The sequence below is a fragment of the Nerophis ophidion genome, linkage group LG25 (assembly GCF_033978795.1).
Source record: "Nerophis ophidion isolate RoL-2023_Sa linkage group LG25, RoL_Noph_v1.0, whole genome shotgun sequence".
In the NCBI taxonomy this organism is placed as follows: domain Eukaryota; kingdom Metazoa; phylum Chordata; class Actinopteri; order Syngnathiformes; family Syngnathidae; genus Nerophis; species Nerophis ophidion.
The window spans coordinates 6,189,055-6,434,054 of record NC_084635.1 but is presented as its reverse complement, the minus strand read 5'-3'; the positions used below and the strand labels follow the sequence as shown (position 1 = coordinate 6,434,054).

The 245,000-nt window shown below is 40.9% G+C and overlaps 2 protein-coding genes across 3 annotated transcripts; both read left to right on the top strand.

The window, feature by feature from the left end:
* The first annotated feature begins 4,670 nt into the window (after positions 1 to 4,670).
* LOC133543007 (guanylyl cyclase-activating protein 2-like) lies at positions 4,671 to 21,471 on the top strand. The gene is made up of 4 exons (XM_061887353.1): positions 4,671 to 4,952; positions 7,045 to 7,194; positions 17,360 to 17,471; positions 17,580 to 21,471. The coding sequence occupies exons 1-4, from the start codon at positions 4,752 to 4,754 to the stop codon at positions 17,720 to 17,722; spliced, it is 606 nt and encodes a 201-aa protein (XP_061743337.1). The 5' UTR covers positions 4,671 to 4,751; the 3' UTR covers positions 17,723 to 21,471.
* Positions 21,472 to 26,809: 5,338 nt separating this feature from the next.
* LOC133542869 (C-Jun-amino-terminal kinase-interacting protein 1-like) lies at positions 26,810 to 173,864 on the top strand. 2 transcript variants are annotated; one of them, XM_061887081.1, is made up of 12 exons: positions 26,810 to 26,945; positions 64,249 to 64,360; positions 107,329 to 107,583; positions 135,034 to 135,115; positions 143,545 to 144,669; positions 145,949 to 146,024; positions 153,298 to 153,473; positions 158,685 to 158,788; positions 160,739 to 160,855; positions 162,699 to 162,769; positions 162,924 to 163,022; positions 165,186 to 173,864. In XM_061887081.1, the coding sequence occupies exons 1-12, from the start codon at positions 26,854 to 26,856 to the stop codon at positions 165,256 to 165,258; spliced, it is 2,382 nt and encodes a 793-aa protein (XP_061743065.1). In that variant the 5' UTR covers positions 26,810 to 26,853; the 3' UTR covers positions 165,259 to 173,864. The 2 variants fall into 2 exon arrangements, with proteins under 2 accessions (XP_061743065.1, XP_061743066.1); XM_061887082.1 differs by lacking the exon at positions 26,810 to 26,945 and adding an exon at positions 44,994 to 45,307.
* The last annotated feature ends 71,136 nt before the right edge of the window (positions 173,865 to 245,000 follow it).

Here is a 245,000-nt window from a genome sequence, read left to right as displayed (position 1 = left end):
GTTTATATATCAATGATGAAATATTAACATTGCAACACATGCCAATACGGCCGCTTTAGTTTACTCAATTGTAATTTTAAATTTCGCGCGAAGTATCCTGTTGAAAACGTCGGTATGATGACGCGTGCCCGTGACGTCTCGGGTTGTAGCGGACATTTTTTTCCAGCCCAATCCAAGCTATTAGTAATCTCCTTTAATCGCATAATTACACAGTATTCTGGACTTCTGTGTTGCTGAATCGTTTGCAATTTGTTCAATGAATAATGGAGACGTCAAAGAAGAAAGATGTAGGTGGGAAGCGGTGTATTGCGGCTGCCTTTAGCAACACAAACACAGCCGGTATTTCTTTGTTTACATTCCCGAAGGTGAAGCTTTACTATGGAACAGAGTGGTCAAGCGAACATGGATCCTGACCACATGTCAACCGGCAGGTTTCGGTGAGAAAATTGTGGTAATAGGTCGGCTCTTACCGTAGACATGAGCGGAGCTTGCGTTGTCCTTCCTGCAGCTTTCAAAGAGGCAGCTGCGTGGCTTCCCTCCACACCCCTCCGACTTTCAGGTACCATATAATCTCACTAAAACACTAGTAACACAATAAGCAGATAAGAGATTTTCCAGAATTATCCTAGTAAATGTGTCTAATAACATCTGAATCGCCCCCACTGCCCTAGCCTTTTTTTTTTTTTCTAGTCCTTCACTCTCACTTTCTTCATCCACAAATCTTTCATCCTCGCTCAAATTAATGGGGAAATTGTCGCTCTCTCGGTCCGAATCGCTCTCGATGCTGGTGGCCATGATTGTAAACAATGTTCAGATGTGAGGAGCTCTACAACCCATGACGTCACACGCACATCGTCCGCTACTTCCGGTACAGGCAAGGCTTTTTTTATTAGCGACCAAAAGTTGCGAACTTTATCGTGGATGTTCTCTACTAAATCCTTTCAGCAAAAATATGGCAATATGGCGAAATGTTCAAGTATGACACATAGAATGGACCTGCTAGAAAATCACATTTTAGTAGGCCTTTAACATCACATACAGATACATCATACAAATAAATCATCTGACTTACAATACTAGAACATTCTAAATTAAATAATTATAAGTGTTATCGAAATATGTTAATGTTTGATTGAGTTAATTTCGATAAAACATTTTCAGTTTTATAATCAATTGTCACTGCATCAAAAACGGATGGGGTGTGAGGCCAAAAAAATCGGATCTTGATCGGTTGTGAGTGAAAGTCTCTCGTAGACTTTAGAACTAGATGCATTATTCGACAGATTTACCTAAAATGCTAATGGAGGTTGAAAAATACAAAGTGGTAATAGTAAATATTAGTAATAACTAAAGTCGGAGTTCTCAATCCTTATTTTAACAGTCCGATCAAGATCCGATTTTTTTGGCCTCACACCCCGTCCGTTTTTGATGCAGTGACAAGTGATTATAAAACTGAAAATGTTTTATCGAAATTAACTCAATCAAACATTAACATATTTCGATAACACTTATAATTATTTAATTTAGAATGTTCTAGTATTGTAAAGCAGATGATTTATTTGTGTGATGTATCTGTATGTGATGTTAAAGGCCTACTAAAAGGAGATTTTCTAGCAGGTCCATTCTATGTGTCATACTTGAACATTTCGCCATATTGCTATATTTTTGCTGAAAGGATTTAGTAGAGAACATCGACGTTAAAGTTCGCAGCTTCTGGTCGCGTACTGGAAGTAGCAGACGATGTGCGCGTGATGTCACGGGTTGTAGAGCTCCTCACATCCGAACATTGTTTATAATCATGGCCACCAGCAGCGAGAGCGATTCGGACCGAGAAAGTGACAATTTCCCCATTAATTTGAGCGAGGATGAAAGATTCGTGGATGAGGAAAGTGAGAGTGAAGGACTAGGAAAAAAAAAAAGGCAAGGGCAGTGGGAGCGATTCAGATGTTATTAGACACATTTACTAGGATAATTCTGGAAAATCCCTTATCTGCTTATTATGTTACTAGTTTTTTAGTGAGATTTAACGGTACCTGAAAGTTGGAGGGGTGTGGTGACCGCCGGTGTCTCTGAGGGAAGCCACGCAGCTGCCTCTTTGACAGCTGCAGGAAGGACGACGCTAGCTCCGCTCATGTCTCCGGTAAAAGCTGACTTATTACCACAATTTTCTCACCGAAACCTGCCGGTTGACATGTGGTCGGGATCCATGTTTGCCTGACCACTCTGTTCCACAGTAAAGCTTCACCTTCGGGAATGTAAACAAAGAAACATAGGCTGTGTTTGTGTTGCTAAAGGCGGCCGCAATACACCGCTTCCCACCTACATCTTTCTTCTTTGACGTCTCCATTATTAATTGAACAAATTTGCAAAAGATTCAGCAACACAGATGTCCAGAATACTGTGTGATTATGAGATTAAAGCAGACTACTTATAGCTTGGATCGGGCTGGAAAAAAATGTCCGCTACAACCCGAGACGTCACGGGCACGCGTCATCATACCGACGTTTTCAACAGGATACTTCGCGCGGAATTTAAAATGGCAATTTAGTCAACTAAAGCGGCCGTATTGGCATGTGTTGCAATGTTAATATTTCATCATTGATATATAAACTGCGTGGTCGCTAGTAGTAAAATAAGGATTGAGAACTCCGACTTTAGTTATTACTAATATTTACTATTACCACTTTGTATTTTTCAACCTCCATTGGCCTTTTAGGTAAATCTGTCGAATAATGCATCTAGTTCTAAAGTCTACGAGAGACTTTCACACACAACCTAACAATGTTTGTCCTTGTCTCTGTGCTTTTCTGTGGATAATTCTGGAAAATCCCTTATCTGCTTATTATGTTACTAGTGTTTTAGTGAGATTTAATGGTACCTGAAAGTCGGAGGGGTGTGGTGACCGCCAGTGTCTCTGAGGGAAGCCACGCAGCTGCCTCTTTGACAGCTGCAGGAAGGACGACGCTAGCTCCGCTCATGTCTCCGGTAAGAGCTGACTTATTACCACAATTTTCTCACCGAAACCTGCCGGTTGACATGTGGTCGGGATCCATCTTTGCTTGACCACTCTGTTCCATAGTAAAGCTTCACCTTCGGGAATGTAAACAAAGAAACATAGACTGTGTTTGTGTTGCTAAAGGCAGCCGCAATACACCGCTTCCCACCTACATCTTTCTTCTTTGACGTCTCCATTATCAATTGAACAAATTTGCAAAAGATTCAGCAACACAGATGTCCAGAATACTGTGTAATTATGAGATTAAAGCAGACTACTTATAGCTTGGATTGGGCTGGAAAAAAATGTCCGCTACAACCCGAGACGTCACGGGCACGCGTCATCATACCGACGTTTTCAACAGGATACTTGGCGCGAAATTTAAAATGGCAATTTAGTCAACTAAAAAGGCCGTATTGGCATGTGTTGCAATGTTAATATTTCGTCATTGATATATAAACTATCAGACTGCGTGGTCGCTAGTAGTAAAATAAGGATTGAGAACTCCGACTTTAGTTATTACTAATATTTACTATTACCACTTTGTATTTTTCAACCTCCATTGGCATTTTAGGTAAATCTGTCGAATAATGCATCTAGTTCTAAAGTCTACGAGAGACTTTCACACACAACCTAACAATGTTTGTCCTTGTCTCTGTGCTTTTCTGTGGATAATTCTGGAAAATCCCTTATCTGCTTATTATGTTACTAGTGTTTTAGTGAGATTTAATGGTACCTGAAAGTCGGAGGGGTGTGGTGACCGCCGGTGTCTCTGAGGGAAGCCACGCAGCTGCCTCTTTGACAGCTGAAGGAAGGACGACGCTAGCTCCGCTCATGTCTCCGGTAAGAGCTGACTTATTACCACAATTTTCTCACCGAAACCTGCCGGTTGACATGTGGTCGGGATCCATGTTTGCTTGACCACTCTGTTCCATAGTAAAGCTTCACCTTCGGGAATGTAAACAAAGAAACATAGGCTGTGTTTGTGTTGCTAAAGGCGGCCGCAATACACCGCTTCCCACCTACATCTTTCTTCTTTGACGTCTCCATTATTAATTGAAAAATTTGCAAAAGATTCAGCAACACAGATGTCCAGAATACTGTGTGATTATGAGATTAAAGCAGACTACTTATAGCTTGGATTGGGCTGGAAAAAAATGTCCGCTACAACCCGAGACGTCACGGGCACGCGTCATCATACCGACGTTTTCAACAGGATACTTCGCGCGGAATTTAAAATGGCAATTTAGTAAACTTAAAAAGGCCGTATTGGCATGTGTTGCAATGTTAATATTTCATCATTGATATATAAACTGCGTGGTCGCTAGTAGTAAAATAAGGATTGAGAACTCCGACTTTAGTTATTACTAATATTTACTATTACCACTTTGTATTTTTCAACCTCCATTGGCATTTTAGGTAAATCTGTCGAATAATGCATCTAGTTCTAAAGTCTACGAGAGACTTTCACACACAAGCTAACAATGTTTGTCCTTGTCTCTGTGCTCGTCTGTGGTCTTCTCCTTTAGTATTGCTTTAAGAAGCACAAGTTCCTGTGGTCACGCAGAGGTCAAGATGGGATTAGTATTGTGGATTACAGATCAACTCGAAAAAATCCGTGGCCAGAAATAAGCCACCCTGGTTCAGTTTTTACTCGCAAACCAGGACGGACGCCATGAAGATGCCATTGAGCTCTTAGTCACAGGAATATTGATCATTTTGAGTTTTTTTTTTCTTTTCTAATACTCCATCCGGCATGGGACAAACCCAGCAAAGGCAGGAACCCAATGAGGAACTTGAGTTGAACAGCATTCAGGACCTCTACAAGTCTTTTATCACCGAGTGCCCGAGTGGATCTTTGCACCTGCATGAGTTCAAGAGGATGTTTGGAGTTCAAAGCGGTACCCCGGAGTCTCAGTACATGGACAACATCTTTCGGGCGTTCGACATGAACCATGTGAGACGCGACTCTGGTTGAATTTCCGTTACAATTCACGATAGAGTAAACTATACTCAGCTGTATTGAAATTAGGGCTGGGCGTATCGGGCTGGTGAGTATCAGTATCGTATCGATACCTGCGTGATGGTATCGATACTTCACCAAATTAAGCAAATCACTCCGATTTAAAAAAAAAAAAGTGAGCTCACCGCTCCACCCTCCTCCCTAGTGATGGCTCGCGAACGAGATTTAAAAACTCTTAAAAAATTCATCTTCAAGCCAAAATAAAGTAAAATAAATACAATTAACATGACGCTTGGTGCGTTGGCGCACACACATCAGTATAATTCACTCCGACACACACACACACACACACACACGTGCGTTTCCAGTGCGACTTAATGTCTTGGTTGTAAACTGTAAAGTATTTTATTGCACTAAAATAACGATAAGAATTTCTCAGTTCTTTTGTTTTGTGTTCATTTTTACAACTGTTTAATAACTAGTGTTTTCTTTCTTACTTCAGTTCTTGTGTGTTGTGAGGCGACTAGCCAAGTTCAGTATTTGTTTTCACCTTTTTCGCACTACTTATCCATCCATCCATCCATCATCTTCCGCTTATCCGAGGTCGGGTCGCGGGGGCAGCAGCCTAAGCAGGGAAACCCAGACTTCCCTCTCCCCAGCCACTTCGTCTAGCTCTTCCCGGGGGATCCCGAGGCGTTCCCAGGCCAGCCGGGAGACATAGTCTTCCCAACGTGTCCTGGGTCTTCCCCGTGGCCTCCTACCGGTTGGACGTGCCCTCCCTAGGGAGGCGTTCAGGTGGCATCCTGACCAGATGCCCGAACCACCTCATCTGGCTCCTCTCGATGTGGAGGAGCAGCGGCTTTACTTTGAGTTCCTCCCGGATGGCAGAGCTTCTCACCCTATCTCTAAGGGAGAGACCTGGAAACTCATTTGGGCCGCTTGTACCCGTGATCTTATCCTTTGGGTCATGACCCAAAGCTCATGACCATAGGTGAGGATGGGAACGTAGATCGACCGGTAAATTGAGAGCTTTGCCTTCCGGCTCAGCTCCTTCTTCACCACAACGGACTAAGTATTTGCACTCCTTACTTTATTGTAATTGATATTATTACTTTTTTATTTGAATTTCTCAGTTCTTTTGTTTTGTGTTCATGTTCACAACTTTGTTCAATAACTAGAGTTTTGTTATTTACCTTAAGTGTTTGTGTGTTTTGAGGCCACAAGCCAGGTTCGGTAGTTGTTTGCACCTTATTTGCATTACTTTATTGCTATTGATATTACTTTTGCATCAAATATTTTATTTTTTGACTTTAATCGTTGTCCTGTGTTGTATTATTCAATCAATCAATCAATCAATCAATGTTCATTTATATAGCCCCAAATCACAAATGTCTCAAAGGACTGCACAAATCGGGGCGGTATAGCTCGGTTGGTAGAGCGGCCGTGTCAGCAATTAGAGGGTTGCAGGTTCGATTCCCGCTTCCGCCAAACTAGTCACTGCCGTTGTGTCCTTGGGCAAGACACTTTACCCAACTGCCCCCAGTGCCACCCACACTGGTTTAAATGTAACTTAGATATTGGGTGTCACTATGTAAAGCGCTTTGAATCACTAGAGAAAAGCGCTATATAAATATAATTCACTTCACTTCACTGCACAAATCATTACGACTACAACACCCTCGGAAGAACCCACAAAAGGGCAAGGAAAACTCACACCCAGTGGGCAGGGAGAATTCACATCCAGTGGGACGCCAGTGACAATGCTGACTATGAGAAACCTTGGAGAGGACCTCAGATGTGGGCAACCCCCCCCCCCCCCCCTCTTATTATCATAATCAATTAATAAAGGCAAAAGTACAAATTTGTTTTCCAAAAGTATCGATACCTCAAAGCCCCCCCCTATCATCAGATGACGACACTTCCGGTATCGGTATCGGCGATACTGGCCGGTATCGGATCGGATCGGTATCGATACCCAAATTTGCGATATCGCCCACCCCTAATTGAAATACCTGTCATGTTTAACTATAACAATTATTTTGTATGCATCTTTATGATCCTCCTTGTTGTCTTCTCTGTTGTTCAGGACAACACAATGGACTTCATAGAATATGTGGCCGCTCTTCATCTTGTTCTGCGAGGAAGACTTGAAGATAAGCTGAGGTGGTCGTTCAAAGTGTTCGACAGCGATGACAATGGTCGACTAGACAGGCGTGAACTGCGGAAGATTGTCAGGGTAAGAATATATTCCTGCTTTATGGTTCTGCCATTTACAAAACAAAGGTTAGGTGACAAGGGGCTTCACGGTGGCAGAGGGGTTAGTGCGTCTGCCTCACAATACGAAGGTCCTGCAGTCCTGGGTTCAAATCCAGGTTGGGGATCTTTCTGTGTGGAGTTTGCATGTTCTCCCCGTGAGTGCGTGGGTTCTCTCCTGGTACTCCGGCTTCCTCCCACTTCCAAAGACATGCACCTGGGGATAGGTTGATTGGCAACACTAAATTGGCCCTAGTGTGTGAATGTTGTCTGTCTGTGTTGGCCCTGTGATGAGGTGGCGACTTGTCCAGGGTGTACCCCGCCTTCCGCCCGACTGTAGATGAGATAGGCGCCAGCGCCCCCCGCGACCCCGAAAGGGAATAAGCGGTAGGAAATGGGTGGATGGGTTAGGTGACAAGCCTCTTTTCTTCTAATGCAAGGTCATATCAAATTTACCAAAAAAATACTTTTTTTCCTACGCTTTGAACCCTGCGGCTTATAAAATATATGTAGATATTTATAGATAGATAGATAGATAGTTCTTTATTTATTCCGTTCAGAGAGTTCCTTCAGGAAAATTACAATTTTCAGCACAATGGCAACACTAAATGGTCCCTAGTGTGTGAATGTGAGTGTGAATGTTGTCTGTCTATCTGTGTTGGCCCTGCGATGAGGTGGCGACTTGTCCAGGGTGTACCCCGCCTTCCGCCCGATTGTAGCTGAGATAGGCGCCAGCACCCCCCGCGACCCCGAAAGGGAATAAGCGGTAGAAAATGGATGGATGGAAGCACAATCCCATTCAAGATCAGACAAACATTACAGGGAGACAGAACAGGATCGCTGACGGGTCTGCTGGCTTCCAGCGCCCCTTACAAAAAAGATGAGATACAGGTAAACAAGGGGGGTGGGGAGAGGGGGGTAGGGGGGAAGAAAAAAATAGAAGATTAAAATAAAATTTAAAAATCGGTCTTAGCCTAGGCCCTGGAGTGGGGGTGCAGACTGAGGCCAAGGGAGAAAAAAAAAAAAAAAAAAAAACAACAACTCATATACGCTAACGGCCATAATATTCTTTATTTAACGAATGGTTTTCATTAAACAAAAGCAGAGACACTGAAAAGGTGTGTTATTGTCCGCTCACTGAAGATACCGCAGGGTGAACGTCCTTCCGTAGAGTGCCCTTCCATCTTCTAGTCCAGTGGTTCTCAACCGTTTTCCAGTGATGTACCTCCTGTGAACATTTTTTTTTAATTCAAGTACCCACTAATCAGAGCAAAGCATTTTTGGTTGGAAAAAAAGAGATACTGTCATGATCCGTGGTCTGGATCATGTTTAGTTCGATCCGGTGGCCATGTACTGCTCGCCTGTGTATCGGCTGGGGACATCTCTGCGCTGCTGATCCGCCTCCGCTTGGGATGGTTTCCTGTTGGCTCCTCTATAGACGGGACTCTCGCTGCTGTGTTGGATCCGCTTTGGACTGGACTCTCGCGACTGTGTTGGATCCATTATGGATTGAACTTTCACAGTATCATGTTAGACCCGCTCGACATCCATTGCTTTCCTCCTATCCAAGGTTTCTCATAGTCATCATTGTCACCGATGTCAATCAATCAATCAATCAATGTTTACTTATATAGCCCTAAATCACTAGTGTCTCAAAGGGCTGCACAAACCACTACGACATCCTCGGTAGGCCCACATAAGGGCAAGGAAAACTCACACCCAGTGGGACGTCGGTGACAATGATGACTATGAGAACCTTGGAGAGGAGGAAAGCAATGGATGTCGAGCGGGTCTAACATGATGCTGTGAAAGTTCAATCCATAATGGATCCAACACAGTCGCGAGAGTCCAGTCCAAAGCGGATCCAACACAGCAGCGAGAGTCCCGTTCACAGCGGAGCCAGCAGGAAACCATCCCAAGCGGAGGCGGATCAGCAGCGCAGAGATGTCCCCCCAGCCGATACACAGGCGAGCAGTACATGGCCACCGGATCGGACCGGACCCCTTCCACAAGGGAGAGTGGGACATAGGAGAAAAAGAAAAGCAACGGCAGATCAACTGGTCTAAAAAGGGAGTCTATTTAAAGGCTAGAGTATACAAATCTCCCACTGGGTGTGAGTTTTCCTTGCCCTTATGTGGGCCTACCGAGGATGTCGTAGTGGTTTGTGCAGCCCTTTGAGACACTAGTGATTTAGGGCTATATAAGTAAACATTGATTGATTGATTGATATATTCTGTTAGTTTGGACTCCCTTTGTTGTTTGTGTACCTTGTGAGTTAGTTTGGTCACCATGGTAACGTATTAATTCCAGATGCACACCTGTTTTTGTTCATTACTTTCCTATTTAAACCTGCCTTGTCCCGTCAGTCGGTCTTGGTCCCTTGTTTGCGGTAAGCAACTGTAACGTTGGTTTTGTTCTAGATTTCTGGTTCCCTGATCCTGTGCTAATGTTAGCATTAGCTTCTGTGCATTTCCAAACGCATTTCTTTTGTTCTTTTCATCTGTTTTTGCACCGGTGTTTTTGTTATTAAAGAACCTTACCTTTACGTTGTTGTCCGGAGTGTCTATGTTTGCGTTGGAGGAACGATCCCGCATTGAAATCAAAACGAGTTTTCCTCGCCCTTATGTGGGCCTACCGAGGATGTCGTAGTGTTTTGTGCAGCCCTTTGAGACACTAGTGATTTAGGGCTATATAAGTAAACATTGATTGATTGATTGATTGATTGATTGATTGATTGACAGATACAGAAGTAAAATATTGCTCATTTGTAGTGGTCTTTCTTTGAACTATTTGGAAAAAAGGATGTAAAAATAACTAAAAACTTGTTGAAAAATAAACAAGTGATTCAATTATAAATAAAGATTTCTACACATAGAAGTAAAAAAGTCTGCGGACTATAGAGCGTTTTCCGTTCGGGCTCCAGTACTCTGGAATGCCCTCCCGGTAACAGTTCGAGATGCCACCTCAGTAGAAGCATTTAAGTCTCACCTTAAAACTCATTTGTATACTCTAGCCTTTAAATAGACTCCCTTTTTAGACCAGTTGATCTGCCGCTTCTTTTCTTTCTCCTATGTCCCCCCCCCTCCCTTGTGGAGGGGGTCCGGTCCGATGACCATGGATGAAGTACTGGCTGTCCAGAGTCGAGACCCAGGATGGACCGCTCGCCTGTGTATCGGTTGGGGACATCTCTACGCTGCTGATCAGCCTCCGCTTGAGATGGTTTCCTGTGGACGGGACTCTCGCTGCTGTCTTGGATCCGCTTTGAACTGAACTCTGGCGGCTGTGTTGGAGCCACTATGGATTGAACTTTCACAGTATCATGTTAGACCCGCTCGACATCTATTGCTTTCGGTCCCCTAGAGGGGGGGGGGAGCGGGTTGCCCACATCTGAGGTCCTCTCCAAGGTTTCTCATAGTCAGCATTGTCACTGGCGTCCCACTGGATGTGAATTCTCTCTGCCCACTGGGTGTGAGTTTTCCTTGCCCTTTTGTGGGTTCTTCCGAGGATGTCGTAGTCGTAATGATTTGTGCAGTCCTTTGAGACATTTGTGATTTGGGACTATATAAATAAACATTGATTGATTGATTGATAATCATCAACTTGAAGTGCCCTCTTTGGGGATTGTAATGGAGATCCATGTAGATCAGAGGTCGGGAACCTTTTTGGCTGAGAGAGCCATGAAAGCCAAATATTTTAGAACTTATTTCCGTGAGAGCCATATAATATTTTGTTTAACACTGAATACAACTAAATTTTTAAGTAAGACCAACATTTTTAGACTATAATAAGTCTCTCATTCTTTTTAATAGCATTGTTATTCTTGAAGCTAACCAATAATGAATAAAATACTCCTTACCATTAATGCGACTTCTTGAACAGGTGCGGTAGAAAACGGATGGATGGATTAAAATATATGAGAATGTTTTATATTTTGAACGTTATTTTTAACATTACGATTACTAATTATTAAGTACTTATCCTGTTAATTAATGTCAATCAATCAATCAATGTTTATTTATATAGCCCCAAATCACAAATGTCTCAAAGGACTGCACAAATCATTACGACTACAACATCCTCGGAAGAACCCACAAAAGGGCAAGGAAAACTCACACCCAGTGGGCAGAGAGAATTCACACCCAGTGGGACGCCAGTGACAATGCTGACTATGAGAAACCTTGGAGAGGACCTCAGATGTGGGCAACCCCCCCCCCTCTAGGGGACCGAAAGCAATGGATGTCGAGCGGGTCTAACATGATACTGTGAAAGTTCAATCCATAGTGGTTCCAAGACAGCAGTGAGAGTCCCGTCCACAGGAAACCATCTCAAGCGGATCAGCAGCGTAGAGATGTCCCCAACCGATACAGGCGAGCGGTCCATCCTGGGTCCCGACGAGCGGTCCATCCTGGGTCTCGACTCTGGACAGCCAGTACTTCATCCATGGTCATCGGACCGGACCCCCTCCACAAGGGAGGGGGGGACATGGGAGAAAGAAAAGAAGCGGCAGATCAACTGGTCTAAAAAGGAGTTCTATTTAAAGGCTAGAGTATACAGATGAGTTTTAAGATGAGACTTAAATGCTTCTACTGAGGTAGCATCTCGAACTGTTACCGGGAGGGCATTCCAGAGTACTGGAGCCCGAACGGAAAACGCTCTATAGCCCGCAGACTTTTTTTGAGCTCTAGGAATCACTAATAAGCCGGAGTCTTTTGAACGCAGATTTCTTGCCGGGACATACGGTACAATACAATCGGCAAGATAGGATGGAGCTAGACCGTGTAGTATTTTATACGTAAGTAGTAAAACCTTAAAGTCACATCTTAAGTGCACAGGAAGCCAGTGCAGGTGAGCCAGTACAGGTGTAATGTGATCAAACTTTCTTGTTCTTGTCAAAAGTCTAGCAGCCGCATTTTGTACCAACTGTAATCTTTTAATGCTAGACATGGGGAGACCCGAAAATAATACGTTACAGTAGTCGAGACGAGACGTAACAAACGCATGGATAATGATCTCGGCGTCTTTAGTGGACAGAATGGAGCGAATTTTAGCGATATTACGGAGATGAAAGAAGGCCGTTTTAGTAACGCTTTTAATGTGTGACTCAAAGGAGAGAGTTGGGTCGAAGATAATACCCAGATTTTTTACAGAGTCACCTTGTTTAATTGTTTGGTTGTCAAATGTTAGAGTTGTATTATTAAATAGAGGTCGGTGTCTAGCAGGACCGATAATCAGCATTTCCGTTTTTTTGGCATTAAGTTGCAAAAAGTTAGCGGACATCCATTGTTTAATTTCATTAAGACATAAATGTCAGCTAAGATTGATCTGAGAGCCAGATGCAGTCATCAAAAGAGCCACATCTGGCTCTAGAGCCATAGGTTCCCTACCCCTGGTCTAGATTCATGAATTTAATTCTAAAAAAAAATTCACAAAAAAAAAAAAAAACCTTACATCAATATTTATGGAACATGCCCACAAAAATCTAGCTGTCAACACTGCATTTCTTTTCACAGTTTATGAACTTACATTCATATTTTGTTGAAGTATTATCCAATAAATATATTTATAAGGGATTTTTGAATTGTTTCAGTGAGGTGAATTATATTTATATAGCGCTTTTCTCTAGTGACTCAACGCGCTTTACATAGTGAAACCCAATATCTAAGTTACATTTAAACCAGTGTGGGTGGCACTGGGAGCAGGTGGGTAAAGTGTCTTGCCCAAGGACACAACGGCAGTGACTAGGACGGCGGAAGCGGGAATCGAACCTGCAACCCTCAAGTTGCTGACACGGCCACTCTACCAACCGAGCTATGCCGCCCTCAATTGTTGCTATTTTTCGAATATTAAAAAAAAAATGTTTACATACCCCTTGGCATATCTTCAAGTACCCCCATCTGAGAACCACTGCTCTAGTCCCCCATAGTTAAAGTTAAAGCGAAAGTGCCAATGATTGTCACACACACACACACACTAGGTGTGGTGAAATTTGTCCTCTGCATTTGTCTAATACCCTTGTTCCCCCCCTGGGAGGTGAGGGGAGCAGTGGGCAGCAGCGGTGATTAAACCCCCAATTCCAACCCTTGATGCTGAGTGCCAAGCCGGGACGCAATGGGTCCCATTTTTTTATAGTCTTTGGTATGACTCGGCCGGGGTTTGAACTCCCAACCTACTGTTTCTACTCCTATGGATTCTTCATTTAGATTAGATTAGATTAGATAGTACTTTATTTATTCCGTCAGGAGAGTTCTTTCAGGAAAATTACAATTTTCAGCACAATCCCATTCAAGATCGGACAAACATTACAGGGAGACAGAACAGGATCGCTGACGGGTCTGCCGGCTTCCAGCGCCCCTTACAAAAAAGATGACATACAGGTAAACGGGGGGAAGGGGGGGGGGAGAAAAGAATAAAAGATTAAAATAAAATAAAATAAAAATCAGTCTTAGCCTGGGCCCTGGAGTGGGGGTGCAGACTGAGGCCAAGGGGAAAAAAACAAAACAAAAACAATGACTCATAGCCATAGTACACATCCCTCTTCCATGTGTGTAAGAGGGAAACATCAAACATCAAAGAACACAGAGGACATTAAAGACATTAAAGCAGCAGATACAAGCAGACACTTCTACATACAGCTATGAATAAAAAGTAAAAGAAACATATCCACTGTGGTGTGGAGGGAGCATGGCCAGAGACAGGAGCAGACCCAACAAAGCAACCAAGACAGCCGACTCCACTCTCGGCCAGTGTCCAGTCCGCATGGATGAGCGAGGATACGTCCAAGGTGACTGAGGTGTCCGACACCTGCTCACCCAGTCGAGACACCGCGAAGCCTCTCCGTCCCAGTAGCTCAGTGCTAGCTCCGCAGTCCTGTCCCCTCATCCGTATCTCCTCCAGTCCCTCCAAACCGACTCTGGTGTGGCAGACACCCAGCAGCTGGTCTCCATGGCCAAAAGGCTCCCGGGAGGCAGATCCAAAAGTCCACAAAAAAAGCACCACAGAGGTCACGAAAGTGCCACCCCTTGTCACACAGTCCCAAAGGGTCCCGGACCAAAATGCAAAAAAATATAATAAGACATGAAAACAAGAGGGAAACACAAAAGGATGACACAAGAGCACAGAGCTCCTGCCTACAGCAGCCACTACAGCAGCGCCATCTTGGGAAAAAACATTTATATGTTTTACAATACAACTAAAACAATTCATACTTACTAATTCGTCCCATGTGTGATGTCTGTACTAGTGTTTTTATGCATTTTTGTACGTGCCTTGGTAATGTAAGGAAGCTAACATGTCTGTGTTAGTATTGGGATGGTGTGGCGCAGTGGTAGAGTGGCCGTGCGCAACCCGAGGGTCCCTGGTTCAATCCCCGCCTAGTACCAAACTCGTCACGTCTGTTGCATCCTGAGCAAGACACTTCACCCTTGCCCCTGATGGGTGCTGGTTAGCGCCTTGCATGGCAGCTCCCTCCATCAGTGTGTGAATGTGTGTGTGAATGGGTACATTTGGAAGTAGTTTCAAAGCACTTTGAGGGTAGAAAAGCGCTATACAAGTACAACCCATGTATTATTACCTCAAAATGGCCTCCTTTTTGTCGTGTTCTACAAATTCCTCAATAAATTCACCAAGACGTCACCGTGGAGTTATTGAGTCCGTTTAGCTGATTGACGATGACTTCTGTTTTGTTTGATCTTCCGTTTTACAACTGTTTGGAAACAATTAGGTTACATTTACAACATTTTTCAACGTAAAAAAATAATTCCACAATGTATATATTTGCGGTGCGGCTAATACAGTATATAGAGAGTGTGGAGGGGGCGTGGTCGGCCCGCCTCCTGCGGGAAGAGCGTGTGTATGGGCCGGATTCGAAGCAGCTGACAGGTGAGTGGATTGCCCAGCTGAGGCAGGTTATCTAATCACCTGTCTCTTTTATCGGCATGGGCCGAGACCATGAGCGGGAGGAGCAGGAGGCCGCGAGCGAGACAGCCCTGAGTTTAAAAAGAAGCAAAATAAAAGACTTGGTTGCAGCCTGGACTGCAGGTCCCGCCGTGTCTATCAGACCATAGAGAGCCCACACACAAGAGACGTTTACAGAGAGAAGAACATTTTCTTCTAAAATTCAGTGGCTTATAGACTTAGTTTGGTCAGATCTTGTCTAAATGCTGGTGCAAAAGCCCCAGTATAATGAGTAAATTGCACTAAGTAGCCCACTGTACCTTTTACTTTGCAGAAAGATGGCAGCGGAAAGCACCTGCGAACCTCATAATAGGTTTTAATCTGTGTTTGACCAGAAAATCTCTAAATTCAGCGATTTCTACTGAAGAAAATGTTGGGGGGAAAAAAGGTTTTAACCTGTGTTTGACCAGAAAATCTCTAAATTCTGCGATTTCTACTGAAGAAAATGTTGGGGGGAAAAAAGGTTTTAACCTGTGTTTGACCAGAAAATCTCTAAATTCTGCGATTTCTACTGAAGAAAATGTTGGGGGGAAAAAAGGTTTTAACCTGTGTTTGACCAGAAAATCTCTAAATTCTGCGATTTCTACTGAAGAAAATGTTGGGGGGGAAAAAAGAGAGAACAAACTCTCAGGGCATTCAATCGATCGCAACGGGACTGTTCAGTTTGTCTTAGAAAATGTTTATCCAAGCAGGCTTCATCAATTCATGCTCATAGACTTGGACTTAGACTTTGATCCGGTCTAAGATTTAGATTGGTCAAGTCCAGTCTCAGAATTAGATTGATCAGATCCAGTCGAAGACTTAGATTGGTCAGATCCAGTCTAAGACTTAGATTGGTCAGATCCAGTCTAAGACTTAGATTGGTCAGATCCACTCTAAGACTTAGATTGGTCAGGTTCGGTCTAAGACTTAAATTGGCCAGATCCAGTCTAAGACTTAGATTGGTCAGGTCCTGTCCAAGACTTAAATTGGCCAGATCCAGTCTAAGACTTAGATTGGTTTAATGCAACATACTTTTACGTCAAGTCCAGTCTCAGAATTAGATTGATCAGATCCAGTCGAAGACTTAGATTGGTCAGATCCAGTCTAAGACTTAGATTGGTCAGATCCAGTCTAAGACTTAGATTGGTCAGATCCACTCTAAGACTTAGATTGGTCAGGTTCGGTCTAAGACTTAAATTGGCCAGATCCAGTCTAAGACTTAGATTGGTCAGGTCCTGTCCAAGACTTAAATTGGCCAGATCCAGTCCAAGACTTAGATTGGTTAGAGCCAGTCTAAGACTTAAATTGGCCAGATCCAGTCTAAGCCTTAGATTGGTAAGAGCCAGTCCAAGACTTAGATTGGTCAGATACAGTCTAAGATTTAGATTTGTCAGGTCCAGTCTAAGGCCCATCCATCCATTTTCTACCGCTTATTCCCTTTTGGGGTGGCGGGGGGCGCTGGCGCCTATCTCAGCTACAATCGGGCGGAAGGCGGGGTACACCCTGGACAAGTCGCCACCTCATCACAGGGCCAACACAGATAGACAGACAACATTCACACTCACATTCACACACTAGGGCCCATTTAGTGTTGCCAATCAACCTATCCCCAGGTGCATGTCTTTGGAAGTGGGAGGAAGCCGGAGTACCCGGAGGGAACCCACGCAGTCACGGGGAGAACATGCAAACTCCACACAGAAAGATCCCGAGCCTGGATTTGAACCCAGGACTGCAGGAACTTCGTATTGTGAGGCAGACGCACTAACCCCTCTGTCACCGGGAAGCCCAGTCTAAGGCCTAGATTAGTCAAATCCAGTCTAAGACTTAGACCGGTCAGGTCCAGTCTAAGACTTAGATCGGTCAATCCAGTCAAATACTTAGATTGGTTGAATTTAGTCTAAGATTTAAGGAGATTAGTCAGATCTAATCTACGACTTAGATCGGCGAGATCCAGTGTAAATGCTGTTGCCAAAGCCCCAAGTATTTATGTGTCTTAAGGCTAACTTGTTGAGTTCTTTCAACTATTTCTAAGAGACTCATCAATTTAGCCACTAAGAAATAATGCAAACGATACTTTATCAGTTCCAGATGCCCCTTTTATGCCACAAGTAAACCTGAATTGAACACTGGCACAACCGATTTTGTGACACGCATCAATGCTACCAAAGGTCTTTTGTTGACCAACACTCATACATTTGTAAATTTGTGCCCAGATCATCTACAAGATAAAGAACAGTTCCATCTGGGATGAAACAGGCAAAGAGAGACTCACCTCCGAGCAGGTGTGTGATCGCATATTTCAAGAGGTCGACATCAACAGTGATGGTAAGATGCCTTGATCGGCAAAACTGCCGTATTTTATATGGTTTTCATTGTATGCGCTGATCCCTAATTTTAATATATATATGTTTATTTTCTTCTTTGGGGCTGCAGGACAGATTACTCTGGATGAGTTTCTGGACGGAGCACAGAAAAGTCAGTGGCTGCAGAGTTTCCTGACACTTGATATCAATCCGACTGGATGGGTGCAAAGATACATGAGTGACAGGAGAATTTTAGCTGCCAAAGATTCTTAAAGACGGGAAATACAGACCAGTGGATTTCAAAGTCTGAAGAGGTCCTCCCCGTTCAGAAAATCAAAGAAAAAACATACTTTTTAAACTAGTTAAGCCCATACCGACCCTCCTATTTTTCCCCAAGGAACTCACATAAGTTTTCCTTCTTCTTGTTGTTTTTTTTTCAAATGTTTTTAATATTTTCAAAACCCTCTCTGGTACTGCCAGCAGCTGAGAGGCACAGCCTTCAAGTCAGTGTCAATGGTGACGCAGGGGCGGAGCTTGTGTTGAGGGTTACTGTGCCAGACGTTGAAAATACCTGACATGGACAAACTTCCATCCATCCATTTTCTTCTGCTTATCCGGGTCCAAGTTGCAGTTGTCCAGTTCCACCGGAAGAACCCTGTTCCCAGACCAACTGCAAGACATAATCCTTACAATGTCTCCTAGGTCAACCCAGGGCCTTCTTCCGACTTGGCATGCTGGGAACATCTCACCAGGGAGGCTTTTAGACTAGACCCCCAAACCATCTTAACTGTGAAGGAGTGAATCCAGCCACTCTGTAGAAGGGACTAATTTCACTTGCTTGTGACCCTGATCTTGCTCCTTTGGTGACTACCAAAAGCTTGTGAACATACGTAGCCGAGGCTAGGAATGTATATCGACCGGTATATCGAAAGCTTTGCCTTCCAGCTTATCTCCCTCTTCACTACGACAGGTACATTGACCTTGTTTCACCCGTCCATCTTATGCTACTGCCTTCCCTTACTCGAGAACGAGATGCCCAGATACTTAAACTCTTCCACCTTGGGTAATACCTCGCTCCCAATCCGAAGGGTTAAATCTATCCTTTTCCAGCTGAGAACCATCACCTCATACTTGGAGATGCTGAGTCTCCTCTCAGAAGCTTCAGAAGCAGCTGCAAACTGCCCAGTTAACGCTGAAGATCACAGTGATGAGGCCATAAGGACGGCATCATCTGCAAATGCCCCCAAAGTTGAGACCCTCAACACCTTGGCGACGCCTACAAATTATATTATAACACAAGGCAGCCTCGGTGGAAGCCAACAGCCACAGTGAGCCGAACTTACTGGGGAAAATGCAAACCAGACTCCTGCTCTGGTTGTCCAAGGACCAGATAGCACATAGCCTGAGCACACCACTTAGGAAACCACATATGACACGGCCAGATGCCTTTCCCAAAGACCAATGACCGGTTGGGCATACTCCCACTCACTCTCAAAACCCTTAAAAGGGCGTAGATGTGGTCCAGCTTTCCAAGACCAAGGGTAAAACCGCATTGTATTTCTTTCAGCTGAAGTTCGACTAACGGTCTTATCCTTCTCTATAGTACTGTAGAAGGGACTCATTTCACTTGCTTGTGACCGTGATCTTGCTCCTTTGGTGACTACCAAAAGCTTGTGAACATACGTAGCTGAGGCTAGGAATGTATATCGACCGGTATATCGAAAGCTTTGCCTTCCAGCTTATCTCCCTCTTCACTACGACTGGTACATTGACCACATTACTGCCCCGTTTCACCTATCCATCTTATGCTACTGCCTTCCCTTACTCGAGAACAAGATTCCCAGATACCTAAACTGTTCCACCTTGGGTAATACCTCGCTCCCAATCTGAAGGGTGCAATCTACCCTTTTCCAGCTGAGAACCATCACCTCATACTCGGAGATGCTGAGTCTCATATCAGAAGCTTCACAAGCAGCTGCAAACTGCCCAGTTAACGCTGAAGGTCACAGTGATGAGGCCATAAGGACGGCATCATCTGCAAATGCCCCCAAAGTTGAGACCCTCAACACCTTGGCGACGCCTACAAATTATATTATGACACAAGGCGGCCTCGGTGGAAGCCAACATCCACAGTGAGCCGAACTTACTGGGGACAATGCAAACCAGACTCCTGCTCTGGTTGTCCAAGGACCAGATAGCACATAGCCGGAGCACACCACTTAGGAAACCACATATGACACGGCCAGATGCCTTTCCCAAGGACCAATGACCGGTTGGGCATACTCCCACTCACTCTCAAAACCCTTAAAAGCGTGTAGATGTGGTCCAGTTTTCCAAGACCAAGGGTAAAACCGCACTGTATTTCTTTCAGCTGAAGTTCGACTAACGGTCTTATCCTTCTCTATAGCACTGTAGAAGGGACTGATTTCACTTGCTTGTGACCCTGATCTTGCTCCTTTGGTGACTACCAAAAGCTTGTGAACATACGTAGCCGAGGCTAGGAATGTATATCGACCGGTATATCGAAAGCTTTGCCTTCCAGCTTATCTCCCTCTTCACTACGACTGGTACATTGACCACATTACTGCCCCGTTTAACCCGTCCATCTTATGCTCCTGCCTTCCCTTACTCGAGAACGAGATGCCCAGATACTTAAACTCTTCCACCTTGGTAATACCTCGCTCCCAATCCGAAGGGTGCAATCTACCCTTTTCCAGCTGAGAACCGTGGCCTCATACTCGGAGATGCTGAGTCTCATCTCAGAAGCTTCACAAGCAGCTGCAAACTGCCCAGTTAACGCTGAAGGTCACAGTGATGAGGCCATAAGGACGGCATCATCTGCAAATGCCCCCAAAGTTGAGACCCTCAACACCTTGGCGACGCCTACAAATTATATTATGACACAAGGCGGCCTCGGTGGAAGCCAACATCCACACTGAGGAACTTACTGAAGACAATGCAAACCAGACTCCTGCTCTGGTTGTCCAGGGACCAGATAGCACATAGCCTGAGCACACCACTTAGGAAACCAGATATGACACGGCTAGATGCCTTTCCCAAGGACCAATGACCGGTTGGGCATACTCCCACTCACTCTCAAAACCCTTAAAAGGGTGTAGATGTGGTCCAGCTTTCCAAGACCAAGGGTAAAACCGCACTGTATTTCTTTCAGCTGAAGTTCGACTAACGGTCTTATCCTTCTCTACAGCACTCAGAAACAGACTTTCCCAGAGACACGAGTACGTGTGATTCCCCCATTCATTGACACACCTTGCAGTCACTCCTATTGAAAAAAGGGACCACCGTTGTGGTCTGCCAATCCTAAAATGTGCTCTTCCTGATTTCCATGCAATGTTAAAGAGACGTGTAGAATAAGACATTCAAGGAATTCAGGAGGAAAACTCTTCCACTCCCGGAGCTTTACCAATTTTTTGACTACCTCAGCAACCTCAGCCATGGTGATTAAAGTATTTCTGATTCTGATTCTGATTAGCATGTCCTCAGACTCTGCTTTCAGTATGAAAGATGTGTCAGTGGATTTGACAGAGGCCTCAAAGTACTCCTTCCTCCGCCCGATTACATCACAGTTTGAGGTGAGCAGGCCTCCATCCATGAACAGTGAGACAAACCTGAGCTGTCGGACAGAGAGACAAACCTGCCAAATTCATTTCCCACCAGCAGTGGAAGTGTCTTGTTGCTTTGATAGGTCTGCTACATAATCCTAAAAGAGTGCCTCAACAGTTTTTGGTTTCTGTTTTTATATAATGTTTAAATCAGTTATAGGGACCTACTTGTTTGCATTACTATTCATTATTTTTTAACTGTAAAAATCCACTTTATATTTTTATCTAGACTAAATAGAACCTCATAAGCCAATCAGTGGACAAAAATATTTTAAGGCAGTGTAAGGAATAAAAGAAAAAATATAGACATAAATTAAAAGAGAAAATACAAACCCCGTTTCCATATGAGTTGGGAAATTGTGTTAGATGTAAATATAAACAGAATACAATGATTTGCAAATCATTTTCAACCCATATTCAGTTGAATGTGCTACAAAGACAACATATTTGATGTTCAAACTGATCAAAAAAAATTTGGGGGGCAAATAATCATTAACTTTAGAATTTGACGCCAGCAACACGTGACAAAGAAGTTGGGAAAGTTGGCAATAAATACTGATAAAGTTGAGGAATGCTCATCAAACATTTATTTGGAACATCCCACAGGTGTGCAGGCTAATTGGGAACAGGTGGGTGCCATGATTGGGTATAAAAGCAGCTTCCATGAAATGCTAAGTAATTCACAAACAAGGATGGGGTGAGGGTCACCACTTTGTAAGCAAATTGTCGAACAGTTTTAGAACAACATTTCTTAACGAGCTATTGCAAGGAATTTAGGGATTTTACCATCTACAATAAAATCATCAAAAGGTTCAGAGAATCGGGAGTAATCACTGGACGTAAGCGATGATATTACAGACCTTTGAGCCCTCAGGCGGTACTGCATCAAAAACCGACATCAGTGTGTAAAGGACATCACCACATGGGCTCAGGAACACTTCATAAAACCACTGTCAGTAACTACAGTTGGTCGCTACATCTGTAAGTGCAAGTTAAAACGCCACCATGCAAAGCGAAAGCCATTTATCAACAACACCCAGGAACGCCGCCGGCTTGGCTGGGCCCGAGCTCATCTAAGATGGACTGATGCAAAGTGGAAAAGTGCTCTGTAGTCTGACGAGTCCACATTTCAAATTATATTTGGAAACTGTGGACCTGGTGTCCTCCAGAACAAAGAGGAAAATAACCATACGGATTGTTATAGGCGCAAAGTTCAAAAGCCAGCATCTGTGATGGTATGGGGGTGTATTAGTGCCCAAGGCATGGGTAACTTACACATCTCAGATGACACCATTTATGCTGAAATGTCCATACAGGTTTTGGAGCAACATATGTTGTCATCCAAGCAACGTTATCATGAACGCCCGTGCTTATTTCAGCAGGACAATGCCAAGTCACGTGTTACAACAGCGTGGCTTCGTAGTAAAAGAGTGCGGGTACTTTCCTGGCCCGCCTGCAGCTCAGAAAAGTCTCCCATCGCAAATGTGTGGCGCATTATGAAGCGTAAAATAGGACAGCGGAGACACCGGACTGTTGAACGACTAAAGCTCTACATAAAAAAAGAATGGGAAATAATTCCACTTTCAAAGCTTCAACAATTAATTTCCTCAGTTCCCAAACGTTTATTGAGTGTTGTTAAAAGAAAAGGTGATGTAACACAGTGGTGAACATGCCCTTTCCCAACTACTTTGGCATGTGTTCCAGCCTTGAAATTCAAAGTTAATTATTATTTGCAAAAAAAAAAATAAAGTTTATGAGTTTGAACATCAAATATCTTGTCTTTGTAGCATATTCAACTGAATATGGGTTGAAAAGGATTTGCAAATCATCGTATTCTGTTTATATTTACATCTAACACAATTTCCCAACTCATATGGAAACGGGGTTTGTATATTGTGTGATGTTTTTGCATTCTATATTTGTTGGTGAATAATTTTTACACTTATTTGAGTTGTTATCAAAGTATACAAAAGTTGTTTTTTGTCAACGCTTGCCTTTGTATAACATGAGTGTATTGTGTGTGACCTTATATCATTAATAAATGGTTGACTTGCTGCAATTTGGATCCATCTATCCCAACACAACATTTCCTTGTGGTTTACATAACAGGCAATGGTGGTTCTTGGCTCAAAATGTTGCATAGATTATGTTTTACACATCATCTTCAAGCAGCATCCGGATGTGCCGTTTTGTGGGCGGTCTTATTTACATGGCTCACCTTTAAATGAGATTCAGACTTTACTCAAGTTCTTGGGGTTAATAATGTAAACTCACTATAAGGCACATTTTGTGTTGAAAAAATCCGGAGGCACACCACCGCCAGAAAACATTAAAAAAACAAAACTCAGTTGACAGTAAAAAGTTGAAGTCGCAATTGTTGGATACGACTTTAAACCATAGCCAAGCCTGCGTCAACATAGCTCTTGTCTCAAAGTAGGTGTACTGTCACCACCTGTCACATCATGCTGTGACTTATTTTGAGTTTTTTTTAGTGTTTTCCTGTGTGTAGTTTCTTGCGATCCTATTTTGGTGGCTTTTCCTGTTTTGTTGGTATTTCATATACGGTCCGTAGAATCATCAAACGGTTCAGAGAATCTGGAGAAATCACTGCACGTAATCGATGATATTACGGACCTTTGATCCCTCAGGCGGTAGTGCATCAAAAAATGACATCAGTGTGTAAAAGATATCACCACATGGGCTCAGGAACACTTCATAAAACCACTGTCATTAACTACAGTATATTTCAGTTGTTTTTATCCTTCTTTGTGGGGACATTGTTGATTGCCATGTCATGTTTGGATGTACATTGCATCAGTAAGTCTTTGTTGTCGTCCAGCATTCTGTTTTTGTTTACTTTGTAGCCAGTTCAGTTTTAGTTTCGTTCTACATGGCCTTCCCTAACCTTCAATGCCTTTTCTTAAGGGCAGTCATCTTTGGTTTATTTTTGGTTTAAGCATTAGATACCTTCTTACCATACTTGCCAACTTTGAGACCTCCGATTTCGGGAGGTGGGGAGTGTGGGGTGGGGGCTGGGAGACGTGGTCGGGGGTGGGGCAGGGGGCGTGGTTGGGGGTGTGGTTAAGATGGGAGGAGTATATATACCGCTAGATTCACCAAGTCAAGTATTTCATATATATATATATATATATATAACAAATACTTTTCAACCCTTAACTCAATTCAACCCTTAACTCAACAATGAGTAGATGAGTGTTATGTGTGTGTAAATGTGTAAATAAATGAACACTGAAATTCAAGTATTTCTTTTATTTATATATATATATATATATATATATATATATATATATATATATATATATATGTGTGTGTATATATATATAACAAATACTTGTCTTTCAGTGAATTCTAGCTATATATATACAGTATATACAGTATATGTATATATATATATATATATATATATATATATATATATATATATAAAAATAAAATAAATACTAGAATTTCAGTGTTCATTTATTTACACATTTACACACACATAACACTCATCTACTCGTTGTTGAGTTAAGGGTTGAATTGTCCATCCTTGTTTTTCTAACCATATGCATGTACAGTAGATGGCAGTATTGTCCTGTTTGAGAGTGTCACAACATTGCTGTTTGCGGCAGACGAACTGCTTTACGGTAGACGAAAACGGACTGCTGTTGTTGTGTGTTGATTTACCGCGCTGGGAGGACGTTAATGAAACTGCCCAACAATAAACCCACATAAGAAACCAAAGAACTCGCCCTCGATCATTCTTTATATACGTCACTCAGGTCCGCATGGAGCTGGAGGGGGCGTGGCCTCCTGCTCCGCCTGGATTTCGGGAGATTTTCGGGAGGAAATTTGTCCCGGGAGGTTTTCGGTAGCGGCGCTGATATTTCGTGAGTCTCCACGGAAAATCCGGGAGGGTTGGCAAGTATGCTTTTTACCTGCACTCTGCCTCCCGCTCTTTCTGACTTCTGCCACCTACTGATATGGAAGAGCGTTACACGGATACTCAGCACCAACACTAAACAAAAACACATCATTTGCAGACTATAGTTACTGGTTTGCAAAACATATATCCAGAGGTGGGTAGTAACGCGCTACATTTACTCCGTTACATTTACTTGAGTAACTTTTGGGATAAATTGTACTTCTACGAGTAGTTTTTATTCAACATACTTTTACTTTTACTTGAGTATATTTATAGAGAAGAAACGCTACTTTTACTCCGTTCCATTTATCTACATTCAGCCCGCTACTCGCTACTTTTTTTTTTATCGATCTATTAATGTTTGTTTTGGTTTATGACAGAGATTCAAAGTAGGATCTACGCATGCCTGCGTTTCACCAATCACATGCAGTCACTGGTGACGTTGGACCAATCAAACAGAGCCAGGCGGTCACATGAGCCGACTTAAACAAGTTGAAAAACTTATTGGGGTGTTACCATTTAGTGGTCAATTGTACGGAATATGTACTGTACTGTGCAATGTACTAGTAAAAGTTTCAATCAATCAATCAAAAGTGTAAAGAAAAAAAGACACTTTTAATTCCACCGTACTTCCCGTCAAAAGCCTAAAGACTGATCGCACAGTTCCTGTCTTCACAATAAAAGCGCGGCTCCATCGCGCCTGCGCTAACAAAATAAGAGTCTCCGAAAGCCAGCGCAAACAAGCTAGCAAGCTACGGAGTTTGCCGCCAATGTATTTTTTGTAAAGTGTATAAAAACGAATATGGAAGCTGGACAAATAAGATGCCAAAAACCAACGACTTTCATGTGGTATTAGACAGAAAAGAGGAACTTTTTTTTCCTTCCATTTGAAAACGTGGACGTTATCATCAATACTGTCTGATTCCAATCAATGCATGTCATCAGAATCAGGTAATACACCAATTTATATTCTTGTCTTCATGAAAGATAGGAATTTATGTGTTAAAAATGTATGTATATTCATTAAAACACCTTTAACATGTCAACAAAAACGGCAAAATAAATAAATATACATTATATACTGTATATATACATGTATATATGTATATATATATATGATATGTGTGTGAATATATGATATGTGTGTGTATGTATATATGAGGTAGATCACCTCGACTTGGTCATTTATTAAGTAATTGATAAACTTTGAAAAACTTATTTGGGTGTTACCATTTAGTGGTCAATTGTACGGAATATGTACTGTACTGTGCAATCTACTAATACAAGTTTCAATCACTCAATCAATCAATCTAATCAATGAATGCCTACTGAGGTTATGGTGCTGTTAAGTTATTGTGGCTCAATGTGCCATTTTTTTTATTTTATTTTAATGTACTATTATTTAATATATATTATTGTTTTAATTGCTTAAGAGATATTCCTGGCTCTGAATTTGCTCATTGCTATTTTTATGTTTTTGTGCATGTGTTGCCGTAATCAGGTTACTCATCAGTTACTCAGTACTTGAGTAGTTTTTTCACAACTTACTTTTTACTTTTACTCAAGTAAATATTTGGGTGACTACTCCTTACTTTTACTTGAGTAATAAATCTCTAAAGTAACAGTACTCTTACTTGAGTACAATTTCTGGCTACTCTACCCACCTCTGCATATTTTTAACCCAAATAGGTGAAATTATATAACCTCCGCGGCACACCAGATTGTATTTCGGCACAGTGGTTGGAAAACAAATAAGTTACAAGCTGGGCATCGTCGTTGAGTGTGAAATATCCCACACCCCGCGAAGGCAGCATCGTGTGCCAGCCTATCGCCGGGTGTCTCAGGTGAGTCCGTCGATGTTGCCGCGCGGCATGGCGGACGGCGAGGAGAGAGACGTTAGCCCGCCGTCAGCCCGCTGCCTCCGTGTGGAGTCTCCCACCAGCTGGAGGTAAGAACCTGCGTGGGCTCGACGCCATGAGTGTGGATTTAGAGGCGGGGAGACAGAGTGTGTGTGTCTCTTTAGGAGCAGTTACATGATGATGGCGCCTCTCGGCGTGTTGGTCCTGCTTTGCAAGTGTTATTGACTTCTAGTTTTCACTTGGGTGTGTCTCGGCTCACTCTAATAATGTCAATTATTAAAGAAACTGACTTGAATTAAATGTTTACACCGGTTCGACACCCTCAATATAATTAAATAGGAAACAATTATATTTTTTTAAAGGGGTGTAACGATTCAACAACGACCCGATTCTTAATTTCATGTTGCCGATACCATTAAGGGGCGATATTAGTTTGTTTAGAACGATATGACAGTGAGGTGAAATCGATTCACTCACTTTTTTTAGTAAAAACAAACAAACAATCAAGCTATGTGACTGTGAAATACAAACCCCGTTTCCATATGAGTTGGGAAATTGTGTTAGGTGTAAATATAAACGGAATACAATGATTTGCAAATCATTTTCAACCCATATTCAGTTGAATATGCTACAAAGACAACATATTTGATGTTCAAACTGATAAACCTTTTTTTTTTTTGTAAATAATCATTAACTTTAGAATTTGATGCCAGCAAAATGTGACAAAGAAGTTGGGAAAGGTGGCAATAAATACTGATAAAGTTGAGGAATGCTCATTAAACACTTATTTGGAACATCCCACAGGTGTGCAGGCTAATTGGGAACAGGTGGGTGTCATGATTGGGTATTAAAAAAAGCTTCCCAAAAAATGCTCAGTCTTTCACAAGAAAGGATGGGGTGAGGTACACCACTTTGTCCACAACTGCGTGAGCAAATAGTCAAACAGTTTAAGAACAACGTTTCTCAAAGTGCAATTGCAAGAGATTTAGGGATTTCAACATCTACGCTCCATAATATCATCAAAAGGTTCAGAGGATCTGGAGAAATCACTCCAGGTGAGCGGCATTGAATGACCGTGACCTTCGATCCCTCAGACGGCACTGTATCAAAAACCGACATAAATATCTAAAGGATAACACCACACAGGCTCAGGAACACTTCAGAAAACCACTGTCACTAAATACAGTTGGTCGCTACATCTGTAAGTGCAAGTTAAAACTCTACTATGCAAAGCAAAAGCCATTTATCAACAACATCCAGAAATGCCGCCGGCTTCTCTGGGCCCGAGATCACCTAAGATGGACTGATGCAAAGTGGAAAAGTGTTTTGTGGTCTCTCGTGTCCACATTTCAAAATTGTTGTTGGAAATATTGGACATCGTGTCATACGGACCAAAGGGGAAGCGAACCATCCAGACTGTTATCGACGCAAAGTTCAAAAGCCAGCATCTGTGATGGTATGGGGGTGCATTAGTGCCCAAGGCATGGGTAACTTACACATCTGTGAAGGCACCATTAATGCTGAATGGTACATACAGGTTTTGGAACAACATATGCTGGCATCTAAGCGCCGTCTTTTTCATGGACGCCCCTGCTTATTTCAGCAAGACAATGCCAAGCCACATTCAGCACGTGTTACAACAGCATGGCTTCGTACAAAAAGAGTGCGGGTTACTTCCTGGCCCAAAATGTGTGGCGCATTATAAAGCGTAAAATACAATAGCGGACTGTTGAATGACTGAAGCACTACATAAAACAAGAATGGGAAAGAATTCCACTTTCAAAGCTTCAACAATTAGTTTCGTCAGTTCCCAAACGTTTATTGAGTGTTGTTAAAAGAAAATGTGATGTAACACAGTGGTGAACATGCCCTTTCCCAACTACTGTGTTGCAGCCATGAAATTCTAAGTTAATTATTTTTTGCAAAAAAAAGTAAAGTTTGAGTTTGACCATCACATATTTTGTATTTGTATATGGGTTAAAAAGGATTTGCAAATCATTTTATTCCGTTTATACAGTGGGGCAAAAAAGTATTTAGTCAGCCAGCGATTGTGCAAGTTCTCCCACTTAAAATGATGACAGAGTTCTGTAATTTTCAACATAGGTACACTTCAACTGTGAGAGACAGAATGTGAAAAAAAAAATCCAGGAATTCACATTGTAGGAATTTCAAAGAATTTATTTTGAAATTATGGTGGAAAATAAGTATTTGGTCAACCATTCAAAGCGTTCACTGATGGAAGGAGGTTTTGGCTCGAAATTTCACGATACATGGCCCCATTCATTCTTTCCTTAACACGGATCAATCGTCCTGTCCCCTTAGCAGAAAAACAGCCCCAAAGCATGATGTTTCCACCCCCATGCTTCACAGTAGCTATGGTGTTCTTGGGATGCAACTCAGTATTCTTCTTCCTCCAAACACGACGAGTTGAGTTTATACCAAAATGGATACATGGATGATACAGCAGAGGATTGGGAGAATGTCATGTGGTCAGACGAAACCAAAATAGAACTTTTTGGTATAAACTCAACTCGTCGTTGAGTTTATACTAAATGATAAAAAAAAAAGTTAAACATTTTTTTTATCATGTACATTACATAAAAATACTAAAATTCTTGGAAAAAAAGTTAGTGGCAGTACAATAATTTCTGTTTTTAAATGGATGCTCAAATCCGTGTATGGATATGTAGGACCAGTTCAAAAGTAACAATCATAAAATGTTTCAAAGATGAGACGCAATAAATAAAACATGATATCTCAACTTTGTGCAGTGATTGTGTTCCACTTCCACAGCAGAATATTATTAAGAACACCTACTCATATGCATAATTGGATTGCTGAAGCAATAAAGAGGATAGCTGTAGACTTGATGATCATATAACCTGCTGCCTTGCTTCTAATCTACATGTTGAAGAGTCACACTGGGAGGAAATAGATGATCACTCTGTGGTCATTTTGACTGTTCAGTATTTGGACGATGTCTTTGTATGATTTTTAACTTGATAAACAACCCAAATGGATGTGAAACACAAACATGTCATTGAAATTTAAACATTCAGCTTTAATTGAAGTGACAAAAATCAATCAATCAATCAATGTTTATTTATATAGCCCCAAATCACAAATGTCTCAAAGGACTGCACAAATCATTACGACTACAACATCCTCGGAAGAACCCACAAAAGGGCAAGGAAAACTCACACCCAGTGGGCAGGGAGAATTCACATCCAGTGGGACGCCAGTGACAATGCTGACTATGAGAAACCTTGGAGAGGACCTCAGATGTGGGCAACCCCCCCCCCTCTAGGGGACCGAAAGCAATGGATGTCGAGCGGGTCTAACATGATACTGTGAAAGTTCAATCCATAGTGGCTCCAAGACAGCAGCGAGAGTCCCGTCCACAGGAAACCATCTCAAGCGGATCAGCAGCGTAGAGATGTCCCCAACCGATACAGGTGAGCGGTCCATCCTGGGTCTCGACTCTGGACAGCCAGTACTTCATCCATGGTCATCGGACCGGACCCCCTCCACAAGGGAGGGGGGGACATAGGAGAAAGAAAAGAAGCGGCAGATCAACTGGTCTAAAAAGGAGGTCTATTTAAAGGCTAGAGTATACAGATGAGTTTTAAGGTGAGACTTAAATGCTTCTACTGCTATTCGTTCACATCATTATTATTGCTGACTTAGAAGTGGTCCTGCACCTTGGAGAGAAGTTAGCTGCGTGCCAGAACGCTGCATTGCGTTGAGGACATGTTTGTTCGAGATTTGTAGACGCTACTAAAATGTGTCATCAACATGTCATGCATTATCACGATAGTATTAAAATCTCTATTGTCGGGCAAATGTGTATCATTTATATTTTATATTCAGACAACCCTAATACACAACATTGTGTCTTGTACCATTTTGTCGCTTATAAGGCGCACTAAAAATCTTTTTTTTTTTTTTTCAAAACTCGACAGCGCGCCTTATAACCTGGTCCGCCTAATGTCTCCTGTCCAAAGGCAAAACCCAGTAACTCAATTTTGGTCAAAACTGAGCTGATAATAATTTTGGAGTTCCTAGGTGTATGCGATATTGTAATTTGTTCCGTAAGTAAGCTGTTACGCGCATGGCAGGACCTAGCAACTACCACATAGCCGCTCGTCGGGACCCAGGATGGACCGCTCGCCTGTATCGGTTGGGGACATCTCTACGCTGCTGATCCGCCTCCGCTTGAGATGGTTTCCTGTGGACGGGACTCTCGCTGCTGTCTTGGATCCGCTTTGAACTGAACTCTCGCGGCTGTGTTGGAGCCACTATGGATTGAACTTTCACAGTATCATGTTAGACCCGCTCGACATCCATTGCTTTCGGTCTCTAAAGAGGGGGGGGGGGTTGCCCACATCTGAGGTCCTCTCCAAGGTTTCTCATAGTCAGCATTGTCACTGGCGTCCCACTGGATGTGAATTCTCCCTGCTCACTGGGTGTGAGTTTTCCTTGCCCTTTTGTGGGTTCTTCCGAGGATGTTGTAGTCGTAATGATTTGTGCAGTCCTTTGAGACATTTGTGATTTGGGGCTATATAAATAAACATTGATTGATTGATTGATAGATACAACAGAAAAACCTAGTATCTCAAGGGACCAATCGGAGCTTCTTTGTCAGTGGCCTTTAATGAGACATTTGCACGAATGGGGGCCGACGGTCAACCTGATTATGTGATATTATGGCACGAGGGGATATTTGGAAGATTGGCCCAGGACGTTGCAAGCACCTTCATTAAATGTATTGTTCTTGATTCTTCCCCTTGCATACTCTTTTGGGCAGATAACTGTGGAGGTCAAAATAAAAACTGGACGCTGTCCACGGCTCTTGCCCAATGTGCAAACGCATCCGAGGCCCATCCGAGATTGTGATAAAATATCTGGAGAAAGGGCCCACGTTCATGAGAGCAGATTCAATCCATGGCTCAATCGGCAAGAAAACGAAAGCTCAGGAAAACATCTATACGTTTGACGACTTTGTAGATCTTTGTAAGACAGCATCAAGGTAGATTGGTTTTCCTTTGTTTTCTCAAAATCAGCTAGAAGCGAGTTACTAGGTTTTGCCTTTGGACGGGGGATGTAGGGAATAATTCTGGTTTTACTTACCGGCCTCGAAGCAATTTTATTTGGTACATGATGAAAATATAAGTGTGACCAGTAGATGGCAGTCAAACATAAGCGAAATGTGTAGACTGCTATATAATGGCAGTCACACACAAGAGATATGTGTAGACTGCAATATGACTCAAGTAAACAACACCAACATTTTATATGTTCCATTGAAAATATTACACACGACACTCAAATATCTATTAAAATGTTTTAGTACGACTTTTGTAAGCTATGAAGCTGCATCGCTTGATGGATTGTACTGTGCTTCAACATACAAGTATTATTATAGTGTTTATAAGGTTAGACATATCTAGCATTTTTTTTGCAATATTATGCAAAAGCAACTTCTCTTACCTTCTGGTACCAGCTGATCTGTATATGGGATCTGCATAAGTCCTGAAAAATTGCGCGAGTCCGCTTTTGTAGTCGATAAGCTTCTTCTTTTTCTCTATCTTTTTGTTCTGGGACATTCATCCTCCGCTGTTGCCATTTCTAATATAAAATACTGTAAAGTCCTTACTCATATCCGTCAGTAAACTCGCCATGAAAGCGCTAAAACATACCGGTATAGTGAGTTTACATTATTCACCCAAGGAACTTTAGTTATTAGAGCGTTCCGGTCGGACGGTTTTTCACGGGACACTTTTCCGGCGGATGAGGCGATGCTGCTCCGTCATTGATATAAGTAAAGTCTGAATGTCATTAAAACAGTTAGCTCCATCTTTTGACACTTCTTCCACTCCCGTCCTTGCACGCTACACACAATTGACAGAGAAAAGACGCTGCCAATGGTGAGCCGCGTAAATAAGACCGCCCACAAAACGGCGCAACCTGAAGCGACTGTCAGAGAGTGGCTTGAAGATGATCTGTAAAACATAAATCAAATCAAATCAAATCAACTTTATTTCTAAAGCACATTTAAAATTTACCACAGGGGTAGCCAAAGTGCTGTACAATGGACAGGTTAAAAGACAATACAAGGACCGAGCAAACAACACAACACAAACAGAACATGATAAAAAATAAATAAATAAAACATATAAACATAAAAACAGGTTCACAGCAGGTGTATAATGGGGCGCCATTGCAGGATGGATATCACTTAGTGTTAAAAGCCAAGGGAGAAAAGTATGTTTTTAAGAGAGGTTTAAAAACAGGAAGAGAGGAGGCTTGTCTAACACTCAGACGTAGGTCGTTCCAGAGCTTGGGAGCAGCAGCAGCAAAAGCTCTGTCACCTCTAAGTTTCAGCCTTGTGTCAGGGACCGTCAAAAGCAGCTGATCGGCTGATCTTAGGGATCGAGTGGGGCAGTAAGGCTGAAGGAGGTCGGAGAGATATGTTGGCGTGAGGTTGTTTAGACATTTAAAAACAAATAGAAGGAGTTTAAAATTGATTCGATAACGCACAGGGAGCCAGTGTAGGGACGCTAATATAGGGGTGATGTGGTCACGTCTGCAGGTCTGTGTTAGCAGACGAGCAGCAGAGTTCTGCAGGAGCTGCAGGCCTGGCTAATGCCCACATACAGGGCATTGCAGTAGTCCAAACCATTCCAGATAAAGGCGTGAATTAATTTCTCAAGGTCATGTCCTGACAGAAGTGGTTTCACTTTCGCTATTTGGCGTGATTGATAAAAGCTTTTTTGAACGACGCTGCTGATTTGTTTTTCGAATTTAAAATCTGAGTCGAACTTTACCCCCAGATTTGTGACACAGTTGCTGAGATACGGGGTCAGAGTGCCGTGGTCAACATTTTGCAACATTTTGACCAAAGAACCACCATTACATGTTATGTAGACCACAAGGTAGTGTTTTAAATGTATATATTTTTTTTAATAATGACTCCTTTAATGCGCCCAATGATCCGGTGCGCCTTATAATATGAAAAAAGATCGAAAATAGACAATTCATCGGCAGTGCGCCTTATAAACTGGTGTGCCTTCTTATGGTCCGGAAAATACGGTAGTTCCCTGCTATCAACCAAGATTTAGCTTTTTGTAAATGATTGAGGAAAGTCTGTTATCATCCATTTATGGACTCGTGTAAACTGTATTTGCAACCAGATACTCTGAAATCACATGCATGTTTCTTAGCCAATGTTTTGTTCCTGAGACACAGGAGCAGCAAGCCTAGAAAATTGTGTAGTGTATTCAATCATTGTGACCTCATTTTCAAAGCTCTAAAACTTTCATGACTGTTGTCTATGGAGAGTTGCTCCGTTGTCTTTTGAAGTTGAGTACAACATATTTGTATTGCTTTTCACTAAATGAATGTAACCCCTGTAACACCTAAAAACAAAACAAGCAATAGCATTAACGCAGTTACTGTAAAACATTTTGAAATGTAATCACTTTCTTCTATGCATTGTAGAGAAAATAAAACATAGAGGGGATTTTCCTACCGTTATTTTAGGTACACTGTACCCTCATCGGCGTTCACTCGGACGAGTATGACGATCTTCCTGGTAGGGGTTTATCCCTTTATGGAGGATGCCTGTGTGTGACTTTGTTTAACATGGAGAGACTGGTGCATAGACAATCACCACACGATCCTTGACAGAATCGGGTCAGGGTCCAGTGGAATGGAGTCCAAGACGACTGGGGACCCTTTTCTGCTGTAGCCTTCTTCAGCCATTGCAGCCGTTGTGGTAGTTCTTAAATCTACCGTCTTCCGCCTGCTCCGCCGTTGAGGTCTTCATCGTATCCCTGGCTAGGGGGCAGTCAGGTACTAGGCCTTTGCCAAGGGCCACCTGGGGTAACAGTAGTAAAGGGGTTAACCTCCCAGTGCCCCAACACCCCATAGAGGAGCCTCGCGTTTTGCCCAGGACAGACAGTACCCTAGTCCTTCAATGGCACCACTCATCAAGAAGGTTTCAATGCATGCAACTATTTACAAAAACTACAACATGAATCATGCATAAACACAGATTAATCACTAGGCCTGGGCCAATAACACATTTCGCTGGACAATATAGTGTCTCACAATTTTCAAGTTATTGCTGATAACGAGGAATGTAGCGAGAAACGGTGTAACGATAAGCCGCAGTAAAACCTTTCCACGGTTAGTATTACCGTTTTAAATAAAAATATTGTGATTGTGATTAATAGAACTTTAATAAACTCACGGACCGGTGACACTAGTCCTTTACAGGTGAAGCAAGATAGTTCTAGCTAGCTCAAATGCAAACATGAAAACAAGTGACTTAAATGTCTTGTACCATTAAAAAAACGTTCCCCAATCCAACTAAACCCATTACTGTCCGAGCAACTCTGATATTCAAATGTGCACATTAACCTACGAGCTGTGCTCTCTTTGGACAGACATCGATCGAAACTCGAAGCAATCGGACGACAGGAAGTGAATTCGCATAAACCAGATGTGGCACAACCAACACACGTTTATGTTCCTTATCACAAAAAAAAAAAACATTACAACTTTTACAAATTAAAACAAAAGAAGATACACATATTTAAACACCTCAAAGATAATAGGACTCTTAACTGGCCAGAACAATAATATTACATAACATATTTATTATGTGTGGCTATTTATTTATTGTACCGTATTTTTCGGACTATAAGTCAGTTTTTTTCATTGTTTGGCCGGGGGGTGCGACTTATACTCAGGAGCAACTTATGTGTGAAATTATTTACACGTTACCGTAAAACAGGGGTGGGCATTACGTCGATCGCGATCGACTGGTCGATCTCGGAGGGTGTGTCAGTCGATCTCAAGCCAGGCATTAAAAAATAGACATAAAAATGAGCAATCATCAATCATACCAAGACTTCACTTTCGCCAGTTGTTTGACATTCTCGGCACCCGAGGATCTTGTGAGATGACGCTGGCTGCTGCGAGCTCATATTTAAGAAAAAAATCACTAACAGGGCGGACGCAGAGAAACACATTTTATTTCTAAAGACTCCGTACCTACTGTCAAAACTCTAAAGGCCGACCGCACAGTTCCTGTCTTCACCATAAAAGACCTGTTTCATCCTGCCTGTGCTAACAAAATAAGAGTCTCAGAAAGCTAGCGTGCACAAGCTAGCAAGCTACGGAGTTTGATGCCAATGTATTTCTCCCCCGCCCTCAGCGACCGCTTTCTCACTTGCTTGCCCACCCGCACAGTCACCGACGTCACTCACCTGCTGCCAGACATTAAAGGGCCACACACATATGCTACTCTCATAACAAAGTGTTTAAAAACGAGTATGCAAGTTGGACAAATGCGATGCCAAATCCAACCACTTTCATGTGGTATTGGACAGAAAGGAGGACTTTTTTTCTCCTCCATTTGAAAATGCGGACGTTATCAGCACCACTGTCTGATTCTAATCAATGCAAGTCATCAGAATCAGGTAATACACTAACTTATATTCTTGTCTTCATGAAAGAAAGGAATCTATATGTGTTAAGCATGCTTGTATTATCATTAAACACCATTAACTTGTTAATAAAAATGTCTCTTTCATAAATAAATGAATATAAATTAAAAATATGAATGAGGTAGATGACCACGATTGGTCAATGGAAAAGTAGGTTCCCTGCAGAAAAAGTGTGAGCACCCCTGATTTAGCTCATTCACGTAAGAGACTAGACCAGGGGTAGGGTACCTGTGGCTCTAGAGCCAGATGTGGCTCTAGAGCCAGATGTGGCTCTTTTGATGACTGCATCTGGCTCTCGGATAAATCTGAGCTGACATTGCGTAACACGATAATAATCGCAGTGTTAAAAAAAAAGTTCAAAATATAAAACATTCTCATGCATTTTTAATACATCCATCCGTTTTCTACCGCACCAGTTCAAGAAGTTGCGTTAATGGTAAGAAGTTACTTATTTATTATTGGTTAGTGTAGGGCTTGCCCTCCTGGGGGTTTTTCAGACCACCAAGCACCGCATGAGAGCCTGTTTCAGGGTTACAATATTGTTTTATTTTTCAATAAGTCTCTCAGTTTCTTTCCAGCAATTGTCTTTTCCTCTTTCGTTCTCGCTCGCGCTCTTGCTCCAATGCCAACCCCTTCCTTCCTCCTGGCTGCTGCTTATAACAGAGCGACAGGTGATTAGATAACAAGGCCCAGGCGGGCCTTCTACGCACCTGTCGCTGATTTCGAGGCCGATCCTGGCAACACCCCACTTCGCTGCAGGCCCACAGGCCACGCCCCCTCCACAGTTAGCTTCATAATAACAGTGTTATTACAAAGAATAAGAGACCTATTATACTCTGGAAATGTTGGTCTTACTTAAAAATGCACGCATTTAGTTGTGTTCAGTGTTGAAAAAAATATTATATGGCTCTTACGGAAATACATTTTCAAATATTTGGATTCTTAGCTCTCTCAGGCAAAAAGGTTCCCGACCCCTGGACTAGACGTATAAGATTTCATGGGATTTAGGAGTGACAGATTGTTTGGTAAACATATAGCATGTTCTATATGTTAGAGTTATTTGAATGACTCTTACCATAATATGTTAGGTTAACATACCAGGCACCTTCTCAGTTGTTATTTATGCCTCATATAACGTACACTTATTCAGCCTGTTGTTCACTATTGTTTATTTATTTTAAATTGCCTTTCAAATGTCTATTCTTTCTGTTGGGTTTTATCAAATAAATTTCGCCAAAAAATGCAACCTAGGTATATATGTTTTTTTCCTTCTTTATTATGTATTTTCGGCAGGTGTGACTTATACTCCGGAGCCACTTATACTCTGAAAAATACGGTACTTAAAGGGTCTGTTTGCAACATTTACACAGATGTCTAGAATGTACTAACTTTCCAATGTATTTTAAGCATTATATCCCACCCTATTACGGCTTGTGAGACGTAATGATGTTTTAAACAGTTATTTTTTTTAATCTATCCTCTTATCCTGGGGCAGACTGGCTCGTAGATGCACACGCAAGTTAAAATCCTCCACTGTTGCGATTTCTTATAAAAAGTAGGCTATAGTTATACCAATCAATAGACCTGATATGGAAGAGCTAAAACCTACAATAAGGCTGACAAGGACTTTGGCATGTAAATAAGACCCTATTAATATTATAATAGCTATTTGGATAGCTTGCGTTTGCTTAAATTATTTATCATTTTTATCAATTATGCAAAGTTCGGCAAGGTATTTACATATTTCATATTGCATCTATATTTTATTGACTTTTAATGCTTGAATCTCCATCCATCCATCTTCTTCCGCTTATCCGAGGTCGGGTCGCGGGGGCAACAGCCTAAGCAGGGAAACCCAGACCTCCCTTTCCCCAGCCACTTCGTCTAGCTCTTCCCGGGGGATCCCGAGGCGTTCCCAGGCCAGCCGGGAGACATAGTCTTCCCAACGTGTCCTGGGTCTTCCCCGTGGCCTCCTACCGGTTGGACGTGCCCTAAACACCTCCCTAGGGAGGCGTTCGGGTGGCATCCTGACCAGATGCCCGAACCACCTCATCTGGCTCCTCTCGATGTGGAGGAGCAGCGGCTTTACTTTGAGTTCCTCCCGGATGGCAGAGCTTCTCACCCTATCTCTAAGGGAGAGACTCAAACTCATTTGGGCCGCTTGTACCCGTGATCTTATCCTTTCGGTCATGACCCAAAGCTCATGACCATAGGTGAGGATGGGAACGTAGATCGACCGGTAAATTGAGAGCTTTGCCTTCTGGCTCAGCTCCTTCTTCACCACAACGGATCGGTACAACGTCCGCATTACTGAAGACGCCACACCGATCCGCCTGTCGATCTCACGATCCACTCTTCCCCCACTCGTGAACAAGACTCCTAGGTACTTGAACTCCTCCACTTGGGGCAGGGTCTCCTCCCCAACCCGGAGATGGCACTCCACCCTTTTCCGGGCGAGAACCATGGACTCGGACTTGGAGGTGCTGATTCTCATTCCGGTCGCTTCACACTCGGCTGCGAACCGATCCAGCGAGAGCTGAAGATCCCGGTCAGATGAAGCCATCAGGACCACATCATCTGCAAAAAGCAGAGACCTAATCCTGCGGTCACCAAACCGGAACCCCTCAACGCCTTGACTGCGCCTAGAAATTCTGTCCATAAAAGTTATGAACAGAATGGGTGACAAAGGACAGCCTTGGCGGAGTCCAACCCTCACTGGAAATGTGTTCCACTTACTGTCGGCAATGTGGACCAAGCCCTGGCACTGATCATACAGGGAGCGGACCGCCACAATAAGACAGTCCGATACCCCATAGTCTCTGAGAACTCTCCACAGGACTTCCCGAGGGACACGGTCCAATGCCTTCTCCAATATTCACAACAAATTGGAGGAGTCAGCAAAATGTCATTTAAGATTTGTATGATGACAGTAAAGATGATTCTGATGTATGTTCAAACAACAACATGAGTGCAAAATGTTCCTTACTTCTTTGTCTTGGACTGTTTTTGTGTGTGTGGTAACGTGTTGACGGGACAGGGTGAGTGACCGCTGTAAACACCAATCAATTAGAAGAAAAATAATTGCACAAACATAGTGATTGTCAAAAATATAGACAGTTTTAACACAAATGTGTTCCGTTAAACCAGTGGTTCTCAAATGGGGGTACGCGTACCCCTGGGGGTACTTGAAGGTATGCCAAGGGGTACGTGAGATTTTAAAAAAAATATTCTAAAAATAGCAACAATTAAAAAATCCTATTTAAATATATTTATTGAATAATATTTCAACAAAATATGAATGTAAGTTCATAAACTGTGAAAAGAAATGCAACAATGCAATATTCAGTGTTGACAGCTAGATTTTTTTGTGGACATGTTCCATAAATATTGATGTTAATGATTTCTTTTTTTGTGAAGAAATGTTCAGAATGTACCCAGCCTTCCGCCCGATTGTAGCTGAGATAGGCGCCAGCGCCCCCCGCGACCCCGAAAGGGAATAAGCGGTAGAAAATGGATGGATGGATGGATGTTTAGAATGAAGTTGATGAATCCAGATGGATCTCTATTACAATCCCCAAAGAGGGCACTTTAAGTTGATGATTACTTCTATGTGTAAAAAATCTTTATTTATAATTGAATCACTTGTTTATTTCTCAACAAGTTTTGAGTTATTTTTATATCTTTTTTTCCAAATAGTTCAAGAAAGACCACTACAAATGACCAATATTTTACACTTTTATGCAATTTAATAAATCAGAAACTGATGACATAGTGCTGTATTTTACTTCTTTATCTCTTGTTTTCAACCAAAAATGCTTTGCTCTGATTAGGGGGTACTTGAATTAAAAAAATGTTCACAAGGGGGTACATCACTGAAAAAAGGTTAAGAACCACTCCGTTAAACCACTAATGGTAAGATAAGATAGCCAATGGTGGCTTGTTATAATTTTTGATTTCAAGAATTTGACTGTGAGCAAATTGCAAACGGCCCATTTATTTAAAAAAAATATATAAAACTTGGTTATGAGTACTTTTTGAGCACATTTAAGAATACGTTGATAATAATGACAACTGAGCAGTCTGGTGTCAATAACCGTGATAAGACATTTTTTTTTTTTTATCATTAAAGGCCTACTGAAATGATATTTTCTTATTTAAACGGGGATAGCAGGTCCATTCTATGTGTCGTACTTGATCATTTCGCGATATTGACATATTTTTGCTAAAAGGATTTAGTAGAGAACATCGACGATAAAGTTCGCAACTTTTGGTCGCTAATAAAAAAGCCTTGCCTGTACCGGAAGTAGCAGACAATGTGTGCGTGACGTCACGGGTTGTAGGGCTCCTCACATCCTCACATTGTTTATAATCATAGCCACCAGCAGCTAGAGCTATTCGGACCGAGAATGCGACAATTTCCCCATTCATTTGAGCGAGATGAAAGATTCGTGGATGAGGAAATTTAGAGTGAAGGACTAGAAAATAAAAAGGCGATTGCAGTGGGAGCGATTGAGATCTTATTAGACACATTTACTAGGATAATTCTGGAAAATCCCTTATCTGCCTATTGTGTTGCTAGTGTTTTAGTGAAAGTAAATAGTACCTGAAAGTCAGAGGGGTGTGGCCACGGGCGTGTTGACGCCAGAGTCTCTGAGGGAAGTCACGGCAGCTGCAGCAGGACGGAAGCTCCGCTGATGTCTCTGGAAAACTGCCGGTTGACATGTAGTCAGGATCCATGTTCGCTTGACCTCTCTGATCCATAGTAAAGCTTCATCTTCGGGAATTTTAAACAAGGAAACATCGGCTGTGTTTTTGTGGCTAAAGGCTAAAAGCTTCCCACCTCCATCTTTCTACTTTGACTTCTCCATTATTAATTGAACAAATTGCAAAAGATTCAGCAACACAGATGTCCAGAATACTGTGTAAATATGCGATTAAAGCAGACTACTTATAGCTTTGGATCGGGCTGGAAAATAACGTCAAACGCACGCGTCATCATACCGCGACGTTTTCAACACGACACATCGCGGAAAATTTAAAATTGCAATTTCAATCAATCAATCAATGTTTATTTATATAGCCCCAAATCACAAATGTCTCAAAGGACTGCCCAAATCATTACGACTACAACATCCTCGGAAGAACCCACAAAAGGGCAAGGAAAACTCACACCCAGTGGGCAGGGAGAATTCACATCCAGTGGGACGCCAGTGACAATGCTGACTATGAGAAACCTTGGAGAGGACCTCAGATGTGGGCAACCCCCCGCCTCTAGGGGACCGAAAGCAATGGATGTCGAGCGGGTCTAACATGATACTGTGAAAGTTCAATCCATAGTGGCTCCAACACAGCCGCCAGAGTTCAGTTCAAGCGGATCCAAGACAGCAGCGAGAGTCCCGTCCACAGGAAACCATCTCAAGCGGAGGCGGATCAGCAGCGTAGAGATGTCCCCAACCGATACAGGCGAGCGGTCCATCCTGGGTCCCAACGAGCGGTCCATCCTGGGTCTCGACTCTGGACAGCCAGTACTTCATCCATGGTTATCGGACCGGACCCCCTCCACAAGTAAACTAAAAAGGCCGTATTAGCATGTGTTGCAATGTTAATATTTCATCATTGATATATAAACTATCAGACTGCGTGGTCGCTAGTAGTGGCTTTCAGTAGGCCTTTAAATCCCTATTATGCCCATACACTGTTCAAAATGGGAAAAAAAGCAGATTTTTTTTTTTTGCATAACTGTATAAAAAAATGTTTAATCTTAATATGCTCGAGGCTTTTTTTATATTGCTGTGTAATTGTTTTTGTCAGAATCAAAGACAACGTATTCGGGTTTTCGACAAGAACGCTTTAGTAAATACGATTCAAGCAATATGAATGTTGCTTCAGCGGCAGTTCCGATCACGCTGACCACGTACTGCTCTTTTTCAGTTCTGCTGAATCTGCACATTCCCTCTAATAGGCGTCGAGCTCTGCTCCTCTCAACACACTTACACACTCACACAGACTCACACATACATGCATAAACACCTCACCCTCTGTCATCATTAAGTCTGCTCCATATCGTCTTCTGGTACTTGTTTCGATCACACTGGATGTGGATCATATGTGGCAGAGCGACTCCCTACCAATGTTTCACATTGTTACCGCCTGATTTTCAGTCCTACGTGATTTGATTTGCAGTATTGATTTGCTGCTATTCCAGTAGGGTCAAAATCAGATCACCATCCTACAGGGTTCTTTGTGATTATTATGCCCTTTTCGAACAGCAAAATATGGCATTCAGTTAACAGTGTTTCACCTTTTCAAATGGAACAGCAAAACTACTATATTTATGTTACGTATGGTAGACGTCTGTGCTCTCAACATGGGGGCGTAGACCTCGGCCCTTTGCTGCACACATGCTGTATGACCATATGGCTGCATGTTTTTGGTTGACTGTAGGTCTGTGGATAAGGAAACAATTCTCTGCGATACTGTGTCATCTCATGCTATTTTTAATCCAGTTGGCACACTCAATACAAGCAGACTCTGTCGACAGAACATCCTATAGTTACCCGATCCAAGTTTTTGCACTTCCGATCCGATACCGATATTGTTTTTGCACTTCCGATCCGATACCGATACTGGCCTATCCGAGCATGTACTAAAGTTTAAAGGTATTTAGCCTACTTAGTTGTCGGATTCATTTTGAAAAGGGTTTTAGTACTCTTGATAACAACTATCCAGCTGAATTTGGTGAGTTTGAATCATACACAATGGTTGGTATTCACAAAATAGAAAAAATGATACATGACGAACAGAAATGGCATCATTAAACAGTAAACAAAGTGAACAGTATAACGTGCAAATAATGCTGTAAACATTATTAAAAAAAGCAAGACACACAAACAACCCGAGTGGGATAAAATGTCTATAACTCAGCATCAATGAACAAGTGTAAACTTAAAAAAATATATAAAAAAATATATAAAAAAACTATTTACACACTCCTTTTCAATTGTTTTCCCCAGTCAGGGGTGGGCAAACAATTGAAGTCCGAGCATAATGGGGAGATTCTTTCTAACAAAGACGAGCACTTCAAGATGCTTAGGTGTCAGCCTGCTCCTGTGTTTAGCAATGATGACTGAGGCTGTGCTAAAAAGTTTCTCACTCTCAAGAGTCATTAAAATGTCTTACAACTTTACCACCACGCTTGACTTCATTGTGGCATGTTTTGCACTCCACCTCTTCATATTTTTGTCTTGTAGGGTAAATAATCCCACGCAGCTGACATTTTTACCGGTAACTTTTAATTCACATGGTTAGAACACTGACCTGTAGATGTGTTGAAGGTGTGCTGGAAAATGCGGAATGGAAATTAGAAAGCAGCAGAAAAGTGGAATGTATTATTTAAATTTGTGCATTGGAAAACTGGATCTGGATTGGCATTTTCCCATGCTTTGGCAAATAGTAGTGAAACAAAAATGAATATTATCAACAACAGTAACAATATTAGTTAGAATTTCCACATAGCAGTGATTAAAAATCCCTCATTGAAATTATCACTGGACATTTATAAAAATTAAAAAAAGAACAAAAGTGCCACAGTGGCTTACACTTGCATCGCATCTCATAAGCTTGACAACACACTGTGTCCAATATTTTCACAAAGATAAGATAAGTCATATTTTTTGTTCGTTTAATAGTTAAAACAAATTTACATTATTGCAATCAGTTGATAAAACATTGTCCTTTACAATTATAAAAGCTTTAAAAAAAAAAAATCTACTGCTCTGCTTGCATGTCAGCAGACTGGGGTAGATCCTGCTGAAATCCTATGTATTGAATGAATACAGAATCGTTTTGGATCGGAAAAATATTGTTTTTGAATCTAGAATAGAATCTAATCGAAAAAATCGATATATTAACGAATCGTGACCCCAAGAATCGATATTAAATCGAATCGTGGGATACCCAAAGATTCACAGCCCTAATATATATATATACATATATATTAAAGTTAAATTGAGCAAATTGGCTATTTCTGGCAATTTATTTAAGTGTGTCGAGAATCGAATCGAATCCAAAAAATCAATATATTTTTGAATCGTGACCCCAAGAATCGATATTGAATCGAATCGTGGGACACCCAAAGATTCGCGGCCCTACAGGAAAGGGAAGGAAATTGTCCATCTTCGATGAAAGCCAAATGTTGAACGAGCCAAACTATAATGACGTTCACATTTTGTTATTTATACCAACAGGTTTTGAGTTTGCACATATTATTCCCCCCACATTTAAATTTTAATGAATTGTGGGACCTTTTTAATTGTGATATTCACCACATTCTACTGACAACTGGTCAGTTCAGTGCCATCAGTAATGACGCTCATAGTCATTTCTCTAAGCCTTGTGATGATGTACTACTTGGATGAATGGGAATAGGATGACAAAAGAAGTCCTGTATGATCAATGAGCCTCATGAATAATTGAGCACGGCTATGGTGCAGAGCAAGAGGAGTGCCCTGTTGTGCTGATGTTTCCCTCGCCAGGGCTTTCCGTCCTGTGGGTATTCTGCTAACACCAGCATTTTCCTGCCCGAGCGTAGTAAATCTGATGCGCTCGTAGTGTAAACATCATGGAGGAGAGAAGCAAGAGCAGATTATATAACACTCCTCTTAGATGGCTGCGGCTTCTCTGCATTGAATAATTCCCCCACTATGTTTGGAGGAGCAGCTCGGCTCTGATTCTAACGCTTCTCCCATCGACCCGTATGGGCTCTACCTCCACCCCTTTCTTCCTCCACGCTCCTCCCATCCTTCCGCCTGTCTTCTTCGCTCGCCAAACCCTGTGCACCTTCTCCTCTTCTCGGCTTCGGATGCCCTCCTCACTTACATTATGGACTCGGGAGGGGAAGGAGGAGAGGGTTGGATGGAGGACCAGTGGGAGAAATGGTAGGGTTGTTATGCACGTTTATCTCTGTTTTTTCCTGGCATGCAGCAATGCTGCTGTGTGACCTTGTTTGGGTTGTTTTTTTTTTTGCGTGCAACTGTTAACAGATTTTCCCCGGCAATTTGTCGACTTTCTGCATGTGAGAGCTCAGGGCTAGCTTGCCCTTGAATAGAAGGGTGTGCATATGGCTTTGTGTGTCTAAGAAAAGATGTAGAGCTTTGCAGAACAAAAATAGCACACACAACCCACATGATGTTGTTATGGCAGTATTGTGAGGCTCGGTGCGAATAGGCTTGTTTTCATACGTTCAAATGCTGGGTTATGATGAATGGCATCTGACAGGACCGTCCTGCTCTGGTCCTAAGTGTGTCCTTGCAGGAGGGCAAAGAGGATGAATGACCAGCCGTTTGCGGCACTGTAGTCTCTGAATGTGTGAGTTATTGGGGACATAAGAGGGACAAAATATCACCTAGCAATAGACTGGCGTCTGCAAATAAATCTAGCCCGCAGACTTTTTTTGGGGTTTGGGAATTACTAATAAGCCGGAGTCCTTTGAACGCAGATTTCTTGCCGGGACATATGGTACAATACAATCGGCAAGATAGGATGGAGCTAGACCGTGTAGTATTTTATACGTAAGTAGTAAAACCTTAAAGTCACATCTTAAGTGCACAGGAAGCCAGTGCAGGTGTAATGTGATCAAACTTTCTTGTTCTTGTCAAAAGTCTAGCAGCCGCATTTTGTACCAACTGTAATCTTTTAATGCTAGACATGGGGAGACCCGAAAATAATACGTTACAGTAGTCGAGGCGAGACGTAACAAACGCATGGATAATGATCTCAGCGTCTTTAGTGGACAGAATGGAGCGAATTTTAGCGATATTACGGAGATGAAAGAAGGCCGTTTTAGTAACGCTTTTAATGTGTGCCTCAAAGGAGAGAGTTGGGTCAAAGATAATACCCAGATTCTTTACCGTGTCGCCTTGTTTAATTGTTTGGTTGTCAAATGTTAGAGTTGTATTATTAAATAGAGGTCGGTGTCCAGCAGGACCGATAATCAGCCTTTCCGTTTTTTTGGCGTTGGGTTGCAAAAAGTTAACGGACATCCATTGTTTAATTTCATTAAGACACGCCTCCAGCTGACTACAGTCCGGCGTGTTGGTCAGCTTTAGGGGCATGTAGAGTTGGGTGTCATCAGCATAACAGTGAAAGCTAACACCGTATTTGCGTATGATGTCATGAAGAATGCAGGGCCAAGGACCGAACCCTGGGGAACTCCACACATTACCTTAACATAGTCCGAGGTAACATTGTTATGGGAGACGCACTGCATCCTATCAGTAACGACGTCCCACTGGGTGTGAGTTTTCCTTGCCCTTATGTGGGCCTACCGAGGATGTGGTAGTGGTTTGTGTTGTGGTTTGTGCAGCCCTTTGAGACACTAGTGATTTAGGGCTATATAAGTAAAAATTGATTGATTGATTGATTGAGGTTGTTGTTTGACATAACTCACTGGTATGTCAGTACAACATACCAGCAATACAACATATGGAATAAAATGTAATGACTTATATGTTAGAAAAGCAGTGGATTAGGGTGACCTCGACATAAAATATATCGTTGTGGTAACAGCATGTACTGTAAGTACAACACAGTGCACACTAATTAGCTGGCTGGCCTCTTATGGCCTCAGTGATTGGTCACACTGTCCTTCATTAACACAAGCAGAGGTGCAGAATGAAAGGGGTCAATCTGGGTGGTAAGATGGCCCGCTGCCAGTGTAATGTAGACATTTATCTAGAATACTTGGAGACATCCCCACTGCACTGTTAATACTCCCTGATGTCATGTCAAAACTATTGTCGGGTTAGAAATATTCTTAGTTTCCAATTATACCCTATCTAGAGTCATTAGTTTGGAAATAAAACATTTAGCTGCCTGTAAGCACCTTTTCTCAACATTGGACTCAGTGTCTATATCAGTGGTTCTTAACCTGGGTTCGGTGAGTCGGGCTCAGGGGTTCGGCGGAGGTCAAGACACACCCAGACTCATCGTGTAAATAAAAAACTGCTCCCAATCGGCGTATTATGAATACGGAAGTCACACAGTTTTGCAGGTGTGTAATGTGTTATGAGTTAATGCACTGTGTTGGTTTTGTTCTTTGAACAAGGTGGTCATGCACGGTTTATTTTGTGCACCAGTAAAAAAACAACATAACTTCGTCTTGAATTTGAAAAAAAAAACATTTTATTTTTCACTAAAGAAGGGTTCGGTGAATGCGCATATGAAACTGTTGGGGTTCTGTACCACCGACAAGGTTAAAGGGGAACATTATCACAATTTAAAAAGGGTTAAAAACAATAAAAATCAGTTCCCAGTGGCTTGTTGTATTTTTTGAAGTTTTTTTCAAAATTTTACCGGTCCCGGAATATCCCTAAATAAAGCTTTAAAGAGCCTTATTTTCGCTATCTTCGAAACCACTATCCATTTCCCTGTGACGTCATTCAGGGCTGCCAATGTAAACAAACAATGGGAATACCACAGCAAGATATAGCGACATTAGCTCGGATTCAGACTCTGATTTCAGCGGCTTAAGCGATTCAACAGATTACGCATGTATTGAAACAGATGGTCGGAGTATGGAGGCAGATAGCGAAAACCAAATTGAAGAAGGAATTGAAGCTATTGAGCGAATAGCTATTGACGCTATTCGGCCATAGCGTGGGTGTACCTAATGAAGTGGCCCATAGCATGGCTGCCTTATTAGCATCGCCGGTAAAATGTGCGGACCAAACGATCAGGACTTTTGCATCTTGTGACACTGGAGCATCTTAAAGCCGTCGATTGGTAAGTGTTTGTTTCGCATTAAATGTGGGTATCTAGTTTCAAATGTACATACAGCTAGCGTAAATAGCATGTTAGCATCGATTAGCGTAGCATGATAGCATCGATTAGCTGGCATTCATGCCGTGACCAAATATGTCTGATTAGCACATAAGTCAACAACATCAACAAAATTGTGATTTCGTTGACTTAATCGTTGCAAATGCATCTGCAGGTTATCCATACATCTCTGTGCCATGTGTGTCTTAGCATCGCCGGTCAAATGTGAAGACACTCTGGTACATTCAATGGGGGTCTGGCGGCAGATTTCTTGCCAGTGGTGCAACTTGAATCCCTCCCTGTTAGTGTTGTTACACCCTCCGACAACACACCGACGAGGCATGATGTCTCCAAGGTTCCAAAAAATAGTCGAAAAAACGGAAAATAACAGAGCTGAGACCCGGTGTTTGTAATGTGAAAATGAAAATGGCGGGTGTGTTACCTCGATGACGTCACGTTCTGACGTCATCGCTAAAAGACCGATAAACAGAACGGCGTTTAATTTGCCAAAATTCACCCATTTAGAGTTCGGAAATCGGTTAAAAAAATACTTTGTCTTTTTTCTGCAGCATCAAGGTATATATTGACGCTTACATAGGTTTGGTGATAATGTTCCCCTTTAAGAACCACTGGTCTATATGAATACAAGGAAATGTCAATGAATGGTAAGGCTGTTGTGGTAGAAAGCCTATGCACTTTTACAATAGGTCCAAAATGTCTGAGCATTGAGTTAAGTATTGAAGTCAAATAGGCCTGGGCCGATATTCAATAAGTCAATTAACCGACGATACAAGGAAGATGAAGTCAGTATCCTTTCCAGCGTCGATAATCGCCGTATGTATGTGTGTATTCGCTGCTGGCAGGATGTTTGCAGTGGTCACTCAGACTAAGCGCACCATCACGAGTAGGAACCGGACCGCTGTTTTCAGAGTTCAACTGCATTTTTGTTGTTTTTGTCAGCACTATACACTTATACTCATGATGTGAAACACATATCGTAGTTTATCCAGAACATCAACATTTTTGGATTGGACTCGCGCCACAAAGCTCATACAAAATTTGGCACGTTTACACTCGACAAAACTCCCCTGCAAAAAACTTGATTGGGGTTCCTTTTACTTAAAGTCTACCAAATATCTTTGAAACTGATAGATTTGCACACAGATTTTTTTTAACATGCCAAATTCCTTGGGATGTGACCCACGTCATAAGTCGAGTCGGACCAATCATGTTTACTCAGATTTTCCGTCTTTTTCTCCACTAATTTCCTGAATTTGATCAATGACAAATACACCATGATTGTGAAACCTATTTTTCTGTTTCTTTGCTTGAAAATATTTCCAACCATACCTACCATTTTAAAATCCAATCCAATCCACTTTATTTATATAGCACATTTAAACATCAATAACGTTTCCAAAGTGCTGCACAGCCATGTTAACAACAATATTAAAAAAAACAATATTATGCTCCACCAATGACTGAATTAAAACAAAAAAATAAACAAATATAAAACCAATAATGGCCCTAGTGTGTGAATGTTGTCTGTCTATCTGTGTTGGCCCTGCGATGAGCTGGCGATTTGTCCAGGGTGTACCCCGCCTTCCGCCCGATTGTAGCTGAGATAGGCGCCGGCACCCCCCGCGACCCCGAAAGGGAATAAGCGGTAGAAAATGGATGGATGGATGGAAAACCAATAAAAACAATATAAAAACAAATATGATTAAAAACAATTTTAAAGTGTAAAATCAATTAAAACAGTAAGCAGCGCAGAGATGTCCCCAGCCGATACACAGGCAAGCAGTACATGGCCACCGGATCGGACCGGACCCCCTCCACAAGGGAGAGTGGGACATAGAAGAAAAAGAAAAGAAACGGCAGATCAACTGGTCTAAAAAGGTCTATTTAAAGGCTAGAGTATACAAATGAGTTTTAAGGTGAGACTTAAATGCTTCTACTGAGGTGGCATCTCGAACTGTTACCGGGAGGGCATTCCAGAGTACTGGAGCCCGAACGGAAAACGCTCTATAGCCCGCAGACTTTTTTTGGGCTTTGGGAATCACTAATAAGCCGGAGTCCTTTGAACGCAGATTTCTTGCCGGGACATATGGTACAATACAATCGGCAAGATAGGATGGAGCTAGACCGTGTAGTATTTTATACGTAAGTAGTAAAACCTTAAAGTCACATCTTAAGTGCACAGGAAGCCAGTGCAGGTGAGCCAGTACAGGCGTAATGTGATCAAACTTTCTTGTTCTTGTCAAAAGTCTAGCAGCCGCATTTTGTACCAACTGTAATCTTTTAATGCTAGACATGGGGAGACCCGAAAATAATATGTTACAACGCTGTGAACGGGACTCTCGCTGCTGTGTTGGATCCGCTTTGGACTGGACTCTCGCGACTGTGTTGGATCCATTATGGATTGAACTTTCACAGTATCATGTTAGACCCGCTCGACATCCATTGCTTTCCTCCTCTCCAAGGTTCTCATAGTCATCATTGTCACCGACGTCCCACTGGGTGTGAGTTTTCCTTGCCCTTATGTGGGCCTACCGAGGATGTCGTGGTGGTTTGTGCAGCCCTTTGAGACACTAGTGATTTAGGGCTATATAAGTAAACATTGATTGATTGATTGATAAAATACAAATCAAAGTGTATAAAAAACACAGAGGACGACAGAGGACCACACAACTCACGTAGTGTTAAAAGCCAAAGGATAAAAGTGGGTCTTAAGACGAGACTTAAAAGAGTCCACTGTGGAAGCAGTTTGAACATGGAGGGGCAGAGTGTTCCAGAGCTTAGGTCCGACCACAGAGAAGGCCCTGTCTCTCCTGGTCTTAAGTCTGGTTTTGGGCACCTCAAGCTGGAACTGGCTCTCAGACCTCAGAGCGCGTGCACGAATGTAATGGGGTACATATTAAGAAAGTTTAGGTCATTTAAACAAAACAAAAAAAATGTCACACCTAAAATCTTGAGCTCCATTGACATCGTATTGAAAAGGTTGACCATATATTAGTGCATTTCCACCGGGTTAAAAATGTCATAAATGTCTTAATATTTACACTGAATCACTGAAATTGTCTTAATTGTCAGTCCACCCTGAGATCGGTAGGTTGGGAGTTCAAACCCCGGCCGAGTCATACCAAAGACTATAAAAAAATGGGACCCATTACCTCCCTGCTTGGCACTCAGCATCAAGGGTTGGAATTGGAGGTTAAATCACCATAAATGATTCCCGGGCGCGGCACCGCTGCTGCCCACTGCTCCCCTCACTTCCCAGGGGGTGATCAAGGGGATGGGTCAAATGCAGAGGACAGGTTTCACCACACCTAGTGTGTGTGTGACAATCATTGGTACTTTAACTTAACTTGAACTTTAACTAGACATGTCTGATAATATTGGTTTAATTATCCCGGCCTGTATCCAGAATGGTGTGGGGCGTTGTACGCTCATGCAATTAACTGCCGATGGATTTTATCTGCATTTAGTATTTGTGCTGAATTATAAATGTGATGCAATTGTGTTGGTGTCATGTTAAGGGGATGTAAAGTAGACATGCACAACACACTCCAAGCTTACATTGATCACTGAAGGTGCTGATGTGTTATTTGAGATGCTGTTTGTTTGCGCTCCACACACATTAATAAATGTGCCTCGAAAGCCCGGAGAGATTTGACATGTTGTTGGTAGAGTCAGAGTGTGTGAATGCCAATATTGAGCATCTCTATTGTTAAAGGGGAACATTATCAGCAGACCTATGTAAGCCTCAATATATACCTTGATGGTGCTGAATAAAGACCATCTATTTTTTTAACCGATTTCCGAACTCTAAATGGGTGAATTTTGGCGAATTAAACGCCATTCTGTTTATCGCGCTGGAGGCGATGACGTTAGAATGTGACGTCGCCGAGGTAATACAGCCGCCATTTTCATTTTCAACACATTGTAAATATTGGGTCTCAGCTCTGTTATTTTCCGTTTTTTCGACTATTTTTTGGAACCTCGGAGACATCATGCCTCGTCGGTGTGTTGTCGGAGGGTGTAACAACACTAACAGGGAGGGATTCAAGTTGCACCACTGGCTCGAAGATGCGAAAGTGTCTGCCGCCAGACCCCCATTGAATGTGCCGGAGTGTCTCCACATTTTACCGGCGATGACAGACATGGCACAGAGATGTATGGATAACCTGCAGATGCATTTGCAACGATAAAGTCAACGAAATCACAAAGGTGAGTTTTGTTGATGTTGACTTATGTGCTAGGGCTTCACGGTGGGAGAGGGGTTAGTGCATCTGCCTCACAATACGAAGGTCCTGCAGTCCTGGGTTCAATCCCAGGCTCGGGATCTTTCTGTGTGGAGTTTGCATGTTCTCCCCGTGACTGCGTGGGTTCCCTCCGGGTACTTCGGCCTCCAAAAACATGCACCTTGGGATAGGTTGATTGGCAACACTAAATTGGCCCTAGTGTGTGAATGTGAGTGTGAATGTTGTCTGTCTATCTGTGTTGGCCCTGCGATGAGGTGGCGACTTGTCCAGGGTGTACCCCGCCTTCTGCCTGATTGTAGCTGAGATAGGCGCCAGCGCCCCCCGCGACCCCAAAAGGGAATAAGCGGTAGAAAATGGATGGATGGATGGACTTATGTGCTAATCAGACATATTTGGTCGCGGCGTGACTGCCAGCTAATCGATGCTAACATGCTATTTACCGGCGGAGCTAAAGCAGACAATGTTGGTGACCCCTGCCCTATCGACTCAATTGTTAGCAGACTTTCTTTAAACGATTCTTAAATGCATAAAAAAAAAATTGTGTTCTTGTCTTACATTGGGATAGTGAAAAATAAACAGCACATCTCTTTCCATTTTTTTTTTGCATATTTCCAGTATGACTGATCTGCTGATAGGGGCAGACTGCAGACGGGTTCCCGCGTGATGTCATCTGACCCCGAATCTACGGAAATTATCGATCACATTAGGAGCGGATTATTCAAATTAGCCGTCTGAAATTGTGGCATTTTGTGATGCAGCTGGGATAGGCTCCAGCACCCCCCGCGATCCGAAATGGACAAACGGTAGAACTTGGATGGATGGATGGATGGCTTTTGTGATGGTATTTTCACATATTTTCCATCCATCCATCCATCCATCATCTTCCGCTTATCCGAGGTCGGGTCGCGGGGGCAACAGCCTGAGCAGGGAAACCCAGACTTCCCTCTCCCCAGCCACTTCGTCTAGCTCTTCCCGGGGGATCTCGAGGCGTTCCCAGGCCAGCCGGGAGACATAGTCTTCCCAACGTGTCCTGGGTCTTCCCCGTGGCCTCCTACCGGTTGGACGTGCCCTAAACACCTCCCTAGGGAGGCGTTCGGGTGGCATCCTGACCAGATGCCCGAACCACCTCATCTGGCTCCTCTCGATGTGAAGGAGCAGCGGCTTTACTTTGAGTTCCTCCCGGATGGCAGAGCTTCTCACCCTATCTCTAAGGGAGAGCCCTGCCACACGGCGGAGGAAACTCATTTGGGCCGCTTGTACCCGTGATCTTATCCTTTCGGTCATGACCCAAAGCTCATGACCATAGGTGAGGATGGGAACGTAGATCGACCGGTAAATTGAGAGCTTTGCCTTCCGGCTCAGCTCCTTCTTCACCACAACGGATCGGTACAACTTCCGCATTACTGAAGACGCCGCACCGATCCGCCTGTCGATCTCACGATCCACTCTTCCCCCACTCGTGAACAAGACTCCTAGGTACTTGAACTCCTCCACCTGGGGCAGGGTCTCCTCCCCAACCCGGAGATGGCACTCCACCCTTTTCCGGGCGAGAACCATGGACTCGGACTTGGAGGTGCTGATTCTCATTCCGGTCGCTTCACACTCGGCTGCGAACCGATCCAGCGAGAGCTGAAGATCCCGGTCAGATGAAGCCATCAGGACCACATCATCTGCAAAAAGCAGAGACCTAATCCTGCGGTTACCAAACCGGATCCCCTCAACGCCTTGACTGCGCCTAGAAATTCTGTCCATAAAAGTTATGAACAGAATGGGTGACAAAGGACAGCCTTGGCGGAGTCCAACCCTCACTGGAAATGTGTTCCACTTACTGCCGGCAATGCGGACCAAGCTCTGGCACTGATCATACAGGGAGCGGACCGCCACAATAAGACAGTCAAATACCCCAATACCTCTCTGAGCACTCCCCACAGGACTTCCCGAGGGACACGGTCCAATGCCTTCTCCAAGTCCACAAAGCACATGTAGACTGGTTGGGCAAACTCCCATGCACCCTCAAGAGTGAGGGAAGAGTGGATCGTGAGATCGACAGTCGGATCGGTGCGGCGTCTTCAGTAATGCGGACGTTGTACCGATCCGTTGTGGTGAAGAAGGAGCTGAGCCGGAAGGCAAAGCTCTCAATTTACCGGTCGATCTACGTTCCCATCCTCACCTATGGTCATGAGCTTTGGGTCATGACCGAAAGGATAAGATCACGGGTACCAGCGGCCCAAATGAGTTTGGGTCTCTCCCTTAGAGATAGGGTGAGAAGCTCTGTCATCCGGGAGGAACTCAAAGTAAAGCCGCTGCTCCTCCACATCGAGAGGAGCCAGATGAGGTGGTTCGGGCATCTGGTCAGGATGCCACCCGAACGCCTCCCTAGGGAGGTGTTTAGGGCACGTCCAACCGGTAGGAGGCCACGGGGAAGACCCAGGACACGTTGGGAAGACTATGTCTCCCAGCTGGCCTGGGAACGCCTCGGGATCCCCCGGGAAGAGCTAGACGAAGTGGCTGGGGAGAGGGAAGTCTGGGTTTCCCTGCTTAGGCTGTTGCCCCCGCGACCCGACCTCGGATAAGCGGAAGATGATGGATGGATAATCTGTCAGGTTCAAACACTGATGACATCTATTAAACAGACGAGAAGCAATGAATCATGCAGAGACAGCGTTAAATTTGTCTCAATGTGGAGACATATGTTTTGGGCTGTATTCTAGTTACAGATCCAAACTACGTCCTAAAAGTCCAGCCCGCGTGCTTCCTCTATTTTATTGGGAGGTCCATTTTTAACATCACTGAAGCTGTTGCTGAGGGAAGGGGGGTAATCCCGACAACTCCAGTTAGACACAATAAATGTTTATACAAAAATGCAAATGTGTTGATGCTGGTGATATCGCCTTGTCTCTCTGCTCTGTCTGCGTCACGGCGGTGTTCGGCCTTGGCAGTCAGCAGGCCGTTCCTGGACTCAGACACCGATACCAGGATGGCTGGCAATCCAAAAGTACCGACAAAGAAAAATACTACTTCAGTACAATTGACAATAAATATAGCAACGGCCCTTAAGCATAAAAGTTGTGTGATAATATATACAAAACTACTATGACATAATCACAGTGTTACAAATAACATTCAAAATATAAAACATCCTCATGCATTTTAATCCGTCCAACCGTTTTCTACCGTACTTGTTCATGAAGTCGCATTAATGTTAAGAAGTACTTTAATTATTATTGGTTAACTTCAGAATAAAAATCTTATTAAAAAGAAAAAGAGACTTATTGTACTTCAAGAATGTTAGACCTACATAAAAATGCACACATTTTGTTGTATTCAGTGTTAAAAAATATTATATGGCTCTCACGAAAATACCTTTTAAAAAATGTTTAGCTTTCATGGCTCTCTCTCAGCCAAAAAGGTTCCCGACCCCTGGTTTAATATATACAATGGAACACAATATCACAAAGTCAACTTGTTTTTCCATAATACTACTACTTTAGGTTTTTTAGATATCCTACGTATTTACAACATTATATACTTAAGCGCTGGTCTTGGTTTGAAGAATAAGGGCTTTTGTCCCTCAGGGCTAACAGTGTTGTCCCTAATACTATTCTTCTCTTCCTGGCTGTTTCACTTCCTCCTCCTTCAGGGCCTCATTATATGTAAACAGATGCTTCTGAAAACCATATCCATCTTCTGAACTGTGGTGTTGGTAGATGATCATACAGTAGGGTATTCTCATTCTTTTCAGACTTGAATTATAGGCAGATTAGGGTTGTACGGTATACCTCTACTAGTATAGTACTGCGATACTAATGAATCATATTCGGTACTATACCGCCTCCAAAAAGTACCGGTTCTCCCTATTCCCCACCCCTTTTTTTGGACAGGCATTAGGGGCGCATCGTCATCACGTCGGGACCTTTTTGGTTTTACGAGCAGAGGAGCATGTTTGGCAGCGCACAATCAAAGACAGGGTATCCGCGGATCCTTAAAAAGTCTTAAATTCATGTATATACAATTAAGGCCTTAAAAAGTATTACATTTATTAGAAATTTCCTAAGATGGTCTTAAATTCAGTACTCAATGGTCTTAAATTGTCGGGCCGTTTTTTTTTTTATTTTTTCGGGGCACGTCTTTGAGTAAAAGTTACGGCCCGTCTTTGAGTAAAAATGAGTGATTTCAGTGTCAGTCGCGTCCCGCCTTTCCGTCAGCATGGGGAAATGCAAGTTTTTGCGAGCGTTGGCTGGAGGGCAGCCGGTTTAAAAGCTGGCTTAAGCCTGTTGCCAATCCCGAGGAGGCCAGGTGCATACTTTGTAAGAGGGATTTCAAACTCGGCACCATAGGAATTAGCGCGGTCGAATCGCACATGCAGTGCGGTAAGCATAAAATGGCGGCAGAGAGCCAAAAACAAACACCGGGCATTTCTCAGTTCTGCGTGGGTTATTTTTCCTATTTTCCTACCTTTTCTACGGACATACGTACCTTTTAAAGGGGAACATTATCAGCAGACCTATGTAAGCGTCAATATATACCTTGATGGTGCAGAATAAAGACCATATATTTTTTTAACCGATTTCCGAATTCTAGACGGGTGAATTTTGGCGAATTAAACGCCTTTCTGTTTATTGCCCTGGTGGCGATGACGTCAGAACGTAACGTCACCGAGGTAATACAGTCGCCATTTTCAGTTTCAACACAGCTCTGTTATTTTCCGTTTTTTCGACTTTTTTGGAACCTTGGAGACATCATGCCTCGTCGGTGTGTTGTCGGAAGGTGTAACAACACTAAGAGGGAGGGATTCAAGTTGCACCACTGGCAAGAAATCTGCCGCCAGACCCCCATTGAATGTGCCAGAGTGTCTGCACATTTTACCGGCGATGCTAAGACAGACATGGCACAGAGATGTATGGATAACCTGCAGATGCATTTGCAACGATAAAGTCAACAAAATCACAAAGGTGAGTTTTGTTGATGTTGACTTATGTGCTAATCAGACATATTTGGTCGCGGCGTGACTGCCAGCTAATCGATGCTAACATGCTATGCTAATCGATGCTAACATGCTATTTACCCGCGGTGCTAAAGCAGACATGGCACAGAGATGTATGGATAACCTGCAGATGCATTTGCAACTATAAAGTCAACAAATTCACAAAGGTGAGTTTTGTTGATGTTGACTGCCAGCTAATCGATGCTAACATGCTACGCTAATCGATGCTAACATGCTATTTACCGGCGGTGCTAAAGCAGACATGGCACAGAGATGTATGGATAACCTGCAGATGCATTTGCAACTATAAAGTCAACAAATTCACAAAGGTGAGTTTTGTTGATGTTGATGTTGACTGCCAGCTAATCGATGCTAACATGCTACGCTAATCGATGCTAACATGCTATTTACCGGCGGTGCTAAAGCAGACATGGCACAGAGATGTATGGATAACCTGCAGATGCATTTGCAACTATATTACGTTTCCTTCCACCCACATTTAATGCGAAAAAAACACTTACCAATGGAAGGATTTAAGTTGCTCCAGTGTCACGGGATGCGAAAGTCCTGATCGTCTGGTTTGCACATTTTACCGGCGATGCTAACTCAGCTATTCGGCCATGCTATGGCTATGAATAGCGTCAATAGCTATTCGCTCAATAGCTTCAGTTTTTTCTTCAATACTTTCATACTCCAACCATCCGTTTCAATACATGCGTAATCTGTTGAATCGCTTAAGTCGCTGAAATCCGAGTCTGAATCCGAGCTAATGTCGCTATATCTTGCTGTGGTATTCGCCGTTGTTTGTTTACATTGGCAGCACTGTGTGACGTCACAGGGAAATGGATAGTCGCATCGCAAAAAGCGAAAATCAAGCACTTTAAAGCTTTTTTTTAGGGATATTCGGGGACCGGTAAAATTGAGAAAAAAACTTCAAAAAATACAACAAGCCACTGGGAACTGATTTTTACTGTTTTTAACCCTTTTGAAATTGTGATAATGTTCCCCTTTAACATGAGTTGATAACAGGAAGTTAAGAGGAGCTTGCAACCCTTAAAATGTCCTAATGTATTCCACAAAGAATTATGTTTTCCTTGATCCCATAATTTAGAAGACGCATGCTCTTTGGGATGCATTTGTGGATGATAATTTGGTTATGTAGTCATCTTGAGGTCATACTGTTGCTACCATTTCACATGATGGAATCAGTCATTTAATTAAATAGACATTCAAGTCAAGATGAAAAATAAAATGTAATGCGTACTGTAAATAGAAGTCGTATTGTGATGTTATTGTTGTGGTAGTGTAGTTATGGTACATTTCAGAATATAATACAAGCACTGATACTCAGCCTTTTGCTATGTTTCAGGTTGTGTATGGATATTGACATTGCAAAGAAGTATATCAGCCAATACTGATACCAATCTGATACCTTCTTTTCTCCTTTCTTGTTATAGTAATTATTCAATGGCCCATAACATACTGCTATTTATTTAAATGTACATACCTGTGGTTTTATAAGTACTTTTGATTGGTAACCCAGTAGCACATTTTAAAGATAATTTAAAAAAAAAAGATTCAAGTCAAACTTAAAAGTTTAAATCCGAAACTTGAAACAAAGCAGAAAGAAATTGTAATTTCAATCGCTGATGCCATACCTCACACTCAAAGCTGATTGCAATGCAGTTATGGTTTTACGCGTCCGATTCCGACATTTTATTATCCATTATTTTATTTATGGTGAATGCTATTGACAGTGTAACAATGAAAAACACTTTTTTCAATTACTTAATTATTCTCTTTAATTACTTACAATTGTTTGCATAACAAAGTCAATAGTAGGGCGGTATAGCTCGGTTGGTAGAGTGGCCGTGCCAGCAACTTGAGGGTTGCAGGTTCGATTCCCGCTTCCGCCATCCTATTCACTGCCGTTGTGTCCTTGGGCAAGACACTTTACCCACCTGCTCCCAGTGCCACCCACACTGGTTTAAATGTAACTTAGATATTGGGTTTCACTATGTAAAGCGCTTTGAGTCACTAGAGAAAAGCGCTATATAAATATAATTCACTAAATTCACTACATAACTAAACAAAAGCAAGAACTACCATGTACTACTCATTTAATACTTTTGGTTGTCGCCATCAAAGCCCTCCTGTGTCCAAAGAATTATTTCTTGACATTAAACGATTACAGTTGGTACAAAATGCGGCTGCTAGACTTTTGACAAGAACAAGAAAGTTTGATCACATTACGCCTGTACTGGCTCACCTGCACTGGCTTCCTGTGCACTTAAGATGTGACTTTAAGGTTTTACTACTTACGTATAAAATACTACACGGTCTAGCTCCATCCTATCTTGCCGATTGTATTGTACCGTATGTCCCGGCAAGTAATCTGCGTTCAAAAGACTCCGGCTTATTAGTGATTCCTAAAGCCCAAAAAAAGTCTGCGGGCTATAGAGCGTTTTCCGTTCGGGCTCCAGTACTCTGGAATGCCCTCCCGGTAACAGTTCGAGATGCTGCCTCAGTAGAAGCATTTAAGTCTCACCTTAAAACTCATTTGTATACTCTAGCCTTTAAATAGACTTCCTTTTTAGACCAGTTGATATGCCGCTTCTTTTCTTTCTGTCCTATGTCCCCCCCCTCCCTTGTGGAGGGGGTCCGGTCCGATGACCATGGATGAAGTACTGGCTGTCCATAGTCGGGACCCAGGATGGACCGCTCGCCTGTGTATCGGTTGGGGACATCTCTACGATGCTGATCCAACTCCGCTTGGGATGGTTTCCTGTGGACGTGACTCTCACTGCTGTCTTGGATCCGCTTTGAACTGAACTCTCGCGGCTGTGCTGGAGCCACTATGGATTGAACTTTCACAGTATCATGTTAGACCCGCTCGACATCCATTGCTTTCGGTCCCCTAGGGGGGGGTTGCCCACATTTGAGGTCCTCTCCAAGGTTTCTCATAGTCATCATTGTCACTTGCGTCCCACTGGATGTGAATTCTCCCTGCCCACTGGGTGTGAGTCTTCCTTGCCATTTTGTGGGTTCTTCCGAGGATGTCGTAGTCGTAGTGGTTTGTGCAGTCTTTTTGAGACATTTGTGATTTAGGGCTATATAAATAAACATTGATTGATTGATTGATCAAATCACACTTGTATTGATCAGATACAGACATTACACCTTGGTATCGACTTCATCAATTTATGGATCGATCCACCCTCTTACATGTGGTATACTGACTGAGACAATGCTAACACAACAAACGTGTTGTTATATTATCCACTCTCTAGATTCTTATCGAAATGATTTTTAATTTCTTGCATTTATTTCTTGGAGTTGTTTCAAGATAACTTTGCTGTTAGCTTAGCTGTTAGCATGCTTGCTGCTAGCTTGCTCTGACTCAGTGTGTAACATGTTTAGCCCTCCTCCTTCCGTGATACTAATATGTGATAATGACACTTAAAATACTAAGAAAAGCAGTTTATTTGCCATAGTGGGGTGACTATTACCATGAATTCCGGACTACAAGATGCTCCTTTTTTCGTCTGATGCTCCTTTCTTTGCTAACGGCCGTATTTTAAATTGTTTTCATCGAACAAAAGCAAAGACACTGAACAGATGTGTTATTGTTTGTGGTATGGCGCCATCTTTTAGACGAGTTTGCTCACTGCAGGTGCTGCGGTTTGAACGTCCACAGTATTTGCTTCTGTTTAGTACTTTCAACTGGATGTACAGGTGCCGTTCCGTCCTGTGGTCTCCATAGCATTTTTACTCGTATGGATTCTTCGTTCATCACTCGAAACCTTTCTCACTTTTACAGTCTAACTAACACTATTCATATTTACTAACCCGTCACATGTGATGTCTGTAGGAGTGTTTTCATGCATATTTGTACGTGCTATCGTAATGTAATCAAGCTAATATGTTAACAAGTTTACCAGTGTCTGGCTTTATTTTTGTATTGTTTCAGTTTCACAAGTTTCTCAGTAAATTCCCCAAGACGTCACTGTGGACTTATTGAGTCTGTTTAGCTGATTGGAGAGCTAGCTTCTGCAATTAGTGGTTCCATGACAATGACTTGTGTTTTGTTTACTGCCATGACACCATTTGGAAATAATTACGGTATGTAAATAAAGATTAACAGAATCAATTTGTGGAAATAACTAATGTACATTAACACAATGTATATATCTGCAGCTTATAGTACGGCGCGACTAAGATATGGAAAATGTTTCTAAAAAATGTATTCTAGAAATGTAGTGTGTGCGGTTTATATAGTCTGAAAAATACGGTATTAGTTTACGGGAGCGTCTCTGCACTGTCTATGGCATGGGTGTCAAACTCTGGCCCGCGGGCCAAATTTGGCCCGCCGTGTAATTTAATGTGGCCCTTGAGGCAATATCAATTTAGCATTAGAGCTGGCCCGCCGGTGTTATACAGCGTCGGTGCCGCTGTGACACCGCATTCACCGCTAATACTCATACTTGCCAACCCTCCTAATTTTCCCGGTAGACTCCCGAAGTTCAGTGCCCCTCCCAAAAGTCTCCCGGGGCAACCATTCTCCCGAATTTCTACCGATTTCCACCTGGACAACTATATTGTGGGCGTGCATTTAAGGGACTGCCTTTAACGTTCTCTACAACCTGTCGTCACGTCCGCTTTTCCTCCATACTAACAGCGTGTCACATATTTGTGGCTTTTACACACACACACACACGCACAAGTGAATGCAACGCATACTTGGTCAACAGCCATACAGGTCACACTGAGGGTGGCCGTATAAAACAACTTTAACACTGTTACAAATATGTGCCACACTGTGAACCCACACCAAACAAGAATGACAAACACATTTCGGGTGAACATCCGCACTGTAACACAACAGAACAAATACCCAGAACTCCTTGCAGCACTAACTCTTCCGGGAAACTTCCAGCAAACTGACCAATAATTAACGTTTTATTCATGCATTTTCTCTTGCTACTTCAAGGCTTGAATGTTTGGTTTATTCATTATTGTTATTTTATTTTCAAATGTATTATTAGCTTGTGGGGCTTCACGGTGGCAGAGGGGTTAGTGCGTCAGCCTCACAATACGAAGGTCCTGCAGTCCTGGGTTCAAATCCAGGCTCGGGATCTTTCTGTGTGGAGTTTGCATGTTCTCCCCGTGACTGCGTGGGTTCCCTCCGGGTACTCCGGCTTCCTCCCACTTCCAAAGACATGCACCTGGGGATAGGTTGATTGGCAACACTAAATTGGCCCTAGTGTGTGAATGTGAGTGTGAATGTTGTCTGTCTCTCTGTGTTGGCCCTGCGATGAGGTGGCGACTTGTCCAGGGTGTACCCCGCCTTCCGCCCGATTGTAGCTGAGATAGGCGCCAGCGCCCCCCGCGACCCCGAAAGGGAATAAGCGGTAGAAAATGGATGGATGGATATTAGCTTGTGGGAAAAAAAATTATATTTACTTCAGAAGATTGCAAATAGAAAAAAAGGCATAACATTTTTATTTAAATTTTATTTGATATTCCATTGATATTTTTTTAATTATTATTATTATTATTATTATTTGAAACTGGATTTTGCATGTCACTAAAGTTATATAAGCCTTGCTTGTTCAATATTTAATGCAAAACTTGTTTGGGTCCCTATTAAAGGGTTAATTTGTTCAACCTTTTGTACCATATGTCCTGGCAAGAAATCTGCGTTCAAAGGACTCCGGCTTATTAGTGATTCCCAAAGCCCAAAAAAAGTCTGCGGGCTATAGAGCGTTTTCCGTTCGGGCTCCAGTACTCTGGAATGCCCTCCCGGTAACAGTTCGAGATGCTACCTCAGTAGAAGCATTTAAGTCTCACCTTAAAACTCATCTGTATACTCTAGCCTTTAAATAGACTCCCTTTTTAGACCAGTTGATCTGCCGTTTCTTTTCTTTTTCTTCTATGTCCCACTCTCCCTTGTGGAGGGGGTCCGGTCCGATCCGGTGGCCATGTACTGCTTGCCTGTGTATCGGCTGGGGACATCTCTGCGCTGCAGATCCGCCTCCGCTTGGGATGGTTTCCTGCTGGCTCCGCTGTGAACGGGACTCTCGCTGCTGTGTTGGATCCGCTTTGGACTGGACTCTCGCGACTGTGTTGGATCCATTGTGGATTGAACTTTCACAGTATCATGTTAGACCCGCTCGACATCCATTGCTTTCCTCCTCTCCAAGGTTCTCATAGTCATCATTGTCACCGACGTCCCACTGGGTCATTTTTGTCACCGATGTCCCACTGGGTGTGAGTTTTCCTTGCCCTTATGTGGGCCTTCCGAGGATGTCGTGGTGGTTTGTGCAGCCCTTTGAGACACTAGTCGTGGTGGTTTGTGCAGCCCTTTGAGACACTAGTGATTTAGGGCTATATAAGTAAACATTGATTGATTGATTGAACCTTGGCCCCCGGCATTGTTCCTTTTAAAATTTTGGCCCACTCTGTATTTGAGTTTGACACACCTGGTCTATGGGGATACAAAATTAGCTGTTAGCAGCTTGTTAGCTGGGGAATACAAATAAATACAGTGCCAGCCATAAGAGATTGGAGTTTGTGAGCAACAGCAATTACGTTAATTTTAATTTTCAGGCTAGTTTCCGTAACTGCTATTCATTCCGGGATTTAAGTATTTACAATCTTGAAACCTAAACACAAGCCATGGTCTGGCATGGTGTCTCTTAAGTGTCGGACTGGTAATCTGCTCAACAAGATTTGGAGAGGAAAGGAGTCCTGAAAAAATTTATTTGTTCTTTAATCTCTTCCCTTTTCCTCCTGATCTGATCCCAACCAGGTTGACCCATGACATCAGCCTGGGTGAGTTTGAAGATGATGACCTGTCGGAGATTACAGAGATCACAGATGAGCGCGGGGTGAGCCTTAACTGCAACGGCCCTGATGTAAAGGTAAGATTAGCACATTTTTACGAAATTACCTTCGCACTTTTTACGAGGGGTATCAATTCTCTCTCACCTGTTTTTCATCTAGAGATCCATCAATCCATGTTTAAATGGTTTATGCAGTTTAGGGTAAAGGGGAAGCCATCTGACACCTTAGACCAGGGCTGTCAAACTTAATCAAGCCTGGGCTGGAATTTAAAGCTCAATTTAGATTGCGGTATCACAGGATTAATTGACCCATTTGCACGTACCCATGCGTCGTATAGTATGTAATGTTTCCTGGACTGTGTAAGAGTGCACTGATTTTAAAGATATTGTACGGAGGTGTTAAATTCCACTTAAATCATTGGTTGTTTTTTCTGGCTTTGATAAAATGTGCAAGACAGCCGGTGAATGTGTTTTTTTAAATGTGGACACCGATTTGGAGAAAATGTGCATTTTTTTTAAATATCTGCGTTTGTGTTCATTGGGGCTGCAACTAATGACTATTTTGTTATTCAAATTGTCCTCAACTGTCTTAACGATTAGTGAACTAGTTGTACACATATTAAATAATTATATAATATATAATTATAATGTATAATGCATATGTTCCTTGACTGCACTTAAATGTAGAATATATGTAGAATATATTTCTACTATTCATATATTGTATATATAATATATGTTATATATTATTTATTATTTTTAATGTAGGCTTCACGGTGGCAGAGGGGTTAGTGCGTCTGCCTCACAATACGAAGGTCCTGCAGTCCTGGGTTCAAACCCAGGCTCGGGATCTTTCTGTGTGAAGTTTGCATGTTCTCCCCGTGAATGCGTGGGTTCCCTCCGGGTACTCCGGCTTCCTCCCACTTCCAAAGACATGCACCTGGGGATAGGTTGATTGGCAACACTAAATTGGCCCTAGTGTGTGAATGTGGTCTGTCTATCTGTGTTGGCCCTTTGATGAGGTGGCGACTTGTCCAGGGTGTACCCTGCCTTCCGCCCGATTGTAAATGAGATAGGCGCCAGCGACCCCGAAAGGGAATAAGCGGTAGAAAATGGATGGATGGATAATATATAATTATAATGTATAATGCATATGTTCCTTGACTGCACTTAAATGTAGAATATATGCAGAATATATTTATACTATTCATATATTGTATATATAATATATGTTATATACTATTTATTATTATTAATGTCGGCTTCACGGTGGCAGAGGGGTTAGTGCGTCTGCCTCACAATACGAAGGTCCTGCAGTCCTGGGTTCAAACCCAGGCTCGGGATCTTTCTGTGTGGAGTTTGCATGTTCTCCCCGTGAAAGCGTGGGTTCCCTCCGGGTACTCCGGCTTCCTCCCACTTCCAAAGACATGCACCTGGGGATAGGTTGATTGGCAACACTAAATTGGCCCTAGTGTGTGAATGTGAGTGTGAATGTTGTCTGTCTATCTGTGCTGGCCCTGCGATGAGGGGCGACTTGTCCAGGGTGTACCCCGCCTTCCGCCCGATTGTAGCTGAGATAGGCGCCAGCGCCCCCCGCGACCCCGAAACGGAATAAGCGGTAGAAAATGGATGGATGGATATTATTAATGTCTATTGTGAGCGAACTGTGGTGCTGAATTTCCCCCAGGGATCAATAAAGTACTTTCTATTCTATTCTATTCTATTAAGTGGATTTTAGCTCGGTTGGTAGAGTGGCCGTGCCAGCAACTTGAGGGTTGCAGGTTCGATTCCCACTTCCGCCATCCTAGTCACTGCTGTTGTGTCCTTGGGCAAGACACTTTACCCACCTGCTCCCAGTGCCACCCACACTGGTTTGAATATAACTTAGATATTGGGTTTCACTATGTAAAGCGCTTTGAGTCACTGGAGAAAAAGCGCTATATAAATATAATTCACTTCACTTCACTTTATTTAGTCATCAACTTTCAAATTGAGCTTGAGATCATTTTAGGCATGTGCTTATTAATAACAAAGATGTCTAATTGGATCATAAATATGTAATTATACTGTAACTATTCTGCTCATTTGGCTATTACAAAAATGTAAAAAAATGTTTTTACTTTTGTCCATTTAAAGTAACAGTAGAGCAGAAAACCAAGTGTCCTCTACTTTGAAGCTATTTTCTTAGTGTCTGCCCTGAGATCGGTAGGTTGAGTCATACCAAAGACGATAAAAATGGGACCCGTTACTTCCCTGGTTGGCAATAAGCATCAAGGGTTTGAATTGGAGGGTATGTCACCAAAAATGATTCCCGGGCGTGACCACCGCTGCTGCTCACTGCTCCCCTCACCTTTCAGGGTGATCAAGGGTGATGGGTCCAATGCAGAGATTAATATCGCCACACCTTGTGTGTGTGTGTGACAATCATGGGTACTTTAACTTTAATATACAGTCGTGGTCAAAAGTTTACATACACTTCTGAAGGTCATAATGTCATGGCTGTCTTGAGTTTCCAATAAGTTCTAAAACTGTTATTTTTTTGTGATAGAGTGATTGGAGCACATACTTCCAAAGTTTGCGAGTAAAAATATATGATTAAAATAGTATCAATCTCACGGAGATTCCCGAGCCATTTTGAAAGATAATGAGCGAGCCAGACACCCATCCATCCCGCCATTTTCTACCGCTTATTCCCTTTGGGGTCGCGGGGGGCGCTGGTGCCTATGTCAGCTACAATCAGGCGGGGTACACCCTGGACAAGTCACCACCTCATTGCAGACACGTGGTCACGTAATGTAAAGGTGGGAAATGCAGAGCCTTTCCCTACCAACAACAATGCAAATCATTTAGACTTTGTGGGAGCCAATAATGATTACTTTGGAAAAAAAACATATTTTTGAGACTGAACATAAAGAGGATGACCTACAAATTTTAAGAAGCTGTGTGCTAAACAAATCCAGTTTTGGTGAAACAGTAAGTATTATGTAGCAGTATTGTTAAGTGCTAAACAAGAAATACAAACTATAAACATAAAAAAGTGATTGCTTACTGTACAAAGTCTGCTCTCACATTAATGACAACTGATAGGATGTCCATATTTTCCCGTTCAGATGAAGAATTAATTTTAATCCAGACGAAGAGTTCAAAAAGTTGCTGTTCACCGTCACCCTGCCTTTGGTTGTGTGAGCTTCTCTCTATCACCAGGTATAAATTGAATACCACGGATAGACAGCTTGGTGAATCATGGCTAAATCCTGTCATTATCCACATAAGAGTCATAATTGGTAATCTAGAATACTGTATTTCCTTTAATTGCCACCTGGGCGCTAATTATATTAAAACCTCTTCTCACTCTGGCGCTTACCAAAGGCATGCGGTAAATTCAGGCCTGCGCTTATAAATTTGAGTGTGGTGTAAGGATACCATCATAAAAATCACATTTAATTAAAAAAAAACGTTATTGTGGTCTTACCTTTACTTATAAATTAAGTCCATGCGCAGCTCCTTCTGATCAAAAGCATCGATAACTTGTTTATAGAAGTCTTCCTTATCTTTCTTCAGTTTTAAAAGTCTCTGTGTCTCGATGGAGATCTTCCTTTATTACCTCCTGCTTCGATTGAAAGTCCAGTTTAGAAAACTTTTTTATTTTAGATATGTAATCCAGCATGTTAAAAGTGTAAGTGAGAGGAAAAAAATAAACGATGGCTGCTCACTCTTGCTGCTTGTTGTCACTTCTTTTGCAGCCGAGTAGTCGCAAGAAGGACCACTAGCGCCCTCTACCACCAGGAGGCGGGATTCATTTAATGACTCATATTTGGCACACGCAGCTACGGTATATTAATAAAACATAGCTGCTTACTGTTCTTTTTAACATATTCAATAGCTCGGACCTTAAATCCTACTGAATAGCTCTTAATCTTCTTCCCTTTATGCGATTTCAAATAATTGAAATAAGCCTCCTCCATTTTGAAAATAATGACCGGTCACTAGTGACGTGACGAGTTTGACCCGGCGGAAATTTTAGGCATGTGCTGATTATTTCGCGAAACGAGTTGGACCCGGCAGAAATTCCAGACATGCGCTAATAAAAATAATATTTTGCAAAACGAGTTTGACCCGACTTTAATCCTCTAATTCTAAGCATGCGCTAATTATTTTGCAAAACGAGTTTGACCCGGCAGTAATTCTAGGCAGGCGCATACAATATACCCGGCGGCAATTCAAGGAAGTACGGTAAATTTGACGAGCCGAACGCAATGTAGCGGTAGCAGAAGCAGCGCAATATGCTCAACATGTTGCCGGCCCATGTTGTATAAGCTTCTTCTTCTTTACAGTTTTATGGCAGTTTGCATCCTTATATGTTGCATTTCTGCCATCCATCCATCATCTTCCGCTTATCCGAGGTCGGGTCGCGGGGGCAACAGCCTAAGCAGGGAAACCCAGACTTCCCTCTCCCCAGCCACTTCGTCTAGCTCTTCCCGGGGGATCCCGAGGCGTTCCCAGGCCAGCCGGGAGACATAGTCTTCCCAACGTGTCCTGGGTCTTCCCCGTGGCCTCCTACCTGTTGGACGTGCCCTAAACACCTCCCTAGGGAGGCGTTCGGGTGGCATCCTGACCAGATGCCCGAACCACCTCATCTGGCTCCTCTCGATGTGGAGGAGCAGCGGCTTTACTTTGAGTTCCTCCCGGATGGCAGAGCTTCTCACCCTATCTCTAAGGGAGAGACCTGGAAACTCATTTGGGCCGCTTGTACCCGTGATCTTATCCTTTCGGTCATGACCCAAAGCTCATGACCATAGGTGAGGATGGGAACGTAGATCGACCGGTAAATTGAGAGCTTTGCCTTCCGGCTCAGCTCCTTCTTCACCACAACGGATCGGTACAACGTCCGCATTACTGAAGACGCCGCACCGATCCGCCCGTCGATCTCACGATCCACTCTTCCCCCACTCGTGAACAAGACTCCTAGGTACTTGAACTCCTCCACTTGGGGCAGGGTCTCCTCCCCAACCCGGAGATGACATTCCACCCTTTTCCGGGCGAGAACCACGGACTCGGACTTGGAGGTGCTGATTCTCATTCCGGTCGCTTCACACGAACCGATCCAGCGAGAGCTGAAGATCCCGGTCGGATGAAGCCATCAGGACCACATCATCTGCAAAAAGCAGAGACCTAATCCTGCGGTCACCAAACCAGAACCCCTCAACGCCTTAACTGCACCTAGAAATTCTGTCCATAAAAGTTATGAACAGAATCGGTGACAAAGGACAGCCTTGGCGGAGTCCAACCCTCACTGGAAATGTGTTCCACTTACTGCCGGCAATGCGGACCATTTCTGCCATCTTCAGTTTAATTGTATACTATATAAATAGAAAAAAAAAAGGATATACACAGGAAATTAAGTAAAACACGGCTTAGTATTTGACGCAGAAACTTTTTTGGGCACACGGAGGGCAAAGGTCCTCACCTAAGATTGTAGGGCACACCTCATTGCCAAGAAGTCTTCATGTACTGGACCCTTAGCAGCCCCGAAGAGAATGTTTCCACCTCCATGTTTGTTGGTGAGGATAGGGTTCTTGCCATCTTACTCCGCATTTCTAAACCTGTTGAGTCCGACATTATGTCATAAGAGCTGTGTTTGTTCATCTCGTCAAACCACAACACATTCTCCAAAGTTTTCTCTGAGCCATTCAGGTGTTGACAAACTTCAAACAAACCTAGACATATCCCTATTTGAGCAGGGGGTCTGTACGTTGTTACATTCCTGTACTGAAGAAAAGAAAATTGACCCTTAGATCTACAATCCCAATTTTACTCCGACTTAGACAAACTTTATAGATCCACAAAGGAAGTTGTTCGACACAGTAGCTCAGTTGCAAAGGGTGGAAAGGGTAATAATGCACACAAAGGCACAAAAAGAGGGCGAAAACAAAACGTATGAAGTAGACTTAAAATGTACCATAGTAGCAATATGAAATATAACATATATTTAATATTTACATATTATCCTTCCATCCATCCATCCACTTTCTACCGCTTGTCCCTTTCGGGGTTGCGGGGAGTGCTGGAGCCTATCTCAGCTGCATTCGGGCGAAAGGCGGAGTACACCCTGGACAAGTCGCCACCTCATCGCAGGGTCTACATATTGTATATACAGTATATAACATATACTGATATAATATTATATTATATTATATTTTTAGTGGGCTTTAAATTTTAAATTGTCAGGAAAGAAGAGGAAGGAATTTAAAAGGTAAAAAGGTATGTGTGTTTAAAAATCCTAAAATCATTTTTAAGCTTGTATTTTTTCTCGCAAATTGTCTTTCTGAAAGTTATAAGAAGCAAAGTAAAAAAAATAAATTAATTTACCCGCATAGCTCGGTTGGTAGAGTGGCCGTGCCAGCAACTTGAGGGTTGCAGGTTCAATTCCCACTTCCGCCATCCTAGTCACTGCCGTTGTGTCCTTGGGCAAGACACTTTACCCACCTGCTCCCAGTGCCACCCACACTGGTTTAAATGTAACTTAGATATTGGGTTTCACTATGTAAAGCGCTTTGAGTCACTAGAGAAAAGCGCTATATAAATATAATTCACTTCACTTCACACTTCACTTTATATAATAAATACAATATATAACATATCCCAATTACCATGTACAATATTACAGTATATGTAGCAGCTGCAGCAAAAAAAAGGGCAGCATAAGCAAAAAAAACGAGAAATCTGTTCCACTATACACAGCTTTTAAAGAAATTGTACTGTTTGCTTTTATAATTTACTGTATATATTCTATATTTGTGTTTTATTTTATGTGCAGCGGTGGTGTCCAAATTGCGGCCTGTAACGGCGTGTGGCACAATATTGATATGCAAACTTTTAAGGGACGGCGTGGCGCAGTGGGAGAGTGGCCGTGCGCAACCCGAGGGTCCCTGGTTCAAATCCCACCTAGTACCAACCTCGTCACGTCCGTTGTGTCCTGAGCAAGACACTTCACCCTTGCTCCTGATGGGTGCTGGTTGGCGCCTTGCATGGCAGCTCCCTCCATCAGTGTGTGAATGGGTAAATGTGGAAGTAGTGTCAAAGCGCTTTGAGTACCTTGAAGGTAGAAAAGCGATATACAAGTACAACCCATTTATCATTTATTTAAACTTTTTTTTTTTTTTTTTACAAATTTTGCAGGTTTACACCTCAGCGTCAAATATTTTGTGACTTTACCAATGTCACCTGCCAGCATGCTAACGTTAATATACTGGATAATTTAGCTCATTTTGTAGGGATACACCTGCATCATATTTTGGTACTTGATGCATGCTAAGCATTTTTAACTATTTGTTCAGATGTGGACCCCTAGCGTAATATTTTTTGGCGGTTTAGCTCGGTTGGTAGAGTGGCCGTGCCAGCAACTTGAGGGTTGCAGGTTCGATTCCCGCTTCCGCCATCCTAGTCACTGCCGTTGTGTCCTTGGGCAAGACACTTTACCCACCTGCTCCCAGTGCCACCCACACTGGTTTGAGTGTAACTTAGATATTGGGTTTCACTATGTAAAGCACTTTGAGTCACTAGAGAAAAAGCGCTATATAAATATAATTCACTTCACTACTTGCACATGTTACAGTTATTATTTTAGCATGCTAATATTAGTATGCTAGTTTTTTTTTTTTAAATATAATTTAGCAGGTATACACCTCAATGTCATATATTTTGGTATTTCACTACTGCTTACAGAATGCTAGCTTTTTAAACTATTTTTCCTGGTATACACCTATAAGTGACACTCATGTTTTTTGTTACCTAACACTATTCGGCCAGTGTGCTAACTGTTAGCATTTCATCAGCACTCACACAAAAATTCTACCAAAATTGCATTTTTGACTTCTTTGAAAAACACCAAAACAGGGTTGTACGGTATACCGGTATTAGCATAGTACCGCGATACTAATGAATCATATTCGGTACTATACGGTCTCTGAAAAGTAGCAGTCCACCGTCCCCCAGTCTGTCACACACGGACTTGGATTTGTTTTGCTTCTTCCACTCAAAGGATGATTGGCACGAGCCAGACGAGAGTGTGAGTACATTTTGATTTATTTAAACACTGTAATACAAAAACAGGAAAACAAGGGGCGCGCACAAGGGCGGATAACAAACTAGGCTATACTCAAAACAAAAGCAGCACAATGGCATGACTATATACAAACGGACAAAAAACACTAACTCTGGCACAAAACAAACCAAAAACTTGCACTGAGGCATAAATACAAAAAAAACTTACGTGGCATGGTCAAAACAACAAACAGCGTGGCAAGGCATGAAGGTCGGCAAGGTAAGGTAGGTTGGATAGTAGGTATCGTAGGTAAAGTTGGCAGCATGAGGACGGAAACAGAATGGCTTAAATAATGACTATGATGATTAGTAACAGGTGTGAGGGCTGAGGACAAGGGCGTGACTAGTGGGCAAGGTGAAAATCAATAGGTTACTATGGGAACAAAACAAACCAGGAAGTGCAAAACGCAAGAACTGAATGTTCAAAAAAACAAAACAAAACATGACAAAAATAAAACATAATCCACAAGGCGTGACACAGTCGTAACGTCATGACATTGCTGGTTTTACAAGCAGACGAGCATGTTCGGCAGCGCACAATCACGGAGTACTTATAAGCAGACAATGTGTGTCGACAGAAAAGGGAGAACAGATGCATTTTGGCTTAAAAACTAACAATAAAGGTGAAGTTATAACACTGAAACGCCCTCAGGACGAGGTGTTTTAAGACGGTGGTTCTCAAATAGGGGTACGCGTACCCTTGGGGGTACTTGAAGGTATGCCAAGGGGTACATGAGATTTTTTTTTAAATATTCTAAAAATAGTAACAATTCAAAAATCCTTTATAAATATATTTATTGAATGATACTTCAACAAAATATGAATGTAAGTTCATAAACTGTGAAAATAAATACAACAATGCAATATTCAGTGTTGACAGCTAGATTTTTTTTGTGGACATGTTCCATAAATATTGATGTTAAGGATTTCTTTTTTTGGGAAGAAATGTTTAGATGGATCTCTATTACAATCCCCAAAGAGGGCACTTTAAAGGCCTACTGAAATGAGATTTTCTTATTCAAATGGGGATAGCAGGTCCATTCTATGTGTCATACTTGATCATTTCGCAATATTGCCATATTTTTGCTGAAAGGATTTAGTAGAGAACATCGACGATAAGGTTCGCAACTGTCGGTGCTAAGAGAAAAGCCCTGCCTCTACCGGAAGTCGCAGACGATGACGTCACATGTTGAGGGCTCCTCACATATTTACATTGATTTTATTGGGAGCCTCCAACAAACAGTGCTATTCGGACCGAGAAAACGACAATTTCCCCATTAATTTGAGCGAGGATGAAAGAGTCGTGTGTGAGGATATTGACTAGAAAAAAAAAAAAGAGTTAATAAAAAAAAAAAAAAATGCCATTGCATTGGGGAGGATTCCGATGTTTTTAGACACATTTACTAGGATAATTCTGAAGAAATCCCTTATCTTTCTATTGTGTTGCTAGTGTTTTAGTGAGTTTAATGTTACCTGATAGTCGGAGAAGTGTGTCCACTGGTTCGTTGACGCGCAGTGTCTCCGAGGGAAGTCACGAATCTGCAGCAGGATGCAAGCTGCGCTGATATCCGGTAAGAAGCGGCTTTTTAACCACAATTTTCTCACCGAAACCTGCTGGTTGACATTTGGTCTGGATTCATGTCTGCTTGACCTCGCTGTGATCCATAGTAAATTTTCACCTCCGTGAATTTTAAACAAGGAATCACCTTGTGTTTGTGTGGCTAAAGGCTAAAGCTTCCCAACTCCATCTTTCTACTGTGACTTCTCCAATATTAATTGAACAAATTGCAAAAGATTCAGCAACACAGATGTCCAAAATACTGTGTAATTAAGCCGTTAAAGCAGACGACTTTTAGCTGTGTGTGTGTGCGTAGTGCTCATACTTCCTGAAACCCTGTGACGTCTTGCGTACACGTCATCATTACACGACGTTTCGAAGACGAAACTCCTGGGAAATTTAAAATTGCAATTTAGTAAACTAAAGCGGCCGTATTGTCATGTGTTGCAATGTTAATATTTCATCATTGATATATAAACTATCAGACTGCGTGGTCGCTAGTTGTGGCTTTCAGTAGGTCTTTAAATTGATGATTACTTCTATGTGTAGAAATCTTTATTTATAATTGAATCACTTGTTTATTTTTCAACAAGTTTTTAGTTATTTTTGTATCTTTTTTTTCCAAATAGTTCAAGAAAGACCACTACAAATGAGCAATATTTTGCACTGTTATACAATTTAATAAATCCGAAACTGATAACATAGTGCTGTATTTTACTTCTTTATGTCCTTTATTCAATGATTTGCTCTGATTAGGGTGTACTTAAATTTAAAAAAATGTCCATAGGGGGTACATCACTGAAAAAAGGTTGAGAACCACTGCTTTAAGAGATGGCTAGCTAGCAGCTAAAGTTCTTCCCTGGTCTGCAGTGTTTTAGCTACTTCTAAATCATTAATCCTCGCCTCCATGGCGACAAATAAAGTAACTTTCTTACAAGTATCATACCTGCAGGACGAGGAATAGCTAAACATGTTTCACTACACACCGTAGCTCACAGGCGTGGCAAAGTAAACAAATGCCATTGGTGGATCTACACCTGACATCCACTGTAATGATACCAAGTACAGGAGCGCAAAGTCAATTCTACCATGATTACATCAAAATTTTTTTGCATGAGAAAATTATACTTTTTTAAAAATGTATAATAAGGGTGGAGTGCCATCTCCGGGTTGGGGAGGAGACCCTGCCCCAAGTGGAGGAGTTCAAGTACCTAGGAGTCTTGTTCACCAGTGGGGGAAGAGTGGATGGTGAGATCGACAGTGCGGCGTTTTCAGTAATGCGGACGTTGTACCGATCCGGTGTGGTGAAGAAGGAGCTGAGCCGGAAGGCAAAGCTCTCAATTTACCGGTCGATCTACATTCCCATCCTCACCTATGGTCATGAGCTTTGGGTCATGACCGAAAGGATAAGATCACGGGTACAAGCGGCCCAAATGAGTTTGGGTCTCCCTTAGAGATAGGGTGAGAAGCTCTGTCATCCGGGAGGAACTCAAAGTAAAGCCGCTGCTCCTTCACATCGAGAGAAACCAGATGAGGTGGTTCGGGCATCTGGTCAGGATGCCACCTGAACGCCTCCCTAGGGAGGTGTTTAGGGCACGTCCAACCGGTAGGAGGCCACGGGGAAGACCCAGGACACGTTGGGAAGACTATGTCTCCCGGCTGGCCTGGGAACGCCTCGGGATCCCCCGGGAAGAGCTAGACGAAGTGGCTGGGGAGAGGGAAGTCCGGGTTTCCCTGCTTAGGCTGCTGCCCCCGCGACCCGACCTCGGATAAGCGGAAGAAGATGGATGGATGGATATAATAAGTTTATAAACTCAGAAAATTCGTCCTTGAACACATGAGGACTTTAGATATGACCAATGTATGATCCTATAACGACTAGGTATCAGATCGATACTTATATGTGTGGTATCATCCACAACTAATGTAAAGCATCCAAACAACAAAATAATAAGTGATTATTACATTTTAACAGAAGTGTAGATAGAACATGTTAAAAGAGAAAGTAAGCAAATATTAACAGTAAATGAACAAGTAGATTAATAACTCATTTTCTACCGTTTGTCTTTAATAATTTTGACAAAATAATAGAATGGAAAATGACACAGTATGTTACTGCATACGTCAGCAGACTAATTAGGAGTCTTTGTTTGCTTACTTACTACTAAAAGACAAATGTTCTAGTATGTTCACTATTATAATATATTGGCTTCACGGTGGCAGAGGGGTTAGTGCGTCTGCCTCACAATACGAAGGTCCTGCAGTCCTGGGTTCAAACCCAGGCTCGGGATCTTTCTGTGTGGGGTTTGCATGTTCTCCCCGTGACTGCGTGGGTTCCCTCCGGGTACTCCGGCTTCCTCCCACTTCCAAAGACATGCACCTGGGGATAGGTTGATTGGCAACACTAAATTGGCCCTAGTGTGTGAATGTGAGTGTGAATGTTGTCTGTCTCTCTGTGTTGGCCCTGCGATGAGGTGGCGACTTGTCCAGGGTGTACCCCGCCTTCCGCCCGATTGTAGCTGAGATAGGCGCCAGCGCCCCCCCGCGACCCCGAACGGGAATAAGCGGCAGAAAATGGATGGATGGATGGATGTTCACTATTTTATTGTATTTTTTGAAGGACTAAATTGTTCTTCCATTGCAATAAGTAACAGATGTTTAATGTACTGTAAGATTTTTTGTTAAAATAAGGACAATAATGCAATTTTTTGTGGTCCCCTTTATCTAGAAAAGTACCAAAATGTATTGAAATATATTTTGGTACCGGTACCAAAAATATTGATTTGTCAGTCTGTGCTGCTTAGTGGAAAAAAGTTTGGCCACTCCTGATGTACAGTAATCCATCCATCCATCCATCCATCCATCCATCTTCTTCCGCTTATCCGAGGTTGGGTCGCGGGGGCAACAGCCTAAGCAGGGAAGCCCAGACTTCCCTCTCCCCAGCCACCTCGTCTATCAATCAATCAATCAATGTTCATTTATATAGCCCCAAATCACAAATGTCTCAAAGGACTGCACAAACCATTACGACTACAACATCCTCGGAAGAACCCACAAAAGGGCAAGGAAAACTCACACCCAGTGGGCAGGGAGAATTCACATCCAGTGGGACGCCAGTGACAATGCTGACTATGAGAAACCTTGGAGAGGACCTCAGATGTGGGCAACCCCCCCCCCCCTCTAGGGGACCGAAAGCAATGGATGTCGAGCGGGTCTAACATGATACTGTCTAGCTCTTCCCGGGGGATCCCGAGGCGTTCCCAGGACAGCCGGGAGACATAGTCTTCCCAACGTGTCCTGGGTCTTCCCCGTGGCCTCCTACCGGTTGGACGTGCCCTAAACACCTCCCTAGGGAGGCGTTCAATAATTATGATAAAATACTGTAACGTATTATTTTCGGGTCTCCCCATGTCTAGCATTAAAAGATTACAGTTGGTACAAAATGCGGCTGCTAGACTTTTGACAAGAACAAGAAAGTTTGATCACATTACACCTGTACTGGCTCACCTGCACTGGCTTCCTGTGCACTTAAGATGTGACTTTAAGGTTTTACTACTTACGTATAAAATACTACACGGTCTAGCTCCAGCCTATCTTGCCGATTGTATTGTACCATATGTCCCGGCAAGAAATCTGTGTTCAAAGGACTCCGGCTTATTAGTGATTCCTAGAGCTCAAAAAAAGTCTGCGGGCTATAGAGCGTTTTCCGTTCGGGCTCCAGTACTCTGGAATGCCCTCCCGGTAACAGTTCGAGATGCTACCTCAGTAGAAGCATTTAAGTCTCATCTTAAAACTCATCTGTATACTCTAGCCTTTAAATAGACCTCCTTTTTAGACCAGTTGATCTGCCGCTTCTTTTCTTTCTCCTATGTCCCCCCCTCCCTTGTGGAGGGGGTCCGGTCCGATGACCATGGATGAAGTACTGGCTGTCCAGAGTCGAGACCCAGGATGGACCGCTCGTCGGGACCCAGGATGGACCGCTCGCCTGTATCGGTTGGGGACATCTCTACGCTGCTGATCCGCTTGAGATGGTTTCCTGTGGACGGGACTCTCACTGCTGTCTTGGATCCGCTTGAACTGAACTCTCTGTGTTGGAGCCACTATGGATTGAACTTTCACAGTATCATGTTAGACCCGCTCGACATCCATTGCTTTCGGTCCCCTAGAGGGGGGGGGTTGCCCACATCTGAGGTCCTCTCCAAGGTTTCTCAGAGTCAGCATTGTCACTAGCGTCCCACTGAATGTGAATTCTCCCTGCCCACTGGGTGTGAGTTTTCCTTGCCCTTTTGTGGGTTCTTCCGAGGATGTTGTAGTCGTAATGATTTGTGCAGTCCTTTGAGACATTTGTGATTTGGGGCTATATAAATAAACATTGATTGATTGATTGATTGATTGATACTGTACATGTAACCTTGAAACACAATAGAGTTCAGGGTTTGACATTTATAGCTCATTGGAAGGTGAGTGACTTGCAGTATGAGATGCATACGGAAACTACCGGACCATTCTTAAGAGTACAAAATGATGATCCAGGACATTCACTAAATTCGCCTCGGGCACAGTTCAGTGAGGTTGCCTGGCCCAAATGTACCAAGACTACAAAATCACTTATGTCAGAAGCTTTCATTGTACTACATCATGGCCGTTTTTAAAGGCCTACTGAACACCACTACTAGTCTGATAGTTTATATATCAATGATGAAATATTGACATTGCAACACATGCCAATACGGCCGCTTTAGTTTACTAAATTACAATCTTAAATTTCCCGGGAGTTTCGTCTTGAAAACAATGTGTAATGATGACGTGTACGCAAGACGTCACAGGTTTTAAGGAAATATGAGCGCTGCACACACACACAGCTAAAAGTCGTCTGCTTTAACGGCATAATTACACAGTATTTTGGAGATCTGTGTTGCTGAATTTTTTGCAATTTGTTCAATTAATAATGGAGAAGTCACAGTAGAAAGATGGAGTTGGGAAGCTTTAGCCTTTAGCCACACAAACACACGGTGATTCCTTGTTTAAAATTCCTGCAGGTGAAACTTTACTATGGATCAGAGTGCGGTCAAGCAAACATGAATCACGACGGAATGTCAACCAGCAAGTTTCGGTGAGAAAATTGTGGTAAAAAGTCGCTTCTTACCGGAGAAAAGCTGAGCTTGTGCCGTCCATAAAGCTGCCGTCGACTTCCCTGAGACATTGGCGTCAAGACACAAGTGGACGTACACCTCCGACTATCAGGTACTATTTAACTCACTAAAACACTAGCAACACAATAGAAAGATAAGGGATTTCTTCAGAATTATCCTAGTAAAAGTCTCTAAAAACATCGGAATCCGTCCCAATGCAATTGCGTATTTTTTTCTAGTTTATCGCTATCAATATCCTCAAACACGAAATTGTCGTTTTCTCGGTCCGTATAGCACTTTTTGTTGGAGGCTCCCATTAAAAACAATGTGAATATGTGGGGAGCCCCCACACGTGTGACGTCGTCGTCTGCGACTTCCGGTACAGGCAGGGCTTTTCTCTTAACACCGAAAGTTGCAAACTTTATCGTGGATGTTCTCTACTTAAATTTCCCGCGGAGTTTCCTGTTGAAAACGTCGCGGTATGATGAGGCGTGCGAGTGACGTCTCGAGTTGAAGGGGACATATTAGCGTAGCACCACTTGCGGCTAAAAGTCGTCTCTTTTCATGGCACAATTACACAGTATTCTGGACATCTGTGTTGCTGAATCTTTTGCAATTTCTTCAATTAATAATGGAGAAGTCAAAGTAGAAAGATGGAGGTGGGCGTCAGGCTTGGACTGTGGATGTTTGTGCTTCCTCGATGCAAGGATGATGTCAGGCATGAATGTAAGTACATGATAGTTATTAAATAAACAAACAAACTACAAAAAGGAAAACCAAGGACGCGCTCTGTGGCGGATAATAATCCATACTATACTTAAAACTAAACAGCACAATGGCATGACTATATACAATCAAAGCAAAACTAGCACAATGGCACGAATACAAAAACTTACACGGCATGGAACTGTGGACGAGGACATGAAGGAGGTGCAGCATGGGTAGGGTGCGTGCGCATGTGAGAAGATCCCAGAATGATGACCAGAAAGAAAATTACTTAAATACTGGCTGTGATAATCAGGAACAGGTGCGGGACTGCGGGCAGGGGCGTGACAAGGTGGGAGCTAATACGTTGGCATGGAAACAAACAAAACCAGGAAGTGCAAAACGTGACTGAATGTCCTGAATCAAAAACATAACATGACAAAACAAAACATGATCCATAGGTGTGACAGTAGGAAGCTTTAGCCTTAAGCCACACAAACACACGGTGTTTCCTTGTTTAAAATTCCCGGAGGTGAAGCTTTACTATGGATCAGAGCGGTCAAGCGAACATGGCTCCCGACCACTTGTCAACCGGCAGGTTTCGGTGAGAAAATTGTGGTAAAAAGTCGCCTCTTACTGGAGATCTGCACACAATACACTCATGTTATACAAAGGCAAGTGTTGACAAAAAACAACTTTTGTATACTTTGATAACAACTCAAATAAGTGTAAAAATAATTCACCAACAAATATAGAATGCAAAAACATCACACAATATACAAACCCCGTTTCCATATAAGTTGGGAAATTGTGTTGGATGTAAATATAAACGGAATACAATGATTTGCAAATCCTTTTCAACCCATATTTAATTGAATGCTCTACAAAGACAGGATATTTGATGTTCAAAATCATAAACTTTAATTTTTTTTTGCAAATAATAATTAACTTAGAATTTCATGGCTGCAACACGTGCCAAAGTAGTTGGGAAAGGGCATGTTCACCACTGTGTTACATCACCTTTTCTTTTAACACTCAATAAACGTTTGGGAACTGAGGAAACTAATTGTTGAAGCTTTGAAAGTGGAATTCTTTCCCATTCTTGTTTTATGAAAATGTGCCACACATTTTCCAATTGGACACTTTTCTGGGCTTCAGGTGGGCCAGGAAAGTACCCGCACTCTTTTACTACGAAGCCACGCTGTTGTAACACATGGCTTGGCATTGTTTTGCTGAAATAAGCAGGGGCGTCCATGATAACGTTGCTTGGATGACAACATATGTTGCTCCAAAACCTGTATGTACCTTTCAGCATAAATGGTGTCATCTGAGATGTGTAAGTTACCCATGCCTTGGGCACTAATACACCCCCATACCATATTCTTTAGCAACACAAACACAGTCGGTGTTTCCTTGTTTACATTCTCGAAGGTGAAGCTTTACTAAGGAACAGGGCGGTCAACTCAAATGTACTTCTAATGTATATACTTGTTCTTATGCTATGTGAACTCACTATGTTCTCTGCTGGCTGTACATATCCGACTAAATAAGACCTACACTGTTTCAATGTCCACATTTCTCTGTTGATGACTGAAGTTCTGATATCAACCAAAGCTCCTCATCCAACCCCCCGGATTGTAAATAATGTAAATAATTCAATGTACATACTATGATGATTAACCTGTGTGATGATTGTATTATGTTGATAGTATATATTTGTACCATGAATTGATTAACGTGGACTTAAACAAGTTGAAAAACTTATTGGGGTGTTACCATTTAGTGGTCAATTGTACGGAATATGTACTGAACTGTGCAATCTACTAATAAAAGTATCAATCAATCAAGCTTGCGCCGTCCATGCAGCTGCCTTGACTTCCCTCAGACACTGGCGTCAACACACCCCTCCGACTATCAGGTACTATTTAACTCACTAAAACACTAGCAACACAATAGAAAGATAAGGGATTTCCCCTAATTATTCTAGTAAATGTGTCTAAAAACATCAATGCAATCGCCTTTTTTATTTTTTTAACTTTATTTATTTTATTTTTTTCTAGTCCTTCGCTATCAATATCCTCAGCCACAAATCTTTCATCCACGCTCAATTTAATGGGGAAATTGTCGTTTTCTCGGTCCGAATATCTCTTGCTGGTGGAGGCTCCCATTATAAACAATGTGAGGATGTGAGGAGCCCTCACACCGGTGACATCATCGGCTTTTTTTATTAGCGACCAAAAGTTGCGAACTTTATCGTGGATGTTCTCTACTAAATCCTTTCAGCAAAAACTATGGCAATATCGCGAAATGATCAAGTATGACACATAGAATGGACCTGCTATCCCCGTTTAAATAAGAACATCTCATTTCAGTAGGCCTTTAAGTGCTTGTGTTTATTTTTAAACATATAAAAATAAACTGCCACAGTTAAGTTGGGCATTCTGTTCAAAAACAGCTCTCAGTGGCGTACTTCTCCCCTGCGTTGTTTTGCCACGGGCAGGAAGATGCCAGGGGCAGTGGATCTGATCCAGTGGAAAAGAGACATCTGGTGAAAAGTGTTTGATGAGCATATGTAACTCCCACTGCATCCTGTCTGACTTAATAATTCATGTTCAGGAGTCAATGGGTTGTTCATTATTTTACTGAAGGCTGCCACAGCAAGTTGAGGCCTGCACATTCCTTTCTTATTTTTTAAATTCAATGTTTTTATGTTAGTGCGAGAGAGACAGAGAGAGAGAGAGAGAGAGGGGGTACACTGAGGTGATTATTCTGTCAGATCTCTTCAGCTCTGTTCCCTCTGAACCCATCAACACCTCCTCCTCCACCAGCTATAGATTCCATTTCTACTCCTGTAACCAAGGCAACTAGAGGGTTGAAGGCTTATTCTGCCCCGGAGTCATTTGTGATAACAGATGAGCATTTTGATTTGATAAAAAAAACATAATTTTGTTTGCTGTAGAAAGATGACGATAATGCAAAAGTCACTTAAGTCATTTTCCGAACCGTAGGGTGCACCGGATTATAAGGCGCACTGCCTATGAGCGGGTCTGTTTTCATACAAAAGGCGCACCGGATTATAGGATGCCTTTAAAGGGGTGATTTGTTTTTTCTAAATTGAAAACATTTCCTTGTGGTCTACATAACATGTGGTCAAAATGTTGCATAGATTATGTTTTACAGATCATCTTCAAGTCGCTTTTTGACAGTCGCTTCAGGATGTGCCTTTTTGTGGGCGTCTTATTTACGTGGCTCACCTTAGACAGCGTCTTCTCCCCGTCATCTTTGTTGTAGCGGTGTAGCGTGCAAGGACGGGAGTGGAAGAAGTGTCAAAAGTCGGAGCTAATTGTTTTAATGACATTCATTTATTGATTGATACTTTTATTAGTAGATTGCACAGTTCAGTACATATTCCGTACAATTGACCACTAAATGGTAACACCCGAATAAGTTTTTCAATTTGTTTAAGTCGGGGTCCACGTTAATCAATTCATGGTAATGTGTGTAAGGTGTGTAAATTGTTGTGAGTTCATGCACTGTGTTGGTTTTGTTCTTAGAACAAGGTTATGTTCATGCACGGTTCATTCACACTTTACTTAAATCAATAACGGAGCAGCATTTCCTCATCCAGAAACAACAACAACAACGGAAATGTGTCCCGTGAAAAAACGTGCGACCAGAACTCTCTAATAACTAAAGTTCCTTGGGTGAATAATTTAAACTAACTACACCGGTATCTTTTAGTGCTTTCATGGTGAGTTTAATGACAGATATAAGTAGGAACTTTACACAACTTTATATTAGAAATGGCAACAGCGGAGGATGAACGTCCAATAACAAGAAGATAGAGAAAAAGAAGAAGCTTATGACTATGGTCGTCGAAACGAACTATGAAGGCGGACACACGCAACTTTTCAGGATTTATGCAGGTCCCAAATACAGATCAGCAGGCACCAGAAGGAAAGAAAAGTTGCTTTTGCATAATAATGCGAAACAAAACGTCAGATAATGTCTTACCTTATACCAGTGGTTCTTAACTTAGGTTCGATCGAACCCCAGGAGTTTGGTGAGTCGGCCTCAGGGGTTCGGCCAACTTAATGTGTTAATAACAACTTCTCCCTGTCAGTGTATTATGGCTACCCCCAAACAACCTCTAATTTTCCGTCTGATTTGCAGGTTGTTTGATTGATCGATTGAAACTTTTACTAGCAGATTGCAAAGAAAGAGAAAACACAGTACAGCTTACACAGTACAGTACATATTCCATACAATTGACCACTAAATGGTAACACCCGAATAAGTTTTTCAACTTGTTTAAGTCGGGGTCCACGTTAATCAATTCATGGTAATGTGTGTAAGGTGTGTAAATTGTTGTGAGTTCATGCACTGTGTTGGTTTTGTTCTTAGAACAAGGTTATGTTCATGCACGGTTCATTCACACTTTACTTAAATCAATAACGGAGCATCATTTCCTCATCCAGAAACAACAACACCGGAAATGTGTCCCGTGAAAAAACGTGCGACCAAAACTCTCTTATAACTAAAGTTCCTTGGGTGAATAATGTAAACTCACTACACCGGTATCTTTTAGTGCTTTCAGGGTGAGTTTAATGACAGATATAAGTAGGAACTTTACACAACTTTATATTAGAAATGGCAAAAGCGGAGGATGAACGTCCAATAACAAGAAGATAGAGAAAAAGAAGAAGCTTATGACTACGGTTGTCGAAACGAACTATGAAGGCGGACGCACGCAATTTTTCAGGATTTATGCAGGTCCTAAATGCAGGCAGCAGAAGGAAAGAAAAGTTGCTTTTGCATAATAATGCGAAACAAAACGTCAGATAATGTCTTACCTTATACCAGTGGTTCTTAACCTAGGTTCGATCGAACCCCAGGGGTTTGGTGAGTCGGCCTCAGGGGTTCGGCCAACTTAATGTGTTAATAACAACTTCTCCCTGTCAGTGTATTATGGCTACCCCCAAACAACCTCTAATTTTCCGTCTGATTTGCAGGTTGTTTGATTGATCGATTGAAACTTTTACTAGCAGATTTCAAAGAAAGAGAAAACACAGTACAGCTTACACAGTACAGTACATATTCCGTACAATTGACCACTAAATGGTAACACCCCAATAAGTTTTTCAACTTGTTTAAGTCGGGGTCCACTTTAATCAATTCATGGTAATGTGTGTAAGGTGTGTAAATTGTCGTGAGTTCATGCACTGTGTTGGTTTTGTTCTTAGAACAAGGTTATGTTCATGCACGGTTCATTCACACTTTACTTAAATCAATAACGGAGCAGCATTTCCTCATCCAGAAACAACAACAACACCGGAAATGTGTCCCGTGAAAAAACGTGCAACCAGAACTCTCTTATAACTAAAGTTCCTTGGGTGAATAATGTAAACTAACTACACCGGTATCTTTTAGTGCTTTCATGGTGAGTTTAATGACAGATATAAGTAGGAACTTTACACAACTTTATATTAGAAATGGCAACAGCGGAGGATGAACGTCCAATAACAAGAAGATAGAGAAAAAGAAGAAGCTTATGACTACGGTTGTCGAAACGGACTATGAAGGCGGACGCACGCAATTTTTCAGGATTTATGCAGGTCCTAAATGCAGGCACCAGAAGGAAAGAAAAGTTGCTTTTGCATAATAATGCGAAACAAAACGTCAGATAATGTCTTACCTTATACCAGTGGTTCTTAACCTAGGTTCGATCGAACCCCAGGGGTTTGGTGAGTCGGCCCCAGGGGTTCGGCCGACTTAATGTGTTAATAACAACTTCTCCCTGTCAGTGACGCAATGCTAACACCCCAATAAGTTTTTCAACTTGTTTAAGTCGGGGTCCACGTTAATCAATTCATGGTAATGTGTGTAAGGTGTGTAAATTGTCGTGAGTTCATGCACTGTGTTGGTTTTGTTCTTAGAACAAGGTTATGTTATGTTATGTTAACAAAGTTATGTTTTTTCTTAGAACAAGGTTATGTTGTTATGTTAACAAGGTTATGTTTGTTCTTAGAACAAGGTTATGTTCATGCACGGTTCATTTTGTGCACCAGTAAAAAAAACATATGATTTCTTCTTGAATTTGAAAAAAAAAAATGTTTTATTTTTTACTAAAGAAGGGTTCAGTGAATGCGTATGTGAAACTGGTGGGGTTCGGTACCTCCAACAAGGTTAAGAACCTCTGCCTTATACACACACACCATAATAATACTCGTATGTTGAATCACAGTAAAATCCATCAAGCGGTGCGGCTTCATAGCTTACCAAAGTCGTACTAAAACATGTTGATAGATTCAAACTTAAGAAGGTCAGTGACTTCACTATAAAAGTGGGTGACATTGTTATCACCAGGAAGGATGAGATCACCTACCTAGGTTCCATTCTAGAGGCTAATCTTTCCTGTGATAAAATGGCAACCAAGGTGATCAAAAAGCTCAACCAAAGAACGAGATTCCTCTACAGAATCACCTCTCTGGTCAACAAAAGCACCTTGAGGATTCTAGCGGGAACTCTCATTCAACCCTTCTTCGATTACGCTTGCACCTCCTGGTACCCCAGCACCTCCAAAACCCTCAAATCTAGACTCCAAACATCCCAGAATAAACTAATCCGGTTACTTTTAGACCTCCACCCCAGATCACACCTCAATCCAACCCACTTCTCCAAAGTGGGCTGGCTCAGGGTGGAGGACAGAGTCAAACAACTTGCACTGAGCCTAGTCTATAAAATCCGCTACACCTCCTTGATCCCGAAGTACATGTCGAACTACTTCCTTAACGTAAATGACCGCCATAACCACAACACCAGGGGGAGCTCCACAAATCACGTTAAATCCAGATTCCGATCTAACAAAGGTCTTAACTCATTCTCTTTCTATGCCACATCAATGTGGAATGCACTCCCAACAGGTATAAAAGTAAGTGCATCTCTATATTCCTTCAAAAGCGCTCTAAAACAACACCTCCAGGCAACTTCAACACTTTACTAATACCCTCCTCCATTCACATCCCATCTCCCGGGATTATAAACAACTCCAATGTACTTCTAATGTATATACTTGTTCTTATGCTATGTGAACTCACTATGTTCTCTGCTGGCTGTACATATCCTACTAAATAAGACCTACACTGTTTCAATGTCCACATTTCTCTGTTGATGCAATTGTTGATGACTGAAGTTCTGATATCAACCAAAGCTCCTCATCCCAACCCCCGGATTGTAAATAATGTAAATAATTCAATGTATATACTATGATGATTAACTTGTGTGATGACTGTATTATGTTGATAGTATATATTTGTACCATGAATTGATTAACGTGGACCCCGACTTAAACAAGTTGAAAAACTTATTCGGGTGTTACCATTTAGTGGTCAATTGTACGGAATATGTACTGAACTGTGCAATCTACTAATAAAAGTATCAATCAATCAATCAATCAATTGTGAGCGTCGTGTGTAATGTTGTATATTTTCAATGGAACAAATGAAAGTTGGTGTCGTTGATTGGAGTTATATTGCCATCATATTGCAGCCTACACTTATCTCTTATGTTTGACTGCATCTGCTGGTCCCACTTATCATTACACCATGTCCATTCTACCAAGTGAGTCTCTGATCGATCCCAATGTGCAGACAGAATTCCCAAGTATTGATTAGTCATAAAACATGAGACTGAGGACTTCACTGGGTCAGATAGGAGTTCTTCGCTTCCCAGTCCTATGTCACCATTTTAACAATGATCCGTTTAATAATGTATGAAGGGTTGGTACAGTTTTAGAATCTTAGGAGTGAAAGGGGTTATGACCAGAGTACAGATCTCCCACTGTAAACACATCGGCCCAAAGTGGTGACCTCATCTCTGAGCTCATCCTCCCAGGGGGTTTGGGAAGCAGATTGTATTGTCAATAATGGAGTAGACCACAGAGGACGGATACAGTAACCCAGGCAGGTTGGGCCTGTTTTACTTTACTATAAAATGAGACCAATGATGCTTATAATCTACATTTAAAACAATTTCCCGTGGTCTGGATAACATGCATTGGATTTGCTTTGGTGTAAATTTTACTCCACAGTCACATTTTTAACCTACTTTATTTTTGTTTGGGGAAGGGTTCCCAGATTACAAATGCAACCACGTCTCACATCTCCAGAAGTATCATGATTTATCTACTGAAAATTAACATATATCTTGAAGAAGAATGTCACCGCTATTTTTGCAGATATAGATGAAAATAAACTATATATATATTTATATATATGTATATATATATCTATATTTATATCTATACCTATATCTATATATCTATATCTTAATAATGTATCTATATATATATTTATATCCATCCATTTTCTACCGCTTATTCCCTTTCGGGGTCGCGGGGGGCGCTGGCGCCTATCTCAGCTACAATCGGGCGGAGGGCGGGGTACACCCTAGACAAGTCGCCACCTCATCGCAGGGCCAACACAGAGAGACAGACAACATTCACACTCACATTCACACACTAGGGCCAATTTAGTGTTGCCAATCAACCTATCCCCAGGTGCATGTCTTTGGAAGTGGGAGGAAGCCGGAGTACCCGGAGGGAACCCACGCATTCACGGGGAGAACATGCAAACTCCACACAGAAAGATCCCGAGCCTGGATTTGAACCCAGGACTGCAAGACCTTCGTATTGTGAGGCAGACGCACTAACCCCTCTGCCACCGTGAAGCCATATATATATATATATATATATATATATATATATATATATATATATATATATATATATATATATATATATATATATATATATATATATATATATATATTAGGGGTGTGGGAAAAAATCAATTTGAATACGAATCGAATCGAATACGTTGTGCAATTCAGAATCGATTATCTTTTTTTATTTTTTTATTTATTTATTCATTTATTTTTATTTATTTATTTATTCATTTTCTAATCAATCCAACAAACCACTACACAGCAATACCATAACAATGCAATCAAATTCCAAAACCGAACCTGACCCAGCAACACTCAGAACTGCAATAAACAGAGCAATTGAGAGGAGACACAAACACCACACAGAACAAACTAAAAGAAGTGAAACAAAAATGAATATTATCAACAACAGTATCTATATTAGTTATAATTTCAACATAGCAGTGATTAAAAATCCCTCATTGACATTATCATTTGAAATTTATAAAAAAAAAAAAAAGAATAGTGTCACAGTGGCTTACACTTGCATGGCATCTCATAAGCTTGACAACACACTGTGTCCAATGTTTTCACAAAGATAAAATGAGTCAACTTTTTGGTTCGTTTATTAGTTAAAACAATTTTTCATTATTGCAATCAGTTGATAAAACATTGTCCTTTACAATTATAAAAGCTTTTTTTTTAAATGTACTACTCTGCTAGCATGGCAGCAGACTGGGGTAGATCCTGCTGAAATATATATATTGAATGAATACAGATTCGTTTTGAATCAGAAAAATATCGTTTTTGAATCGAGAATCTAATCGAATCGAAAAAATGTATATATTATCGAATCGTGACCCCAAGAATCGATATTGAATCGAATCATGGGACACCCAATGATTCGCAGCCCTAATATATATGTATATATATATATATATATATATATATATATATATATATATATATATATATATATATATATATATATATATATATATATATATATATATATATATATATATATATATATATATATATATATATTAGGGCTGCGAATCATATATATATATATATATATATATATATATATATATATATATATATATATATATGTATATATATATATATATATATATATATATATATATATATATTAGGGACGCACCGACCAATCGGCAACCGAATATATTCGGCCGAATATGGCAAAAAAAGCCACATTCAGCCTTCGGTGGAATGAGTTAAAAACAAGGCCGAATAGTGGCGTGTGATGCAATTTTTTGACGCAATGACGCAATCAACCAACGTGCAGTGACGTTGGGATATGTTGTGTACCTGTATAAGTGTATGAGGTTACAAGCACACACTTATTGAGATTTAGTGGGGCCTCTGTTTACATTATTAGCCTGTTGTGTAGGCTACCTGTATAAGTGTATGAGGTTACAAGCACACACTTATTGAGATTTACTTGAGCCTTCTGTTTACATTATTAGCATATCTACTGTGGCTAAGCAGACTTTTGCCCAAAAGGACAATAATTCATTTGTTGTTGGTTTATCTACTTTAATGCACTTTATTTTTTTTTTGGAATGCATGTTTTGTTTGAAGGCCTAATATAAATGAAAAACTTTGTGCTTTTTTTGAAACGCAAAGGCTACTGGAATATAAAAAAAATGTCAATATTCAATAAAAAAATACTTTATTTGAAAAACATGTCTAAATATTTATTCTAAGCTGTTTATGCAATATAAAAAAAATTGTGAAAAACTGCATTCATTATTCGGTATTCGGCCTTCGGCCAAGCGTTTAAGTTTTATTCGGCTTCGGCCACAAATTTTCATTTCGGTGCATCCCTAATAAATAAATAAATATATATATATATATATATATATATATATGTATATGTAGCAGAGAGGTAGCGACATTAGATTAGATTAGATTAGATAGTACTTTATTTATTCCGTCAGGAGAGTTCCTTCAGGAAAATTACAATTTTCAGCACAATCCCATTCAAGATCAGACAAACATTACAGGGAGACAGAACAGGATCGCTGACGGGTCTGCCGGCTTCCAGCGCCCCTTACAAAAAAGATGACATACAGGTAAACAAGGTAACGTTTGCTGTGATGCTAACAGTGAGGTGCGGGTGGTAATACGAGAGAGAGAAGGTGCGAATCTGGTAGCAAATGGAGAAAGAATGAATTACCGAGAAAAACAGCATGTGATCCATCGTCCGGCGGTTGTTTGGCTTCAAGCGGGAATATGTTGAACATTTATGCGGCAAAAGCGTTGTTACAAAAAATACCAGCACTGCTAATGTAGCAGCATTTAAAAAGTCACCCGTTAAAGAATGAAGAGTGCTGAAACTCTGCATGTCAACATCTCCGGCCGGTGCCACACCAAGAAAATGCCAAAGTAACCATTTCCAGATCAACACTGTATGAAAAAAAAAGTCAACAACAGGAACCTATTATGCAGCTCATTTCTATTTGACAGTTATTGAAGTATCTTGTGTGACATCATGCACAAAAGTGCACTTTATTTGTTTTTAACTATTGTAGTGGTGTTCTGTACAAAAAGTGCACTTTAATTTAGTGTTGTTTTTGTTTTGGGGCGGTATAGCTCGGTTGGTAGAGTGGCCGTGCCAGCAACTTGAGGGTTGCAGGTTCGATTCCCGCTTCTGCCAGCCTAGTCACTGCCGTTGTGTCCTTGGGCAAGACACTTTACCCACCTGCTCCCAGTGCCACCCACACCGGTTTAAATGTCACTTAAATATTGGGTTTCACTATGTAAAGCGCTTGGAGTCACTAGAGAAAAGCGCTATATAAATATAATTCACTTCACTTCACATATGTCATCTTGTTGACATCATTCACAAACGTGAACTCATAACTCGTTTTAAAATGTCTGTGACAATCTTGCACTTCCTGTTTTGGAAATTACATGAAAATCTGTGCCACTGCTTAAAGGCCTACTGAAAGCCACTACTAGCGACCACGCAGTCTGATAGTTTATATATCAATGATGAAATATTAACATTGCAACACATGCCAATACGGCCGCTTTAGTTTACTAAATTGCAATTTTAAATTTCCCGCGGAGTTTCTTGTTGAAAACATCGCGGAATGATGACGTGTGTTTGTGACGTTTCGAGTTGGAGGGGACATACTAGATCAGCACTACTATCAGCTAAAAGTAGTCTCTTTTCATCGCGCGATTACATAGTAATTTGGACATCTGTGTTGCTGGATCTTTTGCAATTTGTTCAATTAATAATGGAGACTATAAAGAACAATGCTGTTGGTGGAAAGCGGTGTATTGCAGCTGTTTTTAGCACCGGGACACAGCCGGTGTTTCTTTGTTTTAACACAGAGCGGTCAAGCGAACATGTTTCTTTACGTCAACCATCATGTTTTTGGATGGGAAAATTGTGATATATATCTTACCGGAGACATCATTGGATTATTCGTCCTGCAGTAGCTGTTTAAAAGGCAGCTGTGAGCTTGGCTCCTCGGCTTCTTTCTGAAACACTGCGTGTTCACCGCAGCCATCCGACCTCGAGGTATGTCTTTACAATCTCACTAAAACAATAAGCAGATAAGGGATCTTCCAGAATTATCCTAGTAAATGTGTCTAATTACATCTGAAATGCTCACACTGCCACCGCCCGGAACCGTCGCTTTTTATTTTATTTTATTTTATTTTATTTTTTCTAGTCCTTCGCTATCAATATCATCATCCACAAATCTTTCATCCTCGCTCAAATTAATGGGGAAATTGTCGTTTTCTCGGTCCGAATAGCTCTTGCCGCTGGAGGCTCCCATTATAAACAATGTGAGGACGTGAGGAGCCCTCACCCTTGTGATGTCATCGTCTGCGACTTCCGGTACAGGCAAAGCTTTTTTCATCAGCACCAAAAGTTGCGAACTTTATCGTCGATGTTCTCTACTAAATCCTTTCAGCAAAAACTATGGCAATATCGTGAAATGATCAAGTATGACACATAGAATGGACCTGCTATCCCCGTTTAAATAAGAAAATCTCTATCAGTAGGCCTATAATAACTGTTTAATAAATACACTTTTAGTAAATTGACTTAGTTGTAATTTCCCTCTCTGCATGAAAGTTTAAAATAAGCATATATTAGTGCAGTATGAAGAAGAATGACCGCCATAACCACAACACCAGGGGGAGCTCCACAAACCACGTTAACCCCAGATTTCGATCTAACAAAGGTCTTAACTCATTCTCTTTCTATGCCACATCAATGTGGAATGCACTCCCAACAGGTATAAAAGTAAGTGCATCTCTATATTCCTTCAAAAGCGCTCTAAAACAACACCTCCAGGCAACTTCAACACTTTACTAATACCCTCCTCCATTCACATCCCATCTCCCCGGATTATAAACAACTCAAATGTACTTCTAATGTATATACTTGTTCTTATGCTATGTGAACTCACTATGTTCTCTGCTGGCTGTACATATCCTACTAAATAAGACCTACACTGTTTCAATGTCCACATTTCTCTGTTGATGCAATTGTTGATGACTGAAGTTCTGATATCAACCAAAGCTCCTCATCCCACCCCCCGGATTGTAAATAATGTAAATAATTCAATGTACATACTATGATGATTAACTTGTGTGATGACTGTATTATGTTGATAGTATATATTTGTACCATGAATTGATTAACGTGGACCCCGACTTAAACAAGTTGAAAAACTTATTGGGGTGTTACCATTTAGTGGTCAATTGTACGGAATATGTACTGAACTGTGCAATCTACTAATAAAAGTATCAATCAATCAATCAAAGAATGTTTTAATGTAGATACATAGAATCATCATAACGGTGTGATTATATCCATAAAGTGTTAAGTCAAACTCTTGAGATATATATCGTGTTTCGTGTCATGGCCTAAAAATATCGAGATATTAATAAAAGACCATATGGCCCAGCCCTAAGCTCAGGCTTAGATTGCAATATAAGGATAATGAAGGTCCTCGGAGACATACACCGATAACATGAATTGAACAAGGGAATGAATAGTTTTGATTAGCTCTTCTTGGTTGTGTCTGGGTGGGCTTGAATACAGTATAGTATCCAAACAGACGATGTGACAATAGAAACTGCCGGAATGTGATCGTTGCTTCACTCCCCTCCCGCATGTGTCTGAGCTGTAAATACACAGAATGGCGAATACTGCCCCCCATGGATACTGCTCACGTCATCTCATCCACTCATGGTAACCGAAAGCCCGCTGGCTCCTCAAAACAAACATCAGACAAGGCTTCATGATTCTGTTACTGCGGTGCATACTTCACTGGGAGGCTGTCGGTGTACACGCATCATGCACTATGGGTGTTTAGTTATTTTGCAATATTACCACAGATTTACTGAAATGAAAGAAATGTGTTGCCACAATCTGTAAGACGTGGCTGGGAATTCCACGAGGTTCGATTTCAATTCAGACGGTTGTGATCTATTTGATTGGTGAGTCATCAGGGTGGACTGTCTTATAGCAACGCAGGGGTGATTGTGAGATTTCCCCTTCTCCGGCTTCTCCGATTGGACGAGAGCAGAGCATCATAGTACTGCTGTGTCGTCAGGGCACCGGCAGCATGTGTTTCTCATCCGCCTCCTCCTCGTCACTTGTCTCCTAGCAACAGAGCAGTGCTCTTTTAGAGGGGCCAGCTGTAAATTGCAGGCCATAAAACAATACGAAGTTCCTGCAGTCCTGGGTTCAAATCCAGGCTCGGGATCTTTCTGTGTGGAGTTTGCATTTTCCCCCCGTGAATGCGTGGGTTCCCTCCGGGTACTCCGGCTTCCTCCCACTTCCAAAGACATGCACCTGGGGATAGGTTGATTGGCAACACTAAAATTGGCCCTAGTGTGTGAATGTGAGTGTGAATGTGGTCTGTCTATCTGTGTTGGCCCTGCGATGAGGTGGCAACTTGTCCAGGGTGTACCCCGCCTTCCGCCCGATTGTAGCTGAGATAGGCGCCAACGACCCCAAAAGGGAATAAGCGGTAACACTAAGAAGTAGACCAGAAGCGAGTTGCATTAGCAGTTATTGATTTTCACTTTGAAATTGTTGAAGGGAAGGAAATGAGCCTTTAAAGCAGGGGTCTCAAACACGCGGCCCGCAAGACGTTATTTTGCGGCCCGCACCTTAATCTGAACATTTAATATTGGCGCGGCCCGCGAGTTTTATATGAATGGCGCTTTACAGCATTATACTCGTATACCCTCGATTTTCCCGGGAGACTCCCAATTGTCAGTGCCCCTCCAGGGGTAATTATTCTCCCGAATTTCACCCAAACAACAATATTAAGGGGGCACCGTGGAGTAGAGATGCACGGATAGGCAATTATATCATTCGCAACCGCATCACTAAAGTCGTCATCCACCCGCCCCCCGCCCCGAACCAACATTTCATCAATGCCACACCCGCCCGTTGTTATATATCTAACATAGACGATGCAAGGCATTAGTGAGGTTAGAAAGTGTAACTCCCTCCAAATATCACGGACACAATGGCTTGCTTGAACTGATTTATTTGAAAGCTTACTTTCCCTTCAAATTCACCGTGAAAACTGTAATAAATAAAGCACGTTACAAACGTAAAAATATTAACATGCACAGCATGTGGATCAAACATTTTACCAAGTAAAAATATCAACAAATGACAAATACCTCGTTGGCCATACCCGGAAGTAGCTTCCTTACATCCGTCGACAGACCAAACGAGATACTTCAAAATAAAAGCATGCCCACATACTGTTTCAAAGAGTGCTGCTCGTTTTTCGGATGTGGGTAACAACATCGAACTATTTATAAATGGTTGATTTCTATAGGCTAGAAAGGTAAAGTGTTGTAGCTGACAAGTTTGGGCTACCTTGCTTCTGCAGCCTTCATCAGAGGTGTCACGTGATGTTAGCATGACGTGTTATATGGATTGTACCATCAAGAGTTGTCAGCTACAACACTTTACCTACTAGCCTGTATAAATCAACCATTTATAAAAACACCTCAGTAGGCTAAATGAACCTCTTCAACATAACATTGAACTATGTATAATGTAGCGGCTGGCTACGGGGTGTTAGCCAATGACTTTGGCTGGGGGGCGGGACTTCCGGGAGGGATAGGGAAGTGACGTTATCGACTGGAAGTGAGAGTTCGAGTTGTCCCGGGAAAAGCGTTAGAGACATGAGAGCTGTTGTGTGGTTGTATTACATCTTGTGCAATAAAGACAAGACGAACGATTATTACAATATATATTTCCGAATTGGTTCAACCGCCACCCGCCCGAATCTATTTAAAATCTTATTTTTTTCGTCATGTCACCCGCCCGACCCGCGGTTTATCCGCGGACTCCGGTTGTGACCGCAAACCGCGCATCTCTACCGTGGAGGCACTGCCTTTAGCGTCGTCTTCAACCTGTACAAACAACATGCCAGCCCGGCCACATGTTGTATTTGACTTCTGTAGACGCAGTAAGTGACTGCAAGACATATTTGGTCAACAGCCAAATATGCCACACTGCCACACAGGTCACACTGAGGGTGGCCATATAAACAACTTTAACACCATTACAAATATGTGCCACACTGTGAACCCACACCAAACATGAATGACTAACACATTCTCAAAAACTCCTTTGTCCCACACGCCATTAGACTGTACAACTCCTCTCTGGGACGGGGGGTACTAGGATGACAGGGGATGCAAAACAATACGTTTTCATAACATGGTCACTACTGCCTACTTTGTCTTGTTATATTCTTATTTTACTGTTTTTTTTTTATTCCCATTGTTACTTTTTTTTTTTATTCTTATTGTAATATTTCTCTATTTTGTTTCCATTTAAACCCCCATTATTTACTTTTTACTTTTATTTAAATTGATCTCAACTCTGTACACTGCTGCTGGAATTTAAATTTTCCTGAAGGAACTCTCCTGAAGGAATCAATAAAGTACTATCCATCTATCTATTTATCTATCTATATTTTGGGAGAACATCTGCACCGTAACACAACAGAACAAATACCCAGAATCCCATTCAACCCTAACTCTTCCGAGCTATAAAATATGCCTCCTCCCGCCCCCGCCCTCTATTGTAGCTCGGAATAGTTAGGGCTACATTGGATTCTGGGTATTTCTTCTGTTGTGTTACGGTGCGGACGTTCTCTCAAAATGTGTTTGTCAATCTTGTTTGGTGTGGGTTCACAGGGTGGCGCATATTTGTAACAGTGATAAAGTTCTTTATACGGCCACCCTCAGTGTGACCTGTATGGCTGTTGATCACGTATGTCTTGCAGTCACTCACGTGGGTCTGCAGAAGCCTCATACAATATGTGACTGGGCCGGCACACTCTTTGTATGGTGGAAAAGCGGACGAGACGGCATGTTGTAGAGGATGCTAAAGGCAGTGCCATCATGGCACATCCCTAATATTGTTGTCCGGGTAAAACCCGTGAGAATGATTGCCCCGGGAGATTGTCGGAGGGGCATTGATATTCGGGTGTTTCCCGGAATGATCACAAGAGTTGCCAAGTATGTTGCTAGGCCCGGGAAAGCCATTTAAAGAAGGTGAATTCATTAAAATTATTTTCTTGCAGCACAGCCTCACCCAGTTTCTGCATCCAGTGGCCCCAGGTAAATTGAGTTTGAGACCCCTGCTTTAAAGGATTTGATAGTGTGACTGCAAAATTAGAAGATATATTTTATATACTGTTAAATACATTTATGTAAATGACATCATACGTCTCAATTATTCCCTGTCTTTGTGTGATTGACAGATATTTTAAGCTAGCTATTTTTGCCACATTCACAAATTCATACATATTCATACACTTTTTGCCCTGTTAGCATATTGTATACTGATTTTAAAACTTGTTTTTATGTTTATTGCTGTCATGAAAACGTAAGACTTTATTAGAGTTGTACGGTATACCGGTATTAGTATAGTACCGCGATATTAATGAATCATATTCAGTACTATACCGCCTCTGAAAAGTACCATCCAAAACTAATGTAAAGCATCCAAACAACAGAAGAATAAGTGATTACATTTTAGCAGAAGTGTATATAAAACATGTTGAAAGAGAAAGTAAGCAGATATTAACAGTAAATGAACAAGTAGATTAATAATTAATTTTCTACCACTTGTCCTTACTAATTTTGACGAAATAGTAGAAAATGACACAATATGTTGTTGCATATGTCAGCAACTAATTTAGGAGCCTTTGTTTTCTTACTTACTACTAAAAGTCAAGTTGTCTTGTATGTTCACTATTTTATTTAAGGACAAACTTGCAATAATAAACATATGTTTAATGTACTGTAAGAGTTTTGTTAAAATAAAGCCAATAATGCATTTTTTTGTGTTCCCCTTTATTTAGAAAAGTACCGAAGAGTATCAACATTATTTTGGTACCGGTACCAAAATATTGGTATCCGGACAACACTAAACTGTACATGCATAATTATCGTCTATGCACACAGAAATGTGATGTATGCTAACCTGTTCTTTAATTGCTAAAAGGTGTAACAGAAATATATAATTGACAACTAATTATTGATAATTTAAAATAGCTAAAATTGTGATGTAACAACAAAACCACTTCAGCTACAAGAAGTTGAACTAGATTACATCGAGGGCTGCAACAATTAATTGATAAAATCAATTAATTGAATTCGAAAAGAGGTTTAATTTATATCCTGTTGCTTTGATTATTCGTTTGAATAGTGTATCTAATAAAATGATAACATCAGGACTGAGTGAATTGCTCTGGAACTTTTAATAGTCGGACATAGTTTCCACCCGGACACTGCGGTAGAGCGCACATAAGAGCAGTAATGAATAGGTACTCTGATCTCTGTGGTGGGAAACTGCAAAAAAGTTGTAATTTTTTACATCAATGCACAGATGTTAAAAATGCTATTTCAAAGTTGTTATGCATTTATTAGAAAAAAAGACTCAAGGTTATTTCAACAATTTTCCCTAAAATATGCAATGTTTTATCTGTTTAGAACAGGGGTCGGGAACCTTTTTGGCTGAGAGAGCCATGAAAGCCAAACATTTCGAAATGTATTTCCCTGAGAGCCATATCGTATTTTTTAACACTGAATACAACTAAATGCGTGCATTTTTAAGTAAGACCAACATTTTTAGAGTATAATAAGTCTCTTATTCTTTTTAATAACATTGTTATTCTGAAGCTAACCAATAATAAATAAAATGTCATGTCTGTTGATCATGTTTTTGTTAGGCCAAGTGCTGTTTGTCCTTTGGACTCTTTAAGTTCCTGTTTTTTTTTCCATTCCCTTGTCTGGTTTCCTTGGTTACTCATTTTGTCCACCTGTCTCTGGTGGACAAAATGCCCGCTCACCTGCTTCCCGAGCACTATTTAAGCTTGTCTTTGCCAGTCAGTCGCCCTGTGCTGACTTGTTTCATGCCTTGCCATAGTTTTGTGCTTCATGCCATGCCAAGTAAGTTTTGTTTGATTTATGTTCTTAGTCTGTTTATGCGTTAGCTTTGTTCCTTAGTCCTAGTTGTGCCTCCTCTGTGAGCGATTTTTGTTTGTATATTTTTTTTAGTTAAAATGAAATCATGTTTTTACCTAAATGCCATGTCCCGAGTAGTCCGTCTGCCTTCCTGGGAGAACGACCCTGCAGCAAGCTGCAACCCCCCCATCGTGACATAAAATACTTCTTACCATTAATGCGACTCCTTGAACAGGTGCGGTAGAAAACGGATGGATGGATTTGAATGCATGAGAATGTTTTATATTTTGTACGTTATTTTTAGCACTGTGATTACCAGCAAAATTATTCATAATTATCGTGTTAAGCAATGTCAGCTAGGATTTATCTGAGAGCCAGATGCAGTCATCAAAAGAGCCACATCTGGCTCTAGAGCCATAGGTTCCCTACCCCTGGTTTGGACAAATAATTCATCGATAGATTACTCGAATACTAAAAGAATCAATAGCTGCAGCCCTCAGTACATCCACTGTTTTTAGACTACAATATTGTTTAATTCAGGCCACCTGTTAGCCATGCCTACCTTGTTTGCTAGTGTGTGCTTCGCTATGTGTAGCCGCTTGCTCCTAGTAGCCTTATAGCGGGGGCGTCCAAACTTTATCCACTGAGGGCGGCATCCTGAAAAATCAAAGCAAGTGGGGGCCATTCTGATATTTTTTATTTTAAAAAACAATACAATATATGTATAAAAATATAAATTTCGACCTCCACTCAGTCTTGATCTCAGGGACCCCATAGGGTTTTGGTAAAAAAAAAAAAAAAAATGTGTCATTATTCAGTATTATGTTTTTATTATGTTTTATTAGGAACAGTGTGGTTTTCGTCCTGGTCGTGGAACACTGGACCAGCTCTATACTCTCGGCAGGGTTCTTGAGGGTGCTTGGGAGTTTGCCCAACCAGTCTACATGTGCTTTGTGGACTTGGAGAAGGCATTCGACCGTGTCCCTCGGGAAGTCCTGTGGGGAGTGCTCAGAGAGTATGGGGTATCGGACTGTCTGATTGTGGCGGTCCGCTCCCTGTATGATCAGTGTCAGAGCTTGGTCCGCATTGCCGGCAGTAAGTCGGACACATTTCCAGTGAGGGTTGGACTCCGCCAAGGCTGTCCTTTGTCACCGATTTTGTTCATAACTTTTATGGACAGAATTTCTAGGCGCAGTCAAGGCGTTGAGGGGTTCCGGTTTGGTGACCGCAGGATTAGGTCTCTGCTTTTTGCAGATGATGTGGTCCTGATGGCTTCATCTGACCGGGATCTTCAGCTCTCGCTGGATCGGTTCGCAGCCGAGTGTGAAGCGACCGGAATGAGAATCAGCACCTCCAAGTCCGAGTCCATGGTTCTCGCCCGGAAAAGGGTGGAATGCCATCTCCGGGTTGGGGAGGAGACCCTGCCCCAAGTGGAGGAGTTCAAGTACCTAGGAGTCTTGTTCACGAGTGAGGGAAGAGTGGATCGTGAGATCGACAGGCGGATCGGTGCGGCGTCTTCAGTAATGCGGACGTTGTACCGATCCGTTGTGGTGAAGAAGGAGCTGAGCCGGAAGGCAAAGCTCTCAATTTACCGGTCGATCTACGTTCCCATCCTCACCTATGGTCATGAGCTTTGGGTCATGACCGAAAGGATAAGATCACGGTTACAAGCGGCCCAAATGAGTTTCCTCCGCCGGGTGGCGGGTCTCTCCCTTAGAGATAGGGTGAGAAGCTCTGCCATCCGGGAGGAACTCAAAGTAAAGCCGCTGCTCCTCCACATGGAGAGGAGCCAGATGAGGTGGTTCGGGCATCTGGTCAGGATGCCACCCGAACGCCTCCCTAGGGATGTGTTTAGGGCACGTCCAACCGGTAGGAGGCCACGGGGAAGACCCAGGACACGTTGGGAAGACTATGTCTCCCGGCTGGCCTGGGAACGCCTCGGGATCCCCCGGGAAGAGCTAGATGAAGTGGCTGGGGAGAGGGAAGTCTGGGTTTCCCTGCTTAGGCTGTTGACCCCGCGACCCGACCTCGGATAAGCGGAAGATGATGGATGGATGGATGGATGTTTTTATTTTAATAATGAATTGATTTTAATTCATTATTAATTTTTGAGTAATGACACTTAAAAACAAAACACACTAAAATTATTGGGGATCCAAAAGGGTCCTACTCATTAAAGGGGAACATTATCACAATTTCAAAAGGGTTAAAAACAATAAAAATCAGTTCCCAGTGGCTTGTTGTATTTTTTGAAGTTTTTTTCAAAATTTTACATCTCCCGTAATATCCCTAAAAAAAGCTTTAAAGTGCCTTTTTTTCGCTCTCCTGTGACGTCATACAGAACTGCCAATACAAACAAACAATGGCGAATAGCACAGCAACATATAGCGACATTAGCTCGGATTCAGACTCGGATTTCAGCGGCTTAAGCGATTCAACAGATGTACGCTTGTATTTAAACAGATGGTTGGAGTATGAAAGTATTGAAGAAGAAACTGAAGCTATTGAGCGAATATCTATTGACGCTATTCATAGCCATAGCATGGCCGAATAGCTGCGTTAGCATTGCCGATAAAATGTGCGGACCAAACGATCAGGACTTTCGCATCTTTTGACACTGGAGCAACTTAAATCCTTCGATTGGTAAGTGTTTGTTTCTCATTAAATGTGGGTGGAAAGAAACGTAATATAGTTGCAAATGCATCTGCAGGTTATCCATACATCTCTGTGCCATGTCTGCTTTAGCACCACCGGTAAATAGCATGTTAGCATCGATTAACGTAGCATGTTAGCATTGATTAGCTGGCAGTCACGCCGCAAGCAAATATGTCTGAGTAGAACATAAGTCAACAACATCAACAAAACTCACCTTTGTGATTTCGTTGACTTTATCGTTGCAAATGCATCTGCGGGTTATTCATACATCTCTGTGCCATGTCTGTCATTGCCGGTAAAATGTCCACTTTCGCATCTTCGGGCCAGTGGTGCAACTTGAATCCCTCCCTGTTAGTGTTGTTACACCCTCCGACAACACACCGACGAGGCATGATGTCTCCAAGGTTCCAAAAAATTGTCAAAAAAACGGAAAATAACAGAGCTGAGACCCGGTGTTTGTAATGTGTTCGAGGAAATGAAAATGGCGGGTGTGTTACCTCGGTGACGTCACGTTCTGACGTCATCGCAAAAAGAGCGATAAACAGAAAGACGTTTAATTCGCCAAAATACACCCATTTAGAGTTCGGAAATCGGTTAAAAAAATAGATGGTCTTTTTTCTGCACCATCAAGGTATATATTGACGCTTACATAGGTCTGCTGATAATGTTCCCCTTTAAAGTGTTAAAAAAAAAATATCTTTTTTTTACTGTTTACTTTTAACAAAATAATCTCGAGATCAACTTCAGATCTATCTGTCAATTATAAGTTTTATCGTTTGTTTTTTGTTTGTTCATTATAGGCCCTGCTTTAAAAAAACAGCTCAGTATTTTATATGGCAAACACAAAATATGCAACATTATCCCCAAAAATATCTCAAAGTGGAAAATTTAACGTGACGTAATCGAAGCCTTGAATAGCTCAATAATTCATAATGACATTGATTTTGATTCATTATTATTTTTTAAAGAAAGAAACAACCTGCATGGCAGCTTTGTGTTATTAGAGTAAACATTGCAACATGTTCTTGTTACATTTCACCCGTTTGCTCTTTTACATAACTTTTTACGTTTTGAACATTTTTCAATCGTATTTTTAAAATGTGCCGTGGGGCCGTTAAAAAATGACCTGCGGGCCGCAAATGGCCCCCGGGCCGCATTTTGGACACCCCCGCCTTAAAGCCTACAACAGGGGGGCCCATTACGTCGATCGCAAGCAACCAGTCGATGTGTGTCAGTTGATCGCCAGCCGGGCATTAAAAAAAATAAACTTAAAAATTAGCCATTATCAATCTTCAACCAGACGTCACTTTGGTCACTTGATTGACATTCACGGCACCCGAGGGTCTTGGGAAATGACGCTGGCTTCTGCGAGGTAATTAGTAAGAAAAAATTACCAACAGGAAGGCGAGAAATACTTTTTATTTCAACACTCTCGCGCTCTACCTGCGCAGTTCCTGTCTTCACAATAAAAGCCTGGCGCTGACAAAATAAGAGTCTCAGCAAGCTTCAGAGTTTGTCACCATTGTATTTCTTGTAAAGTGTATAAAAACAAGTATGGAAGCTGGACTAAAAAGATGCCAAAAAAAAAAAACACTTTCATGTGGTATTGGAGAGAATTATTTTTTTCTCTTCCATTCAAAAATACAGACGTTATCAGCACTATTGGGAATTTTGTCTGATTCCAATCAATGCAAGTCATCAGAATCAGGTAATACACCAATTTATATTCTTGTCTTCATGAAAGATAATAATCTATATGTATTAAACTTGCTTGTATTATCATTAAAAACATTTAACTTGTTTACAAAAATGTCTCTTTCATAAATAAATAAATAAATAAATATAAATTATATATTAGAGATGTCCGATAATATCGGACTGCCGATATTATCGGCCGATAAATGCTTTAAAATGTAGTATCGGAAAGTATCGGTTTCAAAAAGTAAAACTTATGACTTTTTAAAACGCCGCTGTGTACACGGACGTAGGGTGAAGTACAGAGCGCCAATAAACCTGCCTTTTGGTACCGTCCAAGTTACATTACATCCACGGCTTTTCACAATGCAAGGCATACTGGGTCAACAGCCATAATGGTCACACTGAGTGTGGCCGTACAAACAACTTTAACACTGTTACAAATACGCGCCACACTGTGAACCCACACCAAACAAGAATGACAAACACATTACGGCAGAACCTCCGCACCGTAACACAGCATAAACACAACAGAACAAATACTCTCAGGGAGGGCATATCCCAAATTTTGCATCGGGGATTACATGGGAGACTTGAGATGCAAGCTGAGATAATTTTGCTGGTATCGGACCAAACCCTACTTGTCATATAGGTTGACAGTCCCTGGAAGCTTTATTATGATTTGAAGGTTATTTGAAATGAGCAACAGTCAGCTGTCCCCTTATGGCAGGGGTAGGGAACCTATGGCTCCAGAGCCAGATGTGGCTCTTTTGATGACTACATCTGGCTCTCAGATAAATCTCAGCTGACATTGCTTAACACCATAATCACAGTGCTAAAAATAACGTGCAAAATATAAAACATTCTCATGCATGTAAATCCATCCATCCGTTTTCTACCGCACCTGTTCAAGAAGTCGCATTAATGGTAAGAAGTATTTTATGTCACGATGGGGGGGTCGCAGCTTGCTGCAGGTTCGTTCCCCCAGGAAGGCAGACGGACTACTCGGGACATGGCATTTAGGTAAAAACACGATTTAATTTAAACTGAAAAATGATACAAACAAAAATCGCTCACAGCGGAGGCACAACTTGGGCTAAGGAACAAAGCTAACGCATAAACAGACTAAGAACATAAATCAAACAAAACTTACTTGGCGTGGCATGAAGCACGAAACTATGGCAAGGCATGAAACAAGTCAGCACAGAGCAAAAAAAGATCACATTGACGCCAGGGCGACTGACTGGCAAAGATGAGCTTAAATACTGCCTCTGATTAGTGCTCGGGAAGCAGGTGAGCGGGCATTTTGTCCACCGGAGACAGGTGGACAAAATGAGTAACCAAGGAAACCAGACAAGGGAGTGGGAAAAAAACAGGGACTTAAAGAGTCCAAAGGACAAACAGCACATGGCCAAACAAAAACATGATCAACAGACATGACATTTTATTTATTATTGGTTAGCTTCAGAATAACAATGTTATTAAATCAATCAATCAATCAATGTTTATTTATATAGCCCCAAATCACAAATGTCTCAAAGGACTGCACAAATCATTACGACTACAACATCCTCGGAAGAACCCACAAAAGGGCAAGGAAAACTCACACCCAGTGGGCAGGGAGAATTCACATCCAGTGGGACGCCAGTGACAATGCTGACTATGAGAAACCTTGGAGAGGACCTCAGATGTGGGCAACCCCCCCCCTCTAGGGGACCGAAAGCAATGGATGTCGAGCGGGTCCAACATGATACTGTGAAAGTTCAATCCATAGTGGCTCCAACACAGCCGTGAGAGTTCAGTTCAAGCGGATCCAAGACAGGAGGATAAAAGAATAAAAGACTTATTAATAACATTGTTATAATAAAAGACTTATTATACTCTAAAAATGTTGGTCTTACTTCAAAATGCACATTTAGTTGTATTCAGTGTTAAAAAAATATGATATGGCTCTCACTGAAATACATTTTGAAATATTTGGCTTTCATGGCTCTCTCAGCCAAAAAGGTTCCCGACCCCTGCCTTATGGGAAACTTGATTACATTTTGCTTCGGGAACATTGAAGCTATTAAATCACGCTTCTCTCTCCCTATTGTATAACCATTATTTAATTTACAGACTTATTTTTTTTTTAAAGTTAGAAATACTGATGCATCTTTGACTGTAGTTTAATAGTTTCGGAGGAGTTTCGGAACCTGGTGAGGGACTTTGTTGTCTGGTGCCACACGAACGTCTTGCAGCTCAATCCGTCAAAGACCAAGGAGCTGGTCATTGACTTTGGGAGGTCGAGTCCACGGTCACAACCTATTGTGATCGAGGGAGTTGAGGTACAGACCGTGGACTCATTCAAGTACCTCGGGGTTTGGGTGGACAATAAGCTGGACTGGACTGTTAACACGGACCACCAGTACAAGAAAGGACAGAGGAGAGGAGACTGCACTCCTTCAACATTTGTAGAAAACTCCTGTGGATGTACTACCAGTCTGTGGTTGCCAGTGTTCTGTTCTACATGGTAGTGTGCTGGGGGGGGGGCAGTACATCTAAGAAGGACAGCTCCAGACTTGAGAAACTGATCAGGCGGGCCGGTTCTACAATGGGAATGAAACTGGACTCACTGGTGACGGTGGCAGAGAAGAGGACTGTGGACAAACTAGTGAGCATCCTGGATGATGCCAGTCACCCTCTGCATAGTGTTATCAGTAGCCAGAGGAGCCTGTTCAGTTCTAGACTGCTTCATCCCAAGTGCAGGACTAATAGACTCAAGAACTCATGTGTCCCACACGCCATTAGACTGTACAACTCCTCTCTGGGACGGGGGGTACTAGGATGACAGGGGATGCAAAACAATAACAGTGCAATACGTTTTCATGACATGGTCACTACTGCCTACTTTGTCTTGTTATATTCTACAACCCACAGAATCAATCAATCAATCAATCAATCAATGTTTACTTATATAGCCCTAAATCACTAGTGTCTCAAAGGGCTGCACAAACCACTACGACATCCTCGGTAGGCCCACATAAGGGCAAGGAAAACTCACACCCAGTGGGACGTCGGTGACAATGATGACTATGAGAACCTTGGAGAGGAGGAAAGCAATGGATGTCGAGCGGGTCTAACATGATACTGTGAAAGTTCGATCCATAATGGATCCAACACAGTCGCGAGAGTCCAGTCCAAAGCGGATCCAACACAGCAGCAAGAGTCAACATTATTTCAGCCTGTACCGATTTGTACTGTTTAAATGTATTCCGTCACACACAATTAGTGAGATGTCATCGGCACACTTCAACTTTGCCCATCTTGAAAATGAGCCCGGGTGTTCTGTGAACAAGCTTATATAATCTACAACGTGGAGGTCAAAGTGTGAAACTAATGCTCATTAAAGTCATCTGATTAATTGTTATTCCCATTGTTTTTATTCTTTTTGTAATATTTCTCTATTTTGTTTCCATTTAAACCCCCATTATTTACTTTTTACTTTTTTTTTTAATTGATCTCAACTCTGTACACTGCTGCTGGAATTTTAATTTTCCTGAAGGAACTCTCCTGAAGGAATCAATAAAGTACTATCTATCCATCTATCTGCTTTAAAAATAACCACAATGTCCGTCTTAATAGTGCTGCCAAGCAACTGGCAACTTAGTGAGGATTATTCGGCCAAGTCCAAGCGTCTCCCAGTCCCATCTGTGTATGTTGAAGAAAATAAAAGCAGAGCTGTGCTGCTGAACACTGATTAGTCGAGTCAAGAAGGGGGTGGAAGGGTGGGTGGGTGTACATCCTGACCATAGAATATCCTCGGCTGCCTTTGGGCTCTAAGCAGCTCAGTGTTGGCAGTGAGAGTCTGCAAGCCACAGCGAGAGAGGCTTCTAATTGGCCGGCCTCGGTCTCCTCATCACATTCACGCTCTTTCTCTCTCTCTCTGTGTTTCTCTATCTGGGCTACAACTAACAGGATGTGCCTTCCAATCACTGCAGGGCCACGTGAGACGAGGGACCAATAGCCGGCCGGGGAGGGCAGAGCTCGGCGCCGTCGGTCAGCTCCAGGCTGAGATGCTCCATTTGGACCTTATTGACGGCGCCGACGGTTACCGCGGCGACAAAGAGTCCTGCAAGGCCTCCATCGCGCCTCCGCCGGTCACCAAGGACCCGACACTACCGGTTACCATGGATACCTACCGGCCCAAGAGACCCACAACCCTTAACCTCTTTCCAATTGTGCCACGAACACAGGTAGAGTCATCTCACACATTTACACACACAAGCGTGGAAGATTATCCTCTTTTGGTGAAGATCAAGTGAATCAATTGTCTTTGCATTTTCCTTGAGAGGCAACAAGCTCTTTTGTCGAGAAATTATTTTGTTATTTCTGCTTGTGTTGGTCGCGTTTGTTGGTGACTCGTGTCGTTTGCTCGTGTTACGATTTCTAAATTTAGGACGGATGATCGCGTTTGGTGTTGGCAGCATCCTCACAAGTACACACAAATATACAGTTCATGAGCATGTGACTATGGAGTTGGTTATTTGTCAATCCAGAATGGATCTTTGCTGGGGCCGGTTAGTTGAAAGGGTCCTGTAGTTGGACTGGCAATCGGGATCAGATTGAGTTTTTACTCCCAGGTTTTAACAGTTTATGAAGGTTGTGGTAACAAATTGTTTTGAAAAAAAATGGGTAATTTTTGCTGGCGTCATCCCTTATTATGGAATGGACGTGAAATCCTTATCTCATCCACAGCTATAGCCAGCAAATAGGTCCTTTACCTGATTTATTTCCTTAAAATGTGCAGCATAGTGTCAGTGGACACACAGACAGATCTGAGGGATGAGATCTGACAACCCACAGAATCAATCAATCAATCAATCAATCAATGTTTACTTATATAGCCCTAAATCACTAGTGTCTCAAAGGGCTGCACAAACCACTACGACATCCTCGGTAGGCCCACATAAGGGCAAGGAAAACTCACACCCAGTGGGACGTCAGTGACAATGATGACTATGAGAACCTTGGAGAGGAGGAAAGCAATGGATGTCGAGCGGGTCTAACATGATACTGTGAAAGTTCAATCCACAATGGATCCAACACAGTCGCGAGAGTCCAGTCCAAAGCGGATCCAACACAGCAGCAAGAGTCAACATTATTTCAGCCTGTACCGATTTATACTGTTTGAATGTATTCCATCCATCCATCCATCCATTTTCTACCGCTTATTCCCTTTCGGGGTGGCGGGGGGCGCTGGCGCCTATCTCAGCTACAATCGGGCGGAAGGCGGGGTACACCCTGGACAAGTCGCCACCTCATCGCAGGGCTAACACAGATAGACAGACAACATTCACACACTAGGGCCAATTTTAGTGTTGCCAATCAACCTATCCCCAGGTGCATGTCTTTGGAAGTGGGAGGAAGCCGGAGTACCCGGAGGGAACCCACGCATTCACGGGGAGAACATGCAAACTCCACACAGAAAGATCCCGAGCCTGGATTTGAACCCAGGACTGCAGGAGCTTCGTATTGTGAGGCAGACGCACTAACCCCTCCGCCACCGTGAAGCCCTGAATGTATTCCGTCACACACAATTAGTGAGATGTCATCGGCACACTTCAACTTTGCCCATCTTGAAAATGAGTCTGGGTGTTCCGTGAACAAGCTTATCTACAACGTGGAGGTCAAAGTGTGAAACTAATGCTCATTAAAGTCATCTGATTAATGTGTTACGTCATCGCTCACACTCTGTATTTTGTCAGTCAGTGATGGCAAAAAATTCAAAATATTGTCAACAAATATTGAAATAATATTTTAGTAGTTTGGACCTTGAATAATGATTAACACAATTAGGTTTATCGGCAGTAAGTGGAACACATTTCCAGTGAGGGTTGGACTCCGCCAAGGCTGTCCTTTGTCACCGATTCTGTTCATAACTTTTATGGACAGAATTTCTAGGCGCAGTCAAGGCGTTGAGGGGTTCTGGTTTGGTGACCGCAGGATTAGGTCTCTGCTTTTTGCAGATGATGTGGTCCTGATGGCTTCATCTGACCGGGATCTTCAGCTCTCGCTGGATCGGTTCGCAGCCGAGTGTGAAGCGACCGGAATGAGAATCAGCACCTCCAAGTCCGAGTCCATGGTTCTCGCCCGGAAAAGGGTGGAATGCCATCTCCGGGTTGGGGAGGAGACCCTGCCCCAAGTGGAGGAGTTCAAGTACCTAGGAGTCTTGTTCACGAGTGGGGGAAGAGTGGATCGTGAGATCGACAGGCGGATCGGTGCGGCGTCTTCAGTAATGCGGACGTTGTACCGATCCGTTGTGGTGAAGAAGGAGCTGAGCCGGAAGGCAAAGCTCTCAATTTACCGGTCGATCTACGTTCCCATCCTCACCTATGGTCATGAGCTTTGGGTCATGACCGAAAGGATAAGATCAAGGGTACAAGCGGCCGAAATAAGTTTCCTCCGCCGTGTGGCGGGCCTCTCCCTTAGAGATAGGGTGAGAAGCTCTGCCATCCGGGAGGAACTCAAAGTAAAGCCGCTGCTCCTTCACATCGAGAGGAGCCAGATGAGGTGGTTCGGGCATCTGGTCAGGATGCCACCCGAACGCCTCCCTAGGGAGGTGTTTAGGGCACGTCCAACCGGTAGGAGGCCACGGGGAAGACCCAGGACACGTTGGGAAGACTATGTCTCCCGGCTGGCCTGGGAACGCCTCGGGATCCCCCGGGAAGAGCTAGACGAAGTGGCTGGGGAGAGGGAAGTCTGGGTTTCCCTGCTTAGGCTGTTGCCCCCGCGACCCGACCTCGGATAAGCGGAAGATGATGGATGGATGGATGGTTTATCTTTATACTGTTTAATGTAATTAGTTGCTTTCATGAAACTACAGTATTTTCCGGACTATAAGGAACACTTAAAATCCATTTATTTTCTCAAAACTCAACAGTCCGCCCTATAACCCGGTGCGCCTAATGTAAGGAATAAGTTTGGTTGAGCTTACCCACCTCGAAGCTATTTTATTTGGTACATTTGGGACGGCGTGGCACAGTGGGAGAGTGGCCGTGCGCAACCCAAGGGTCCCTGGTTCAATCCCCACCTAGTACCAACCTCGTCATGTCCGTTGTGTCCTTGAGCAAGACACTTCACCCTTGCTCCTGATGGGTGCTGGTTAGCGCCTTGCTTGGCAGCTCCCTCCATCAGTGTGTGAATGGGTAAATGCGGAAGTAGGGTCAAAGCGCTTTGAGTACTTTGAAGGTAGAAAAGCGCTATACTAGTACAACCCATTTATCATTTATTTACATGGTATAATGACAAGTGTGACCAGTACATGGCAGTCAAACATAAGAGGTAAGTGTAGGCTGCACTATGATGGCAAGATGACTCAAGTAAAAAACATCAACATGTTATGTGTTCCATTGAAAATATAGAACATTACACATGGCCCTTAGAAATCTATCAAATTGTTTTGGTACGACTTCGGTAAGCTATGAAGCCGCACCGCTCGATGTGTTTCAACATTCGGGTATAATTATGGTGTTTGTTTAAATTAAGACATATTATCTGGTGGTTTGTTTCGCAATATTATGCAAAAGCAACTTTTCTTACCTTCTGGTGCTGATCTGTATTCATCCTGAAAAATTGCGCGCATCTGCCTTTGTAGTCTGTGGCGACGCGTAGTCGATAAGATTCTTCTTTTTTTCTATCTTCTTGTTATGGGACATTTATCCTCCACTGTTGCCATTTCTAATATCAAATAATGTAAATGTATTACTTATATCTGTCAGTAAACTCACCATGAAAGCGCTAAAACATACCGGTGTAGTGAGTTTACATTATTAACCCAAGGTACTTTAGTTATTAGAGAGTTCCTGTCGAACGATTTTTCACGGGACACATTTCCGGTGTGGTTTCCGGTTGAGGAGATTCTGCTCCGTTAATGATTTAAGTAAAAGTCTGAATGTCATTAAAACAGTTAGCTCCATCTTTTGACACTTCTTCCACTCCCGTCCTTGCACGCTACACCGCTACAACAAATATGACGGAGAAAAGACGCTGCCGAAGGTGAGCCACGTAAATTGGACCGCCCACGAAACGGCGCATCCTGAAGCGACTGTCAGAAAGCGGCTTGAAGATGATCAGCAAAACATAATCTATGTAAAATTTTCACCAAATAACCACCATTGTATGTTATTTAGACCACAAGGAAGTGTTTTACATTTAAAAAAAAAAAAAAACAATAATATGACTCTTTTAACGGACCCTATAATCCCGTGCACATTATACTGTGTATCAAAACAGATCAAAAATAGACCATTTATCGGCAGTGTCATCTTTTTTGTAAGGGGCGCTGGAAGCCGGCAGACCCGTCAGCGATCCTGTTCTGTCTCCCTGTAATGTTTGTCTGATCTTGAATGGGATTGTGCTGAAAATTGTAATTTTCCTGAAGGAACTCTCCTGACGGAATAAATAAAGTACTATCTTATCTTATCTTATCTTATAATCCGGTGCGACCTATGGTTCGGAAAACACGGTAAATGAATAGAGTTAAAGAATAATAAAAATAGCAAATACAGTGGTACCTCAACTGCATTTGAGACACAAACTGTCGCTCTGCTTTTTGATATGCTTTATATTGGGTGCATCATTTTGAGTTACGAGCACTTTCACTTTCGGTTAAAGTAGTATTTGTCACAGGGTTTTAGTTATCAAGAGATAATACATTGTTACACGTTGCTTTTCCCGCTTCATTTACATAAGAATTGATTTAACTGTGGACTGCACATTTGAGCGCCGCTCAGAGATCGACACAAACCTCGGCACTGTGCGACGGAGGAGAAATGTACCATTGAAAAGATCTCCCACTGGTTGGCAGCCTATTGTGCGAGTCAGCCCTGCCTCAGCGTCACTCCCATCACACAAACTGGGGCCATCCTCCACAGAAAACAACACAGATTTATCCATAAAAATATTGAGAATTGCTGACTCAACAAACTTTGTGGTCGAGCGTTATCTTTGGGACACAGACAAACATATCACTTTCATGTCAACGCTGATTTCTCCTAGCCGACATCCATTCCCTAGTTCAGGGGTCGGGAACCTTTTTGGCTGAGAGAGCCAAGAAGCCAACTATTTTAAAATGTATTTCCGTAAGAGCCATATAGTATTTTTTTAACACTAAACACAACAACACGCATGCATTTTTGTGAAAAAACAACATTTCTAGAGAGGTCTCTTATTTTTTGTAATAACATTGTTATTCTGAAGCTAACTGTGGAGGGGGCGTGGCCTGCGGGCCTGCAGCGAAGCGGGGTGTTGCCAGTACCGGCCTCCAAATCAGCGACAGGTGCGTTGACGGCCCACCTGGGCCTTTTTATCTAATCACCTGTTGCTGTGTCATAAGCAGCAGCCAGGAGGAGAGACGGGCTTGGGGCTAGAAACCAGAGCGCGAGCGAGAACGAAAGAGTAAAAGACAATTGCTGGAAAGCAACTGAGAGACTTATTGAAAAATAAAACAATATTGTAACCCTGAAACAGGCTCTCATGTCAGTGCTTGGTGGTCTGAAGAACCCCCAGGAGGGCAAGCCCCACACTAACCAATAATAAATAAATTACTTCTTACCAACTTCTTAAACATAAAAATGCATGACAATGTTTTATATTTTTAACGTTATTTTTAACACTGTGATTACAAGTGGAATTATTCATTATTTATCGTGTTAAGCAACGTCAGCTCAGATTTATCTGAGAGCCAGATGCAGTCATCCAAAGAGCCACATCTGGCTCTAGAGCCATAGGTTCCCTACCCCTGCTCTAGTTCCTATCGTTACATGAAGGACAAGCAGCCTGTAGGAGACTCCTGCAAAAGTTTGCTCCTGAAGGCAAATGCTGAACAATATTATTACATTATTTCATAAAGGACAGCCTTGGCGGAGTCCAACCCTCACTGGAAACGTGTCCGACTTACTGCCAGCAATGCGGACCAAGCTCTGGCACTGATCATACAGGGAGCGGACCGCCACAATAAGACAGTTCGATACCCCATACTCTCTGAGCACTCCCCACAGGACTTCCCGAGGGACACGGTCGAATGCCTTCTCCAAGTCCACAAAGCACATGTAGACTGGTTGGGCAAACTCCCATGCACCCTCAAGAACCCTGCCGAGAGTATAGAGCTGGTCCACAGTTCCACGACCAGGACGAAAACCACACTGTTCCTCCTGAATCCGAGGTTCGACTATCCGGCGTAGCCTCCTCTCCAGTACACCTGAATAAACCTTACCGGGAAGGCTGAGGAGTGTGATCCCACCATAGTTGGAACACACCCTCCGGTCCCCCTTCTTAAAGAGGAACCACCACCCCGGTCTGCCAATCCAGAGGTACCGCCCCCGATGTCCACGCGATGCTGCAGAGTCTTGTCAACCAAGACAGCCCCACAGCATCCAGAGCCTTAAGGAACTCCGGGCGGATCTCGTCCACCCCCGGGGCCTTGCCGCCGAGGAGCTTTTTAACTACCTCAACGACCTCAGCCCCAGAAATAGGATAGTCCCCAGGCACTGCTTCCTCATAGGAAGACGTGTTGTACTACTGTAGTTGTTTGTACCATGGTACATTTGTATAATATCTACTGCGTTTTAGACACACAAGTGTATGCAAGGCATACTTGGTCAACAGCCATACAGGTAATACTGAGGGTGGCCGTACAAACAAGTTTAACATTTTTACAAATATGCACCACACTGTGAACCCACACCAAACATAAATGACAAACACATTTCGAGACAAACACAACATAAACAGAACAGAACAAATACCCAGAAACCCTTGCACCACTAGCTCTTCAGGGACGCTACAATATACCCCCCCACACACCTCAACCCCACCCACCGGTTGGTAGAGTGGCCGTGCCAGCAACTTGAGGGTTGCAGGTTCGATTCCCACTTCTGCCATCCTAGTCACTGCTGTTGTGTCCTTGGGCAAGACAATTTACCCACCTGCTCCCAGTGCCACCCACACTGGTTTAAATGTAACTTAGATATTGGGTTTCACTATGTAAAGCGCTTTGAGTCACTAGAGAAAAGCGCTATATAAACATAATTCACTTCACTTCACAGTTGTTCAAACAATATTTCCTATCTAAAAGTTGTGTTTTTCTTTTCAAAAGGTTAACAGTGTGATGTTTAGTTTGGGCCAAGCACAGATTAAACAGGTTTTATTTCATTTCAATGGGCTAGGCTCATTTGACAAACGAGTGTTTCGAGTTACGAGGAAGGTTGTGGAACGCGGTGCTACTGTATCTTTTTTTTTTAGACTGTGTTGTGCTGTGTTAGCTTTAAACTTCTGGTTCAGCTTGTCTCAACTCTAGAGGAACATATCTTCAACAGATGTTCAATAATATGTTTCTCGTACATTGTAAACCATGATTTGGTAAACATGGCTGAAAATCTTGGTTGGCTTTAGTTTGTGCAAAAAGTTTTGTCTCTGAATACATATTTTTGAAATACAAATACCGTTACGTCGGGAACGCATTTTGTATGTGCGTGGTGTCACCCCAAGATGCACGAGGACCAGACAGGCAGGAATAGCAGGTAAGAGCATGGTTTAATATAAAAATTATCACATAACACTAGTACAAAAGTCAAAATAAAGCGCGTGCCTACGCACAGGAAGCTAATGCTAAACCAGGAGTAGGGAACCTATGGCTCTAGAGCCAGATGTGGCTCTTTTGATGACTGCATCTGGCTCTCTGATAAATCTGACCTGACGTTGCTTAACACGATAAGTAATGAATAATTCCACTTGTAATCACAGTGTTAAATATAATGTTAAAATTATAAAACATTCTCATGCATTTTTAATCCATCCATCCGTTTTTTACCGCACCTGTTCAAGAAGTTGCGTTAATGGTAAGAAGTTATTTTTTTATTATTGGTTAGTGTGGGGCTTGCCCTCCTGGGGGTTTTTCAGACCCCCAAGCAACGACATGAGAGCCTGTTTCAGGGTGACAATATTTTATATTTTTATTAAATAAGTCTCTTAGTTGCTTTCCAGCAATAGTATTTCCAGCCCAAACCCAGTCTCTCCGCCTGGCTGCTGCTTATAACAGAGCGCAGAGCGACAGGTGATTAGATAACAAGGCCCAGGTGGGCCATCTACGCACCTGTCGCTGCAGGCCCGTAGGCCACGCCCCCTCCACAGTTAGCTTCAGAAAACAATGTTATTACAAAGGATAAGAGACCTATTATACTCTAGAAGTGTTGGTCTTACTTAAAAATGTACGTGTTTAGTTGTGTTCAGTGTTAAAAAAAAAAAATTATATGGCTCTTACGGAAATATATTTTAAAATATTTGGCTCTGTCAGCCAAAAAGGTTCCCGACCCCTGCGCTAAACTTAGCATGCAGTCCAAAAAGTCCAAGAAGAGCGTGCCGGGCGCATGGAAGCTAAGGAGCTACTTAGCAAAGGTACAAGAGATAAGGAAATGCCATTGTGACTGTTGCCTACTGCAAAAAAAAAAAAAACATCCAGGAAGAACTGAGGTTGAAAACAGGCTTAAATACTCAAGCACACAATCAAACTCAGGTGCGCGTAAAAACAAGAGCAGGCGGGACAAATGTGAAACCAAGGTAACCAGACAAAACGAGGAAGTGCACAAACCAGGGATCGAAAGAGTCAAGAAATAATCCATCCATCCATCCATCAATCCATTTTCTACCGCTTATTCCCTTTCGGGGTCACGGGGGGCGCTGGCGCCTATCTCAGCTACAATCAAGAAATAATCAAGAAACACAAAAAGACTCAAAACCCAAAACCATATATGATCCGGGAAACGGATCATAACAAATACTTCTACTTAATTATCCTTGCTAAACTCAGCTGCTCCATGTCCATTTTGCTTTGAAATAGCCTCAGGTTTGAAATTATTGCATTGTTTTGAGTCCCACAGGATCTATAACCACCCATCAATATTGTGAATATATATATTTAGATTATATTTGACATTTATTCATACTTTATCCATGCCACGCTGGAAAGTCTACATGATGATGCATCTTGTGGGTGATTCCACACCCACTGCTCCGGGCTTGCAGGCTGTCAACATGATCCACTGTGTTCCATTCGTCCACTTTCTCTGAGGTGGAAAAATGGCTGTCAATGCCGCTGTGCGATTGTTCCGAGTTCCCTGTCTTTGTTCAAACTGTCAGGACTAGAAAGGATGAAGGAAATAATTGCTCGCTCTCAGGAAGTCATCCTGTCTCCTGCATTGTCACTTATTTTTACTTACTTGACACTTGCTTAGGTATTACCGCGTCAGAAATTATGTCTGCAATCATGGAAATGTGCAGTGAATCGCATATCTTCTGGTTTTGTCTCGCATTTCATTTTGCAGTGGCGTAGAAATTCGCCTCTATTCTATAGTTTGTTTACATGTTCAGCTACAGTCAAAAGGTTGCATACACTTTTAAAGAACATAATCTCATGGCTGTCTTGAGTTTCCAATAATTTCTACGACTCTTAGTTTTTTTGTGATAGAGTGATTGGAGCACATACTTGTTTGTCACAAAAAACATTCATTAAGTTTTTTTGTTTTTTTTAATGAATTTATCATGGGTCTACTGAAAATGTGACCAAATCTGCTGGGTCAAAAGTATACATACTGCAATGTTAATATTTGGTGTGATCAGTAGCAAACTTTAGATGAGCCTTAAGGTGTTGCTTCTGAACCAAGGGCTTCCTTCTCAGTCCATGGCGATACAAAACACGCTTGACTGTGGACACTGACCCCTGTGTTCTAGCAGCTTCCTGTTCATTGCAGACTGGCTTTTTGGTGGCTTTCGGTTGACTCTTGATCATCCTGACCAATTTTCTCTCAGCAGCAGGTGATAGCTTGCGTTTTCTTCCTGATCGTGGCAGTGACAAAACTGTGCCATGCACTTTTTACTTACGGATAATCGTCTGCACAGTTGCTCTTGGGACCTTAAGCTGCTTTGAAAGGGCTCCAAGTGACCTTCCTCACTTGTTCAAGTCAATGATTTGTTTTTTCAGATTGGTGCTGAGTTCCTTTGGCTTTTCCTATTGTCGCGTTTGTAACCGAGTCTAATGACTGCATCACATGAGCCCTATTTAAACGGGCTCAGAGAAGTCAACAGATGTGGTCAATCATAATCACTCACATGAAGTTAAGAGGCCATGCTATGAAGCTGATTTGATTGTAACTTTTCTACATTACCAAAATTGATAATGTATGTTGCCGTATGTATACTTTTGACCCTGCAGATTTGGTCACATTTTCAGTAGACTCATAATTAATTCATAAATGAAGTGAAGTGAATTATATTTATATAGCGCTTTTCTCTAACGACTCAAAGCGCTTTACATAGTGAAACCCAAAATCTAAGTTACATTTTTAAACCAGTGTGGGTGGCACTGGGAGCAGGTGGGTAAAGTGTCTTGCCCGAGGACACAACGGCAGTGACTAGGATGGCGGAAGCGGGAATCGAACCTGCAACCCTCAAGTTGCTGACACGGCCGCTCTTCCAACCGAGCTATACCGCCTATACACCCCTGTAAGGTTCAACCACAATAATAAACAGATTGTTAAATTATTATTAGAGCTTTAAAACGTAACCCAATAATGAACCAAACTTCATGAATGTTTTTTGTGACAAACAAAAAAATCTGAGTTGTAGAAATTATTGGAAACTCTTCACAGCCATGACATTATGTCCTTAACAAGTGTATGTAAACTTTGGACCACGACTGTATTTGGGAAAACTTATGGTACACGACCTCAGGGTGATGCAGTGCAGTTGTACAGCCCTGTAAGGTACAACCACAATAATAAACAGATTGTTAAATTATTATTAGAGCTGTAAAACGTAACCCAATCATTTCCTTTAATGGCACAGACATACGCTCGTAACGTGTTGAGGTCGGCCCACATCATAAGTGCGGGGAAAAGCATCGGTGCCGCAGCCACAAGCGAGATCAAACGTAGAGAAGCAATGGACAATGAAAAGATAATACTTTTTTAATGTCATTTATAGGTACTTTGTTTTTAAATCTGCACCGCAACCACATAATGTCCCCATTTTAGAATAAATAAAGTATATCACATCATATTCAATCCTATCCCAAATTAACAAATGTAACTCACCCTTAAAGGGGAACTGCAATATTTTTGGGGAATTTTGTCTATTGTTCACAATCATTGTGAGAGACAAGTTGACAAAAGTATTTTTTTTTTAAAATTCTAACTTTTAAAAAATGGTCTTGTTCTTGGTGGCTAGCAATGCATTATCAACGTCGCAACGTCTCACCCATTCTTTGTGCTGGCTTCTATAAGCAGTAGTTCCATCCCATCCATCCATTTTCTACCGCTTATTCCCTTTTGGAGTCGTGGGGAGCGCTGGCGCCTATCTCAGCTACAATCGGGCGGAAGGCGGTGTACACCCTGGACAAGTCGCCACCTCATCGCAGGGCCGTTGAGTAAAATGACGACTTATTATTAATACTGTTGAAAAATTCAAAATTTTTCATGTGAAATTGTGACTTTTTCCTTGTGAAATCCCAACTCATTTTTCACAACAAGCTTTTTTTATATATATATATGTATATATATATATATATATATATATATATATATATATATATATATATATATATATATATATATATATTTGCATAGTACGTCCATCCATCCATCCATCTTCTACCGCTTATTCCCTTTGGGGTCGCGGGGGGCGCTGGCGCCTATCTCAGCTACAATCGGGCAGAAGGCGGCGTACACCCTGGACAAGTCGCCACCTCATCGCAGGGCCAACACAAATAGAAAGACAACCTTCACACTCACATTCACACACTAGGGCCAATTTAGTGTTGCCAATCAACCTATCCCCAGGTTCATGCTTTTGGAAGTGGGAGGAAGCCGGAGTACCCGGAGGGAACCCACGCATTCACGGGGAGAACATGCAAACTCCACACAGAAAGATCCCAAGCCTGGATTTGAACCCAGGACTGCAGGAACTTCGTATTGTGAGGCAGACGCATAGTATGTATATATTATTAATGTTGTACATACAAATCTTTATAGACCTAGAAAGGTTGGTCCTAAAGAGGTAGCGATATTATGATAAAAGTTGGAACTTTACTCGATAACAGTCGCAGTTTTACAAGAAAAGCTTAAAATGTGGGCAATTTCATGAAAAGTGTCCATTTTTACTTGACACAAAGTCAGCATTTTATAAGAAAACTTTGGAATTCTGGCATTGTTATAATAATAAATATCATGGGAAAGCAGTTGTTCATCCTCCTTATATTCAGGTTCAAAAAGATAAGGTTGTGAATCCTCATTTGACCAAAAATAATCACTTTCTTTGTATTGTGCAAATTCACATGCCTTTGTATCAGTAAGTAGAAAGCAGTTGTTGCCATAAGTCAGGAGTGCTATGGAAACGGAAAACAACGCACGGAAGAAATTAGTCCTGGAAATGATTAAAATTACCAAAATACGGTAAATATTGTACAGATTACAAGTTGCTATGAACAGGTGAAGTGAATTATATTTATATAGCGCTTTTCTCTAGTGACTCAAAGCGCTTTTACGTAGTGATACCCAATATCTAAGTTACATTTAAACCAGTGTGGGTGGCACTGGGAGCAGGTGGGTAAAGTGTCTTGCCCAAAGACACAACGGCAGTGACTAGGATGGCGGAGGCGGGAATCAAACCTGCAACCCTCAAGTTGCTGGCACGGCCACTCTACCAACCGAGCTATACCTATATATATAGGTGTGTTACTACATTATATATAGACTTGCAGTGTGTACATAAAACGTTGATGGAGGTTTTTGAAGTTGTTTTAGAGGGCTTTGAAGGCTACGACGGCGACAGCCATAAAGTGTTTTTTTTTTTATCATCATTAAAATCCTAAAAAAAAAAACATGTGTTCTTGTTTCTCATAATATTTGTGAGCAATCGGCAACATTCCAAATCCAGGATTAATTGTAGTATAACTATGCTAACAGATAAAGGAACTGATGCCGTAGAAACTTTTTACCGCTTTGCTCGAGGTGATTACGCAAGAATGCGTGTCGATGCTTTCTCGCTAGTGTTATTCAGAGTGCCACAGCGTTGCAAGTAAAGTAGGCACACAGGGAACTGGGTGACTGTTTCCAGGTCAGTGAATGAAAAAAAAAAATGTAACAGGACACTCAGGGCTGTATCTTTTGGCAGACTTCATGGTTAAACAACCAGAGATTCTGACCGCAGTGGCTTTTTGGAAATCAATATTCTGCCTGGCATCTGCATTTGGTGCTGTTCAATGTCATTTGTCTAGTAGGGGTCAGCAACCTTTTTGAAACCAAGAGCTACTTCTTGTGTACTGATTAATGCGAGGGGCTACCAGTTTGATACACACTTAAATAAATTGCCAGAAATAGCCAATTTGCTCAATTTACGTCTTCAGTAATGCGGACGTTGTACCGATCTGTTGTGGTGAAGAAGGAGCTGAGCCGGAAGGCAAAGCTCTCAATTTACCGGTCGATCTACGTTCCCATCCTCACCTATGGTCATGAGCTTTGGGTCATGACCGAAAGGATAAGATCACGGGTACAAGCGGCCCAAATGAGTTTCCTCCGCCGGGTGACGGGTCTCTCCCTTAGAGATAGGGTGAGAAGCTCTGCCATCCGGGAGGAACTCAAAGTAAAGCCGCTGCTCCTCCACATGGAGAGGAGCCAGATGAGGTGGTTCGGGCATCTGGTCAGGATGCCACCCGAACGCCTCCCTAGGGAGGTGTTTAGGGCACGTCCAACCGGTAGGAGGCCACGGGGAAGACCCAGGACACGTTGGGAAGACTATGTCTCCCGGCTGGCCTGGGAACGCCTCGGGATCCCCCGGGAAGAGCTAGACGAAGTGGCTGGGGAGAGGGAAGTCTGGGTTTCCCTGCTTAGGCTGTTGCCCCCGCGACCCGACCTCGGATAAGCGGAAGATGATGGATGGATGGATGGATGGACCTTTGAATAGGTAAATCTAAATGAATATATATATAAAAAATTGGTATTTCTTTCTGTCATTCCGTCTTACATTTTTTTTCCTTTTACGGAAGGTTTTTTTGTAGAGAATAAATGATGAAAAAAACACATATTGAATGGTTTAAAAGAGGAGAAAACACAAACAAAATGAAAATAAAATGTTGTAACATAGTGTATCTTCAATTTCAACTCTTCAAAATTCAACCCAAAAAAATGAAGAGAAAAACCAGCTAATTCGAATCGTTTTGAAAAAATTAACATCATTAGTAATTTTTCCTGATTAAGATTAATTTTAGAATTTTGATGACATGTTTTAAATAGGTTAAAATCCAATCTGCACTTTGTTAGAATATATAACAAATTGGACCAAGCTATATTTCTATCAAAGACAAATCCTCATTTCTTCTAGATTTTCCAGAACAACATTTTTAAAAGAAATTCAAAAGACTTTGAAATAAGATTTAAATTTTATTTTACAGATTTTCTAGATTTGCCAGAATAATTATTTTGAATTTGAATCATAATAAGTTTGAATAAATATTTCACAAATATTCTTCGTGGAAAAAACAAGCTAAATCGAAGAATTAAATCAAAATGTATTTATTATTCTTTACAATAAAATAAATAAATTTACTTCAACGTTGATTTAAATTGTCAGGAAAGAAGAGGAAGGAATTTAAAAGGTAAAAAGGTATATGTGTTTAAAAATCCTAAAATCATTTTTAAGGTTGTATTTTTTCTCAAAAATTGTATTAAGAAGCAAAGTAAAAAAAATAAATGAATGTATTTAAACAAGTGAAGACCAAGTCTTTAAAATATTTTCTTGGATTTTCAAATTCTATTTGAGTTTTGTCCCTCTTAGAATTAAAAATGTCGAGCAAAGCGAGACCAGCTTGCTAGTAAATAAATACAATTTAAAAAATAGAGGCAGCTCACTGGTAAGTGCTGCTTTTTGAGTTTTTTTTAGAACAGGCCAACGGGCGACTCATCTGGTCCTAATGGGCTGCCTGGTGCCCGCGGGCGCCGCGTTGGTGACCCCTGCTCTAGTAAGTACCGTGTTTTTCGAACTATAAGTCGCAGTTTTTTTCATAGTTTGGACGGGGGTGTGACTTATACTCAAAAGCGACTTATGTGTGAAATTATTAACACATTACCGTAAAATATCAAATAATATTATTTAGCTCATTCACGTAAGAAACTAGACGTATAAGATTTCATGGGATTTAGCAATTAGGAGTGACAGATTGTTTGGTAAACTTATAGCATGTTCTATATGTTATAGTTATTTGAATGACTCTTACCATAATATGTTACGTTAACATAGCAGGCACCTTCTCAGTTGTTATTTATGCCTCATATTACGTACAGCCTGTTGTTCACTATTCTTTATTTATTTTAAATTGCCTTTCAAATGTCTATTCTTGGTGTTGGGTTTTATCAAATACATTTCCCCCAAACATGCGACTTATACTCCGGTGCGACTTATATATGTTTTTTTTTCCTTCTTTATTGTGCATTTTCGGCAGGTGCGACTTATACTCCAGTGTGACATATACTCCGAAAAATACGGTAAATGTTGTTTTTCAAAATCAGACCTACACGGCAGGTATTATTTTTGCCGTCTGGTCTTTATAAGGCTGTTTGAGTAAATGCACTAGACAGAAAGACCAACATGATATCAGGATTAATCCTGAGTCCTGCTAATCTCCCATCTGGTCGCAACACATTTGTTTTAGGTATGTTTGTACAAGTCTTATATGCATTTTAAACTTCAGCTCATCTGTGATCACATACTTTCTACTCAATAAAATCACCGTTATCTGATTAAGAAATGGTTATGATAGTCTCCTTCGGCTGCTTCTTTGACCATTGATAGAACTCGCTCGCTGACAACAAGCTATCCATACACTTAGGTAAAACGGAATCCATCCTATTTGGGTCCCACATCAACCTTCTTAAAGTCAGTGACTTCACTACTAAAGTGGATGACATTGTTATCACCAGGAAGGATGAGATCACCTACCTAGGTTCCATTCTAGAGGCTAATCTTTCCTGTCATAAAATGGCAACCAAGGTGATCGAAAAGGTCAACCAAAGAACGAGATTCCTCCACAGAATCTCCTCTCTGGTCAACAAAAGCACCTTGAGGATTCCAGCGGGAACTCTCATTCAACCCTTCTTCGATAACGCTTGCACCTCCTGGTACCCCAGCACCTGCAAAACCCTCAAATCTACACTCCAAACATCCCAGAATAAGCTAGTCCGGTTACTTTTAGACCTCCACCCCAGATCACACCTCAATCCAACCCACTTCTCCAAAGTGGGCTGGCTCAGGGTGGAGGACAGAGTCAAACAACTTGCACTGAGCCTAGTCTATAAAATCCGCTACACCTCCTTGAAGTACATGTCGAACTACTTCCTTAACGTAAATGACCACCATAACCACAACACCAGGGGGAGCTCCACAAACCACGCTAAACCCAGATTTCGATCTAACAAAGGTCTTAACTCATTCTCTTTCTATGCCACATCAATGTGGAATGCACTCCCAACAGGTATAAAAGTAAGTGCATCTCTATATTCCTTCAAAAGCGCTCTAAAACAACACCTCCAGGCAACTTCAACACTTTACTAATACCCTCCTCCATTCACATCCAGTCTCCCCGGATTATAAACAACTCAAATGTACTTCTAATGTATATACTTGTTCTTATGCTATGTGAACTCACTATGTTCTCTGCTGGCTGTACATATCCTACTAAATAAGACCTACACTGTTTCAATGTCCACAACCCCCCGGATTGTAAATAATGTAAATAATTCAATGTACATACTATGATGATTAACTTGTGTGATGACTGTATTATGTTGATAGTATATATTTGTACCATGAATTGATTAACGTGGACCCCGACTTAAACAAGTTGAAAAACTTATTGGGGTGTTACCATTTAGTGGTCAATTGTACGGAATATGTACTGAACTGTGCAATCTACTAATAAAAGTATCAATCAAACTGAAGGGAATGCTAACGAGAGACTATTGTTGTGCTGGCAGAGGTGTCACCACAAAAGACAAAACCCAATCACTCTGTGGTAATGGCTCAAACTACAGCGTTTGACGCAATTAATACAAAATCAAAATTAAGAAATTAGACTGGAATGGCATCAGAATATTTTGAAGTGGATAACAAGCTACTTAACAGGACGCAATAGATGAAGATAGGCAAAAAACATGTACGGCGCCAAATATAATTTGTGGCATACCCCAGGGATCAATACTGGGGACCCTAATTGTTCAAACTCTATAAAAACGACATTTGTAAAGTTAAAAAGGACTTACAATTAGTACTATTTGCAGATGACACAACTGTATTTTGTTCAGGAGAGAACATACAAAGTCTAATACAAATAATTACAGAAGAAATTAACAAATTAAAAAGATGGCTTGACAAAAAGAGACTAAGTAAAACTTAAATAATGCAATTCGGTAACAGCAAAAGAAGTGAAGTGAATCATATTTATATAGCGCTTTTTCTCTAGTGACTCAAAGTGCTTCACATAGTGAAACCCAATATCTAAGTTACATTTAAACCAGTGTGGGTGGCACTGGGAGCAGGTGGGTAAAGTGTCTTGCCCAAGGACACAACGGCAGTGGCTAGGATGGCGGAAGTGGGAATCGAACCTGCAACCCTCAAGTTGCTGGCACGGCCACTCTACCAACCGAGCTATACCGCCCCAAAAAAGAGGAAGTCAAACACAAATGCAAAGAGAAGGAGTAAACAGTGAATGGGTGAAATAAATCAGATTTTAGGGTGTAATAATTAATGAGAGAAATGTTTTAATAATGAATAAAGCAAAATATGTACTGGACCAAAAATCACTACATATTTCCTACTATTAGCTAGTGTTACCGGACCTGAGTTATTATGTAGAAATATGGGGAAATAACTACATAAGTACACTTCATTCACTTAATTGTGTTACAAAATAGGTCAGTCAGAATAACACATTATTTTGAATATAGAGAACAAACAAACCCTTTTTTATTAATCCAAAAATATTGAATTTCAATGATTTGCAAACAACTAAAATTTTGTACAACGTCGGGCTGTCAATGTTAACGTGTCAACACCTGATTAATAAAAATAAATGATCGCCTTATCAAAAGTGAATGAAGATTAAGACTCACGCATTGTTACACGGTTTGATGAGAGGCGGGCAATTTTACTTCAAAAGAGAACTTGAGATGAAACTGAGGTACAAACCCCGTTTCCATATGAGTTTGGAAATTGTGTTAGATGTAAATATAAACAGAATACAATGATTTGGAAATCATTTTCAACCCATATTCAGTTGAATATGCTACAAAGACAACATATTTGATGTTCAAACTGATAAACATTTTGCAAATAATCATTAATTTTAGAATTTGATGCCAGCAACACATGACAAAGAAGTTGGGAAAGGTGGCAATAAATACTGATAAAGTTGAGGAATGCTCATCAAACACTTATTTGGAACATCCCACAGGTGTGCAGGCTAATTGGGAACAGGTGGGTGCCATGATTGGGTATAAAAGCAGCTTCCATGAAATGCTAAGTAATCCACAAACAAGGATGGGGTGAGGGTCACCACTTTGTAAGCAAATTGTCGAACAGTTTTAGAACAACATTTCTCAACGAGCTATTGCAAGGAATTCAGGGATTTTACCATCTACGGTCCGTTAAAATCATCAAAAGGTTCAGAGAATCTGGAGAAATCACTGCAGGTAAGCGATGATTTTACGGACCGCTGATCCCTCAGGCGGTACTGCATCAAAAACTGACATCAGTGTGTAAAGGATATCACCACATGGGCTCAGGAACACTTCATAAACCCACTGTCAGTAACTACAGTTGGCTACTATATCTGTAAGTGCAAGTTAAAACTCTACTATGCAAAGCAAAACCCATTTATCAACAACACCAAGGAACGCCGCTGGCTTCGCTGGGGCCGAGCTCATCTAAGATGGACTGATGCAAAGTGGAAAAGTGTTCTGTGGTCTGACGAGTCCACAGTTCAAATTATATTTGGAAACTGTGGACGTGGTGTCTTCCAGAACAAAGAGGAAAATAACCATTCGGATTGTTATGGACGCAAAGTTCAAAAGCCATCATCTGTGATGGTATGGGGGTGTATTAGTGCCCAAGGCATGGGTAACTTACACATCTGTGAAGGCACCATTAATGCTGAATGGTCCATACAGGTTTTGGAGCAACATATGTTGTCATCCAAACAACGTTATCATGGACGCTCCTGCTTATTTCAGCAAGACAATGTCAGGGCACGTGTTACAACAGCGTGGTTTCATAGTAAAAGAGTGCGGGTACTTTCCTAGCCCGCCTGCAGTTCAGACCTGTCTCCCATCGAAAATGTGTGGCGCATTATGAAGCCTAAAATACGACAGCGGAGACCCCGGACTGTTGAACGACTGAAGCTCTACATAAAACAAGAATGGGAAAGAATTCCACTTTCAAAGCTTCAACAATTAGTTTCCTCAGTTCCCAAACGTTTATTGAGTGTTGTTAAAAGAAAAGGTGATGTAACACAGTGGTGAACATGCCCTTTCCCAACTACTTTGGCACGTGTTGCAACCATGAAATTCTAAGTTAATTATTTGCAAAAAAAAATAAAGTTTATGAGTTTGAACATCAAATATCTTGTCTTTGTAGTGCATTCAACTGAATATGGGTTGAAAAGGATTTGCAAATCATTGTATTCCGTTTATATTTACATCTAACACAATTTCCCAACTCATATGGAAACGGGGTTTTCTACCATCTTAAAGCAAAACACATACTCAAGGATGGCGTCGATAGCATGCATGCTACATTGACAACAAGCAGAAAACAACACTATGCCGGCGATTTACCTGCGTCTATGTTGTCAACAGAAGTACCACAGTTAAGTTAAACATCAGTCGTTGCTAAACGGAAAGCCAACCACATGTAAACCACTTAACATCTGTGAGGACCAAATCCTGCTAGAAGATGTAATTCGTATCACTACAGCAGATTTGTCGTACAATAGCTTGGAAAGTCACAATTACAGCAAGGATGAAGCAACTGTACTATACAAACTAGAGCATCAAGTTGCAACTACGGGCTAAACGTGAATTTTTTTTTTGCTTACTGGAGAACATAGGTCACCTGTGAGTAATGGAGCTGAGATCGCATTGTACCAAAAAAAGATTTTAACATTGTCATCTTATGATTGATTGATTGATTAATACTTTTATTAGTAGATTGCATAGTTCAGTACATATTCCGTACAATTGACCACTAAATGGGAACACCCGAATAAGTTTTTCAACTTAAGTCGGGGTCCACGTTAATCAATTCATGGTAAATGAATCTGAAACGGTAAACAAGCTTGTTTGTTTCAAAACCTATTTAAACTAGAAGAGTTAATGCAGATTTAAATGGTGAATTATGTTAAGTTGTGTGAGTGTGTTTACTACATTATAGATAAGTAACAGTACCTTTGCAATATTATTACAAATAGCTTTGTTATGTAGACTTAATTCCTAGTATACTTATTGTCACCAAGTTTTGAGCAAATCAATGACTTGCAGTTCAGCAAATCATTAAAAAAATGTTCCTGTCTGACATTCTGACTACCAAATAACATTTGTATACAAATATTGGAGTATTTTCTTCAGCAAATGTTATTCATATCATATTCAATCCATCTTTTTTCTGCCGCTAATTCCCTTTGGGGTCGCTGGGGGCGCTGGTGCCTATCTCAGCTACAATTGGGCGGAAGGCGGTGTACACCCTGGACAAGTCGCCACCTCATCGCAGCAGTGTTCATTTTCTTGCCGAAAAATTTTCGTCATAGTTATCGTCAACGACCTTTTTTTTCCTGACTAAAACAAGACAATAACTAAATAAAAAATAATTTTCGTGGACTAAGACGATGACGAGGTGTATTGATATATTCGTCAACGGATAAAAACGAGACGAAAATGTCTGCCAGAGACGAGATCCAATCGGAACTCATTTCGTTAGGAAGAGGCGGGAGGAGTTGGGAAGAGAACCGATCAGAGCGCCGTGGGAAGGAAGTTACGTAAACGTAGTTTGCGTTTGAGACTGCAGAAGACAACATGTCAATGCCGGGGAGGAAGAGGAGAGAGGACATTAGGGAAAATTTTTATGTCACGTAAAAGATAACTAAATTGGCCCTAGTGTGTGAATGTGAGTGTGAATGTTGTCTGTCTATCTGTGTTGGCCCTGCGATGAGGTGGTGACTTGTCCAGGGTGTACCCTGCCTTCCGCCCGATTGTAGCTGAGATAGGCGCCAGCGCCCCCCGTGACCCCGAAAGGGAATAAGCGGTAGAAAATGGATGGATAAAAGATAACAAGACGCTGTGTAAGAAATGTAGCGGGAGGATTACGGGGAAAAACACAACAAACTTGAAGGGACATTTACAGTCCAATCACCCCGAAATCCACACACAGGTAAGCATTTTCCACAACATACAACTCACTCGACGTTATCCCGTTTATTACACGGCTTACTCGTGAAATACTACATTTGAGACATGATTTTCATCAAAATACGACTTGTATCGGTGATTTTTCCGCTGTTTTGCTTTGACTTTCAGAAATTGAAGGGAAAGTTTACATATTACCCTTTAGTCGACTAAATCTACTGTAGTTTTCGTCGACTATAATCTTATGATATTTCGTCAACTAATACTAGACAAAAACTAAAACAATTTAAATAACTAAATTATGACTTAAACTGAATTACATTTTAGTCAAAAGACTATGACTAAAACTAAATCAAATTTTGCTGTCAAAATTAACTCTGCATCGCGGGACCAACACGGACAGACAGACAACATTCACACTGACATTCACACACTAGGGCCAATTTTAGTGTTGCCAATCAACCTATCCCCAGGTGCATGTCTTTGGAAGTGGGAGGAAGCCGGAGTACCCGGAGGGAACCCACGCAGTCACGGGGAGAACATGCAAACTCCACACAGAAAGATCCCGAGCCTGGGATTGAACCCAAGACTGCTCCGGACCTTTGTATAGTGAGGCAGATGCACTAACCCCTCTTCCACCGTGCTGCCTTGTATAAAAATAATCCAAATTAATTCACGACTTGTATCGGTGATTTTTCCGCTGTTTTGCTTTGACTTTCAGAAATTGAAGGGAAAGTTTACATATTACCCTTTAGTCGACTAAATCTACTGTAGTTTTCGTCGACTATAATCTTATGATATTTCGTCAACTAAAACTAGACAAAAACTAAAACAATTTAAATAACTAAATTATGACTAAAACTAAATTACATTTTAGTCAAAAGACTATGACTAAAACTAAATCAAATTTTGCTGTCAAAATTAACTCTGCATCGCGGGGCCAACACAGACAGACAGACAACATTCACACACTAGGGCCAATTTTAGTGTTGCCAATCAACCTATCCCCAGGTGCATGTCTTTGGAGGTGGGAGGAAGCCGGAGTACCCGGAGGGAACCCACGCAGTCACGGAGAGAACATGCAAACTCCACAAAGAAAGATCCCGAGCCTGGGATTGAACCCAAGACTGCTCCGGACCTTTGTATAGTGAGACAGATGCACCAACCCCTCTTCCACCGTGCTGCCTTGTATAAAAATAATCCAAATTAATTCACGACTAATCACGGCTTCACGGTGGCAGAGGGGTTAGTGCGTCTGCCTCACAATACAAAGTTCCTGCAGTCCTTGGTTCAAATCCAGGCTCGGGATCTTTCTGTGTGGAGTTTGCATGTTCTCCCCGTGAATGCGTGGGTTCCAAAGACATGCACCTGGGGATAGGTTGATTGGCAACACTAAATTGGCCCTAGTGTGTGAATGTGAGTGTGAATGTTGTCTGTCTATCTGTGTTGGCCCTGCGATGAGGTGGCGACTTGTCCAGGGTGTACCCTGCCTTCCGCCCGATTGTAGCTGAGATAGGCACCAGCGCCCCCCGCGACCCCGAAAGGGAATAAGCGTTAGAAAATGGATGGATGGATGGATAATCACAGTTCTGGAGTGTGGTTATTCTGATTCAAAAAATATTCTCTTGACAGACCTAGTGCTAAGCAAACTATAACCTGCTACCCATAAATGTTCAACAATTATTCTCAACAAAATGGAACTGTAAACTTCGGGAAGAAATACACTTTTATGCACGTACAACATTTACTGTAAGTAATCATTATATGGAATTATATAATGGGATGGATTAATAAGCAAAGTATTAATAGTATCCAGTTCAAGAAACTGTTCAAACGCCAAGTGTTTACAAAGGACTAAGAAGAAAAATCCTGATCAACATCTTGAACTTTATTGAAAAATGACATAGTCTTATTAATCTCATTATGTGAATCATAACTTACTTTACTTTTTTTTATAACAACTTTATTTATTGTTATGTATTATTATTTTTTACTTATTAATTGTATTACTTGCTTATTTATAATTTTTTTACTCGCTGTTTGTGTTACAGATTTAGTACAGAAATTGCTCTGAAAACCTAAATTCTGCTTTTTTCTATTCCTTTTCGGACATGTAATGACAAACTGTAAATGTGATGTATGGTATTGTAAATTGTTTGCATCTTTTAATTAAACTAACGCCATAAGGGGACGGCGTGGCGTAGTGGTACAGTGGCCGTGCGCAACCCGAGGGTCCCTGGTTCAAATCCCACCTAGTACCAACCTCGTCACGTCCGTTGTGTCCTGAGCAAGACACTTCACCCTTGCTCCTGATGGGTGCTGGTTGGCGCCTTGCATGGCAGCTCCCTCCATCAGTGTGTGTGAATGGGTAAATGTGGAAGTAGTGTCAAAGCGCTTTGAGTACCTTGAAGGTAGAAACGCGCTATACAAGTACAACCCATTTATAACCATTCTTGCCAGCGCATGTGGAGGATAAATAGTTTGGGCCCTGCACCGATTCCCCAGACTCGATCTGACCAATTCTCAGTAAGTCTGTGAGCATGAGGCAAAACTAAGAGAAACTAAACAGTCCACTTACAATGGATGCAATGCCCTGAGAATGCAAGGAACTGGATGAAAGAGATAATCCATGAGTATAATGATGTGTCAGATCATATGAGGGGGTTGTCTAGTTGTCAGTCATGTGATATCACATTAACTAAGCTAATACTCACACTCTGTGCGTCATTTACCTTAGCAACTATCTTTTTGTATCCATGGCAAGATGCTCCCACTTATTTCGTTTCCCCGACAACGGCTCCGTCTCCGCCTGGTACACAAGAATGGGAACTGAGTCATGCATCTTCGGTGGGTGGACAGAGGAAGAGGAAATAACCACAGAAAGTTTACAGCTTTTTATTTTAGAAAAATAAATATAAAGTGCGTAAGAAATACAGTTCAAGTGAAGTGAAGTGAATTATATTTATATAGCGCTTTTCTCTAGTGACTCAAAGCGCTTTACATAGTGAAACCCAATATCTAAGTTACATTTAAACCAGTGTGGGTGGCACTGGGAGCAGGTGGGTAAAGTGTCTTGCCCAAGGACACAACGGCAGTGACTAGGATGGCGGAAGCGGGAATCAAACCTGCAACCCTCAAGTTGCTGGCACGGCCACTCTACCAACCGAGCTATACCGCCCACTTCATTATTATAATTGTTATTATTATTATCATTATTATTATTATTATTCTTACATTTGCACTAATTATAAACTGACTAGTTTGTGCACAATATCTTTGCACTAAGTTTGTTTGCTTTACTCGCGTTGAATTGAGAAAGTAGAGTTTGGCAATACTGGGAATGTTGGTATCGATCTAAAACCAATAAACACAGGGCTGATACCAACTTGAAATGTCATTATCGTTAAATACATTTGTACATTTGCTTCTTGTTATTTGATTATGATTATGAGAACATAAATTGTTATGATAATGAAAACAAATTTAATGCAAAATACATCAATCTACAACAAAGTAATGGTACATAAATAACAAATATTTCCCTCATTACCACAATTGTTTGAGAAATCAAGGCACTATTACAAAATAACAAAACTATCAACCATGTAACAACAACATTAACTGTAAAAAACAACTAAAAATAACGTACAAGACATAGATATTTTTGAAAAATAACATTAGTAGTCGGTAGGTGTGTAACATTATTATAAATATTGCAGTATTTCGGTATCAAAATCATCGCAATAATACCGTGAAATATGACGGTGTAAAATGAAACTTGGTCAGTGTAGTTTTTGGCCTGTCTGGAAGTAAACTACATCTCCCAAAATTCCCTGTGTAGCGCAAATATGTGAGGTCTGTGTGTGGGATGTTAAAAATGAGAGAGAAAATATGGTTTTTACAGACATTTCCTGAAGTAAAAAAAAAATTAAGATCCATCTATAACTTTTAGAGTTACGTTGCTAACAGACCGACAAACAAACTTTGGCAAAAACACAACCTCTTTGGTCTGCATACTGCAAGGCAAAGTCGGCGCCTGCATCTGGAGCGTTTCCAAGACGACACATAAAGCCGGTCAGAAGTTGGGATGTTTTAACCCACATTTTTTTTCAATAAATGGATTTGTTAATTTATTTTATAAGTTAAAAAAAAAATTGGGTGACACTACACTTCAGGGAACACAAGTAATATGAGAAGCTACTTGATAAACCATCACCCGGAAAATATATTTGATGCCAAGGCGGCCAAGTATTAATTTGTGAAGGTATTTACATTATTAAACGTTAACCTTTATAAGAATCAACATTTTTCAAAGTAATTTACGATGTCCACTGGAGAGGACACTGTTTGTCTGAACTTAAGACATTTTTGTTTTACATTTGTTACACTGGAAGTTTATATTGTCAGTTTAAAAACAAACACAAAAAAATAAAAAACATTTATCTATATCCATCAATCCATCCATTTCCTACCTCTTATTCCCTTTGGGGTCGCGGGGGGCGCTGGTGCCTATCTCAGCTACAATCGGACGGACGGCGGGGTACACCCTGGACAAGTCGCTACCTTATCGAAGTATATGTATATGTATATATATATATATAGATATATATATCTATATAGATATATATATATCTATATATAGATATATATATATAGATATAGATATATATATATCTATATATATATATAGATATACATATCTATATATATATATAGATATATATATCTATATCTATATATATATATCTATATATAGATAGATATATATCTATATATAGATATATATATATATATATATGTATATAGATATATATATATATATATATATATATATATATATATATATAAGGGGTGTAACGGTACACAAAAATGTGGGTTCGGTACGTACCTCGGTTTAGAGGTCACGGTTCGGTTCATTTTCGGTACAGAAAGAAAACAACAAAATATAATTTTTTTTAGTTATTTATTTACAAAATTTGTAAACAATGGCTTTATCCTTTTAACATTGGGAACACTATAATAATTCTGCCCACGTTAATCCACATTAAACTGCCTCAAGTTGTTGCTTGGATTAAATAAAATGACAAAACTTTTCTTCTATATATAAAAAGTGCAACATTAAACGGTTTCAAGTCAACTCATGCTTAATTTATTACAGCATTTGGGAAGCCTGTAATTTGGTTTCGTCTGACCACATGACATTCTCCCAATCCTCTGCTGTATCATCCATGTATCCATTTTGGTATAAACTCAACTCGTCGTGTTTGGAGGAAGAAGAATACTGAGTTGCATCCCAAGAACACCATACCTACTGTGAAGCATGGGGGTGGAAACATCATGCTTTGGGGCTGTTTTTCTGCTTAGGGGACAGGACGATTGATCCGTGTTAAGGAAAGAATGAATGGGGCCATGTATCGTGAGACTTGGAGCCAAAACCTCCTTCCATCAGTGAGAGCTTTGAATGGTTAACCAAATACTTAGTTTCCACCATCATTTACAAATAAATTCTTTAAAATTCCTACAATGTGAATTCCTGGGGTTTTTTACCACATTCTGTCTCTCACAGTTGAAGTGTACCTATGATGAAAATTACAGACCTCTGTCATCATTTTAAGTGGCAGAACTTGCACAATCGCTGGCTGACTAAATACTTTTTTGCCCCACTGTAAAACTGACGAATTTGGTGTTGATTTGGAATATTGATATATACATCCCTATTCGATACCAATACCCACCTCAGTGTCAAGACAATCAATATTTCGGAAAGTACATTCCGTGTTACAGTGCTGTGCATGATTGTGTTGTTAGTTATGATAAGTAATAATAATAATTGCCATCATCATAACAAGCATAATAATTTACTGCCATTCAATTTGCACTTGACTTCAAAAGAAACATCTTAGTAAAGCTACTTTCTGGAATTAATAGACCAAGCTAACACCAGACATGTCATGTTTGCTGTCATCTGCATTGAACATATCTTTGTTGCTGTATATTCCCAGTAGGGAAAAGGTCTGGTTCCCTTTAAATCCACACCACTACGCTCAGACAAAAGACTCATTCAGTGCATATTTACCGGAAAAAAAAGCTTTGTGTGTGTTGTGGGGTGAGAGAGGGACAAAACGTGGAGTCTCCGGATGCAAAGATCCTTTTTTTTTTTCCCCCCACCGCTTCCTTAATGTGTTCTCAAACTCTCCTTTTCCACAGGACACGCTAAACAACAACTCTTTTGGGAAAAAATACACATGGCAGGAGAAAGTTTCCGGCTCATCTTCACCTCTCAAAACCGGTGAGTTTTTGCTGCTCAAACATGGTTTGAATGATCCTAAAAAACAAATGAAAATGTTTAATTGAATGGTATCTTATTGACAAAATAGGAAATAGGCTTTAGATTAACCTGTTCTAACAGACCTGGGCAAATTAATGCGGCCCGTTAACCTGTTCAATCTGGCATTCCCAAAAACATTTTTTACGATCTTTAAGATGGAAACTGAAGCCGCCAATATGATGTGCATTAATGTTTTCAAATTCCCGTAAGTAATGAACTATACAAAGTATTTCAATGGTCGGAATCTGTGCTTTTGCATTATATACTAGTTACTATGGCAGCTCAGATGAGGTACCAAGCAGTGTGGGTGGGGAGCGTTTCCACAGTGTTTCCAGAGCGGCCAGCCTGAAATGCGGGTGTCAGGGACAGACGTGGAAGGAGATTTTTACAACAAAGTTCTAAAGCTTGGTGATATATTTCAGATAGAAGATAGTGCTTTTTTGACCCTTTTCATTCATATTTCGCTGTGTTTATTGCATTTTCGTTCCATTTCGCTTGATTGTAAAACATGTCGACCGAGAGGGGGAGTGACGTTCAGTTATTGTCAATATTCAGTGTTTTATCATTCATAGTTAATAGGGCTGTGAATCTTTGGGTGTCTTATAATTCGATTCAATATCGATTTTTGAGGTCACGATTCGATAATATATCGATTTTTTTTCGATTCGATTCGATACTCGGTTCAAAAACGATATTTTTCCGATTCACAATGATTCTGTATTTGTTCAATACATAGGATTTCAGCAGGATCTACCCCAGTCTGCTGACATGCAAGCAGAGTAGTAGATTTTTTTTTTAAAAGCTTTTATAATTGTAAAGGACAATGTTTTATCAACTGATTGCAATAATGTAAATTTTTTTTAATTATTAAAGGAACCAAAAATATGACTTATTTTATCTTTGTGAAAACATTGGACACAGTGTGTTGTCAAGCTTATGAGATGCCATGCAAGTGTAAGCCACTGTGACACTATTGTTCTTTTTTTTTATTTTTATAAATGTCTAATGATAATGTCAGTGAGGGACTTTTAATCACTGCTATCCTGAAATTATAACTAATATTGATACTGTTGTTGATAATATTCATTTTTTGTTTCATTACTTTTGGTTTGTTCTCAATTGCTCTGTTTATTGCAGTTCTGAGTGTTGCTGGGTCAGGTTTGGTTTTGGAATTGGATTGCATTGTTATGGTATTGCTGTGTAGTGGTTTGTTGGATTGATAAAAAAGAAATAAGAAAAAAAAAAATATATAGATTTTTTAAAAAATGAATCGCACAACGTAAACGATTCGATTCGTATTCGAATTGATTTTTCCCCACACCCCTAATAGTTAATGTTGAAAATCCCACATTCTTTATTTTCATGTACCTTCTGGCTGTCTCATTCAGTAATGCAATTTAAAATTCCATTCTGTTGAAGGTGGTCCGTCATAACGTTTTTAGCATTCAATCAGACATTATTGTGAGGTTTTGTATTAGTGTTCCTAAAAAATAAATATGCCGGCCCCACACACTTTTTCTCTAAATTTGGTCCGTCGAGCCAAAATAATTGCCCAGGCCTGTGTTATATAATGTATATATTTTGAATTCTCAGTGGTCACTGTTAAGTGTAGCGATATAAGATAAGTGTGTGTTGTGTGTGTGTGTGTGTGTGTGTGTGTGTGTGTGTGTGTGTGTGTGTGTGTGTGTGTGTGTGTGTGTGTGTGTGTGTGTGTGTGTGTGTGTGTGTGTGTGTGTGTGTGTGTGTGTGTGTGTGTGTGTGTGTGTGTGTGTGTGTGTGTGTGTGTGTGTGTGTGTGTGTGTGTGTGAAGAGCAACCTGTCCCAAGCTATAGTGTCTTTACAAACATTATGTGAGGCAGCATTGACCTCAATAACATGATCCTCATTAATAGTGGTAAAATATTATTTCTGAATATATGGAAGAAAAATCTGCAAAAATACATCGAGTACAACTTTCTCATGCAACTCTCACATCCAATACTTAATGTCCCAGTTTAGTATATCACCACTGTAATTATGACATGTTAAGCGTGACTATTTTTATTCGCACAACGCATCCTGCAAGTTACTTCCTGACATTTTGACAGCTGCTTTTAAGTATTTTGCCTTGTGAAGTGTGTTGAAAATGAGGTGGCGATAAAAAGGAATAGTTTCATCGCCACTGCTCACACGTCCTCTGCGCACAACAAATTTACGCAGCACATTAAAAATAAAATCCAACCTGAACTCTGAAAACAAAATAAAAAGATAACTTTTTCTTTGCCATTTTGCAATACAACTGTGTGTTGCAAGTGACAATAAGCAGATAAAACAATGACTCACTTAATTTGTAAGTTTTTAAGACGTTTTAAGGACGACAAGGAGGTGGTCCAACAATCACTTTTCAGCAAACCTGGTAGCTTTCTGCCGTAATCCCGCCGAAACATCTGTCATCTCAAAAGTAGCCAGTCTTACTCTTTCACTTGCACCAACACAAATACACACAGTAAACCAGCGATGCATTCACAGCCACAGAAAAAGTGGGACAACTCTAACACACTCCACACATGAACTGTAACTGCCGGGTTGGCATGCAGCCATTCGATGTCATTAACAGAATGTTACACGTATGTTGATGTTTTGCAAGTTAGCTTAAAGCTAACAGTGCTCAGTCAAGAGAGGTAAATGCTGTTAAAATGTTTTTTGGCAAAATGAACAAGCACTGTACACTCCTCAATCAAATGTATTAAAAATGTTCATTTATAGATATTAATCATGAAATGCTACTGTATTACTGGATTATAGAATTGCAAATAAAAACTGTGTAATATAGGGATGATCTGATCAGGGATTTTTGTTGCCGATTCCTATGAGAGTACATTTTTTAATTAATAATGTGGAGTACTATTGACAGTTTAAAGATATCAGCACACTAGTTATACAAGTTTTTAATTCTATTTTATTACGTACAATTTTTTTATCAAAACAAAGTCAATAGTACACAATAACTAAACAAAATCATAATGTCAAAGTTTGTTGGTGACGAACCCCAAGATGCAGAGAAGGAGGCCGGCGTTGAGTGAGAAAACATGATTTGATCAAAATAATAGAACAAGATCAAACAAAAGGGTACGAACACAAAGCGTGCACGAGGCGGATAACAAACTAAGAGAGCTAGCATGGGAGCTAGAAAACAAAAAAGGAACTTAGATTGGAAGCTAGCAAAAAACAAAAGGGTCCTAGCGTGGAAGCTGGCGGGTAGCGAAAAGGAAAACAGAAGTCGTTACTTGTAAAATGAAAACAAAACGGAAAGAGGGAACAAAAGACAGTAAGCCATAAACAGATACCGAAATATAGCTTACTGTAACGCTGCAACGACACGACAAGAAACGACACAACAGGAGCGATAATACGGAAGTGACATCGTCATGACAATAATCCAGCACTGACTGGAGGACAAAAGCAGGTACAAATAGGAGCGGGCTGATTGACACCAGATGTGGCCAGGTGCCAATCAGCCGCATCTGAGGGGAAAACAGGAAACAGACAAAATAAGAGCGCTGACAGGATCTAAAAACAGGAAATACTAAACACACACAGAGGAAAAACTAAAACAAACAAACTGTCAGTGGCAAGCCTGACACATAAACTACTTTCTACTACTCATTAAAATCCTTTGTTTTTTTTAATTCACAGTCCTCTGGTGTCCAGGGAAATATTTTTTGAATCAGTAACCTAAAAATCAAAGATTCTGAGAAAATAAAAATACAGATCTAATAACTCGAGCATGGATCCTATACTGATGTATTACCCTTGGTGTGAACACCACCAATTTATGGATTGATCGGCCCTAGGGTTGCCACTGCCATGGAAAAAAAATAAGTAAGACTTTTCTAGGGCTGGACCCAATTTATTTATTTTTTTACCCTTTTTATTTGTGTGAAAGGATTTTTGTACTATCCGCAAAGAGTCCATTTCTTCAATGTTTGGACTTACTATCTAAACTTGTTTCAACAGATAGCTGCGTAAAGAACTAAGATATTTAATTGTGCACATTGAACCAACAAACTGTGCTCCCTTGGACCAGTGATCAATCTTTACTCTGAGGAATACCAGACAGAGGTATTTTTTATGGTGCGTTTAAGGACACAACAACGCCTACCAGAAATAATCAATAATAATAATAGATTGTATTTGTTACGCACTTTTCATTTAAATACATCCCAAAGTGCTACAATACAAACCGATATTTAAATCAATAAAAGCTTAGCCATTAGTGAATCTTTGAGCACCACACGATTCGATTTGACTCAATTCTTTGGGGTAACTTTTCGATCCAGAATCGATTCTAGATTTAAAACAAGTTTTGACTCATAATCAATGCTTTTTTAATAACATTTGCTGCCATTTCTATGATTCAACTACATTCCTCCTTAAAATAGACAAACAGCGTTGATAACTTTTGTATTACTTACTTATCTGTACAGCAAATATGGGCATCTACATCAACAATATGATTTGCCTGGTTGGAAAGGAAAAAAAAAAAAAAAAAATGTTTGAATCGATTAAGAATCGTTCCAAGTAAGAATCGTGATTAATTTTAAAACACATTTTTGGTTACCCCTATTAGCCATTGAGACAGATAAAATACTGACACTAAAACAACAAGAAAAGGTAAGAAACACAAAACGTGCAAAAATGGTGGGATTTCTAACAGTCTTTTTATTTCAGTTATTTAGAAAAAATATTTGATCAAAAGAGTTCAGTGTGCGTATAAGGGCTTTTTCAGAACTATCAACTATACCGCTCTAGCAGGGGTGTCCAAAGTGCGGCCCGGGGGCCATTTGCGGCCCGCAGTTAATTGTTTAGTGGCCCGCTACACATTCTCGAATCGCTCTGCAAAAAAAAGCCCCAAAAAAACATTAAAAAAAGTAGAATGAGGTGATATCTAACGGGGAAAAGTTGCAATGTTGACACAAAGCTGCCATGCAGGCTGTTTGTTTTTCTTTATTTTGCTCTTATTGCCAATGCTAAAAAAAAATTTTAAAAAAAAGTTAAAAAACGTTTTTTTTTATAATGAATTATTACTTCAAATATTTCACTTTATAATGTTTTAGGTGGAAAATATTTTGTGCATATACCGTGTGGTTGCCATATAAAAACATTTTTTTCTTTGACAAAAGAGCATAAAACCAACAAAATAATAGTTCAAACGTAAAATCGACAGATATATCTGAAGTTGATCTCGTAACTTAAGTGTTGAAAGTAAAACAAATAATAATAAAAAAATGTATCACTTTATGAGTGGGGGACCTTTTGGATCCCAAATATATTTAGTGGGATTTTATTTATTTTTTCATTGTGATTACTCAGAAATAATAATACATTGAAATCAATGGTGTCCTGCATTATGGATATTTTTAGGGCTCCATTTACTTCAGATCAAACATTGCTTTCTGAAGGTTTTGGCAATGGGGGAAATACTGCCTATTTCAGTTTTACCATAAAAAGCAAAGTTGTCTTTGACTGAAAAGGCATAAAACCTTTTTTTTTTTTTTTTTTTACTTTATATCAACCTGAATTTGATATAGAGATTTACTGTAAGCGTTACATAAAAAAATGAAAATAATAATTTTACTTATTTTTAACATGTTAATGACGTAGATCCTCTATGGTCCCTGGGAGTCCTAAAGGTAAAAAAAAAAAAAAGAATCCATATATTTTGTTATGGTTTGAGAATGAAAAATATCAAAATGGTCCCCTCATGTTTTAAAGTTTGGACACCCCTGCGCTATAGTAATGATAATCGTGATTATTTTGGTCCATTTACTGTGATTGTTACATCCCTACTGTCAATACTAGTCCAATAAGAACAGTTCAGTGCCAATTGTGCTAAGTTGGAGCTTTTAAATGTATTTTTTTGAGTGCATGGCCAAATAACAGCAATTATGGAGTTGAGACAAAAACTTGCTTGACTGAAAAATCAGTCTCGAAATAAGCAAATCTTCTAATGACCGAAACAGTCCTGTTAAGTTGATATTATCAATCAATCAATCATCCATCCATCCATTTTCTACCGCTTATTCCCTTTCGGGGTCGCGGGGGGAGCTGGCGCCTATCTCAGCTACAATCGGGCGGAAGGCGGGGTACACCCTGGACAAGTCGCCACCTCATCACAGGGCCAACACAGATAGACAGACAACATTCGGACCACATAAGGGCAAGGAAAACTCACACCCAGTGGGCAGGGAGAATTCACACCCAGTGGGACGCCAGTGACAATGCTGACTATGAGAAACCTTGGAGAGGACCTCAGATGTGGGCAACCCCCCCCCTCTAGGGGACCGAAAGCAATGGATGTCGAGCGGGTCTAACATGATACTGTGAAAATTATCAATATTTATCTGAAGGAAGTACATGTTGTTCTTCTTGAATGACATTTTGGTTTAAGATACACTAAATGAGGAAATCTGGTGGCTCAGCCTTTCTGTTCTTAAATGTTCAGCTCCATTAAAACGTCATCGTATCATGCGCAGTAAAATCCTTGTAACTGCGCCTCTTGGCAATGGATTATGACATAACCTGTCAATCACCCTTCCTTTGGCATAGTTTGACAAGTAATGGGGTTTTAGCTGAGTAATCCTGCCATATGTTACCTAATCATTTATACTATCCTCTCAGTATTGTGGTGACATAACACGATTTCTGCCTTCATGCTCCTCTTTTGGTCGGTCATGTTTGCATTATGTTTAACGACTGCATTTGTGCGTGGTCAGCTTCTGTGGTCGTCTCTGCCCGTCCATCTGTGTGTTACTGTACCCCAGCAAGAATAGTCTCCACTGCGGTGTAGACTAATGGGGATCCTTAAAGGCCTACTGAAATTAGATTTTCTTATTTAAACGGGGATAGCAGGTCCATTCTATGTGTCATACTTGATCATTTCGCGATATTGCCATATTTTTGCTGAAAGGATTTAGTAGAGAACATCGAGGATAAAGTTTGCAACTTTTGGTCGCTAATAAAAAAGCCTTGCCTGTACCGGAAGTAGCAGACGATGTGCGCGTGACGTCACGGGTTGTGGAGCTCCTCACGTCCTCACATTGTTTACAATCATGGCCACCAGCAGCTAGAGCGATTCGGACCGAGAAAGCGACGATATCCCCATTAATTTGAGCGAGGATGAAAGATTCGTGGATGAGGATAGTGAGGTGAAGGACTAGAAGGGGGAAAAAAAGGCGAGGAGTAGGAGCGATTCAGATGTTATTAGACACATTTACTAGGATAATTCTGGAAAATCTCTTATCTGCTTATTGTGTTACTAGTGTTTTAGTGAGATTATATAGTCGTACCTGAAAGTCGGAGGGGTGTGGCCACGGGTGTGGTGACCGCCAGTGTCTCCTGTGGGAGGAAGTAATAGTCCGCAGCTGCAGGAGGACGCAAGCTCCGCTCATGTCTACGGTAAGAGACACAATTTTCTCACCGAAACCTGGCGGTTAGGGTTAGGTCGGGAACCATGTTCGCTTTGATTGATTGATACTTTTATTAGTAGATTGCACAGTTCAGTACATATTCCGTACAATTGACCACTAAATGGTAACACCCCAATAAGTTTTTCAACTTGTTTAAGTCGGGGTCCACGTTAATCAATTCATGGTACAAGTATATACTATCAACATAATACAGTCATCACACAAGTTAATCATCATAGTATGTACATTGAATTATTTACATTATTTACAATCCGGGGGGTGGGATGAGGAGATTTGGTTGATATCAGAACTTCAGTCATCAACAATTGCATCAACAGAGAAATGTGGACATTGAAACAGTGTAGGTCTTATTTAGTAGGATATGTACAGCCAGCAGAGAACATAGTGAGTTCAGAAAGCATAAGAACGAGTATATACATTAGAAGTACATTTGAGTTGACCGCCCTGTTCCTTAGTAAAGCTTCACCTTCGAGAATGTAAACAAGGAAACACCGACTGTGTTTGTGTTGCTAAAGGCAGCTGCAATACACCGCTTTCCACCAACAGCATTCTTCTTTGACGTCTCCATTATTAATTGAACAAATTGCAAAAGATTCAGCAACACAGATGTCCAAAATACTGTGTAATTATGCGATGAAAAGAGACGACTTTTAGCCGTGAGCGGTGCTGGGAGAACATGTCCGCTATCACCGGTGACGTCACGCGCACGTGTCATCATTCCGCGACATTTTCAACAGGATACCTCGCGGGAAATTTAAAATTGCAATCTAGTAAACTAAAGCGGCTGTATTGGCATGTGTTGCAATGTTAATATTTCATCATTGATATATAAACTATCAGACTGCGTGGTCGCTAGTAGTGGCTTTCAGTAGGCCTTTAATTAACTTAAACTTAATCTGTGTGTCTTTGCTCGTCTTCCAGGCGAGCTAACGCCTCCACGCGAGCACAACTGCCTGAGCGACGAGGACAAGGTGCATAGCGGTGGTGCGCAAACCAAAGACAGAGGTACCTCCACCGACGCCCCCTGCAGGCACGCAAAAACATCCGGTCGTTCGCAAAGCTCTACATCCGCGGCAGCGACGCGGCCAAAGTTTCAGGAGAAACCACCCGCGCCGCCACCACCGCCCCTCAATTACAAACCGGCTCCTCTCTATCCGGCGGGGAAGGTGGATGGGGGTGGACAAAGGGTCCAGTACCAGTCGGACACTCATCTGGAGCCCACGGATGAGATTTATTTAACTCCAGTACGGCGTTCCTCTGACCCCTTGGAGCCTCTTTGCACACAGGACCGTCCTTTCCTCTCACAGCAGACTGAGCAGGGCCGCATGTCCATCAGCTCCGACACAGAAGGCCCACCTCCCTACCAGCCACTACCGGATCGGACCAACCCTTCCATCTACGAAGACGAAGAAGTCTACATCCCGCCGCCTTCCTACGCTTCCTGTGTTGAATCGCTCATCACGCCGCCAAGCATGTCTCTCTCAGCTCACTCTTCCCTAGCACTGGACCTCAGTTTGAAGGGCTCAGGAACCGGTGCAGGGGCAATTTTGCGAACTGGTTCTTCAGTAGAGTATGTGGACGCAACAGACGACAGCTACTGTGGAGAGGACGAGGATGTGGACAGAATAATTATGGATGAAAGAATGAGAAAAGCGGGAGGAAAGGTGGATGGCGGCAGCAGCAGGGCCGCTTTGTTACGGACTTCAATGTGCTCTGATGCCAGCGGCCTGTCGTACGACTCGGTCAAATACACTCTGGTGGTGGACGAGCACGCTCAGCTAGAACTCGTTAGTTTGCGGCAGTGCTACCAAGGTTACAGCGACGACAGCGACTCGGCCACCGTCTACGACAACTGTGTCTCCTCTCCCTACGAGTCTGCCATCGGGGAGGAGTACGAGGAGGACGAGGAAGAGGACTGCTCCCGCTTGGGGGGAGTGAGGCGAGAGGCCACCGCTTGTCTGTCGGAAGACTCTACGCCGGATGTGGACCTGCACTTCTCGAAGAAGTTCGTCAACGTCTTCATGAATGGACGCTCTAGCTCATCAAGTAAGTCAACACCTTCTGGGCACACTTTTAAAGGGGAACATTATCAGCAGACCTATGTAAGCGTCAATATATACCTTGATGGTGCAGAATAAAGACCTTATGTTTTTTTAACCGATTTCCGAACTCTAAAAGGGTGATTTTGGCGATTTAAACGCCTTTCAATTGTTCCCCATCGGAGCGATGACCTTTCACACGTGACGTCACATCGTGAAGCAACCCGCCATTTTCTCAAACACATTACACACACCAAGTCAAATCAGCTCTGTTATTTTCCGATTTTTCGACTGTTTTCCCTTACCTTGGAGACATGCCTCGTCGGTGTGTTGTCGGAGGGTGTAACAACACGAACAGGGAGGGATTCAAGTTGCAACAGTGGTCAAAAGATGCGACAGTCCCTCGTTTGTTCCGCACAATTTACCGACGACAGCTATGCTACGACAGAGATGGCAAGAATGTGTTTATATCCTGCGACACTCAAAGCAAATGCATTTTCAACGATAAAGTCAACGAAATCACAAAGGTGAGTTTTGTTGATGTTATTGGCTTATGTGGAGTGTGCTAATCAGACATATTTGGTCACGGCATGACTGCAAGCTAATTGATGCTAACATGCTATTTAGGCTAGCTGTATGTACATATTGCATCATTATGCCTCATTTGTTGCTATATTTGCATCCAGGCTTTCCCTCCACCCACATTTAATGCCAAACAAACACATACCAATCGTTGGTTAGAAGGCGATCGCCAAATTCGTCCGCGCTTCCTCCCGTGCTGCTGTCTGTCGTCATATGGCTCAAAAGCTTCTGTTTCTTCTTTAATTTCGTTTTCGGTGCCTGCCTCCACACTCCAACCATCCGTTTCAATACATGCGTAATCTGTTGAATCGTTCACGGCGCTGAAATCCGAGTCTGAATCCGAGCTATTATGCTATACCTTTCTGTGCTATCCGCCATGTTTGTTTTTGGTGGCTTCACGCAGTGACATCACAGGACAATAAACAGGTGGATATAGGGATGGTGTAAATCAGGCACTTTGAAGCCGTTTTTTGGGATATTGCTTGATGGGTAAAATTTTGAGAAAAACTTCGAAAAATAAAAAAGCCACTGGGAACTGATTTTTATTGGTTTTAACCTTTCTGAAATTGTGATAATGTTCCCCTATAAATTACCCTTTTTGTTGCGCTTCGCTTTGGAAAAAAATGTTCACTAAACCTTGTTTCCTGGATTTTGATGTAAATAATCTCGAGATTGACGCACACTTGGTACTGTTGCTGTTTTAGGTGCAGAGTCTTTTGGCCTATTCTCCTGCATCATAAATGGAGAGGAACATGATCAGAGTCATAGAGCCGTCTACAGGTGAGAGGAATGTCTTGCATTGACTTCAAATACCATAAAACAGCAGTGGTTCGCTAACTTTTTTTACTAAGTACCACCTCAGAAAACACTTTCCTCTCCAAGTACCACCACAATGACAAACATTAAAATACAGAAGCCTTTAGCAGACGATAACTTTGAGGCACAACATAGTGCTATAAATTATGTTCTGTTGCTTAGATCGCACCAGAGTGCTTCTAATAGCCAAGAAAGGTGGTGCAGATTATAGTTGTGTGCTGCATGTTCCACAACATAACAAAACGCCACGGCTTGTAGCATGATGCCCTTGATGTTCTGTAAACAATTGCCTCCTGGAAGACTCGATAGAAAGAATCAATTTAATATATTATTAAATAATGTCTTTAAAATGTTCTAATATCGGGCTTCACGGTGGCAGAGGGGTTAGTGCGTCTGCCTCACAATACGAAGGTCCTGAGTAGTCAGGGTTCAATCCCGGCCTCAGGATCTTTCTGTGTGGAGTTTGCATGTCCTCCCCGTGAATGCGTGGGTTCCCTCCGGGTACTCCGGCTTCCTCCCACCTCCAAAGACATGCACCTGGCGATAGGTTGATTGGCAACACTAAATTGGCCCTAGTGTGTGAATGTGAGTGTGAATGTTGTCTGTCTATCTGTGTTGGCCCTGCGATGAGGTGGCGATTTGTCCAGGGTGTACACTTCCTTCCGCCCGATTGTTGCTGAGAAAGGCATATCGCTTATTCCCTAAAGGGAATAAGCGGTAGAAAATGGATGGATGTTCTAATATCGATTCAGAGGGCATAACATTGATTCCCCTTGTGTAAACTGTGGCAGTATAATTAACTGCTAACTAATATTATTGAACCAACAAAAAGCCGCCTTGGGTAAAACAAAAGAAAATGGGGGACTTACCAGCATTCCCAAACGATTACCCACGGGTCATGAAGACTCATTATTAGACGTTTTCATGTTCACTGCAATTAGTATTTTGCACTTGAAGAAACAATACCGAAATACAATTTGCAGTGAAATAATGTTCCTACACTTTCAATTAGTTTTGTATTTCTAAATTGCACTTTTGAGACAGTCCTGTTTACAGTTTAAACTGTCCAATGTTGTTAATAAAACAAATACAGTGCATTTGTATTTGTATCCCTGTATGATCAGTGCCAGAGCTTGGTCCGCATTGCTGGCAGTAAGTCGAACACATTTCCAGTGAGGGTTGGACTCCGCCAAGGCTGTCCTTTGTCACCGATTCTGTTCATAACTTTTATGGACAGAATTTCTAGGCGCAGTCAAGGCGTTGAGGGGTTGCGGTTTGGTGGCCACGGGATTTGGTCTCTACTTTTTGCAGATGATGTGGTCCTGTTGGCTTCATCTGGCCAGGATCTTCAGTTCTCACTGGATCGGTTCGCAGTTGAGTGTGAAGCGACCGGAATGAGAATTGGAACCTCCAAGTCCGAGTCCATGGTTATCGCCCGCAAAAGGGTGAGGTGCCATCTCCGGGTTGGGGAGGAGACCCTGCCCCAAGTGGAGGAGTTCAAGTACCTAGGAGTCTTGTTCACGAGTGGGGGAAGAGTGGATCGTGAGATCGACAGGCGGATCGGTGCGGCGTCTTCAGTAATGCGGACGTTGTACCGATCCGTTGTGGTGAAGAAGGAGCTGAGCCGGAAGGCAAAGCTCTCAATTTACCGGTCGATCTACGTTCCCATCCTCACCTATGGTCATGAGATTTGGGTGATGACTGAAAGGATGAGATCACGCATGCAAGCGGCCGAAATGAGTTTCCTCCACCGGGTGGCGGGCCTCTCCCTTAGAGATAGGGTGAGAAGCTCTGCCATCCGGGAGGAACTCAAAGTAAAGCCGCTGCTCCTCCACATCGAGAGGAGCCAGATGAGTTGGCTCAGGCATCTGGTCAGGATGCCACCCGAACGCCTCCCTAGGGAGGTGTTTAGGGCACGTCCAACCGGTAGGAGGCCACGGGGAAGACCCAGGACACGTTGGGAAGACTATGTCTCCCGGCTGGCCTGGGAACGCCCCCGGGAAGAGCTAGACGAGGTGGCTGAGGAGAGGGAAGTCTGGGCTTCCCTGCTTAGGCTGCTGCCCCCGCGACCCAACCTCAGATAAGCGGAAGAAGATGGATGGATGGATGGACAATGCATTTGTATTTGGTTTTTGACATTTTTATTATTTAACGGACTCATGATTAATCGGTTTAGAACCTCGTGAATGAAATCGTATTGGGAAATTGGCACTAATACCTTGTCCTACAGTAATATCCATGGTGACTAAGCAAACTCATCATTTAAACAAGGTGTTCCACACCACTTTTCTACTTGTCAATTGTACACGAGATCTTAGTAGATCAACAGCAAGATGCCTGCTAATAACACGTGCAAATTTATTGTGCACACACTATATTTAGCATTTCTTATTTAGGATCTAAGCACTGTAGATCAGGTCCTATTTGTATTGTCATTCATTTGATTAACATCACTTTTTGCCTGCCACCAATACAGAAGGCAAGCGATTTTTTTAAATTAACAGAAGCTATGCTTTCACTCTCACTTAAAATGATGGCTATTGTGTATTGAAACAGCAACATGTTTTTTTTGTGAGTCCTTTATAACACAGGTGAGCCACAAAAGTTGACTCGAGGTCACTTTTTGTGTATTTTGTTTTTCGCTCATTTCAAAATAAGAGGGAACAATAACACCTTTTTCCCTGGGCTGTATACACGCTTTTTCATCGAATCAGAAAGGATAAGAAAATGAAAATAATCCAGATTATCTAGGGAATTTGATTTGGCAAGCATCTAAAATATCCCTAATAAATGGGTGTTTACACGACAAAGCACAGCCGGATGGTTTGTCTGGACGCTTGTCACTTGTTAGGTAACAGTTTCCATGACTTTGTTTTCCACGTCACGTAGGATGTGGATTTCACTTTGTTTATAACGATATTGCTCAATGTTCAATTCTCAGAGATTGCAGAAAGTTTAGGGTCCCTTTTAATAAAGTCTCACGAGTTGTTTGTCGTCAAAAATCTAGCATTGATGCTAGAATTTAATCAGCCGTACTAGCAACACATCATTTTTTGTTTTTGCTTTAATGCTATTGATCTGTGTCCGTCCAAACCGGTTCACTGTATCCAGTTTTAAAACATGCTGTACAGCAGACATGGACAAATTAAGGCCTGTTAAACTTTTCAATCTGCTCCGCCGGACATTCCCAAATTATTTTTGTACAAACCCCGTTTCCATAAGTGTTGGGAAATTGTGTTGGATGTAAATATAAATGGAATATAATGATTTGCAAATCCTTTTGAATCCATATTTAGTTGAATATGCTACAAAGACAACATATTTGATGTTCAAAATCATAAACTTTATTTTTTTTGCAAATAATCATTGACTTAGAATTTCATGGCTGCAACACGTGCCAAAGTAGTTGGGAAAGGGCATGTTCACCACTGTGTTACATCACCTTTTCTTTTAACAACACTCAATAAACGTTTGGGAACTGAGGAAAATAATTGTTGAAGCTTTGAAAGTGGGATTCTTTCCCATTCTTGTTTTATGTAGAGCTTCAGTCGTTCAACAGTCCGGGGTCTCCGCTGTCGTATTTTACCCTTCATAATGCACCACACATTTTCGATGGGAGACTGGTCTGGACTGCACGCGGGCCAGGAAAGTACCTGCACTCGTGCAGAGATTTCTCCAGATTCTCTGAACCTGTTGATGATTTTACGGACCGTAGATGGTAAAATCCCTGAATTCCTCGCAATAGCTCGTTGAGAAATGTTTTTCGAAAACTGTTCGACAATTTGCTTATAAAGTGGTGACCCTCACCCCATCTTTGTTTGTGAATGACTTAGCATTTCATGGAAGCTGCTTTTATACCCAATCATGGCACCCACCTGTTCCCAATTAGCCAGCACACCTCTGGGATGTTCCAAATAAGTGTTTGATGAGCATTTCTCAACTTTATCAGTATTTATTGCCAGCTTTCCCAACTTCTTTGTCACGTGTTGCTGGCATCAAATTCTAAAGTTAATGATTATTTGCAAAAAAAAATGTTTCTATCAGTTTGAACATCAAATATGTTGTCTTTGTAGCATATTCAACTGAATATGGGTTGAAAATGATTCGCAAAACATTGTATTCCGTTTATATCCTTTTCAGCATGAATCTGACAACTAAGTAGGTTAAATAACTTTAAAGTTTAATACATGCTCGGATGGGCCGGTATCGGCCCGTATCGGATCGGAAGTGCAAAAACAATTTCTGTATCGGATCGGAAGTGCAAAAACCTAGATCGGGACATCCCTAATATATATATATATATATATATATATATATATATATATATATATATATATATATATATATATATATATATATATATATATATATATGTGTATATATATATGTATAAATATATATGTATTAGGGCTGCGAATCTTTGGGTGTCCCACGATTCGATTTAATATCGATTCTTGGTGTCGCGATTCGATAATATATCGATTTTTTTCGATTCAACAACGATATTTTTCCGATTCAAAACGATTCTGTATTCATTCAATACATAGGATTTCAGCAGGATCTACCCCAGTCTGCTGACATGCTAGCAGAGTAGTACCGTATTTTTCGGACTATAAGTCGCGGGTTTTTTTTTGTAGTTTGGCCGGGGGTGAGACTTGGCCAAACTATAAAAAAAATAAAAAAATAAATTTTTTTTTTTTTTTTGGGGGGGGTTTGGTCGTGTCTCACCCCCCTGCTGGACTGTGGAGAAGACTCTGACTTATAGTCCGAAAAATACGATAGATTTGAAAAAAATGGCTTTTATAATTATAAAGGACAATGTTTTATTTACTGATTGCAATAATGTAAATTTGTCTTAACTATTAAACGAACCATCTTTGTGAAAACATTGGACACAGTGTGTTGTCCAGCTTATGAGATGCCATGCAAGTGTAAGCCACTGTGACACTATTGTTCTTTTTTTTTATTTTTATAAATGTCTAATGATAATGTCAATGAGGGATTTTAATCACTGCTATGCTGAAATTATAACTAATATTGATACTGTTGTTGATAATATTCATTTTTGTTTCACTACTTTTGGTTTGTTCTGTGTGGTGTTTGTGTCTCCTCTCAATTGCTCTGTTTATTGTAGTTCTGAGTGTTGCTGGGTCAGGTTTGGTTTTGGAATTGGATTGCATTGTTATGGTATTGCTGTGTAGTGGTTTGTTGGATTGATGAAAAAAAATAATTTTATAAATAAAAAATCAAATTTTTTAAAAATGAAAATCGATTCTGAATCGCACATCGTTTTCGATTCGTATCCGAATCGATTTTTTCCCCACACCCTTAATATATATATATATATATATATATATATATATATATATATATATATATATATATATATATATCCATCCATCCATTTTCTACCGCTTATTCCCTTTTGGGGTAGCGGGGGGCGCTGGCGCCTATCTCAGCTACAATCGGGCGGAAGGCGGGGCACACCCTGGACAAGTCGCCACCTCATCGCAGGGCCAACACAGATAGACAGACAACATTCACACTCACATTCACACACTAGGGCCAATTTAGTGTTGCCAATCAAACTATCCCCAGGTGCATGTCTTTGGAGGTGGGAGGAAGCCGGAGTACCCGGAGGGAACCCACGCATTCACGGGGAGAACATGCAAACTCCACACAGAAAGATCCCGAGCCTGGATTTGAACCCAGGACTGCAGGAACTTCGTATTGTGAGGCAGACGCACTAACCCATATATATGTGTGTGTGTGTGTATATATATATATATATATATATATATATATATTATATATATATATATATATATATATATATACATACATACATATGTGTGTGTATATATAGACAGATAGATATATCGGCCCCCAGACACATTTTTTCATGTAACGCAGGAAGGTATCCCTGATTAGCGGGAGTGATACGCTAACAGCCAATCTTGTAACAGCATCAAGTTTGGTTTTGCCATCTTATTGTCTCGTAGTTGATTCTTTGCCTGGGGTGAGAAGAGACACTAAAAATGAGTGCTGCAGAGAGCGAAGAAATTGTGGATAAAACAGGAAAAGTGTTAGGGAGTATGGCAGTTTTCAATTTAAAAAAAAAAAAAAAACTGACCATATGGTCTGTAAATTATGCAAGGCGATTGTTCCCACCAAGACCCCTAATGCAAAATAACCCAGCCGCGCTCACCCTTTAGAGCACAGCTGTACTGTAACTTCCTGGTACTAAACCTGCAGAAAATAGCGCTTTTCTGGTTTCTCTATGCTTACATGTTCACACTTGTCATTATTTTGTTAAACTTTATAAAGGCATTTATTACATATGTTTTGTTTTTGCACGTTTAAATTTATGAGGTTATCGTCAAGTGTTCAATATGATTTTCCTTTTTTTTTTTCATTGCTTAAGTGTTTTCCAGGAATGTGTTGACATTTCCTTTCCTTTCTGCCATGACAGTTGTGATTATAATCAGAGGAAGGTTACATTTTAAAGTAAAAATATGTAATTAATTGTTCTCCTGTTTCTTATTTTAGATGGGTCATGAAAAAAATCAATAATTATCGATATCGACCAATAGAAAACACTTATTTTGTGATCCATTTTTCAGCCATAGGATTTAAATGAGTAGTTAATAGCAGTTTTTACTTTTGTTTACTTAACATGTTCCATACTGACTTGGTTTTGGTCAAAACTTGTATGCAATAAAAACAAAATAATGAACTAGTTTAAATATTGTGTTGATATTGTTAACTGTTAATACTCACCATGAATACAGGTAATATATGTGATTGGTATCGGCCAACCTCACTCATGGATGGTCGGTAACAGAATCGGCAGCATATAACATTAATCTGAACATTCTCGGTGTAATTTGGGTCAATTGAAAAATGAATTGTAGTGTCTCAAGACTTTTGTCTCTATAGTGTACAATACCTGCTTAAGCAGTGACATACTGCATTATTAGCTAATTATTAAGGTTATTATATAGGCTAATTATAGGCAAATTATATAGTCCCGTCAATGTCATGTTTTATAATGAGCATGTACTGTATAGCTGTGAATATGTAATGCTGTAAATAAATGTATATATATATATATATATATATATATATATATATATATATATAAAAAATGTATTTCAAAAGGCTGGTCTTGACCCAAAACGATTACACTCTAGCTTGCTCATTAAACTAACTGATTACATTTCATCCATTATTCCAGGTTTGTCCCTCGCCACGACGATGAATTGGAGCTGGAAGTAGACGATCCATTGCTGGTGGAAGTCCAAGGGGAGGATTACTGGTATGAGGGCTACAACATGAGAACCGGAGCCCGAGGGATCTTCCCAGCTTACTATGCCATCGAGGTGACCAAGGAGGCCGACAGCTTCAATAAAGGTAATTAAAGCTGCAAGCAGCGATGGACGGGACCGACTTTTGCTGGTGTTTCCTGCCTTTACCCGTTCAACATATATTTACCTGCACATTACCTACCTTCCCTGCATCCTGGGGTCACACTGGTGCTTCTTTCTTTCACCCATACATGCTGGTGCTTCCTGCCATCACCCAGACAACATATCTTGACCTGCACATTACCTACCTTCTCTGTATCCTGGAGTCAAACTGGTGCCTCCTTCTTTCATCCAGTCAACATATCTTGACCTGCACAGTACCTACCTTCTCTGCATTGTGTGGTCACGCTGGTGCTTCCTGCTTTTAAGCGGCCATCTTGAGTCGGCAGCAGCGCAGCAGCATCAGCGCAGCAGTTCTTTGAAGGCTCGTAAAATCAAAACCGGAGCAGTTAGAAAAACTCTTTGCGCAACTTTTAATCAGAATGGTTCAATCTCTTTCCTGTGTGAGTTTGAAGCCGACACAACAGTGAGACCTACATAGAAGTTTTTGTTTCTTACCAGAAGTTACAAGCAGTTTTGTCTGTGTTTTCTACCCAAGAGCAGTTTTGTCTGTGTTTTATTCCAAGGGGGCGCTAGAGCGCAATTTTAAGCTTTGGAGTTTTTTTTTATTTTTTATATTAGATCGCAATTTTCGCCAGTCCTGATGTGTGTGTCCAGTTTGGTGAGTTTTGAAGCATTTTAAGGGCGTCAAATTACGGCTCAAAGAGGCAAAAATGAATTTGTTTAGGAAACTTTTGTTTTGGAGGGGTGTTTGCAAACTTCCTGTTGGTTTTTGCTGAAGGATGTCATTTAATGAAATGTAGTTCTAAGTCAGACCAACATAGAGGTTTTTGTTTCATTTATCTACGACATTCGTAACGGAAGTTATAAGCAGTTTTGTCTGTGTTCTTTCCAAGGGGGCGCTAGAGCGCAATTTTAAGTTTTGGGGTTTGGTTTTTTTATTAGATTGCAATTTTCGCCAGTCCTGATGTGTGTGTCCAGTTTGGTGAGTTTTGAAGCATTTTAAGGGCGTCAAATTACAGCTCAAAGAGGCAAAAATGAATTTTTTTAGGAAACTTTTGTTTTGCAGGGGTGTTTGCAAACTTTCTGTTGGTTTTTGCTGAAGGATGTCATTTAATGAAATGTAGTTCTAAGTCAGACCAACATTGAGGTTTTTGTTTCATTTCTCTACGACATTCATAACGGAAGTTATAAGCTGTTTTGTCTGTGTTCTTTCCTAAGGAGCGCTAGAGCGTAATTTTAAGTTTTGGGGTTTGGTTTTTTTATTAGATCGCAATTTTCGCCAGTCCTGATGTGTGTGTCCAGTTTGGTGAGTTTTGAAGCATTTTAAGGGGGTCAAATTACAGCTCAAAGAGGCAAAAATTAATTTTTTTAGGAAACTTTTGTTTTGCAGGGGTGTTTGCCAACTTCCTGTTGGTTTTTGCTGAAGAATGTCATTTAATGAAATGTAGTTCTAAGTCAGACTAACATAGAGGTTTTTATTTAATTTCTCTACGACATTCGTAACGGAAGTTATAAGCAGTTTTGTCTGTGTTCTTTCCAAGGGGGCGCTAGAGCGCAAATTTAAGTTTTGGGGTTTGGTTTTTTTATTGGATCGCAATTTTCGCCAGTCCTGATGTGTGTGTCCAGTTTGGTGAGTTTTGAAACATTTTAAGGGGGTCAAATTACAGCTCAAAGAGGCAAAAATGAATTTGTTTAGGAAACTTTTGTTTTGCAGGGGTGTTTGCCAACTTCCTGTTGGTTTTTGCTGAAGGATGTCATTTAATGAAATGCAGTTCTAAGTCAGACCAACATTGAGGTTTTCATTTCATTTCTCTACGACATTCGTAACGGAAGTTATAAGCAGTTTTGTCTGTGTTCTTTCCAAGGGGGCGCTAGAGCGCAATTTTAAGTTTTGAGGTTTGGTTTTTTTATTAGATCGCAATTTTCGCCAGTCCTGATGTGTGTGTCCAGTTTGGTGAGTTTTTAAACATTTTAAGGGGGTCAAATTACAGCTCAAAGAAGCAAAAAATAATAAATTTTAGGAAACTTGTTTTGAAGGGGTGTTTGCCAACTTCCTGTTGCTTTTTGCTGAAGGATGTCATTTAATGAAATGTAGTTCTAAGTCAGACCAACATTGAGGTTTTCATTTCATTTCTCTACGACATTCGTAACGGAAGTTATAAGCAGTTTTGTCTGTGTTCTTTCCAAGGGAGCGCAAGAGCGCAATTTTAAGTTTTGGGTTTTGGGTTTTTTATTAGATCGCAATTTTTGCCAGTCCTGATGTGTGTCCCCAGTTTGGTGAGTTTTGAAGCATTTTAAGGGGGTCAAATTAAAGCTCAAAGAGGCAAAAATTAATTTGTTTAGGAAACTTTTGTTTTGCAGGGGTGTTTGCCAACTTCCTGTTGATTTTTGCTGAAGGATGTCTTTTAATGAAATGTAGGTCTAAGTCAGACCAACATAGAGGTTTTTGTGTCATGTCTTTACGACATTCGTAACGGAAGTTATAAGCAGTTTTGTCTGTGTTCTTTCCAAGGGAGCGCTAGAGCGCAATTTTAAGTTTTGGGGTTTGGTTTTTTTATTAGATCGCAATTTTCGCCAGTCCTGTTGTGTGTGCCCAGTTTGGTGAGTTTTGAAGCATTTTAAGGGGGTCAAATTACAGCTCAAAGAGGCAAAAATTAATTTGTTTAGGAAACTTTTGTTTTGCAGGGGTGTTTGCCAACTTCCTGTTGGTTTTTGCTGAAGGATGTCATTTAATGAAATGTAGTTCTAAGTCAGACCAACATTGAGGTTTTTGTTTCATTTCTCTACGACATTCGTAACGGAAGTTATAAGCAGTTTTGTCTGTGTTCTTTCCAAGGGAGCGCTAGAGCGCAATTTTAAGTTTTGGGGTTTGGTTTTTTTATTAGATCGCAATTTTCGCCAGTCCTGTTGTGTGTGCCCAGTTTGGTGAGTTTTGAAGCATTTTAAGGTGGTCAAATTACAGCTCTGAAAGGGAAAAATTAACTTTTTTAGGAAACTTTGGTTTTGAAGTGGTGTTTGCCAACTTCCTGTTGGTTTTTGCTGAAGGATGTCATTTAATGAAATGTAGGTCTAAGTCAGACCAACATAGAGGTTTTTGTGTCATGTCTTCTCGACATTCGTAACGGAAGTTACAAGCAGTTTTGTCTGTGTTCTTTCCTAGGGGGCGCTAGAGCGCAATTTTTATTTATTTTTTTTTTTTTTAATTTTATAAGATGGCAATTTTCGCCAGTCTTGATGTGTGTGTAAATTTTTGTGAGTTTTGAAGCATGTTAAGGGGGTCAAATTGCAGCTCAAGGAGGCGGCGGAATAAACATAATAATAAAACCTTAGAAATACAATAGGGTCCTCTGTCCTAAAAGGACATTCGGTCCCTAAAAACACCGTAAGGGGTCAAATACGCTCACGTCTCCCGGTGTCACCGCAAGCGTCTTTAACAGGGTGTCCAAACTTTATCATACACTAAAAAATCAAAGCATTCGGGGGCCATTTGTATATATTTTTTTATTTTTAAAACCAATACAACGTATAAATATTTTTGTACTTTTAGGGCTCCCCTTAAGTTAGGCCTCAGGGACCCAAAAGGGTCTCTGTCATAAACATTTTTAAAAATAAGTCATATGTTAGTTTTTTACACATTTTTATTCAATGCTTAAACATGTCGATCAATATCAGATCTATCAGTGGATTATAAGTTGTATTAGTTTTAGATCAGGGGTCACCAACCTTTTTGAAACCAAGAGCTACTTCTTGGGTACTGATTAATGCGAAGGGCTACCAGTTTGATACACACTTAAATAAATTGCCAGAAATAGCCAATTTGCTCAATTTACCTTTAACTCTATGTTATTATTAATAATTAATGATATTTATCTTTGTGGAAACACTGATCATCTTAATGATTTCTCACAATAAATACATATGTTTGATGACATGTTTTAAATAGGTTAAAATCCAATCTGCACTTTGTTAGAATATATAACAAATTGGACCAAGCTATCTTTCTAACAAAGACAAATCATTATTTCTTCTAGATTTTCCAGAACAAAAATTTTAAAAGAAATTCTAAACACTTTGAAATAAGATTTAAATTTGATTCTACAGATTTTCTAGATTTGCCAGAATAATTTTTTTGAATTTTAATCATAATAAGTTTGAAGAAATATTTCACAAATATTTTTCGTCGAAAAAACAGAAGCTAAAATGAAGAATAAAATTAAAATGTATTTATTATTCTTTACAATAAAAAAATAAATGTACTTGAACATTGATTTAAATTGTCAGGAAAGAAGAGGAAGGAATTTAAAAGGTAAAAAGGTACATGTGTTTAAAAATCCTAAAATCATCTTTCTGAAAGTTATAAGAAGCAATGTAAAAAAACTAAATGAATTTATTCAAACAAGTGAAGACCAAGTCTTTAAAATATTTTCTTGGATTTTTAAATTCTATTTGAGTTTTGTCTCTCTTGAAATTAAAAATGTCGAGCAAAGCGAGACCAGCCTGCTAGTAAATAAATACAATTTAAAAAATAGAGGCAGCTCACTGGTAAGTGCTGCTATTTGAGCTATTTTTAGAACAGTGTTGGTGACCCCTGTTTTAGATGTTTTTAAATTTTTTTATGCCTATTTTTATACGGCAAACATACAAAATATGCATTATTAGCCCCCCAAAAATATTTCAAAGTGGAATGTTTAATGTGAAGTAATTGGAGCCTTCAATAGGTCAATAATTCACAACTATAATGATTTTTATGCGTTTTTATTTTTCGAGCAATGACAGTTTTAAAGAAAAAAAACAGCCTGCATGGCAACTTTGTGTTATTAGTCAACACTGCAACTTTTTCTCATTACATTTCACCTGTTTGCTCTTTTAGTCCACTTTGTTTAAGTTTTGTTTTTTTAAATAGTATTTTAAGAATGTGCAGAGTGCCTTTTAAAGTTAAAACATGAGCTGCGTACTGCGAATTGATCAGGGGCCACACTTTGGACAGTCCTGTTCTGTACCATATAAATAATAAGTATGGGTAAAGTGTTTTTATTAAGGTCTGATTTCAAAACAATGCAAAAGTGCAAGATGACATAGTCTTGTTGTATTGAAGTCAAGGTGGAAAATAAATAATTGCTATTTATTTCAAGAAAAAAAGTCTCTTTGCTGTATTTTATTGGAGTCTTATCATTGCTTTTACTTCTCCTTCTAGCAAAGAGCAGCGAATGGATGGACAGATACCGGCTAAAGTTCTTGGGCTCGGTCCAAGTGCCGTACCACAAAGGAAACGATGTTCTGTGTGCGGCCATGCAGAAGGTAAGTCATCTCCTTTATCCATCTCTACAGTACCAGTGAGTAGAGGTGTCTTGATCTGATATTGATATGGAATATCGGTCCGATACAAGAAAAAAACAAAAACAAGTAAAGGATGATATTGGCTTGCATCTAAAATCTCAGATAGTAAATAACATCTACATTTCCTCCAATAATCACATAAGGTTGTTATTTTGTTATATTTTAGTCCAGTTATCTACAAAAGGTAAACATGGTAGGCTATTGGCTGCAAGGAGCTAGCAGCCACACATCAACTAAGCACACAATATCACACAAGCTAGACATACGTAATACGTTTCCTTAATTGAACAATATTGCAGCGTAAAAGAGTCAATATAAACAAGTATCAAGTATCATAGTTGCATATTAGTTACATATGCAAAGTCTCCAAGGCAGAAAGGTTTTAGCAAGCATCCAGTAACAAACGTGTCCGCATCAATCAATTTACTGCGTCCTGCGCTTACATTGACAAATTATTTGTGGTTAACATTTTATTTTAAAGGCCTACTGAAACCCGCTACTACCGACCACGCGGTCTGATAGTTTATATATCAATGATGAAACATTAACATTGCAACACATGCCAATACGGCCGGGTTAGTTTACTAAATTGCAATTTTAAATGTCGCGCCGAAGTATCCTCCTGAAACGTCGCGGTATGATGACGCGTGCGCGTGACGTCACGCATTGTAGAGGACATTTTGTTCCAGCATCGTTCCCAGCTATAAGTCGTCTATTTTCATCGCAAAATTCCCCAGTATTCTGGACATCTGTGTTGCTGAATCTTTTGCAATTTGTTCAATGAATAATGGAGACATCAAAGAAGAAAGCTGTAGGTGGGAAGCGGTGTATTGAGGCCGGCTTTAGCAACACAAACACAGCCGGTGTTTCATTGTTTACATTCCTGAAAGATGATAGTGAAGCTTTAATATGGAAAAGAGCGGTCAAGCGAACACACTTGGATTGGACCACACACACAAAGTACAGTGTATTATGCAGCGATCATTTCGAAAGATCGTGTTTCGAAGAGGGTCCCCTTGCGGTGCTGAAGAAAGGTGCGGGGCCGACCTTCAAGTTGTAGAGGTACGACCATATAATCTCACTAAAACACTAGTAACACAATAAGCAGATAAGGGATTTTCCAGAATTATCCTAGTAAATTTGTCTAATAACATCTGAATCGCTCCCACTGTATAGTCTTTTTTTTTTTTCTAGTCCTTCACTTTCACTTTCCTCATCCACGAATCTTTCACCCTCGCTCAAATTAATAGGAAAATCGTCGCTTTCTCGGTCCGAATCGCTCTCCCTGCTGGTGGCCATGATTGTAAACAATGTTCAGATGTGAGGAGCTCCACAACCCGTGACGTCACGTGCATATCATCTGCTACTTCCGGTACAGGCAAGGCTTTTTTTATCAGCACCAAAAGTTGAAAACTTTATCGTCGATGTTCTCTACTAAATCCTTTCAGCAAAAATATGGCGATATCGCGAAATGATGAAGTATGACACATAGAATGGACCTGCTATCCCCGTTTAAATAGGAAAATCACATTTAAGTAGGCCTTTATAAGCATAAATCCGTCAAAAGGTTTGTGTTTTTCATATATCATTGTTATCTGAGTCATTTGTACTTGGTCAAACCTTTTGTAACATCTCACACCATAACATGTTAAAAGGTATGCACAATGATTTGTGCTTATATCCATCCATCCATTTTCTACATCTTGTCCCTTAAGGCGTCACGGATGGGGTGTGCTGGAGACTATCTTAGCTAAATTTGGGCGGGGTATACCCTGGACAAGTCGCCACCTCATCATATGGGATTAATACCAGGAAATAGACTATAATTTGCATCACATTAAACTACATTTAACATTTGTGTCTTTCGAGTATTAAACAGCTGAAGTTTCAGGAGTGCTTTGTTTTTCCCAGATTGCCACCAACAGAAGAATGACAGTCAAGCACAACCCACCTTCTTCCTCTATCCTGGAGATCAGTGTGAAAGGAATCAAACTGGCCGTCGAGGAGGATTATTACACCTGTGACGGCGTAAGACGACTCTTTGATCAATAATAGGCACCATGTTATGTCCGGGGTCATGTCAAATATTACAAACCCCGTTTCTATATGAGTTGGGAAATTGTGTTAGACGTAAATATAAATGGAATACAATGATTTGCAAAACATTTTCAACCCATATTCAGTTGAATATGCTACAAAGACAACATATTTGATGTTCAAACTGATAAACATTTTTTTTTTGCCAATAATCATTAACTTTAGAATTTGATGCCAGCAACACGTGACAAAGAAGTTGGGAAAGGTGGCAATAAATAATGATAAAGTTGAGGAATGCTCATCAAACACTTATTTGGAAGATCCCACAGGTGTGCAGGCTAATTGGGAACAGGTGGGTGCCATGATTGGGTATAAAAACAACTTCCCAAAAAATGCTCAGTCTTTCACAAGAAAGGATGGGGTGAGGTACACCCCTTCGTCCACAACCGCGTGAGTAAATAGTCAAACAGTTTAAGAATAACGTTTCTCAAAGTGCAATTGCAAGAAATTTAGGGATTTCAACATCTACGGTCCATAATATCATCAAAAGGTTCAGGGAATCTGGAGAAAATACTCCACGGAAACCAACATTGAATGACCGTGACCTTCGATCCCTCAGATGGCACTGTATCAAAAACCGACATCAATCTCTAAAAGGATATCACCACATGGGCTCAGGAACACTTCAGAAAACCACTGTCACTAACTACAGTTGGTCTCTACATCTGTAAGTGTAAGTTAAAGCTCTACTATGCAAAGCAAAACCCATTTATCAACAACATCCAGAAACGCCGCCGGCTTCTCTGGGCCCCGAGATCATCTAAGATGGACTGATGCAAAGTGGAAAAGTGTTCTGTGGTCTGACGAGTCCACATTTCAAATTGTTTTTGGAAATACTCGACATTGTGTCATCCGGACCAAAAGGGAAGCGAACCATCCAGACTGTTATGGACGCAAAGTTGAAAAGCCAGCATCTGTGATGGTATGGGGGTGTATTAGTGCCCAAGGCATGGGTAACTTACACATCTGTGAAGGCACCATTATTGCTGAAAGGTACATACAGGTTTTGGAACAACATGCGGCCATAAAAGTGCCGTCTTTTTCATGAACGCCTCTGCTTATTTCAGCAAGACGATGCCAAGCCACATTTAGCATGTGTTACAACAGCGTGGATTCGTAAAAAAAAGAGTGCGGGTACTTTCCAGGCCCGCCTGCAGTCCAGACCTGTCTCCCATCGAAAATGTGTGGCGCATTATGAAGAGTAAAATACGACAGCGGAGACACCGGATTGTTGAACGACTGAAGCTCTACATAAAACAAGAATGGGAAAGAATTCCACTTTCAAAGCTTCAACAATTAGTTTCCTCAGTTCCCAAACTTTTATTGAGTGTTGTTAAAAGAAATGGTGATGTGACACAGTGGTGAACATGCCCTTTCCCAACTACTTTGGCATGTGTTGCAGCCATGAAATTCTAAGTTATTATTTGCAAAAAAATAATCAAATATCTTGTCTTTTTATTGCATTCAACTGAATATGGGTTGAAAAGGATTTGCAAATCATTGTATTCCGTTTTTGTTTACCTCTAACACAATTTCCCAACTCAAATGGAAACGGGGTTTGTACAGCTGCAAATAGAAGCTCCCTTCATACTGATGCTGTCTCGCCCCCGTGTGGCCGTAATTAAGCATGGCAGGCAGCAATAATGTTATTTTTATTACAAAGTATTGTGAAACCCTTTAAAATTGTTGAAATGTTGAATGTTAGGGTTTATATTGAATTTGAAATTTAAATTGATAATCTTCCCTGCTTAATTCCTCCTCTCTTTTCTGTCAGAGTAACGAGTGCAGTCACTTTTTCCAGCTAAAAAACGTCTCCTTCTGTGGTTTTCATCCCAAAAACAGCAAGTAAGTCAAGCAAAGTGTAGAAACGTAAACATAATGTTCCTTATGGTTGCAGTTTGGACGAGGCAAAGGATAGTGTGAAACCTTGAAGTCTCACAATCATCTAAATTGGCCAAGTTTGAGGACGACTGAAGTGTCATTTGTTGATTTCCTGCAGATATTTTGGTTTCATAACCAAGCACCCAGCAGACCAGAGATTCGCCTGTCATGTGTTTGTGTCTGAAGAGTCCACCAAGCCTGTCGCAGAATCAGTAGGGTGAGTGTGGGTTTTATTCAAGTTACTGGAGTGCCTTTTGTATAACATAGATCAGTGTTTTTCAACCTTTTTTGAGCCGAGGCACATTTTTTGCGTTGAAAAATTCCGAAGTAACATCACCAGCAGAAATCATTAAAATATGAAACTCGATATTGACAGTAAAAAGTCGTCGGATATGATGGGGGGGTTTGATGACGTAATAGAATCAAATTTAAATCTTATTTCAAAGTATTTTGAATTTCTTTTAAATTTTTTGTTCTGAAAAATCTAGAAATCTTTTTTAGAAATATAGCTTGTTCCAATTTGTTACAAATTCTTACAAAGTGCAGATTGGAATTTAACGTATTTAAAAGATGTCATCAAAATTCTAAAATGAATCTTAATCAGGAAAAATGACTAAATTAGTTTTAAAAAATTTTCAAAAAGATCCAAATTAGCTAGTTTTTCTCTTCTTTTTTTCGGTTGAATTTTGAATTTTAAAGAGTCGAAATTGAAGATAATGTATGTTTCAAATTTTAATTTCCATTTTTTTCGTGTTGTCTCCTCTTTAAAACCGTTCAATTAAGGTTTTTTTTCATCATTTATTCTCTACAAAAAACCTTCCGTAAAAGGACAAAAAATGTACGACGGAATGACGGACAGAAATACCCTTTTTTTTTATATATATATAGATTTATTTATTAAAGGTAAATTGAGCAAATTGGCTATTTCTGGCAATTTATTTAAGTGTGTATCAAACTGGTAGCCCTTTGCATTGATCAGTATATTCAGTATATTCCACCATAAAATAGATGAACAGCTTTGGTACATTTCTATATTATTAGAAAGAAAACTGGCTTTGTTTAATTAAATTCGACCCAAACATCTACTAAAGTGGCTGGACAGGACACATTTTGGAGAGAAATGTATTTTCTTCTTTTTTTTTCTTTTTAATTGATTTTTTTTTTTTTTAATCGATTAAGAATAGCGATTCATTTGAAAAACTTTTTTTTTTTAACACCCAAACTGTTGTACGGAAATTCCATTTTCCATTCATGGGGTTTGATGACGTAATAGAATTGAGTCAGTCATGTAAAATGGACGGATGGATGCTAATACATGTCATAATGTGGCTCTTACAGGGGGCAAAAAAGTATTTAGTCAACCACCGATTGTGCAAGTTCTCCCACTTAAAATGATGACAGAGGTCTGTTATTTTCATAATAGGTACACTTCAACTGTTAGAGACAGAATGTGAAAAAAAATCCAGGAATTCACATTGTAGGAATTTTTAAGAATTTATTTGTAAATTATGGTGGAAAATAAGTATTTGGTCAACCATTCAAAGCTCTCACTGATGGAAGGAGGTTTTGGCTCAAAATCTCACGATACATGGCCCCATTCATTCTTTCCTTAACACGGATCAATCGTCCTGTCCCCTTAGCAGAAAAACAGCCCCAAAGCATGATGTTTCCACCCCCATGCTTCACAGTAGGTATGGTGTTCTTGGGATCCAACTCAGTATTCTTCTTCCTCCAAACACGACGAGTTGAGTTTATACCAAAAAGTTCTATTTTGGTTTCATCTGACCACATGACATTCTCCCAATCCTCTGCTGTATCATCCACGTATCCATTTTGGTATAAACTCAACTCGTCGTGTTTGGAGGAAGAAGAATACTGAGTTGCATCCCAAGAACACTACACCTACTGTGAAGCATGGGGGTGGAAACATCATGCTTTGGGGCTTTTTTTCTGCTAAAGGGACAGGATGATTGATCCGTGTTAAGGAAAGAATGAATGGGGCCATGTATCGTGAGATTTTGAGACAAAACCTCCTTCCATCAGTGAGAGCTTTGAATGGTTGACCAAATACTTATTTTCCACCATCATTTACAAATAAATTCTTTAAAATTCCTACAATGTGAATTCCTGGATTTTTTTTCACATTCTGTCTCTCACAGTTGAAGTGTACCTATGATGAAAATGACAGACCTCTGTCATCATTATAAGTGGGAGAACTTGCACAATCGGTGGCTGACTAAATACTTTTTTGCCCCTTAAGCTGGTTCAGAATTTTGAAACATTATAATCACCATCAATTCAAATAGTTTATTAATTTAAATGCACTTTTTAAGCTATTTTTTTGACACTTCACAACTTTGCTTATTTTTTTTCCCCCCAGGAAAGCCTTCCAGTTGTACTACAAAGAGTTTGTGGAGTTTTCATGCCCCACAGAAGATATCTATTTGGAATAACCTCGTCCTGCCTTCAACCACAGCCCTGTACAGTACACTGTATCATATCATGATGTTGCATGAAGGACACATCTAAGAAAATAACACATGTAATGAACAGGCAGGAAATGAAGTGGAAGGGAATACAATAGATCCCCGCACATCGTAGTGAAAAGCTCTAAAAAAGGCCTATTTTTGATACTTTAAACCTGAAAATATACCATACTTAGTTATTATTATCAGTTTGTACACATCAAGAAACAATTACAGGTATACAGTATTGTACTTACACAACATGACGTCTTGTAAAAGTATCTTCATGTTGGGAAATGTTGAGCCCGTTGACTCGTGAGACGACGCCCTTTTCTGCATTCATAGCTGCGGCACACAAAGCAGAGACGTGAAACCCATGTGATGCTGCTAGCGGGGATCTAGTGTAGTCTTCAAAGTGATGCTGAAGGCTGCCCATGAAGGGCAGCGTTTGCAGGGCGAGTCAGCAAAGTAGCAGCATTTGGAAACTAAACCGCCTTTTACAAACTCCGTTTCCATATGAGTTGGGAAATTGTGTTGGATGTAAATATAAACGGAATACAATGATTTGCAAATCCTTTTCGACCCATATTCAATTGAATGCACTACAAAGACAAGATATTTGATGTTCAAACTCATACACTTTATTTTTTTTTGCAAATAATAGTTAACTTAGAATTTCATGGCTGCAACACGTTTCAAAGTAGTTGGGAAAGGGCATGTTCACCACAGTCTTACATCACCTTTTCTTTTAACAACACTCAATAAACGTTTGGGAAGTGAGGAAACTAATTGTTGATGCTTTGAAAGTGAAATTCTTTACCATTCTTGCTTGATGTACAGCTTAAGTCGTTCAACAGTCTGGGGTCTTGTTATCGTATTTTACGCTTCATAATGCGCCACACATTTTCAAGGGGAGACATGTCTGGACTGCAGGCGGGTCAGGAAAGTACCCGCGATCTTTTACTACTAAGCCACACTGTTGTAACACGTGGCTTGGCATTGTCTTGCTGAAATAAGCAGGGGGCGTCCATGATAACGTTGCTTGGATGACAACATATGTTGCTCCAAAACCTGTATGGACCTTTCAGCATTAATGGTGCCTTCACAGATGTGTAAGTTACCCATGTCTTGGGCACTAATACACCCCCATACCATCACAGATGCTGGCTTTTGAACTTTGCGCCTATAACAATCCGGATGGTTATTTTCCTCTTTGTTCCGGAGGACACCATGTCCACAGTTTTTAAACCTAATTTGAAATGTGGACTTGTCAGACCACAGAACACTTTACCACTTTGGATCAGTCCATCTTAGATGAGCTCGGGCCCAGAGATAGTAGAGTTTTAACTTACACTTACAGATGTAGCAACCAACTGTAGTTACTGACAGTGGTTTTATGAAGTGTTCCTGAGCCCATGTGGTGATATCCTTTACACACTGATGTCGGTTTTTGGTGCAGTACCGCCTGAGGGATCAAAGGTCCGTAATATCCTCGCTTATGTGCAGTGATTTCTCCAGATTCTCTGAACCTTTTAATGATTTTGCGGACCGTAGATGGTAAAATCCCTAAATTCCTTGCAATAGCTCATTGAGAAATGTTGTTCTAAAACTGTTCGACAATTTGCTTACAAACTGGTGACCATCGCCCCATCCTTGTTTTTTGAATGACTGAGCATTTCATGGAAGCTGCTTTTATACCCAATCATGGCACCCACCTGTTCCCAATTAGCCTGCACACCTGTGGGATGTTCCAAATAAGTGTTTGATGAGCATTTCTCAACTTTATCAGTATTTATTGCCACCTTTCCCAACTTCTTTGTCACGTGTTCCTGGCATCAAATTCTAAAGTTAATGATTATTTGCAAAAAAAAAAATTGTTTATCAGTTTTAACATTAAATATGTTGACTTTGTAGCATATTCACCTGAATATGGGTTGAAAATGATTTGCGAATCATTGCATTCCGTTTATATTTACATCTAACACAATTTCCCAACTCATATGGAAACGGGGTTTGTACTTGCATTCATCCTTGAGGTGAAGATGGACAAAAAGCAGGGGTGTAACGGTACATGTGCAGCATTCCGATTAGGTCTCACTCCCGTCACGTTTGATTGACGTCCCCAAACTCCCACAAGCCCAGGGAGTGTACGTAAACGCGGCCATAAAAAAAGACGTGGCGTGGAAGCCTGCAGGGAGGCACTTCCATTAGCGTGCAGCCTAGCGGGAGTTGTGATAGTGCTTCTTTCGTTTGGTAAGACATGAAATATGCCAACAAGGGTTGTCAAAATGCGGCCCGGGGGACCGTTTGTGTTACATGGTTCGCTTTTTTTGGGGACCAGGGATAATAAGAGCAAAAAGATATAATGTAACGAGAAAAAGAGAAAATGTTGATATTAATAAATAATGATAACACAATTTAATGTTAAATAATTTGTGTAGCTTTTTAACCTTTTTAAAAATTACAATTATAAACATCAAAGTGGTCCCATGTTCGGTATTCTGCATTTCAGCCAAATAGCATCGTCATTAACACTTTTTATTTAAAGTCTTTACTGTGGCACCCACCTGCATTGTTTCAATTTACTAAAACAAAACCTTGTAAATTATCATTATTTATTTATTAAACTTGACATCAAGAATTTCATTCAGGATTACCGTATTTTCCAGACCATAGGGTGCACCAGATTATAAGGCGCACTGCCGATGAATGGTCTATTTTTTATCTTTTTTCATATATTATGTGCACTGGATTATAAGGCCCATTAAAGGAGTCATATTATTATAATTTTTATCTAAATTGAAAACACTTACTTGTAGTCTACATAGCATGGTTCTTTGGTCAAAATGTTGCATAGATTATGTTTTACAGATCATCTTCAAGCCGGTTTCCGACAGTCGCTTCCGGATGCGCCGTTTTTGGGGCAGTCTTGTTTACGTGGCTCACTTTCGGCGGCGTCTTCTCCCCGTCCTCTTAGTTGTAACCGTGTAGCGTGCAAGGACGGGAGTGGAAGAAGTGTCAAAAGATGGAGCTAACCGTTTTAATGACATTCAGACTTTACTTAAATCAATAACGGAGCAGCATTTCCTCATCCGGAAACAACCACACCGGAAATGTGTCCCGTGAAAAACCGTCTGACCAGAACTCTAATAACTGGAGTTCCTTGAGTGAATAATGTAAACTCACTTTACCGGTATGTTTTAACGCTTTCATGGCGAGTTTTCTTACAGATATAAGTAAGAACTTTACAGTACTTTATATTAGAAATGGCAACAGCAGGGGATGAATGTCAGATAACAAGAAGATAGAGAAAAAGAAGAAGCTTATGGACTATGGCGTTTCCACGTACTATGAAGGCGGAGGCGCACAACTTTTCAGGATTTACGCAGATCCCAAATACAGATCAGCAGGTACTAGAAGGTAAGAAAAGTTGCTTTTGCATAATATTGCGAAACAAAACGTCAGAGAATATGTCTTACCTTATACACACACACCATAATAATAATTGTTTGTTTAATGCGCCGACAATCCTTCAAGTGGTGCGGCTTCATAGCTTAACAAACTCTTACTAAAACATTTTGACAGATTTTTTAGCGCCGTGTGTAATCCATATTTTCAATAGTACATTTCAAATGTTGGTGTTGTATACTTGAGACCCATCATACTGCAGTCTACACGTATGTTTGACTGCCATCTACTGGTCACACTTATCATTACATCATGTACCAAATAAAATTGCTTCGAGGTGGGTATGCTCAACCAAAATTATTTCTTACATTAGGCACACCGGGTTATAAGGCACACAGTCTAGTTTTGAGAAAAACTATGATTTTAAGTGCGCCTTATAGTCCGGAAATTACGGTAGTTTGCTCGCAGTTTGCCGTTTAAAAAAAAAAAAACATTCCTTTTAAAAAGCATCAAAGCTGTTTGCACAAAAGCTAAGCAATTTAATGTTTTATAAAGTGAGGGCCTGATTTACCAAGATCCAAATAAGTGGTAAAATATCATGCACAATGCGGTTAAAGACTCTGCATAAAATTTAAGTGCAAAAGTAGTAAAGACTGCCTTATTTAAAAGGTTTTTTTGCATGACCTGTGGTGTTTTATGTTGTGGAACATGCAGCACACAACTATTAATCGGTGCCACTTTTTTCTGGGCAACATAGAAGCCCTCATCGACTCGACTTGACAACGACTTTGCTTTCGGGCTGAAATTATTTATTGAAATAATAGTAAAAGATTACATTTATATTCTGTTGCTGGGATTAGTCGTTTGAGCGTAAATCGTACAAATTAATCAAATACGGACGGCACGGAGTGCAATGAACTTTGAATACGCAGGAAATAGCACACACAAGAGCGGTGGTGCACACCATTGACATGTTTTATGCGTTTTTTCTTTACTAATGTACACGTGTTCAATGTTGATAATGTGCATTTATTAGAAAAAATAATGCAAGTCTTGGCAAGCAAATAAACTTAACTGTTATTTTACCTTTTATATCTATTCTTCCTAAAATACGCATTGAGTGTATATGTTGTGTTTTATCTGATTACTTGAATAATCGAACAAACTAATCAATTGATCGCTACTTTGCATGTTATGAGAAGCTACTTGAAAAAAACTTCGCCTGGAAAATATATTTGAAGCCAGCAAAGCTAAACATACGTTGTTTAAGTGCCGTAAATTCTAGACTATACACCTCTGTTTTTCTGCCACATTTTGAAGCAACTTATGAGACAGAGCGGCTAACTTATCGATTTTTCTTCGTTGGCGGCTATTGTAGTGAGCAAACTCGTCCAAAAGATGATGCAATAGCACAAATTTCGACACTTAAACCGAAGTTTCGTTCAGTCTTCTTGCCATCCATAGCATTTCTACTCATATGGTTCTTCATTCATCACACCAAGCAACGTTTATAACTTTTACAGTATAACTAAAACTTTTTATACCTACAAAACCGTCCCATGTGTGATGTTTGTAGGTGTTTTCATGCATATTTGTACATTCTATCGTAATGTAATCACGCTACGTACGTCTCTTCAGCTTCCCTATCAAAACTTCCACTTTTTGACTGGAAATCCAGTTTTTGTCCTTCACAAACCTCAGCAATGCTCTTGAGCGTGGGTTCATTAAATGAGCGGCTAGCTTCATGTTACGTGATTTACTAAAATAACGTGAAAGAGATGAATGGACGTGAAAACGACAGAAAAGATGTCTGCCAAAAGTCAAACTTTTGTGTAAATTGATAAGTCGGAGACTAAGTAATGAAGAGCAGGCAGCAGCTCTCACATTCTCTTACTTTCTGTATTATTCAGAAAGAATTGACGTCAGCCAGCTTGAAAAATGTTTCAACTATAAGCTACGTCAAGGAGCCCTTGTTGTTTTTATTTAAATGTTTGCAACATTCCAGGGTTCATAGCGAGGAAACCTTACAATGTATTAAATCCATAAACTGCTATAAAATTGAGTCGACGGCGAGTTATCATGATGAAGACAAAATGCCTTTTTTTTTTACCAATTTTCAACATTAGCGATGCATAAAACATTTTGTCGCTACTGGTCCGACGTTTCCTGAAATTTTTTTTAAAAAAGCAACACCTTAAAGCCTTGTGCAGCTGTTTACGTATGTATAGTATTCATGTTTAAATAACTTTTACTGAAAATTAATCTCTTCCTCTATCGCCTTGACTACTAATAATCGGTATGTGCTTGGAAAAACTATATCGTCAATTTTTAGTACATAACAGACCGGAAGGAAGCTGTATTGTTACACCCCTTTTAACATGAAATCTTATGGGTCTGTGAACTAAGCAGTGGTCCCCAAACACCGGTACCGGTCCGCACAAGAAAAAAAATAAAATAAAAAAAATAAATAGCGCATGCTTAGTATTACCGCCTGGTCAAACTCGTGACGTCACGAGTGACACTTCCCCTGTCATCATTTTCAAAATGGACGAGGCAGATTTCAATACCGGTAATTTGAAATCGCATAAAGGGAAGAAGATTAAGAGCTATTCAGGAGGATTTAAGGTCCAAGCTTACATCACACTCAAATTTTTACTGCATGCCTTTGGTAAGTGCCGCAGTGAGAAAAGGTTTTAAATTAATTAGCGCCCCGGCGGCAATTCAAGGAAATACGGTATATATCTATATATTTTTTTTAATTATAAAATCAACATAAAATACACAATATATACAATATATATATATATATATATATATATATATATATATATATATAGATCAGGGGTTGGGAATCTTTTTGGCTGAGAGAGCCATACAAACCAAATATTTTAAAAAGTATTTCCGTGAGAGCCATTGAACTTTTTTTTTCTTTTTTTTTTTTAACACTGAATACAACTAAATGCGTGCATTTTTAAGAAGGACCAACATTTTTAGAGTATAATAAGTCTTATTCTTTTTAATAAGATTGTTATTCTGAGGCTATCCAAAAATAAATAAAATACTTCTTACCATTAATGCGACTTCTTGAACAGGTGCGGTACAAACCGGATGGATGGATGAAAATGCATGAAAATGTTTTATATTTTGAATGTTATTTTTGATACTGTGATTACCAGCGGATTTATTCATTATTTAACGTGTTAATATCAGCTAAAATTTATCTGAGTGCCAGATGCAGTCATCAAAAGAGCAACATCTGGCTTTAGAGCCATAGGTTCCCTACCCCTGATCTAGATAAAAAAAACACAAAAAAAAACCCTCGGTCCGTGGGACACATTTTCAAGCGTTGACCGGTCCGCAGCTACAAAAAGTTTGGGGACCACTGAGCTAAAGTGCATTCTGGGAAATGTGGTAAACTACCAAACAAAAGTAGACTCACGGGATTAAATAAAAAAAGATAATTACAAGAAACTGATCACATACAGAAGGGAAGGGATTTATATGGCCCCATTCCTGGATGGTGAGAGGAAGAGAAGGGGTTAATCATTTTGCAATGCAGTCAGCTGAAAATGATGGAAAGCACCACTCCGCTGTGGTCAAAGTTGGAATATACTGTAGATAGTGCATTCCACTTATGCCACGTTTCATCCATCCATCCATCATCTTCCGCTTATCCGAGGTCGGGTCGCGGGGGCAGCAGCCCAAGCAGGGAAGCCCAGACTTCCCTATCTCCAGCCACTTCGTCTAGCTCTTCCCGGGGGATCCCGAGGCGTTCCCTGGCCAGCCTGGAGACATAGTCTTCCCAACGTGTCCTGGGTCTTCCCCGTGGCCTCCTACCAGCTGGACGTGCCCTAAACACCTCCCTAGGGAGGCGTTCGGGTGGCACCGAACCACCTCATCTGGCTCCTCTCGATGTGGAGGAGCAGCGGCTTTACTTTGAGTTCCTCCCGGATGGCAGAGCTTCTCACCCTATCTCTAAGGGAGAGACCCAAACTCATTTCGGCCGCTTGTACCCGTGATCTTATCCTTTCGGTAATGACCCAAAGCTCATGACCATAGGTGAGGATGGGAACGTAGATCGACCGGTAAATTGAGAGCTTTGCCTTCCGGCTCAGCTCCTTCTTCACCACAACGGATCGATACAACGTCCGCATTACTGAAGACGCCGCACCGATCCGCCTGTCGATCTCACGATCCACTCTTCCCCCACTCGTGAACAAGACTCGCTTAGCCACGTTTCATGTGTCAGGTAAATCACGAATAACGCGGCCATCTGAATCCCCTTTCCTACTGTACAAGTAGACATTTTAAGTGCAAAACTACTGTAAGACTCCTCAGTATTGTTAGAAACACCACACACAGTTCTCCTGTTCCATTATGACATCATCAACCTTGGCGTCCAACTCCAGGAATAGCAGAAAAAAGCAATAAGCTGGTAGAATACAAACTTTTAGTCACAAATCCAAAGTCAGTTTCTGTTTGGTAACAAAACAATACAGCAGGTACTTGGGAGCAGGAACTTCACTGGTAGTGCCTCTTTTTCATTGAGCATCGGGACCTTCCTCCATCGTTGTCACGACACCGGAAGTCGTGATCGGGTGTGTTTGAATGCAGATTGTGATGTTAATGAAGACCGCGTGTGTTAATGTGTGTGTTTTTCTCCTCACTGTGTTGTGACATCTACAAGCGTGTATGGAAAGTTCAATTGAAAGCTGGAATCTATAGCATGCCTTGTCGATCATAAATATGTTGGGAGTGAAGCCAAAGGAAAAGGGAGAACGACATGTTCTGCAGTGGGGACACAAAAAAACTGCTTTCAACATCCTTTGTCCCTAACCCTCATTTGTAAGAGATCATTTTATGGGATCTATATTTACCACAGAATGTTTCTAAAACTGAGTTCTCGGTGAAGGACGTGGCCATCGCTTAAACCCCCCCCCCCCCCGTGTTTGAGGAATTGAAAATTCCAAAAATGGCTGATGTAATGACTTTCTATGTTTTTCAAGAGCAGGTGAAGACAGACAGTGGGGGCTGCACAAAAGGTGTACAAATATGTCATATAGAAATGATTTAATATTTGTAATTATAAACATTGTATTAATTGATTATGTAGTGGGTGAAAATATGATTTGGATTTTTTTTTCTTTAAGATGTGAAGTCTTTATTTAAAAATCTAAGAAACTGTGTCTCTTGTTTTTTTTATTACGGAACCACAGTGTGGCCCAATTTGGGTCTTTAATATTACTTCTATTACACGCGGGTGATATTTCATGTCTGGAACGCTTTCTTAAAGTTAAATAATATCATAAACATGTTTTTTTTTTAATACAAAACCCAAAACCAGTGAAGTAGGCACGTTGTGTAAATCGTAAATAAAAACAGAATACAATGATTTGCAAATCCTTTTCAACTTATATTCAATTGAATAGCCTGCACATAGACTGATTGGTGTTATGATCCGCTGCCCGGCTTATATTATGATTTAGATTTTTGAGTCTTTTTGTGTTTTCTGTTGGTTTTGGACTCCTTCAGTTCCTGTTTGTGCACCTCTCAGTTTGTTTTCACGCAACAAGTAAAGACTTCTGTTTTCCTGCTTGCTACCTGCTAGCTTCCACGCTAGGCCCTTTTGTTTTTGCTAGCTTCCATGCTAAGCTCCTTTTGTTTTCTAGCTCCCATGCTAGCTCTTTTAGTTCTTTGTCTTAAGTGCTATGCGCACGTGTTTCTTTGTTCTGACTTATTTATTTCTTAATAAATAATTTTGTCCTACCTGCACGCTGTGTTCGAAGCTCGTCGGCATTCCTGGGAGAACGAAATCCGCATCACCGTGCGTCCAGGTCGTTACAGTACGAATCAGTCAGGACAAAGAAAAACGTGCGCATAGCACTTAAGACAAATAACTAAAAGAGCTAGCATGGGAGCTAGAAAACAAAAGGAGCTTAGCATGGAAGCTAGCAAAAACAAAAGGGCCTAGCGTGGAAGCTAGCAGGTAGGAAGCAGGAAAACAGAAGTTGTTACTTGTTGCGTGAAAACAAACTGAGTGGTGCACAAACAGGAACAAACAGGTCTGCAAATCCTTTTCAACTTATATTCAATTGAATAGCCTGCACATAGACTGATTGGTGTTATGATCCGCTGCCCGGATAACATTATGATTTAGATTTTTGAGTCTTTTTGTGTTTTCTGTTGGTTTTGGACTCCTTCGGTTCCTGTTTGTGCACCTCTCAGTTTGTTTTCACGCAACAAGTAAAGACTTCTGTTTTCCTGCTTGCTACCTGCTAGCTTCCACGCTAGGCCCTTGTTTTTGCTAGCTTCCATGCTAAGCTCCTTTTGTTTTCTAGCTCCCATGCTAGCTCTTTTAGTTCTTTGTCTTAAGTGCAATGCGCACGTTTTTCTTTGTTCTGATTTATTTCTTAATAAATAATTTTGTCCTACCTGCACGCTGTGTCCGAAGCCCGTCGGCATTCCTGGGAGAACAAAATCCGCATCACCGTGCGTCCAGGTCGTTACAGTACGAATCAGTCAGAACAAAGAAAAACGTCCGCAGAGCACTTAAGACAAAAAACTAAAAGAGCTAGCATGGGAGCTAGAAAATAAAAGAAGCTTAGCATAGAAGCTAGCAAAAACAAAAGTGCCTAGTGTGGAAGCTAGCAGGTAGCAAGCAGGAAAACAGAAGTTGTTACTTGTTGCGTGAAAACAAACTGAGAGGTGCACAAACAGGTCTGCAAATCCTTTTCGACTTATATTCAATTGAATAGCCTGCACATAGACTGATTGGTGTTATTATCCGCTGCCCGGATCATATAATGATTTATATTTTTGAGTCTTTTCGTGTTTTCTGTTGGTTTTGGACACCTTCGGTTCCTGTTTGTGCACCTCTCAGTTTGTTTTCACGCAACAAGTAAAGACTTCTGTTTTCCTGCTTGCTACCTGCTAGCTTCCATGATAAACTCCTTTTGTTTTCTAGCTCCCATGCTAGCTCTTTTAGTTCTTTGTCTTAAGTGCTATGCGCACGTTTTTCTTTGTTCTGACTGATTTATTTCTTAATAAATCATATTGTCCTACCTGCACGCTGTGTTCGAAGCCCGTCTGCATTCCTGGGAGAAAAAAATCCGGATCACCATGCGACCAGGTTGTTACAGTACGAATCAGTCAGAACAAAGAAAAACGTGCGCATAGCACTTAAGACAAACAACTAAAAGAGCTAGCATGGGAGCTATAAAACAAAATGAGCTTAGCATGGAAGCTAGCAAAAACAAAAGGGCCTAGCGTGGAAGCTAGCAGGTAGGAAGCAGGAAAACAGAAGTTGTTACTTGTTGCGTGAAAACAAACTGAGAGGTGCACAAACAGGAACCAAAGGTGTCCAAAACCAACAGAAAACACAAAAAAACTCAAAAATATAAATCATAATATGATCCGGGCAGCGTATCATAACAACATACTTGCTGGTCACAAAAAAAAAAATTATTAAGTTTTTTTTTTGGAGTCCATGGAAAATGTGACCAAATCTGCTGGGTTAAAAGTATACATACAGCAATGTTAATATTTGGTTACATGTCCCTTGGCAAGTTTCACTCCAATTAGGGCGCGTTTGCTAGCCATCCACAAGCTTTTGGTTGAATTTTTGACTATTCCTCTTGAGAAAATTGGTGCAGTTAAGCTAAATTTGTTGGTTTTCTGACATGGACTTGTTTCTTCAGCGTTGTCCACACATTTAAGTCAGGACTTTGGGAAGGCCACGCTGAAACTTTAATTCTAGCCTGATTTAGCTTTACTCTATCACTTTTGACGTATGTTTGGGGTCATTGTCCTGTTGGAACACCAAACTACGCCCAAGACCCAACCTCCGGGCTGATGATTTTAGGTTGTCCTGAAGAATTTGGAGGTAATCCACCTTTATTATTGTCCCATTTACTCTCTGTAAAGCACCATTTCCATTGGCAGCAAAACAGGCCAATAGCATAATACTACCACCTCATGCTTGACGGTAGGTGTGGTGTTCCTGGGATTAGAGGCCTCACCTTTTCTCCTCCAAACATATTGCTGGGTATTGTGGCCAAACAGCTATATTTTGTTTCATCTAACATCACCTGGACAAAGATAAGACCTTCTGGAAAAAAGTTATGTGGTCAGATTAAACAACAATTGAGCTGTTTGGCCACATGTAACCAAATATCAACATTGCTGTATGTATACTTTTGACCCAGCAGATTTGCTCACATTTTCAGTAGACTCATAATGAATTCATAAAATAACCAAACTTTATGAATATTTTTGGGACCAACAAGTATGTGCTCCAATCACTCAATAAGAGTTGCAGAAATTCTTGGAAATTCAAGACAGCCATGACATTATGTTCTTTACAAGTGTATGTAAATGTTTGACCACAACCATACATGACAGTGGTTCTCAACCTTTTTTCAGTGATGTACCACCTGTGAATTTTTTTTAATTCAAGTACCCCCTGTGACGCTCGGCTGGCATCGTGGTGCGGGTTGTGTTCTCTCGTGGATGCAGCGGAATGGAACACAGCGTTGAGGTAAGAACGATGATTTATTAAACTACAAAACCGACGAGGAACAGAAAACTTGCACAAAAGGCACTAGAGACAAAAAACAACAGAACTAGCATGTGAGCTAGAAAGAACTAAAAGCGCTAGCATGTGAGCTAGGAAAATAAACACAACGGAAGAAGAGCGTGGAAGCTAACAAGTTCAAAAGTACTTTACCACAATGCGGGATAGCGACGTCACCTGTTGCATGAAATACAATCTACACTGCGAGACCGAATGCCTAACAAAGGCAGGCTTAAATACAGGCAGAAATTAGGAGGCAGGAGCGCGTGACAAACAGAAGGCAGGTGACACAAATGCGTTACTATGGCATCGAAAACAAAACAGGAAGTGCCACTAGGAACTAAGGACGTCAAACACCAAACAGGCTGAGATAACAAAAGAGAAAACCGAACCCAAACCAGAGCATGACATGATCCAAATAGCGGATTATGACACCCCCAAAGCATTTTTGGTTGAAAAAAAGAGATAAAGAAGTAAAATACAGCACTATGTCATCAGTTTCTGATTTATTAAATTGTATAACAGTGCAAAATATTTCTGATTTGTAGTGGTCTTTCTTGAACTATTTGGAAAAAAAGCTATAAAAATAACTAAAAACTGGTTGAAAACTAAACAAGTGACTCAATTATAAAGATTTCTACACATAGAAATAATCATCAACTTAAAAGCCTACTGAAAGCCACTACTAGCGACCACGCAGTCTGATAGTTTATATATCAATGATGAAATATTAACATTGCAACACATGCCAATACGGCCTTTTTAGTTTACTAAATTGCAATCTTAAATTTCCCGGGAGTTTCATCTTGAAAACGATGTGTTATGATGACGTGTACGCAAGAAGTCACGGTTTTAAGGAAATATGAGCGCTGCACACACACACAGCTAAAAGTCGTCTGCTTTAACGGCATAATTACACAGTATTTTGGAGATCTGTGTTGCTGAATCTTTTGCAATTTGTTCAATTAATATTGGACAAGTCACAGTAGAAAGATGGAGTTGGGAAGTGTTAGCCTTTAGCCACACAAACACACGATGATTCCTTGTTTAAAATTCCTGCAGGTGAAACTTTACTATGGATCAGAGTGCGGTCAAGCAAACATGAATCACGACGGAATGTCAACCAGCAGGTTTCGGTGAGAAAATTGTGGTAAAAAGTCGCTCCTTAACGGAGAAAAGCTGAGCTTGTGCCGTCCATAAAGCTGCCGTCGACTCCCCTGAGACATTGGCGTCAAGACACAGGTGGACGTACACCTCCGACTATCAGGTACTATTTAACTCACTAAAACACTAGCAACACAATAGAAAGATAAGGGATTTCACAGAATTATCCTAGTAAATGTCTCTAAAAAAATCAGTGGACAGGTACCGACGGGCCAAGCGGTGTGCAGCTTTAGCGGTCGCGGAGGCAAAAACTCGGACATGGGAAGAGTTCGGGGAAGCCATGGAAAACGACTTCCGGACGGCTTCGAAGCGATTCTGGACCACCATACGCCGCCTCAGGAAGGGGAAGCAGTGCACTATCAACACCGTGTATGGTGCAGATGGTGTTCTGCTGACTTCGACTGCGGATGTTGTGGATCGGTGGAAGGAATACTTCGAAGATCTCCTCAATCCCACCAACACGTCTTCCTTTGAGGAAGCGGTGCCTGGGGAATCTGGTGGACTATCCTATTTCTGGGGATGAGGTTGCTGAGGTAGTCAAAAAGCTCCTCGGCGGCAAGGCCCCGGGGGTAGATGAGATCCGCCCGGAGTTCCTTAAGGCTCTGGATGCTGTGGGGCTGTCTTGGTTGACAAGACTCTGCAGCATCGCGTGGACATCGGGGGCGGTACCTCTGGATTGGCAGACCGGGGTGGTGGTCCCTCTCTTTAAGAAGGGGGACCGGAGTGTGTGTTCCAACTATCGTGGGATCACACTCCTCAGCCTTCCCAGTAAGGTTTATTCAGGTGTACTGGAGAGGAGGCTACGCCGGATAGTTGAACCTCGGATCCAGGAGGAACAGTGTGGTTTTCGTCCTGGTCGTGGAACTGTGGACCAGCTCTATACTCTCGGCAGAGTTCTTGAGGGTGCATGGGAGTTTGCCCAACCAGTCTACATGTGCTTTGTGGACTTGGAGAAGGCATTCGACCGTGTCCCTCGGGAAGTCCTGTGGGGAGTGCTCAGAGAGTATGAGGTATCGGACTGTCTTATTGTGGCGGTCCGCTCCCTGTATGATCAGTGTCAGAGCTTGGTCCGCATTGCCGGCAGTAAAATCGGAATCCGTCCCAATGCAATTGCGTTTTTTTATTTTTTTCTAGTCCATCGCTATCAATATCCTCAAACACGAAATTGTCGTTTTCTCCGTCCGTATAGCACTTTTTGTTGGAGGCTCCCATTAAAAACAATGTGAATATGTGGGGAGCCCCCACACGTGTGACGTCGTCGTCTGCGACTTCCGGTACAGGCAAGGCTTTTTTTATTAGCGACCAAAAGTTCCGAACTTCGTCGATGTTCTCTACTAAATCCTTTCAGAAAAAATATGGCAGTATCGCCCGTTTAAATAAGAAAATCTCATTTCAGTAGGCCTTTAAAGTGTCTTCTTTGGGGATTGTAATCCATCTGGATTCATCAACTTAACTCTAAACATTTCCTCACAAAAACAGAAATCTTTAACATCATTATTTATGGAACATGTCCACAAAAAATATAGCTATCAACACTGAATATTGCATTGTTACATTTCTTTTCAGTTTATGAACTTACATTCACATTTTATTGTATTATTCATTAAATATATTTATAAAGGATTTTTGAATTGTTGCTATTTTTAGAATAAAAAAAAAAAAAAAATCTCACGTACCCCTTGGCATACCTTCAAGTACCCCCAGGGGTACACGTACCCCCATTTGAGAACCATGACTATTTTGATGGGCTTCACGGTGGCAGAGGGGTTAGTGCGTCTGCCTCACAATACGAAGGTCCTGCACTCCTGGGTTCAAATCCAGGCTCGGGATCTTTCTGTGTGGAGTTTGCATGTTCTCCCCGTGAATGCGTGGGTTCCCTCCGGGTACTCCGGCTTCCTCCCACTTCCAAAGACATGCACCTGGGGATAGGTTGATTGGCAACACTAAATTGGCCCTAGTGTGTGAATGTTGTCTGTCTGTCTGTGTTGGCCCTGCGATGAGGTGGCGACTTGTCCAGGGTGTACCCCGCCTTCCGCCCGTTGTAGCTGAGATAGGCGCCAGCGTCCCCCGCGACCCCGAAAGGGAATAAGCGGTAGAAAATGGATGGATGGTTGGACTATTTTGATATTTTTAAGTGACGCCAAAAATATCCCAACAATGAAAAAAAAAATATTTAGTTTCATGACTATTTAAATATTTTAAGTGACACTAAAAATATCCCCAAAATCACAAATAATAATAGTATTTGGTTTCATGACTATTTAAATATTTTTAAGTGACGCTAAAAATATAAAACACCCTCCAAAACAAAATAGTATTTAGTTTCACGACTATTGAAATATTTTTAAGTGACGCTAAAAATCCCCAAACAATCCCCAAAAATAAAAATAGTATTTAGTTTTATGACTATTTAAATACTTGTAAGTGATGTTAAAAATGTATTTAAAAAAAATCCCCCCACCCTAAAAAAAACAGTATTTAGTTTCATGACTGTATGGTCAAAGTACAGAGAATTGTCACAAGATGACTTACCTGGAGCTGCTTGAAATGATGTATCTACCAACATAGTGGAAAGCACAGCTGAAAGTAAATGAGGACTATTACAATTTAGTAACATAACTACTTTCTGGAAAAGGACACACATATGGACTTTGTGTACAAACACAGGTAAAACCACAAATGAGTGTCAGTTTTATAAAAAAAAACGATTAAATGGGACTTGGAAGTATTTGAACACAACACAGCTAGCATGACTCCAAATTAGCTTGATCTCATTATCAGAAAAAAAAGGCGAAATTACTTTAAACATAAAGTTACAACAATGAAGTAAGTTCATAAAATACTTAGGCTTACACAAATTGTGTCTTGTCGAAGTTTACCTAGGAAAAAGGACTTTAAGTGACGTTATTAATTCTCTAGGGCCGCTCTCAAAATGGAGTTTGTACTAAGCAGCTGCAGCTAGATGGCGCCAAAACGCACAAATAACCAAGGAAGAAGTCAAGAAGGACAATAAAGACAACACTGACATCTAGTGGAGAAACAACACACAGCATTGCACGTCTTTCAACGTGAACAACAGGAAAGGCTTTATAAAGAGAAATAATTAAAATGCTTTCACTGTAAGGCAGTGGTTCTCAAGCTTTTTTCAGTGAACATTTTTTTTAATTCAAGTACCCCCTAATCCAGGGGTCGGGAACCTTTTTGGCTGAGAGAGCCATGAAAGCAAAATATTATAAAATGTATTTCCGAGAGAGCCATATAATAATTTTTAACACTGAATACAAATAAATGTGTGCATTTTTAAGTAAGACCAACATTTTAAGAAAACAATAAGTATATTCTTCTTTTTAATAACATTGTTATTCTGAAGCTAACGAATAAAATAGTTCTTACCATTAATGCGACTTCTTGAACAGGAACGGTAGAAAACGGATGGATGGATTAAAATGCATGAGAATGTTTTATATTTTGAACGTTATTTTTAACGCCGTTACTACCAGCGGAATTATTCATTACTTATCGCTGTGTTTATCAACCACTGTGCCGCGGCACACTATGATACAGTCTGGTGTGTCGTGGGAGAGATTATGTCATTTCACCTAATTGGGTCGATAATATTTTTTGCAAACCTGTAACTATAATTGAAACATGTGCTGTTATTGAGTGTCTGTGCTGTCTAGAGCTCGGCAGAGTAAGCGTGTAATACTCTTCCATATCAGTAGGTGGCAGCAGGTTGCTTTTGTACATGTCGGGAACATGGTATGTCGTGATCACAATATGCGGGAGGCAGCATGTAGGTAAAAAGGTATCCAACACTTAAACTAAAAACAAACATAAGGCCGCTAAGAAAAGGCATTGAAGCAAAACAAAACTAAAACTGAACTGGCTGCAAAGTAAACAAAAACAGAATGCTGGACGACAGCAAAGACTTACAGTGTGCGGAGCAGACGGCGTCCACGAAGTACATCCGTACATGGCATGACAATCAACAATGTCCACACAAAGAAGGAGTGCGTCCGCACAACTTAAATAGTCCATCCATCCATCCATCCATCTTCTTCCGCTTATCCGAGGTCGGGTCGCGGGGGCAGCAGCCTAAGCAGGGAAGCCCAGACTTCCCTCTCCCCAGCCACTTCGTCTAGCTCTTCCCGGGGGATCCCGAGGCGTTCCCAGGCCAGCCGGGAGACATAGTCTTCCCAACATGTCCTGGGTCTTCCCCGTGGCCTCCTACCGGTTGGACGTGCCCTAAACACCTCCCTTGGGAGGCGTTCGGGTGGCATCCTGACCAGATGCCCGAACCACCTCATCTGGCTCCTCTCGATGTGAAGGAGCAGCGGCTTTACTTTGAGTTCCTCCCGGATGGCAGAGCTTCTCACCCTATCTCTAAGGGAGAGACCCAAACTCATTTCGGCCGCTTGTACCCGTGATCTTATCCTTTCGGTCATGACCCAAAGCTCATGACCATAGGTGAGGATGGGAACGTAGATCGACCGGTAAATTGAGAGCTTTGCCTTCCGGCTCAGCTCCTTCTTCACCACAACGGATCGGTACAACGTCCGCATTACTGAAGACGCCGCACCGATCCGCCTGTCGATCTCACGATCCACTCTTCCCCCACTCGTGAACAAGACTCCTAGGTACTTGAACTCCTCCACTTGGGGCAGGGTCTCCTCCCCAACCCGGAGATGGCATTCCACCCTTTTCCGGGAGAGAACCATGGACTCTGATTTGGAGGTGCTGATTCTCATTCCGGTCGCTTCACACTCGGCTGCGAACCGATCCAGCGAGAGCTGAAGATCCCGGTCAGATGAAGCCATCAGGACCACATCATCTGCAAAAAGCAGAGACCTAATCCTGCGGTCACCAAACCGGAACCCCTCAACGCCTTGACTGCGCCTAGAAATTCTGTCCATAAAAGTTATGAACAGAATCGGTGACAAAGGACAGCCTTGGCGGAGTCCAACCCTCACTGGAAATGTGTTCGACTTACTGCCGGCAATGTGGACCAAGCTCTGACACTGATCCTACAGGGAGCGGACCGCCACAATAAGACAGTCCGATACCCCATACTCTCTGAGCACTCCCCACAGGACTTCCCGAGGGACACGGTCCAATGCCTTCTCCAAGTCCACAAAGCACATGTAGACTGGTTGGGCAAACTCCCATGCACCCTCAAGAACCCTGCCGAGAGTATAGAGCTGGTCCACAGTTCCACGACCAGGACGAAAACCACACTGTTCCTCCTGAATCCGAGGTTCGACTATCCGACGTAGCCTCCTCTCCAGTACACCTGAATAAACCTTACCGGGAAGGCTGAGGAGTGTGATCCCACGATAGTTGGAACACACCCTCCGGTCCCCCTTCTTAAAGAGAGGAACCAGGTATATTAGGTATATTTAAAGATGAATTTTGAATTGTTGCTATTTTTGAAATATTTAAAAAAAAACGTATGTACCCCTTGGCATACCTTCAAGTACCTCCAGGGGTACACGTACTCCCATTTGAGAACCACTGCTAAGGGACGCTAAAAATATTTTAATAGTCATGAAACTAAGTGACACTATCCATCCATCCTTCGATTTTCTACCGCTTGTCCAACAGAGAGGGGTATGAACAATCCGAAAAATAAAAAATAGTATTTAGTTTCATTGATTGAGAAGTTTATTCACATCTTAAATAATTAAATCCACGTAATGCTTTATAAAGGCAAATGGACTGCACAAAAAGGCAAAAGGCTGGTTTACATTTTGGTCCATGACTATTTCAATATTTTTAAGTGACGCTAAAAATATTACAGAAAATAAATAAATAAAAATAAATGCATTAAAAAAAATATATATATATATATATATATGACTATTTAAAAATATTGTTTTTATTTTATTGTGGTTTGTCATGAAACTAAGTGACGCTTTTCATCCATCCATTAATTTTCTATCGCTTGTCCAACAGGGGTATGAACATTACAAAAAAAATGCATTTAGTTTCATGACTATTTAAATATTTTTAAGTGACACTAAAAATATCCCCAAAAACTTAATAGTATTTAGTTTGATGACTATTTCAATATTTCTAAGTGACGGTAAAAAAAAAAAAAAAGTTATTAGTTTCATGACTATTTCGATATTTTGAAGTGACGCCAAAAATATCCCAACAATGAAAAAATTAAAAATAGTATTTAGTTTCATGACTATCTAAATATTTTAAGTGACACTAAAAATATCCCCAAAATCACAAATAATAATAGTATTTGGTTTCATGACTATTTGAATATTTTTAAGTGACGCTAAAAATACAAAACACCCTCCAAAACAAAATGGTATTTAGTTTCACGACTATTTAAATATTGAAAATATATATTTTTTAAATCCCTCCCACCCTAAAAAGAATATTTATTTTCATGACTATTTAAATATTTTTAAGTGATGCTAAAAATTTCCAAAAAATCCCCCAAAGTAAAAAATGGTATTAAGGTTTCTGTCTATTTAAATATTTTTAAGTGACGCTAAAAATATCCAAAAAATCACCAAATATAAAAATAGTATTTAGTTTCATGACTATTTAAAAAAAAATTAAGTGATGCTAAAAAAATCCCAAAAATCCCAAACACCCAAATATAAAAATAGTATTTAGTTTCATGACTATTTAAATATTTTTTAAGTGATGCTAAAAATATCCCAAAAATCCCAAATAAAATTGCTATTTAGTTTCATGACTATTTAAATATTTTCAAGTGACGCTAAAAATACCCCCAAAAAACTACCCTTCCAAACAAAATAGTATTTAGTTTCACGACTATTTAAATATTTTTAAGTCACGCTAAAAATATCAAAACAATCCCCAAAAAATAAAAATAGTATTTGGTTTCATGACTATTTGAATATTTGTAAGTGACACTAAAAATATAAACCCACCCACTCCCAAAACAATATTTAGTTTCATGACTATTTAATAATGAAATATCCAAACAATCCCCAAAAAATAAAAATAGTTTTTAGTTTCATGACTATTTAAATATTTGTAAGTGACGCTAAAGATATAAACCCACCCCCTCCCCCAAAAATATTTAGTTTCATGACTATTTAAACATTTTTCAATATTTTCAAGTGATGCTAAAAAATTTTTTTTTTTAAATCCCCCCCTCCAAAAAAATAATATTTAGTTTCATGACTATTTAAATATTTGTTAGTGATGCTAAAAATATCCAAAAAATCCCCCCAAAATAAAAAAGGGTATTAAGGTTCATGATTATTTAAATACTTTTAAGTGACGCTAAAAATATCCAAAATATACCTAAATATAAAAATAGTATAGTTTTATGACTATTTGAATATTTTTTATGTATCGCTAAAAATATCCCAAAAATCCCAAACACCCAAATATAAAAATAGAACTTAGTTTCATGACTATTTAAATATTTTTTAAGTGATGCTAAAACTATCCCAAAAATCCCAAATAAAATTGCTATTTAGTTTCATGACTATTTAAATATTTTTAAGTGACGCTAAAAATACCCCCAAAAAACTACCCTTCCAAACAAAATAGTATTTAGTTTCACGACTATTTAAATATTTTTAAGTCACGCTAAAAATATCAAAACAATCCCCAAAAAATAAAAATAGTATTTGGTTTCATGATTATTTGAATATTTGTAAGTGACACTAAAAATATAAACCCACCCCCTCCCAAAACAATATTTAGTTTCATGACTATTTAAATATTTTTCATTTTTAAGTAATGCTAAAAATATTACAAAAAAATCCCCCCCTCCAAAAAAAAAATATTTAGTTTCATGACTATTTAAATATTTGTTAGTGATGCTAAAAATATCCCAAAAATCCCCCCAAAATAAAAAATGGTATTAAGGTTCATGACTATTTAAATACTTTTAAGTGACGCTAAAAATATCCAAAATATACCTAAATATAAAAATAGTATAGTTTCATGACTATTTGAATATTTTTTAAGTATCGCTAAAAATATCCCAAACACCCAAATATAAAAATAGAACTTAGTTTCATGACTATTTAAATATTTTTTAAGTGACGCTAAAAATATCCCAAAAATCCCAAACAAATAAAATTGCTATTTAGTTTCATGACTATTTAAATATTTTTAAGTGACGCTAAAAATATAAACCCACCCCCTCCCCCAAAAATATTTAGTTTCATGACTATTTAAATAGTTTTCAATATTTTAAGTGATGCTAAAATTTTAAAAAAATCCCCCCCTCCAAAAAAATAATATTTAGTTTCATGACTATTTAAATATTTGTTAGTGATGCTAAAAATATCCCAAAAATCCCCCCAAAATAAAAAATGGTATTAAGGTTCATGACTATTTAAATACTTTTAAGTGACGCTAAAAATATCCAAAATATACCTAAATATAAAAATAGTATAGTTTCATGACTATTTGAATATTTTTTAAGTATCGCTAAAAATATCCCAAACACCCAAATATAAAAATAGAACTTAGTTTCATGACTATTTAAATATTTTTTAAGTGACGCTAAAAATATCCCAAAAATCCCAAACAAATAAAATTGCTATTTAGTTTCATGACTATTTAAATATTTTTAAGTGACGCTAAAAATATAAACCCACCCCCTCCCCCAAAAATATTTAGTTTCATGACTATTTAAATAGTTTTCAATATTTTAAGTGATGCTAAAATTTTAAAAAAATCCCCCCCTCCAAAAAAATAATATTTAGTTTCATGACTATTTAAATATTTGTTAGTGATGCTAAAAATATCGAAATAATCCCCCCAAAATAAAAAATGGTATTAAGGTTCATGACTATTTAAATACTTTTAAGTGACGCTAAAAATATCCAAAATATACCTAAATATAAAAATAGTCTGCGATGAGGTGGCGACTTGTCCAGGGTGTACCCCGCCTTCCGCCCGATTGTAGCTGAGATAGGCGCGAGCGCCCCCCGCGACCCCGAAAGGGAATAAGCGGTAGAAAATGGATGGATGGATGGATATAAAAATAGTAGTTTCATGACTATTTGAATATTTTTTATGTATCGCTAAAAATATCCCAAACACCCAAATATAAAAATAGAACTTAGTTTCATGACTATTTAAATATTTTTTAAGTAACGCTAAAAATATCCCAAAAATTCCAAACAAATATGATTGTTATTTAATTGCTTGACTATTTAAATATTTTTAAGTGACGCTAAAAAAATATTTAAATAGTCATGAAACTAAATCATTTTTTTTTTCTTTAATTGTTCATACCCCTGTTGTCCGCTAGGTGGAGACAGAGTCCAGCACAACAGCAAGGACGTCCAGATAGGAAGATTACAGACATGTTGATGACGTCAAGAAAAAAGCAACAAAGAGGGAGACATTATAATATTTCTACAACTGTTTAAAGGTCTGCTTGGTAAATATTTTTTTTCTTCCTACTTTCGTATGTTAACACTACAATTTCTGAATTAGCTATTTTGCGCTATCACCTTTTTAGCACATGCTCCATTTTGAGTGTTACTCGAGAAGTTTGCTTTGTTTATAAATGAACTCTATAGCCTGAATTGTACAGTGATTATGTTGCGGTTTGAAATATTACCCTGAAATTAAGATGGGACTATCTGGTGAGCAGTTGTGTGCCTTCAGGGCCAGCAAGGCCTTCTCTGCATGCTGGCCTAACATAACAAGAAATTCTCTTTGTCATATTATGCTTTTTCCAGTGCTGTTATTTTTAGTTTAGAGTTTGTATCCAATCAGATTTTAGCTAGCTTATGTTGCCATGCTGTACCAAATCTGCCCGAGGCCTTCAGAATCAACACTGCGGGTGTCGCTGTAAGTGGACGGTGACATAGTTGATAGACAGTTGCGATAGCCAATCAGATCACGAGTTGTTGTCAATAAGGCCTTCGAACTGGCCTCAAGTTGAACCTGACATTTACGCGACCTGTGATTGGATAATTACCAGGACCATTAAGGCCTACTGAAATGAGATTTTCTTATTCAAACGGGGATAGCAGGTCCATTCTATGTGTTGTTTACAATCATGGCCACCAGCAGCGCAAACGATTCTGACCAAGAAAGCGACCATTTCCCCATTAATTGGAGCGAGGATGAAAGATTTGTGGATGAGGAAAGTGAGAGTGAAGGACTAGAAAAAAAAAAAAGACAGGGGCAGGAGTGATTCTCACATCTGAACATTGTTTACAATCATGACCACCAGCAGCGCAAACGATTCTGACCAAGAAAGCGACCATTTCCCCATTAATTGGAGCGAGGATGAAAGATTTGTGGATGAGGAAAGTGAGAGTGAAGGACTAGAAGAAAAAAAAAAAAGACAAGGGCAGGAGTGATTCTCACATCTGAACATTGTTTACAATCATGGCCACCAGCAGCGCAAACGATTCTGACCAAGAAAGCGACCATTTCCCCATTAATTGGAGCGAGGATGAAAGATTTGTGGATGAGGAAAGTGAGAGTGAAGGACTAGAAGAAAAAAAAAGACAGGGGCAGGAGTGATTCTCACATCTGAACATTGTTTACAATCATGGCCACCAGCAGCGCAAACGATTCTGATCAAGAAAGCGACTATTTCCCCATTAATTGGAGCGAGGATGAAAGATTTGTGGATGAGGGAAGTGAGAGTGAAGGACTAGAAGAAAAAAAAAAAAGACAAGGGCAGGAGTGATTCTCACATCTGAACATTGTTTACAATCATGGCCACCAGCAGCGCAAACGATTCTGATCAAGAAAGCGATTATTTCCCCATTAATTGGAGCAAGGATGAAAGATTTGTGGATGAGGAAAGTGAGAGTGAAGGACTAGAAGAAAAAAAAAAAGACAAGGGCAGGAGTGATTCTCACATCTGAACATTGTTTACAATCATGGCCACCAGCAGCGCAAACGATTCTGACCAAGAAAGCGACCATTTCCCCATTAATTGGAGCGAGGATGAAAGATTTGTGGATGAGGAAAGTGAGAGTGAAGGACTAGAAGAAAAAAAAAAAAAGACAAGGGCAGGAGTGATTCAGATGTGATTAGAAACATTTAGTAGGATAATTCTGGAAAATATGGCGTAGTGGGTAGAGCGGCCGTGCCAGAAACCTGAGGGTTGCAGGTTCGCTTCCCACCTATGGACATCAAAGTCGCTGCCGTTGTGTCCTTGGGCAGGACACTTCAGCCTTTGCCCCCGGTGCCGCTCACACTGGTGAATGAATGATGAATGATTGGTGGTGGTCGGAGGGGCCGCAGGCGCAAACTGGCAGCCACGCTTCCGTCAGTCTACCCCAGGGCCGCTGTGGCTACAGATGTAGCTTACCACCACCAGGTGTGAATGAATGATGGGTTCCCACTTCTCTGTGAGCGCTTTGAGTATATAACAATAGAAAAGCGCGATATAAATCTAATCCACTTATTATTATTATCTTCTTATTGTGTTACTAGTGTTTTAGTGAGATTATAAAGTCATACCTGAAAGTCGAAGGGGTGTGATGACCGCCAGTGTCTCCGAGTGAAGCCATGGAGGAGCCAAGAAAGTCGCAGCTGCCACTTGGACAGCTGCAGGAAGAACGACACAAGCTCCGCTCATGTTTACGGTAAGAGCCAACTTATTACCACAATTTTCTCACAAAAAATTGCCGGTTGACATGTGGTAGAGAACCATGTTCGCTTGACCGCTCTGTTTCATATCAAAGCTTCACAACAAACAAAGAAACACCGGCTGTGTTTATGTTGCTAAAGGCAGCTGCAATACACCGCTTTCCACCAACAGCATTCTTCTTTGACGTCTCCATTAATTGAACAAATTGCAAAAGATTCAGCAACACAGATGTCCAGAATACTGGGTAATTATGCGTTTAAATCAGATGACTTTTAGCCGTGAGTGGTGCTGGGATAAAATGTCCGCTCCAACCAATAACGTCACAAACACGCGTCATCATAATCATTCCGCGACCTTTTCAACAGGATACCTGGCGGGAAATTTAAAATTGCAATTTAGTAAACTAAAGCGGCCGTATTGGCATGTGTTGCAATGTTAATATTTCATCATTGATGTATAAACTATCAGACTGTGTGGTCTCTAGTAGTGGCTTTCAGTAGGCCTTTAACTTTTTACTAATTTTGACAGTACCACATAACATGTTTTAATTGCTTTAATTTATTTTTAAAAGCGCCAGAAAATAACCCGTTTTGCACACTGTTGATGTGTTTCAATGACCATGAGGGCGTAAATGTGTACCTGTATTGTGTTTATCCAGGCATGGTCGTGTGGTGACATCAATTATGGTGTTTTGAGGCAGCAACTAGATTAATTAGCTGGTAATTAGAGGGCTAATCGCCAATTGGCAAACAGCTAGCAGTGCTAATTGCTAGTTGGCAACCCATGTGGAATGTTTCTGCAAGGTAGGGTGGCCACACCACTGTATGTAATAACTACACTATGGTGTGTTTGTATCAATGTTAATGTTTATTTAAAGCAGGGGCACCAGGTAGCCCGTAAGGACCAGATGAGTCGCCCGCTGGCCTGTTCTAAAAATAGCTCAAATAGCAGCACTTACCAGTGAGATGCCTCTATTTTTTAAATTTTATTTATTTACAACCAAGCTGGTCTCGCTTTGCTCGACATTTTTAATTCTAAGAGAGACAAAACTCAAATAGAATTTGAAAATCTAAGAAAATATTTTAAAGACTTGGTCTTCACTTGTTTAAATAAATTCATTTATTTTTTTACTTTGCTTCTTATAACTTTCAGAAAGACACTTTTAAAGAAAAAATACAACCTTAAAAAATATTTTAGGATTTTTAAACACCTTTTAAATTCTTTTCTCGTCTTTCTTGACAATTTAAATCAATGTTCAAGTATTTTTTTTTTTATTATTGTAAAGAACTGTGTTGGCTCTGCGATAAGTTGGCGACTTGTCCAGGGTGTACCCCGCCTTCCGCCCGACTGTAGCTGAGATAGGCGCCAGCGACCCCCGCGACCCCAAAAGGGAATAAGCGGTAGAAAATGGATGGATGGATGTAAAGAATAATACATATATTTTAATTTAATTCTTCATTTTAGCTTCTGTTTTTTTCGACGAAGAATATTTGTGAAATATTTCTTCAAACTTATTATGATTAAAATTCCAAAAAAATATTCTGGCAAATCTAGAAAATCTGTAGAATCAAATTTAAATCTTATTTCAAAGTGTTTTGAATTTCTTTTAACATTTTTGTTCTGGAAAATCTAGAAGAAATAATGATTTGCTTTTGTTAGAAATATAGCTTGGTCCAATTTGTTATATTTTCTAACAAAGTGCAGATTGGATTTTAACCTATTTAAAACATGTCATTTAATTTCTAAAATTAATTTTAATCAGGAAAAATTACTAATGATGTTCCATAAATTCTTTTTTTATTCTTTTCAAAAAGATTAGAATTAGCTATTTTTCTCTTCATATTTTTTGGTTGAATTTTGAATTTTAAAGAGTCGAAATTGAAGATAAACTGTTTCAAAATTGGAATTTCCTTTTTTTTCGTGTTTTGTCTTCTTTCAAACCATTCAATTAAGTGTTTTTTTTTATTTTTATAATGTATTCTCTACAAAAAAACCTTCCATAAAAGAAAAAAAAATGTACGACGAAATGACAGACAGAAATACTAATTTTTGTTTATATATATAGATTTATTTATTAAAGGTAAATTGAGCAAATTGGCTATTTCTGGCAATTTATTTAAGTGTGTATCAAACTGGTAGCCCTTCGCATTAATCAGTACCCAAGAAGTAGCTCTTGCTTTCAAAAAGGTTGCTGACCCCTGATTTAAAGACTTTACATTACAACATATATATTTATAAATACTTACAATTTTTTATTGTAAGTAACGGCAGATTATTGCACTGACATTATATATAAAATAATAACGAAATAAGTTCAACCACTAAAAATGTTGCTATCAGTTAATTTAGTTGAGTAACTCTGCACTGAAATTTTAGTGGAATATTAAAAGAAAAATGGCATACATTTGATTAACAATTTGGACTATCAGTAAAATTAGAAAACGACATCATTCATTTTCTGTCAATAGTAGTCATTCTCCAGGTTGGGGTAGTACGGGTCGGGCGGTGCAGGAGCAGGCAGGGGCAGCTCGCCGTAATCTGCAGTGAAAAGAATATAGTAAAATGTAAACATATTCATATATGCTTGGAGATGATAATTAGAAAAAAAAATGACACAAGATGCAGCTAAAAAGTACACAATAAGTCAGGGATGTCAAACTGCTTTTCATTGAGGGCCACATCGCTGCCATCGGAGGGCCGCTCGGAACAGGGAATAATAATATATGAATATGCCTCTGGATTTCATTATTAATTATATAAATTGGTTTAAGTAGACTGTCGATTTTACAGTAAAAACTTTACATTTACAACAATTTACTGTAAAATGGTGGGGGTTTTTTTGGGGTTTTTTTTTACACAATTTTACTGTAAACGTAGAACAATCATTTTTTTTATTTTTTACGGAAAATGCTGGCAGCTTAATTGCCAGAATTTTTGTGTTACATTTACATTGGTTTTTACAACATTATATTGTTAATGGAAAAACAAGTACAAGTTATTTATTTTTATACTGGCAATTTAGCTAGCAGTTTTTCTACCGTCTTTCCAGTTACAGTAATACACCGTTAAAAACAACAACCGTAGATTTTACAGTCAAAAACTGGCAGCTCAGTCAACACAATTTCAACGCAAAAACAGTAAAAAAAATTTCAATTTACAGTAGTGTTGTCCCAATACCAATATTTTGGTATTGGTACCAAATTTATTTTGATACCTTTTGGTACTTTTTGACACTTTTATAAATAAAGGGGACCACAAAAAAAATTGCATTATTGCAGTTATTTTAACAAAAAATCTCATGGTACATTAAACATGTTTCTTATGGCAAGTTTTTCCTCAAATCAAAGCGTGAACATACAAAACAACATGTCTTTTAGTAGTAAGTCAACAAACAAAGGCTCCTAATTTAGCTGCTGACATATGCAGTAACATATTGTTGTCATTGTCAGAGTTAGTTTGTGACGAACCCCGAGATGCAGAGACGGCAGGCATTGAGTAGGTAAACATGATTTAATAAAACACTAGGACAAGAACAAACAACAAGAGTACTAACAAAAAACGCGCACGAAGGCGGATAACAAACTAAGAAAGCTAGCATGGGAGCTAGAAAATAAAAGGAGCTTATCATGGAAGCTAGCATAAAAGAACCGGGAACAGAAGTCGTTACAAATTGTATAAAGACAAATTGGAAGCAGGAAACAAAAAAACAGTAAGCTACAAACATCTAACGAAATATAGCTTACCGGTACACTGCAAAGATACGACACGACAGGAGCGACAATACCATACAATAATCAGGCCCTGACTGGAAGGCAAAGCAGGTACAAATAGGAGCGGGCTGATTGACACCAGGTGTGGCCGGGTGCCAATCAGCTGCAGCTCAGGGAAAACAGCGCACAGGGGGAAAAAAACAGTAAACAGACAAAATAAGACTGCTGACAGTAAATACTAAACACACACAGAGGAAAAACACAAACAAACAAACAGTGGCAAGCCCGACAGTCATTTTCCATTCTATTACTTTGTATTGGCGGACCGGTACTTTTTAGAGGCGATATAGTACCTAATATGATTCATTAATATCGCGGTACTGAACTAAACCGGTATCTATTGTACAGTAATATGCTGTAAAAAAAACAGCGCAAATTGTTTTGTCATTTTTATTAATTTGATGGGGAGTTTGCTGTAAAGTTAAGTATTTTTATTTAGTTTTATTTAGACTAAAAAATGTTTGAAAAGCATGATAATATACTGTAATATTTTTTTCAATATAATATCGGGTACTATTTTAAATTTAAAAGGCATGCGATTTCAAGCAGTACATATATATTTTTCTGTCAAAATGAAATACATCTATAATTTAGTTTAAAAAAATATGATGTACTTTATTGACACATATCATTTCCAGGTGTATATTTAATAAGTGAATGTGAAGTGAATGATATTTATATAGCGCTTTTTCTCTAGTGACTCAAAGCCCTTTACATAGTGAAACCCAACATCTAAGTTACATTTAAACCAGTGTGGGTGGGCACTGGGAGCAGGTGGGTAAAGTGTCTTGCCCAAGGACACAACGGCAGTGACTAGGATGGCGGAAGCGGGGATCGAACCTGCAACCCTCAAGATGCTGGCACGGCCGCTCTACCAACCGAGCTATGCCTAATAACATCTGAATTGCTCCCACCGCCCTCGTCTTTTTTTTTTTCTTCTAGTCCTTCACTCTCACTTTCCTCATCCCCGAATCGTTCATTCTCGCTCCAATTAATGGGGAATATATATATATATGTATATATATACACATTTCAGTCAAAATGAAAATAATCAATTACTTAGTTAGGAAATAGTATGTTCTTTATTGACAAACATAATATTTCCAGTTGTTTGCGGGTCAGATGAAATGATTTTGCGGGACCTTGAGTTGGACATCTCTGCTATAAGCACGCTCCCAGAACTGATAAGAACGTAAGATGATCTCACCATCAGTGTGACGGACATACGGGTCCAGGTGGCGGGAATCAAACAGCTCAATTTCCCGACCATCTCTCATTCTGCAAGATGACACAGTGAGCCAATTATTACATTCTGGAATATCACACTTTTGTATGCTGACCCAAAAAAAGTGCCTTAAAGGCGCATGTTTGCAACGACCTGCTCACTATGTGACGAGCCAGACTGCCACTGACCACCAGTGTGAGGACGAGGAGATGAAATGTTGTCATCGCTGTGCTACACTCGAGTATCACTCCGTCTGACTGGAAGGAAGCGTGGAAAATGGATCGACTAGTCTTAATAATTTCAAGTTAAAGTACCTCAGAATGCAGAGTGAGTCGTGTCATAAAGACGTGTAATCATAAACATTGCTGATGTGTGACCACGCGTCCTCAAGTGTCAAAGACGATGTGAAATGATGCAACAGGTTTGTAGTCATGACAACGATTTTTAAAGGCCTACTGAAAGCCACTACTACCGACCACGCAGTCTGATAGTTTATACAGTGGGGCAAAAAACGTATTTAGTCAGCCACCGATTGTGCAAGTTCTCCCACTTAAAATGATGATAGAGGTCTGTAATTTTCTTAGAGGTGGGCAATATCGCAAATTTGAGTATCGATACCGATCCGATCCGATACCGGCCAGTATCGCCGATACCGATACTGGAAGTGTCGTCATCTGGTGGGGGGGGTTTATAACACGATGAGTTGAGTTTATAATATAGCTTTTTGGTATAAACTCAACTCGCCGTGTTTGGAGGAGGAAGAATACTGAGTTGTATCCCAAGAACACCATACCTACTGTGAAGCATGGGGGTGGAAACATCATGCTTTGGGGCTGTTTTTCTGCTAAGGGGACAGGACGATTGATCCGTGTTAAGGAAAGAATGAATGTGGCCATGTATCGTGAGATTTTGAGCCAAAACCTCCTTCCATCAGTGAGAGCTTTGAATGGTTGACCAAATACTTATTTTCCACCATAATTTACAAATAAATTCTTTGAAATTCCTACAACGTGAATTCCTGGATTTTTTTTCCACATTCTGTCTCTCACAGTTGAAGTGTACCTATGATGAAAATTACAGACCTCTGTCATCATTTTAAGTGGGAGAACTTGCACAATCGGTGGCTGACTAAATACTTTTTTGCCCCACTGTATGTACCAACATAGTGGAAAGCACAGCTGAAAGTAAATGAGGAGGACTATTACAACTTAGTAACAAAACTACTTTCTGGAAAAGGACACACATATGGACTTTGTATACAAACACAGGTAAAACCACAAATGAGGGTCAGTTTTATAAAAATATATACGTGCCTGGTGTTTTAAAGGCCTACTGAAAGCCACAACTACCGACCACGCAGTCTGACAGTTTATATATCAATGATGAAATATTAACATTGCAAAACATGCCAATACGGCCTTTTTAGTTTACTAAATTGCAATTTTAAATTTCGTGCGGAAGTATCATGCTAAAACGTCGCGGTATGATGACGCGTGCGTGTGACATCACACATTGTAGAGGACATTTTGGTCCAGCACCGTTCACAGCTATAAGTCGTCTCTTTTCATCTCCATCCATTTCCATCCATCCATCCATCTTCTTCCGCTTATCCGAGGTCGGGTCGCGGGGGCAACAGCCTAAGCAGGGAAACCCAGACTTCCCTCTCCCCAGCCACTTCATCTAGCTCTTCCCGGGGGATCCCGAGGCGTTCCCAGGCCAGCCGGGAGACATAGTCTTCCCAACGTGTCCTGGGTCTTCCCCGTGGCCTCCTACCGGTTGGACGTGCCCTAAACACCTCCCTAGGGAGGCGTTCGGGTGGCATCCTGACCAGATTCCCGAACCACCTCATCTGGCTCCTCTCGATGTGGAGGAGCAGCGGCTTTACTTTGAGTTCCTCCCGGATGGCAGAGCTTCTCACCCTATCTCTAAGGGAGAGACCCGCCACACGGCGGAGGAAACTCATTTTGGCCGCTTGTACCCATGATCTTATCCTTTCGGTCATGACCCAAAGCTCATGACCATAGGTGAGGATGGGAACGTAGCTCGACCGGTAAATTGAGAGCTTTGCCTTCCGGCTCAGCTCCTTCTTCACCACAACGGATCGGTACAACGTCCGCATTACTGAAGACGCCGCACCAATCCGCCTGTCGATCTCACGATCCACTCTTCCCCCACTCGTGAACAAGACTCCTAGGTACTTGAACTCCTCCACTTGGGGCAGGGTCTCCTCCCCAACCCGGAGATGGCATTCCACCCTTTTCCGGGCGAGAACCATGGACTCGGACTTGGACTTTTCATCTCATAATTCCAAAGTATTCTGGACTTCTGTGTTGCTGAATCTTTTGCAATTTGTTCAATTAATAATGGAGACGTCAAAGAAGAAAGATGGAGGTGGGAAGCGGTGTATTTCGGCCGCCTTTAGCAACACAAACACAGCCGGTGTTTCCTTGTTTACATTCCTGAAAGATGACGGTGAAGCTTTACTATGGATCAGAGGGGTCAAGCGAACATGGTTCCCTACCACATGTCAACCGGCAGGTTTCGGTATACATATCCTCACATTTTTCAAATTCCTTGTGTTTTAAACATACTTGGCCAATAAAGCTGATTCTGATTCTGATATAACAAATCAATCCTTAATCAAATACAGTGAATCAATACTGCTTTCTACTCGGAATGACATCCAGTTGTTGGAATGTGACATACTGTGCGCTCACAAAAACCTGATTTGAGTCCGTGTCAATGGTACCTGTGGTTAGGACCAATAGAGTTCAACCCCTTCCCTCCACCCACCGGGACGTTCCGCCGACCCTGAATCATCTTGAAGCTGTCTGTTTGAGAACAATGCTGCATTATTCATCGCCCGACTCCATCTGGCGAGTCAGCTCGGCGCTTGTACGCCCCGGCACCCAACCAACCTGTCAAAGACACTTTGTGGAGGAAAGGAAGGAAGGGCCGGAATATCATCAGTAGGAGTTGTGGCCTTGGTGTCGGTCAAAAGGATAACTTGTGAGATAATGTACACCAGGGGTGCCCATTACGTCGATCGCGAGCTACCAGTCGACCGCGGGGGGTGTGTCAGTCCATCTCCAGCCAGGCTTTTAAAAAAAATACACCTAAAAATGAGTGATCATCAATCTTCACCAAGACGTCACTTAAATGACATTCACGGTACCGGAGGGTCTTGTGAGATGACGCTGGCTGCTGCAAGATCATTATTATGAAAATATGACCGAGAGGAAGGCAAGAAACACTTTTTATTTCAACAGACTCTCGCGCCGTACCTTCCGTCAAAACTCTAAAGGCCGACTGCACATTTCCTATCTTCACAATAAAAGCCCTGCTTCATGCTGCCTGCGCTAACTAAATACAGAGTCTCGGAAAACTGGCGTGCACAAGCGATCCCTCAGAAAGCTGACGTGCACATCACTTGTGCACGCCAGCTTTCCGAGACTCTTATTTTGTTAGCGCAGGCAGCATGAAGCAGGGCTTTTATTGTGAAGATAGGAAATGTGCAGTCGGCCTTTAGAGTTTTGACGGAAGGGACGGCGTGAAAGTCTGTTGAAACAAAAAGTGTTTCTCGCCTTCCTCTCTGTCATTTTTTCATAATAATGAACTGGCAGCAGCCAGCGTCATCTCACAAGACCCTCGGGTGCCGTGAATGTCAATCAAGCAAGCTACGGAATTTGCCGCCAATGTTTTTCTTGTAAAGTGTATGGAAGCTGGATGAATTAGATGCCAAAAACCAACCACTTTCATGTGGTATTGTACAGAAAGGACAACTTTTTTTTCTCCTCCATTTGAAAATGTGGGCGTTATCATCATTACTGTCTGATTCCAATCAATGCAAGTCATCAGAATCAGGTAATACACCAACTTATATTCTTGTCTTCGTGAAAGAAAGACATCTATATGTGTTACACATGCTTGTATTATCATTAAACACATTTAACTTGTTTACAAAAATGTCTCTTTCATAAATAAATAAATATAAATGATATATATAAATGAGGTAGATCCCCTCGAGTTGGTCAATTGAAAAGTAGCTCGCCTGCAGAAAAAGTGTGGGCACCCCTGATGTACACAATGTAAATCAGCGGTGCATGTTGTTGAATGAATTAATCTGTTAAAGACTCAAGACCTTGCAACAAACTAAGGAGGGAAAATAAAGGCAACCATGGATATTGAAGGACAGTCGTGAAACCACCAGAGGGCGGTAGTGTTTCATCACCTTCATGTCTCCAATCATAGCAGTTGGAGGTCATGTCCACATGATAGTCCAACTTGCACATTTACAGTGGGGCAAAAGACAATTTAGTCCGCCAGCGATTGTGCAAGTTCTCCCACTTAAAATGATGACAGAGGTCTGTAATGTTCATCATAGGTACACTTCAACTGTGAGAGACAGAATGTGGGGAAAAAATCCAGGAATTCACATTGTAGGAATTTTAAAGAATTTATTTGTAAATTATGGTGGAAAATAAGTATTTGGTTATACAAAAAAGTTCTATTTTGGTTGAATTAAAAAAACAAGATATTTGTTATGATCCATGTTCTTGTTTTGTTCCATTTTTGTGTCACCATGGTAGTTTATTAGTTTCACCTGTCCCTTGCTTTCTACCCACACCTGTTCCTGTTGATTACTGCCTTATTTAAGCCTGCCCCTTTTGTTATTTCGTCCTCTGTTCCTAATTTTCTCTCATGCAACAAGTGACGACTGCTTTCCGTGATCTACTCGCTAGCTTTCGCGCTACGCTTTATTTATTCCTAGTTCTCATGCTAGTTGTTTTTGTTTTCCTTTTTGTGCCTTTGTGCCAAGTGTTAGTGTATTTCTACCCACACCTGTTCCTGTTGATTACTGCCTTATTTAAGCCTGCCCCTTTTGTTATTTCGTCCTCGGTTCCTAATTTGCTCTCATGCAACAAGTGACGACTGCTTTCCGTGATCTACTCGCTAGCTTTCGCGCTACGTTTTATTTATTCCTAGTTCTCATGCTAGTTGTTTTTGTTTTCCTTTTTGTGCCAAGTGTTAGTGTATTTCTACCCACACCTGTTCCTGTTGATTACTGCCTTATTTAAGCCTGCCCCTTTTGTTATTTCGTCCTCGGTTCCTAATTTTCTCTCATGCAACAAGTGACGACTGCTTTCCGTGATCTACTCGCTAGCTTTCGCGCTACGCTTTATTTATTCCTAGTTCTCATGCTAGTTGTTTTTGTTTTCCTTTTTGTGCCTTTGTGCCAAGTGTTAGTGTATTTCTACCCACACCTGTTCCTGTTGATTACTGCCTTATTTAAGCCTGCCCCTTTTGTTATTTCGTCCTCGGTTCCTAATTTGCTCTCATGCAACAAGTGACGACTGCTTTCCGTGCTCTACTCGCTAGCTTTCACGCTACGCTTTATTTATTCCGAGTTCTCATGCTAGTTGTTTTTGTTTTCCTTTTTGTGCCTTTGTGCCAAGTGTTAGTGTATTTCTACCCACACCTGTTCCTGTTGATTACTGCCTTATTTAAGCCTGCCCCTTTTGTTATTTTGTCCTCGGTTCCTAATTTGCTCTCATGCAACAAGTGACGACTGCTTTCCGTGATCTACTCGCTAGCTTTCGCGCTACGCTTTATTTATTCCTAGTTCTCATGGTAGTTGTTTTTTGTTTTCGTTTTTGTGCCTTTGTGCCAAGTTTTAGTGCATCTGTTTGTTTCCCTAGCTTCCATGCTAGCCAGTATTTTTGTTCTTAGCCTTTTATTAGTGAAATAAATCCTTTATTTCTTACCTTACACTGTGTTCTTGCCCGATGCATCCCCGGAAGAACAAATCCAGCATCGCTATGCCCACCAAGCGTCACAATTTTAAGTTGATCAGTAAAACGCGTGATTAAAAAGGTGCGTATCTCTGGCCTTTTTGAAAAAATTTCAACGCTCTCTGCAGGTACTCTGGCAGGCTGTTCCAGGCCATAGTGGGTAAACGCCGCCTGACCTTGGGTCTTTTTTCTGTTATTTGGTAAAGCGAAAAGGCCAAAGCCAGAAAACCGCAGGAATTTTAAAGAATTTATTTGTAAATTATGGTGGAAAATAAGTATTTGGTCAACCATTCAAAGCTCTCACTGATGGAAGGAGGTTTTGTCTCAAAATCTCACGATACATGGCCTCATTCATTCTTTCCTTAACACGGATCAATCGTCCTGTCCCCTTAGCAGAAAAACAGCCCCAAAGCATGATGTTTCCACCCCCATGCTTCACAGTAGGTCTGGTGTTCTTGGGATGCAACTCGGTATTCTTCTTCCTCCAAACACGAAGAGTTGAGTTTATACCAAAAAGTTCTATTTTGGTTTCATCTGACCACATGACATTCTCCCAATCCTCTGCTGTATCATCCATGTTAATGATTATTTACAAAAAAAAAATGTTTATCAGTTTGAACATCAAATATGTTGTCTTTGTAGCATATTCAACTGAATGTGGGTTGAAAATGATTTGCAACTCATTGTATTTCGTTTATATTTACATCTAACACAATTTCCCAACTCATATGGAAACAGGGTTTGTACATGCAAAACTATTATTTTGACCATAACTGCATGTTTTTGTCGTGCCGGTCAATGATTACTACAAAACTGATCATTGTGAGCAAAAAATAAACATACAATCATCGCCATTTCTGGACTTTCCTGCTCTTCCATTGACACCTTTGCCTTTCCTCATACTATTTCAGTGTTTCCTCAAGCATCTTGAGAAAAAACATCAGTAGAAGAGGACACGAAATGCAAACCCCTAAACCAGTGAAGTTGGCACGTTGTGTAAATCGTAAATAAAAACAGAATACAAGGATTTGCTAATACTTTTCAACTTATATTCAATTGAATAGACTGCAAAGACAAGATATTTAATGTTCAAACTGAGAAACTTGATTAATGGTTCTTTTCCTCTTTGTTCCAGAGGACACAACGTCCACAGTTTCCAAAAACAATTTGAAATGTGGACTCTTCAGACCTCAGAAGTCTTTTACACTTTGCATCTGGTCCATCTTAGATGAGCTCGGGCCCAGCGAAGCCGGCGGTGTTTCTGGGTGTTGTTGATAAATGGCTTTCGCTCTGCATAGTAGAGTTTTAACTTGCACTTACAGATGTAACGACAAACTTTATTTACTGAAATTGGTTTTCTGAAATGTTCCTGAGCTGATGTGGTGATATCCCTTACACACTAGTGTGTAAAGGAAAAAGATGACTTCGATCCCTCAGGCGGTACCGCATCGAAAAAGCGACATCAGTGTGTAAAGGATATCACCACATGGGCTCGGGAACTCTTCATAAAACCACTGTCAGTAAATAAAGTTTGTCGCTACATCTGTTAGTGCAAGTTAAAACTACTATGCAAAGCAAAAGCCATTTATCAACAACACCCAAAAATGCTACCGGCTTCGCTGGGCTCGAGCTCATCTAAGATGATCTGTGATGGTATGGGGGTGTATTAGTGCCCAAGGCATGGGTAACTTAATGCTGAAAGGTAAATACAGGTTTTGGAGCAACATTTGTTGCCGTCCAAGCAACATTATCATGGACGCCCCTGCTTATTTCAACAAGACAATGCCAAGCCACGTGTTGGTTGCAATGTGTTGCTGGCATTAAATTCTAAGTTAACGATTATTTGCATAAAATGACCAGGTACGGTTTGGGCATCTGGTCAGGATGCCACCCGAACGCCTCCCTAGGGAGGTGTTTAGGGCACGTCCAGCTGGTAGGAGGCCACGGGGAAGACCCAGGACACGTTGGGAAGACTATGTCTCCCGGCTGGCCTGGGATCCCCCGGGAAGAGCTAGACGAAGTGGCTGGGGAGAGGGAAGTCTGGGTTTCCCTGCTTAGGCTGTTGCCCCCGCGACCCGACCTCGGATAAGCGGAAGATGATGGATGGATGGATGGATGCATAAAATGAATAAATTGTTTCACAGTTCGAACATTAAATATCTTGGTATTGCAGTCCATTCAGTAGAATATAAATTGAACAGGATTTGCAAATCATTGTATTTTGTTTTTATTTACGATTAACACTACGTGCCAACTTCACCAGTTTTGGGTTTTGTAAAATAAAAAAGAATGACGCCGAAGTACAGTAGGATGCTCAGCAGTTATAATTTTCCCCTTTGAAACTCCAACATTGCACTCATGCCACAAAAATGATGTTTATTCCTTCAACAGGTGTTATTAGAGGGAGCAGTTTTAGGACTGGGACCAGCTGACCTCATCTTGCTCTTCAGCTTAATGAAGGCCGACATCTACGTTTGAACCACAGCTATGAAAATATGAAAGCAAAGTGAAACCACGCACATGCCGCTGCATAAAGATCACGGCGCATAAAATCGGTGAGTGAACACACCTGCACGTGTGCAGATCTTGCCACACCTTCTTGGACCCTGGACTCCTGCAAAAAAGTTTGCATATTTAGTTTGTATCAGGGGTCACCAACGCCAGGTAGCCCGTAAGGACCAGATGAGTCGCCCGCTGGCCTGTTCTAAAAATAGCTCAAATAGCAGCACTTACCAGTGAGCTGCCTCTATTTTTTAAATTTAATTTATTTACTAGCAAGCTGGTCTCACTTTGCTCCACATTTTTAATTCTAAGAGAGACAAAACTCAAATAGAATTTGAAAATCCAAGAAAATATTTTAAAGACTTGGTCTTCACTTGTTTAAATAAATTCATTTATTTTTTTACTTTGCTTCTTGTAACTTTCAGAAAGACAATTTTAGAGAAAAAACAAAACCTTAAAAAATATTTTAAGATTTTTAAACACACCCTTTTTTACCTTTTAAATTCCTTCCCCTTTTCTGACAATTTAAATCAATGATCAGGTAAATGGATTTATTTATTTTAAAGAATAATAAATGCATTTTAATTTAATTCTTCATTTTAGCTTCTGTTTTTTTGACGAATAATTTGTGAAATATTTCTTCAAACTTAGTATGATTAAAATAGAAATAAAAAAAATATTCTGGCAAATCTAGAAAATCTGTAGAATCAAATTTAAATCTTCATTCAAAGTCTTGAATTTTTTGTTCTGGAAAACGTAGAAGAAATAATTTGTCATTAGAAATATAGCTTGGTCCAATTTGTTATATATTCTAACAAAGTGCAGATTGGATTTTAACCTATTTAAAACATGTCATCAAAATTCTAAATTAATCTTAATCAGGAAAAATTACTCATGATGTTCCTTAAATTATTTTTTAAATTTTTTCAAAATGATTCGAATTAGCTAGTTTTTTTCTTCATTTTTTTTCCGTTGAATTTTGAATTTTAAAGAGTCGAAATTGAAGATGAACTATGTTTCAATTTTTTTTTCGTGTTTTCTCCTCTTTTAAACCGTTCCATTTAGTGTTTTTTCATCATTTATTCTCTATAAAAAACTTTCCCTAAAAGGAAAAAAAATGTACGACGGAATGACAGACATAAATACCCATTTTTTTCACATGTATAGATTTATTTATTAAAGGTAAATTGAGCAAATTGGCTATTTCTGGCAATTTATTTAAGTGTGTATCAAACTGGTAGCCCTTCGCATTAATCAGTACCCAAGAAGTAGGTTTTGGTTTCAAAAAGGTTGCTGACCCCTGCTTTGTATCATGTTGTGCCTATTAAATGAGACTCTTTGCAAGGCTTACACAACTGCCTAGGGGGCGCTATGGAAGCTATGCCACACAAAATACACACACATGCAAGATTTAGTCATATCAGGAACACATACTGCTGTCAAAGGATTATTTTTTTGATATTACAAACCCCGTTTCCATATGAGTTGGGAAATTGTGTTAGATGTAAATATAAACAGAATACAATGATTTGCAAATCCTTTTCAACCCATATTCAGTTGAATGCACTACAAAGACAACATATTTGATGTTTAAACTCATAAACTTTATTTTTTGCAAATAATAATTAACTTAGAATTTCATGGCTGCATTACGTGCCAAAAGTAGTTGGGAAAGGGCATGTTCACCACTGTGTTACATCATCTTTTCTTTTAACAACACTAAACGTTTGGGAACTGAGGAAACTAATTGTTGAAGCTTTGAAAGTGGGATTCTTTCCCATTCTTGCTTGATGTAGAGCTTAAGTCGTTCAACAGTCCAGGGTCTTGTGTCGTATTTTACGCTTCATAATGCGCCACACATTTTTGACGGGAGACGTGTCTGGACTGCAGGCGGGCCAGGAAAGTACCCACACTCCTTTACTACAAAGCCACGCTGTTGTAACACGTAGCTTGGCTTTGTTTTGCTGAAATAAGCAGGGGCGTCCATGATAACGTTGCTTGAATGGCAGTATATGTTGCTCCAAAACCTGTATGGGCCATTCAGCATCAATGGTGCCTTCACAGATGTGTAAGTTACCCATGCCTTGGGCACTAATACACCCCCATACCATCACAGATGCTGGCTTTTGAACTTTGCGCCTATAACAATCTGAATGGTTATTTTCCTCTTTGTTCTGGAGGACACTATGTCCTCTGTTTCCAAATATAATTTGAAATGTGGACTCGTTAGACTACAGAACACTTTTCCACTTTGCATCAGTCCATCTTAGATGAGCTCGGGCTCAGTGAAGCTGGCGGCATTTCAGGGTGTTGTTGATGAATGGCTTTGACTTTGCATAGTAGAGTTTTAACTTGCACTTACAGATGTAGCGACCAACTGTAGTTACTGACAGTGGTTTTATGAAGTGTTCCTGAGCCCATGTGGTGATATCCTTTACACACTGATGTCGGTTTTTGATGAGGGAACAAAGGTCCGTAATATCATCGGTTCCGTGCAGTGATTTCTCCAGATTCTCTGAACCTTTTGATGATTTTACGGACCATAGATGGTAAAATCCCTAAATTCCTTGCAATAGCTCAATGAGAAATGTTGTTCTAAAACTGTTCGAAAATTTGCTTACAAATTGGTGACCCTCACGCCATCCTTGTTTGTGAATGACTTAGCATTTCATGGAAGCTGCTTTTATACCCAATCATGGCACCCACCTGTTCCCAATTAGCCTGCACACCTGTGGGATGTTCCATATAAGTGTTTGATGAGCATTCCTCAACTTTATCAGTATTTATTGCCACCTTTCCCAACTTCTTTGTCACATGTTGCTGGCATCAAATTCTAATTATTTGCAAAATAAAAAATGTTTATCAGTTTGAACATCAAATATGTTGTCTTTGTAGCATATTCAACTGAATATGGGTTGAAAATGATTTGCAAATCATTGTATTCTGTTTATATTTACATCTAACACAATTTCCCAACTCATTTGGAAACGGGGTTTGTATATAGCATTTTTCATGCACAGACAGGTGGCAAACACAAAGTGCTGTACAAAATAAAATAACACTTGAAGAAGAGAACTGAACCTACACACACACTAAGCACTATTGACAATAACAAAGGAAAAACAAAACAAAACATGGCAGAGCACTGAGGTTTTGAAGAGAAATGCCACATTTAAGGCATCCACACTGGATTTACAAAATAGTATAAAACATGTTATATGAACAAATAAACGATATAGAAATCACATTAAGAAGTGAATAAAACAACATTGAGAGACTTAATAGTAGTAATATTAATATTTAGGATTGAAAACAACACAATAGAATAATTTAAAAAAACAAGATATTTGTTATGATCCATGTTCTTGTTTTGTTCCATTTTTGTGTCACCATGGTAGTTTATTAGTTTCACCTGTCCCTTGCTTTCTATGCACACCTGTTCCTGTTGATTACTGCCTTATTTAAGCCTGCCCCTTTTGTTATTTCGTCCTCGGTTCCTAATTTGCTCTCATGCTACAAGTGACGACTGCTTTCCGTGATCTACTCGCTAGCTTTCGCGCTACGCTTTATTTATTCCTAGTTCTCATGCTAGTTGTTTTTGTTTTCCCTTTTTGTGCCTTTGTGCCAAGTTTTAGTGTATCTGTTTGTTTCCCTAGCTTCCATGCTAGCGCCTTTTGTTTGCCTTTTCTGCCTAGCACCAGTATTTGGGGACATCTCTACGCTGCTGATCCGCTTGAGATGGTTTCCTGTGGACGGGACTCTCGCTGCTGTCTTGGATCCGCTTGAACTGAACTCTCGCGGCTGTGTTGGAGCATCTATGGATTGAACTTTCACAGTATCATGTTAGACCCGCTCGACATCCATTGCTTTCGGTCCCCTAGAGGGGGGGGGTTGCCCACATCTGAGGTCCTCTCCAAGGTTTCTCATAGTCAGCATTGTCACTGGCGTCCCACTGGATGTGAATTCTCCCTGCCCACTGGGTGTGAGTTTTCCTTGCCCTTTTGTGGGTTCTTCCGAGGATGTTGTAGTCGTAATGATTTGTGCAGTCCTTTGAGACATTTGTGATTTGGGGCTATATAAATAAACATTGATTGATTGATTGATTGTTCTTAGCCAACAATTAGTGAAATAAATCCTTTATTTCTTTATTTCTTACCTTACGCTGTGTTCTTGCCCGACGTATCCACGGAAGAACAAATCCGGCATCGCTATGCCCACCAAGCGTCACAATTTTAAGTTGATCAGTAAAACGCGTGATTAAAAAGATGCGTATCTCTGGCCTTTTTGAAAAAGTTTCAACGCTCTCTGCAGGTACTCTGGCAGGCTGTTCCACAGCTGGGGGCCATAATGGGTAAATGCCGCCTGACCTTGGGTCTTTTTTCAGGTATTTGGTAAAGCTGAAAGGCCAGTGCCAGAAAACCTCAGGATCCGCGAGGGTTGATACGGTAAATGCAGGTCAGATCGATAAGAAGGCCATGGGGTCTCCCCATGTCTAGCATTAAAAGATTACAGTTGGTACAAAATGCGGCTGCTAGACTTTTGACAAGAACAAGAAAGTTTGATCACATTACACCTGTACTGGCTCACCTGCACTGGCTTCCTGTGCACTTAAGATGTGACTTTAAGGTTTTACTACTTACGTATAAAATACTACACGGTCTAGCTCCATCCTATCTTGCCGATTGTATTGTACCATATGTCCCGGCAAGAAATCTGCGTTCAAAGGACTCCGGCTTATTAGTGATTCCCAAAGCCCAAAAAAAGTCTGCGGGCTATAGACAGTTTTCCGTTCGGGCTCCAGTACTCTGGAATGCCCTCCGTTCGAGATGCCACCTCAGTAGAAGCATTTAAGTCTCACCTTAAAACTCATTTGTATACTCTAGCCTTTAAATAGACTCCCTTTTTAGACCAGTTGATCTGCCGTTTCTTTTCTTTTTCTTCTATGTCCCACTCTCCCTTTTGGAGGGGGTCCGGTCCGATCCGGTGGCCATGTACTGCTTGCCTGTGTATCGGCTGGGGACATCTCTGCGCTGCTGATCCGCCTCCGCTTGTGATGGTTTCCTGCTGGCTCCGCTGTGAACAGGACTCTCGCTGCTGTGTTGGATCCGCTTTGGACTGGACTCTCGCGACTGTGTTGGATCCATTGTGGATTGAAGTCTCACAGTATCATGTTAGACCCGCTCGACATCCATTGCTTTCCTCCTCTCCAAGGTTCTCATAGTCATCATTGTCACCGACGTCCCACTGGGTGTGAGCTTTCCTTGCCCTTATGTGGGCCTACCGAGGATGTCGTGGTGGTTTGTGCAGCCCTTTGAGACACTAGTGATTTAGGGCTATATAAGTAAACATTGATTGATTGATTGATTAAGACATTTAGAAACTAATAATAGAACTTTAAAATGGACGCTGACGCGGACTTTAAAACTGGTGTAATGTGCTCCCGCCCTCCGGTCCTTGTTAGCACGTGTGTAACCGAGTTTTGTAATAATTGTAGACTACTAATATTCTCTAATAAAAGCCTGCATTAGCACCTCAATGTTGGCCTTAGAGAGAAACAAGCGGACTCTGGCTATGTACTGAAGATGCTAAAAACCTGTTTTTGTATTATTTTTAATACAAAAGTTTACAAACACTTGTACATAACATAATGTCATGGCTGTCTCAAGTTTACAATAATTTCTACAACTTAGATTTTTTGTGACAGAGTGATTGGAGCACATACTTGTTGGTCACAAAAAACATTCATAAAGTTTGGTTCTTTTATGAATTTATTATGGGTCGGCTGAAAATTTGAGCAAATCTGCTGGGTCAAAAAGTATACATACAGCAATGTTAATATCTGGTTACATGTCCCTTGGCAAGTTTTACTGCAATGAGGCGCTTTTGGTAGCCATCCACAAGCTTTATAGTTGAATTTTTCACCACTCCTCTTGAGAAAATTGCTGCAGTTCAGCTAAATTTGTTGGTTTTCTGACATGGACTTGTTTCTTCAGCGTTGTCCACATGTTTAAGTCAGGACTTTGGGAAGGCCATTCTAAAACATAAATTCTAGCCTGATTTAGCCATTCCTTTATCACTTTTGACATGTGTTTGTGGTCATTGTCCTGTTGGAACACTCAACTGCGCCCAAGACCCAACATCCGGGCTGATGATTTTAGGTTGTCCTGAAGAATTTGGAGGTAATCCTCCTTTTTCTTTGTCCCATTTACTCTCTGTAATGCATCAGTTCCATTGGCAGCAAAACAGGCCCAGAGCATAAAACTACCACCACCATGCTTGACGGTAGGCATGGTATTCCTGGGATTAAAGGCCTCACCCTTTCACCTCCAAACATATTGCTGGGTATTGTGGCCAAACAGCTCAATTTTTGTCTGATCTGACCACAGAAGGTCTTAACTTTGTCCATCTGATGTCAGATGAAACAAAAATCGAGCTTTTTTCTCACAATACACAGCAATTGTGACGACTGTGGGGCATCGTGATTCGGGTTCGTTCTTCCTTGATGCGGTCGGGCTCGATCACAGCGTGAAGGTAAGAAATGAAGATTTATTCAATAAATAAAACGGACTATGAAACAGAAAGACTTGCACAAGGCACAGAAGGCAAAACGAACAGCACTAGCATGGGAGCTAGAAAGAACCAAAAGCGCTAGCATGTGAGCTAAAGAACTAACAAAGGATTTGCGAGAAGGGTAGCAAGTACAGAAATGGAATCAGAATCGGTGTTACACTTGTTGCGTGTAACACAAACTACGAGTGAACAAAGAAGGCAGGCTTAAATCAGGTCAGTAATTACAAAAACAGGTGTGCGTGCGGAAACAAGTGGCAGGTGAAACAAATAAGTAACTATGGTGACGAGATCAAACAAGGAAGTGCAACCAGGAAGTAAGGCAAACATTAGCAGAACAAAGTACAAAAAGACTCAAAACCAAAACCATAATATGATCCGGGTAGCGGATCATAACAGCAATATGGTTGGAGGAGGAAAGGTGAAGTGTTTAATCCCAGGAACACCAAGCCTACCGTCACGCATGGTGGTGGTAGTATTATGCTGCCAATGGAACTGGTGCTTTAAACGATGAAAAAGGAGGATTACCTCTAAATTCTTCAGGACAACCTAAAATAATCAGCCCGGAGGTTAGGTCTTGGGCGAAGTTGGGTGTTCCAACAGGACAATGACCCCAAACACACGTCAAAATGGTAAAGTAGTCTTATGCTCTGGGCCTGTTTTGCTGCCAATGGAACTGGTGCTTTACAGAGAGTAAATGGGACAATGAAAAATATGCCTTTTGACATATCAGGTCCATATAATGATGACTAGACATTAAATGATCACATATGGTTATTGTACTCGTTAATCAACTATTTAGCTCCAGCCTATCTTGCCGATTGTATTGTACCGTATGTCCCGGCAAGAAATCTGCGTTCAAAAGACTCCGGCTTATTAGTGATTCCTAGAGCTCAAAAAAAGTCTGCGGGCTGTAGAGCGTTTTCTGTTCGGGCTCCAGTACTCTGGAATGCCCTCCCGGTAACAGTTCGAGATGCTACCTCAGTAGAAGCATTTAAGTCTCATCTTAAAACTCATCTGTATACTCTAGCCTTTAAATAGACCTCCTTTTTAGACCAGTTGATCTGCCGCCTCTTTTCTTTCTCCTATGTCCCCCCCTCCCTTGTGGAGGGGGTCCGGTCCGATGACCATGGATGAAGTACTGACTGTCCAGAGTCGAGACCCAGGATGGACCGCTCGTCGGGACCCAGGATGGACCGCTCGCCTGTATCGGTTGGGGACATCTCTACGCTGCTGATCCGCTTGAGATGGTTTCCTGTGGACGGGACTCTCACTGCTGTCTTGGAGCCACTATGGATTGAACTTTCACAGTATCATGTTAGACCCCGCTCGACATCCATTGCTTTCGGTCCCCTAGAGGGGGGGGGGGTTGCCCACATCTGAGGTCCTCTCCAAGGTTTCTCATAGTCAGCATTGTCACTGGCGTCCCACTGGATGTCAATTCTCCCTGCCCACTGGGTGTGAGTTTTCCTTGCCCTTTTGTGGGTTCTTCCGAGGATGTTGTAGTCGTAATGATTTGTGCAGTCCTTTGAGACATTTGTGATTTGGGGCTATATAAATAAACATTGATTGATTGATTGATATCTGTATCGATCCAACCACCTTTGTTTACATTCATATCCGCCTGCAGTGTGTAAATGTAGCATGTTTCGCTTTTCCTCGCCGGCTGAAAATGTATTTAATTAATTAATCACTGCGGATTAGTGACTTTGCACCGTGGAGGGACGTTAGCCGCTAAAGAAGACGTTGAAGACGTGGTTGTTCGCTTTTAGCTGTCAACTGACTTATGTTCCATAAACATGCATTATCATGATGTACCGATAGCATTAAAGGCTCTGCCAAATTTACATAATTTATACCATATAGCAGGGGTCGGGAACCTTTTTGACTGAAAGAGCCAAGAAGCCAAATATTTTAGAATGTTTTTACTTAAGAGCCATATAATATTTTTTTAACACTGAACACAACTAAACACGTGCATTTTTAAGTAAGACCAACATTTCTCGAGTATAATAGGTCTCTTATTCTTTGTAATAGCATTGTTATTCTGAAGCTAACTGTGGAGGGGGCGTGGCCTGCGGGCCTGCAGCGAAGCGGGGTGTTGCCAGGATCGGCTTTGAAATCAGCGACAGGTGTGTAGACGGCCCACCTGGGCCTTGTTATCTAATCACCTGTCGCTCTGTTATAAGCAGCAGCCAGGAGGAGAGACAGGGTTGGGGCTGGGGCTGGAGCCAGAGCGTGAGCAAGAACGAAAGAGAAAAAGACAATTGCTGGAAAGCAACTGAGAGACTAATTGAAAAATAAAACAATATTGTAACCCTGAAACTGGCTGTCATGTCGGTGCTTGGTGGTCTGAAGAACCCCCAGGAGAGCAAGCCCCACACTAACCAATAATGGGTCTAACATAAAATTGTGAATGTCCAGTCTACAGTGGATCTAACATAATAGTGAGAATCCATTCCATAGTGGGGCCGGCAGGAGACCATCCCAAGTGGAGACGGGTCAGCAACCCAGGGATGTCCCCAACCGATGCACAGGCGAGCGGTCCACCCCGGGTCCCGACTCTGGACAGCCAGCACCTCATCCATGGCCACCGGACCTGTGCACCCCCTTCCACAAGGGAGAGGGGGGCAGAATAGAATAGAAAAGAAACGGCAGATCAACTGGTCTAAAAAGGGGGTCTATTTAAAGGCTATAGTGTACAAATGAGTTTTAAGATGGGACTTAAATGCTTCTACTGAGGTGGCATCTCTAACTTTTACCTGGAGTCCGAATAGAAAACCTGGGAGAGGACCGCAGATGTGGGTGACCCCCCAGCCCCCTCTAGGGGAGACCGGATGCAATGGACGTCGAGTGGGTCTAACATAAAATTGTGAAAGTCCAGTCCATAGTGGATCTAACATAATAGTGAAAGTCCAGTCCATAGTGGATCTAACATAATAGTGAGAGTCCAGTCCATAGTAGGGCCGGCAGGAGACCATCCCAAGTGGAGACGGGTCAGCAACCCAGGGATGTCCCCAACCTATGCACAGGCGAGTGATCCACCCCGGGTCCCGACTCTGGACAGCCAGCACTTCATCCATGGCCACCGGACCTGTGCACCCCCTTCCACAAGGGAGAGGGGGGCAGAATAGAATAGAAAATAAACGGCAGATCAACTGGTCTAAAAAGGGGGTCTATTTAAAGGCTAGAGTGTACAAATTAGTTTTAAGATGGGACTTAAATGCTTCTACTGAGGTAGCATCTCTAACTGTTACCGGGAGGGCATTCCAGAGTACTGAAGCCCGAATGGAAAACGCTCTATAGCCCGTAGACTTTTTTTGGGCTCTGGGAATCACTAATAAGCCAGAGTTCTTTGAACGCCAATTTTGTTGCCGGGACATATGGTACAATACAATCGGCAAGATAGGATGGAGCTAGACCGTGTAGTATTTTATACGTAAGTAGTAAAACCTTAAAGTCACATCTTAATATACAAATGAATGTATTCCATTTTGGAACAAGGCTGTTAAATAACAAAATTGGGGGGAAAGTGAATACTAGATGCACCGTAACAGGAAGGGGAAACTAGAAAATAAGAGCGCTGGACAGGAACTAAACTGTCTAGATGGGTGTGACAAGTGCATCGAATCAAATTCAAGTTGGATTAAAAAAAGTATACAAAAAAAACTATTCAAATAAATTAAGTGTGAAAATGTTTTAAAAGGGAGAAACTTTTCAATCGAATATGTGATTCTGAGAAACATGTCACGCCCACGAGATCATGTTTCGTTTTTGTCATGTTTGGTTATTTTTTGGACACTTGTTTCCCACTCTTGCACTTCCTTGTTTCTCTTGTCTCCATGGCAACTCATTAGTTTCCACCTTGTCTTCAAGTCACGCCCCTGTCCTCAGTTCTCACACCTGCTAATCATTATCATAGCTATTATTTAAGCCACAGTTACCAGGTAGTCGGCCTGGCAACTTCGTATTCCTCAACCCCCTTCATGTCATACCATGCCATACTTACCAACCCTCCCGGAATTTCTGGGAGACTCCCGAAATTCAGCGCCTCTCCCGAAAACCTTCCGGAAGAAATTTTCTCCCGGAAATCTCCCGAAATCCACGCCCCCTCCAGCTCCATGCGGACATGAGTGGGGACAGCCTGTTTTCACGTCCGCTTTCCTGTTATATAAACTACTTGCCTGCCCAATCACGTTACATCTACGGATTTTTAATAAAAAGACTGCACACACAAGGAGACGAAGCAGAAGAACGAGGAAGTTACAGCCATGGCGACGCCGTCTGTAATAGAGTGATTCTATGTTGTCTGTCGCCATCTCCTGGTGAATGTTGGCTATAGCGTTATGGGGTTGCTTTTTGATTGGCCAACGATTTACGTGGTGTTGTGCACCTGACGGCAAGTGACTCTCGCCAGTATGGCACACAAATTGCAGAACAAAGGTTACTCAAATAGTGAAAGGTAAGTGGGTTTTTTTTAGATAACCAGCAAGCACAGTACAGTTGGTAGAACAACTGTGTTTTTATTACTGTGTATTTGATAGGTGCCCTCTGAAATTCAACTACTTTTATTCATATATATATATATATATATATATATATATATATATATGAGTGTGAATGTTGTCTGTCTATCTGTGTTGGCCCTTCGATGAGGTGGCGACTTGTCCAAGGTGTACCCCGCCTTCCGCCCGATTGTAGCTGAGATAGGCGCCAGCGCCCCCCGTGACCCCGAAAGGGAATAAGCGGTAGGAAATGGATGGATGGATATATATGTATATATGTATATATGTACATATATATGTACATATATATGTATATATGTATATATGTATATATGTATATATGTATATATGTATATATGTATATATGTATATATGTATATATATATGTATATATGTATATATATATGTATATATGTATATATGTATATACATGTATATATGTATGTATATATATATATGTATATATATATATATATGTATGTATGTATATATATATATAAATAATAAAATACATATATATAGCTAGAATTCATTGAAAATCAAGTATTTCATACACACATATATATATTTATATATGAAATATATATGAAATACTAGAGTTGGTGAATTGTACTCGTCCCCTCTTAACCACGCCCCCGCCCAAACCACGCCCCCAACCACGCCTCCTCCCCACCCCCGACCACGCCCCACCCCACCCCACCCTCCACCTACTGAAATCGGAGGTCTCAAGGCTGGCAAGTATTTACCACGCGGTTCATTCATTCCGTCCATGCCAAGTAAGTTTTTGTTATTTATGCCACAGTGCAAGCTTTAGTTGTACGTCTATAGTCATGCCATTGTGCTAGTTTTGTTTTCAGTAGCCAAGTGTTTGTACCTCCTTGTGAGCGCCCTTTGTTTGCCTTTTTTGTAAGTTATAGTGTTTAGTAAATAATAATGTACTCGGCTCGTGCCAACTATCCTTTGCGTCGAAGAAACAATCCAAGTCTTGACAAAACATCGCATTTGCATGTAAGGCTTTTGTAAAAGGGCTCATTTAGGCGTACCACCGCCGACCTACGAACATGTGCGCTTCCTCACACGTAGCCACTCACCTTCTCGCTTGAATCACACAAGCACAATAGAACACCCCCTCCCCGACCACCATTACCACGGATGCCCTTGCGCAAGGATACATGTCAAAGTGTAACATCATACTCCCCAAGTATCAATTTGACCCCCACAGGTCACATTCCTCGGTAATCATGGAGACCAGACAGCGGGAATAGATCTTCCAGTGCGAGGAAGAGCCATGCGGACGAGTTTAAGCACAGTGAAGACCTGGGCGACCCGCAGTTGCAAGGAAAAAGAAGTCAGGGGGCCTGAAAGCAGGTAAGAGAAAAAGCATCCAGCTCGTCTTTTAGCGTCCACATTCTTGGCTGACACGCTGACAAAGAAGCATTGTGTCGAGCTCGATCCGAGTCGTATCGCCGTCACACACACACACACACACACACACACACACATATGTTGGCCTTGAGCCACTTCATCCATTGTGTAGCATAATGGGACGACAGTTTTAATAGCACCTGTAAATCAGTGTCCAATGTACAAAGATGAGGTGTAGACTTCAAAGGGTGAGCGGACAAGACGAGGCCGATCCACGAGCGGGGATATTGTGGCGCTTTATGGTCAGGTGACCTGTGGTCAACGAATAGAATAGAGTTTTATTGTCATTATTACAGTGAACAGGTTCAAAGAACGATGAAATTGGAGATTTCTAACGAAATGTGCTCTGTGGTTATGTGTGTGCAGGTGTGCAGTGAGTAGGGTTGTACGGGTACACCGGTGTTAGTGGGACGACTTCGGGGCATCGTGATGCGGGTGCGTTCTCTCTCGATGCAGTTCAGGCTTGGACACAGCGGAAAGGTAAGAAATAATGATTTATTAAAACTTAAAACGGACTAAGAACAGAAAAACTTGCACCAGGCACAAAAGGCAAAACAAAGAGCTAGCATGGGAGCTAGAAAACACGAGTCTAGATACGGAAACCGAGTCGTCACTTGTGAAACACAAACTGCACACAAACTATGAAGCGAGAACGAGAGAACAAAGGCAGGCTTAAATCAGGGCAGCAATCAGCAAAAACAGGTGCGCGTCAGGAAACAGGTAGCAGGTGGAACAAATCAGAAACTATGGTAACAAAACAAACAAGGAACCGAAAGAGTACCAAACAAACAGAAAACACAAAAGGACTCAAAAACCAAAACCAAAATGTAATCCGGGAATCACAACAGTTAGTATAGTACCGCGGTGCTAATTAATTATATTCGGTACTACACCACCTTTATACACGGTTGTCGTCACGTCGTGTCTTGCTGGTTTTATGAGCAGAGGAGCATGTTCGGCAGTGCACAATCACAGAGTTCTCACAAGCAGACTAAGTGTGTAGACAGAAAAGTGAGAACGGACACATTTTGGCTTAAGAACTAACGATAAAGGTGTAGTTATAAACACTGTGTTGTAAGACACAGCTAGCTAGCTAGCAGCTGGCGTCTACTCGCAGTCTGCAGTGTTTTAGCTACTTCTAAATCACTAATCCTCGCCTCCATGGTGACAAATAAAGTAAGTTTCTCACAGGACGAGGAATAGCTAAACATGCTTCACTACACCGTAGCTCACCTGCATCACAATGTAAACAAACGCCATTGGTGGATCTACTGCTAACATCCACTGTAATGATACCAAGTACAAGAGCGTATCTAGTCGATACTGCTATGATTACCATGATATTTTTTGGCATCACATTTTCTTCAGTCTATGAAAAAAATTATATTATGTTTATAAACTCAGGAAATATGTCCCTGGACTCATGAGGACTTTGAATATGAGCAATGGATGATCCTGTAACTACTTTGTATCGGATTGATACCCAAATTTGTGGTATCATCCAAAACTAATGTAAAGTATCAAACAACAGAAGAATAAGTGATTGTTACATTATAACAGAAGTGTAGATAGAACATGTTAAAAGAGAAAGTAAGCAGATATTAACAGTAAATGAACAAGTAGATTAATAACTCATTTTATACCGTTTGTCTTTAATAATTTTGACAAAATAATAGAATGGAAAATGACACAATATGTTACTGCATATGTCAGCAGCTAAATTAGAAGTCTTTGTTTGCTTACTTACTACTAAAAGATAAGTTGTCTAGTATGTTCACTGTTTTATTTAAGGACAAACATGCAATTAGAAATTTATGCTTAATGTACCCAAAGACTTTTTGTTAAAATAATGCCAATAATGACATTTTTTTGCGGTCCCCTTGTATTTAGAAAAGTAACAAAAAGTATTGAAGTATCGAAAGTATTTTAGTACCGATACAAGTACCAAAATATTGGTAGCAGGACAACACGAGCAGTGAGGTTCATGGCCGGTGAGGCACTGACTGCTTTTTTACTGTAACTTATTCTATTTCTATCAATGTTCATATATGTTGCTCATTAAAGGACCCATAGTGTCCAGAAAACCAACAATTCACGAGCACACGCTCTTTTAGTATTATAGTTTTGCTCAAAAATAATGTCAGTCGTTTCCTATAATCGATTAGTGCACTGCGATATAAGCCGCACACATTAAATTTTAGAAGAACATATTTTTCTATATATTAGCCACAGTGGACTATAAGCAGAAGATATATACGTTGCGAAATGAGTTATTTACACATAAATATTTTGTAAATGTTTGTTTAAATACCTTTAATTGTTTCCAAATGGTGTCTGTAACACGGCAGTAAAAACATAGGTCATCATCATGAACTCCATATATATATATATATATATATATATATATATATATATATATATAAAAATCTCCTGATGATTGAGGGAACCCCTCATGAAACAGTTCTGTAGAGATGAAGTAGTCTTGTGATTTTTCCCACACCTACATATATATATATATATATATATATATATATATATATATATATATATATATATATATCTGTGTCCCGCCCAGGAAATCATGTTTTGTTTTGGTCATGTTATGTTTTGTTTTTTGGACATTCAGTTGTTGCTTCTGCACTTCCTTGTTTTCTTTGTTTCCATAGCAACTCATTAATTTTCACCTGGCCCTCATGTCACGCCCCTGTCCTCAGCCCTCACACCTGTTTGTAATGATCATAGTTCTTATTTAAACCACAGTTACCTGGCAGTCTGGCAACTTCACATCCCGTATTCCTCAACTCCTTTCATGCCAAAGATCATGCTGTTCATTTTGTCCACGCCACGTAAGTTTTGTTATTCATGCCACAGTGCAAGTGTTTTTGTTTCATGTTTATAGTTTGTAGCCTTTATGCTAGTCATTTGTTTTTCATAAGTCAAGTTTGTTCTCCGCCATTGTTGGTGCCATTTGTTTGCCTTTTTGTAGTTTGTTTGTGTAGTAATTAATCAAAATGTACTCACATTCACGTCTCGCTCGTGCCAATTTCCCTTTGCATCGCAGAAACAAACCATCCCATAGTCCAAGTCATAGTCCAAGTGTGACAATATGTATATATACGTGTATATGTATGAATGTATATATGTATGTATATATGTATGAATGACATGTGTGTGTATATATATATATATATATATATGTATATATATATATACAGTACATACAAATGTATCTAAATGTATGTGTGTTATACATGTGTGTATATAGGTATGTATGTGTGTAAATAATGTATATATGTGTGTGTAAATATATATATTTATGAATAATATGTGTATATGTACATCCATATGTGTGTGTATATATATATATATATATATATATATATATATATATATATATATATAATGTGTGTGTGTTTATATATATATCTATGGATCGCCACAACATAACAGACAATAATACTGCAATGTAAAACATACAAGACATAAATAGGATTCAATATAACACTTAATTTAGGTTAAAAAAAATACAGAATATGCTCTAAAAATATTTTTTTAAAAATTTACACAAATATGTGATGTATTGAAACTCGATTTAGCGAGTGACGACTTCCTCAAAGGGCTGCGATGAGTTGGCGACTTGTCCAGGGTGTACACTGCCTTCCGCCCGATTGTAGCTGAGATAGGCGCCAGTGCCCCCCGCGACCCCGAAAGGGAATAAGCGGTAGGAAATGGATGGATGGATGGACTTCCTCAAAGGGACCCAAGAGTGCAAAAGTATATTTTCTTACCTATTGGTTCCTGCTGTTGTGTATTTGAGATCTGCATAAGTCCCGAAAAAAAGAAATCAAAACGTGGATGCATTGTGGGGATATTTATCAAATAATCTTCCCTTCCTCCATACTTCTGGGAAATGATTCATTTGGAATTTGCCCCCGTTGTTGACATTTTCCCCCCAAGTGTGACGTCAAGGGATTATCTATATATACTACAAAAATTTAACCAAAGTGCTTTGCGTGGGTCTGCCATTGTAGTATTTATTTATTTTCTCCAAAAAGCTTTTTTTTTTCACCATCCTCCTGTTGTGGGGCAGACTGGCTCATACATGCACATGCATCCTAATACAAAGCAACCTAATCGCTCAGTGGACTCTAGCTAAGGAAGCGTTAAAAACTACCGGTGCAGGGAGAGAAGTAAAGTGTCGAGTAAATATGCAACATTTTGAGCAAAGAACCAGCATCACATGTTATGTAGACCACAAGGAAGTTTTTTAACTTCATAAAGAATAGGTAAACCATTTTGGGGAGTCAAATGTCTCCAGGGAGGAGGTTGTGTCCACAATTCCCCGAATTCCCCAATGACTGGCTGTGGATAATTAATCTCCAGCAGGGATTTGTCCTGTCATGTGACATGTGAGTGACATGCAGCGTGCAGGCGTGTACATAAAGGAGGTGTTTGATTGCTGCCCCCTAAGGCCTGTTCCATCAAGCCCTCTTCTTCTTTTGATGTTTCTTCTTTTTGCTTCCCTGACTCTTTTCTTCTCCCACTGCCACCTGCTGTGATCACTGTCCTATAGTCTTTTGTGCCATTATGTGGTCTTCCACACTGCAAAATAGATGAAAATGACAGTGAAAATGTCAAGTAGGTGAAATTCCACAGACAGAAAATTCAGTCAGTGCTTTTATTTTGATGGGTTCTCAATAAAGATAATGGCTTTTTTCCGATATTCCGATATTGTCCAACTCTTAATTACCAATTCTAATATCAACCAATACCGATATATACAGTCGTGGCATTAACATATTATTATGCCTAATTTAGTTGTGATGCCCAAACTTAATGCATTAAACAATGTAACAACATTTTCCAAAATAAATCAACTGAAGTTATGGAAAAAAAATGCCAACATGGCACTGGCATATTTATTATTGAAGTCACAAAGTGCGTTATTTTTTTTAACATGCCTCAAAACAGCAGCTTGGAATTTGGGACAAGCTCTCCCTGAGAGAGCATGAGGAGGTTGAGGTGGGGCGGGGGGGTGTATATTGTAGCGCCACGGAAGAGTTAATGCTTCAAGGGGCTCTGGGTATTTGTTCTGTTGTGTTTATGTGGTGTTACGGTACGGATATTCTCCCGAAATATGTTTGTCATTCTTGTTTGGTGTGGGTTCACAGTGTGGCGCATATTTGTAACAGTGTTCAATCAATCAATCAATGTTTATTTATATAGCCCCAAATCACAAATGTCTCAAAGGACTGCACAAATCATTACGACTACGACATCCTCGGAAGAACCCACAAAAGGGCAAGGAAAACTCACACCCAGTGAGAATTCACATCCAGTGGGACGCCAGTGACAATGCTGACTATGAGAAACCTTGGAGAGGACCTCAGATGTGGGCAACCCCCCCCCTCTAGGGGACCGAAAGCAATGGATGTCGAGCGGGTCTAACATGATACTGTGAAAGTTCAATCCATAGTGGCTCCAAGACAGCAGCGAGAGTCCCGTCCACAGGAAACCATCTCAAGCGGATCAGCAGCGTAGAGATGTCCCCAACCGATACAGGCGAGCGGTCCATCCTGGGTCCCGACGAGCGGTCCATCCTGGGTCTCGACTCTGGACAGCCAGTACTTCATCCATGGTCATCGGACCGGACCCCCTCCACAAGGGAGGGGGGGACATAGGAGAAAGAAAAGAAGCGGCAGATCAACTGGTCTAAAAAGGAGGTCTATTTAAAGGCTAGAGTATACAGATGAGTTTTTAAGGTGAGATGAATTTTTAAAGTGTTTTTAAATCTCGTTCACAACCCATCACTAGGGAGGAGGGTGGAGTGGTGAGGAGTGCTGCGCTCACATTTTTTTTTTTAATCGGAGTGATTCGCTTAATTTGGTGAAGTATCGATACCATCACGCCAGTATCGATACGATACCGATACTCGCCAATTATCGATACTATCGATACTTGGTATCGATACGCCCAGCCCTAATTTTCATCATAGGTACACTTCAACTGTGAGAGACAGAATGTGAAAAAAAAAATGGATGATTTCACATTGTAGGAATTTTAAAGAATTTATTTGTAAATTATGGTGGAAAATAAGTATTTGGTCAACCATTCAAAGCTCTCACTGATGGAAGGAGGTTTTGGCTCAAAATCTCACGATACATGGCCCCATTCATTCTTTCCTTAACACGGATCAATCGTCCTGTCCCCTTAGCAGAAAAACAGCCCCAAAGCATGATGTTTCCACCCCCATGTTTCACAGTAGGTATGGTGTTCTTGGGATGCAACTCAGTATTCTTCTTCCTCCAAACACGACGAGTTGAGTTTATACCAGAAAGTTCTATTTTGGTTTCATCTGACCACATGACATTCTCCCAATCCTCTGCTGTATCATCCATGTATCCATTTTGGTATAAACTCAACTCGTCGTGTTTGGAGGACCGAAAGCAATGGATGTCGAGCGGGTCTAACATGATACTGTGAAAGTTCAATCCATAGTGGCTCCAACACAGCCAGTGTTAAAGTTGTTCATACGGCCACCCTCAGTGTGACCAGTATGGCGGTTGACCAAGTTTGCGTTGCATTCACTTGTGTGTGTGGAAAGCTGTAGATATTATGTGACTGGGTTGGCACGCAAAGGCAGTGCCTGTAGGGCAGGGGTGTCCAAAGTGCGGCCCAGGGGTCACTTGCGGCCCACGGGTTATTTTTCAACGGCCCCCACGGCACATTTTAAGAATACAATTGAAAACAATTAAAAACATAAAAAGTGGTATAAAAGAGCAAACAAGGTGAAATGTAACAAGAAATAGTTGCAATGTTTACTCTTATAACACAAAGCTGCCATGTAGGCTGTTTCTTTCTTTAAAAAATAATAATGAATCAAAATCAATGTCATTTTGAATTATTGACCTATTCAAGGCTCCGATTACATCACATTAAATATTCCACTTTGAAATATTTTTTGGGGAAAATGTTGCATATTTTGTGTTTTACCATATAAAAAACTGAGCTGTTTTTTGTTTTTTTAAATGAAGGGCCTAAAACAAACAAACAAAACATAAACAACAATAACACTTAAAATTGATGGATATATCTGAAGTTGATCTCCAGATTATTGTGCTAAAAGTAAAATGTAAAAAAAAAACCTTATTTATTTTTTAACACTTTAATGAGTAGGACATTTTTGGATCCCCAATTATTTTAGTGTGATTTGTTTTTAAGTGTCATTGCTCAAAAAATAATAATAATGAATCAAAATCCAAAATTAAGGGTCCAATTATTATATAATCTCAAATATTCCGCCTAAAAAAGTTATTGGGTGAAAATATTGCATATTTTGTGTTTTTTCCTTTTTTTTTTTCTTAATGTTGATCTAGAGATTTAAAACTTGAATAATAATGAAAATAATAATACTGAATAATGACACATTTTTTATATTTTTTTGGACCAAAACCCTAACTGAGTGGAGGCATAAATGTATATTTTGTATCTATATATTATATTGGTTTTTAAACTAAAAAATATGAAAATGGCCCCCGCTTGCTTTGATTTTTCAGTGTGCGGCCCTCAGTGGAAAAAGTTTGGACACCCCTATGTCTGTCTACCGCTCCGTACAGCGGCGTTTTAAAAAGTCATAAATTTCACTTTTTGAAACCGGTACCGATAATTTACGATATGACATTTTAAAGCATTTATCGTCCGATAATATCGGTAGTCCGATATTATCGGACATCTCTAGTTGCAAGTGATAAATCCTTTTTTTGTGAGACTAAAATGTAAATAATATAATGTGAACCTGCATCAATTTACAGAAATCGATGATCTATCAATAATCGATTTTCTATGAAATCGTCGCTCCTGGATCGTAATCTTAATCAAATCGTGAGTTGGCCAAAGATTCCCCCAAAAAACACCACCAAAGGCTTCCTTATTGTACGCAACTTGAAGACATTCTTTGTATGTTTTATGTTTTAAAAGTGTTTGTCCATCTTAGACTTCACATTAATGTTCCAACACACCCTGAACGTTAAGAACAATTGTGAACTTTTGACAGCGATCTATAGCGGTAATTGTCGTTGGTAAATGAGAGCGGATAAGAGATTATCATCACACTTCAACATCTCTAACATGTAAATGCAAATCTGTTCTCAATTGCCTTACACTGGACTTATAAATATTCACTAAATGAATAAATACATTCAAAATAGGAAGTGAGGATGGCGGTCTGCTGCTAAATGGTTTTATACTACATTACCCAGAATGCTTAGCGCTCCAGACAGGAACCAGAAGTCGGTCAGAGGTAGGGTTGTAACGATACCAATATTTTGGTGCCGGTACCAGTACCAAAATGTATTTCGATACTTTTCTGAATAAAGGGCACCACAACAATCGAATTATTGGATTTATTTGAACAAAAAATCTTATGGTACATTGAAGATATGTTTCTTATTGCAAGTCTGTCCTTAAATAAAATAGTAAACATACGAGACAACTTATCTTTTAGTAGTAAGTAAGTCATTTAGCTGCTGAAACATATGCAGTAACATATTTTGTTATGCTCCATTCTATTATTTTGTTAAAATTATTAAGAAAAAGTGGTAGAAAATGGATTATTAATGTTATTGTTCATTTACTGTCAATATCTGCTTACTTTCTCTTTTGACATGTTCTATCTACACTTCTGTTAAAACATGGGTGTCAACCTCTGGCCCGCGGGCCAAATTTGGCCCGCCGCACAATTTCATTTGGCCCTTGACGCAATATCAAATTAACATTAGAGCTGGCCCGCCGGTACTATACAGCGGCATAGCCCCTGTGACACTGCATTCACTGCTAATACTAATACTTGCCAACCCTCCCGATTTTCCAACAATTCTCCAGATTTCCGCCCGGACAACAATATTGGGGGCATGCCTAAAAGACACTGCCTTTAACGTTGTCTACAATATGTTGTCACGTCCGCTTTTACTATATACAAACAGCGTGCCGGACAAGTCATATAATATATGCAACTTATATGTGGTGAAGAAGGAGCTGAGCCGGAAGGCAAAGCTCTCAATTTACCAGTCGATCTACGTTCCCATCCTCACCTATGGTCATGAGCTTTGGGTCATGACCGAAAGGATAAGATCACGGGTACAAGCGGCCCAAATGAGTTTCCTCCGCCGTGTGGCGGGTCTCTCCCTTAGAGATAGGGTGAGAAGCTCTGCCATCCGGGAGGAACTCAAAGTAAAGCCGCTGCTCCTTCACATGGAGAGGAGCCAGATGAGGTGGTTCGGGCATCTGGTCAGGATGCCACCCGAACGCCTCCCTAGGGAGGTGTTTAGGGCACGTCCAACCGGTAGGAGGCCACGGGGAAGACCCAGGACACGTTGGGAAGACTATGTCTCCCGGCTGGCCTGGGAACGCCTCGGGATCCCCCGGGAAGAGCTAGACGAAGTGGCTGGGGAGAGGGAAGTCTGGGTTTCCCTGCTTAGGCTGCTGCCCCCGCGACCCGACCTCGGATAAGCGGAAGATGATGGATGGATGGATGGAACTTATACACACACTTAAGTGAATACCATGCATACTTGCTCAACAGCCATACAGGTCAGACTGAGGGTGGCCGTATAAACAACTTTAACGGCGTGGCGCAGTGGGAGAGTGGCCGTGTGCAACCCGAGGGTCACTAGTTCAAATCCCACCTAGAACCAACCTCGTCACGTCCGTTGTGTCCTGAGCAAGACACTTCACCCTTGCTCCTGATGGATGCTGGTTGGCGCCTTGCATGGCAGCTCCCTCCATCAGTGTGTGAATGTGTGTGTGAATGGGTAAATGTGGAAGTAGTGTCAAAGCGCTTTGAGTACCTTGAAGGTAGAAAAGCGCTATACAAGTACAACCCATTTATCATTTATTTATTTATTTAACACTGTTACAACCCACACCAAACAAGAATGAAAAACACATTTCGGAAGAACATCCGCACCGTAACACAACAAAGACACAACAGGACAAATACCCACAACCCCTTGCAGCACAAACTCTTCCGGGACACTACAATACGCACACCCCGCTACCACCAAACCCCACCCATCACATTGTTATTCTATTTTAAAATGTGTTAGCCTGTGGAAAAATGTAATGTTGATATTTACCTAAGAAGGCTGCAAATAGAAAAGAGGCATTAAATGTTTTATTTAAATTTTATTTATTTTACCATTGATGTTTTTTTTTTAAGGAGGATTTTGCACTATTAAGTTATATAAGTATTGCTGGTTCCATTTTCAGTGGTAAAGCAAATCAGTGTAGCAAACTGAGCAATAATTAACAATTTATTTATGCACTTTCTCTTGCTACTTAAAGGCTTGAATGTTTGATTCATTCATTATTGTTATTTTATTTTTCGAATGTATTATTAGCCTGTGGAAAATGTTTATTTGGATATTTACCTCAGAAGGCTGCAAATAGAAAAGAGGCACTCAATTTTCATTTAAATGTTATTTGATATGCCATTGATATTTTTTTATTATTGTTATTATTATTTGAAACTTCATTTTGCATTTCAAGTTATATAAGCCTTGCTTGTTCAATATTCAATGCAAAACTTGTTAGGGTTCCTATTAAAAGGTAAATTTGTTCAACCTTGGCCCGCGGCTTTGTTCAGTTTTACATTTCGGCCCACTCTGTATTTGAGTTTGACACCCCTGTGTTAAAATGTAATAATCACTTATTCTTCTGTTGTTAGATACTTTACTGTGACGCTTGGCTGGCATTGCTGGTGTGGATGCAAGCGGAATGGAACACGGCGTTGAGGTAAGAATGTTGATTTATTTATATACTACTGAACAAACTAAGAACCAAAATACTTGCACAAAGGCACTAACAAACAAAAAACAACTGAACTAGCATGTGAGCTAGAAAGAACAAAAGACGCTTGCATGTGAGCTAGGAAAACAAACAAACAAAATAGCATGGAAGCTACATGAGTACTAAAGGGTTTTTACCACAATGCGGGAAAGCGACGTCACCTGTTGCATGGGAAGCGAACTATACTGCGAGGACGAAGGAACAAAAAGGGCAGACTTAAGTAGGGACAACAATTTAGGAGGCAGGTGCGTGATGACAAGAGACAGGTGACATTAAATGCGTAACTAGGCCACAGACCACCAAACAGGAAGTGCCACCAGGAACTAAGGACATCAAATACTAAACAGGGTGATAACAAAACGGAACAAAACCAGAATATGCTGTGATCCAAGGAGTGGATCGTGACATTTACATTAGTTTTGGATGATACCACAAATTTGGGTATCAATCCCATACCAAGTAGTTACAGGATCATATATTGGTCATCTTCAAAGTCCTCATGTGTCCAGGGACATATTTCCTGAGTTTATAAACATAATATATATTTTTTAAAAACAAGAACAGATTAGATTCTCCAAATTATCGATAATAATCATAGTAATATCGAAATGGATAGAAAATGGATGGATGGATAAACAAAATAAACATTAAAAAAGTATAATATCCGTTGTGTTTTTTACATAATTAAAATAGAAGGTTTAGTGTTAATACATTCACATAATCAACTACAGATGTTTACGCATATAGAAATTAAACAACATCCTCATCAAACATTGCACACAATGTATGTGACTCATCACAATTAAACCTAAGCTGTAGCCGAGCTGTGATCCCCAGGGTTACTCTCAAACAAAAATCATGACCTGACCCTGCGATGAGGTGGCGACTTGTCCAGGGTGTGCGCCGCCTTCTGCCCGAATGCAGCTGAGATAGGCACCAGCGACCCTGAACGGGACAAGCGGTAGAAAAAATGGATGGATGGATAAACAAAATAAACATTACAAAAGTAAAATATCCGTTGTTTTTTTTACATAAATAAAATAGAAGGTTTAGCGTTAATACATTCACACAATCAACTACAGATGTTTACGCATATAGAAATTAAACAACATCCACATCTAACATTGCACACAACGTATATGACTCATCACAATTAAACCTAAGGTGTAGCCAAGCTTTGATCCCCAGGGTTACTCTCAGACAAAAATCCCGACCTGACCCTGCGATGAGGTGGCGACTTGTCCAGGGTGTGCGCCACATTCTGCCCGAATGTAGTTGAGATAGGCACCAGCGACCCCGAACGGGACAGGCAGTAGAAAATGGATGGATGGATAAACAAAATAAACATTACAAAAGTGTAATGTCCGTTGTGTTTTTTACATAAATAAAATAGAAGGCTTAGTGTTAATACATTCACACAATCAACTACAGATGCCACGTCAAACATCGCACACAAAGTACGTGACTCATCACAATTAATCCTAAGGCGTAGCCGAGCTTTGATCCCCAGGGTTACTCTCAGACATAAATCCCGACCTGACCCTGCGATGAGGTGGCGACTTGTCCAGGGTGTACTCCGCCTTCTGCCCGAATGCAGCTGAGATAGGTTCCAGCGACCCCGAACGGGACAAGCGGTAGAAAAAATGGATGGATTGATGGACACTGATTGGCAAAAATGTGCAGGAAAGTGTTGTGTGTGTGTGTGTGTGTGTGTGTGTAAGTGTGTGCGTGTGTGTGTGTGTGTGTGTGTGTGTGTGTGTGTGTTGGACAGGAGGTAATTGAGGCACATTAATGACAACCGCTCTTATGCAAAGTTCCGCAGAGTATTTAAAGAGTCAGCTGGGTTACTGAGGGATGTGTGTACGGAAAGTTCAGGAACACACACTCACACACACACACACACACACACACACACAAACAGCTGGTTCCCTGAAATCCCCCCAAAGCCAAAAAGTTATTTAGAAAACCGACTTTTTCCTCTAATTAAATGCATTTTCTGTCCAATCTTCTCAGTGGGTCATTTAATATAAAACATGATGGCCAGCAGCAGTAAAACAATATGACATGGATAATAATATATCAATAAATAGAACCAATGCATTTTCTATAACACTTATCCTCATTCGGGTTGTTCTGGAGCTTTTGGTGGGACATGGGCTACATGTCAGTCCCGCTTATTATCATTTGTTATATCGTCTGGTAATGTGTTTCAACACTTCAATAAATGTGTGTGTGTGTTCAAATTGAGTGTTTGTACAGAGTTGCCTCCAGCACACACAGTCTCTATAAATCATGAGGGCGGTTTGACCCATCAGTGACTTCAAAATTCAGCAACGTTACATCTGTGTTTAGAGGACTATCACAGCAACACACACACACACACACACACACACCCTTGTATTTCTTACCTTCTTGAGACCTCCGAGTAATGCCTACCACTTTAGGACCAGCCTTTCTAGATTTATAAAGATTTGTATTTACAACAATAATAATATATACATACTATGCAAATAAAAAAAGCTTGTGAAAAATGAGTTGGAATTTCACAAGAAAAATTTTGGCAGTATTATAATGGAAGTCGTCATTTTACTCAACGGAAGTCAAAATGTGTGCAATGTTATGATAAAAGTTGGAATTTTTACTCAATAACAGTCGCAATTCTACAAGAAGAGCTAAAAATGTTGGAAAATAATGACAGAAGTCATAATTTTACTCAAAAAAATGTCGCTATTTTACAACGACCACAGGAAACTGGCAATCCATCCATCCATCCATCCATTTCCTACCGCTTATTCCCTTTCGGGGTCGCGGGGGGCGCTGGCGCCTATCTCAGCTACAATCGGGCAGAAGGCGGGGTACACCCTGGACAACCTCGTGACAAAAGTCAGAATTTTAATACGACAAATGTCACCATTTTGCATGAAAAAAAAATAAAATTTTACATAAAGTCACAATTTAACGAGAAAATATTCCAATATTACAGAAACACAAAGAATAAGAGAAGTCGTTCCCAATTTTATAAGAAAAAAGTCGACACATTGTAAGAAAAAGACTGCTTTTAGTTAATTTTTTTGTTTTCAAATGTATGTATATATATATATATATATATATATATATATATATATATATATATATAAATCACCTGATGATTGAGGCAACCCCTTATGAAACAGTTCTGTAGAGATGAAGTAGTTGAAGTAGTCTTGTGATTTTTCCCACACTTTTTTATATATATATATATATATATATATATATATATATATATATATATTTATATATATATAAATATGGTAGTCTTGTGATTTTTACCACACTTATATAAATATATGGTAGTCTTGTGATTTTTACCACACTTATTTTTATTATATATATATATATATATATATATATAAGTGTGGGAAAAATCACAAGACTACTTCATCTCTACAGAACTGTTTCATGAGGGGTTGCCTCAATCATCAGGAGATTTTTATATATATATATATATATATATATATATATATATATATATATATATATATATATATGTATATATATATATATGTATATATATATATACACACACACACACATATATAGCAGTTCTAATTTTTACACACACTTGTTATTTCATATGTTGACCAGAAGGGGAGCACTTTTAAAAGTTAAGTTAAAGTACCAATGATTGTCACACACACACTAGGTGTGGTGAAATGTGTCCTCTGCATTTGACCCATACCTTTGATCACCCCCTGGTAGGTGAGGGGAGCAGTGAGCAGCAGAGGTGCCACGCCCGGGAATCATTTATGGTGATTTAACCCCCAATTCCAACCGTTGATGCTGAGTGCCAAGCAGGGAGGTAATGGGTCCCATTTTTTTTATAGTCTTTGGTATGACTCGGCCGGGGTTTGAACTCCCAACCTACCGATCTCAGGGCAGACACTCTAACCACTAGGCCACTGAGTAAGGAGTGAAACCGACACACGGTCAAATTGAAAAATCCGTCCTATTTGGGACCACCCTCATTTTGATAGATTTCACCACCAGGGGTGCAAATGAGACATTCTCTATTAGATGCAATGGTTTTCCAGTATTGGGACCATGATTTATGTCCTGACTTGTTCACCGGTCCTCATATGGAATTAAGGTACTTTTCCTTGTTGATGTCTCAAGAAGGGTAGACATACAAGAACACACACACACACACTTGGGGGAGCACTTTTAAAACCGATACATACTCAATTTTTAAAAATCGCTACTTTTTGGGACCCCGCTAATTTTTATAGCTTTCACTACCATCCTCTGTTTTTTGTTTTTTGTAATGTGCTTAAGGCAGATGATGTCAGAGTTAGTTTGTGACGAACTCCCAAGATGCAGAGATGAAAGCAGGCATGGAGTGAGAAAACATGATTTAATAAAAGTACTAAGACAAAAACAAAAAGCGCGCACGTGGGCGGATAACAAACAAAAGGCCTAGCGTGGAAGCCAACAGGTATCTAGCAGGAAACAGAAGTCGTTCTTGTAAGATGAAAGAACAAACTGGAAGCAGGGAACAAAAAACAGTAAGCTACACACACACACACTTGTATTTCTTACCTTCTTGAGACCTCCGAATAATGCCTCCCTCTTTAGTACCACCCTTTCTAGATATATAAAGATTTGTATTTACAACATTAATAATATACACCCATCCATCCATCCTTTTTCTACCGCTTGTTCTCTTTGGGGTCGCTGGTGCCTATCTCAGCTACAATCGGGCGGAATAATAATATACACATACTATGCAAATATAAAAAAGTTTGTTGTGAATAATGAGTTGGAATTTCACAAGAAAAAGGTCACAATTTCACAAGAACAACTTAGAATTTTGGCGGTATTATAATGAAAGTGGTCATTTTACTCAACGCAAGTCAAAATTGTACAAGAAAAACTGAACATTTGTGCAATATTATGAAAACAGTTGGAATTTTACTCAATAACAGTCACATTTTTACAAGAAAAGCTTAACATTTTGGCAATTTTATGAAAAGAGTAGTCATTTTACTCGACAAAAGTCACAATTTCATCAGAAATCTTGAAAATGTTGGCAATATCGTAATAAGCAGAATGTTACCTTGCAAAGTTATGACAAAAGTCATAATTTTACCCCAAAAATGTCACTGTTTCACAAGAACAACAAAAAATTGGCAATATTGTGATAAAAGTCCGAAATTTTATGGACAAAGGTCACCATTTTGCATTAAAACGCTATAATTTTATAAAATGAATCATAATTTTACTCAACAAAAGTCACAATTTCATAAGAAAACTTTGAAATTTTAGCATTATTATGATATATTATAATATCATGAATTATATTATAATCATGACAAAAATCAAACAATGTCACCATTTCACAAGAACAACAAAAACATTGACAATATTCTGTGATGAAAGTCAAATTTTATCAGACAAAGGTCACCATTTTGCATTAGAAAGTAATGGCGGGGGGTCGTTGGAACTGGCTGCATTCGGGCGGAAGGCAGGGTACACCCCGGACAAGTCCCCACCTCATCGCAGGGCATATTATTTATATTTCTAATATTATTTTTTTATTCATATACTGTACAACAGGGGTCCCCCAAACTTTTTTACTCTGGGTTCCGGGCTGCATAAAAATATATATATTTCAAGTGCGATGATGTCACGTTACCGATGGGAAAATGCATTTTTTGTCACGGTTTGGGCGCTAATGAGAGGTCCTGCCTTCAAGTGCCTGCTCAACCTGCTATCCGTCGCCAGAACGTAACCTTCTGTTGATGTTCTGTAAGCTATCATCCTGCTCTACGCAAACCTTGCTTCGCTCTCTGTGTTCTCCACTGTCAAGTTTGTATGGTCTCACGTTTTCCCTTGTCGTCCTTCCTAGAGTCTGCCTTTGTTCCACGAGTCGAGCTGTGCGTCTCGTCATTCCTCGTTTCTCCCCCTGCTACCCGGACTGACTCTTGGATGTTGACCTCCTGCTTGGACACGGACCTTCTCTGCCTCGCCCCTTTGGATTTCTCCGCTTCCTCGGTCATCACTCTGGTAACACTCAGCAATTAATTCCTACACTTAGTCTTACACCATACACACTCTTGGGTTTTTGGTCACACTCAGTCACATTCTCCAGTTGATTCTGTATATTATTGTTTAATTATTTTATATATATATTTAATAAATATGTGATGACTTTGTGGCATCGTGATGTGGATGGTGCTCTTCCAAGATGCAAATCGGGTTCGGACACAATGTTCAGGTAAGTAATAATGGTTTATTTAAACTAAAAAACAGGCTAAGAACAGAAACACTGGTGATAGGCAGAAAAGGCAAACCACAAGCGCTAGCATGGGAGTTAGTGTATATAGTATGTATATATAATAAATATGTGACGACTTTGTGGCATCGTGATGTGGATGGTGCTCTTCCAAGATGCAAATCGGGCTCGGACACAACGTACAGGTAAGAAATAATGGTTTATTTAAACTAAAAACAGGCTAAGAACAGAAACACTGGTGCTAGGCAGAAAAGGCAAACCAAAAGCGCTAGCATGGGAGCTAGGGAAACAAACAGAAACACTTGCACGGGGCACAACAGGCAAAACAAAGAGCTACTAGCATGTGAGCTCGAAACACAACAAGCTTAGCGAGAAAATAGCAAGTCCAAAACAGTTTACTACCAGAGAAGGGAGTCCACAAAGTCATCGATTGCGTGTAGCAAAAACTTAACGAGACGAGGACGAGTAAATGAAAAAAGGCAGGCTTAAATACTGAAGGAAACAATTACCAACAGGTGCGACTCAAGAACAAGGGGCAGGTGAAACTAATAGGCAACCATGGTGAGAAGATAAATAAGGAATTGCAAAAACTAAGAGCAGGAAGAGTCCAAAACGATCGGGAAAACACAAAAGGACTCAAAAACCAAAACCATGTATGATCCGGGCGGCGGATCATAACAAAATACATAGAGCTTTATTGCCCCCTTGTGTCTGTGCCGTCAACTCCCTCCTTTAGAAAGGACTGATTAAAAAATAATAATACAAAAGTAAAAAACATTTTAACTTGAGACTTTCCGCGGGCCGGATTTTGGATGCTGGCCGTGGTTTTTTTTTTTAATGATGATGACTGGCCCCTTTGAGTATCCGCTGAGAAAAAGTTTGGCCCCTGGACAAATACAATTTAGGAGCTAGGTTATAGACAACCTGCAGAGGTGACAAGAAAGAGCAGCAGTCTTATATTTGCACGGCTTTGACCCTCGACCCCATCCAGAGGTCATGTTGGCGCCTGGACAACACGTAGACGTCCTGCTGAACGCTACAGCATCACGCTAATATGATGACAGCTGCCATGGCGGCTGAACATTTTGACCTTTCACTGTATCATCTTCATGTGAACTATTTGTGCAGGAAAAAAAAAAAAGGGGGACATTCCGCTGTGTAAAAACGAGCGCCAGAACACTTGGCTTTTTCAGGCTGTGTAGCCGATCAATAACAAATCAGTCCTGTTTGAGCTGCGGCCAGTTGCGATAAAAAAAAAGTTTCCTAATTAGAGCGTGCTTGCTGTGGTTGGAGATTTCTGCAAAAGTGCACATGGGAATGACTAACTGAATGTATAATTTTGTGGCCGTTTGTCCTTTCCTTGCTCTAACTTGCGCTCAATCAGGTGTTCTCCCAGAAGCTGATATCAGTATTTATCAGTATGTTGCTTTGGTTAAGGAATATTCGCGGGAAATTTCTAGTCAACTTTTAAAAACAACTGCATGAAGTATTGGCAATATTTATTTATTCATTTATTTTCTTTTTGATCCGATACCAAATAAAATTCAGGCTCCAATACCAATAAACAAGAAAGTTTGATCACATTACGCCTGTACTGGCTCACCTGCACTGGCTTCCTGTGCACTTAAGATGTGACTTTAAGGTTTTACTACTTACGTATAAAATACTACACGGTCTAGCTCCATCCTATCTTGCCGATTGTATTGTACCATATGTCCCGGCAAGAAATCTGCGTTCAAAAGACTCCAGCTTATTAGTGATTCCTAGAGCCCAAAAAAAGTCTGCGGGCTATAGAGCGTTTTCCGTTCGGGCTCCAGTACTCTGGAATGCCCTCCCGGTAACAGTTCGAGATGCTACCTCAGTAGAAGCATTTAAGTCTCACCTTAAAACTCATCTGTATACTCTAGCCTTTAAATAGACCTCCTTTTTAGACCAGTTGATCTGCCGCTTCTTTTCTTTCTCCTATGTCCCCCCCCTCCCTTGTGGAGGGGGTCCGGTCCGATGACCATGGATGAAGTACTGGCTGTCCAGAGTCGAGACCCAGGATGGACCGCTCGTCGGGACCCAGGATGGACCGCTCGCCTGTATCGGTTGGGGACATCTCTACGCTGCTGATCCGCTTGAGATGGTTTCCTGTGGACGGGACTCTCGCTGCTGTCTTGGATCCGCTTGAACTGAACTCTCGCGGCTGTGTTGGAGCCACTATGGATTGAACTTTCACAGTATCATGTTAGACCCGCTCGACATCCATTGCTTTCGGTCCCCTAGAGGGGGGGGGGGGTTCCCACATCTGAGGTCCTCTCCAAGGTTTCTCATAGTCAGCATTGTCACTGGCGTCCCACTGGGTGTGAATTCTCCCTGCCCACTGGGTGTGAGTTTTCCTTGCCCTTTTGTGGGTTCTTCCGAGGATGTTGTAGTCGTAATGATTTGTGCAGTCCTTTGAGACATTTGTGATTTGGGGCTATATAAATAAACATTGATTGATTGATTGATTGAATACCGATACTTAGTGCAAATATACTTAATGTGTCCCATAATTGACTTCTCAGTAGTTTAGACACCCCCAATCTGAAATATTAGAAGACCTTGAAATAAAATATACTTAAAATATAAACAAAGTCTAGTTAGTTAATTAAAAAATAAATAATACTTACTAATGAATTACTGTATTTTCCGGACCATAGGGCGCACCGGATTAAAAGGCGTACTGCCAATGAATGGTCTTTTTTTGACCTTTTACGTACAAAAGGCGCACCGGATAATAAGGTATATTAAAGGCCCTGCGATGAGGTGGTGACTTGTCCAGGGTGTACGCCGCCTTCCGCCCGATTGTAGCTGATAGGCACTAGCGCCCGCTGCGACCCCAAAGAGAATAAGCTGTAGAAAATGGATGGATAAAGGAGTCATATTATTATTATTATTATTTTTCTAAATGTAAAACACTTTCTTGTGGTCTACATCAGTGGTCGACCAACCACCGGGCCGCGGCTCGATTGGTACCAGGCCGCAGAATCATTTTTAAATTTTTATATATTTTTTTAAATTAATTAATTAATCAATTTATTTATTTTTTATTAAATCAACATAAAAACACAAGATACACTAACAATTATTGCACCAACCCCAAAAAACTCCCTTTTTTATTACAGAAAAAAAAAAATACAAATATTAAAAATTAAAAAATCCCCCCCCCCGTTGACCGGTCCGCAGCTACAAAAAGGTTGGGGACCACTTGTCTAAATAACTTCTAATCGTAGTTCTTTGGTCAAAATGTCGCATGGATTATGTCTTACAGATCATCTTCAAGCCGCTTTCCGAGAGTCGCTTCCGGATGCGCCGTTTTGTGGGCGGTCTTCCTTACGTGCCTCCACCCCTTCATCTTTGTTGTAGCGGTGTAGCGTGCAAGGACGGCAGTGGAAGAAGTGTCAAAAGATGGTCCTTTATTCTACCCACATAATCATCCAAAAAGCGCCAACAATACCCCATTTATATTTTGTGACCTGAATATCAACCAAGTATTAGTGATATTGTTATTATAAGCCCTGACGCAGACAAACTATTTATAGCAGCACCGTGATCATTAGCTCCTGTGCCAATGTTGACTTGATTGACAGCTATTTCCCCTTTTCCTTGCTCGTCAAACTTTATTCTCTATCATAAATCATGCCCCTCACCTGGATAGTAGAAGGCTGAGGATGTATTCCGACATATTGGTACACTTTGACAGCCAAATTAGCTGGGAAATGGCGAGAACGACGCGAAAAGATGCTTGGTTCCACCCCCGGTCTCTTTGCCAGGATTATGAGTCATTATTCACCTAAATGGGAATATATGAACATTCTAGCAGCTGAGATAGGTTCCAGCGACCCCCCGTGACCCTAAAAGGGTGGTAGAAAATGGATGGATGGAGCAAAGTAGTTATTTATCAAATGTTATTATAAATGTGCCTGGTACTACGTTAAATACTGTCAGAATAATTGGATCTAAGCTATCACAAAACTTTGTGTTGCCATGAGTTCCCGGCGAGAAGACCTACCAAGAAGAAGTTTTGTAAAACTCCACTGTGTAGGATGGGAAGCAACATGAAGGTGTTCTGTTTCTTTAATGTATTGTAATCCACAGGAAGATTTTGTCTTGACCAGAGGACTACAAAGTTAAAGTTAAAGTACCAATGATTGTCACACACACACACAAGGTGTGGGGAAATTATTCTCTGCATTTGACCCATCACCCGTGATCACCCCCTGGGAGGTGAGGGGAGCAGTGGGCAGCAGCGGGGGCCGCGCCCGGGAATCATTTTGGTGATTTAACCCCCAATTCCAACCCTTGATGCTGAGTGCCAAGCAGGGAGGTAATGGCTCCCATTTTTATAGTCTTTGGTATGACTCGGCCGGGGTTTGAACTCACAATGAACCGATCTCAGGGTGGACACTCTAACCACTAGGCCACTGAGTAGGGGAGGAAGCTCTGTTTTACGACCTTTTCTTTGAACTGTTCTGTAACCAAAGGCGATGGCTGTTTACGACCCCCCGTGCCTTAGAAACAGCTGTTGCCATGTAATCGGGGAATGTCCAAATAAAAGAGGAGGCTTACAATCTTTCGCCAGAGCGGGGTGAGAATCTACAAGAGTACAGTCCAGGCGTCTCTCCTCAATTGAGCCAAATTTAATTCTGTCTCTGTTTAATTCCTTGCTTCTTGTCTTGTTTAATAGATGTCATCAGTGTTTGAACCTGACACATTAATACTTATAACATGTATATCAGGGGTGCCCATTACGTCGATCGCGAGCTACCAGTCGACCGCGGGGGGTGTGTCAGTCGATCTCCAGCCAGGCTTTTAAAAAAAATAGACCTAAAAATGAGTGATCATCAATCTTCACCAAGACGTCACTTAAATGACATTCACGGTACCGGAGGGTCTTGTGAGATGACGCTGGCTGCTGCAAGATCATTATTATGAAAATATGACCGAGAGGTAGGCGAGAAACACTTTTTATTTCAACAGACTCTCGCGCCGTACCTTCCGTCAAAACTCTAAAGGCCGACTGCACATTTCCTATCTTCACAATAAAAGCCCTGCTTCATGCTGCCTGCGCTAACTAAATACAGAGTCTCGGAAAACTGGCGTGCACAAGCGATCCCTCAGAAAGCTGGCGTGCACAAGTGATGTGCACGCCAGCTTTCCCAGACTCTTATTTTGTTAGCGCAGGCAGCATGAAGCAGGGCTTTTATTGTGAAGATAGGAAATGTGCAGTCGGCCTTTAGAGTTTTGACGGAAGGGACGGCGCGAAAGTCTGTTGAAATAAAAAGTGTTTCTCGCCTTCCTCTCTGTCATTTTTTCATAATAATGAACTGGCAGCAGCCAGCGTCATCTCACAAGACCCTCGGGTGCCGTGAATGTCAATCAAGCAAGCTACGGAATTTGCCGCCAATGTTTTTCTTGTAAAGTGTATGGAAGCTGGATGAATTAGATGCCAAAAATCAACCACTTTCATGTGGTATTGTACAGAAAGGACAACTTTTTTTCTCCTCCATTTGAAAATGTGGGCGTTATCATCATTACTGTCTGATTCCAATCAATGCAAGTCATCAGAATCAGGTAATACACCAACTTATATTCTTGTCTTGGTGAAAGAAAGACATCTATATGTGTTACACATGCTTGTATTATCATTAAACACATTTAACTTGTTTACAAAAATGTCTCTTTCATAAATAAATAAATATAAATGATATATATAAATGAGGTAGATCCCCTCGAGTTGGTCAATTGAAAAGTAGCTCGCCTGCAGAAAAAGTGTGGGCACCCCTGATGTATATAAAACCTTAATAGAGGTGTTTCGATGGTTTTTCAAGGGTTTAATAGGCAGAACAGAGCGGCTACAATAAGCTCCATTGTAAACAGACTTTTGATCACATTTATTTACAATTTAAAATACATTAAAAAATATGTCCATTGTCATATATTTTATAATAATTGTGAACAATGGGCAAAATGTTTGAAAAAAAGTACATTTTCCCTTAACCTGTGTCAATGGCTACTGCTTGCTCTTTGTAGTTTATAAGTCCTCTTTTTTACGTGTGTCACTCAGCACAGCATGTGTCGCGCTGCAGTGGCTCGGAGACAAGGATGAGTAGCTTTGTCCTGGAGACCCACACCTGGATGTTCAAACACGTCGACACACACAAAGTCCCCTGAGTCACCAGGGCGAACACAAAGCCTGCCCTTCCCTTCCCCTGCCTGTCCGCAGAGTTTTGAGGACTAAACTAGGCCTTTTTCCACTTTAGTTTGTGGAACTATAGGTTCCTGAGGACATGTGTGGTTATCAAAAAGCAACATCAGTGTGTAAAGGATATCAACACATGGGGTCAGGAACACCTTAGAAAACAACTGTCAGTAACTCCAGTTTGTCGCTACATCTGTAAGTGTTAGTTAAAACTCTATCATGCAAAGCGAAAGATATTTATCAACAACATCCAGAAACGCCGCCAGCTTAGCTGAGCCCGAGCTCTTCTAAGCAAAGTGGAAAAGTGTTATGTGGTCCGACGAGTCCACATTTCAAATAGTTTTTCAAAACCGGACGCTGTGTCCTCCGGAACAAAGAGGAAAAGAACCATCTGGATTTTTGTGAGCGCAAAGTTCAAAAGCCAGCATCTGTGATGGTATGGGGGGTGTTTTAGTGTCCATGGCATTGTTAATTTACACATCTGTGAAGGCATCATTAATGCTGAAAGGTATATACAGGTTTTGGAGCTAAATATGGTGCCATCCAAGCATCGTTATCATGGACGCCCCTGCTTATTTCAGCAAGACAATGCCAAGCCACGTGTTTCAACATACTTGATCATTTCGCGATATTGCCATATTTAGTAGGGAACATCGACAATAAAGTTCGCAACTTTTGGTCGCTAACAGAAAAGCCCTGCCTTTACGATGACGTCACCTATTGATGGCTCCTCACACCTTCACATTGTTTTTAATGGGAGCCTCCGACAAAAAGAGGTATTTGGACCGAGAAAACGACAATTTCCCCATTAATTTGAGCGAGGATGAAAGATTAGTGTTTGAGGACGGACTAGAGAAAAAAAAACGCGATTGCATTGGTACGGATTCAGATGTTTTTAGACACATTTACTGGGATAATTCTGGGAAATCCCTTATCTTTCTATTGTGTTGCTAGTGTTTTAGTGAGTTTAACCCCAGTTTCTCAGGGAAGTCGACGGCAGCTTTATGGACGGCACAAGCTCAGCTGATCTCCGGTAAGAAGCGACTTTTTAACCACAATTTTCTCACCGAAACCTGCTGGTTGACATGTAGTCGGGATCTATGTTCGCTTGACCGCTCTGATCCATAGTAAAGTTTCACCTCCGGGAATTTTAAACAAGGAATCACCGTGTGTTTGTGTGGCTAAAGGCTAAAGCTTCCCACCTCCATCTTTCTACTTTGACTTCTCCATTATTAATTGAACAAATTGCAAAAGATTCAGCAACACAGATGTCCAAAATACTGTGTAATTATGCCGTTAACGCAGACGACTTTTAGCTGTGTGTGTGTGCAGCGCTCATAAACGACATTTTCAAGAAGAAACTCCCGGGAAATTTAAAAGTGCAATTTAGTAAACTAAAACGGTCGTATTGGCATGTGTTGCAATGTTAATATTTCATCATTGTGAATTATATTTATATAGCACTTTTCTCTAGTGACTCAAAGTGCTTTACATAGTGAAACCCAATATCTAAGTTACATTTAAACCAGTGCGGGTGGCACTGGGAGCAGGTGGGTAAAGTGTCTTGCCCAAGGACACAACGGCAGTGACTAGGATGGCGGAAGCGGGAATCGAACCTGCAACCCCCAAGTTGCTAGCACGGCCACTCTATGCCGCCCCATTGATATATAAACCATCAGACTGCGTGGTGGGTAGTAGTGGCTTTCAGTAGGCCTTTAATACTTGCAAATGAGACTCAGAAGTGTAAGAAATCAACTGGACAAGACAGTTATTTCCAGCTCACTAATTAATGCTAAATTGAAAAAAAATAATAATAGTATTGTTAAACAATTTATTAAAACACAAGTACACATAAGTTGTACCGATCCGTTGTGGTGAAGAAGGAGCTGAGCCGGAAGGCAAAGCTCTCAATTTACCGGTCGATCTACGTTCCCATCCTCACCTATGGTCATGAGCTTTGGGTCATGACCGAAAGGATAAGATCACGGGTACAAGCGGCCCAAATGAGTTTCCAGGTCTCTCCCTTAGAGATAGGGTGAGAAGCTCTGCCATCCGGGAGGAACTCAAAGTAAAGCCGCTGCTCCTCCACATGGAGAGGAGCCAGATGAGGTGGTTCGGGCATCTGGTCAGGATGCCACCCGAACGCCTCCCTAGGGAGGTGTTTAGGGCACGTCCAAACGGTAGGAGGCCACGGGGAAGACCCAGGACACGTTGGGAAGACTATGTCTCCCGGCTGGTCTGGGAACGCCTCGGGATCCCCCGGGAAGAGCTAGACGAAGTGGCTGGGGAGAGGGAAGTCTGGGTTTCCCTGCTTAGGCTGTTGCCCCCGCGACCCGACCTTGGATAAGCGGAAGATGATGGATGGAAGTACACATAAGTACCAAAAATAGCTACATCGATTGATTCCCACGTACCGGGGACTCTGTACTGTGTTGTGTTTTAAAAAGTGAGACGAACCATTCCTACAAAATACCTTCTTACATTGTTATTATTTTACCGCCATGAAGGCAAATTTGCATAATAACGGCGACCTATCAACTTTGTGTTGTTTGATGGCGACATAATCCCTTATCTCCACCTTCCAGTGTAGGTAAACTCTCCACACTTGGTTGAGATCAGTTCAATTCCACCCTGTCGGCGCCACTTCAGAGCAAAGCCTGCCTTCACTTAGCCTAGTTAAGGCACTGAGGACTTATCTTGCACACACACACACACACACACACACACTCTCTGAGGGACTCGCACGCTCAGTTATGTGTGTGTGTGTGTGTGTGTGTGAGAGTCAAACATGGGGCACCCTGTCAAAACAGTGTGGAAACTGTGGATTGTTGACATTATCTCCGAGGCCCATTGGGGAGAACATCCTTGCTGGCTGACTTGACCGCCTCCTGGTCCCTAGTTCCTAAAACCTGCGCATCGTGATTGAGCGTAGGTTGACGAGAGTACGGCACCCTGCGGTGACAGCAGTGTTGGCGTTCTGACGCAGGTTAAACACGATGGTGCCTTATCTTTTCGGAGTTGGCACAAAAACATTGCTGAGAGAACCTTGGCTGGGGGACTAGAGTTCGGACGTGTTTGGTCCCTGGACTGAAGTATAAATGGGTTGTACTTGTATAGCGCTTTTCTACCTTTGACACTACTTCCACATTTACCCATTCACACACACATTCACACACTGATGGAGGGAGCTGCCATGCAAGGCGCCAACCAGCACCCATCAGGAGCAAGGGTGAAGTGTCTTGCTCAGGACACAACCGACGTGACGAGGTTGGTACTAGGTGGGAATTGAACCAGGGACGCTCGGGTTGCGCACGGCCACCCTCCCCACTGCGCCACGCCGTCCCTGACGTGGATCCCGACTACATGTCAACCAGCAGGTTTCGGTGAGAAAATTGTGGTTAAAAAGTCGCTTCTTACCGGAGATCAGCTGAGCTTGTGCCGTCCATAAAGCCGCCGTCGACTTCCCTGAGACACTGGGGTTAAACTCACTAAAACAGTAGCAACACAATAGAAAGATAAGGGATTTCCCAGAATTATCCTAGTAAATGTGTCTAAAAACACAAGACTGACTTGTGGACATACTTGCCAACCTTGAGACCTCCGATTTCGGGAGGTGGGGGGGAGGGGACGGAGGCGTGGTTGGGGCGGGGGGCGTGGTTAAGAGGAGAGTATATTTACAGCCAATATTTTTATATTTGCGGCTCTTTGGCAACTCTGATGGGCTTCACAGTGGCAGAGGGGTTAGTGCGTCTGCCTCACAATACGAAGGTCCTGCAGTCTTGGGTTCAAATCCAGGCTCGGGATCTTTCTGTGTGGAGTTTGCATGTTCTCCCCGTGACTGCGTGGGTTCCCTCCGGGTACTCCGGCTTCCTCCCACTTCCAAAGACATGCACCTGGGGATAGGTTGATTGGCAACACTAAATTGGCCCTAGTGTGTGAATTTTGTCTGTCTATCTGTGTTGGCCCTGTGATGAGGTGGCGACTTGTCCAGGGTGTACCCCACCTTCCGCCCGATTGTAGCTGAGATAGGCGCCAGCGCCCCCCGCGACCCCAAAAGGGAATAAGCGGTAGAAAATGGATGGATGGATGGCAACTCTGATGCGGCTCAGCTGCAGAATCGCCGAACCCCCCCAGATTGTTGCGGGGAGATTACGGAATTCAATGCCTCTCCCGGACATCACCCCTAAGATATTAGGGGCATGCCGTGATGATATTACTCTTAATGTCCTCTTGAACGTCATCGCGCCCGCCATTCACGGAATGCTATTTGCGTGCCGACCGGACACATGCATTTCGCTGCTTCTATCGACACATGTATGAGATTGCAAGGCATACTGGGTGACACAGAGTACACTGACGGTTGTGATATAAACAACTTTAAAGGGGAACATTATCAGCAGACCTATGTAAGCGTCAATATATACCTTGATGGTGCAGAAAAAAGACCATCTATTTTTTTAACCGATTTCCGAACTCTAAATGGGTGAATTTTGGCGAATTAAACGCCTTTCTGTTTATCGCGCTGGAGGCGATGACGTCAGAATGTGACGTCGCCGAGGTAACACACCCGCCATTTTCATTTTCAACACATTACAGCTCTGTTATTTTCCGTGTTTTGGACTATTTTTAGGAACCCTGGAGACATCATGCCTCGTCGGTGTGTTGTCGGAGGGTGTAACAACACTAACAGGGAGGGATTCAAGTTGCACCACTGGCCCGAAGATGCCAAAGTGTCTGCCGCCAGACCCCCGTTGAATGTGCCAGAGTGTCTCCACATTTTACCGGCGATGACAGACATGGCACAGAGATGTATGGATAACCTGCAGATGCATTTGCAACGATAGTCAACGAAATCACAAAGGTTGACTGCCAGCTAATCGATGCTAACATGCTACGCTAATCGATGCTAACATGCTATTTACCGGCGGTGCTAAAGCAGACATGGCACAGAGATGTATGGATAACCTGCAGATGCATTTGCAACGATAGTCAACGAAATCACAAATGTTGACTGCCAGCTAATCGATGCTAAAATGCTATGCTAATCGATGCTAACATGCTATTTACCGGCGGTGCTAAAGCAGACATGGCACAGAGATGTATGGATAACCTGCAGATGCATTTGTAACTATATTACGTTTCCTTCCACCCACATTTAATGCGAAAAAAACACTTACCAATCGACGGATTTAAGTTGCTCCAGTGTCAAAAGATGCGAAAGTCCTGATCGTTTGGTCCGCACATTTTACCGGCGATGCTAACGCAGCTATTCGGCCATGCTATGGCTATGAATAGCGTCAATAGCTTCAGTTTCTTCTTCAATACTTTCATACTCCAACCATCTGTTTCAATACATGCGTAATCTGTTGAATCGCTTAAGTCGCTGAAATCCGAGTTTGAATCCGAGCTAATGTCGCTATATCTTGCTGTGGTATTCCCATTGTTTGTTTACATTGGCAGCACTGTGTGACGTCACAGGGAAATGGCCAGTGTCTTCGCAGAGAGCCGAAAATAAGGCACTTTAAAGCTTTATTTAGGGATATTCCGAGACCGGTAAAATTTTGAAAAAAACTTCAAAAAATACAACAAGCCACTGGGAACTGATTTTTATTGTTTTTAACCCTTTTGAAATTGTGATAATGTTCCCCTTTAACACTCCTACTAATATGCGCCACATTGTGAACCCACACAAAAGAAGAATGACAAACACATTTCGGGAGAAAATCCTCACAGTAACGCAACATAAACGCAACACGACAAATACCCAGAATTCTTTGTATCCATGACACTTCATAACTATGTAATACACCCCGCGAGCACCAAAAACCCCAACCCCTGCGTGGTTGAGGTGGGCGACGTTGGGGGCGCGGGGTGTATAAC

Excerpts from the sequence above, each read along its gene's own strand:
- LOC133543007 (XM_061887353.1), top strand. The coding sequence starts at position 4,752 with ATGGGACAAACCCAGCAAAGGCAGGAACCCAATGAGGAACTTGAGTTG. Across the intron at positions 4,953-7,044 it reads GGGCGTTCGACATGAACCAT|GACAACACAATGGACTTCAT; the intron begins GTGAGACGCGAC and ends TCTGTTGTTCAG. Across the intron at positions 7,195-17,359 it reads AACTGCGGAAGATTGTCAGG|ATCATCTACAAGATAAAGAA; the intron begins GTAAGAATATAT and ends ATTTGTGCCCAG.
- LOC133542869 (XM_061887081.1), top strand. The coding sequence starts at position 26,854 with ATGTTGCCGCGCGGCATGGCGGACGGCGAGGAGAGAGACGTTAGCCCG. Across the intron at positions 144,670-145,948 it reads TGGACGCTCTAGCTCATCAA|GTGCAGAGTCTTTTGGCCTA; the intron begins GTAAGTCAACAC and ends TTGCTGTTTTAG. Across the intron at positions 163,023-165,185 it reads CCTGTCGCAGAATCAGTAGG|GAAAGCCTTCCAGTTGTACT; the intron begins GTGAGTGTGGGT and ends TTTTCCCCCCAG.